The 288,358-nt window shown below is 40.8% G+C and overlaps 1 protein-coding gene across 6 annotated transcripts; it reads left to right on the forward strand.

Moving 5' to 3' along the window:
- The first annotated feature begins 21,839 nt into the window (after positions 1-21,839).
- On the forward strand, positions 21,840-209,845 carry SCHIP1 (schwannomin interacting protein 1). Of its 6 annotated transcripts, XM_066259051.1 has the most exons (9): positions 21,840-22,467; positions 22,987-23,246; positions 23,380-23,622; positions 177,396-177,518; positions 199,294-199,411; positions 200,306-200,503; positions 201,410-201,533; positions 204,735-204,828; positions 209,217-209,845. In XM_066259051.1, exons 2-9 carry the CDS (start codon positions 23,005-23,007, stop codon positions 209,266-209,268), a joined length of 1,194 nt encoding a protein of 397 aa, XP_066115148.1. In that variant the 5' UTR covers positions 21,840-22,467; positions 22,987-23,004; the 3' UTR covers positions 209,269-209,845. The 6 variants fall into 6 exon arrangements, with proteins under 6 accessions (XP_066115148.1, XP_066115144.1, XP_066115145.1 ...); XM_066259047.1 differs by having other exon boundaries at positions 21,851-22,467; positions 22,987-23,622; positions 177,396-177,514; XM_066259048.1 differs by lacking the exon at positions 21,840-22,467 and adding an exon at positions 22,641-22,776 and having other exon boundaries at positions 22,987-23,622; positions 177,396-177,514.
- Positions 209,846-288,358: the final 78,513 nt, after the last annotated feature.

A 288,358-nucleotide genomic window follows, 5' to 3' on the forward strand; every position in this document is an offset into this window, starting at 1 on the left:
AATCAAATACCCAAATTCAACTAAATGTGCAAGAAAACTATTGCTACCGTTTCCATCTTCATTTTTAGCTGAATGTGGATTTAGTGCTGTAAATGATTTACTGGTAAAAAAAAAGAAAGAAATCGGCTGGATATAACACAACGTGGAGACTTGAGACTAAAGCTAACCAAATTGGAACCTAATATAAAATCTCTGTGCAGCAAGCATCAAGCGCAAGGACCACACTAAATTAAAATAATAAATTAATATAGAAAAATCTGTATTAAAATTATTTGGAATTTAAATTTCTGTTTTTCATTATATGTTTTGAAATTTTATTTACTGTGTTTTGTTAACAATTTCATAGTGATTTCTTCCTAGAACCTATCATTTATGTTTATTAAGTGAACAAATCAATTTTTTAATGTTAAAAATTATGTATGTTACATAGGGGGTGGACATAAAAATTTTAGAAAGGTTAAGGTGGGGTATGGCACAAAAAAGGTTGGGAAACACTGATATAAACCAAACGCCCAGGAATTTAAAGAGCAAGTGATCTCACCTAACTGTAAACACCAAGGAAGAGGCAGTTTGGCCTTCCCATCTGGGCATCAGTGTGGTCGTTCTGGCGAGAGGCAGGCCCTTTGGCTGCCTTGTGTGAAGGAGGGACCAAAATCATATGTCAGAAAGAAAGCATTTGGAGATCCTGTCCCGGCTACCAACTAACTGGGCAAATTCAGACAAGGTCACTGTCTCGTGCTTCAGAAACTGAGTTGCTCAAAAGTTCTTTCAGACTCTGACATGCTTTAAGGCTGTAATTCCTAATTCAGCTCAAGATCATCACTGCCCCCCTAAAACCTCTCTTAAACCAAGCCACAAACCCCAGCCAACTCCTATTCCTCTCTCTTACTCTGAACTAATAACTGTCTTCATGCCACCGTCCACATTGGCTCTTGAAAAGGCCCCCAGCAGCTCCTCCAAAAGGAGGCACCCAGGCCAGTTTTATAACTCTCCAGTGCTTAGCGCAATACCTGACACTTATTAGATGTTCAATAAATATTGGTTGTTGAATGAATGTATGGGGGAGATATAAAAATAGATAAGAATGAGCCCAAGCAATTCAAAGCTCAAGAGCCAGCATTTCCTAAAAGCTATATATTCTGCCCATAAGACCCTGTACTTCTTAGAATGAGAGAAAGAGAGAGAAGGGAATTTTAGATGTTTTAGCAATAATTTTCAGACATCATAGTTTCTACTACACTATGTTTCCACTGAGATACACCAGTTTCACAGGATCTTAGAAATACTATATAGTTTTACGGAGCCTTCATAAAATGCCTTATATTTGTAAAGAGCTAGTATAAAATTGGTGAGTAGAAATTTCTGGATCCCTTACTCCATAACCTCGTATCTTTTTAAGCTACTCCCAGGGAGAACAAAACAAACCCAAATCAGAAATTTTAAAACTGACCACATACTGTCTTCTTAAGACTTGATCCTTTCATTTATTTAAAATTCATAACCAGCATGGCCTCATAATTAGAATTGCTAAAGAGCCTAGGGAAGGCCACACATAGGGATGCAAACTCCTACCCTATGTAGCCAGCCAAGTTACCAAAAATGGTCAAGCCTTGCTGGTGTGGTGTTGATGGGGGGGGGTAGTAACAGCAGAGGTGGCAGATAGGACAAATCCAATCCTGGTACAGTTCCAGGAGTTTAGATTTGAGGGGACTGAGATAGGATAGAGCATCAAAATTTTTGGGCAGTGCCACATGTTTGATGAGCTTTAGGTTAGGGAGGACTACGCACACACGAGTGATCTCAGCCTCAGGAAAGGGGTCAAAAGGAAAAGGAAAATGCAGTGGGTTGTACCTCTTCCTAGCACCAGACCCTCTGTGGAGAGGATGCTGCCAGGGGAACTTCTGCAGGGCTGAGGCAGAGAAACGCTGCCTGCAACAATGTGCAATCACCCGGGGTCTCCCTGAGAGACACCGAGTGAGCATTTCTTCCAAAACACTGTCTCCACTACAAACAGGAAGCACACCTTTCCCGCTCTGTCGCTCGCAGTGCTGTGCATGTACGGTTCTTCTCGCTGTTTGGTTAAGCCCTTTTGCAACGTGAGCAGCCAGTGTCATGGTCTCCATTATTCTTTACTTTTTTTGTCTACTGTGAAAAGAAGCAAGTCCCTTTGTCCCTTCTTAGTGCTGTGTTGGGAGCAGAGGAAGAGACCATCATGAGAGCATCATACATATATAGGTTTAATGACAATAATAAACCTTATTCAAACCTAAAAGGGCTGGGCTTTGGCAAGATTCATGGGGTCTTATCTAAGGGACACAAAAGGGGAAGGCTCTGGAAGGTGGGAAAGACAGTTTATCAAAGACTCGGAGTCTATCTGGAGCTCCCATTTGATTGTGCCGGTTGTTTTCTAGGTTTTGAGCTTTCATAAGGCCTCTTGGCCAAAAGAGTGAATACTGAGGCAGCAGCAATATATGGAGGAGCTATGGACAATATCTTACAGTAAGAGTATAAGGAAAGGTGAGGGTGTAAGGCCAGTAGCCGCAGCCATCATTACAACTGCCTGGTCCATGTAGGTTTGCATTTGATTCAGATTGATCATAAAGAAACTACAGAGAAAAAAACAAGTGGTCCACTTTCTTTATTCTAGACTTGGACTCAGCAAGCAAGTAAAAACACACAGCAGGAAAACACTTCCCTTTCCACTCAGGGCTCCCAAAGCCACTGACTTATCCGAGTTTCCTAGCATCAAAGGCTTCCACCTCACCAGTCTTATTCACTTCTGTTCTCCATCTCCTTCTCCTGCACAAACTGCTTCTCCTTCACCATTCGGCCACTTTGGCTACCTCCTCCACGTGACCTCCTGCCCTGCTACAACATGGGCTCTTCCAAAGTCTACAGGAATGTAGTCACTCTTTCTAAAAATGGCCTCCTAGCTCCTCCTTTTAAAATCTTTTGGTGCAAAAGCCCCCCCCCCAACACACATTAGCATAACCAAGCCCCTTCCCAAGCAAGAAGGGCAATTAGCTGTATCACGTGAGAGCATCACCACAGGAGAGCAGTGGCCATCTTTAACAGAGTGGACATAAAACAACTCATTGGCCCAACAGAGGGGTTAAGCTAAATTTTAAGATAGTACTGGGGGTTGGAAGAGAGAGGCAGAGACAGATGTGATCAAGGTGGAACATCCAGAAGGATTCCAAGGTACTGGAATAATCTGATTTAAGATGGAGAGGGTAGGAAATGCTGGTGTTTATTTTATCATTATTCTTTAAGCTATGCATGTATGTTTTTATACCCTTCTTGGTATGGATGATAGATTTCAAAATAAAAAGATAAATTTTACTCCCTCCAAAAAATAAAGACCCAAGGTCAGAAAGAAACTGATCAAGAACTTAAAAAATTACCTCAATTATGCCAATAAGATCTTAAGTGAAAAGTTAAAACATAAACCATAAAACCAGTATAGACATCCCTCTGTGCCTCTGTGTCTGTCTGTCTGTCTGTCTGTCCCCCAACCCCCTCTCTCTTGATCTCTGCCTTCACTGGTAAAGTTTTTGCCCACTAGAAAAAATAATCTGTGGGCTGGAACTGTATTGGAACTGTATTGAGAGAAAAAAATTCCTACGCCCTACCCCATCCTGCTTGTCAGGGCAGGATTAGCAGGACTGAATTAGCACAGTGTCTTTCTCAAAGTTGAAAAGTTAAAAAGAATGCTTACTCTCTGGAAGCTGGTGTTCAGGTGTGTCTCCTGCCTTCCCCTGTGTGGGTCCCCATTCAAGGGCTCTCCATTATGCTCAGTGTACCTGCTCAATAGTTTTTATTTTGCTTCACTCTTTACATGCTGTTGGACAAACAAGTTTGTAACAAGTGTTTTAAATTTGCTAGTTTGTATTGGGACAGCACCCTGTGTAGTCTATGAAAGGCTGTGGGTGCTTGCCCTCAGGGCAGCCAATTGCAAATTGCGATTGCCTTCCTGCTTGGGAGAGGCCATTGTTGGCTATTGTTTGCTGGAAAAGTAGTTTTTCCCCCAGCTGGTTTTGGCTGGAGAGTGCAGAGAGAGACAGAGAGAGAGAGACAGAGAGAGGGAGAGAGAGAGCACTGAAGGGCTTGGGAGCGCTGTCGGCTTTGGCTGGGGAGCCCTGTTTGATGGGGGGGCCCTGAGTCCAGAATGCTGGGGCGGGGGGCTTGTTTGCTCATCTGCCTTTACAAGACTTGAATAAACAGAATGGCCCATCATTTTCTGGATCTACTGTTTCTTTACCATCTGCCTGAATCCAATGGGAATGCATGGCCACTGCAGCAGCCACATGCCTCAAATAGCTCATCCCTTCCCCTCACCCCCAGCCCTCAATTAGACAAGTTCCCTGCCTTTGATTCTTTTAATCTCTTCCTCTCATTATTTTCTGTTCCACTTCTTTGAACCCCTTCCAGTTGCTTCCAGTTCTCAAGGTGCCAGGTGTTCAATAAAGAGTCTGGATGAAGTTCAGGCAAAAAAAGGGAGATGCAGCTATTGGCCCCTAGGTTTTGGCTGCCTCTTCAAACTGAAGAGGTTTACTACAGGCACATGATGTTCTGAAAACAAGAACAGTATCCTGCCCATGGAAGGTGCTCAGTAAGTAATTTCTGAATGGATTGATGAGATCTCCTTTAAATGAGCTGGACTTTTATTATAATTTGGCATAACTGTATTATAATTTATACTATTGCTCCCCCAGCCCACCATCAGCCCAGATCTCTCTCTGCTGTCAGGTTTTCTGTTCCAGGCTAATAGTTATTTCATAGCTTATTTCTTTGCTGCTTCAGTTTACACATTTTTAAAGTTAAATTTAGTTTCCTGATCATATATTTAACCTCATTAGTTTTAAATTCATGTCCTACCTAGGATTTTGCTAGTAATCTTGTTTACCATATTAGCATTATTTATAAATTATTCTATGTGGCCCCTTTCTCAAAAAACTGATAATTATGTCTATATTGTCTTATTTTTAATTTCTCTTTATTGGAGAGTGGGCTTTTCTTCTATAGGTGTTCATTTCTTTCCTCGGTACAAGGTTCATCATTCTCTAGGATTCTTACATATATTCGAGTTGAGAATTGTTGGTCAAATAAGTTTGTAAATTGATATATATGTTTGCTCGCTTATAGTTTGCACTGTGTATGGGGGACAGGCTGTAAGCAGGGTGGTTATAGCCCAATGCTTAGTTTTAAAACTAAGCTTTTCCCCAGACCCTTGACTGATTGCATGATATGGGGTGGTGCACTGTCATGAGGAATCCCATCATGCCTCAGATAAGTGACTTTGTATCACAGACTTCCTTATTTGTATATTGGATTAAAGGTTTTGATTTCTACACTATGAAATGGGGGCATACCAAGAGCTTGCTCTCTCTTGGTTCCTGGGATGAGCATTAGAGGAAAGAGCAGAGAAAGGAGAGCAGAGATAAAGGCCAAAGATGGGGAACAGAGGTGAATAAGTCTGGTGAGCTAGAAACCTTTGATTCTAGGAAACACAAATAAGTCAGTAGCTTGTGAGCACTGAATGAGTGGGTTTTGGAGCCCAGTGTGTGTTTTTACTTGCCTGCCAGGTGCAAGCTAGGATTAAAGCTAATGGCCCACCAGTTCTTGGCTCTGTTGTTTCATTACCATCTGTCCAAATTCTAATGCAAACCTGCATGGGCCAGGCGGCTGTGATGGTGGCCATGGCTACTGGCTTTACAAGAATAAAGACTATTGTCCTAAAATGACTTGATGTCTAGGATTTACTTCCAAATAATCTAGTGGGCATGGGAGTGTAGGGAGGGTTATAGGTGAAACGGGACTGCTGTGAGTTGATCTGCCAAAGTTTCATAATTGGTACATGAGGGTTGGATGTAATATTCAATTATATAAATGTTTGAAGTGTTTCTATAATATAAAATGCCTGACCAGGAGGTGGCGCAGTGGATAGAGGGTTGGACTGGGATGTGGAGGACTCAGGTTCGAGACCCCGAGGTTGCCAGCTTGAGCACAGGCTCATCTGGTTTGAGCAAAAGCTCACCAGCTTACTGGCTCGAGGAAGGGGTTACTCAGTCTGCTGAAGGCCCATGGTCAAGGCACATATGAGAAAGCAGTCAATGAACAACTAAGGTGTCACAACAAAAAACTGATGATCAATGCTTCTCATCTCTCTCCGTTCCTGTCTGTCTGTCCCTATCGATCCCTCTCCGTGACTCTGTCTCTGTCTCTGTAAAAAACAAAATACAAAAAACAAAAAAAAAATGTAGATACAAAGTTGAACCTGTGGATTTTTTTAGGTCTTAGAGAAAGGAGCTGCCTCCATCATCCTCCAGGTGTCCTTGTCCTTTATCAGTGGTTCAGCCATTCCTCTACATTCACTGAGAAGCTTAGCATTTCCTCCTCCTCTTCCTTTCTTCTCTAACTCTTTTTCTCATGGGGGGGGGGTTCTGAGCTGCTATTCAGCTGGTCTGGTGCCTTACATCTGCAATGCTCATCACCTGCACTTTATTCCCTTTCTCCATCCCGCTATCCCTTGACTAGACTTTAAACCATTTTTTAAATGATGCAGATCTCTATATACTGACTGTCTAGCACTGTGGCTAAGACCTTCAAATAATGTTTTGTCACAGAATTTTCTTTTTCTCAAAATTAGTCAACATATTGTTGTAAAGTAACTAGATCCACAAATCCACGGGTGTTCGTAGAGGCACATAGTCCAAATGAATTTTTAAAAGTTTTATTAAAGGAGGAAATTTACTAAATATGCGGCCGCATATGGCTGACACAGGGCAACAGACCCAAATTGTGTCGACCCCAAAAACAGTTCAGGGGCTGTTTATATACTCCTAATTATACATGGGAGGGGAGAAAACCTGACATCACGGCATAAGTTTATACCTTTTGTTAGAGATACATACATTAACTACATGCTTTTAGGAGAGGAAGGGTAGTTTCCAGAGACAGATGCCTGTAAATGGCTCATCAGCATAAGAAAAGATTTTAATTTAATATTTTTTCTTCCCATACCTGGCTAGCTATTCACCCCTCCTCCCATAGGTATGGGGGAAGGTCAGGGAATCCAAGTCTCCTTCCTCTTCTGCATTTACAACACAGTGCCATCAGCCATCTTAGTTTTGATGATAATCATACAAGCATAGAAATCACAACTTACAAAATCTTTCTGCATGCCTAGCCCAAATTAATAAAATGTTCTTTAAATTTCCTAAAATATTAATATTAATTCTGTAGCTTTTGGCACTTTACAATATAAAACATATATATAATCCAGCCATTTCTGGCTTAAAATCCTCAGGTTTCTCCATCAATTTCAAGTTCAAATTCAAGTTCAGTATCCTTCACATCCAGTTTGTCCCAGTACAGCCCAAGCTCTATGTCGATCAGGCATCCCTGATTCGACACCCCAGTGCAGTGGGGCACTCCTGCTTATCAGCAGGGTTGGCAGCCTCTTCAAGACTACTCCTGAGGCGGCTATGAGGATTCTGCTTATCAGTGCCCACACCAGCTGCCAACAGAGGAAAGACACGACCAACACATAAGTTAGTTGCAAGAATCACAGGCAATTAATTACTCATAAATTCTTTTGGTGTGCCTGGGTACAGCTTAAGGGGGGCCCCAAGCAGGGTGCTCCTCTCGGCTGTCTCTGGTCAGAGCTCAGAGCAGTGTGGAGACAGTCCATGTTCCCATTGGAGTCTGGACGATTACCATAGCAGGGGGGGCTTTTCAGCTTTAGTACCTTTCTCACCAAGGCCTTCTAACAGGTGGCAATCTACATACAAGTTTATCATCTCAAACCACCTTTTTGGGAGTTCCTTGCAGGGAGCCCTTTTTATGTTAATGTACTGAAATGCTACATCAAGCCACTTTTAAGATGTTCCTAGGGAAGCCTCCTGTCTACATCAACCCACAGAGTTATGACATCAAGCCACTTCTTATCTATATATAACTTCACATGCACACTGAGCCTGGCACGAAAGGCAGATTATGTTTATCATATCTGCGCACACTATAGTAATTCCTATCCAGATGGCATAACTTTACTTAATGTCCTTAATTGCTTTTAATATATCCTAATTATTTTTATATATTTTCCATATTTTTCTATATTTCTATATATTTAATTACTATAACTTTATATTACTGCAACACAGCTCTTGCTTTCCTACCATTTCCAGCCTCTTTCCTTACTGTCCTCAGATATTCCCTCTTTTCCAGCTATACCAAACTTCCTTCATTTGTGGGTAACAGACCATACCATCTCACACCTCAAAACATTTGTTTTCTAAGATTGGAATGACATTCTGTCACTCTGCTTCTGGGGACCTTTAGCAACTTTTGTTTATACTTCAATTCAAGCATTATTCCCTTTGGAAGGCTTCCCTGAGCTATCCACATTGAGTTAAATGTTCCCTTCTATACCTTTCTTCATAGCACTCTTAGACTATACCCATTCTAATACTTTGAAACCCAATTGTAATCAATGATATTGTTTCCTTTCTAGACCATGAGCTCCTTGATCTCTTTCAATTCTTTCTCCTGAGAACCCAACCCAGTGCTTGACACACAATAGGTATTTATATGAATAACTGAAAGAACAGAGGAATGGGTAAATGAATGTTACCTCCTTAAGGCAGCACCTTCCTACCCAATGGTCTTCTCCAGAGGACTAAGGCAGTGCTCCTGGTCCTAGAAAGCCCCTCCAGCTGCCTCCTAACGACTGTCCTTAACCTGCTTGACCCATCTTGCTCTAGCTGTAACCCAATTGTCCCTGTCCCTGCTGAGTCCTTCCTAGTTGGTGTTTCATCCAGATGAGTGTTTCCCAGAGTGTGACGCACAATAATTTTTAGGCAATACTCAAGATAAATGTCTTTTGATGGTCTTGTATTTATATTCATATATATTCAGCAGGCAGAGAAAAATGAACACATAAAACCTGTGATTTTACAGAGACTGATGCTTAGAATGAGGCGAATGTAGGTAGTGCCATGGTAATCAACCCGACGTGGATTTCGTAAATCAGGAGCAAGGTGCTCAGGCTTAATCATAAATGTTCCAAGCCCTCAATAACTGAGCCCTTGCCCTGGCCCACTAGAAGCATACAGTCAGAAATCACACCAACAGAGAATGATGCCCATTCTCAATTCAGAGGCAGCTCTGTTTCATTCAGTGATATGTTGAAATGTCACTTCCAAAACTTGCTTTAAATGTACATATACATTTAAATATAACAGTTAAAATAGTTAAGTACCCTTTCAGCTGTCCAACCACATTCTCATGTGAGTTAAGATTTTAATGTGTTATACAAGAACTGATATGTGTCTCATTGATGTGGACCCTCATCTTTGTCTAAAACTATCAATTAGGACATCTAGCTCTTTTGATTAAAAATGTGCCACTCTTCTCAATAAGAAACTTATTTTCAGCCATACATTTTATAAAACAATTTATTTTTTTGACATTTTTACTTTATATTTTTAAATAACATTGCTTTTATAGAATTTATTATATTTTCTCAAAGCTAATATACCACTGATATATAAAAAACATCATTACTTTATAAGCTGCTTAAAATAACAGAGACATCACCAATTATAATTGCAAGATGCCATTGATTCAAAAACACATCCCAATTTCAGAGGTGTTAAAATTATTTTTAAAAGTGTCTCAGAATTGATGAAATGCAGTCTATGTACACTTCTATGTTAGCAGATGATACTTATATTCCATGTATCATAATGGTATAAAGTTTCCATTTTGAATAAATTTAATTTAAAGGGAGTTGATTTAAAGAAAAATATTACGTAAGTAGGAGTAGTGGTGGAATACAGCATGGCAAACTCCTGGAAACGGCCAAATGACTGCAACTTGGCCTCCTTGCCAAGGTCAAGGCCCAGATACTGCCCTGTAGTCCAGTTGCCAGTTCAGGCCAACCCCAATCCTCCCACACTGGGCCCAGCCCGGACCTGAGGCAGAGCCCACCCCTCCGCTGAGCCAAGGGGAGGCATTTCGGCAACTGTACCTGTGCTCACAGTGAAGAATGTGTCTACACTTAATGCACTGAAGTCATTTTAGGAGGGAGAAGACATTCCTAGGAACTAGACTCAGTACAGGTATTGGAATATTTTAGACTTGGCTCAATTTAAATAAAAGTATGTTCAGAGGTTTCTGTTTTGTTTTGAACCCATTCTCTAAGAAGTAGAGAGAAAAAGAATATTTTCACTCTTGCTGGGTGATTTTTACTAATGATAGTTACCTGAACTCTAGTTTCAGTGATTATCAACCCAAAGAATGGTCTACTTTGATTTTCATTACAGATTTACTTTATGAAAATAATTATGAATAACCTGAAACAAAATGTATTTCATTGAGAACATATGGAAATGTCTAATCTACTTTCAGAACAGGACATGTGCAGAGAATTATTTTGGGTGGAGTTGGGAAAGCTGTGGCGTTTCCATTGGGAAACACTATTATCTACCATCTCCCTGGCTGTCACTGTGAATTTGCGTGCATCGTGTGTTCCACTCCCACCAGTGCCAGGTCCAGTCTCGGACTGCTAGGGACTGACTGTGTGCAACATTTCCTCAAGAGCACCCAGAACCCTTGGATTTACTTGGTGCTTCTGCCTAAAGGTTACAGTGAATCACCAACCAGAATGCAATAGAGCAGGGGCCACATGGCATATAGGCTCCACTACTGCCCAGAGTCTGTTTTAGCAAACTTAAGTTTGAAGGTTTTAATGTAGGTGTAATTGAGAAGATAAACTGAACACATACGCATATACTAAGAAAGGTATTTTTTAAAGCCAGCAAATAGTCACATCATATTAAGCATCAATGAACCTATCTATTACAGTATAATAAAAGGGAAAAGTCTTATAATAGAGGATTATTTATAGGCTATTAGTTATTGGTATACTTTTAAAAACATAACCAGTAACAATTAGCAAAATTGATAATACTGGAGCTGCAGCTGTTTCCACTCACTGGTACTAATAATACTAGTAATTCTTTTTTGTACAGCCCATTGAAAGCTAAAGCTCTTGCAAGTCCTTGTTTATCCTTGTGGATGTTTTTGTTTATCAGAACATTGTTGCATATTTTATAAGAACTATTTCCTGGTATTTATAAAAGTTATTGACATCATACACTAACACTAAGTTTTGAAATGTATTCCAAGATTACAATAAAATGGTAAGTGCAACCTGGTTCACCATTCTTTCTCCAAGCAGATCTATAGGTCAGAAAGCCAAGTCTTCTTAGGAAATAGAATCCCTAGGGGCTGGTGTCTTAGGTCAGTTCCCTAGAAGCAGAGCCTGAGACAGGGATTTGGGTGCATGTGGTTTAATGAGGAATAAACAGGTAAGAAAGTAAGAGAAGTAGGATAAAAAGGGAAAATGCCAAGTAAGATATTGATCAGATAGTCTCCCCTTGGCCTGATGGAGACGGTGGGATGAACTGCACTGTAGAGGACAGCTGTGAGCTTTTGTAGCCAATGTGCATAGTGGTTGGGGTTGGGTGTAGCAGACAGGAACAGGAATCTGCTTGGAACACTAACAGCAAACACATTTTAATGATGGGGGTAAGAGAGGGTGGGAAGGGAAACAAAAATGGGGGACATGGGTGACTACCAGGTTCCTGGCATAAATCAGTAAATAGATTCTTGAATAGAAAAACACTCCCTTTATAATACCAAAAATCTAAGATTAATAAGAAGAAATATGAAAAGATCCTTCATTTTACAAATAAAGTCTCCTTTCGCTTTTCCTTTTTGGATGAAAGATATCAACTTCTTGATGGACTTGCATTGGATCAACTTTTCATTAAAAACAAAACCTTAAAAGTTTGCTCTTTAGAACTTTTCTATTTATTCTGCTTCCTGTTGAAAACAGATCCAGACTGGTTCTAGAACTCTAATAATCAAAGATTCACCTAGCTACAATCCCAATATATTTTTTGTAATTTTTATTAATTTTAATTTATTGTGTTAACATAGATTCAGGTGTGACACTCAATAACTCCCTCACTCCCACCCCTTTGCCCCCTCCCCTCTAACTCCCTCCCCTCTTTGCTCTGGGATTTGCTATCCTGTTATCTGTATCTATGTGTGTATATATATATATAATTTCACGAATCCTTTCACCTTCTCTGATCCCACTCTCTCATCCCCCTTCCCTCTGACAGCTGTCCCTCTGGTCCCTGTGACCCCATTTCTGTCTCTATTTCGTTCCTCAGTTCACTTTGTTCCTTAGATTCCACATATAAGTGAGATCATATGTATGATATTTGTCTATCTCTGCCTGGCTTACTTCACTTAGCACAATAATCTGCAGGTCCATCCTTCCCGATGCAAAAGGTAAGATTTACTTCTTTTTCACAGCCATGTAGAATTCCATTGTGTATATACCACTGCTTTTTAATCCACTCGTCCACTGACAGACACTTGGGCTGTTTCCAGATCTTGGCTACTGTAAACAATGCTGCAATGAACATGGGGTGCATATCTTCTTTTGAATCAGTGATTTGGTATTCTTATGATGTATTCCTAAAAGTGGGGTGACTGGGTCAAAAGGCAGTTCCATTTTTAATATTTTAAGGAAACTCCATATTGTTCTCCATAGTTAGTGGCTGCACCAGTTTGCATTCCCACCAGCAGTGCAGGAGAGTTCCCTTTCTCCACACCCTCGCCAGCACTTATTGTGTGTTGTTTTGCTAATGAGCATCTTTCTGACAGGTGTGAGGTGGTGTCTCATTGTTGTTTTAATTTGCATTTCTCTGATGATTAGTGACGTTGAACATTTTTTCATCTGTCTATTGTCCATTTGTATGTTGTCTTTGGAGAAGTGTCTATTCAGTTCTTTTGCCCATTTTTAAATTGGATATAATCCCAATATTATGTTAGATTTTAATGAAAAAGTAATTAAGCCTTGTTTTTAAGCTTTCATCCTTCAGTTTCAAGATCAGCAAACTGGCCCATGGGCCAGACCCAGATGACAACTTGTTTTTGGATGACTTGAGAGTTTAGAGTTTTTATATTTGTAAATAGTTGCTGAAAATTTTAAAATATATATGTGCAGGAGACTGACCCACAAAGCTGAAAATATTTATGATTTAGCCCTTTACAGAAAAACTTTGCCAACCTCTGCATCAGTCCATTATAACCTTAAACTTTCTTTCAGAAGTATATGGTTCAATCTTTATCTTGAGATAAAACCTGATATTCAAACACTTAAAATTAGTAAGTAATTTATGGAGCCACAAAGTTATTTGTTTTATGAAAGACTACATCACAGAATTTATATAAGTAAATTCTAACACATGCTAACAATTATTTTTGATGGAATTCTTCAGCAAATTCAGAATCATTCATTTTAAGGAAATATGCATAATTTATTCCCTGTTCCATAAAAATATTAGCACCTATTTTGCAATTATTGTAATGAAACAGAAAAACACAAGTAGATAGATACAAAGGTAAAAATACATTATCTAAAATCTTACCATCCATAGTTAAGCAGTTAACATTCAGCTACATCTTTTTCAGGGCATCTCTTTTTAATGTTTAAAAGTGGATCACATCGTATGTGTAATAATATGCCCTCTTTTATTCACTTAATGTTATAATTTTCAAACATCTCATTTATCTGCATTTATTTCACAGAATGAATGTCACAATTTATTTAAACATCTTTCCATTTTTTGACATTTAGATTGAAACTAACTTTTCACTGTTGTAAATGCCACAGTGAGCATCTTTATGCGTAAATCTAGATTATTTGTGTTTTTAGGCTAGATTTTTAAAAAGACTAAGTATTGTCTCCTCCCCACTTCTGTTCCTTCTTTCTTAAGAACTCATTCTTCTTTTTCAAGATCTATAAATGGTGGAATTGCTCAGGGCAAGAAACTTTGCCTATTCTTCTTACTCTCTGTATTTGGCTCTAGCTATCTATTATATCCAGATTTCAAATGCCATCTATGTGCTGTGATGCTCATATTTCTGACTTCAGCCAAGACCTACACATGCAGGTCCTTATTTGTCATCTCCACTTGTCTTATACCATCTCAAAGAGAAGTGGCCACGCCCTGGCCAGTTGGCTCAGTGGTAGAGCCACGGCCCAGCATGTGGAAGTCCTGGGAATCTGGCCAGGGCACACAAGAGACGCGCCCATCTGCTTCTCTACCCTTCCCCTTCTCCTTTCTCTCTACCTCTCTCTTCCCCTCCTGCAGCCAGGGCTCCATTGGAGCAACATTGGCCCAGGCACTGAGGATGGCTCTATGGCCTCCCTCTCCAGCACTAGAATGGCTCCGGTTGCTTTGAAGCATCGCCCCCTAGTGGGCATGCAGGGTGGATCCCAGTGGGGCGCATACAGGAGTCTGTTTCTCTGACTCCCTGCATCTCACTTCAGAAAAAAAAGAAAATGGCCAAAAGGATTCCATTATCTTCCCTCCTCCTGCTCTGCTACCAAACCCCACTCCTACTCATTGCCCATGTTAGTTAAGAGGCATCATCTTTCCACTAAGTTGGTTATGATACACATCAGGAAACCATCAGGGACACCTCTCTCCCTCACCAGCCCCATCTATTCAGTCACCAGGGCCTGTTGATTCTTACCATTTAAATATATCATTAATGTTTCTATTTCTCTCCATCTCCCCAAACCCTCCTAAGTCACATTCATCTCTTTCCTGCACTTACTATATTTGCTTCTTAATCGGTCTGTTTCTATTTTAGTCCTGCTCTGTCTTTCTATCCCTTTTGCAAGTCTCCACCTTGGAGAAAGTTTCTAAAAATGTCAATCTGCTTTTACAACCGGTTAATGCAACCCCTCCTCCTGCCACTTTCCCCCTCATTCTCTTGCTCTAACCTAGTGGTTTCCTCTCAGATAGTCACTATGCTCTGCTTCTTGCAGCCTCAAAACCTTTGTTCAAAATATTCCCTCTGCTGGCAACACCCTTCCCACCCTCTTCAGTTGATCAAGCCTTTCCCAGACCCTCCAACACACATACTACCTACATGCTCTTGGCATCTTATGAATCTACTGTTTGGGTACTTACTACAAATTGTAATCTAAATTGTCATAGACAGGGTGTGGCAAAAGTAGGTTTACAGTTGTGAGTATATGAAAGGTCTTGTATTATTTACCCTGTATTGTTTCAGTGAATAGTAAACTGTAAACCTATATTTGTTCCAACCTTATTGTTTCCCTGAAATGCCTGTTTCTTCACTAAAGTTCCATTTGGGGCAACCTTTTACCACAGTTGTCTTCCAGTGCTTGGTACATAGTAGGGGATAAATAAATTTGTTGAATTAGTAACAGGTCATGGGGCATAAACTTTGTAGACATTTAAAACCTCTTATCACATAGTATTCCAAAAAGTTTGTATCAATCAATTTATAAAACCACCAGCTATATGAGTGTTCTTTTTAACACACCCATTCTGACACTACTATAGTTTTAAATAATTTAAAAATATTTTTACAGGAAGAATATTACCTAATTATTGAAATTGCATTCCTTTTATTTCTAGTGAAGATGAACATTGTTCACAAATTGATAGGCTCTCATATTTTTTTGTGGTTTCTAAATTCATGACATATTGCTTTTATTGAACCACTTTGGTTGGGAAATTTTGAAATATTACATAGATTAATTATCTTTCTACCTATAAAATACCACCACCAAACCTACATCACTTCAGCTGAACATGTGGGCAGATTTGGGAAACACTGATCACCATGGTTTATGTTTAGTCCTTGATGATTTTCCTTACCCAAGGTGGCAATTTATCATGTAAATTGGGAGTTTTGGGAGTGAAGGAGGGCACGATGAATAATTATGCCGAGACAACAGGGGTAAAGCAGCAGCATCCTGTACAAACCAAGACATACAATCTCCTAAGTCAATCACTTTCATGCAGACTTAGAATTCTGGGGATCTGGAGCTCAGAGCAGAGGTCCACGTGGTGATACAGGGGTAAACTGAAGAGAAGTCTGATTTGTTCAGAATTTTAATACGAATGCCTTTGCTCTGTGCTGTTCAGTGGCTCGGTCACTCACCCTAGCACTCCCTGTTGCCAGTGTTGCCTACTTCATTCATTTACTTTACCTATCTGACTCTTAGAAGCATCTGACAATTTCATACAACTCTCCTTTTATGAGGCGGCCAGTGGCCCAGACCCGTGGGGACTGTCTTGCCCATACTCAGAGGCAGAGCCTTGGAAGCTCCCTCCTATTGCACCATGCTGCCCCCTCTTCTCCTCCAGATGCATTCCTCCTGCTTGTACTGCACTGACAATACCAGAACTATTTTCTGATTTTATGCTTTCAATACTGTCCTGCAAGAATGTTCCTCTTCCACACGCCTAACACATCAGAGCACAAGGCCCGTGATTTCTCAGCAACTCATCTTGGACTGGTGTTATGTGCACTGAGCTCTAGCAACTTTCCCAGCTCTTCCAAAATGTCCTTTTATGTAATTCACACCCTTCAGTGAAACTCAGAAAACAAACTCAAGAGTTGCTTAGACTTGCATTTTCAAAAACTGCTAGAAACTTAAGAAAAGTAGAATATGATGATGGAAAACTTCTGGAAAAAGAATGGTTGGGAGAGTTGAGATGAGTTTTTGTCCATGCCATCCAAGCTGAGGTATGACTTTATCAGGAAAGAGAACAGCAGCCTTCCTCTCCCCAACTTGTCAACAGGAACATGTTTTGTCAGTGGAATTACAAACAGAACCTCTGTGTTCAGGTTGTGAGACTGCACAACTCCAGGGGGTGCCATTTACATTAAGTTACATCTCTAAGAATGGTGCCAGGTCATCCTTCCTGGCAGGGACCTGTGGTACAGGTTATAGTCCACTTGGCTCTGTACAGGGCACATTCTGTGTGGCCATATGCTGAGGTCCAGACTCATCCCTCTCTGACTTTTCTCTGCAATTTGAGTTGCCTTACTCACCAGGGCCTACAAATTTTCAAGGTAATCTTCATTTAAAACACATTCATCTGGTTTCTGTGGGCACTCTAGTATTTATCAAGCCAAGTGTCCTGATTTCAGGGTTAGAAAATAGGTCATTGGTGCTGTCTTTTATGAACTGAGGTTACCTAGATTTTGCCATTTCATTTTTATTGAGGAAAACATAGGAAATAAATGCAGTCTCATAGTTTGCTACAGAATCAAAACATTTAAGATGTTAACATTTTTAAAGGGTTTTTTTTTTTCATTGACATATAGCTCAGGAAATGGATCCAATATACAACTAACATTTTTTTTCCCCTTTCATTTACAAAGTATCTATACATATAGACCAGGGGTCGTCAACCTTTTTATACCTACCACCCAGTTTTTTTTTAAATTTTATTTATTCATTTTAGAGAGGAGAGAGACAGAGAGAGAGAGAGAGAGAGAGAGAGGAGAGAGAGACAGGGGGAGGAGTTGGGAACATCAACTCCCATATGTGCCTTGACCAGGCAAGCCCAGGGTTTTGAACTGGGGACCTCAGCATTTCCAGGTTGACGCTTTATCCACTGCGCCACCACAGGTCAGGCAAACCGCCCACTTTTGTATCTCTGTTAGAAGTAAAATTTTCTAACCACCCACCGGTTCCACAGTAATGGTGATTTACAAAGTAGGGAAGTAACTTTACTTACAAAATTTATAAAGCAGAGTTACAGCAAGTTAAAGCATATAATAATAATTACTTACCAAGTACTTTATGTTGGATTTTCGCTAAGTTTGGCAGAATAAATCTTTATAAAACAACTTACTATAGTTAAATCTATCTTTTTCTTTATACTTTGGTTGCTACCGCCCGTGAAAGCTGGAATGCCCACTAGGGGGCAGTAGGGACCAGGTTGACTACTACTGATGTAGACTAATGTTAAGATCAACCCATTCACTTACCATGCATTCAACCTGCCTAATGGAGAGAGACTTTGGTTTTCGAATTAGTGGAGGAACGAATTTTGCATCTCCTAACAAGAAAAGTGATGAAACAATTCAGAGATATTTTTATGTTATATATCCCATAGGATGGGATATACCCTAGGATGAAATCCCAGGGGTCTTTGCACTGGAAGAAGACTTTAGTTCATTCACTCATTCATTCAGTTAATTCTTACTATTTGCTTAACACCATAAGCATGTAGTCCTGCCTCCCTCATGAGGAAACTGAGGTCACAAAGCTGTTAGAGACAGGGCTGGAAACAGAGCTCAGATGTTCTACACCCAGGACACTCTGCCCACGGTGCTGTTAAATATTCCCCAGTGGTTACATTTGGGTAATGAAATAGGACAGCATCTGTGTACTGCATGTGACTTGCATGCAATTCTTGTAATAAAGATGAAATATAAACCCCAATTGCCAGCCATTTCTTTATTACTCTTAAGTGCCAGGGCTAATAACTTCAGAATTTGGAAATTTTGCAAATAAATGTTTCCAACCTACTTATACTCCTTATAATTTCAATCACGTTTTTTCTAGAATGTTTTCTTTACAAATTAAAATCTTAAAAATAGCCTCGACCTCCAAGGAACATGCTCTCATCTCTACCCTTTGAGTATTAGTGCAGTTTCTTCTCCATGACAAAAATAAATAACTCGATCTCAAGGTGGCTAACTTCTCAAAGGATTTGTTTTTTTGGGTAACTTAAGGCATGTGTTCCTAACTGAAATTTCATTTTGGTTTTGTCTGTCTTCTGCCTTTGCACACTGAAATCTGCTAGTTCGTTCAACACTGCTGAGCTTGTTGACAATGAGGAGGTTGAGCACATGTGAGCAGAGGAGAGCAGCTGCTCTTGCCAGCTGCCTTTTTCTCTGTATAGATACAACTGCTGCATAAGGAGCCTCTGCAGGACAGCAGACAGGGAACGAGTGTGAGGCTGCACCAAGAAGCCCCTTCTGATATTTTCATCTGCTAAATCCATCCATATGTATCTGGACCAAGGGATACTAAAGTTCTACTGAGTGACTAAAAGCAAGGATGATAAAAGCCAAACTACCCTAGTTCAAATCCTGGCTTTGCCACCTAGCTTCTCCACTATTGTACATTAGGCAAGTTACATAACCTCACTGTCTTCAGCATCCCCACCTACAAATGGGGATGCTAGTTTCTTCATAAGATTTCAGAAGATTAAATGTTGTTATAATTAATAATTCTAGGAACAAATATTGATGAAGTGCCTACTCCATTCCAGTTACCGTGGATAAGATAGAAATGGCCCCACCCTTCATGGAATTTAGAGTATTTTTTCACACAAGGAGCCTAGGCCATTTAAGAGTTATGAAATGAATGTAATAAGGTGTGACTAGATTTTGTTTTAAATGAAGTAGGACAGGATTTTACAAAATAAGAGTTTTATAAAACTTTTCTTCAGTTACATATTTTTTGTGTGTGACAGAGGCAGAGAGACAGATAGGGACAGACAGGAAGGGAGAGAGATGAGAAGTATCAATTCTTTGTTGTGGCACCTTAGTTGTTCATTGATTGCTTTGTCATATGTGCCTTGATGGGGGCGGGGGGCTATAGCAGAGCGACCTTGGGCTCAAGCTGGTGAGCCTTGCTCAAACCAGATGAGCCTGCGCCCAAGCCAGAAATCTTGGGGTTTCGAACCTGGGTCCTCTGCGTCCTAGTCTGACATTCTACCCATTGCACCACCACCTGGTCAGACCAGTTACATATGTTTTTATATGTATGTTAGGCCTTGGTCTTGATATAAAATGGATTTACTGAGTAGTAGAGAAGATAAGCAATTGAACAGCAGGTGTGATAAGTGCAGTGAGTGTCGTGGAAGCTTGGGAAGGTCACCTTACCGCAGTGGGCATAGAGAATCAGGGAAGCCTTTTAAGAAGTAACATTTAACCCAAGACTTAAAGAATGAATAGAAACTTTACAAAAGAAGTTGGGGGAGGTTGGGCAGCAAGTTGTTCCTTTAAGGGTCATGAGATCTGGGGAGTTGTAACAAAGTCTGGGAGAGAGTTGCTCCGATTTTCATTTGAGAAAGGCCACTCTCGACTGCTTGAGGAAAGTGGTCAGAGAGAGCTGGGAGACTGTTCAGTAATTGCAGGACAAGGGGTCTAGACCAGGGTAGGGGCAGTGGATATTTGAGAGGGTCAGGACTTGGTGATTGATGGGGGAAAGTGCTGGTCTGGGTTGGCCTCCATTTCACTCATATCTCTGATGTTTAATTTACAAAGGTTGCAGGGAACAAATCTAACTCTGTAAGCTCCAAGCCCCTAACTTGAGGAGACTTTCTGTAAACAGGAAGACAGGACCTTTCAGTCACTTTGCAAATCATCTCTCCATCCTGCTGGACATATCTGTAGACAGTTGAGGGCCTAGGTGTTGGCAGGGCTTCCTGTTCCAGAGTGGGATGGTTCCTGGCAGGCAAAGGGAAGCTGGAAACAGAATGGAGGCTGGGCTAGTCATGTACCTTGCATGAAGAGAAGAGAAGAAAGGAAACCTGGTAGTTTCCCTTGTGAGCCAGAATAGATGGTCAAAAACAACTTAAAAGGACAGATCACTCAAAGATGTTTATATTTGGTTTTAAAATGCCATGCATTGTTGGCAGTGGATTTACCTTGCCAAATGTTTTTTTAAGGCCTAGTTTGGCATTCCCTGAACACAGATCATCTGGGCAGCAGGGGGATGAGCTGAAACTCAGGAGGAAGTCCAGGTAGATGGTAGAGGAAGTCCCAAATGTTTGAAAAGTTGATGGAGGCCACAAGTCTCTCATTGCCCCAGTTGACGAATACTTATCTGTTTGTGTCCTGCCACAGAGCAGGGAGCTTCTCTGTCCCAAGCCTTGCCACATTGTGACCTGAAAAGTAGCTATCTAGTTCTCAGCACTCAATGCTTTCTACACACTGAACACTCACAGGGCACCTTCATCTCTGAGGGCAGCCAGCTGACCCAGGGCTCTGCAGCAACCTGGAGACCAAACCATATTTGGAGCCGAGGCAGGCTCTTTACAGACATTCTGTTATCAGCCCTGTACAAAGACCTAGAACAGAGGGCCTTTTTCCTGTTATTCCTAAGATTGCTGTTTCCAGAAAAGCCAGAAAATTAGCTTATCTTCCTGGCTCAGGCCTACCTAGGAGACTGTGTCTCACTTCACTGAAATCACTTAAACAAAGGGTCTCTGCACCAAGATCCCATAAGTAGGAAATGTCAAGGTGGCAGCCGCTCCCTACTGAAGAATCTGCAGCATTCCCTGGTCCTCCATCTGGCATCAGGGCAGTGGCCTGGTCCAGGCTAGACTTCACTGGGAACAATTAGTAACAGGCCCAAATCTGGAAGTACAGGGAAACTGGTTTTCTTGAATTTATTGTAAAATTAAGTGCTGTTTCTCTTTTGACTCACTTCCCTTCTCCTCGCCCCCCATACAATTTTAAGACATTTAAAGTGTACACCATAGTGATTTGATATATGTATACATTGTGAAAGGTTCTCCGCCAACCCATCTAGTTGAAAATCGTAGCATAGGTTTCCTGAGAAATTGAAAGAGGCAAAGTAGTCAAATGTGCCAGCAGCCAGCAGCGTTACCGTATAACCTCTACCCCTCCTTTAATGTCTCCTTGGATGAAAGTGGTGAAGGGGGCTTTGGTGGCTCATCTGAACAGATTCTCCACCATCATGACAGACAGGTATCAGTCTCACCTCACACTTAACCCCCCCCCCCCCCAACTCCACCCCTGAGGTCGTCATCCTCCGCATGCAGCCGGGAGGGAAGGAAACTGAGTTAAGCAACAGGTTCCACCCAGTCTGAACTTGAAAGGGGAGACGGCTAGGCGACCGGAGCTGAGTTGTGGGAGAGAGGAAGCGGCAGAGGAAGGTGGAAGGGAAATGACGGTGCATTGACACCGCGCTCACGTCACTCGGGCTCTCACATGGGCTTGTGTTTGTGCGCGTGTGGGGGAGGGAAGTTCTTCACGGGGTCATTCGGGGACTTTCGCCGTGCTTTGGGGTGAAGGGAGGTTTAGGCGCGGTAACCAGCCCCGCAGAGAGGGCTTGGGGAGCGCCTAGGAAATGCGAGTGTGTCCGGGGATTCAAATTCACCACCCTCTTCAGGACGCCGCCCCTGCTAACGAGCCGGGTCTGCGCCCCTAGCACTCCGCGCCCCGTTTTTTCAGGCCCTTTCGCGGCCTCTCCAACCCCATCCCCGCCCAGCCTCCAGCCCCAAGCTGTTGCCGCGAAAACCGGGAGAACGGACTGCGCCGCGCCCGACATCCTCTGGGCATGCTCGGTGGCGGGACCGGCTCTGCCGCGGAGGGCGCCCCCCCACCCCGCGACTGCCGTGGCGACCCGGCCCCGCACACTTCGGGGAACCGAGAAGGGGGCGCCGACCCGCGCGGCTGGAGCCCAGAGCACCCACCTACCCTGAGCCTTCCGGCGAGCAGAGGAAGGGCGGCCGAGGAGGCGAGAGACAGACCTCGGAGCTGCCCGCGGCTCCTTAGAAAGTAAAGCTCAGCGGGCGAGCGGAGCTGGATTCGCCGCCGTGGCGCAAGCGGGGCGGGGCGGGCGGGGTGGGTGGTGGTCTCCGCGGGTTGAACAAGATGCGAATTTAGTATCCGCCCACCCGCTTCTCAGTCCCAGCCCCCAGGAAATTCTAATTCTCGGGGAAAGTCTCTGGTTCTCGGAGATCCTTGGGGCGGGGTGCAGGGGAGCGCCTGGTACAAAATGGTTAAAACAAAGTCTATTCGCGTCATGCGGCCTCTCGCAAGGAAAGTGTGCACGCCCTTTGCTGATTTGAGTATTAGTTACCGGGAGTAAGTATGGTTGTGGTAGGGGAAGAAGGTGAGATACGGGATGCCTTAGGCTGGTGCCAGCTCCCGCCCCCAGGCCTCTGGCGGGGCGCACCTCGGGCCAGACGGGCACAGGGTGCTGGACCCGGGTGTTAGCGGCGGGTGGCGGGCGGCCGAGCGGCCAGTGTAGGCTCGGCTTGGCGGCTCACTCTCTCTGCCCCCCCCCCCCCTCAGGATTACCGAGAGGATGGGATGGATCTAGGCAGTGACGCTGGCAGCAACAGCAGCCGTACCAGTTCGCAGTCCAACTCCACCAAAGTGACCCCTTGCTCCGAGTGCAAATCCTCGTCGTCGCCGGGTTGCAGCCTGGACTCGTTGTCTGCCCTGGAAGACTATGAGGAGCCGTCCCCAGTTTACCAGAAGAAGGTGATTGATGAGTGGGCGCTGGAGGAGGAAGAAGAGGAGGACGACCAGCGCGACGAACCAGGATACCGGTATGACCGTTGTCCTGCCCAGGAGCCTGGGGACGTGAGCGCTAGGACCTGCAGCGGCGGCGGCGGTAGGGGGGCCACCACCGCCATGCCGCCCCCGGTTCCCAACGGTAACCTCCACCTGCACGACCCCCAGGACCTCAGGCACAATGGCAACGTGGTGGTGGCCGGCTGGCCCAGCGGTTCTCGAGGCCCCCGCCGGGCTGTCCAGAAGCCCCTGCCGGCGGGAGTCCGGCCCACGGACCCTGCGACGTGCGTCCGGGAGGAGCACCCGATGCCCCCAATGGACTGGGAGGCGCTGGAGAAGCATCTGGCTGGGCTGCAGTTCCAGGAGAAGGAGTTGCAGAACCAGAGCCAGGGGAGGACCAACTCCACCTCAGTAAGTTGGCCGGGGTGTGTGCCCACGCGCGCACACACACGCGAACACAGCCCGCACGCAGCCTGCTTGTGCCCTGTCGGTGCTCCCTCCCGCCTGCGGCCCCATGCATCCCCCCCTGGGGGGCCGGGCGGGAGCGCCTGCCTTCTGCTCCCCTGGGCTACGGTTGCTCCGTCTGCGAGCTGTCTAGGTTTGAAGGATGGGCAAAAGGCGGGGGAGAGGGGCCAGCCAGAGAGCAGCGCAAAGTCGGGTTAGTGGAACTGGCGACTCATTTTAATGGAATTACTTAGGGAGACGAGATTGTGAGTCACTTGCCTGAAAATACATCCGGGGAGATTTTGGCACCGCAGCTAGTGCCTGCGGGTGATTATTTCAAATCGTAATAGTTGTAGCTTTGTCAGCCGTGGTGGGTCTTCCTTCGTTACCACTGATGTCTCGCCAGTGTACAGGCACACACTCGCCCGCCCACACCTCTGGTCTAGCAGCGGGGTTGGTTCCATCGTGTAAGCGAATGATCGTGTATTTGGATGGTTGACCGGCCGTTCTCCTCTGAGACTTTCTTCCTTTCTGAAACCCGGCCTATTGTTGACCTGGGGAAGGAGGTGAATTGGCCTGCTATAAGACCAGGGAGGCGTTCTAGCCTCCGCGGCCTGACTCATTCCGTCCCTCTCCAGTGAATCCTCCTTGTTTTGATAAGAAACCTCTTGCACTTCCGTGCCGGAGGTCATTAAACCCAGAGAGGGAGGGGTGCGGGAGTGGGGACCCGAAGGGAAAGGCAGGAGGGCTACGTCTATAATAAGAAGCTCTGACCGTTTCGGACTTGTCTCCACGTCTTTTGTGCCCCTGGAGGAGGGAGGAGGGCAGATAAATGACTTAAAAGAAAGCATCAGGAATGCAGCACCCCTTTGTATCACTGTTTTGAGATAATGCAACAGTTGTAATTTGAAATCATTAAAAATGTCTCTAAATGGGGCTTAAAGGGCAGAGTTTAAATGAGCTTTCTTTCTGTGTGTGGCAGTGTGGCAGTGTGGGAAAATGCTTGTTTGCAGGTGTCATTTTTCCGCTTCAGGGCCCTGGGGCTACTGGAAATTGAGTGCATGCACTTCTTACTTCAGGGGTGAGGATGGTAACTGCGTTTCACAGAGAAATTGGCCCGGTTTCTATCAGCGAGAGCCCTGAGTTGACAGAGCCCAAGGGTTGTTCCCCCTGGAGAAACTACCTATTAAATTAACACACTCGTTTTAATCCCAGCTTTATCATGGCCACTAGCAGACATGAAATCTTTCTATTGCAGCCAATATATCTCTTGTACCTTGCAATAGAAAACATCCTTTTTTCTCCTAGTGCTTGAGAAAAATACCTCATTGAGCTCCCTGGACTTAAACCATGACCTGAAGATAAATAAGTTTTCGTTTACTATCGTGTGACATTTATATATTCCAGGAAAATATGATAACTCGATATACACATGAAATTAGGATTTGATAATGACAATGAGCTCCATTATTCAAAAGTAACTAAAATGTTATTGAGCACCTCTTGTGTTATTTGCTAAGTTTGAAATAAGAAACTGGAATTGTGGGGAGGGAGGTAAGAATGCAGACAGACCCCTCTGGGCACTTAAAATTTAATGGATTTCCCTCTGCCAACACACACACACACACACACACACTCACACACACTCACACACACACCCCTTCTTGTTTTTATAAAGACTTTGTAACTCTTATTTTCTTGGGCAATCTTTGAAATCATAGGCATGTCCTTACCTAGTGAACAATTTGCACATTTGATTTCCCCTGTCCCCCTCACTTGACTCCCTAACCCTCCTGAAAATGTCCCTTCTGGGCATTTCCACTACAAGTCACAGTGAAATTTGGGTTCCATTGCTTTAAAGCAAGTATGAGTACAAAGATAAAGGGGAAGGGGGGGTGGCCTTTGAGATTATTGCAATATTGAATTTTTCTATATTTTGGTTTGTCTTTGAGCAAAATTACTAACCAATGTTAGTTTAGAATAGTGTTTTTAAAAGTATAAGTTACCTTTGAAATCATCTTAGCATTTAGGAACAATGAAATAGAATTTCAGGTAGTTATGGTCAGCTTGGCCTTTTAAAACTTTTGTATCATTTTTATGTATACACTGGGTCATGAAGTAAGATTTCTTTCTCACTGTGGATCTCTATCATAACAGTTTGGAAACCCCTGTTTAAATCCTGTTTACTTCTGCCTGGAATTAGTGGAAAAATTTATAACCATAAGGACAGAAATTTAGGAATAATGGAGTTATGTATGAAGGGAAAGCCTATCTTTTTTTTTCTTTTTGACAGTGACAGAGAGAGGGACAGATGGACAGGAAGGGAGATAGATGAGAAGCATCAATTCTTCGTTGCAGCACCTTAGTTGTTCATTAACTGATTTCTCATATGTGCCTTGAGGGGGATGGGGGGCTAGATCAGAGCAAGTGACCCCTTGCTCAAGCTGTTGACCATGGTCATGTCTATGATCCTATGCTCAAAGCCAGCAACTCCGCGCTCAAGCTGGTGAGCCCACACTCAAGCTGGCAACCTCGGTTTTCGAACCTGGGTCCTCCTCATCCCAGACCAATGCTCTATCCACTGCACCACTGTCTGGTCAGGCGGGAAAGCCTGTCTTGAAAGAATTGTTGAAACCAAATGATATTTTTGTTATTCTTTAAAAGTTATGTGTAAATAGAATTACTCTGTAATACTGGGAGCAGGGGTTTACATGACAGTGAGGAGACAGGTTTTCTTTGAAAAGAACTACTAATCTTATTCCCACCTTGTTTTGCTCATTCTATTTTGATATTCAGTGGCTGGTTCCTTCTCATCATTCCAGTCTCTATTCAGTTCTCACCTTCTCAGAACAGCTGTCCCTGACCACACTCCCTAAATAAACTGAGGAGCTTCACTCCCTTCCTTGCACTCCTGGTGTATTTTCTTAGTACTTACGATTACCTGGCCTTAACTTGTTCAGCTCACTTTCATTTTTAGTCTCTCTAGAATCTGATTAGAGTGCATCAGGTTTGCCTAATTTTTAATTGCGGTAACCTAGTGCCTGCAACAGTGCCTGGGAGATATATATATATATATATATATATATATATATATATATATATATATATATATATATATATATATTATACTCTCTATTATCAAATGAATGAATGAAGGCGTTATTATGACTCACACACTGCAGACCTAAACTGTCCCTCTCATTTTACTATTGAGAAAACTGAGGCCTGGAGTTGTTTAGTGATTTGTCTGAGGACCCAGAGAGAAATCTATGAAAGCGGTGTTGTCCTTTCTGCTGACATTAGACTAGGTTTTTGTTTTCTCCTTTTAATGCTTAAAATAATTTGTTTGTTTGTTTGTTTGAGGGGAGGGAAGAGATGAGAAGCATCAACTTGTAGTTGCATCACTTTAGTTGTTCATTGATTGCTTCTCATACATGCTATGGGGGGTGGTGGGAGCTCCAGCCAAGCTAGTGACCCCTTGCTCAACCCAGTGACCTTGGACTTCAAGCCAGTGACCTTTGGGCTTAAGCCAGAGAACATGGAGTCATGTGTATGATCCTGTACTAAAGCTGGTGACCCTGTGCTCAAGCTAGTGAGCCCATGCTCAAGCCGGATAAGCCTGTGCTCAAGCTGGTAACCTCGGGTTTCAAGTCTGGGACCTCAGTGTCCCCAGTTGATGCTCTGTCCACTGTGCTGTCACTGCCAATCAGGCTAATTCTTAAAGTAATCTTAAATGAAAGGAAAGAGCTCCTATCTTCCTGAAGTAAATTAAAGGATTTCTTAATAACTAGTCCCTTCTTCTGCTTCATTAGTATTAAGGATAGAAGTAAACTAGAAAATAATCAGAATCCCTTTACTTACAAATCTCTTCTCAAGACAGGGTTTGATTTGGGTTTGTATTAATGGAATAACATTGAGTTTTGCAGGGTGAAACCATGACCATTCAGGGTCTTCTTACTTCCTATCCAGGTCTCCTTTTTTTGCCCTAGTGGCTGTAGCAATACACTCAAAGGAAGGACTGAGGTTCAAAATGTGTTGTCAATCAGGGAAGAGTTAGAGGCATATTGAAAAACTCCCATTAGCTAGGTGGCATCTGAAACCTAGGGCTGACCTTTTGTTCTTGAAGGGTTTAAGCAGCCAATTGCTCCCTTGGTGCCAGGTGCTAGTTAGTGGGGGGAATTGGGTGGGATGCTGTCTTCGACTGCTGGTATCAGAACACGGAAGTGCTCAAGGCGTCTTGAAGAAAACACTTTGGTGACCTAGCTTCCTGCTATCTTCTCAGAGCTGGCTACTCCAAGGTAAAGCTATGTCACCGCAGGTGGCCAAATCCTCCTTGATATCCTAACCTCCCACCCGATGTTAGAGCATTGAGGCAGCAAGTTTCCTTTATTTCACTTCCTTTTCGCCAACATTCTATTGAGCCTGGAGTGAATGCCTGATGCAGGCTGGGAGGGGGAGACATTCCACTCAACCATTGGAACTTCCCCCAGCAGTGCCCACTCCCGTTGGTCAGCCATTCTCATGGTATTCACATGGTTTTCACAGTCCTGTCCTAGGCCTGCATCACCTCAGGAGTGTAAATGCTCAAGGGCCACACACAGCTAAGCAGTAATGAAGGATACTGGGACTTGGTGCTTTTGATTTCAGATTTAGAACCACGGAGGCCAGTTTAAGGGAGTCCTGTTCTCATATGTTTGTATTCATCCTAAATTCTCATCTCCCTGCGTACTCTGACTCTGATGAACTGGCTTGGACTATCCTGAGAGAAACTTCCTTTTTTTTGTCCAGGACCTTAGTTTGTTCCAGGATCACTCTTTCTACCAATTCAAGGGGCTTCCCCACACATCACCAAGTGTGGTGGGGGTGCCCACGATCCCACTGTACTCCTTTTCTTAAACGGAGTGTCACTTCGCCTCTTTATCTCAATGATCTTTCCATGCAGTTTTCTCTCCTTTGAGGTCTGTGGTCCTTCATGTTTAACCAGTTATGTCTCTGGAAACTCACTCCCATTTTCTTTCTCGCACTTCTCTCTCTCTCTCTCTTTTTAAATAGCTCTGTGGAGGTAGAGTTAACATATAACCAACTGCACATATTTGAAGCGTATAGTCCGATGAGTTCTGACAAATGTATACGCCTGTAAAACCATTACTAAGGTCACCCCCAAAAGGATCCTTGTGTCCCTCTGTAATCTCGTTCTTTGACCAGTGATCTTACTTCCATCACTGTAGATTTGCTTGTAGTTTCTGAAATAAATGCAAGTGGAATCATATAATACATGCTCAATATTTGTTGGGCTTTTTGTTTTAATATGTAGAACATTAACATACTTTCATTAGTGAAAATTACACAGAAAAACATATTCAGAGAATTGTTACTCCATCCCTTACCCCTTCTGTTTATTTCAGTTCCCATTCCTGGTAGACAAGCAACTCTACTGTTTCTTGGTTTATCTTTCCTGTATTTCTTTTTGTAAATAAAGGCATATATATGTAATTTTGTTTCTTATTTTTTCTTCTTTTACTCAGCGGATAGTTATTGTGTGATACATGTGAGTTTCTGTGTATGTTTATGACTCCCTACTGTCTATTGCTAGATAGTGTTCCATTTTATGGATATACCCATGTCCCCTGTTGGTGGACGTTTCAGTTGTTTCTAGTTTTGTCTATTAGAGATGAAATTGCTAGGAACATTCACACAGGTCTTTGCAGAGACATATTCTCTCATTTCTCCTGGGGAAATACCTGGGAGTGGAATGACTAGATCATACAGTGGGTATGTATTTAACTGTTTAAGAAGTTGCCTGTTTTCCAAAAATGTTGACATTGCCATGGTTCCTAATACAATCCCTGTAACCATGGTTTTATCTCCCACTGGTTGCTCTAGTCTAGTCCATCTGTGTCCTTCAGACTTGCGGGACATCTCTCTTCAGATGACTGCTGCCCTCTCTCTTAAACCAACAAGAAAGTACCTGGACCATGTCTTGCATTCAACCAAAGTCATTACACCCATTGTTCAGAGAGGAAAGCACTCATTTTTATTTTTTTTTATTTTTTATTTTATTTTTTACAGAGACAGTGAGACAGAGAAAGGGATAGAGAGGGACAGACAGATAGGAATGGAGAGAGATGAGAAGCATCAATCATTAGCTTTTTGTTGAGCGTTGCAACACCTTAGTTGTTCATTGATTGCTCTCTCATATGTGCCTTGACCGCGGGCCTTCAGCAGACCAAGTAACCCCTTACTGGGTCCAGTGACCTTGGGTTCAAGTTGGTGGGCTTTTGCTCAAACCAGATGAACCTATGCTCAAGCTGGGGACCTCGGGGTCTCGAACCTGGGTCTTCCGCATCCCAGTCCGATGCTCTATCCACTGCGCCACCACTTGGTCAGGCAAGCACTCATTTTTAAATGAGAGAAGAGTTCTAGTTGTAGACCCAACACATCTTAATTCCAATTTTATTGTATTTTAATGCCAATGACAGGTGCATTTCCTGCCATTTAATGAAAAGATAAGAAAAATTTTAATCAGTATGTTAATTGAAAGCAAATTCTCCTGATGAAGTTATTTCCAAAGTACTTGAAAATAATGTGTGTTTTTTTTATTTGTTTGTACTATTAACTAGTAGCAAACTTTAAATTACCTACTTTTCTTCCTAGAATAGTACCAATTACAGGTTATTTTCAACGTATTATTCTGTAAGAATTACAGCCTGATTACTCCTTATCCATCAGTGACACTACTAAAGGAGCTTGAATGGCTGAGTAATTGGTTTCCTTGGTGACTTGGGCTATATTTAAATTACATGAGTTCCCATTTTTATAGACTGAGTTAAGAGGTCTTTATTACTACTACAAAATATAGTAGTTTACAAGTTTAATAAGTGATGTGATCCAGCAGCCTGGGACACAGCCCTGGAAGTGTGGTGTGTGTTGTATCCACCGAGTACGAGAACAAACATCAGAGACTTTCAGGAGTTTAGATGTTACTTTATTGGCCAGTTTAACCTGCGCAGGGACGAACTCCCAAGATGTCTGAAGACACCGTACTCACAAGGAGCTGCAAACGAGAGTCGCACCTGGTGCTTACAGCTAGGTCCTTATATATCCTAAGTGAGCAAGCATTATACAGAAGCAGATGTGGCAGTTAGCTATTCGCTAGGGAGGTCGCATGCAGCATAGCAACAGGGGCCGACATAGCAACAGGGGCCGGGCTTAGCTTAGTGGTGAATTTCAAACATAAACTTCTTTGTTCTCAGCCTCACAGGGGCCCTATGAGTACTTCCTGTTCCTGCTCCTTCAATAGTTACACTCTGGCAGCCACAGCAGGGCCCTATCAGCACCTCCCTGTTCTTGCTCCAAAATGTTACACTCTGGCAGCCACAGCACGCCTCCCTGAATCTAACAGTGTGTAGTTATCACTTATTCCTGTTGCTTGGGGAGCACTTCACGATGGCAGTAAAATCGTTTTGTTTCTTTATCATTACCAGAAATTATCAGGGCTAAATATATTCTGTGCTTCAGTCTGCATCCTTGAAATGTTTAGTGCCATCTTTGCCCTGCTTTTCTTACTTTTTTTTTTTTAGAGAGAGAGAAAGGGAGAGAGACAGACAGACAAAAGAAAGGAGAGAGATGAGAAGCATCAGTTCTTTGTTCTGTCACCTTAGTTGTTCATTGATTGATTTCTCATGTGTCTTGAGGGGGGCTAGGGCTCCAGCCGAGCCAGTGACCCCTTACTCAAGCCAGCGACCTTAGGGTCATGTCTATGATCCCACGCTCAAGCTCACAACCCCAGGCTCAAGCTGGATGAGCCAGCGCTCAAGCCAGCAACCTTGGAGTTTTGACCCTGGGTTCTCAGCGTTCCAGGCCAACGCCTTATCCGTTGCACCACTGCCTGGTTAGGCATGCTTTTCTAGTTTAGGTTGATTTTTGTTTAAGAGTTGCAAAGGCTGCTTTATCTGTTCACATGTACTCAAGATTTCAAAGAATATGATTGGATTAAAAAAAATAGGTGGCCTGACCTGTGGTGGCGCAGTGGATAAAGCGTCGACCTGGAAATGCTGAGGTCGCCGGTTCAAAACCCTGGGTTTGCCTGGTCAAGGCACATATGGGAGTTGATGCTTCCTGCTCCTCCCCCTTCTCTCTCTCTCTCTCTCTCCCTCTCTCTCTCCTCTCTAAAATGAATAAATAAAATTTAAAAAAAAAAGATGAGCATCTTTAAAAAAAAAAAAAAAATAGGTTGCACTGCCCTGGCCTGATGAGAGTGGGATCCAGATATGCAAAGGTAGCCAGTTTGAGCCTTAGGGCACATACAGGAATCAGATACATGTTTTTGTCTCTCTCTCTTTCCTCCTTTCTAAAAAGAAAAAAGAAAGAAAATAGTAGGTTGGTAATAAACACAAGTCTTAGGGCTGTGTGTGTGTATTTAAGCTATCATCAGATGATTCACCCTGTTGTAGGACAGCCTTTTAAATGCTGTAATTGGATTAAACGAAATCTTTGCCTACTAGTTGCTTTGTACATAGTGGTCCCTTTAGACATTCTAAGGAAAATTTTCAGAGTGAATATCTGAAAAATAGTCGTAGATATTATCACCAATTTGTTGAGTCCTTTGAACACCTCACCACCAACATCATTCACCTTCCTCTGTCCTTTTCTGGCTTTGCCCGCATTTTTATCCCCAGGACCTTGCCTGGCATTGCTTTCTCACTCTCTGGATGATCCAGCTCAAGCCCTTTGGTAAGTCAGGTTCAGGTGCTGCTGCTGATGTCCACCACCCCGCCTGGCACCTGCTTCCCCAAGGCCTGCTCTGAATCAGAGAGTCACCTTTTTGGGGAAACTGTATCTGATCATCTCATCTCCAAACAGCCTCTCTTCTGAACCTCTGATCTACTATGTACTATTTCCTCAGAATTGGTCCTGAAAGGCTTTCTAGTTTTAAGTGTTTTCATGTTCATTATCACATTTGCTCCTCATGACACCTGGAAATTGGACAAGGCAGTTATTATTTCCATTTTAGAAACAAGAAGACTGAGGCTCAGCAAAGTTCAGGAATTTGCCTGAACTTTCCTGCCTGACAAAACTCAGATCAAACCTGTCACGTTCTGGCTCTGGTTCCAGGCTCTTTCAGTGACATTGTCGTATATTCTAGATTATATTTTTTGTGGGTATGTCTCTTATTTACCACCCTCTCCATCAAAAACATACATAGTATAGGTTCAGGCATTTCCTGAGGAATAGACATTTGCTGAAAGCTTGTTATCTGGTTGGTTGATGTATTTTATAATACCCTTTAGCTTTAAAATTGACTCAAAACGCCTACACTCTGGAATTTTTTATTTATGCCAATAATAGTAATTCTGGGTCCTTTCTTAAAAGTTTATTGAAACTCTGAAATGTTACATTTGCATTTTAAAATAGAAATTTGTTTTTACTTCTGGATCTTTGCCCTTGAAGACATGAACGATTTTGTTTTCTTACATCTGAACTTCAGTCCTAAGTAAAAAAAGGGTTTTTGCGAATACTTTTCTTCAGTTGCTTCATGCTCCCTTGAGCTGTTAGGACAAGGTGATATTTTATACAGTCAGTGAATGGGAGATTATTTGCACACACTTCTGTAGACATTCAAGTGTCAATTATGAAACTGAATATTTTTAGTAGAAAAGTAATAGGATTTTAAAGATAGAAATGATCTGAGAGGTCATCTCATCAAACCCTCACCATTTTCAATGATGGAAACAGATGTAGGGAGATTAAACTTCTTCACCCAACTTCCTCAGCCCAGCCTGACCCAGCCTCAAGTCACCTGACTCACTAGTCCCACTTTTTTTAAATTTTTTTGTATTTTTCTGAAGCTGGAAACGGGGAGAGACAGTCAGATAGACTCCCGCATGCGCCCAACTGAGATCCACCCGGCACGCCCACCAGGGGGCACGCTCTGCCCATCAGGGGGCGATGCTCTGCCCCTCTGGGGCGTCGCTCTGTTGCGACCAGAGCCATTCTAGTGCCTGGGGCAGAGGCCAAGGAGCCATCCCCAGCACCCGGGCCATCTTTTGCTCCAATGGAGCCTCAGCTGTGGGAGGGGAAGAGAGAGACAGAGAGGAAGGAGAGGGGGAGGGGTGGAGAAGCAGATAGGTGCTTCTCCTGTGTGCCCTGGCCGGGAATCGAACCCGGGACTTATGCACGCCAGTCCAATGCTCTACCACTGAACCAACCAGCCAGGGCCAGTCCCACTTTTAATGAGTTCTCCAGCTAGTGCCACACCTTTTTTTTAAACATGTGATTTTAAAACTTAGTTTGGAGAACAGATCCATTTATATTATTAAAGATCTTCAAAAGTGAAAATGGATCTCTAATTTTTATTACTTCATGCTCCCTTGAGCATGAAGTGAAAAATTTTCAAATGATTGTTTGTTTTTTTAATCCACGTAGCCAGACAATTATAAATTTGCTTTCTTTCATTCAGACTTAAGATCAATATTGTGTGTATTTTTACCAACAGAACAGTTCTCTGCTTGGGTTGACAGTTTTTTTTTATTTTCTGTCATTGCTTCTTTCCCATCTGTAAACAGCTTTTTCTGCCTGTCCACCCGCCTTTCAGGCACTCCGCAGCGCATCCTCTCCTGTCACAGGGCGAGGGGGATGACGCCACTTGAGAACTTTGCCAGGAGCTACCTGAGTTCCAGGAGGCAGCGAAAGCAGCAGAGGGAGGGTTGAGGTACCTCTCTGCATCACTTCCTTATACGAAGCCCCTCCACTGACTGTCGGGGCCTTGAGGGGGTGCTGGATCCAGAAAGATAAGGGAGAAAAGATCTCTGTATGGTTCAGCCCAAAATTGGAAGCAGATTTTGTTCCATCTAGACAGAGTTTTAAATGAATATTTTATTATAGCCCCCCCCAAAGAAGAAATAACAAAACCAAGACTAAAAAGACTAGAAAGGTATTTGTGGATTTCAGGAACAGCCCATAAACTAGTCTCCATTAGGACACCTGGCACCATTGGCATGTTGGTGAGAACAAGGAACAGGAAAAGGGCCGTCAGGAATTTTTATGTTCCCCGTGTGATGTTTCTGAGTTCTCCGTTAAAGTCGTAGAGCTGAGTCATCAGTACTCTTCTTGTCAGGTCTAGGAGAGCTGTAATAGTCTCTCTCCTTAACTGGCCAAGTCTCCTCAGACCTGGCAGGGCCCTCATTTCCCCGGATACTCTTTGTTTGTTCATTTCCTTTGTTTTGTTTTTGGCTACTTCTGTGAATAATTTTGTTATTTTTCTTATATATTTGTTAAATAATTGTGTTAAGCATTTTCAATCACCAATCTTTATCACTTGTCTGTTTTCATTCCTGCATATAGTCAACCTAATTTTATTCTCTTCAATATTTGTTGTGTCATTTTAGGGTATTCCCATTTTTTCCCTACTTTCACGGTATTTTCTTCACAAAGTATATATATATAACTTGAAAATTGGAGCTTAGACTAGGAAATGCCGAGGTGACAAGAATGAATTCAGTCGGTGTTTGTGCAGCCCTGGGTTGAGGGTTTTTCAAAAGTATTCATAAAATATTTTTTAGTTACGCCTAACTTACATGGGATTGTATTACTGGAAGCTAGAAGAGTTATCAGTTTTCTTTAGTCTGGTTTGTTTATCTGATTTTCTAATAATTGCCACTTGTGTCTGTACATTTTACTGATCCCCCTACATCTCCACCCAAATATTTTATAGCTATCTGTAACTTAAGTGACCTTTTCCGTCATTGGTACTATCATGTTCTTCTTTTCCCTTCCATTTCGTAGTCTGTCTTTAGTACTTATGGTTCATGAAAGTGATTGTGACTCTTTCTGCCTTAGAGTATTAGCATAGTATACCAAAATAGTAAAAGCTTCAATTTTTATGGATTACTAGAAGCAGTGCATTAGTAGGCAGATGATTTCTACAAACTCTATCAGAGGGTTTTATTACCAATGTCCTAATAGAGATGAATGATTCTTCAAAATTCTTTCTTGTAGCAATAAATGTCTTACTTATTCCTGGAGTTGGTTTTTTTTCTTTTTCTTTTTTTTAAACAAAATATTACAAAAAGCTTCTAACAAGCAAGTGTGTAGGTTTGGCTTTTCAGTTGATGTTCCGTTTGCCAGGTAAACAGGGCTTGTATTCAGGGTGCTTGAGAGGACAGAGAACACCGTACAGCCACAGAGCCAGACCTCCAGGCAGCGGGTGTCGGTCAGCACACGGCCACCGAACTGTGTTATACCCTCAGGAGTAGAAGTGCGCACCCTTCACTTCCTCTAGGACCCCACGCCGAGGTCCCCTGCCTGCCTCTGTTTCCCCTTCTACTCCTGTGTGTGTAGAGAACCAGTTCAATGTCTATAAGAAAGTAACTTGCCCAGTACTGAGCACCTTTGGGGGTCAGGGCTCCTTGCCAGGCGCCTCATGGGCCACTTGGTGGGAGGGAGATCAGGACAGGCGCTATCCCTGGCCAGTTCGCTCCCAAATAGGTGCCAGGCATGCCCAGGGCACAACAACAGGTGAGTTGTGGCGGGTACTCAATTAATGTAACTTGATTCTGTTTCCTTCTTGGTTTGCTATAAAGGGAAGGAACTTCGTGGTCTATGAGGAGCCACTGAGCCATTTCACCCGCAGGTGTTGTGAAGTACCAAAGGCTACAGAATTAATATTAATATTTTAGAAGGCTTGAGAACATTTTATTAATTTGGGTTAAAGTGTGCAGAGAAATTGTGAGAATAGTCTCTGTACTCTGTGATTGGCATAACCAGGATGGCCCTTGGCATTGTATTGTAAATGCAAGGGGAGGAAAACATGGATTCCCAGACATTCCACCACACCTGTGGGAAAAGGGGTAAATGGCTAGCCAGGTGCAAGAAGAGAAAAGCCAAAATAAACCTTTTCTTATAGCAGTGAGCCATTTGCAGGCATTTGTCCCCACGAAAACTACCTCTCCTATGTAAATGCATGTGGTTAGTACATCTGACTCTGGACAGAGAGATGACAGATAAACACTAGAAAATATAGGAAGGCCTTTTAATATGTAAAGAGACACCTTTCTACCATTGTGTTGATTTGTAAATTTTGTTTTCTCCAAAATGATGTATGGCTTGCAAAATTGAACATGGTCCTATCATGTTAAAGGACATATGACTATAACCAATAGTGGTAAAGGGCTCCTAATTACAATTTTTGCTTCTGTACTTCCCACTTACAAAACTATAAAAACTAAGTAGAACAAAGGGCCGGGGCTCTCTCCCTCAGATTTCTGTCGGAGCTGCCGCCGCTTGGCCAAGCTAGACAATAAAGTTTTAATGTGTAAACGACGGACCTTGTTCCTGTCTTCCATGTTTCGGGTCCCTCCAAATTTGGATTAACAGTCTAAAAAAGATGAAAGAGAATGAGGTAATTTCTGCATCATTCCTAAGATCTTCAGCAGTGTTATAAATTTAGATTTGAGGTTAGAGCATTAAGAAGTAAAAACAAAACCCAAAAAGCTGCTGTGTTATGAAATACTGGGTCATTTTTGACATTAAAAATGTCAAGTCCAGCAGCATAAGAGCTTGTATCCCATTTCCCCTATCCAAAGAAAGTCTAATATTAAACTTATTTCCAAAATAAGAAGGGTCTGGCCTGTGGGAAACTGGCACAGTGTCTTAGTTGCAAAGAATTTAAAGTCTAATCTCCACTCCTATAAAAAGAACATGTTTTCAAATAGTTTTGAAACCAATTTAGCCTTCTGTTTTTCTCCTCATGGCACCAAGATCTAAAAACTATGTCTCTTATGAAAAGTACAACTTTTTTTGTGTGCAATCTCACATAATTTTTGGTCCATTTTGACCTGATCTGACATTTTGTCATGAGCACAACTGCATCTTAAGGGCTCTTTTTTTATTTCCACCCTGACATTGGTTCTGTAAGGAGTAAGAGAGAAGACCCCTGGTATTTTTTTTTTTGAATACTTAAAAGTATGTAATCTGTGATCTCCTGTTAGAGTTGTTACCCAGTTTACAGTGGCTCCACAATCTGACCCAAATAGCCCTTAAAATAAGATCTTGTTGTAGAACAATTTAGGCAGCAGTAATTTTAAAACTTTTTGAGTGCCTACTTTACTGTGGTATGGTGGTTTCTGTATTAGGTTTATTGTTCTAGTGTTTTATACAGAAATACTCAGCAAAGTGAATGTACCACTGTTGTGCTTGTACTAACACATGAGTAAGACCCCAGGGCACTGGAAGTGGTAATTAACACTCTCTTTTACTAGTAAACAATGACCCCCTGGGAATCAGAATATTAGAGCTGGAAAGATGGCAAGGATGGCAAAGCCAGATGCTGGCAGAGGTCACCTAGGTAACTAATAAGAGCAGTGGGCCAGGAGGTAGGAAGACTGGTGACCTGGAGGAAGGGGCCCAGGGATGAGTGGCAGCTGTTCTTTCATACTGGCTGACCTGTCACCATGTCAGAATATAGTCGCAGCCTTCCAATATGTCAGGAGAAGACTAAGACCCAGGCCAGGGTTTTATGAGAAATGAAATATGAAATTTTGACAACTAACTTTAAATACACACAATTTGGAGGTTAACAAACTGATCTGTGGCTCAAAATATGTCCTCTGGGCTATCAGTTACTCATCCCACACCTAACCCAATCTTCTAGTTTTACAGATGAAAAAAACTGAAACCCAAAGAGGTTAAATGACTTCACTGAAGTGGGGGTCAGGTAGGGCAAGGTAGGGGTGGCTTGCTGAGAGGTCTGGTGAGATCCTAGAAATGAGAGACCTTAGAGAAGAAAACGCATGGAATGTTCTTATTTACTGAGTACAAAGTAGCTGTCCCCCACCTCCTCCTTTCAAGTGCTTATAGTACCATAATTTGAAACAATAGCATCCAGAGGAACAAGAGCTGCCTTACACAACTCTATTTCAGTGAATTCTTATTTGCATCCCATTTCTTAGAACTTACTTGCCTCTTTCATCTTCAAAGCAGTTCAAAAATTGACTTGTTATTTGGATTCAAGGAAATATATCGTGATTTATTTTCATTATTTATGAATAATGAAGAGGGAAGATCTCTTTAAGAGCAGGTTATCTTAAAGAGATCACACTGCATGATGTGTAGCCTCAGTTCTTTTATATTCTGGAAACTCATCTGGGAACATCTTAGTTCCAAAGGGTGGTAGGGCTGAGTTTTGATAAAATTTCTTGTTGTTACATGGCATCTAATGAAACTTCAGTATTGCTGAATCATTTTGAGACTTTATTTAATTGCAGCTATTACTACATTAATATTTAGTGGGGCCTGTGGAAAGTATAGAGGTTGGGAAGTTATATATTTTTTTTCCTCTTGAGAATCACTGGCTCTAAGTATAAAGTCAGTGTAGATTTCAAACAAATGAGACAAGTTTGGGGTATTTTTACACTTTCCTTTTAAAAGTAGGAAATATTGTTCATTTCACTTTTTAAAAAAAAAATTTAAAAACTCCTTATTTTGGAGTAACTTTAGATTTACCAAAAAGTTATGAAGCCATTACAGAGTCTCTGAATATCCTTCACCAGCTTCCTCTGATGTTACATCTTTTCTGTGGGATATTTGTCAAAACTAAGAAATGCAGAGTGGTACAATATTATTATCTAAACTACATGCTTTATATGGATTTATATTAGCTTTTCAAATTAAAAAGGTTGTATTGAATCTGTAGGTAATAGTAATGTATCCTCATGGACTATGGCTCAAGGATAGAGGGGAGGGTTCCTCCATATTCTACAGCATGTTCCCATAGTCTTCCAAGCAGACATCAAATCTAAGCCAAATTCCTTTTTGAAGACGAGTCCTCTAGCTCCTCTTCCAGGAAGGTTGCCTTCCCTCGGTGCCTCCTATGTAGAAGCTGCAGGTACTCTGTGGGGAAAGGTATGTAAAGAAGGGGCAGCAGAGAGAGCGAGGCAAAGAGAGGGACATGGCACACATGCACATGGGCCTGTGAGGGTACCACTCCTCTACACAGGAAGGCGGCATTGAAGGGGCTGTGTTTGAGTGCCCAAGTGTAGAAGTAAGCTAAATGCTTGCCCATTGTCTGCTTCCATGGACAGCCACAGGTCGTCATCCTCCTTTGGAACGTTTTTTTTTTAACTAGGGAGCAGCTTTTCTGCTTAGGTATTTACTTCTTTCAAGTCGGTTTCTGGTGGGATTGCAAAGGTTCTGAGTGTGTAGGATGAAAGTTGCCACAGAGGGAATGAATGACAGCGGACTACAAAGATCTGTAAGTGACCTAAGGGACAAATGCCACTCAAGATGTGAAGTGAGTGCTAAGTCATAGGAATACATCTGGGAGATTTCACAGATTAGGAATTCTGAGAAAAGAGGTTTGAGGTTCCTGTAGGAGTGGAAAAAGAAAGGAAATTGGCATATTGGGAGGTTTAATGTGTGTTGATTGACTGAGTGATCCAAATTTGAAAAATTAAGCTACTAATGGACACCGGCATAGTTTTGTCAGCAATGGAAGGATGTCTCCGTGACTCAGTGAATCCTCGTAGAAAGGATTTCCCAGTTATTCATTCCTGCCTTTGGATGGTGGGATTTGGCTGACAGGATCAGTGGTTTTCTCTTAAGGCTTGTTAAAACTTCCCAGAATTCTTTCACTAATTACATGTTCAGTGTACTGTGGATTATGATACTACTGACTAAATTATATGGGTTTTGCTTTCTTCAGCAAAACCCATATAATCTTATTGAAAACTGCTTTCTAGACCAAAATATTTTAAAAAGCTGCTTCACTTTATATAGTCTCTTTATGTTCATTAGGGGCTGTGTTCAAAGACTGGGCATGTGGGCATCCTGACCTCCGTATTCTTAGCTCACGTGTTTTGTATCCAGCGTGAGTTACCCTTCCTGATAACTCTTGGTCCCTTTTAGGGCATTACTCCTTTACCGCTGTGTGGGGTTTTGTGGGAGGGTAGTTATAAGTGGCTAATTCTTGCACTAGGAGCCTCAGCCCAGGTTCTCCCTTCCTCCCTCCACTGGACTTGGAGTCTGGCACTCACTGGAGATCCTCAGGAGCAGGCTGAGCCCTTCCCCGCTCCTGCTGCCCAACTTCCCCTGGTTTCTCTGGATTTCCCTGGGGTTCCCTGGGCTCCCCTGGATTTCCAGTTGCAGCTCCATGTCCATCTCCTGCTGATTCTGTGAGTTTAAAACCGGTCTTGGTTTCCAGTCAGGAACCCTAACTGAACGGCAGGCACCTCTTGACTTAGGGTTCAAGTTTAAACATGACAGTCGTAGGCCCAAAAAGACTACATAGAAGTCTTTAAGGTTTTTGAGTCACAGAGTCACTATCAAAAGTGGAATGGCCCTTAGAGCTCATCTGGCCCAATCTCTTTCATTTTCTTGGTGAGGAAATAAGTGACAGCAAAAGACACCCTCGAAGTGTCACAAAGGGAACACACCACACTGACATCCTCCAAGGAGACCTCATGGCCCTTCTGCCCAGGGCACCTTGTCGACACTCCCTCACTCTGCTCCCCTGCTCCCGTCACCCCTGCTTTCTGCTTATGGGGTGACTGTGCAGAACTAAGGGTGGCTGGCATCAGTGACCTTGGCAAGGATCAGAGCTACCTGACCCAATAGGAATTCAACCTATGACTCATGGTGTTAATACCAAGGTTCGAGCACTGAGCTAACACATCACAGTTGCAGGGGTTACCCCAGTGCCCTCTGATGACAATCTAGATGTGTCCTCTTATTTCAGTAAACACATCCCAGGCATGTGAGCTGGCACCTTGTTTATGGAATATTGACCACTGCTCCTAAAAGCCATCTTTCACACAATAAAATAATCTTGTAATTTTCTTGTAATAAATTTAAAGTGTGTGTGTGTGTGTGTCTGTGTCTGTGTGCACGCGCGCGCACTGCAAGGAATTTAATGATAGTCAACTCTGCTTGAAATGCCATTTCCTTGTACCCAGAGAATTGGGGTGCTGTGGGGAATCGCACGCACCTTTTAGGGAATTTCATGGGAAGAAGCTATTTGAATTCAGTAGTGAACTAGTGTTCAATTTCCTAGCCTCCAGAAACTTCTTGAGTATTTTGATTTAAGGGAGTTGAAGATTCATGAGTTTTTCTGATCATAACTACTAGATACTGTAGGCTCGGAAGGTGTTGTAACAGATGCTCCAGCCTTTTTCCCTAATGAGTTATTTGTGCGTTCCCTGAAGCCTGAGGCACACTAAGCCAAGATGGGGCAGAGAGGTTGATGTGCCAGATACTGACAGGATAGGGGGCAGAAAGTCAGGCATGCTAATGCCAGCCACTTGAGCACCCCATCCTGGGACTGCCTTTCAGAACTACGTGACACTTCACAGGCATGTCCAAGGAGGTTAGAGGAACGCCACCCTTCCCCCATCCATCCAAGTTATGATTGCACCAGGAGTCTTGGTTAGGAGCCAACAGGTAAGTGCTCTGTCATTGTAGGACCAATGATTGGCACAACCTGAGGTAAAGGTTAATTCTCTACTCTACCCACCCACAATGAAAACCATTGAAGGTCAAACATGGTTTGCAACTGTGAAGGTGTTATAAAGTACTGCACTCCAGATTCTGAAAGGCACTGTACCTCACTTCAACGAGTTCACGTAAATTTTAAAGAGTTTTATTAGAGGAGGAGATTTATTAAATATGCCAGCCACATATGGCTGACATGGGGCAGCAGACCCAAATCGTGCAGTCCCAAAAATAGTTCAAGGGCTGCTTATATACCCCTGATCACACATGGGCAGGGGAGAGCATGACAGTCAGGGTACTAGCTGACAACATTTGTTTAGGGAATACACAGAAACATTAAGGCTTTCAAGGTAACACAATCAAAGATGTTTACAAATCTTTCAGGGTTCATCTTCCCTCATTAGCCTAGAGCAGTGTTTCCCAACCTTTTTTGTGCCATGCCCCACCTTAACCTTTCTAAAATTTTTATGTCCCCCCCATGTAACATACATAATTTTTAACATTAAAAAATTGATTTGTTCACTTAATAAACATAAATGATAGGTTCTAGGAAGAAATCACTATGAAATTGTTAACAAAACACAGTAAGTAAAATTTCAAAACATATAATGAAAAACAAATTTAAATTCCAAATAATTTTAATACAGATTTTTCTATATTAATTTATTATTTTAATTTAGTGTGGTCCTTGCGCTTGATGCTTGCTGCACAGAGATTTTATATTAGGTTCCAATTTGGTTAGCTTTAGTCTCAAGTCTCCACGTTGTGTTATATCCAGCCGATTTCTTTTTTATACCAGTAAATCATTTACAGCACTAAATCCACATTCAGCTAAAAATGAAGATGGAAACAGTAGCAATAGTTTTCTTGCACATTTGGTTGAATTTGAGTATTTGATTTCTGTTTCCTCACAAAGCCATGCCATTGCTCCTTTGATATTAAATAAAGCTTTAACTGACTCATCATTTTGCAATTCTGCGAGTTCTTCTTGATACTGCATATTTGATATATCAGACAAATCCACTAACATTGGCTGCATCATCCATGTTGGGAAATCAATTTGTTTTAAATCAGAAAATCTTTCTTTTAAATCAGCCGATAGAATATTCAAATGACTGACAATAACAAGTAAAATGGTATCAGTTACTTCACATTTTTGGAGCCAATGAAAACTGTTTAAAGTTTTTGTTGTTAATATGTTTCTGACATAACTCAATATTGGTACTGAAACCAAATATCTTTGCTTTTGCATCGACAAGAGTTTTATTTGTTCCTTGAAAGTTGCTTATTTAATATATTTAGTTTTTCAAAGATATCGGCTAAATAACTCACAAATGCTTTACCATCTATTGCTAACAGATACTTCATTTCAGGTTTGTCGCTTAAAAAATCACTAAGAGTATCAAACAGTTCCATAAATCTTTTCCAACAGTTTCCTTTAGATAGCCATCTTACTTCAGTATGAAGTAAAAGTCTCACATGGTCTTCATTTTGTTCTTCACAAAATAGCTTGAAAAGACGCTCACATTTGCCACTAGCTTTAATAGCATCAACACACTTTTTATTACTGTATGTAATACTTCATTCAGAACAGGCGAGATGTTTTTAGCTACCAAGTTTTCCCTATGAATAACACAATGCACAAGAATCATTTCTGGATTCGCATCTTTCATCAATTTTAAGCAGCCATTTTTCTTGCCCATCATATTGGGAGCACCATCTGCAGCACAAGATGTTCTATTTTTCATTGGTATATCATTGACATCTAAGTAGTTTTTTAGCTTATTATATATATATCTTTGGAGGTAGTGGTGCTTTCTAATCTTTTACAGAACAACATTTCTTCAGCAAAATGTCCTTTATCAATATCTCTTACGTAAGTTGTCAATACTGCCTCACTGTCTCTCAAAGTTGATTCATCCATTTGCAAGGAGAACTTTCTTGTTTTCAGCTTTTCAATAAGTTGTTTTTCAATATCCTCACTCATTTCGTCTATTCTCCTGCTAACAGTATTGTCACTGAGTGGCATAGCTTTTACATCTTTGTCATCTTTTTCAAGAACCGTTTTAAGAAATGCTGATATTGACGGTTTTATTAAATTCTCTCCTATAGTGTGATTTTCTCCAGTTTTAGCGATGAATAAAGAACTTTGATAACTAGCCTCAAGAACACGATTATTAGTTGAAGTTTGAGCAGTAAATAGAGACTTTAATGTTGTTCTTTTTTCAAAATTTTTCTTTAAAGTTTTAAAGTAACTCAAATCTGAATTAATATGAGCACTATGTTTCGCCTTCAAATGCGCCTCAAGACGACCTCGTTTCATTGATTTGTTGGTCAAGCATTGCTGGCATAAAAGACAAAAAGGAATCCGCTCATCGTGAACAGCGGGTATGAACCCAAATTTTAAATATTCCTCTGAATATTGACGAGTTTTTTTCTTGCTTGCACCACTCATTTCACGATGGGCTATAAGAAATAAAAATAAGATCAATTAAAAACTAATATTAAAATATGTGTTAAAATATATTCAATGTGACATAGAGTAAACGTATACTAAAAATTCATATTTATTTAAATGTATATAACACATTTACTACACTACTACCACAAATCAAAAGGTATCTATATTTTTTCCACTTGACAAAATTTTCTGGAAAGTTATGCTTCTAAAATTAAAATTGTCGTGCATGCACTATTATAGCCCCAATAATATTTATAAAATATTATTGCTTTCTAGCCCCGATGCAAGAAGTACTTAATAAAGAGTTTAATCTTGATAAAAATAAAATCAAATACTTACCAATTATATCTATACTATATATATATATGTATATTTATTAAATCAATGAGCTTTTACAACAGTTTTGACTTATTTCAAATTAACACCAACTGAATGATGTGAAACACTACAGAAGTTGCGATGGGCCAATTAAGTGAGAATAACTGCGTTGTTTAGAGAGTTTTTAAAACATCCGGGGTTCCTCGCAGCAGACAGCATGCTCCGTGGTGAACCCAGGATGAAGTTTACTTGATGACACCAATCACCTAGTTGATATTTTGGTCTCGTCAAACGAAATTATACTTAATAATTATTTACCGCAATTATTTAAGAATTGCATTTTTTGTTAAATTTGGCATGGATATCTAGCATTGCATTTAAATGGCCCGGGGCGAAAGAGTTCAAGTTGTGTGGAGTCCATTTTCAAATTGCCCTCCTTAACTATCGAATTGCCCCCCTGTGGGGCATATGCCCCACTTTGGGAAACACTGGCTTAGAGGTATTTTACCCTCAAGATTCCAGGAAGGGGGAGGAACTACAATCAATGTAGGGTGGTATGTAAATGCTGCCTCCCATTGAAAGAGAAGATGTTTCTCTTTTAACCTTTATTTTAGATTTAAACTAAATGACCTATTGTCCTTGCAAGCCAGAAACTTCTACATTCTTCTCCCTCCCCTCCCTGAAGGAGGGACGGGATAGGAAAGTCTGCCCTTTCCTCCCAGAATAGCAATATTAATTTTCAGCTTTTTGGTACCTTACAACAAAGGGAAAAATGTTTCCTGCCACACATCATCCAGCTGAACAAGTCTGTACCTGTTCACCTGGTTGTTGGCTAGCATAAGGAATGGTGAGAAGAACCGTGTGCCTTAGAGCGAAGGCATTTTCAGTACATAACGGCTTGGTTTCCGGCATGCACGTTCACTGTGCCCTTCCTCTAATCTTGACACTGTAAGTAATGCCAGACAGAGCCTTTCCTATGGAACATTGCAGATCTCGTTGAAATGGTGGTACCATCACCAGCTCAGGATAATCAGCTCTTTAGGAGAGCCGTTTGCTACAGGAGAATCACCAAATGTTTTTGGCAGATGGGAACCTAAGGACTCCCTGTAGGGTGGGTATCTCCCATCAGTTTCCATTGCTCTTTTCTTTTGACAGGTGGCCTCTCCCTTTTAGTTATCCTATAGAATAACTAGAAAGTAAATGGCCACATACCATGAATAAAATTACTTACAAATCTCTATCAAAAACAAAATGGTGAAGTAAAAAAAAAAAAAATGAATTTTCTATTTAGTATAGTTACTTTGCTATGTGACCTAAAGGCTTAACCAGGGCTAGAAATTATGAAATACATAAGAAGTGCATGGATTTTTTTCCTAAGCATCCTTCTCCATTAAAAAAAAAAGGAGGGGGGGCTTTACTATGAGGTGATGCTTCCCACTTCTCCTCTCTTCTCTCTCTTTCCTCTCTCTAAAATCAACAAATAAAATTATTTTTTAAAAAGTCTTTAGGGTGTACCCAAAGGTGTGTAATACTTGAAAAAAAATGACAATTATGTATGATTGACTTTAATATGTACCAGTGGCCATACATCTAAAATCCTTTCTCAGAACAGTTGTGTAACTCCTCAATTTGATAGCTTTTCTAAAATGTGTCACCATGCTCCCATAAATGTAATGAAAGCTTTTTCTATATTAGAGCCATGTAATTGGAAGATGGAATGTTTCCTGCTCCCTACATAACTGCACAGTGATTAAGTATTGACTGGGAGCCAGGAGTGACAGCCAAAGGCCGCACCCTGGTGAATGCTGAGGTGCGATGCAAAATGCAAAAACAGGGCCACCCCCAGCAGCCCTGGCTGCTTGCTGTGAAGTGGGAGTTCGCCTGTTGTGAGTTATGCGTGCAGTGTCAACATGAGGACTGCAGTGGAAAAACACAATTTGAAACAAGTGATTCCTTTAAAAGCAGCTCAGCTCTGTTGAAAGAAAAAATATACTTTGTCCAGAGCAATCTGAATAATAGAGGGTGTTAGAAGTTTTAACAGAATGCCCAAGGTCCCTGCCCAAAGTCCCACCCAAGATTCCCACTGAAGGCTGCTTGCTGCTCACAGAAACAAAAGAGCTGTCCCTTCCTGGAACCCCTTGTTCCCTCAGATAATGATTACTTGGTTTATATGAAGCAAACTGGTTGAAATTGTCAGGTTTATTTTTGTGATACATATTTCCTTGGGCTGCTTTAATGCATCTCTTGTAGTTTTGTTGTATTTGTATATCTGTCATTGTTTTAAAAAGTCTGACCATTTAAAATAATTAGGTATTTCTCTCCCTCAATGGGGGGAGAAATGAGATGTTTTGCCTAGTCTCTGAAAGAAAATAGTTTTCATTCCATTTTTCCTGTTTATAAGGTTCATTATAGATCTATTGTTTTGGTTCTGAGATGTTTAAACTTCGTAACAAATACCTGGAATTTGTTTCCAAGTGGCACACATCCCGGTTGATTGTACAAGAGCCTCTGCCTAGCCGCTGACCCTTTTTGTTTGGTTTGTTGGAGGTTTAGATTGCTTTGTAAACACTGAAATTTGCGGGGGTATCTTCCTCTAATTTTCCAATCCCTGTTACCCTGCTCATGTTCACACACACCTGACCTAGACCTATATGTTCAGACCCTGGAAAGTAAGTGCCTGTCAGCTTACCCCGCCCCTGCCCCAGTCTGCCCCCTTGTTAAGCATTTAAGTGAGCTGATGAATATATAGTGAAATGATGAATTCCTTTCCTCAAAAAAACTTTTTTTCTTAGTTGGATAGAGAGCAAATTCAACAAACTAATTCTTAGTGTTTATTCCTCCACCAGAACACCTCTATGGTTTAACTGGGCTTTCAGAGATTCTACTGACTACCATGTTGATAGGAATCTATCAGGCCTAAGTGCCCTTTCTGCCTGCCTTTGCCTACCTACTGCTTTGGCCTAGCTTCCCCTCAGCTCCGCTCTCCTCCCCAGACCCAGCCTGAATCAGTCAGGCAGTGCTGGAAATCTGAACACTGGAGTGGTTTTTTTTTTATAATAATAATTTTATTTTTTTAATGGGGTGACATTAATAAATCAGGATACATATATTCAAAGATAACAAATCCAGGTTATCTTGTCATTCAATTATGTTGCATACCCATCACCCAAAGTTAGATTGTCCTCTGACACCTTCTATCTTGTTTTCTTTGTGCCCCTCCCCCTCCCCCTTTTCCTCTCCCATCCCCCCCCCTAACCACCACACTCTTATCAATGTCCCTTAGTTTCACTTTTATGTCCCACCTACATATGGAATAATGCAGTTCCTGGTTTTTTCTGATTTACTTATTTCGCTTCGTATCATGTTATCAAGATCCCACCATTTTGCTGTCAATGTTCCGATGTCATCATTTCTTATGGTTGAGTAGTATTCCATAGTGGATATGTGCCACATCTTCTTTATCCAATCACCTATTGATGGGCTTTTTGGTTGTTTCCATATCCTGGCCACTGTGAACAATGCTGCAATAAACATGGGGCTGCATGTGTCTTTACGTATCAATGTTTCTGAGTTTTTGGGGTATATACCCAGTAGAGGGATTGCTGGGTCATAAGGTAGTTCTATTTGCAGTTTTTTGAGGAACCACCATACTTTCTTCCATAATGGTTGTACTACTTTACATTCCCACCAACAGTGTATGAGGGTTCTTTTTTCTCCACAGCCTCTCCAACATTTGCTATTACCTGTCTTGTTAATAATAGCTAATCTAACAGGTGTGAGGTGGTATCTCATTGCAGTTTTCATTTGCATTTCTCTAATAACTGAAGAAGATGAGCATCTTTTCATATGTCTGTTGGCCATTTGTACTTGCTCCTGGGAGAAGTGTCTGTTCATGTCCTCTTCCCATTTTTTTATTGGATTGTTTGTTTGTTTGTTGTTGAGTTTTATGAGTTCTTTGTATATTTTGGATATTAGGCCCTTATCTGAGCTGTTGTTTGAAAAAATCATTTCCCATTTAGTTGGCTTTCTGTTTATTTTGTTATCAGTTTCTCTTGCTGAGCAAAAACTTCTTAGTCTGATGTAGTCCCATTCATTAATTTTTGCCTTCACTTCTCTTGCCATTGGAATCAAATTCATAAAATGCTCTTTAAAACCCAGGTCCATGCCCTGGCCGGTTGGCTCAGCGGTAGAGCGTCGGCCTGGCGTGCGGGGGACCCGGGTTCGATTCCCGGGCGGGGCACATAGGAGAAGCGCCCGTTTGCTTCTCCACCCCCCTCCCCTCCTTCCTCTCTGTCTCTCTCTTCCCCTCCTGCAGCCAAGGCTCCATTGGAGCAACGATGGCCCTGCACTAGAGTGGCTCTGGTCGCACAAGAGCGACGCCCCAGAGGGCAGAGCATCGCCCCCTGGTGGGCAGAGCGTAGCCAATGGTGGGCGTGCTGGGTGGATCCCGGTCAGGCGCATGCAGGAGTCTGTCTGTCTCTCCTCGTTTCCAGCTTCAGAAAAAATACAAAAAAACAAACAAACAAAAAACAAACAAACAAACAAAAAACCCAGGTCCATGAGTTTAGTACCTATGTCTTCTTCTATGTACTTTATTGCTTCAGGACTTATGTTTAGATCTTTGATCCATTTTGAGTTAATTTTAGTACAGGGGGACAAACTGTAGTCCAGTTTCATTCTTTTGTATGTGGCTTTCCAGTTTTCCCAGCACCATTTATTGAAGAGGCTTTCTTTTCTCCATTGTATGTTCTTGGCCCCTTTATCAAAAATTATTTGACTATATATATGTGGTTTTATTTCTGGACTTTCTATTCTGTTCCATTGGTCTGAGTGTCTATTTTTCTGCCAATACTATGCTGTTTTGATTTTCGTGGCCCTATAATAATATAGTTTGAAGTCAGGTATTGTAATGCCCCCAGCTTCATTCTTTTTCTTTAGGATTGCTTTGGCTATTCGGGGCTTTTTATAGTTCCATATATATCTGATGATTTTTTGCTCTATTTCTTTAAAAATGTCACTGGAATTTTGATGGGAATTGCATTAAATTTGTATATTGCTTTGGGAAATATAGCCATCTTGATTATATTTATTCTTCCCAACCAAGAACAAGGAATATTCTTTCATCTCATTATATCTTTCTCGATTTCTCTTAACAATGGTTTATAGTTTTCATTATATAAGTCTTTTACATTCTTTGTTATGTTTATTCCTAAGTATTTTGTTGTTGTTGTTGCAATTGTGAAGGGGATTATTCTTTTGAGTTTGTTCTCAGTTGTTTCATTGTTGGCATATAGAAAGGCTATTGACTTCTGTATGTTAATTTTGTATCCTGCGACCTTACTGTATTGGCTTATTGTTTCTAGTAGTCTTTTTGTGGATTCTTTGGGGTTTTCGATGTATAGGATCATATCATCTGCAAAAAGTGATACCTTTACTTCTTCTTTTCCGATATGGATGCTTTTTATTTCTTTGTCTTGTCTGATTGCTCTGGCTAGAACCTCTAGTACGACATTAAATAAGAGTGGAGAGAGTGGACAACCCTGTCTTGTTCCTGATTTAAGGGAGAAAGCCTTCAGTTTAGTGCCATTTAATATGATGTTAGCTGATGGTTTATCATATATGGCTTTTATCATGTTGAGATATTTTCCTTCTATACCCATTTTGTTGAGAGTCTTAAACATAAAATTGTGTTGTATTTTATCGAAAGCCTTTTCTGTGTCTATTGATAAGATCATGTGGTTTTTGTTCTTTGTTTTGTTGATATGGTGTATTACATTAACTGTTTTACGTATGTTGAACCATCCTTAAGATTCTGGGATGAATCCCACTTGATCATGATGTATTATTTTTTTAATATGTTGTTGTATTCGATTTGCTAGTATTTTGTTTAGTATTTTAGCATCTGTATTCATTAGAGATATTGGTCTGTAGTTTTCTTTTTTTGTGCCATCCTTGCCTGGTTTTGGTATGAGGGTTATGTTGGCCTCATAAAATGTGTTTGGAAGTATTGCTTCTTCTTCAATTTTTTGGAAGACTTTGAGTAGAATAGGAACCAAGTCTTCTTTGAATGTTTGATAAAATTCACTGGTATAGCCGTCAGGGCCTGGAATTTTATTTTTGGGGAGGTTTTTAATGGTTTTTTCTATTTCTTCTCTACTGATAGGTCTGTTTATGCTTTCTGCTTCTTCTTGACTCAGTCTAGGAAGGTTGCATTGTTCTAGGAATTTATCCATTACTTCTAGGTTGTTGAATTTAGTGGCATAAAGTTTTTCATAGTATTCTACAATAATTCTTTGTATATCTACGGTATCCATGGTGATTTCTCCTCTTTCATTTTGGATTTTGTTTATATGAGTTCTTTCTCTTTTTTCCTTGGTAAGTCTTGCCAAGGGTTTGTCAATTTTGTTGATCTTTTCAAAGAACCTGCTCCTTGTTCTATTAATTTTTTCTATAGTTTTTCTGTTCTCTAATTCATTTATTTCTGTTCTGATTTTTATTATCTCCTTTCTTCGGCTGGTTTTGGGTCTTCTTTGTTCTTCTTTTTCTAGTTCCTTAAGGTGGGAAGTTAAGTGGTTCACTTGGGCTCTCTCTTGTTTGTTCATATATGCCTGAAGTGATATGGACTTCCCTCTTATCACTGCTTTTGCTGCATCCCATAGATTCTGATATGTCATATTGTCATTTTCATTAGTCTGTATATATCTTTTGATCTCTGCACTTACTTCTTCTTTGACCTATTCATTTTTTAAAAGTATGTTGTTTAGTTTCCAAATTTTTGTGGGATTTTTTTCCTCTTTTTTGCAGTTGAATTCTAGTTTCAAGGCTTTATGATCAGAAAATATGCTTGGTACAACTTCGATTTTTCTGAATTTGCTGATGTTGTTTTTTGTGGCCCAACATATGGTCAATTCTTGAGAATGATCCATGTACACTGCAGAAAAATGTATACTCAGTCACTTTGGGATGAAATGTCCTGTAGATGTCTATCATATCCAGGTGCTCTAGTGTTTTTTTTAAGGCCACTATGTCTTTGTTGATTCTCTGTTTGCATGACCGATCTAGAGCCATCAGCGGTGTATTGAGGTCTCCAAGTATGATTGTATTTTTGTCAGTTTTTGTTTTAAGATCAATAAGTAGCTGTCTTATATATTTTGGTGCTCCTTGGTTTGGTGCATATATATTAAGAATTGTTATGTCTTCTTGATTCAATGTCCCCTTAGCCATGATGAAATGTCCATTTTTGTCTCTGAGTACTTTTCCTGTCTTGTAGTCAGCATTATCCGATATGAGTATTGCTACACCTGCTTTTTTTGGATGTTATTTGCTTGGAGTATTGTTTTCCAGCCTTTCACTTTGAATTTGTTTTTATCCTTGTTACTTAGATGAGTTTCCTGTAGGCAGCATACAGTTGGATTTTCTTTTTTAATCCATTCTGCTACTCTGTGCCTTTTTATTGGTGTTTTATCCGTTTACATTTAGTGTAATTATTGACACTTGTGAGTTCCCTATTGCCATTTTATATCTTGCTTTCTGTTAGTTTTGTGTCTTGTTTGATCCTTCTCTTTCGATTTTCTATCTTTTGTTTTTATTTGGTTGTATTCCATACATCTTTCCTCTGTTATTGTCTTTTTTATCTCATGTGCTTCTGTGGTGGTTTTTTCAATGGTGGTTACCTTTGAGTAATGAAAAGCGTCCCTACCCTGTTCATTGTAGGGAACTATTTTGTGAGTACTTTTGCACTCCATCGTCCTTTGCTACTGTTAATCTCCATCCTCTCCCCCCCTTTCTTTTTGTTGTTGTCACAGTTTAAATTTGGTTTTATTATGTTCTTCTTGGAGCTTTTACTTGTGGCTCTGTTTTTTTTTTTGTTCTTTGTATCTGATTGGAGAACCCCCTTTAGTAATTTCTGCAGTGGGGGTTTTCTGATGATAAATTCCCTCATCTTTCTGTATCTGTGAATGTTTTTATTTCTCCTTCATATTTGAAGGGTAGCTTTGATGGGTATAGTATTCGTGGCTGAATGTTCCTTTCTTTCAGGACTTTAAATATTGGGGTCCACTCTCTTCTAGCTTGTAGAGTTTCTGCTGAGAAATCTGATGATAATCTAATGGGTCTTCCTTTATATGTTGTATTCTTCTTTTCCCTGGCTGCCTTGAGAATTTTTTCTTTGCTGTTGGTTTGTGTCAATTTCATTATGATATGCCTTGGAGTAGGTTTGTTGGGGTTAAGAAAACTCGGAGTTCTGTTTGCTTCTTGAACTTGAGCCTTTAGTTCTTTCCACAGGATTGGGAAGTTCTCATCTATTATTTGTTTGAGTATGTTCTCCATTCCATTTTCTCTCTCTTCTTCCTCTGATATACCTATTATTCTTATGTTATTCTTTTTGATGGAGTCCGATAATTCTTGTAGGGCTATCTCATTTTTTTAAATTCTTGAGTCTCTTTCTTCTTCTCTCTGTTGTCCCTCAAGTTGCTTGTCTTCTATTTCACTAATCCTCTCTTCTATCTGACCTGTTCTATTAGCTAAGCTTGTTACTTCGTTTTTCAGCTCATGAATTGAGTTTTTCATCTCTGTTTGATTTGTTTTTATAGTTTCAATTTCCTTGGACATATATTCTTTGTGTTCATTGAGTTGTTTTCTGAGCTCCCTAAATTGCCTTTCTGTGTTTTCTTGTATATCTCGGAGGATTTTTAGGATTTCTATTTTGAATTCTCTGTCATTTAGCTCCAAGGTTTCCAATATATTAAATTTTTTCTCCATAGATTTTTCCTCATCTAGCTGTGTTACCTCTCTTTCTTTGTATCTATGATATTCGATTATCTCTTCCTTAATGGCATCTGAGGGTGGTTTTGTTGATAGTATTAATGAGATTTAATAAAGAATAAAAAGTTAAAAAATTAAAAAATCGATGAGTTGTTTTTTTTTAAAAAAATTAATAATGAAATAAAGAAAAATAAAATAAAATAAAAATTTTAAAAAAAGGAAATTATTCCCCCCCTCATTTTTTCCTCTCCTCTCCTCTCCCCTCTTTCTTGAGAAAATCTTGTGGTGAACTGTGAATTATAACAAACAATGCCTGTAATGGAGGGCCTGAATTGGGGGAAAGTAATAAAGGGGTAAAAAAAGGAAAAAAGAAAAAGAAAAAAGAAGGGAGTATGGACCCACAAAAAGCAAATAAGGAAAAAAGTTGGGTCAAGAATAAAATGATTTGCTTTTAGGTGTTGGTTGACTAAGAGTTATGATGAGAGGAATAAGAAGAAAACAGAAAAATGGGGGGACAAATTAAAAAATTACTATTGTATTTAGTGGAACAAGAACTAGATAAAATGGAGAGCCAGGGATGGGAGCACCGCCAGTGATTTAAAAAGGTGAAGTAAAACCCCCCCAAAATGCCACAAACATAAGTTTGAGTCCCAGATAAGATAATTTGTTTGTTATTGAGGTTTGAATGAGAGGAGATGTAAAGGAGAAAGAAAGAAACTAATATAGAGGGAGAAAAGAAAGAGAGAGAGAGGAAAAAAAGAGGGAACCACTAATAGAAGAAAGAAAGAAAAAAGAGGAGAGAGAGAGAGAGAGAGTTAAGGGTTTTGGAGTTCAACCCTCATAGAGAGAAAGGAAGAGGAGAGAAAATATAATGGGAGATGTAACACTTATGGGTAGTGTAGTTCAAAGAGAGGAGAGAGTAAGACCAGCAGAGAGTTAATCGGCCAAATTGGAGGAGGAAAAAAAATATCAAGAATGAAGATAAGAGAAACAAACGAACAAATATAATAAAATGGGATAGGTTATAAAGTCTGCAGATTATTCTTGATTTTGAGAGGTTATCTTCTTGCTTTTTCTTTTCTCTCCCTCTTCCTGGTCGGTGACTCTGTACCCCGGGTTCTGCCCCTTTGGCACACTCAGGTAGAGGTTTGCAGTTGGTATGTCTCTATGGCGATGTCATGTATTGTGCTTTAGTCTTGTTGGCAGTCGAGGCTCCTTAGCATTTATAGGCTCCGGCAATGAGAGAGTCCGTGTTCCTGGAGCCTTTCTCCTAGTCTTTCCTTCCTCAATTAGTAGCTGATAATCCAGCTATGGGGTTGCTGCTGCCTCTGCCTGGATAGTAAGAGGCTCAAAGAGCTGGCAACTCCCCACTCTATTTCCACTCAGCACAGGGTTCTGGGTAAGGCTCAGTCAGTCAGAGCTGCTAGCATAATCAGGCGGGCTTTCTGCCCACTCAAAGACTTCTGGCTCTGCCACTCTGTCCGGTAACACAGGCGGGCGTCCACTTCCGGGGCGCTTGGAGGAAACTCTCGCTCACTATCTGCGTGCGCAGATCAGGATATCCGGCCAGAAGTCTCACGCTCTGAGTGAAACCCCCAACCGCATGGAAAAGTTGCAGCATTGGAATTGGCTCTTGCTCAGTCCCCGTGCGCGGCTTTTGCAAGGCACTGGGGCAGCCCGAGATTCCGCTTTGCCCCACACAAAGGCCCCTGATTCTGCCCCTCTGTGCGATAACACGGGCACGCACTGCAGAGGCACTCAGAGGAATCTCTCGCTATCTGCGCGCGCAGACCAGGATATCAGGCCAGCCGTGTTTCCCTCTGAGTGAATCCCCTACCAGCACGGAAAAGTTCCACCGTTGGAATTAGTTCTCCCTCCCGTGCGTGACTTTCCCAGGGCGCTTGGGCTGCCCAGAGATTCTGCTTTCGGCTCACAGAAAGGCCTCTGACTCTGCCTCTCTGTGGGGTAACACGAGCACCCACTCCCGGGGCTTAGGAAGAAATCTCTTGCCCACTATCTGCGCACGCCGACCAGGAGATCGGGTAAAATGGCTGCCCCGCTTGTCTTTCTTTGTTTGGGTTTGGCACGAGTGTTAGCTTGTATTGCCCGGGTTGCCACAGGATCAGTTTTTCCTCGGCTTGGATCTGCGTGCCACAGATCCAAGTTACACTGGTTACTTGGCCGTTTGTGCCGCGTCCTGGATCTATTCACCCCCTTTGCCCGCCTCAGTTTCTATATTCACGGATCCCAGAGAAAGCCGCCCTGTTTAGGTTAGTGAGGAAGGCGGAGCATTTCTTACTCCCTATTTCCTTCGATGTTTGGTTTTATATTTAGCCAATTTTTTGCTCGACCATACCTTCGGGTCTATTGCGAAACATCTGGAAGCTCCAAGTATAGGTTTTTCTGTTTCTGGTTGAAGATCTTGTTGAGTTTTGGGGGTGATTTATCGGTATCGCTTCCTACCCCGCCATTACTCTGACGTCATCTCCTGGAGTGGTTTTGATGAGATTTGACTTTGGCTTTGGTAGGGGATGGAGAATTAGCAATATATACTTTTTCTGATTCCATGTGGCATATAAAATTACCATCCCAAAGGTTTCAAATAGTCTAATCAAGATGACTTTTGACCTGTGTTCAGGGCAAGCCCTTCAGCCTGGAAACTAAGCCCTACCTTTGTTCCTTATCAGCTGCTCCCCAAGTGCCCCCCTGCGGACCTGACCGGAGGGCAGCATCCTTGTTTTTGAGTTCTGTTCCCATCACTCAGGAAAGTGTTAGATTCAGGGAGTACTGGGGCTGCCAAAGAGTGTAACTATTGAAGGAACAGTAAGTGCTGATATGGCTCCTGTGAGACTGAGAACAAAGAAGGTCAGAGACCCTTATCAGAAGTTTAGGTTTGAAATTCGCCACTAAGCTAAAACCCGCCCCTGTTGCTATGCTGTGTGTGACCTCCCTAGCCAATAGCTAAACTGCCACATCTGCTTCTGTACTACGCTTGCTCACTTAGGATATATAAGGGCCTGGCTGTAAGCTCCAGGCACGGCTCCCATTTGCAGCTCCTTGTGGGCACGGTGTCTCCGGACATCTCAGGGGTTCACCCCTGCTCAGGTTAAAGTGGCCAATAAAGTAACATCTTAACTCCTGAAAGTCTCCGATGTTTGTTTTGTTCTCGTACCCGGTGGATGCAACAAAAGCACATTCTCTAACGGACTGGGGCACATGCTAAAACAGGCAACATTTCAGACTACATTTTCCATTGTATGCTTTCCAGAAAAACAATGTACTGATAAGAATCTTCTCTAAAAGCATTCCCTAGATACAAAGCATAACAGAAGTGAGGAGAAGCAGCCGCACTGTGCTCATGTCACTTAAACAGTGGGTCCTGTGGACAGAGCACAATCTGATGATTGGCCTGCTGAGTGCTAAGTTGTAAGGCCACTTGCTGCGGCCACTATTACAGCTGCCCAGCCCATGCAGGTTTGCCTTGGATTCGGACAGACGGTAATGAAACAGCAGAGCCAAAAGCTGGTGGGCCATCATCTTTAATCCTAGCTTGCACCCAGTGGGCAAGTAAAAACACACACTGGGCTCCAAAACCCACTCATTCAGGGCTCACAAAGCTACTGACTTATCCGAGTTTCCTAGAATCAAAGGTTTCTAGCTCACCAGACTTATTCTCCTCTGTTCCCCATCTCCTTCCTTCTCCCTGCACAAACTCTGCACAAACTGGCTTCTCACTCAGCACTCCACCATCTTGGCTGCTTCTCCTAGCCTCCTCCACCTGCCCTTTCTCTGCTCTCCGCTCTAATGCTAATCTCAGGAACCAAGAGAGCAAGCTCCCGGTCTGCCCCCTTTATAGTGCAGAAATCAAAACCTTTAATCCAATATACAAAATAGGGAATTCTCTGATACAAAATCCACCCCACATCAGTAAAGGTGGGGAAGGCTTAGTCCTAAAACTAAGCCCCAGGCTACAAGGATCCTGCCTGCCCACAGCCTGCCCCCAACACAAATTAATACAGTCATGCCCATCCCAAGCAATCACCTCGGGGACAGGCTTCCATGTGGGCAGCGCCATCTTTAACAAAGTGAGCATAATATATTTTTTCTGCCCAACATGAATATTCTTAACACTTTTAAGAATTTAACTCAGAAACAGTAAACACAATTCCTAAATGTGAGTTCCTGTTGGTTCCTCTATACACTCTCAAAGATTCTTGAGGAGAGGTTTATTGCTCACAGGAATTCAGTGCAGGTGACCTCAGTGTTGACTTTTCCAAGAACCTCCTCTCTTAGGGCCAAATTATACACTTCCCTTTCTCAGTGAGTTTTGTATATTCATCAAAAATATATAGAGAGGCTACTATGTGCTAAGCACTGAGCATACAGTATTGGAAAGAAAAACCCCACAATTCTAGTCCTGCTGTAGACACATAAATTAGACCTGTGAACCCCCGTATTAGAAAGGGTTCTCCAGCGAAACAAGACCAATAGGGTGTGTATATGTTTCTCTATAACTGAATCTATCTATCGAGAGAAAGAGGAATTTATTTTAAGGAATGGCTCTTGTTGGGACTGGCAAGTCTGAAATCTAGAGGGAAGGCTGGCATACTGGAAATTCTAGAAAGAGTTGATGCTGCAGTCTTGAGTCCAAGGCAGTGTGGCAGCTGAGTTCCTGTTTCGCAGGAGCTTTCGTCTTTTCTTTTAAGGCTGTCAGCTGATTAGATGAGGCTGACTCACACTGTGGAGGGCAATCTGCTTTACTCAATGTCTGTAGGTTTAAATGTTATTCACATTGTTGGTCAAATAAGTTTGTAAATATAATGTACATGTTTGCTCGCTTGTGGTTGTCATTGGGCTGGGCAATGGCAGACACAGTGGTCTGTGAGATTGCAGGGCACCTTCCTGATTGGGAGGGGCCATTGTCTTGCAAATGTTACTGGAGGGGAGATTTCTGCCCCCACCACTGAGAGGTACGGGATGAGTTCTTCTTTGTCTCCTCCCTGATCCCTGGCCCTTCATGGGAAAAGCAGGTTTCTGCTTTTCCCTTGGCTTTTCTTGTGGCTTGCCTGTCTTGGTGAGACACCAATAAACAGAATGGCCCACCATCCTCCAACTCCGCTGTTTCTTTACCATCTGCCCGAATTTAATGAGAACATGCATGTGAATGGCCATGATGGCAGCAGTGGCCCCTGGCCTTACACACATCTTAGACATACTGTTGGTCAAATAAGTTTGTAAATATGATATATATGTTTGCTCGCTTATAGTTTGTATTGGGTGTGGGAATCAGGCTGTAAGCAGGCCAGGTTGTTATAGCCTAAAGCTTAGTTTTAAGACTAAACTTTTCCCCACACCCTTGACTGTTGCATGATGTGGGGTAGTGCACTCTCATGAGGAATTCCATTATGCCTCAGATAAGTGACTTTGTATCAGAGACTTCCTTATTTGTATATTGGATTAAAGGTTTTGATTTCTACACTATAAAATGGGGCAGACTCGGAGCTTGCTCTCTCTCAGTTCCTGAGATTAGCATTAGAGAGGAGAGCACAGTAAGGCCAAGTGGAGGAGGCCAGGAGAAGCAGCCAAGATGGTGGGGTGTTGAGGGAGAAGCCAGTTTGTGCAGAGAGGAGATGGGAAACAGAGGTGAATAAGGCTGGTGAGCTAGAAACCTTTGATTCTAGGAAACTCAGATAAGTCAGTGGCTTTGGGAGCACTAAATGGAAAGGGAAGTGTCTTCCCACTGTGTGTATTTCTTGCCCGCTGAGTGCAAGCTAAGATTAAAGCTAATGGCCCACCAGTTCTTGGCTCCATTGTTTCATTATTGTCTGTCCAAATCTAATGCGAATCTGCATGTGAATGGCCATGATGGCGGCTCCTGGCCTTACACATACCTTCTCAGCTGCATCAAGACTGGCACTTGATCAAACAATTGGGCACTGACCTGGCCCAGTTGCCATAAAAGTAGCCATCAATCTCACTGCCCATTCAAATAACTCTCAGTTCAGTGGCCCTCCAACTTGAGCAGGTATCAGGACCTCATGGAGTGATTGTTAAAATAGAATACTGGCCTCCACTTCCTTGATTCAGAAAATCTGGGATTGGCCCAAGATCTAACCAGTCCCAGCAATGCTGCTGCCGCTGACCTGAGGACCCCACTTTGAGAACCACTGGTCTATACAGTCCACAATCTGCCCTTTAGCCTCTTGGCTCAGAGACTGATTTTGTGATCATAAGAAAGGTAATTTTATTTTTGAGAGGAAGCTCCAAATAAATCAAGATTACTAAGGTGATGTGTAAAATGTCAGTGTGAACTTATTGATTTAAAATAAGAACTAAACAGCCACAGTGAACAGAATACTCCCGCAGGGAGAGACAGTCCCTCCGCAGAAGGTCTAGGGAACGCTGAGAGATAAGCAGGATGAACAGAGAAATCAGAGCCAAGCAGAGGGACCATTGACTGTTTGTGTTGCGCCTACCACCCAAGGATGGTTGTGTTCTCAGGGTCCACTGGCCAAGGCCTTCTCTGAACTTTGTGTGTGGAGTAAGACAGGGCCATTGTTTAGGGAATGGGTGCTTTAAGTGGAAAGCTTCAGTTTTTACCACAATGAAAGAATGCTTCTCTCTGTGCTGCAGACGACTCAGCAGTGGGGCTTGAAGTCCACAGAGACTGGAAATACTTTAAGTATATCATTAAAAAATTAGTTTTTCCAAAAAAAAATTAGTTTTTCTAGTAACTTTTTATCATATTAGCTGTATGTAAAGCCAGTAGCCATGGCCACCACCACAGCCGCCTGGCCCATGCAGGTTTGCAGTTGATTTGGAGAGACGGTAATGAAAAAACAAAGCCAAGAACTGGTGGGCCATTACCTTTAATCCTAGCTTGCACTCGGTGGGCAAGAAATACACACAGTGGGAAAACACTTCCCTTTCCATTCAGGGCTCCCAAAGCCACTGACTTATCCAAGTTTCTTAGAATCAAAGGTTCCTACCTCACCAGCCTTATTCACATCTGTTCCCCATCTCCTTCTCTCTGCACAACTCTGCACAAACTGGCTTCTCCTTCAGCTGCTTCTCCTCTCCTCCACATGGCCTTTTTCTACTCTCCTCCTGTATGGGCTCCTCTGTCCCATTTTATAGTGTAGAAATCAAAACCTTTAATGCAATATACAAACAAGAAAGTCTCTGATACAAAGCCACTTATCTGAGGCATAAGTGGGATTCCTCATGAGAGTGCACCACCCCCTATCATGCAACAATCAAGGGTATGTGGAAAAGCTTAGTCTTAAAACTAAGCCTGTAAATGATCTGATGTCATCAAAATGGTGGGATCTTGATAACATTATAAGGAGTGAAATAAGTAAATCAGAAAAAAACAAGAACTACATGATTTCATACATTGGTGGAACATAAAAACAAGACTAAGAGACATGGACAAGAGTGTGGTGGTTACCAGGGGTGGGGGGAGGGAGGACATGGGAGGGAGGGAGGGAGAGGGTTAGGGGGAGGGGGAGGGGCACAGAGAACTAGATAGAGGGTGGCGGAGGACAATCTGACTTTGGGTGAGGGGTATGCAACATAATTTAATGACAAAACAACCTAGACATGTTTTCTTTGAATATATGTATCCTGATTTATTAATGTCATCCCATTACCATTAATAAAAATTTATTAAAAACAAAAAAAAAACTAAGCCTTAGGGCCCTGGCGGTTGGCTCAGTGGTAGAGCGTTGGCCTGGCATGTAGAAGTCCTGGGTTCGATTCTCGGCCAGGGCACACAGGAGAAGCGCCCATTTGCTTCTCCACCTTTCCCCCTCTCCTTCCTCTCTGTCTCTCTCTTCCCCTCCCGCACCCAAGGCTCCATTGGAGCTAAGATGGCCCGGGCACTGGGGATGGCTCCTTGGCCTCTGCCCCAGGCGCTAGAGTGGCTCTGGTCGCGGCAAAGCGATGCCCCAGAGGGGCAGAGCATCGCCCCCTGGTGGGCAGAGCGTCGCCCCCTGGTGGGCGTGCTGGGTGGATCCCGGTCAGGCGCATGCGGGAGTCTGTCTGACTGTCTCTCCCGGTTTCTAGCTTCAGAAAAATACAAAAAAACCCCACAAAAACTAAGCCTTAGGCTATAAGGACCCTGCCTGCTTACAGCCTGTCCCCCACATACAAACTATAAGCAAGCAAACATATACATCATATTTACAAACCTATTTGACCAACACTGTAACATGCAGTGTTTTCATGAAAGAGGGACTTGGGCTGGATTAGAATTTGTTAATGTGTGCATGTGGGTTTCCTCTCTTGGATATTGTAAGGTATTTTTCCCGCTGAGGAAGAAATAAGGGCATAGCCACGAAGAAGTGTGGAATAGCAAAAGCTTTATTTAGTAGAGCGCTTCCCGGACGAGGTTCTCTGGTCTACGAGATGGGGGCCAGAGAAGTCGCAAGGATTTTTCTGCTTGGGGGTAATTTATAGCGTCTGTAGGGTGGTTGGGTTAATATGACATGGCAGAATTTCATTGGCTGACAGTCGTTCTTTCTCAAAGGGCTCCTGGGAAGTTTCTTTTGGCGTGCATAGGTGTGGGTGGTTCTAGCCAAAGTTCCCAGGACTGGTTCCTCATGTGACCTTCCCCCATTGCCAGCCGACCTCACAGATATAAATTACAATCTCCTCTTGAAAGACTATTTACATATTTCTGTAAGGGAACTTGACTTTGAAAAAACAATACCTGTCATATTCTCAGAGTGTTCCATGTCCACTTAGGGGGCATTTATCCCCTGAATGTGGGCTTTCTTCGTCTCATGATATTTTTAGATTTTTCCATTAAGAATGGGATTTCTTTTTTTTTTGTATTTTTCTGAAGTGAAAAGCCGGAGGCAGACAGACTCCCGCATGTGCCCAAGCAGGATCCACCCAGCATGCCCACCAGAGGGCGATGCTCTGCCCATCTGGGGCGTTTCTCTGTTGTCACTGGAGCCATTCTAGCACCTGAGGCAGAGGCCATGGAGCCGTCCTCAGCACCGCCTCCACCTTCCCGGCCAACTTTGCTCAACTGGAACCTTGGCTGCAGGAGAGGAAGAGAGAGACAGAGAGGAAGGAGATGGGGAAGGGTGGGGAAGCAGATGGGCACTTTTCTTGTGTGCCCTGGCTGGGAATCGAACGCAGAACTTTCACAAGCTAAGCCGATACTCTACCACTGAGCCAACTGGCCAGGGCCTGGGATTTCTTTATTACTAAAGACCTTTGAAACGAATTGTGCTGCAAAAAGTTATGTTTGTATTATTTGTTTTGGTGTTCATTTTTTTGAATCCTACAGTTGCCTTCCTCAACATAAAAAGCTTAGCCTTTTTAATAAAAATAGACACTTAAACCTGGCTGTAAGAAACCAGGATGTGGGCTGAGTCCGCTTAACCTCTCACATCTTGCCTGCCTAGAACTTCTTGTGAAAGACAGTTGAATGTAGAGCCTTAGCACATGGGGGCTGGTGGTCCTAGAGCCAAAGGCAAATTTAATGGCAGGTGCACTGGGCATGTGCCCTGGGCCCTGACTTCTGAAGAGCCCTGCAAAACCCCAACTTTATACTTTTTTCTACTGACACCTGATTTGGTTTCATATGTTCAATTTTAACATTAATAATATATAATATTTTTTTATTTATTTAAAATATGATTAACGTATATTTTATCTTTCCTGTCTCTCTCTCTCTCTCTCTTTTAAGGGGCTCTATATTTTCTTCTGTCCCTGGGACCTCAACTGACCTTAATCCACCTCTGCCTAGAGCTGCTTCTGGGTTGGAAGTGGACCTCGGTGCAAATAGAAAGTAGATCCACTCCAGTCTCAGTGACGTGGCACAAGGCAGCCGTATTCTCGCATTTCATCTTCTGGTTTCATTGTTATATCTGTCCAGGTCAGTTAACAAACAGAAACCATCCTATTAACCTCAGGGCGCAGAATTAATACAGGGACTTGGTTACACAAGTGAAGGAAGGCTAAAAGAGCAAAAAATGGACACAGAGGTAACACAGAAATCGGTAACTGCAAGAACCACCTCAGCTAGAATGGGAGTAACAAAAGGGAAGAGATGGCGTTGCAGTCCTGGGAGGTGCCTCTATGGCTGGGTACAGGGCAGGGAGGCAGGGAACATAGTTGTACAGGAGGCGCATCTTTGGGAGCATCTGGCAGCCACAGTCAAGTCACAGATGGGCTACCCTAGGACTGGTGCCCTCCACAGCTGCTGGAGGAATACCCTGTAGGAGCTGGACCTTGTAAAGCACATCTCTCCTCTGCTCCCACTGGCCAGGCTCCACTGGTGCCACCATGGGCAGGATCTAACAGGGAGCCAGGTGCCAAAGAGCCTGAGAAATGAGGTTTGCAGAGTCAGCCTCAGCATCATAGAGCAGAGACCAATGGCTTTCTTTGTTTCCCTTCCTTCCTGTGTTGGTCTTTACTATCAGTTTTATGCATTTAGTCTATAACAAACTTAGTGATAAAAGGATCTCTTGTTTGTAAGGAACGAGGGAGGGGATCTATTAATCTATTTAGATTATCCCACAGATTGTTTATCAGCTGTTATTAGGAGATACTTTAATATTAATGAAGGAAACAAAAATCTCAATATGTTTTTAATATCACATACAAGTTTCCGAGAGAATAAAAGGTTGTAACATAGTCTGATTTCACTTTCGAGATTTTATTTAAAGTCACATTCACATTTCAGTATAAAAATGCATTCTTATAATAACCATTCTTTGCTCTCTATATCTGTTTTGTGGCTAGAAAATAATGACTCATTTTCTCCTAAAGATTAGAATTCCACGGCCATCTCTTTTTGCAACAATTCCATTGTTCATTTCTAGAGATGATGGCATTGGTAATGATAATTTCTTCCTTGTGTCATATTCAGCTCAAGTCAATAATCCTGTCAAATGCCATAGCTTTGGGCCTAGGACAGACTTGGCTTTGCATTCCACCTCTACCACTAACGTTTCCTACCCCCTTGAACTCAGTTTCTTCATCTCTGATGTGAGGATAATCACTAGCGTCACAGGGTTGGTAAAGGATTATATGTAGTAAAGCACTTGACATGTCTGGAGCATGGTAAATGTTTCATCAATGAATGGTAATATGCTGTTATTATTATTATCATAATCATTTTTAGTAGGCTTTTTTTAGACATTGTTAATTTTTTTAGTCTTTCTGTTTATTTTTTCAATAAATTTGCATTATGGGCTGTATCTAGAGACTAAATAGATCCCTAAAAGAATATATAAATTTTTATTTTTGAAAGAAAAACTATCGATAGGTTTAAATTTTTCTGCACTATTTTTAGAATTTTATTTTTCAATTACAGCTTGCATTCAACATTATTTTGTATTAGTTTTAGCTGTAGAGCAGAATGGTTAGACAATCATCTACCTCACAAAGTGTTCCCATGATATTTCTAATACCCACCTGGCACCTTACATAGTTATTACAATATTTTTAGCTATACTCCTTCTGCTTTACTTTATATCACCATAACTGGTCTTTAACTACCAATTTGTGCTACTTAATCCCTTCAGTTCCTTATTCCAGTCCCCCAATCCTCCTCCCCTCTAGCATCCTTCAGTGTGTTCTCTGTATCTGTAAGTCTGTTTCTATTTTATTTCTTTGTTCTTTCAATTCCATATGTAAGTGAGATTTTATGGTATTTTTCTTTCTCTGTCTGGCTTATTTCCCTGAGCATAATACCTTCTTGATTCATCCACACTGTTACAAATGGTAAAATTTTATCTTTCTTAGGACTGAGTAATATTCCATTGTTTATGTATGTATCACGGCTGCTTTATCCAGTCTCCACTGATGGGCACTTGTGTAACTTCCAGATCTTGGCTACTGTAAATAATGTTGCAGTGAACATAGGGGTTCATATATTATTTCAAATTATGTTCTGGGGTTTTTCAAATAAATTCCCAGAAGTGGAATCACTGGGCCATAAAGCAGTTCCTGGGCTCTGTATGCTGTTCCATTAATCTACATGCCTTTTTTTTTTTTTTAATTTTTTTTTTAATTCATTTTAGAGAGGAGAGGGAGAGACAGAGAGGAGAGACAGAGAGAGAGAAGGGGGGAGGAGCAGGAAGCATCAACTCCCATATGTGCCTTGACCAGGCAAGCCCCGGGTTTCGAACCGACAACCTCAGCATTTCCAGGTTGACGCTTTATCCACTGCGCCACCACAGGTCAGGCCCTTTTTTTGTTTTACGTGCCTTTATTTGTGCCAGTACCATGCTCTTTTGATTATAATAGCTTTGTAGTATACAGTGGTCCCTTGTCTATTGCAGGGGTTAGGTTCCAGAACCCCCTGTGAAAGGCAAAAATCTGCAAAGTAGCAACTTTATATTTATTTTATTATTTATATATATTTTAAGGCTACAGTCACTGAGCCAGTAAGCTCCCAGGATACAGAACATAGTGCTCTGGTTGGTCGCATCCCATACCTCAGCCAGTAGTGTGCTGTGTATGATCTCATGTGTGCAAAATAGCTCAAGCAAAAGTGGCTGTAGCTGTGTTTTCCATACGTGTGAGTCTTTGTCTACTCATCTGCTGTACACTACGTATTTTATTTCAATTTGTTCTTTTAATATATTTTAATTGATATTTTTATATTTTATATTTTCAATTTTTAGGCTAGAAAATGCTTATTTTACCACAAAAATAATTAAAATAATAAATATATAAAAATACCTATGAACCACAGGATCTCACGATATAGCAAAAAATCTGTGATACAAAATTAGATATATACAATTTAAAAATCTGCTATACAGTGAGACCATGAAAAGTGAACTGTGTGTGATATGATAAGGGATGACTGTAGTTTGATATCAAGTTGCATGATACCTCTAACTTTGTTCTTTTTTCCAAAGATTGCTGTGGCTCCTCGGGGTATTTTATGGTTCCATATAAATTTTTGGATTATTTGTTCTAGTTCTGGGAATATGCCATTGGTATTTTGAAAGGAATCTTGCTGAATCTATAGATTGCTTTGGGTAGTATGGACAGTTTAACAATGTTAATTCTTCCTATCCATGATTATGGTATGTGCTCCCATTTATTTGTGTCTTATTTGATTTCTTTCTTCAGTGTTAGACATTATTAAATTTAATAGTAAATTTTTCATTGCTTGGATATTTGTTTTTCATTTGTACACTTAATCAGCATTTTAGTTGTCATTGGCCTGGAGGGGAATTTTTCCTTTAAAATTAATAGTTTGCAGGGAATGCAGACTTGTGCAACCACTGTGGAGAAGTATATGGGGTTTTCTCAAAAAATTAAAAATGGCACTACCTTTTGACCCAGCTATCCCACTTTTACGAATATATCCTAAGAACATCAAATCACTGGTTTAAAAGAAGATATGCACCCCCATGTTTATTGCAGCATTGTTTACAATAGCTAAGATCTGGAAACAGCCCAAGTGTCCATCAGTGGACGAGTGGGTTAAAAAGCAGTGTTACATATACACAATGGAATACTATGCAGCTGTGAAAAAGAAGGAAATCTTACCTTTTGCAACATCATGGATGGACCTGAAGACTATTATGCTAAGTGAAATAAGCCAGGCAGAGAAAGAAAAATATCATATGATCTCACTTATATGTGGAATCTAATGTACAAAGTGAACTGAAGAATGAAATTGAGGCAGAGGAGAGATCACAGGGACCAGAGGGGCAGCGGTTGGAGGGAAGGGGGATGAGGGGATGAGATCAGAGAAGGTAAAGGGATTCGTGAAATTATATATACATAATACAGAGATGCAGAAGCAAGATGAAAAATCATAGAGGGAAGAGGGAAGGGTGTTGAGGGGAGGAGGGCAAGGGAGGTATAAGGGGGTTACGGGGGTGGGGGGTGAGGGAGTTGTATTCTGTGGGACACTTGAATCCATGTAAACACAATAAATTAAAGTTAGTAATAAAAAGTAAATAAACTTATTAAAAAAATAAAATTAATAGTTTGTTTAAGCCCTGGCTGGATAGCTTGGTTTGTTAGAACATTGTCCCAAAGCGCAGAGGTTGCCAGTTCGATCCTCAGTCAGGGCACATACAGGAACAGATTGATGTTTCTCTCTCTCTTTCTTCCTCTCTCACTAAAATCAATAAATAAAAAATTTTAAGTAAAATTATTAGTTTATTTAAGATTTATACAACTCTCCTACCTCCAAATATGATTTGAGGTGGTTGGCTTGTCATTTATAAGGTTTTAATGGGAACATTAAAAATAAATAACTCAAGTGCTTTAATTAATTTTCAGGCCTTTGATTTTCATACTTACAGGTTGACAATCAAAATGGAGATCTGATGTGGGATTGGATGGGGAGATGTGTAGTCTTTCTAGTGACTAGAGTACTGAATTGAAATATTAGGAGGAACCTGGATTCTTTTTTAAACTGTGTCACAGATTTGCCCATAACTGTAGGTAAACTATTTGATTTTTTTTGTTTTCATTTTATGTTTGCCATCTCCTTGAGTCCTATTTGTCTTTTAAGAATTAATGAGGATGTGTATAAATAGCATATATTTAACTTGGGGGAAAGGGGGCTATGTATAAACTATATCTTTGCCTTATCCTACTTTTGTTGGTATGGGGTAGGGTTTTTAACCCTCCCTATGTTTCATAATCTTTGAGCACCTTTAACATTTTCAAATCCAAAGCATTACATTCCCACCCTAAGATTCTGATTCATTTTGGACCCTAGAGTGTGTGTGTGTGTGTGTTTGGTGTCTGTCTGTCTGTCTATCTGTCTATCTATCTGACCTTCCCCATGCAACCAGGATTAAAAAACATGTAGCCAGGGTTAAAAAACATTGACATAAAGGATAAAGCCAACCTGCATGCTTGCTTTCTTCTGGTACATTGTGCCTGTTGGCCACTTTGTTGCTTATTGGATATGGGCAGATGTATTAGATTTCTATTGCTGCTATAAGAAATTACCAAAACCTTGGTAGCTTAAAACATTACATATTTACTATCTTACAGTTCTGGGGGCCAGAAGTCTGAAATGATTTGCAGGTCTAGAATCCAGTGCTGGCAGGGCTACTTCCTTCTGGAGGCTCTAAGGGAGAGACTGTGTCCTGGCCTTTCCAGCTTCTAGAGGCCACTGCACATCCTACGTTGTGCCCCCACATTCCTGCCTACGGTTCTGTCATCACATCTGCTCTGATTCTACCTCTCCCAATGGCCTTTGTGATGACATCGGGCCCCTCTGCATGATCCCAGATAATCTCCTCACCTCCAAATCCTTCACTTAATCACATCCACAAAGTCTCTTTTGAAATGGAAGGAAATATAATTACAGGTTCTGAGAATTGGGACATATCTGGGAGAGGCCATTATTCTGACTGCCACAAAAGGAGACATAGTCAAGTGCCCCCAGTTTTCTCATTTAAGTCCAGAACTCTTTCAGTGAGCCGTAGTTCCCCTTTTCCACCGCTTCTGGTAAGCAAGGGAATATTTTGCAAAAGCAGGAAGTGATGACTACATGTTCAAAATTTGATTTTATTGATTTTTTTAAAGGCTACCAATTTTTAAATTTTTCCTTGCCTTGGGAACATGTTTCTGAAATAGATTGCGTAACTTTTCATTCTCATAAGCTCTGAAATGATGCATTGCTAAAGTGTCCTGCAGGTAGGGTACTTTTTGCTGTAAAACAGTGATTCTCAGCAGGGTATGCTTCCTCCAACAAGCATTTATTGAGCACTAAGTGTGTATTTGGCCCCTAAACACAAGAATATTGGATTCCTGACTTCAAGGTTAATATTAAAGAACTCAACCATAGTGAGGTCTTTATATTTATTTATATCTCAGTATAACTGATTTCCTTATAATTTTGTTTTTTTACTATATACATCTTAAAGTATTGTTCTGAAAAGGAGTTTATTGACTTCACCAGAGTACCAAAGGGGTCCTCATGCCATAAAGGTCATTAAGTATGTCTATGAGAGGCCAACCATCAGGTTTCTAACAGAAGGGTAAGTCTCACCAAAAAGATAATTACTAGGTGCAGAAAACTGCCCAAGGAAGGCAGGAGCTCCTAGTCATGGTTTTCCAACTCTAGCTCTTTATTGGAAGGATGGGCAGAAGGTAGATGGTGCCCCTTAAAAATTTCAATGCCTGGGACCCCCCAGTAGAGATTCTGATATGATAGTTCCAGGGAGGGTTCTAACAGCTGTCACAGAAGTGAGGTTGAGTTCATTCTTGTAGAAGAGAGCTAGAATGGGAAGACCTAGCAGATTATGGCAGTTGTGAATAATTCTATAGAGCTGGGACATAGGCATGGGCAGTAAGTCCATTTGCTCATCCTGCCCATACCGCTGTTCTTCTGCAGTCTGCTGAACCAGATAGAACCAAACTTAGACACTTGGCAATTCAACAAACTTCTGTTGCTTCTTTGGCCCACTCATTTCCTAGTGGGGAGACCAGTTTCCAGTAGTTAAGAATGTGGGCATGAGGCCCTGGCTGGTTGGCTCAGCAGTAGAGCATTGGCCCTGTGTGTGGAAGTCCCAGGTTCGATTCCTAACCAGGGTGCACTGGAGAAGCGCCCATCTGCTTCTCCACCCCTCCCCCTATCCTTCCTCTCTGTCTCTTTCTTCCCCTCCCGCAGCCAAGGATCCATTGGAGCAAAGTTGGCCTGGGCACTGAGGACGGCTCCATGCCTCCACCTCAGGTGCTAGAATGGCTCTGGCGGCAATGGAGCAACTCCCCAGAGGGGCAGAACATCGCCCCCTGGTGGGCATGCTGGCTGAATCCCATTCGGGTGCATGCAGGAGTCTGTCTGACTGCCTCCCCACTTCTAACTTTGGAAAAATTTAAAAAAAAGAAATGTGGGCATGAGCCAGGCTGCTTGGAGTCAACCCCAGCAGCAATTCAGCTTATTGGGTAAGTGATCTTTGGAAATTTATTTAATTTCTTCACTTCAATTTCCTCACAAATAACTGTACTTCTTAAGATAGTACCAACAGCTGAATAGAGCAGGTACTTTTATCATTCCATTTATAGATGAGACTTAGAGATATTAAGTAACTTGTCTAAGATATTGCAGCTGTTGTTCTAGACTGAATGTTTGTGTCCCCTCAAAATGCCAACATTAAAGCCCTACCTCCACCCCTCAGTATGATGGTATTAGAAAGGGGATCTTTGGAAGGTAATTAGGAGGTGAGGTCATGAGAGTGGAGGTCTAGTAATGGGATTAGTGGCCTTATAAGAGGAAGAGAGACCACCACATGAGGATATAGAAAGAAAGTAGTCATCTGCAAGTCTGGAAGAAGGTACTCACTAAGCACCCTATTTTTTTTTCTTTAAATAATTTTATTTTTTTAATGGGGTGACATCAATAAATCAGGATATTCAAAGATAACAAGACCAGGTTATCTTGTCATTCAATTATGTTGCATACCGATCACCCAAAGTCAGATTGTCCTCTGTCACCTTCTATCTAGTTTTCTTTGTGTCCCTCCCCCTCCCCCTTTCCCTCTCCCTTTCCCCCCTCCCCCTGTAACGACCACACTCTTATCAATGTCTCTTAGTTTCACTTTTATGTCCCACCTACGTATGGAATAATGCAGTTCCTGTTTTTTTCTGATTTACTTATTTTACTTCGTATCATGTTATCAAGATCCCACCATTTTGCTGTAAATGATCCGATGTCATCATTTCTTATGGCTGAGTAGTATTCTATAGTGTTTATGTGCCACATCTTCTTTATCCAGTCATCTATTGACGGTAAGCACCCTATTTGCTGGCACCTTGATCTTGGCTTTCCCAGCCTCCAGATTGTGAGAAGTAAATGTCTTGTGTTTAAATCACCCAGTCTATGATAGTTTGTTATAATAGCTCAAATGGACTAAGCTGACAGGAGAGAGAAGATGGGAATGGAAACCATATCTTTGATTCTCACAGTTGCCTAACGTGCAGACTGTCTCTGCATTGAGTAACATATGTGATAAAAATACATACTAAGCACGATGGTGGTCTGAAGGAAGGATTCACTTCATCTGAATATGTCAAAAGAAGAGAATCTTGAGCTGGGTCTTGAAAAATAATCCTCCTAGGAAACCCAGGAGGATACGGAAGCAGACATTCCAGGAACAACACATGTAAAATCATAGAGACATGGAAGGGAGGCTGTGTTGGGGATCCTGTGGCCATACAACAGGATGTATGGTGGGAAGCCAAACCACCAGTAAGAGGAAGGCTGTGGAGGAGTGTTTCTCCAGAGTTGTGCTTCATTGGATATATTTTATATATTGGAAGCGTTGAATTTGCAAAGTCTGGGGCTCTCCCCAGGCTGAGGTAAAGCCTGGTAATCTTCATTTTAAATGAAGCAATGCATATGAATGTATGAAGACTAAAGTTTGGTGAATGACAAAGATTTAGGAAAATGATAGATCATAAGAGGGTCTTGTGTATCATCCGAGGTGTTGAGACTTGCGCAGATTTTCAGAGAGATCACTCTGGACAGTGGCAGGAAAGGGATGTGCAGGGGGTGGCACCTGGTGGTGGTCAGAGTGCATTGTAGCAGGGAGATCCTGGTCCTAAGCGAAAACTCTCCTGAACTGAGATGGAGGGTATCAGCGAAAGAAAGAAGGGCAGAAACACTAGCTATATAAAGCATGTTGAATCATCAGAACCTACGTGAGATGGTCTGGGGCTGGGGTTGGGGCTGGGGGGTGGAGGGGAGTGAGTGTGGAGATCAGAGAGGAGTCTAGGCTGTAGGGCTGGCAGAAAGTGATTATTGGAATCCAGCAAGTCTTTGATGTGCTACTTCTTGCAGCAGAAATCTGCCAGGGTGTAGTGATTGTGCACCCCTCTTCCTAGGTTCCCCAGAGAAATGCAGAGACGTAAACAGCAGGACCTGGTGACAACATCTGAAAGTAACGGAGAAAGCCCACCTGCACAGCTACAGTCCCCCCTCTTTTGTGACACTTGTTAGGTAATGATAATAATGGTAAAAGGAGCTTTGCAGTTTTGATACGGGACAGGACGTAAGTTGCAATGCAGAGTTGAGAGACATTGTGCTAAAGCCAAGTGCTGATCTGTGAGAATGCTTTGGTGACACAGAAGCCTTACATTGGCCATGGAGAAATGAGGTCATTATCATGTGGAGAGCTTACCAAGGCCACAACATCATGAAAGGGAGATAAAAACTAAGACCATGCACTCTGTATGTCAGGGAAGGAAATGACTGTAACTCTGTGGACAAGCATCCCAATGGTTTTCTTTGAGATGATGTCATGTAGTTAGATCAAGGACTTAAATGACCTCACTACTGAATTATACATTTTTCTTTGACTAACCAGCATTTCCTGTTGTTTAGTCTTGTCTGGCTTTCAGCTGCTCAGGAGATCCACGTCTACTTGTTTATCCTCAAACCCTTCAAAATGATTGACAGTAGTCCTCTAAGTTGGTGGGAGGCACCGGTACTCTTCTCTTCAGGGTGGTATTGACAAGTTGATAGATATTCAGTAGGTCATTGCAAAATTTAATTTTATTGGATGTCCTTAAATTTCTCTTAGGTTAAAGTGTGGAAGTCCTACATCACTTATTTGCTAAGCCTTCCCTTCAGATTCTCCCCCAGTGGATTTTCTCTTTTCTTTTCCCCTTCTGTTGTTACCTTAAAAGGTTAAAAGAATAAAAGAGCATTCCACCTGTGTTATGAAGTTTCTTATTATGAACAACACACTTTTAAGAGACAAATTAGTATGGAAATGTTAGACTAATTCTGTATTACGTTTTTCTAAACAACATAAATCTATTAGAAAGTATGATTTCTGTTAGTCTTACACAGACTGGAAAGCTGGTGCTGCATGGTGGGTAAGAGAAGGTTTGGAGCCAGCTGGTCTGGATTCGAATACTCTCTGTCTCTTCTAGCTAGGTGACCATTAGCAAAGTCCTGGCCTCTCTGTGTCTCCACTTCTACGTCTGTCAAATGGGGGTGTTCGCAGTACCCACTGTATGTACAGTGTTGTTAGAGAGTTAAATGGCAATATGTGTACCTAGCTCAAAACTAATGGTATTTTTCTTTATCAACACCATCATCCTTTGCTCCATTTTCATAACAACCTAGCAGCTCTTGTTTTTCTAGAGCCTACTGCAGTTTTCCATAGCAGGTTGGCAATTAACAAACTAATGAATCTGAACTTTCAAATTAGAATGATTGTGAGCTAAAAGAGAAAGTGATGTTAAAAGCCTATCTGGATTTCTTGAGCTTTTGTTTTTAATGATAGTTGCAAAGCTCTTGGAATTTTCCACTGAGTTACCTTCCACTTGTGCCTTCACAGGTGCAATGAGGAAAGTTGGTTAATAGAGGGAAAGGTTGGGCTGGGCAATGGAGTTGACCTACATTCCTTTCCCCTGGTGTTCAGGAGGCTTTTTTCATATTTGTGTGAGCAGTCTTGAGTAACCACCAAAAATTCCATCTCCTCAGGCATTCTTTCTCCATGAGGTAACAGACGCAGACACTGTCAAGGGCACTCAGACAAAGGTATGCTGCCCTGGCTGCTCTCGTGGGAAAGGAAGGCTCAGGGACAGCATCTGGCACAGTGGGAGGCAGCAGGCTCAAGGCGTGGGAGGCGGTGCACACTCTTGAATGTGAACCCTAAGCCTGGGTACATTAGTTAGCCTCTCTGAACCTCAGCTTTCTCATTTGTGACATCATGAAACAAAAGATTACAAAGAGCATGGCGCTGAATCTAGCACAAAATAAAACAAGTTTATCCAGTAAGAGAGTCTTCACTGCCTCCTTTGTGCCAAGCCTTCATTGAGTTGGGTGCCAGGGACCCAGGTGACCCAGGTGACAAGACAGACAAGGCTGCCAGTGTCTACGTGCCAGTGGACACTGTAACATGTTGTAGAGCTGCACAGGAAGCACAGTGAGGAGGGGAGGCAGAATGAGAGCACAGGGAAGACCCAGCTGAGACCTGAGAGATGAGTGAGGAGTGTGCCACCCAGTCCGCTGGGCAACGGGAAGGAGGGGCGTGCAGGACAGTGGCAGGCATGCAGACGAATTCAATGAGGCTGCCGCAGCAGGAGGGATTGGGTGGGGCCTCATAAAAAAAAAAGCTGGATTGTATTGTAAGAAGATGAGGAACCTTCTTCAGGGTTTTAAGTGGCGGTGTGATTTGAGTGGAGATTTAATGTACTGAGGCCTGGGCTCCAGTTCCGTTGGGAGGCAGTTGAAGTTTTCCAGGTGCGAGGTAATGGAGGCCTGGTCCTGGAAAGAAGAGGCTTCATGGAAGAAAGAAGTGCTGCCACTGTGCGTTCGCTTGCTCCGTGCATGTTAACTGAGCACCATTACTGTGCCATGCACTGTTGTAACTGCCAAAGGTGCAGTAGTAAGGAGAGTCTCTACCTTGTGGAGCTGCACTCAGCATATGACACAAGTGGTTGTAATGAAACACACACAATACTCTAATGTTATGACCATGTCGATGCTAAGCTTCCCGATTCTACCGCTAGAAAGAGAAGTCAAGCCCAGTGGAGCCGGCATTTCTCAGGCCAGCCCCCCAGTGCATAGTCCACAGTCACAATAATGTTGTGCCTGAGTCCCAAGAGCCAGAGCTCTCTGATCTCCAGGAGCCCTTCATGCAGCTGTCCCCTCCTCTGCTGACAGATACAAGAAAATGACTGATTCAAAGCTACTCAAACCAGGGTCACAAATACAAATGTGTAGAGGGGCAGAATATCATTATCAGCTTTATCCTACACAGATGGTGTTTGGTGCTAGATGGTGAATTCAGCAAAGAGACCACTCATTCTGAGGAATACCGGCCTGCACAGTGATTGCCAGCTGTGTGTCCACAGTGCTCCACGTGTGGTGCTCCATGTGTGGTGTTCCAGTGACAGAAAGAGAAGTAAACCATGGCAGATCTTTCTTTCATTTCTATAGGTGCATGATCTGTGGTAGCATGGTCTTTTATATTTACACAGGGCAGAGGTGTATGTGCAAACTCAGACACCTTAGTTACACATATGCAAATCTATATGCTTTAAACACAGGCTTGAAGATCTATAAATAAGAGGAGCCCCCTGCTAGTGGAGAGAGATTGTGGACTTAATCTAAGGGGACCTAGATGGCCCTGTGCAAGGCCAGCTGATGTAACAGTGCTGAAATGCAGGTAATCAGATTTTTATTTGGAAATCCCCATTTTTGAATGTTGAGATTTCCACATAAAATGGCAACTAAAGTCCTTTTTTTTAAATATTTTTCTGAAGTGAGAATTGGGGAGGCAGAGAGATAGACTCCTGCATGTGCCTGACCGGGATCTACCCGGACGGAGGCCATGGAGCCGTCCTCAGTGCCCAGGCTAACTTTGCTCCAATGGAGCCTTGGCTGCAGGAGGGGAAGAGAGAGACAGAGAGGAAGGAGAGGGGGAGGGGTGGAGAAGCAGATAGGCGCTTCTCCTGTGTGCCCTGGCCGGGAATCGAACCCAGGACTTGCCCAGACCGGGTCTACACTCTACCACTGAGACAACCAGCCAGGGCTAAGTTCATTTATTTTTTTAAAAAAGTGTCATTTGTACTCTTCTGTGGGCTGAATTCTTTCTTTATCTTTTCCAGGGCTATCCTGCAACACTTTTACTTCTGTTATCTGCTTCTCTCCCCTTTTCAGTCCTCCTGAGTCCAGTAGTCCCTCATTATGGCCAATGGAAGTGACTAAAAATTGACCAAAATGTCCTTGCATTTATAGAAAAGTTATATACAAAAGTAAGTTCATATACACAGGATTTTTTCTAAGGAAAAATTTTCAGTTGGGGGAAGTAGTAATTACTGTAAGTAAGGTGCTGTTGTAAATGTTGTTTCTCTAAGAGGACAAATTTCTGGACTCCAGGCAGCTTATGGAATACAAGAATTCATTTTATGAAAAGTAAAATTTAAAACGTGCATGCAAGTGTCTTACATGTATATTACATACCATGCATATATTTTTTTCTTAGAAATTATCAGATACTTACTTTTTCCTGCACCAAGAGTAAAGTATTTAAAGTTTAAAAAGAATCAATATTTTCCACATGAATATTTGTCATTATATTATAGCAAGCAATTATATAAGCAGGTGCCTCTGTTTTGGCATTATATAGCTTTAGATTACTATTTAAATTAAATACAAGTTTTAGGAAGAAACAGATTTTTTGTACTTTCTTTTATGATTGAAATCATTTGCTTTCTAAATACCAGAATATTTTCTTCTAAAAGAAGTACTCTATTTGATCAATTATATTACTAAATTTGTACCTCATAATTTTATAAAATTTTTTTTACACAGTGTCATTAATGATAACTTTCTAATTTTTATTTACATCCTTTAAAAAATCTCTAAGCGGTAGGAAAAAAACAAGTTTTAATGAAATAATAAAAATGAAGGACTTTGGCACAATGCCTAAAACTTGATAATCATGTAACATGTCAATAATTATTATTGCTATAATTATTTCTTTTTTCTTCTTTTCCAAGTGAGAGGAGGGGAGGTAGAGAGGCAGACTCCTGCATGCACCCCAACTAGAATCCACCTGGCAACCCCCATCTGGGGCCAATGCTTTGCCCATCTAGCACCATGCTTGCAACTGAACTATTTTTAGTGCCTGAGACAGAGGCTTCAGGGAGCCATTTTCAGCACCACAGGCCAATACACTTGAACCAATCAAGCCACGGCTGTGGGAGGGGAAGAAAGAGAGAGAGAGAGAAGGGGGAGGGGTAGAGAAGCAGATAGTTGCCTCTTCTATGTGCCCTGACCAGGAATCAAACAGGGATTTCCACATACCAGGCCTATGTTCTACTGCTAAGCCAACCAGCCAGGCTGACCTAAGTTATTTAAAACTTGGTTTCTTCAACTGTCAATCAGAGTTATAACAATAACAGTGATATTAGTAATCATAGCAGGCTCTAGCTGATTGTCTCAGTGGTAGAACATTGGCCTGGCATGCGGAAGTCAATTCTCAGTCACAGCACACAGGAGAAGTGACCATTTGCTTCTCCACTCTTCCTTTTTCTCTCTCTCTCTCTCTCTCTCTCTCTCTCTCTCTCTCTCTCTCTCTTCTTTTCCTGCAGCCATGGCTCAAGTGGTTCGAGCAAGTTGGCCCTTTGCACTAAGGATGACTCCATGGCCTCGCCTCAGAAGCTGAGATAGCTCGGTTGCCGAGCAATAGAGCAGCAACCCCAGATGGGCAGAGCATCTCCCAGTAGGGGGCTTGCCAGGTGGCTCCTGGATGGGGCACATGCAGAAGCCTGTCTGTCTGCCTCCTCCCCATCACTTAATTAAAAAATAATAACTTAAGTTCACTATGGTTATATAACTATTACATTTTAGAGACTAAAACTCATTAAGATACAGTTCTGCAGATCTAAACTCGATAGCCTTTAATTATAATGATAATCAAAGGCTATCGAGGAAAAAAACAAAGAACCCTTTGTTATTAAGGTACTTATCTATGTACTAGCTGCATTGCACATTTGATATTTTGCAAGTACAGTACTGTATGAGGTTTCATTTCATAGATGAAGAAACTGGAACACTAGTAAGGGGTTAAGTCACTTACCAAGTTCACATTGCAACTAAGTGGCAAAGTTAAAAAGTGCTCATAGGTTTGAAGCCAAGGCCCTGACCTGCTTCCAGAGTATGCCCTTTTACTACATTGTATCTAAATGATGCTTACAAGGAGCAAGTATTTTATTTTTAACTGATAGTAAGCATTTGAGAGTTTTTGTCACTAGGAAAATAGTCTTCATTTTATAAAATTGCCAGCTAAAGTAGGAGAAAAAAGGCATCTTAAATAGATGAGGTTTTCTGTAAAATAAACAAAAGGTTTTGTTCTTGGTTTAAAAAGATTTCTGTTTCTTTCCATGTCTGATGTTACACTGTGGGTAGAATTCATTCTGCAGAACATGAGTGGGATTTGGGAACTATGATGGGAATGACTGATGAATCCATGCCTCCTTCAAAAATGACTTGTCACACCAAAAACAGTATAATTCTGATATCACAGATGAATGGAGAAAACATAAATGATGGTTATAGAAAAGTATCAGTTTGGATTAGATTTAGCTGTAACAAAAACAACAAAAATACCACCAAAATACCAATGCCTCAAACCAGGTAGAATTTCACTTCTCTTATATGTAAAAGAATGTGGAACCTGACCAGTGGTGGCTCACTGAATAGTGTCGACCTGGGATGCTGAGGTCCCATGTTCAAAATCCCAAGATCACTGGCTCATCCAGCTTGAGTGTGGGGTCACTGGCTTGAGCGTGGGATCATCAACATGATCCCATGATTGCTGGCCTGAGCCCATGGTCACTGGCTTAAAACCCAAGTTTGCTGACCTGAGCAAAGAGGGTCACTAGCTTGGCTGGAGCCCCTCACTCTGTCAAGGCACATATGAGAAGCAATCAGTGAACAATTAAAGTGACACAACTATGAGTTGATGCTTCTCATCTCTCTTTCTTCCACCTACTCCCCTCAAAAAAGAAAGAAGGAAAGGAAAGAAGTATGGAGGTCAGGCATATAAGGCAGTTTCAAAACGAAGATTTTTTTCTGTTTTGCTGCCCCATCATCCTTGATACATGGCCTTCTGCCTCATGGTCCAGGCTGGCTGCTTAAACACCTACTATCACATTGTATTCCAGCCAGCAGGATTAAGGATGGGCAGACATGCCACCTTTCCTTTAAGGACATTGTCTAGAAATCACCCATGGAATCTTTACTTAGAGCCAGTTAACCAGAATGCAGTCCCATAGTTGTAACCATACACATTCAGTTGCAGGGCAGCCTGGAAATGTAGTTTTATTCTAGGCTCTGGGGGTGGCTGGGCAGTCCAGCAATAAAGAAGAGGGAGAGAACAGATATGGCGGGGGTGGGGAAGTAAAGTCTGCCACAGGAAGAATGTACAAGAGATAATCAAGTGACAGAGAAAGATTGCCTCCTGTCCAGCCTTCACTCTAGAATACTTTTATGTATCCCTTGCCCAGGACAGGAATCCTGGAACAGATGTGCAGATATGGGTCCTAAACTGTTCATCTAAGTACCTGGTACCTGCCTTTGCGTGAATAATAGAAATGTTTAGGATTCCATGTATGTATACACACATATATACATGCAAAAATGACAATAACCTACACTTTTTTAGTGACTCTTTTGCACACTACATCACCACAGATAGGACCTACCTATAAAACTACATCATTACTGGATTACTAGCTCCAAACTTGCAATTCCTTTCAGAAGCTTGCAACTTCCATTTGAAGGTTGGAGCAACCTGACATAGATAAAAGACTACATGAGGGGCATGATTTCAAAGTTCTTGTGACCTGCTCTCAGCAGCACACACTTAGGGAATCTTGTCATGGGGTAGAAGCAGATATATACATTGGGAAGAGTGTTTAGGGAGCTGACTGCTTTTCTTTCTCAGTACTCTTTTCTCCTAAAAAATACTGAAATAATAATCCTAATAGCAATTTTTTTGAATGGCAAACTCATTACATATGTCATTACACTTAGACTTCAGAGCAACTGCGAAAAGCAGGCTTTATTCATTCTCATTTTCCGTAGAAGCTCAGAGACAAAATCCTGTAACTAATAGAGGAAGTTGTTGAGATTTGAACTTGCCCTGATAGACTCTAAAATTCATAGCCTTTATCACCATAGCTTCTCATTTATAAAATATATGAAAAGTTGCAAGGGTCCCTTCAATGTTTCTTTTTGTGTAATAGCCTAAGGAAAATGGAGAGGTGGAGTCCGTTTTTCCTGGTCCCTGGAGTTGTATGCGGGCTGCCTTGACCGGCTTGTTGGTTCCTTACTGAACTAAGGGACTATAGGTAAAACCATACAGTGAGCTATAGGAAATGCCAGGATGTTAAAGCTGGGCCGAGCAAATGGGAGAGGTCAGGAGCAAAAGCTGAATCTCTGTTCTCCCCCCAGGTTGTAGCTTTTCATAGGTCCACTTTCACCATTCTGCTGGGGTTTTTTGTTTGGTTGTGTATTTTTGTTTAATTCTGCAGTCACCTTCGCTTTATAGCTGTCCTTCCACACCTGTTGGTTGCCAGATGACTTTGTATCTCTAGGGCTTTGGAGGAGGGGGTGACTACTTTCCAAGTCATCCTCAGCAAGTTTATTCTCAATTTCTATTCATCTAAATAGGATCATGTGTTTATCTCTGAACCAATACATGAAACCAGGGGGTAGGAGAATGCAGACTAATTTAGGCTGAGCCACAAATCCCATCCCCAGATCAACTTCCCCCTAGCAGCTGGACTTTGTAAGAGCAGCTAGGGTACCTAAAGAAAAGTTAAGATTGTACTAAAAGAATGGGAGGAGTTGGGGAAGCATCCATAGTGTCTGTTAGACTCTCCCTATTGTGAGGGTCAGCCCCTGCCTGCTCCAAGCAGCACCCCAGAACTAAGGCTTTTAGCTGGACTCATGACTTTTGGAAGGCTGCTGACCCCTAGTGTTCGGAGTGCAGCATTGGACAGAGAATCCAGAGATTTGGGATAACCTTGGAAATGAAAATCACCAGAGCTATGCCACCCTTGCACACAATGAGAGTGGAAACTGCTAGAAGTGCTTTAATGAATACATGAGTTTAATTAGAAACCTTCCAAAGACCTCCTAGACCCAGTGCACAGGCCTTCCTTGACCTTGCAGGCCAGTACCCTCAGAGCATTCTCTGTAACCCTTGTCACATCTGTAAATAGTCATCTTAAGTGTGTCTTTCTTCCTGGACAGAGGCTATGATCTCTGAGCCTGTGGTCTGTGTGCAGAGCCCCCAGCCCTCACACCCACACTCACACACCTGTATGTTTAGTGAGTGCTTGTGAAGAGCCCAGACGTTGCTCAGCTTTCCTGTCTCTTTCCCTCATCACTACTCTCACTTGTAAATATCAACTATATCAGCCTAATCATACTCACAGTAAAAAACAAACAAACAAAAAACCATGTTTAGAATACATGCATATAAATATGAAATGATTCCAACATCCCAAAATATATGTTTTGGGATGCGGAATAGCCACCACAGAATGGGACAGCAGAGAAGGCACTCATTGGGCACGTCGTTTTATTATAAGCAGATCAGCCGGCTCTGGCTATGGGTGAAGCTGTTTGGTAGGGCCTTTCTTTGGTCTGTGCTTTAAGGATGACAGGACGTTTCCTGTGTCCATGTATTTTGGTGGGTGTGAAGAGGAAAGGCAGCAACATAGTAATTATAATATAGGGTGACTGTCAAGAAAATAGAAAATAAGGTTTCTGTGTTAATTTTGCTTTTACTTATGAGTTGAGTGTAAAGGTGGCAGCTCACAGGATAAGAGATTTTGCACAAACTCATAAGTTGAAATGAACTACCATTAGCTGTGGAGGGCATGGAAGGACAGATAAGATTTCTCAGTCTCTCTGCAATGGGTGGGGGTGGTCTGGGGATCAGTGGCAGCCACAGCTGTAGAAGTCCCCGCAGCTGTTCAGTGTTGGCAGGCTGAGCTGCCGTTCACTGAAGACAGAGAGCCACTCTATCCAGGACCTCTCAGGACAAGCAGCTTTGAGTCCCCCGGGAAAGGAGTCACACACCATCTTTCTCAAACCCTGTTGCAGGGAGAAGAAAAATGAACAGGTTGGTACTATAATAGATCAGCCAGATGAGTCATGGGATAGGAAAAAATTAAATCACTGTTACAAAGAAACTGGAAAAAATGACTGAATCATTCATTGTATGCTGAACTGTTGTATCAGTTTTGCCAGCCTGCTCTTATCTCTTAAGCACAGGAAAGGCTGTTTATTTTCTGTAAGTTGTCTATTTGTTATAAAACAGTGTTTCCTATCATCATTATTAATACAATTTTGGTATTTTATACAGAATGAAGACATTCACTAAATATTTATTCTGGCTTTCAGCTGACACATTTCACAATTTGCTTTGGGTTCATTCTTTTCCTTTGAGATTCATAGTGTTTTTAAAGAAATACAGATTTTACTCAGTCAGTGTCTGAGACTTTAACAGCTGCTAAAGTTGGAAACCAGTCCCAATCAGCCAGTTTAAAGAGTCTCCTATTTTAAGCTGCTTCAGGGAGAAAGTGCTGGAGGAGGTCCAATGGTGGCCTCATCAAACTGATTTATGAATAATGGGCAAGTAATGGGTGACCTGGGGTCTGTGCCAGCAGACCCAACTGCGCACCTATTTTCACAAGCACTTTCACACAGCCCCTACAGTTTTTAAATGTGCCAGGTATATACATTTGGTTGGTGTGTTTTTCTAAATGCTCTCTCTGGTCCTGTAAAAGAAGAACTAGCCATTTGGAAGGTTACAACACTGGCTGCAAAAATAAAAGTGTTTTCAGAGTTTTGTTCTCCACAGGTCATCTTTGATCATCAGTGTGTATTCTTTTGTTTTGTTTTGTTTGCCTCTCCTCTCCCACCCCCACCCCACATTGTAATTCATTTGTGTGTGTATTGAATAGATGATAAATAATTAAGAGTTCTCTTGAGAAAAAGTCTCAGCCTGAGCAGTGGGGGAAACAATTGCTTGAGAACTCTGAGATAGCTGTTTAATTTTGACAAGAAAAAAATAATAGGACTTCTTCTTTGTTGGGTGTCTGGGCATCGTGTGCCAGTCTTCAGTGTGACTGATGAAGGTGGGACTCCTGTACAGTTAGTGCTCCATGCCTGCTTTCTTAGTAAGTCCCCCCAAATAACCCTTTGAAGCAAGTGTTATTATTGTCCTTGTACAGGTGAAGAAATTGAGTCCTGGATAAGTTAAGGATTTTGTCCAAAGCATCGTTACTAAAGAGTGAGGCCAAATTTGAATCCAGATGTTTCCAAACTCAAGGACCCTTTCTACTATACACAATGGCTCAGTTCTACAGTTTCTGTCTTAGAAAAAAAAAATGTGAACAACAGCGAACATTTGTTCAGTTTAGTGTTTTTGTTTGTTTGTGGGTTTTGTTGGGGTTTTTTTTTTTTTTGTATTTTTCCAAAGTTAGAAGCAGGGAGGCAGTCAGACAGACTCCCGCATCCGCCCAACCAGATCCACCCGGCATGCTCACCACAGGGCGATGCTCTGCCCATCTGGGACATTGCTCGGTTGCGGCCGGAGCCATTCTAGCACCTGAGGCAGAAGCCATGGAGCCATCCTCAGCACCCAGGCCAACTTTGCTCCACTGGAGCCTTGGCTGCAGGAGGGGAAGAGAGAGAGAGAGGAAGGAGAGGAGGAGGGTGGAGAAGTAGATGGTTGCTTCTCCTGTGTGCCCTGACCGGGAATCAAACCCAGGACTTCCATGTACTGGGCTGACGCTCTACCACTGAGCCATCTGGCCTGGGCCAGTTTAGTGTTTCTTAACAGAGTAACAGTTTCTCTGGAACCCTTATATGCTCATTGAGAATTTGATTGTTTTAGTTTTCATTCTGATAAACTGTTGATAATAAGCATACTCTAGGTCCTCTGATCCCTGTGTACAGGAGTACTACTCTGTTATGTGAGCACTGCTGGTTCTGTTTCACTCCACTGCGGAGATCACTGGCTGCTCTACTCCATCCCTCTCTTTCTTTCTTCCTTATGAACAGGACACTAAGTTGACTGCAGGTAGTAGTATTCTTATATTTCCCAGACATGATTGAGGTTGAGAATGGTGACACTATTGTAGCCAATGAAGTATAAGAGAGTTATTAGGAGAGGCTTCCCTAAAAGATCCTTAAAGGAGTCTGGCTTAGCAGGCCTTTTGCACTTTCTGTTCTTCCTCTCCTAGCCTGGAAGGAAGTCAGGTTACAACCATAAAGGCAAGAACACATGCTAGGATGACTGAAGATGGACTGAGTCTGGGTCTCTAATGACGATAAAAAAAAAAAATTCTAACAACCCTGGATTTGGCTGTCCATAGACAGATACCACCATTATATGGGAACAATAATAGTTCCCTGATTTTTAAATTAGCTTTTATTGAGATATAATTTACCTATCTTAAAATTCACCTGCTTTAAGTGTACAATTAAATGATTTTTAGCAAATTTCCAGAGATGTGCACATATTCCCCCAATGCAAACTTAGAAAAATTTTATCATCCTCAAAAGATTCTGTCTGCCCATTGACTGTCAATTCCAAGTCCCACTCTTAAACCCTAAGAACAGAGATGATGTCAGAGTAATGGCGCGGTAGGAAGCGATACCGATAAATCTCCCCAAAAACTCAACAAGATCTTCAACCAGAAACAGAAAAACCTATCTATGGAGCCTCCAGATGTTTCGCAATACACCCGAAGGTATGGTCGAGCAAAAAATTGGCTAAATATATAATCAAACCCCGAAGGAAATAGGGAGTAAGAAATGCTCTGCCTTCCTCACTAACCTAAATAGGGCTGCTTTCACTGGGAACTGGGAATATAGAAACTAAGGCAGGCAAAGGGGGTGAATAGATCCAGGCTGTGGCACGAAGATCCAAGCTGAGGAAAAACTGTGCCTGTGGAAACCCAGTCAATACAAGCTAACACTCGCGCCAAACCCAGACAAAGAAAGACAAGTGGGGCACCATTTTCCCCAATCTCCTGGTCGGCACGCGCAGATAGTGGGTGAGAGATTCCTTCAAAAGCCCCGGGAGAGGGCAACCGTGTTATCCCACAGAGGGGCAGAGTCAGAGGCCTTTATGTGGGCCAAAAGTGGAATCTCCAGGCTGCCCTAGCACCCTGAAAAAGCCGTGCACAGGGAGGGAGCGAGAACTAATTCCAACACTGGAACTTTTCCATGTGGGCGGGGGTTTCACTCAAACTGAGAGGCAGCCGGCCTGATATCCTGGTCAGCGCGCTCAGAGAGTGGGCAAGAGATTACTCCGAGCACCTCAGCAGTGGGCGCCCGTGTTATCCCACAGAGGGACAGAGGTGGGGGCCTTTGTGTGGGCCAAAAGCGGAATCTCAGGCCACCCCAGCACCCTGTAAAAGCCGCACATGGAGACAGAACGAGAGCCAATTCCAACGCTGGAACTTTTCTGTGCAGGCAGGGGTTTCACTCAGAATGTGAGACTGCCGGCCTGATATCCTGGTCTGTGCACAGATAGTGAGTGAGAGTTTCCTCCAAGTGCCCCAGGAGTGGGCGCCCGCCCGTGTTACTCGACAGAGTGGCAGAGCCAGAGGTCTTTGAGTGGACGGAAGCTGCGCCTGATTATGCTAGCAGCTCTGACTGACTGAGCCTTACCCAGAGCCCTGTGCTGAGTGGGAATAGAGTGGGGAGTTGCCAGCTCTTTGAGCCTCTTACTATCCAAGCAGAGGCAGCAGCAACCCCATAGCTGGATTATCAGGCTACTAATTGAGGAAGGAAAGACTAGGAGAGAGGCTCCAGGAACACAGACTCTCTCACTATCGGAGCCTATAAATGCTAATGAGCCTCGACTGCCAACAAGACTGAAGCACAATACATGACATCACCATAGAGACTTATCAACTGCAAACCTCTACCTGAGCGTGCCAAAGGGGCAGAACCCGGGGTACAGAGTCACCGACCAGGAAGAGGGAGAGAAAAGAAAAAACAAGAAGATAACCTCTCAAAATCAAGAATAATCTGCAGACTTTATAACCTATCCTATTTTATTATATTTGTTCGTTTGTTTCTCTTATCTTCATTCTTGATTTTTTTTTTCCTCCTCCAATTTGGTCGTTTAACTCTCTGCCGGTCTTACTCTCTCCTCTCCTTGAACTACACTACCCATAAGTGTTACATCTCCCATTATCTTTTCTTTCCTCTTCCTTTCTCTCTATGAGGGTTGCACTCCAAAACCCTATTTCTTTCTCTCTCTCTTTCTCTCTCTCTCTCTCTCTCTCCTCTTTTCTTTTTTCTTCTTTTAGTAGTACCCTCTTTTTCTCTCTCTCCTTCTTTTCTCCGTCTATATTAGTTTCTTCTTTTCTCCTTTAAGTATCCTCTCATTCAAACCTCAATAATGAACAAATTATCTTATCTGGGACTCAAACTTATGTTTGTGCCATTTTGGGGGTTTTTTATTTCACCTTTTTAACTCACTAGCAGTGCTCCCATCCCTGGCTCTCCATTTTATCTAGTTCGTGTTCCACTAAATACAATAGTAATTTTTTAATTTGTCTTCCCATTTTCCTGTTTCCCTCTTATTCCTCTCATCATAACTCTTAGTCAACCAACACCTAAAAGCAAGTTATTTTATTCTTGACCCAACTTTTTTCCTTATTTGCTTTTTGTGGGTCCATACCCCCTTTTTTTTCTTTTTTTCTCCCCTCCCCTTTATTACTTCTCTCTAATTCATGCTCTCCATTACAGGCATTGTTTGTTCTATTTAGTACAATATAATTCACAGTTCACCACAAGATTTTCTCAAGAAAGAGGGGAGAGGAGAGGAGAGGAAAACAGGAGGGGGGGGAATAATTTCCTTTTTTTAATTTTAATTTTATTTTTTTTATTTAATTATTAATTTTTTAAAAAACTTTGATTTTTTTATTTTTTAACAAAACCACCCTCAGATGCTATTAAGGAAGAGAAAATCAAATATCATGGATACAAAAGAAAGAGAAGTAACACAGACAGATGAGGAAAAATCTATGGAGAAAAAATTTAATATATTGGAAACCTTGGAGTTAAATGACAGAGAATTTAAAATATAAATTCTAAAAATACTCAGAGATATACAAGAAAACACAGAAAGGCAATTTAGGGAGCTCAGAAAACAACTCAATGAACACAAAGGATATATTTCCAAGGAAATTGAAACTATAAAAAGAAATCAAACAGATATTCATGAGCTGAAAACTCATTCAAAAACTCAATTCATGAGCTGAAAAACGAGTTAACAAGCTTAGCTAATAAAACAGGCCAGATAAAAGGTAGGATTAGTGAAATAGAAGACAAGCAACTTGAGGCACAACAGAAAGAAGAAAGAGACTCGAAAATTTTAAAAAAATGAGATAGCCCTACAGGAATTATCGGACTCCATCAAAAAGAATAACATAAGAATAATAGGTATATCAGAGGGAGAAGAGAGAGAAAATGGAATGGAGAACATACTCAAACAAATAATAGATGAGAACTTCCCAATCCTGTGGAAAGAACTAAAGCCTCAAATTCATAAAGCAAACAGAACTCTGAGTTTTCTTAACCCCAACAAACCTACTCCAAGGCACATCATAATGAAATTGGCACAAACCAACTGCAAAGAAAAAATTCTCAAGGCAGCCAGGGAAAAGAAGAATACAACATATAAAGGAAGGCCCATTAGATTATCATCAGATTTCTCAGCAGAAACTCTACAAGCTAGAAGAGGGTGGTCCCCAATATTTAAAGTCCTGAACGAGAGGAACTTTCAGCCACGAATACTATACCCATCAAAGCTACCCTTCAAATATGAAGGAGAAATAAAAACATTCACAGATACAGAAAAGATGAGAGAACTTATCATCAGAAAACCCCCACTCCAGGAATTACTAAAGGGGGTTCTCCAATCAGATACAAAGAACAAAAAACAAAGCCACAAGTAAAAGCTCCAAGAAGAACACAATAAAACCAAATTTAAACTGTGACAACAGCAAAAAGAAAGGGGGGGGAGAGGATAGAGATTAATTGTAGCAAAGGACGATGGAGTGCAAAAGTACTCACAAAATAGTGCACTACAATGAACAGGGTAGGAACCCTTTTCACTACTTAAAGGTAACCACCATTGAAAAAACCACCACAGAAGCACATGATTTAAAAAAGATAGCAACAGAGGAAAGATGTATGGAATACAACCAAATAAAAACAAAAGATAGAAAAACGAAGGAGAAGGATCAAACAAGACACAAAACTAACAGAAAGCAATCTATAAAATGGCAATAGGGAAGTCACAAGTGTCAATAATTACACTAAATGTAAATGGATTAAACTAACCAATAAAAAAGCACAGAGTAGCAGAATGGATTAAAAAAGAAAATCCAACTCTATGCAAAAATACAATCATACTGGGAGACCTCAATACACTGCTGATGGCTCTAGATTGGTCATCCAAACAGAGAATCAATAAAGATATAGTGGCCTTAAACAAGGCCACTATAAGAAACTCATCTAAGTAACAAGTATAAAAACAAATTCAAAATGAAAGGCTGGAAAACAATACTTCAAGCATCCAAAAAAAAAACAGGCGTAGCAAAACTCATATCTGATAATGCTGACTACAAGACAGCAAAAGTACTCAAAGACAAAATTGATCATTTCATAATGATTAAGGGGACACTGAATCAAGAAGACATAATAATTCTTAATATAGATGCACCAAACCAAGGAACACCAAAATATATAAAACAGGTACTTATTGACCTTAAAGCAAAAACTGACAAAAATACAATCATACTTGGAGACCTCAATACAATGCTGATGGCTCTAGATTGGTCATCCAAACAGAGAATCAATTAAGATATAGTGGCCTTAAACAAAACACTAGAGCACCTGGATATGATAGACATCTACAGGACATTTCATCCCAAAGTGACTGAGTATACATTTTTCTCCAGTGTACATGGATCATTCTCAAGAATTGCCAACTTGTATTATGAATTTACCTTTGCCACCCAGCTTAGTGTATCCCAAGGTTCTCTTTACCAGGCCACAGTCACAGAGCTCCAGGGAAAAGCAACCTGGTCTCAACTCTCCAGGCAGAGGAGAACAGAAGCTCCATATCCACGCATGCTGCAAATGGCTTTTTCCAGTCTACCTGAATCATCACCAGCTAGAAGCAGCGGTCATTGGGACTTGGACATGAGCTGCAAAGTATAGAATGGTGACAACAATTCCAGTGCCATGCGGACTTTTCCTGTGGGGAACTTTCCTGGACTCCTGCTCCCTGTGACAGCTCCTAACAGACTGAACTGTGGTTGGGTTGCATTTTTCAGGGATTTGGCATGGTGATGGGGCCAACTTGGACTTGGTGAACATGTTAAGGACACTACTCTTTTAGGGATTCTTGATGTATTGGCCAAGAGTATGCTTAAAGGCTTTTAATCACTGTAAAAAAAAATAGAGGACTGGATGAAGAAGATGGGGCACATATACACCATGGTATACTATTCAGCTAGAAGAAATGATGACATTGGATCACTTGCAGTGGAATGGTGGAGTCTTGGTAGCATTGTGTGGGGTGAAATGGGCGAATCAGAAAAAAAAAAGGAACTACAGGATTCCATACATTGGTGGGACATAGAAGCGAGACTAAGAGGCATGGACAGGAGTGTGGTGGTTACGGGGGGTGGGGGGAGGGAAGGAAGGAGAGGGGGAGGGGGAGGGGTACGAGAGAACTGGATGGAGGGTGGCAGATGACAATCTCTCTTCGGGTGATGGGTATGCAACAGAACTAAATGACAAGATAACCTGGAAATGTTTTCTTTGAATGTATGTACCCTGATTTATTGATGTCACCCCATTAAAATAAAAATTTATTTAAAAAAAAAAGAATTAACCATATGTTGGGCCACAAAAACAACATCAGCAAATTCAGAAAAATTGAAGTTGTACCAAGCATATTTTCTGATCATAAAGCCTTGAAACTAGAATTCAACTGCAAAAAAGAGGAAAAAATCCCACAAAAAATGTGGAAACGAAACAACATACTTTTAAAAAATGAATGGGTCAAAGAAGAAATAAGTGCAGAAATCAAAAGATATGTACAGAGGCCCTGGCCGGTTGGCTCAGCGGTAGAGTGTTGGCCTGCAGTGCAGGGGATCCAGGTTTGATTACTGGCCAGGGCACATAGGAGAGGCACCCATTTGCTTCTCCATCCCCCCTCCTTCCTCTCTCTCTCTTCCCCTCCCGCAGCCAAGGTTCCATTGGAGCAAAGATGGCCCGGGCGCTGTGGATGGCTCCTTGGCCTCTGCCCCAGGTGCTAGAGTGGCTCTAGTTGCGGCAGAGCGACGCCCTGGAGGTGCAGAGCATCGCACCCTGGTGGGCAGAGCGTAGCCAATGGTGGGCGTGCCAGGTGGATCCTGGTTGGGCACATGCAGGAGTCTGTGTGACTGTCTTTCCCCGTTTCCAGCTTCAGAAAAATACATATATATATATATATATATATACACACACACACACACACACACACATATACACACACACACACACACAAATGAAAATGACAATACAACATATCAGAATCTATGGGATGCAGCAAAAGCAGTGATGAGAGGGAAGTTCATATCACTTCAGGCATATATGAACAAACAAGAGAGAGCCCAAGTGAACCACTTAACTTCACACCTTAAAGAAGTAGGAAAAGAAGAACAAAGACAACCCAAAACCAGCCAAAGAAAGGAGATAATAAAAATCAGAGCAGAAATAAATGAAATAGAGAACAGGAAAACTATAGAAAAAATTAATAGAACAAGGAGCTGGTTCTTTGAAAAGATCAACAAAATTGACAAACCCTTGGCAAGACTTACCAAGGAAAAAAAGAGAAAGAACTCATATAAACAAAATCCAAAATGAAAGAGGAGAAATCACCATGGACACCGTAGATATACAAAGAATTATTGTAGAATACTATGAAAACCTTTATGCCACTAAATTCAACAATCTAGAAGAAATGGATAAATTCCTAGAACAATACAACCTTCCTAGACTGAATCAAGAAGAAGCAGAAAGCCTAAACAGACCTATTAGTAGAGAAGAAATAGAAAAAAACATTAAAAACCTCCCCAAAAATAAAAGTCCAGGCCCAGACAGCTATACCAGCAAATTTTATCAAACCTTCAAAGAAGACTTGGTTCCTATTCTACTGAAAGTCTTCCAAAAAATTGAAGAAGAAGCAATACTTCCAAACACATTTTATGAGGCAAACATAACCCTTATACCAAAACCAGGCAAGGATGGCACAAAAAAAGAAAACTACAGACCAATATCTCTAATGAATACAGATGCTAAAATACTAAACAAAATCGAATACAACAACATATTAAAAAAATAATACATCATGATTAAGTGGGATTCATCCCAGAATCTCAAGGATGGTTCAACATACGTAAAACAGTTAACGTAATACACCATATCAACAAAACAAAGAACAAAAACCACATGATCCTATCAATAGACATTGAAAAGTCTTTTGATAAAATACAACACAATTTTATGTTTAAGACTCTCAACAAAATGGGTATAGAAGGAAAATATCTCAACATGATAAAGGCTATATATGATAAACCATCAGCTAACATCATATTAAATGGCACTAAACTGAAGGCTTTCCCCCTTAAATCAGGAACAAGACAGGGTTGTCCACTCTCTCCACTCTTATTTAATGTGGTACTAGAGGTTCTAGCCACAGCGATCAGACAAGACAAAGAAATAAAAGGCATCCATATTGGAAAAGAAGAAGTAAAGGTATCACTTTTTGCAGATGATATGATCCTATACATCGAAAACCCCAAAGAATCCACAAAAAGACTACTAGAAACAATAAGCCAATACAGTAAGGTCGCAGGATACAAAATTAACATATAGAAGTCAATAGCCTTTCTACATGTCAACAATGAAACATTTGAGAATGAACTCAAAAGAATAATCCCCTTCACGATTGCAACAACAAAAAAATACTTAGGAATAAACATAACAAAGAATGGGAAGGACTTATATAATGAAAACTACAAACCATTGTTAAGGGAAATCAAAAAAGATATAATGAGATGGAAGAATATTCCTTGTTCTTGCATAGGAAGAATAAATATAATCAAGATGGCCATATTACCCAAAGCAATATACAAATTTAATGCAATTCCCATCAAAATTCCAATGACATTTTTTTAAAAAATGGAGCAAAAACTCATCAGATTTATATGGAATTATAAAAAACCCCGAAGAGCCAAAGCAATCCTAAAGAAAAAGAATGAAGCTGGGGGCTTTACAATACCTGACTTCAAACGATATTATAGGGCCACGACAATCAAAACAGCATGGTATTGGCAGAAAAATAGACACTCAAACCAATGGAACAGAATAGAAACCGAGAAATAAAACCACATATATATAGTCAAATAATTTTTGATAAAGGGGCCAACAACACACAATGGAGAAAAGAAAGCCTCTTCATCAAATGGTGCCAGGAAAACTGAAAAGCCACATGCAAAAGAATGAAACTGGACTACAGTTTGTCCCCCTGTACTAAAATTAACTCAAAATGGATCAAAGATTTAAACATAAGACCTGAAACAATAAAGTACATAGAAGAAGACATAGGTACTAAATTCATGGACCTGGGTTTTAAAGAGCATTTTATGAATTTGACTCCAAAGGCAAGAGAAGTGAAGGCAAAAATTAATGAATGAGACTACATCAGACTAAGAAGTTTTTGCTCAGCAAGAGAAACATAACAAAATAAACAGACAACCAACTAAATGGGAAATGATATTTTCATACAACAGCTCAGATAAGGGCCTAATATCCAAAATATACAAAGAACTCATAAAACTCAACAACAAACAAACAAACAATCCAATAAAAAAATGGGAAGAGGACATGAACAGACACTTCTCCCAGGAAGAGATACAAATGGCCAACAGATATATGAAAAGATGCTCAGCTTCTTTAGTTATTAGAGAAATGCAAATGAAAACTGCAATGAGATACCACCTCACACCTGTTAGATTAGCTATTATTAACAAGACAGGTAATAACAAGTGTTGGAGAGGCTGTGGAGAAAAAGGAACCCTCATACACTGTTGGTGGGAATGTAAAGTAGTACAACCATTATGGAAGAAAGTATGGTGATTCCTCAAAAAACTGAAAATAGAACTACCTTATGACCCAGCAATCCCTCTACTGGGTATATATCCCAAAAACTCAGAAACATTGATACGTAAAGACACATGCAGCCCCATGTTTATTGCAGCATTGTTCACAGTGGCCAGGACATGGAAACAACCAAAAAGCCCATCAATAGGTGATTGAATAAAGAAGATGTGGCACATATACACTATGGAATACTACTCAGCCATAAGAAATGATGGCATCGGATCATTTACAACAAAATGTGGGATCTTGATAACATTATACTAAGTGAAATAAGTAAATCAGAAAAAACCAAGAACTGCATTATTCCATACGTAGGTGGGACATAAAAGTGAAACTAAGAGACATTGATAAGAGTGTGGTGGTTACGGAGGGAGGGGGTAGAGGGAGAGGGAAAAGGGGAGGGGGAGGGGCACAAAGAAAACTAGATAGAAGGTGACAGAGGACAATCTGACTTTGGGTGATGGGTATGCAACATAAGTAAACGACAAGATAACCTGGAGTTGTTATCTTTGAATATATGTATCCTGATTTATTGATGTTGCCCCAAGACTATACTTTCAGGGATCATTTCTATAGTTTGTTATTGATGTTGCCCCATTAAAAATGAAATTATTAAAAAAAAGATATAAAAATTGATCATAAACTAATGACAGGGCTAAACCTATAAAAATTCTAAAAGAAAATATAAAAGACTTTTTGTGGCCTTGGATTAGACAGTTATTGAACACAAACCAAGAGCATGGTCCATAAAAGGAAAAAGTTTGGAAAAAACCATACTTTATAAAAATTAAATTTGTGTGATTTAAAAGTTAACAATAATAAAATGAAAAGATAAACCACAGTCTAGATTTATATCCAGAATATATAAAGATCTCTTACAAGTCAAGGAGAAGACAAACCAATTATAAAATGATCTAATAAACCCATGAAAAGATGTTTAACATCATTAATCATTAAGGAAATGCAAATTAAAAGAACAATGAGATACCATTATTTCTACCAGAGTGGAAAAAAGACAAAATATAGAAAACCTGTTGCCCTCACACATTGTTGATGGGAAGCTAAGATGGTGCAGACATTCTGAAAAACAGCTTGGCAGTTTTTTATAAAAAATTAAACCTAAATTTACCATATGAACCTGCAATTCCACTCTAAAGCGTCTACCCACGATAAATGAAACCACATGTCTCACAAAGATGTGTATGTGCTCACAGTAGCATTATTCATACTGTCAAAACAATCCGCACGTCTGTCCATTGGTGACTGGATAGACAAAACATGGAACACCCATAAAATGGGATCTTGTTCAGCAATAGTGAGTGAACTACTGATTCATGCTACAACCTGAATGTACCTTAAAAACAATCAGCCAAGTAAAGAAGCCAGATGCAAGATAACATAGTATATGATCCCACTTATATGAAATGCCCAGAAAAGGCAAATTTGTAGAGGTAGAAAGTAGGTCAGTAGTTTCTTAGGATTTTTTTTTTCTTTTTCTTTTTTTAACAATTTAAAGCATACAATTTAGTGACATTTAGTACATTCACAATGTTGTGAAGCCACCACCTCTATCGAGTTCTAAAACATTTTGATAACCTCAAAATTAAACTCCATACCCATTAAGCAGTCTCTCCCCATCCCTCTTCCCACCAGCCTCTGCAATCACCAGCCTGCTTTCTATCTCTATGGATTGATCTGTTCTGGGTATTTTATAAAAATGGAATCATACAATATGTGACCTTTTGTGTTTGGCCTCTTTCACTTAGCATAATACATTTAAGGTTCATCTACGTTTTAGCATGTACTAGTACTTCATTCTTTTTCATGGCTGAGTAATTTTCTAGTGTAGGTATATAACACATTTTGTTTATTCATGCATCCATTGATGGACATTTGAGTGTTTAATCATATATCTGTTGGCCATTTGTATTTCTTCCTGGGAGAAGTGTCTGTTCATGTCCTCTTCCCATTTTTTTATTGGATTGTTTGTTTGTTTGTTGTTGAGTTTTATGAGTTCTTTGTATATTTTGGATATTAGGCCCTTAAGTTTATGATCAATTTTGAGTCCATTTTTATGTGTGGTATGAGTTAAGTATATAAATTCATCTTTTTACATGTAGATACCCAGTTGTTCCAGCACTATTTGTGAAAAGACTGTCCTTTCCCCCATTGAATTACCTTGGCACCTTTGTCAAAAATCAATGCATTATAAATGTGATGGTTTTCTTCTGGATTCTCAATTCTGTTCCATTTATCTACATGTCTGTCTGGATGCCAATACCACATTCTCTTGGTTAATATATCTTTATAGTATTCTTTGAATTTGGGAATGGTAGGTTCTCTAACTTTGTTCTTTTTCTAGTTGTTTTGGCTTTTCTGAGTCCTTTGAATTTCCATATAAATTTTAGGATCAGCTTGTCAATATCTGCCAATGGAATTTTCATAGGAATTGTTTTGAATCTGTAGATTAATTTGAGGAAGATTGCCATCTTAATAACATTGAATCTTTCCATTTATGAATATTGAATGTCTCTTCGTTTATTTAAATTTTACTTAATTTTTTTCAGCAATATTTTAGTTTTTAGTGTATGAGTCTTACACTTCTTTTGTTCCTTATTTTTTAAAGTTACTGTTTTATGGACATTTTTGCTAAATTAACATCCTGATATATGTTCTAATTGGCATATAAAATAGCAAATTAAAGAAATAAAAATGGATTTAAGATGCATAAATTATATTTTTATGTGAAATTCAAATGATGTTGTGGTGCATTATATAAGTGATCAGTTTCACAGAGGAGTAAATGGAAACAGGTTTTGAGAAACCAGAATTATTGCATGGCACATGGAATATAAGTATTATCAGCATTAAGAATTTATACCCAGTTTTACATTATTATACTATTTTTTCCTTTAATAAGTATCTAGTACTCAACATTGAAAAACATTGGTTTTAGTTTATTATTTTCAGTTCACCATCTTACTGTCCACACAGCAACCCTGCAGCTTGGGCGAAATAAGGATTTTTATTATATTCTCACATTATAAATGATGACACTAAGATGCACCGATATTAAATGATGTATATAATTTTGTTCATTAATATGTGGTAATTCTGGGATTTAAAATTAGGATCTTAGGCTTTAAATTCCTTGCTTTTTTCACTACATATATTTCTGATCACTTTCTTTTTTTACAGAGACAGAGCGAGAGTCAGAGAGAGGGATAGATAGGGACAGACAGACAGGTACACACAGAGATGAGAAGCATCAATCATCAGTTTTTCGTTGTGGCACTTTAGTTGTTCATTGATTGCTTTCTCATATGTGCCTTGACCATGGGGCTACAGCCGACCGAGTAACCCCTTGCTCAAACCAGTGACCTTGGGTCCAAGCTGGTGAGCTCTGCTCAAACCAGATGAGCCCACGCTCAAGCTGGCGACCTAGGGGTCTCGAACTTGAGTCTTTCACATCCCAGTCCGATGCTCTATCCACTGTGCCACCACCTGGTCAGGTTTGATCACTTTCTTATACCCTGTTAAAGATACAAGCGAAATATAAAACTTTTGGATGGCTTTGTAGTCTAGGTAGGGAGATACAACCCATGAAACATGCTGAGAGGAAAGTTAATATAACAAAGCCCACAACACAGACACTAAAGTCTGTTGGCATCTGCAGAATGCAGACAAGTATATGGACCTGGGTAATTGAGTAGGAAGCATGGCCAAACAAGGTCAAGGAAGGACACTCACTGTCAGGCAGCCCAGATCCGTAACTCTCCCTCTCCCCTCATGCCCATTCAGAAGTAAAGCACTCGGCCCTGGCCGGTTGGCTCAGTGGTAGAGCATTGGCCTGGCGTGCAGGAGTCCCGGGTTCGATTCCCGGCCAGGGCACACAGGAGAAGCACCCATCTGCTTCTCCACCCCTCCCCCTCTCCTTCCTCTCTTTCTCTCTCTTCCCCTCCCGCAGCCAAGGCTCCATTGGAGCAAAGTTGGCTCGGGCGCTGAGGATGGCTCTGTGGCCTCTGCCTCAGGCACTAGAATGGCTCTGGTTGCAACAGAGCAATGCCCCAGATAGGCAGAGCATCGCCCCCTGGTGGGCATGCGGGTGGATCCCGGTCGGGCACATGCGGGAGTCTGTCTGACTGCCTCCCCGTTTCCAACTTCAGAAAAATACAAACAAACAAACAAAAACAGAAGTAAAGCACACATTCTCCCTAGCTACTGAGAATGTTGGCAACCAACAGTTCTTAGCTGAGATCCTCTCTGGAGACTGCCCAAGGTCATGCCCCCTTCTCAGGGACAGCCTGCATCCAGCGCCTGCCTGGCCCCTTTCTCCCAGCTTGGGCAGCCCGGCCCGAGATCTGCCTTCCAGGAGCTGCTGAGGCCTTTGCAGCAACAGCAGCATCAGAATCCAGCTCCCACCTGCCCTATTACTGCCTTGATTCCCTCATATTTGTCATTCACCCCCGGAGCACTTCTCAGTGAGTTTCTGCTGGTGGTCCACCTCGCAGTCTGCTTCTTTGGGTACCAGCCTGCACCAGATGAGCTCTGAGGTTTCCAGCAGCATGAACAAAGGACTAGAGGCCAGAATTCCTCTCGAGGCTGGAGCAGGAAATAAACAAAATAGAGACACTTTAAAATGAAAATGTCCAGAAAAAAGGGGCTGATATTAGTTTACATTGAGAGACAAGATAAGGTTTCAGCCTTGAGAAACAACCCAGAAAGCCTTGGCTGATTCCCATGCTGTGGGTGTTGCCTGGTGAGAAAGAATACTGGTACTGACCCTGACCTTCCTTCCTTTGTAAAGTGAATGTGTGACCCAGCTATGTCAGCCCTGACCTTTGTTGCCCATCCATCAGGGATCCTGGGGAATGGGCCCTAAAGCTGGAAAAGGAAGACCTGAATTTGAGATCTCCCTTGCCAACTTTCTACCTCTGTGATTTTAGAGCTTCTCTTCCTCATTCAGAAAGTGGGTATATTTTAAGGACTGAAATATTCCTATCTGTAGGGGCATGTCTTTGGTGTCATGTGATAAGAGAATTCCATGGCCAAAATAATGCTGGCTAATACTGGGCTAGACTCAGTTAAATGAATGTCTTTCCTACAGGATTTCTCGGTCTTTAATACACTGCTGTGTCTTTGATCTCAGAGAGGCAGAGAGGGGGATGTAATCAAGATCATCTTACCTTTACTCATCAGGAAAACGTTTCCTCAATCCCCACACTTTCCAGTGAGCATCTGATAGGATTGTTTCCTGCTGAAATCACACTGAGAAACCCTGGCTGATCACATAGTAGGCAGTTAACAGATGATAAACTGGAGTTCTGTGATCACCATGGTCTGCCCTGCCTTGGCCTTAAACTAAATTAAGAACCTCTCAGAAATATGTTAAGACTTCCCAATGACTCTGGTGCTCAGGATCAATGTGGTCTTGCTTACTTAAATTTGGGAAAGTATAACTCACTTCAAGGATACCTCCAAATCATGACTTAGTCTTATAAAGAATGATGCTCTCTCAAGCTTTTAGATTAGGGAAACATGGGTTTCCAATGCATGCACTCTCCATGGACCTGGTGGCAGCCACCCTGTTGTGCTGAAACATGCAATGGCTCCTTGTGGGGACGGAGCAATGTGTTAAGAAGGATTCTGAAGCTGTGTCTGGGCTGTGTAAGCTAGTGTGCTCTTAATAGATGGGTAAACTTGTCCATAAACACAGCATTTGCTACCTTTATTTTAGACCAGAGTTTAATTTAACTTATATATTCCTTTACTTTTAGAAGACAATAGGAAAATACACTAATTATGTAAGTAATATTATTGTTATTTTTTGAGACAGAGGCAGGAACATGGAGCTGCTCCTGTGTGAGCTCTGACCAGGGAATTGAACCGGCGAACTCCATGTGTTGGTTTTTAATTTTTTTTATTTTAGAGACAGAAAGAGGAAGGGACAGAGAGGGGAGAGGGAAGGAAAGCATTCATTTATTAATCCACTCAGTCGTGCATTCACTGGTTGCTTCCCATGTGTGCCCTGACTGGGTATCAAACCTGCAACCTTGTCATTTCTGGACAATACTCTCAACTAACTGAGCTAACCAGCCAGGGTCTATGTAAGTAAATTATATAAACTATCTCAAGTGCAGCATGTTCAAAACTAACTCATCATCATCTTCTCCTTTAACTTAAGTCTATGCCAATACCTTTATCTTAGGTAATAGCAGTGGCCTCCACCAACATATATGTCATTCCTTTCTGGTCTTCATTTCCTATAAGCAATCAATCACCAGTCTTGCTAATTTTACCTTTCCACTATCTCAAATTATTCCTCTCCCCATCACAGCTACCACCCCAATTCTCCAAAAGCTTTTAGCCCTCCCCTGCGCCACTACAGCTTTTCTCACCTGGTCTTCCTGTCTCCAGTCCTGCACCCTGTAAGTCCCCCCCCCATCTTACCTACCTGTCTACCTGTTTTCTCAGGGTAAAGCCTGAACTCCTAAATTTGACATTAGACATCTCCAACATCGGGACCCCACTCAATGCCGATCTCCTTCCTTGCTATCCCCTATGCTCCACCAAAACCAACCTGCTGAACTGCCTAATTCACACATTTCTCAATCTCACACCTTTGATTTTGCCGTCCTTATGCCTGTAACGCTGTCTCCACCTGACCCACTCTGTCCTTCACCTGCCCAGTTAATGCCTCCTCATCACAAAGCCAGCTCAGCCATCACCTGCTCCAGAAAATCCTTCTTGACCCTTTTTTCCTCCTGACTTGCTTAGGAGCTCTAACCAAGGATATAATTATGTTATGTGTAAATAGTATAAATCTATAATGTATAGTATAATTGCCTGTTCACATGGCTGTCTGCACCTTGAGAGTGGGGATGTGTCTTATTTCATTTCTATTCCTCGCACCTGTTAACATGCCTGCTTTATGTTAGCATTTAATGGATATGTGTGGACCAAGTGAAGAAATTAAATATCTGTGATAAATAAAATTAGGCTCACAGCATCTCATGGACATTAAGAATATAACCTATGCTCAACTAAAGAATTTTCTTTGCAGATTGAGAATAATTGCCATGCACGGCTGGTGAGGTCTGAAGGGAAAAGCAAGCCAAGGGGTGCCAGCAGTGAGAGCCACACTGGGCGGATTCTAATAACCTTTAGCGTCGTCCAGAGCAAAAGGACCCAGAATTGCGTCTGGTTTCGGAGGAAAGAAAATCACTCTAAGAAGTGCTTAGCCAGGTGTAAAGTAATTTTCCCACTTTTGTGTGGCCATTTTGGGTGTTTGCCTATATCCATACCTCTGTGCCTGATTTTTTAAAATGCCTCCAGTTTGGCTTGTTTTTCTCATGGGTTACTATAAAAAGAACACCTTATTACTGCTGATTAGATCAGGTTTAAGTTGACCCATGTGACTCTATGGTGTAGTACTGACTGGATTAATACATCTTTTCAACTAAAGCTTTTCTATGACAGCAGAGGAGGAATTGAGTATAACCTGTCACCTTCCAGTTAAATTCCTCACTGTCCTTTTGTCACTGTATTTTTACTATGCAGAACTTCTACCAGTTATAGCCTCTAAGCCTTGGTTGTACATGTCCTTACATGTTCCAGACTCTCTAGTGCCCTCATTTTTAAGATATATACAACAAACTACAGTCCAGGAACTGAAGTTAAAGATGCAGTCCCCTCTTGCTCATCTGGTGGTGAGATCTTCAGCAGCTGAAGTTGACTGAAGCCTAGATATACACCCTACAATCAGACAGCCCACCCAGTAGTAATCAGCAAAGGAGTGTTTATAAAGCCCACATATATTACACTCTAGTAGGACAGGAGTATGTGTACAGGAGTAAGATGAGGCTGTGTGGAAATTTCACTGATCCTCAGAAATGCTGAAGGAAGAGAGCATCATATACTAGGCAGTTCCTTCGATGCTCTTACATGGAGGCCCCCAGTCAAAGTGCCATGTCTAATGCTAAAGTTCTAGAAACAAAGAGCAGTCGAAAGGCTGTAAACAATAGTTGGGATACTGTAAAACAGGAATGATTGCAGTCTGAGATTCAAAATCGAAGTGAAAAGAGTAGCAAGTCCAATCACTTATAAACCTGAACATGATATCATCAGCCCCTCTTAATTCTCAATTAAATTCATATCCTCTTCTCCAGAAAAGGGCTATGCTACTCTGTGGGCAAAGCATTGGCTGGGAGCCTACGTGGGGCAGCCTGAGGTAGGGGGTGTCACTGTCACTGCCATCAGCCTTCTCAGTGCCAGGAGCATTGTCAAGGGTTTGGCTTTCATGATCTCTTGCAGCCCTTGTAACCACACTGTGATGGGCACTTGAGGCTTGGAGAAGCCAAATAACCTGCCCAAGGTCACAGAGTGAGGGTTAGGTAGGGTCACCCAGAGACCCTGCCCTAAGTTTAAAACAGAGGTCCCCAAACTACGGCCCGTGGGCCGCATGCAGCCCCCTGAGGCCATTTATCCAGTCCCCGCCACACTTCCTGAAGGGGCACCTCTTTCATTGGTGGTCAGTGAGAGGAGCACATTGACCATCTCATTAGCCAAAAGTAGGCCCATAGTTCCCATTGAAATACTAGTCAGTTTGTTGATTTAAATTTACTTGTTCTTTATTTTAAATATTGTATTTGTTCCCATTTTGTTTTATTACTTTAAAATAAGATATGTGTAGTGTACCAAGGAATTTGTTCATAGTTTGTTTTTTTTATAGTCCGGCCCTCCAATGGTCTGAGAGACAGTGAACTGGCCCCCTGTGTAAAAAGTTTGGGGACCCCTGGTTTAAAACATAGTAGGCTGTTTCCTGTCTGGCAACTTGGAACTTTTTTACATTAATAAAATTGTATGTTTCATTAAAAATTGGTGATCCTGTGTGGCTCTTACCCTCTTAGTCACCAGTTGTTTTGTAAGATCTTACTGTATAACTTAACAGCTAAGACACCAATCATTTAGGCTGTGGCCAGTTGACTCAGCGATAGAGTGTCTGCTTGGCATGTGGATGTCCCGGGTTCAATTCCCAGTCAGAACAGGCACACAGGAGGAGCGCCCATCTGCTTTTCCACTCCTCACCATTTCCCTTCTTTCTCTCTCCTCTTCCTGCAGCCATGGCTCAAATGGTTCAAGCAAGTTGGCCCTGGACACTGAGGATGGCTCCATGGCCTTGCCTCAGGTGCTAAAATAGCTCAGTTGCTGAATAAGAAAGCAATGGACCCAGATGGGCAGAGCATCACCCAGTAGGGGACTTGTCAGATGGATCCCAGTTGGGGCATGTGCAGGAGTCTGTCTCTGCCTCCTCGCCTCTCACTTAATAAAAATAATAATAATAATAAGACAAAATCATTTATTATCTCACAGTTTCTGATGGTCAGGAATCTGGAAACTGAGTGGTCTGACTCAAAGTTTCTCATGAGGTTCAGTTACAATGTGCATTGAGGTTACAGTTCTCTGAAGGCTTGAGTGGGGCTGGAGAGTCTGCTTCCAAGATGGGTCACACACACGACTGGAGGTCCCAGTTCTTTACCACATGGCCTTATCCAGAGGATGCTTGAGTATCCTTACAATTTGGTGGCTAACTTTTCTTAGTGCAAATGATTGGAGAGACAGACAGACAAGCAGACAGTCAGACACAGGATGCATCTTTTTTTTAATTTTTATTTTATTTTTTATTTTTCTGAAGCTAGAAACGGGGAAGCAGTCAGACAGACTCTCGCATGCGCCCGACCAGGATCCACCCGGCACGCCCACCAGGGGGCGATGCTCTGCCCATCTGGGGCGTCACTCTGTCGCGACCAGAGCCACTCTAGCTCCTGAGGCAGAGGCCAAGGAGCCATTCCCAGCACCCGGGCCATCTTTTTGCTCCAATGGAGCCTCGGCTGCGGAAGGGGAAGAGAGAGACAGAGAGGAAGGAGAATGGGAGGGGTGGAGAAGCAGATGGGCACTTCTCCTGTGTGCCCTGGCCGGGAATCGAACCAGGGACTCCTGCACGCCAGGCCGATGCTCTACCACTGAGCCAACCGGCCAGGGCCAGGATGCATCTTTTTTATTAACCTAGTCTTCAAAGTAACTAGTATGTCACTTACACTTTTTTTCCGTCTCTGTTCTATAGAAGAATGTCACGAAGTTTAGCCTACACTCAAAGCAAAGAGAATTAGCCTCCACTTCTTCAAAGGAAAAATGTCAAAGAATTTGTGGGCATATTTTAAAACAACTTTTACCCTTTCTGACCCTTATCCGTACATCTCTGAGATAAACAAGACAAAACAGAAAAAACTCACCATCACTCCAAATCAGTTGCTTTCCTCTTTTTCTGTTTAAGTGTCACTTGCATGTTCTGGCCACCCAGTGGCTCCAGTTAAGAAAACATTTCCTCATTCCTGAACTGCTCCCTAAGTAAATGGTTGTTTGTGTTACAGTGGTCCTTCATCTATTGTGGGGGTCAGGTTCCTGAACCCCTTGCGATAAGCGAAAATCCGCGAAGTAGTGACCTTATATTTATTTTATTATTTATATATATTTTAAGGCTTTATTTTGATTTAATATTCTTTTAATGTTTTAATTAATTTTTATATTGTTTTCAGTTTTTTAAGCTAGAAAATGCTTATTTTACACAAAATAATTAAAATAATAAATATATAAAAATACCTATATATCATAAAATCACACAATATAGTGAAAAATCCGTGATACAAAATTAGATATATACAATTTTAAAATCCGCATACAGTGAGACCACAACAAGTGAACCGTGATATGGCAAGAGATGACTTTTACTTTTCCAAGGAATTCACAGAGACTAGTAAAAGTAGAGACAATATAGTGTATCTTCTTGAGTAAGCCCTGACTTTGGAGCAGGCAGTCAATCATCTGGAATCTGCGCCTGCTCTTTGTCCTGTAGGTCAGTGGCATATAGGAGGCCACCAGGAGGCTGAGATGGTGCCTGGTCACTCCCACGGATTCCTCCCCACATGCTTTTCTCTTCCTGTCTCTGAGGTGAGGCCTGGGCCTCGGAATGCGATTTAGTCCACATCTAGTGGCCCTAACCTCAGGACCAGTGGCTCAGTGAACCAGGGCTCAGAAACCATCCCTTCCTGGGCCAAGTGATCTTAGTTGGAATTGGTCAGGTATTTTCAGGTTGAATAAAGGTTGTAACCAAGGTTAAACACCTGGAAACCTGGAGAACTCTTATCTACTGTTGGCCACTCCCAGCTGTCTGACCAGACCCCAGGTGGACATTGTATAAAAAGACTTCTCTGGCTCTAGGAGGTTAATTCTAGAGTTTAAAGTGATTTTCTCAGAGTGAGAGAACAGAATCAATTTTAGAATCCAAGTGTTTTTACCTTTCCCTCTGCACCTACCTTAATCACAATAGGTATTAGGAGCTTCTGACACTTAAAGATAAATCAGACTAAATACTTGAAATTATCATTTTTTTCCTGTGAGAAGAAATGATTAAAATTTCTAAAAATTGTAATTACAGACAAGTTATTCTTAAAGAAAAATATATATGTATAAATTTTCAAATGAGTTTATCAGTATAGAATATTTTTTAAACCTTTAGCTTTCATTCTGTCTGAAATTAATTTTACCCTAAAGTGATGGAGGTAGTTATTAGAGCAAAGTAACTGAAACCTGAAGAAAAGTAAGAGAAGAAGGAAAACATTGTATCTGTTTAATTCAGGGGTCCCCAAACTTTTTACACAGGGGGCCAGTTCACTGTCCCTCAGACCGTTGGAGGGCCGGACTATAAAAAAAAAACTATGAACAAATCCCTATGCACACTGCACATATCTTATTTTAAAGTAAAAACAAAACAAAACAAAATAGGAACAAATACAATATTTAAAATAAAGAACAAGTAAATTTAAATCAACAAACTGACCAGTATTTCAATGGGAACTATGCTTCTCTCACTGACCACCAATGAAAGAGGTGCCCCTTCCGTAAGTGCAGTGGGAGCCGGTTAAACGGCCTCAGGGGGCCGCATGCGGCCCACGGGCCGGGCCGTAATTTGGGGACCCCTGGTTTAACCATTCATTTAACAAATGTTTGCTGAGGTGACTGCTTTGTGTTAGGCAGTTTTCTAGATACTGGAGACAGCTGTAAACAAAACAAAGTCCCTGCCATCCTAAGGCTGGTATGACGCTGGGAGTTAAACAATAGGCAAAAAGTGCAGATATAGTATTTTTTTTAGTTTATTATACAATTGCAGTTGAAATTACTACATATTAGTTTCAGGTGTACAGCATAATGGGTAGATAGTCATATACTTTACCAGTATTTCCAAGACCCATCCACCACCATACATAGTTATAATATTATTGATTATATTCCCTATTCTGCACTTTTACATCCCCCTGACTATTTGTAACTACCAATCTGTATGTCTTAATCCCATCACCTTCTTCACCCAGTCCCCCAGGTCCCCCTCGCCTCTGGTAATCATCACTTTGTTCTCTGTATCTGTGAGTCTGTTTCTATTTTGTTAATTAGATTCCGCATATAAGTGAGATCATATGGCATTTGTCCTTTTCTGTCTGACTTTTTTCATAATACCCTCTAGGTCCATCCTTGCTGTTGCAAATGGTAAGATTTTATTCATTTTCATGGCTAAGTAGTATTGCATTGCATATATGTACCACAGCTTTTTTTATACACTCGTCTATTTAGAGCATTTGGGTTGTTTCCATATCTTGGCTATTATAAATAATGCTGCGATGAACATAGAGATGCAGATATCCTTTCTAATTAGTGTTTCATGTTTCTTTGGATATATACCCAAAAGTGGAATCACTAAGTCATAAGGCAGTTCCATTTTCAATTTTTTGAGAGATCTCCATACTGTTAGCCACAGTGGCTGCACCAGTCTGTATTCCCATCAACAGTGCAGGAGGGTTTCCTTTTATCCATATTTTTGGCAATTGTTGTTATTCGTTGAGTTATTGATGATAGTCATTCTGACAGGTATGAGGTGAAACCTCATTGTAATTTTAACTTAGTGATGATTAGTGATGTTAAGCATCTTTTCATATGTCTGTTGGTAGTCCTCTTTGGAGCAGTGTCTATTCAGATCCTCTGCCCATTTTTAATTGGATTGTTTGGGGGATTTTTTGGTGTTCATTTATGTGCAATCTTTATAAGATTTGGATATTGGGGGGGGAGTAGTGGAGAGTAAAGGGAACCAAATATATAGTGATGTGAGAAGATCTGATTTTGGGTGGTGGGCATACAATGTAGTATACATGTATCATAGCAGTATCCACTTGAAACCTATATAATTTTATTTAAAATGTCACCCCAATAAATTTTTAATTTTTAAAAAATTGAATATTGGCCCTGGACAGTTAATTCAGTCATTAAAAGTGTCATTCTTAAATGACAAGGTTGCAAGTTTGATCCCTGGTGAGGGCACACATGGGAAGCAACCAAATAAAGCACAACTGAATGGAACAGCAAATGAATGCTTTCCTTTGCACTCCCCCACCCTCCCTTCTCTCTCTTAAAAAAAAAATCAATAAAAATTAAGTACTGGCCAGATAGCTTGGTTATTGGGAGCGTTGTGCCAGAGTGCAGAGGTTGCTGGCGCAATTCCCCAGGAAGGGCACACACAGGAGCAGCTCAGCATTCCTGTCTCTCTCTCCCTGCCTCTCTCAAAAAAAAAAAAAATTAATATTAACCTCTTATGGAATGTATATTGGCAAACATCTTCTATTCAGTATTGTCAGATTGTCTTTTTGTTTTGTTGGTGATTTTCTTTACTATGCAAAAACATTTTAGTTTGATATAGTCCCATTTGTTTTTATTTTTTTATTTTATTTCTCTGGCCTGAGAAGATATGCCAGAAAAATATATTGCTAAGGTAAATGTCATAGATTTTATTGACTATGTATGTTTTTTTCTAGTTTTATGATTTTGAGTCTTACATTTAAGTCTTTAATCCATTTTTAGTCTTTTTTGCTGCATGTGATATAAAAGAGGTGTCTTTTTTTTTTTTTACTGTATCTGTTCGATTTTCCCAGTACCTTTCATTGAGTGACTGTATTTACCCCATTATATATTCTTGCCTTCTTTGTCATATATTAATTGACCATATAGGCATGGGTTTATTTCTTGGCTCTCTATTCTGTTCCATTGATCTAAGTGTCTATTTTTATGCTGTACCATGCTGTTCTGATAAGTCTTGTAGTATATATAGTTTGATATCAAGTAGTGTGATACCTCCAACTTTATTCTTCTTTTTCAATATTGCTGAGGCTATTTGGGGTTCCATATAAATTTTAGAATCATTTGCTCTAGTTCTGTGTAAAATGCCATTAATATTTTGATCGGAATTACTTTGAATCTATAGATTCTTTTATGTAGTATGAACATTTTAACAACATTTCTATCAAGAGCATGGTAGATGTTTCTATTTATTTGTCTCTTTTTTAATTTCTTTCTTTAATGTCTTAGAATTTTCCAAGTATATGTCTTTTACCTCCTTGGTTAAATTTATTTCTGGGTATTTTATTATTTTTTTATGCAATTATAAATGGGATTGTTTTCTTAGCTTTTCTCTCAGATTGTTATTATTGGTGTATAAAAATGCAATTGATTTCTGAATATTTATTTTGTGTCCTACTACTTTTCTGAATTTATTTATTAGTTCTAGTAGTTTTTTGGTGGCATCTTTAGGGTTCTCCAAATTTAATATTATGTAATCTGCAGGTAATGACAGTTTTACTTATTTCTTTTCAATTTGGGTGCCTTTCGTTTCTTCTTGTCTGGTTGGGACTTCCAGTACTATGTTAAATAAGAGTGGTGAAAGTGGACACCCCTTTCTTGTTGCTGATCTTAGGGAAACACTTAGTTTTCCCCAGTGAGTGTGATGTTGGTTGTGGGTTTGCCGCATGTGGCCTTTATTATGTTGAGGTATCTTTCTTCTCTTCCCACTTTGCTGAGAATTTTTATTATAAGTGGGTGCTGGATTTTGTCAAATGGTTTTTCTGCATCTATTAACACAATCAGATAGATGATTTTTATCCTTCGTTTTGGTTATGTGGTATATCATGTTAATTGATTTGTGAGTATTAAACCAACCTTATATGCCAGGAAGAAGTCCCCTTGATTGTGGTGAATGACCTTTTCAATGTATTGCTAAATTTAGTTTACTAATATTTTGTTGATAATTTTTGCACCTATGTCCATTAAAGACATTGCCTATGACTTTTTAAATTTTTTTTGTAATGTCTTTATTTGGTTTTTAGAATCTTGACCTCTTAAAATGAGCTTGAAGTCTTCCCTCCTCTTGAATTTTTTGGAATAGTTTGAGAAGGATAAGTGTTCATTCTTTTTTGAATGTTTGATAAAATTCACTTGTGAAGTCATTTAGTTCAAGACTTGTATTGTGAATTTTTTTATTACTGCTTCACCTTTATGGAGCAGTACTTTTCTGTATCAGTCTGTTCAGATTTTCTGTTTCTTCTTGATTCAGTCTTAGAAAATTCTAGGAATTTATCCATTTCATCCAGATTGTTAAATATGTTGGCATATAATTGTTTATAGTATTTTCTTAGAATTCTTTGCATTTTGGGGGTGTCAGTTGTCACGTCTCCCCTTTCATTTCTGATTTTATTTATTTGGGTCCTTTCTCTTTTTTTTCTTGATGAATCTGGTTAAAGGCTCATCAATCTTACTTATCTTTTCAAAAAAACAGCTGTTGGTTTTATTGATTTTTTTGTATTTGTTTTTCGACTCTATTGTGTTTATTTTTGCTCTGATTTTATTATTTTTTTCCTTCTACTTACATTGACATTTGTTATTATTTTTCTAGTTTCCTAAGATTTAAGGTTATTTTTATTTGAGATTTTTTTTTTTAATTCTTGATGTAGGCTAGCATTGCTATAATTTTCCTCTTAGGACTGCATTTACTGTGTCCCATAGATTCTGGGTTATTGTGTTTTCATTTTTATTTGTCTCAAGGTATCCTGTGATTTCCTTCTTGATCTCATTGCTAACCCATTTATTGTTTAGTAATGTTACTTAGCCTCTATATGTTTGTGTGTTTTTCAGTTTTTTATTTTATTTCGTGTATGTGTGTGTGTGTGTGTGTAATTGATGTCTAGTTTCACACCATTGTGGTCAAAGAAGTTGCTTGATATGATTTCAATCTTCTTAAATTTCATACATAGTATTTTAAATGTGATAAGTGCTATGGAAGACAATAAACAAGGGTGGGTGGAGGTGTGGGCAGGAAGAAGCACTGAGAAAGGATTACAACTTTAGACAGAGTGGTCAGGAAAGGCCTTGCTAGTAAGGCAACATTTGAAGAGAGATCAAGAGAAAGCATAGGGCAAGTAGTGTTTAGCTTGACCAAGGACTAATGATGGAGGTTTCGTGGCAGGGTCTGCGTGAATGAGGGAAGAATAGGTTGTATGGATGCCAATAGCAGGTGATAGAGGTCGCTGCAGGCTCTTATTAGGGCTTTGGCTTCTATGGTGAGTGAGATGGAGGCTATGAGAGGGTTTTGAAAAGACCTGAGAAGTGATGTGATCAGATTATCCTTTAGAAGACTTTCTCTGGCTATATTGTTGAGGGTAGGCCAATGTGAGGGAAGTCAGAAGGACAGAAGCAGAAAGTCTGGGTAGAAGACCTTTGCAATAATCCAGGCAAGACATGATAGATTGCTTAGTAAAGAATGATAATAACTGTAGAGGTGCTGAGAAGTGGGCAGATGCTGAATATATTTGAAGGCTCAGCTAAAGAGGACTTGCTGGTGGGTTGTAGTATGTGAGAGGAAGGGAAGAGTCAATAGTGACCACCAGAGTTTAGGCCTGATCAACTAGAATCATGGAACTTGATTTCCTGAAATAAGAAAGACTGGGTAGAAGAGTTCATAGGAGTCAAGGATTGGGAAAGAGAGGAGTTCGTTGTAGGCATGACAGAGTTAAGATACCTGTTAAACATACAAGTGGAAATGATGAGTAAGCACTCAAATAAAGGAACGTGGAGTTCAAGGAATGGTCCAGGCTAGAGGTGTAAATTTTGGAGTAACCAATCAAGAGACTAGATGACTTTTCCAAGAGAGTAAGTTCAAATAGAGAAGAAAGCCAAGGACTGGGCCTTGGGTGTTGCAGTACAGAGCTGCCCAAGAACTTTCTGTGATGATGAGAATGTTTTGTGTCTACTCTGTGCAATATAATAGCCACTAGGCACATGTGGCTATTGAATACCTAATACATGAATAGTGGCACCAAGAACTAAAATTTTTCCCTGGCCAGTTGGCTCAGCAGTAGAGCATCGGTCCGGTGTATAGATGTCCCAGGTTTGATTCCTGGCCAGGGCACACAGGAGAAGCACCCATCTGCTTCTCCACCCCTCCCCCTCTCCTTTCTCTCTGTCTCTCTCTTCCTCTCCTGCAGCCCAGGCTCCATTGGAGCAAAGTTGGCCTGGGCACTGAGGATGGTTCCATGGCCTCTGCCTCAGGCACTAGAATGGCTCCAGTTGCAATGAAGCAATGGCCCCAGATGGGTAGAGCATTGTTCCTAGTGGGCATGCCGGGTGGATTCCGGACAGGCACATAAGGGAGTCTGCCTTCCCGTTACTCACTTCAGAAAAAAACAAACAAACAACAAACTATTTTTTATATTGCTCATAGCTATAATACTGGACAGCTCATCTCTAGTAGGTAAAAGTGAGAGAAAGGAGGAGGGATCAGTGGAGGACAATCCTATAATGCAGAAAAAGAACCAGGAGAGAATGTTGTCTTAGAAGCTGTCTGTGTTGAATGTGAGGAAGACTGAGAACTGATCTTGGGATTTAGGAAGGTGTAGCCATTTCAGTGGCATGGGGTTGACAAAAGCCTGACTGAAGGGCATTCCAAAGAGAATGAAGGGCAGAGAGAAATTATAGACACTAAATCTGCATAGCTCTTTTGTGGTGTATTGTGGTCGTGTAAGAGAGTGTGGGAGTGAATGGACTGGGGAAACACGGGGAGACTTGGTAGTGCCAAGGGTGCACTTGGGGTTAGTGGTCATAAATTTAGAGTGTGACCTGTTAGTACAGTTGTGTATTTTTCTCCAGTCCCATATATCAGCCTGGAAACAGACACAGAGTAAGAAAGAGCTGAATATCCACAATTAGGATTTAACCAAGTGAGAAGGAAGTGAGGGAGTTGCTGATTAGAATGATTGGCCATGAAATCTAAGATGTGTGGAGAGAAGGGAGAACAGAATGGGAGTGAGGTAGAAAGGTGGGCAATATATGAGGTGTAGGGGCTAGGGGAGTAGAATAACTAGTGGAATGAGAATACTGGAGTGAGTTAGCTGGAATGATCAGGTGAGGTTGTTGGAGAATAGGTTTGAAGATGAAATTTTGGAGGTGATTGAGTTGTTGGTGATGGCAAGATCAGGGTATAACCAAAGGACTGGGTACAACTGAGATAGAATGGTAATTGAAAGTGAAGGAATTCGCAGGCCAAGATACTGGAGGGATCATCTAGCAGGTGTGGAAATTCCCAGGAATTATAACAAGACTCACATGACAGAGTGATTCTTCAAAGAATGAGGTAGAGCTGCACAGGAAGCACAGTGAGGAGGGGAGGCAGAGTGAGAGCACAGGGAAGACCCAGCTGAGACCTGAGAGATGAGTGAGGAGTGTGCCACCCAGTCCTCTGGGCGATGGGAAGGAGGGGCGTGCAGGACAGTGGCAGGCATGCAGACGAGTTCAATGAGGCTGCCGCGGCAGGAGGGATTGGGTGGAGCCTCATGAAAAGAAAAGCTGGATTGTATTGTAAGAAGATGAGGAACCTTCTTCAGGGTTTTAAGTGGCGGTGTGATTTGAGTGGAGATTTAATGTACTGAGGCCTGGGCTCCAGTTCCAATGGGAGGCAGTTGAATTTTTCCAGGTGCGAAGTGATGGAGGCCTGGTCTTGGAAAGAAGAGGCTTCACGGAAGAAAGAAGTGCTGCCACCATGCATTCGCTTGCTCTGTGCATGTTAACTGAGCACCAGTTCTGTGCCATGCACTGTTGTAACTGCCAAGGGTGCAGTAGTAAGGAGAGTCTCTACCTTGTGGAGCTGCACTCAGCATATGACACAAGTGGTTGTAATGAAACACACACAATACTCTAATGTTATGACCATGTCGATGCTAAGCTTCCCGATTCTACCGCTAGAAAGAGAAGTCAAGCCCAGTGGAGCCGGCATTTCTCAGGCCAGCCCCCCAGTGCATAGTCCACAGTCACAATAATGTTGTGCCTGAGTCCCAAGAGCCAGAGCTCTCTGATCTCCAGGAGTCCTACATGCAGCTGTCCCCTCCTCTGCTGACAGATACAAGAAAATGACTGATTCAAAGCTACTCAAACCAGGGTCACAAATACAAATGTGTAGAGGGGCAGAATATCATTATCAGCTTTATCCTACACAGATGGTGTTTGGTGCTAGATGATAAATTCAGCAAAGAAACCACTCATTCTGAGGAAAACAAAAAGGCAAGAATATACAATAGGGTAAAGATAGTCTATTCAACAGGGTAAAGATAGTCTGGGAAAATCAAACAATTACATGCAAAAGATATATATACAACACTCTTATACAATATACAAAAATAACCTTGTATGTCATACTTTGTCTGACACCTCTCCGTCCTTTAGTTCTCCAGGGTATGACCCAATGGGGACATTTTAGAAAACTGGCGCAAATCTTCTTTTGTAATCCCTTTCATGATCTTGGGAAGTTCATTTGTACTCATATTGTTTGTAACAATGGGGGAAGGGCAAAGTAAGAGTTAAAGTCCTCTTGATTGTATGCTTACAAATTTCAAAATTAGATTTTCTGATGATTATGGTATAAAACTAAGCTGGGGGAGACTTCAAACTCTTTGTGAATTAGAGTGCCCCTCCCTTGGGGTAGGGTGGCCACAACAGGGCTCATTAGAGCCTAGCGATGTCAGAGTTGTATGAAACGTAGTGGCTAAGCACCAGGGTCACTCAGACCAGTTCCCATCAATAGATCAGTGGAGGGCTCTATTAAATACCCCTCCCTGGCTGACAGGCTGTGCTGTCAGAGATAGTCATCATGTTTTGCTAGCAACAGCCCCAAAAATCAGAAAAGAAGGTCCCTGTTTTACAAGCTGTTCAGGAAGATTCAGAATTGCAACTTCCATATCTTTCTCCTTCATCTGCTCTACCCACCTCAGAAAGCCCAGAGCCATTATCAAGATGGACTAGGGGGCAAAAAAAGCTGTCATACTAGGGAGAAACGACTCTGATAAGGACAATCAAGACCACCTTGAGAAGGTGGTCCCTATTGTCCGGCCTAAATAGGACCCCAACACCACAGCTGGTTGGGAAACTCTGAACACTTTTCACTGGTTTCTGTTAGCCGGGATCAGGGGAGCTGCTAAGAAATCCATGAATTTGTTTAAGATGTCAGAGTTTATCCAGGGCCCCCAGGAAACTCCCTCAGCTTTCTTAGACTGCAGGAAACTTACAGAGGCACCAGAAAATGCTAGGACAGTTAACTTAGCTTTTGTGTCCCAGTCAGCTCCAAATATTAGGCGGAAGCTACAAAAATTAGAAGGCTTCCCAGGGATGGTAATTTTCCAATTGTTAGAAGTAGCTCAGAAAGTTTATAATTATAGAAACACCCTTGAGGAGAAACAGATTAAGAAGATGACTAAGGTAGTTGTAGCTGTTTTAGAACATCAGAATAAAAAGAAAGGGAACCGAAAAGGAGGAAAGCCTGAGTTAAGAAAAAATCAGTGTGCTTATTGTAAAGAAGAAGGACATTGGAAGAAAGACTGTCAAAAAATAAAAGGAAAGTTACAACAGACCCCAAGAGTCCTCAATCTAAAGGAGGACTAATGGAGCCAGGGCTCCATACCTGCTAGCCCCCAGGATTCATTCCAAGGTAACATTACAAGTAGACTTCCTCACTGGCACTAGAGCTTCTCACTCTGTTCTCACTGCCCTCCTAGGGCTGCTCTCAGGGGAGCAAGTGCTCACATTAAGAGACTATTAGAAGCTAGAATTCTTGATCCTTGTCAATCCCAATGGAATACTCCTCTACTGCCTGTCCAGAGCCAGGCACCAATGACTATCATCTAGTCCAGGACTTACAGGAAGTAAATAAGCGGGTTGAGACAATACACCCCACTGTGCCTAACCCCTACACTCTCTTGAGCCTGTTGTCACCGGACTTGAAACTTTACACAGTCTTAGATTTGAAATATGCTTTCTTCAGTATTCTCCTGGCCCCTGTAAGTCAGTCCATTTTGCCTTCAAGTGGAATGACCCAGAAGCAAGCATTTCAGGACAAATAACCTGGACAAGATTACCACAAGGCTTCAGGAATTCACCGACCCTCTTTGATGAGGCATTACATCAGGACCTGCTCACCTTCCACCAGAACATCCGGAATGCACACTGCTGCAGTACATAGATGATTTGTTTCTAGCTGCAGAAACGGAGGTAAGCTGCTGGACAGCCACTGAAGATCTTTTACAAACACTGCAGACTCTGGAGTCGTGAGTGTCAACTTAAAAGGCACAACTCTGCACCTTCAAAGTGACCTATCTAGGCTACCACACTGAGGCGGGGAAGCATACTCTCTCCTCCAGTCATATAGAGGCAATTCTTTGGATACCAACCCCCTTTAGCAAGAGATAAGTTTGAGAATTTCTCAGAGCAATTGGATACTACAGGTTGTAGATCCCTAGATTTGCAGAGATAGCCAAGCCTTTATACTTCTATACAGCAAGAACTCAAGAGTTAATTTGGACAGATAAGGAACAAGAAGCTTTTAAACTGTCTCAGAGCCATAGCAGCCACTGCCATACTAGTGAAGGAGGCAGATAAATTGACTATAGGGCAAGAACTGTTCCTGACAGCCCCACATACAGTAAAGACTTTGCTTACAGGAACTCCAGAAAGGTAGATGTCTAATGCTAGGATCACATAGTATCAGACTCTGCTCATAGATCAGCCTCGCATTAAGTTTGTCTAGATGCAGGCTATCAATCCAGCAAGCCCGATGCCTAAAGAGAATCCAAGCATCCCCTTGCATGACAGCTCTGAGATACTAGACTTTGTTCAAACTGCAAGGCTAGACCTCACTGATAAACCCCTAGCTGGTGTAGAAGAACAGCTATTCACAGATGGTAGCAGTTTTGTCTTGGATGGGGTTTGACATGCGGGAGCAGCTGTAGTGACTCTTGATAAGGTCATCTGAACCCAAGCCTTGCCCCATGGGACCTTGGCTCAGCAGGTAGAACTTGTCACACTCAACCAGGCATTAAGGTTCATTAAGGTGAGCCAAAGAAAAGAAGGTCAACATTTATACTGACAGTAGGTATGCTTTTGCTACTGCTCATGTTCATGCAGCAATCTAAAAAGAGAGACATTAAAACAAAGAAGAAATGTTAGCCTTACTAGAAGCCATTTGGTTACCAGACACTGTAGCCCTTATTCATTGCCCAGGGCACCAGAAAGGAAACTCACTAAAGGCAAGAGGAAATTGGACAGCTGTTCAAGAAGTAGCTCTAAAACCAGTAGGGCCCTTAGAAATTTTAGTGACTTTATCGGAACCTTTGCTGCCAGAGGCTCCTTTTTATAACCAACTAGAAGATTTTGCTAACAAGAAAGGAATGTCTAAAATTAAGGGAGGATAGTTAGAACTGCCAGATAAGTTGTAAAAAGAAATAGGGAAAGAGGAGATTTCCCAGGAGAACATTAGGAGATAGATTTTTCTGAAGTAAACCTGCCATCACAGGGATATAAGTACCTATTAGTTTTTATTGACACCTTTTCTGGATGGGTAGAAACTTTTCCTACTAGAAATGAGACCGCAGTAACAGTTGTTAAGAAATTACTATATGAAATTATTCCCAGGTTTAGCTTGCCGTTAATATTTGGTCTAATAATGAGATTTGTATCTAAGGTCTCACAGCTAGTAAGAAAGGCATTCAATATTAATTAGAAATTATACATTGTATTTACAGGCCTCAGAGATTGGGACAGGTCGAAAGAATGAATCAAACTCTGAAAGGAGTCCTAACTAAGTTCATTTTAGAAACAGGTGAAAACTGGACCAACTACTCACCCTAGTTCTACTGAAAGCTAAATGCACACCCTACTGAGCATGATTCACCTCATATAAAATTTTATTAGGCAGGGCACCCTTGGAGACTCCCTCATAGATGGTGCAGAAAGATCCCACCAAGCCCTGTAAGTTGACCCTAAGAATGACAACATGCCCTGCTCCAGCCACAAACCAGAAGCTGGCTGGTCTACATATGACAGAAGCCTGAGGAACCTTGCTGTGGGACTCCTTACAATTGAACTTTAGAAAGGGGGTGGAGCTCGGATCGGGAGAAGGCCAGACGAATCATCTTAAGGTTTGATGCATATGCTGCTGTAGGTCATGCAGAAGAGGGGTATAAGTCTCTTTGCTAAGAGAGGACCTACAAGATAAGTGAAAAGTATATGTGTACTGCTTGATTCCAAGATGGCAGTGGAGTAAGCAGACATACAAACTGCCACCTCCTGGGACCAAACTGATTACAAATTAATTTAAGAACAATCATCATGAAAAACCAACTTTGGACTAAAAGAAACAGGACTAGAAAACCAAGGAGCACAGAGGAAACCACACCAAGCCTGGTAGAAGTGTTGGGACATGTTGGGGGCTCCCTTGCTTCCAGGAGTGAGGGGAAACTGATGGTCCAGAAGGATTATCATTGAGGGGAGAGAGACCCTGAGAGGTGAGGGTCCTCAGTCCCAGGACCGGAGCCCCAGCCTAGAAACCCAGAGACTGGAGGAGACAGCCTGACAGCACTGAGTGGGGAAAAGAGCAGGATTTCTGTCTGTGGACAATGGCTGGCAAAGAAGTTGCAGCCTTAAAGGGCCAGCACAGAAAATCTCCCTCACAGCCACTTGCCTGGGTCTACAGGGGCAAGGAGGGCTGAGAGGACTGGTATTGTGTCAGGAGAGTGGGGAGATCAAGGCACAGAGACACAAACGGGGATGGGTAGAAGAATACTTGAGCTGTCATTTTCCAGTGCCGAGGCAGTCACAGCTGGGGGGAGGGTCGCTCCCTCTGTCCAGCACAACCCAAGCATAAAGCCAATTGACCCACTTCCAAAAAGCTCTTCAGGTCCAATCAGCACTAAAGGCCATTCAGAAAGGAAGAAGTAAAGGGGAAGGGAAATGACTCAGTTTTCTGGGGAGACCTGAGCTACACCTCCCCCTTCTGATATGGAGAATGTGCCCCGCCCCCAGAGAGTAACTGGACAGACCACACCTTCTGGTTCTCAGAGGTCACACCCACCGCATTCCTGGACAGTTTCAGCTGGGGCCAAAAAGCAAGATATGCCCACTACCCCTGTCCTAAACACAGAAGATTCCTGCTGGGCACAGCAAACAAACAGCAGGGAAATTAAGACTTTTAAACAGCTCAACTTGTTAAGGAGAATTAAAATCTGAGCAATGAACAGAGGCTGATGGATAAAGCCGTGGAGGAGGGGCCTCATTCCCTGTACCAACCTCAGCTACACAATCCCAACATGCTTGCAAACAGCACACAGAAAAAGTGGGAAGACAGAGAAATATAATCCATATGAATCAACAAGAGAAATCCCCCCCCCAAAAAAAACTGAATGAGATGGAAGTAACCAAATTACCAGATGCAGAGTTTAAAATAATGATTGTTACGATGCTTAAGGATCTTAGAGCTACAGTGGATGGACTTAATGAGCACCTAAATAAATTGCAAGCATCAAAAAGGACACTGAAATCAGAGAAAGGAATCAGTTAGAAATAACAATTACAATATCAGAAATGAAGACTATATTAGAAGGAATCAACAGCAGGCTGGATGAAACAGAGTATTAAATCAGCAAATTAGAGGACAAGATAAATAAAAACACAGAAACACAGCAGCAAAACAAAAAGAGGCTCAAAAAGTCTGAGGAAACTATAAGAGAACTCTGTGACAATATGAAGAGAAATAACATACACATCATAGGGGTTCCTGAAGGAGAATAGAAACAACAAGGGATAGAGAACCTGTTTGAAAAAGACATAGCTGAAAATTTTCCTAAACTGATGAAGGAAAAAGTCACACAAGTTCAAGAAGCACAGAGAGTCCCGGTAAAGAGAAACCCAAGGAGGCCTACACCAAGACACATCATAATTAAAATACCAATGTTAACAGATAAAGAAAAAATATTAAAAGCGGCAAGAGAAAAAAAGTCAATTGCCTACAAAGGAGCACCCAATTAGGATGACACCAGACTTTTCAACAGAAACACTTGAGACCAGAAGGTAATGGCAAGAAATATTCAAGCTAATGCAAAACAAGAGCCTACAACCAAAACTTCTTTATCCAGCAAGATTATTGTTTAAAATTGAAGGAGAAATAAAAAGCTTCCCAGACAAAAACAAACAAACAAAAAACTGAAGGAATTCATTACAGTAATGCAGGAAAAGTTAAGGGGCTTGCTATAAAAAGTAAAGGAAAACAGAAATCTAGTAAAAGAGGAATGTAGATTAAAAGAATAAAATGGCAATAAACGGAGAAAAAGATGGCAGCGGAGTAGGCGGATGCACAGACGCACAGCTCTCACCACCAAACTGGAATACAAATCAATTTAGGAAAAATCAGCATGAAAAACCAACTCTGAACTGCAAGAACGGCTCTCAAAAACCAAGAAGCAAAGAAGAAATTACAGGAGTCCTGGTAGGGAGCCCCTGAACCTCCTCTGCTTCCCGGAACGGAGGGGGGATGGGGCTGAGAGCCCAGAGAGGATCTCAGAGGGAGGGGAGCAGAAACTACTACTCACAGCCACTTGCCTGGCGACCAGGGAGCGAGGTGCGTTGAAAGGACCAGCTTATCTCCCAGGTGCAGAGGACAGGGAGAGGGACAGACTGTGAGGGGATAAGGAATGCAGGGGACGAGCTAAAAGGGCTGACTCATCCGTGCTGGAGGCAGCCATAGCTGGGGGAGGGACTGAACCTTTCACAAAACAGAGCTGAAGTGCTTCCGGATCAGGGACCTCCAGACTTCTCTCCAGCTCCAATCAGCGCAACAAGACACAGCTGAAAACAAGAAGTGGGGAGGAGGGGCAGTAACTCAGGTGTCCATGGAGATCTGAGATACACCTCCCCCTACTGAAGCTGAGAAAACACCCTGCCCGCAGTGAGTTTAGCTGGCTAAAGAGGCCTTCAGAGTCTCAGGTTACACCCACCGCATTCCTGGATACAGTTTCAAGGAAGCCCCCTGCTGAGATCAGTAAACAAGACTATCACCTGTTAAGAAAACAAACAAATCAAGACTTCAAAGCTGCCCAAATCCGAAAGTGGAATACAGATAACAGCTGATATCAACCCAAGAAGACCTAGAAATAACACCACTGAAAACTGGAGGCAGACAACACCAAGCCTAGACTCAACCAACTCTACAAATAAAACAAAAAAAAGAGGATGAGAAGACAAAGGAGTGCAATCCAAATGAAACCACAAGAGACACCTTCGAGAGATGAACTGAGTGATATGGAAATAATCAAACTTCCAGATGCGGAGTTCAAAATAATGATTGTAAGGATGCTTAGGGATCTTAGAATAACAATGGAGGGGCAGTTTGAAAATCTAAATAAAGAAATAGCAAGTATAAAAAAGAATCAGTTGGAGACGACAAATGCAATATCAGAAATAAAGACCACAATGGAAGGAATTAAAAACAGGATAGATAAAGCAGAGGATCGAATCAGTGAGTTACAGGACAACTGGAATGAAGGCATGAAAGCAGAGAAGAAAAGAGAAAAAAGAATCAAAAAGTCAGAGGAAACTCTTAGAGAGCTCTGTGACAACATGAAGAGAAATAACATCCGCATCATAGGGGTTCCTGAAGAAGAAGAAAAAGAACAAGGGATAGAGAATTTGTTCAATCATATCATAGCTGAAAACTGCCCTAACTTAATGCAAGAGAAACTCTCACAAATCCAAGAAGCACAGAGGACTCCATTAAAGAGAAACCCAAAGAAACCTACACCAAGATACATCATAATTAAAATACCAAAGCTAAGCGATAAAGAGAAAATATTAAAAGCTGCAAGAGAAAAAAAAGTTATCAACTACAAAGGAGCCCCCATAAGGATGACATCTGACTTCTCAACAGAAACACTTGAGGCCAGAAGGGAATGAAAAGAAATATTCAAAGTAATGCAGAACAAGAACCTACAACCAAGACTACTTTATCCAGCAAGGCTATCCTTTAAAATCAAAGGAGAAATAAAAAGCTTCCCAGACAAAAAACAACTCAAGGAATTCATTACAACCAAACCAATGCTGTAGGAAATATTAAGGGGCCTGGTGAAAACAGATCAAAGTGGGAAAAGAATACAGAAAAAAAAAAAAAGAAAAAGGAATACACCTTTAAAGAAGAAAATGACAATAAACAACTACATATCAATAATAACCTTAAATGTAAATGGATTAAATGATCCAATCAAAAGACATAGGGTAGCTGCATGGATAAGAAAACAGGACCCATACATATGTTGTCTACAAGAGACACACCTTAGAACAAAAGACACACATAGATTGAAGGTAAAAGGATGGAAAAAAACGTTTCATGCAAACGGAAATGAAAAAAAAGCTGGGGTAGCAATACCTATATCAGACAAATTGGACTTTAAAACAAAGGACATAGTAAGAGATGAAGAAGGCCACTACATAATGATAAAGGGAGTAATCCAACAGGAAGATATAACTATTATAAATACCTATGCACCTAATATAGGAGCACCTAAATATATAAAGCGGACTTTGATGGATTTAAAGGGCGAGATCAACAGCAATACTATAATAGTAGGGGATTTCAATACCCCACTAACATCACTAGATAGATCCTCAAGAAAGAAAATTAACAAAGAAACAGCAGACTTATTGGAAACACTAGATCAACTCGATTTAATAAATATCTTCAGAACCTTTCACCCTAAAGCAGCAGAATATACATTCTTTTCAAGTGCTCATAGTACATTCTCTAGGATAGACCACATGTTAGGGCACAAAAGTGCTCTCAACAAATTTAAGAAGACTGAAATCGTATGAAGCACTTTCTCCGATCACAACGGCATGAAACTAGAAATGAATCACAACAGAAAAGCTCAAAAATTCTAAAACACATGGAAACTAAATAGCAGGTTGTTAAATAATGAATGGATTAAGAATGAGATCAAAGAAGAAATAAAAAAATTCCTAGAAATGAATGACAATGAGCATACAACAACTCAAAATTTATGGGACACAGCGAAAGCAGTGCTGAGAGGGAAGTTCATAGCACTACAGGCACACTTTCAGAAGCTAGAAAAAGCTCAAATAAACAACTTAACCCTGCATCTAAAAGAATTAGAAAAAGAACAGCAAGTAAAGCCCAAATGTAATAGAAGGAAGGAAATACTAAAAATCAGAGCAGAAATAAATGACATAGAGACTACAGAAACAATACAGAAGATCAATGAAACTAGGAGCTGGTTCTTTGAAAAGGTAAACAAGATTGATGAACCTTTAACTAGACTCACCAAGAAAAAGAGAGAGAGGACTCAAATAAATAAAATTAGAAATGAGAGAGGAGAAATAACAACTGACATAACAGAAATACAAAATATTGTAAGAAAATACTATGAAGAACTGTATGCCAAAAAACTACACAACCTAGATGAAATGGACAAATTCCTTGAAACATACAATCTTCCAAAAATCAATATGGAAGAATCAGAAAACCTAAACAGACCGATTACAACAAAGGAGATCGAAACAGTTATCAAAAAACTTCCAACAAAGAAAAGTCCAGGGTCCGATGGCTTCACAACAGAATTCTACCAAATATTCAAAGAAGAACTAACTCCTATCCTTCTCAAACTATTTCAAAAAATTCAAGAGGAAGGAAGACTTCCAAGCTCCTTTTATGAGGCAAGCATAATTCTGATTCCAAAACCAGGCAAAGACAACACAAAGAAAGAAAATTATAGGCCAATATCTCTGATGAATATAGATGCTAAAATCTTCAACAAAATATTAGCAAACCGGATCCAACAATATATGGAAAAAATCATACACCATGATCAAGTGGGATTTATTCTGGGGAGGCAAGAATGGTACAATATTTATAAATCAATCAATGAGATTCATCACATAAACAAAAAGAAGGACAAAAACCATATGATAATTTCAATAGATGCAGAAAAAGCATTTGATAAAATCCAGCATCCATTCATGATCAAAACTCTCAGCAAAGTGGGAATACAGGGAACATACCTCAACATGATAAAAGCCATCTATGAGAAACCCACAGCCAACGTCATACTCAATGGGAAAAAATTAAAAGCAATCCCCTTAAGATCAGGAACAAGGCAGGGGTGCCCCCTTTCACCACTCTTATTTAACATGGTCCTGGAAGTCCTAGCCACAGCTATCAGACAAGAAGAAGAAATAAAAGGAATTCAAGTGGGAAAAGAAGAAGTAAAACTATCATTATTTGCAGATGATATGATATTGTATATAGAAAACTCTAAAGTCTCAGTCAAAAAGCTACTGGACCTGATAAATGAATTCAGCAAAGTGGCAGGATATAAAATCAATACTCAGAAATCAGAGGCATTTTTATACACCAACAATGAACAGTCAGAAAGAGAAATTAAGGAAACAATCCCCTTCACAATTACAACCAAAAAAATAAAGTACCTAGGAATAAACTTAACCAAGGAGACTAAAGACTTGTACTCGGAAAATTACAAAGCAATGATAAAAGAAATCAAGGAAGATACAAACAAGTGGAAGCATATACCGTGCTCATGGTTAGGAAGAATAAACATCATTAAAATGTCTATATTACCCAAAGCAATCTATAAATTCAATGCAATACCAATTAAAATACCAATGACATACTTCAAAGATATAGAACACATATTCCAAAAATTTATATGGAACCAAAAGAGAACACGAATAGCCTCAGCAATCTTAAAAAAGAAGAAAGTGGGAGGTATCACACTTCCTGATATCAAGTTATACTACAAGGCCATTGTACTCAAAACTGCCTGATACTGGCATAAGAACAGGCATATAGATCAATGGAACAGAACAGAGAACACAGAAATAAACCCACAGTTCTATGGACAACTGATATTTGACAAAGGAGGCAAGGAAATAATGGAGTAAAGACAGCCTCTTTAACAAATGGTGTTGGGAAAATTGGACAGCTACCTGCAAAAAAATGAAACTAGATCACCAGCTTACACCACTCACAAAAATAAACTCAAAATGGATAAAAGACTTAAATGTAGGCCGTGAAACCATAAGCATCTTAGAAGAAAACATAGGCAGTAAGCTCTCCGACATCTCTCAGAGCAATATATTTGATGATTTATCTCCATGGGGAAGTGAAATAAAAGACAGGATCAACAAATGGGACTATATCAAACTAAAAAGCTTTTGCACAGCTAAAGACAACAAAAACAGAATAAAAAGACAAACTATACAATGGGAGAACATATTTGACAATACGTCTGATAAGGGATTAATAACCAAAATTTATAAAGAACTCGTAAATCTCAACACCAGGAAGACAAACAATCCAATCCAAAAATGGGTAAAAGAGATGAATAAACACTTCTCCAAAGAGGACATACAGATGGCCAACAGGCATATGAAAAAATGCTCAACATCACTAATCATTAGAGAAATGCAAATTAAAACCACAATGAGATATCACCTCACACCAGTCAGAATGGGGCTCATCAACAAAACAACACAGAATAAATGCTGGCGAGGATGTGGAGAAAAGGGAACCCTCCTGCACTGCTGGTTTGGAATGCAGACTGGTGCAGCCTCTGTGGAAAACAGTATGGAGATTCCTCAAAAAACTGAAAATCGAACTGCCTTTTGACACAGCTATCCCACTTTTAGGAATATACCCCAAGGATACCATAGAACGGCTCGAAAAGGAGAAACGCACCCCCATGTGTGTGGCAGCATTGTTCACAATAGCGAAGATCTGGAAACAACCCAAGTGTCCGTCAGAGGACGAGTGGATTAAAAAGCTTTGGTACAAATATACTATGGAGTACTACTCTGCCATAAGAAATGATGACATCGGATCCTTTACAATAACATGGATGGACCTTGATAACATTATACGCAGTGAAATAAGTAAATTAGAAAATAAACAGAGAAGTGACGTCACGGAAATGGCGCCGTGAGCAGCGCGTCTGACAGATCTCCCCAAAATAACAACAAATTTATCAACTAGAAACAGAAAAATTTATCCTCAGAGCATTCCGGAGTTCCACACAAACTGAAAGCGAAAGGACTGTTATCACTTGAATCTGAGAGATGAGGGTGTGGAGGAAGCTACCGCAGGGACGTTCATTCAAGCCGCGGAGGGAGTGCGCCTGTGTGCTATCAACAAGACCACCCTCAGATGCCAATAAGAAAGAGGAAATCGAATATTATGGATACAAAAGAAAGAGAGGTAACACAAATAGATGTGGAAAAATCTATGGAGAAAAGACTTAACATATTGGAAGCCTTGGAGCTAAATGACAGAGAATTTAAAATAGAAATTTTAAAAATACTCAGAGATATAGAAGAAAACACAGAAAGGCAAATTAGGGAGATCAGAAAACAACTCAATGAACACAAAGAATATATTACCAAGGAAATTGAAACTATAAAAACAAATCAAACAGAAATGAAAAACTCAATTCACGAGCTGAAAAACGAGGTAACAAGCTTAGCTAACAGAACAGCCCAGATTGAAGATAGGATTAGTGAAATAGAAGACAAACAACTTGAGGCACAACAGAGAGAAGAAGAAAGAGACTCAAAAATAATAAAAAACGAGAAAGCCCTACAGGAATTGTCTGACTCCATCAGAAAGGATAACATAAGAATAATAGGTATATGAGAGGGAGAAGAGAAAGAAAATGGAATGGAGAATATACTCACACAAATAATAGACGAGAACTTCCCAAGCCTGTGGAAAGAACTAAAGCCTCAAATTCAAGAAGCAAACAGAACACCAAGTTTTCTTATCCCCAACAAACCCTCTCCAAGGCACATCATAATAAAGATGACACAAACGAATGACAAAGAAAAAATTCTCAAGGCAGCCAGGGAAAGGAAGAGTACAACATATAAAGGAAGGTCTATTAGATTATCATCAGATTTCTCAGCAGAAACTCTACAAGCTAGAAGAGAGTGAACCCCAATATTTAAAGCCCTGAAAGAGAGGAACGTTCAGCCAAGAATACTATACCCATCAAAGCTATCCTTCAAGTACGAAGGAGATATAAAAACATTCACAAATACATAAAAGATGAGAGATTTTATCAACAGAAAGCCCCCACTCCAGGAAATACTAAAGGGGGTTTTCCAACCAGATTCAAAGAACAAAAGAAAACAACACCACAAGTAACAGCTCCACCAAGAACACAATAAAACCAAACTTAAACTGTGACAACAAAGGAAAAAAAGGGGGGAGAGGATGGAGATTAACAGTAGCAAAGGACGATGAAGTGCAGAAATACTCATAAGATAGGGTACTACAATGAATATTGTAGGTACCCTTTTCATTACTTAATGGTAACCACCCTTGAAAAAACCACCAGAAAAACACTTGACTTAAAAAAGGTAGCAACAGAGGAAAGAAGTATGGAACACAAACAAACAAAAACAAATGATAGAAAAACAAAAGAGAAGAATCAAACTAGATACAAAACTAACAGAAAGCAATTTATAAAATGGCAGTAGCGAACCCACAAGTGTCAATAATTACACTAAATGTAAATGGATTAAACTTACCAATAAAAAGACACAGAGTAGCAGAATGGATTAAAAAAGAAAATCCAACTATATGCTGCCTACAAGAAACACATCTAAGCAACAAGGATAAAAACAAATTCAAAGTGAAAGGCTGGAAAACAATACTCCAAGCAAACAACACCCAAAAAAAAGCAGGCGTAGCAATACTCATATCTAATTTCTGACTACAAGACAGAAAAAGTACTCAGAGACAACAATGGTCATTTCATAATGATTAAGGGGAAGTTGAATCAAGAAGACATAACAATCCTTAATATATATGCACCAAACCAAGGAGCACCAAAATATATAAGACAGCTACTTATTGACCTTAAAACAAAAACTAACAAAAATACAATCATACTTGGAGACCTCAATACACCGCTGACGGCTCTAGATCGGTCATCCAAACAGAGAATCAATAAAGATATAGTGGCCTTAAACGAAATACTAGAACACCTGGATATGATAGACATCTACAGGACACTTCATCCCAAAGCGACAGAGTATACATTTTTCTCTAGTGTACATGGAACATTCTCAAGAATTGACCATATGTTGGGCCACAAAGACAATATCAGCAAATTTAGAAAAATTGAAATTGTACCAAGCATATTTTCTGATCATAAAGCCTTGAAACTAGAATTCAACTGCAAAAAAGAGGGGGAAAAACCCACAAAAATGTGGAAACTAAACAACATACTTCTAAAAAATGAATGGGTCAAAGAAGAAATAAGCGCAGAGATCAAAAGATATATACAGACAAATGAAAATGAAAATACGACATATCAGAATCTCTGGGATGCAGCAAAAGCAGTAATAAGAGGAAAGTTCATATCACTTCAGGCCTATATGAACAAACAAGAGAGAGCCGAAGTAAACCACTTAACTTCACACCTTAAGGAACTAGAAAAAGAAGAACAAAGACAACCCAAAACCAGCCGAAGAAAGGAGATAATAAAAATCAGAGCAGAAATAAATGAAATAGAGAACAGAAAAACTATAGAAAAAATCAATAAAACAAGGAGCTGGTTCTTTGAAAAGATCAACAAAATTGACAAACCCTTGGCAAGACTCACCAAGGAAAAAAGGCACAGGACTCAAATAAATAAAATCCAAAATGAAAGAGGAGAGATCACCACAGACATCATAGATATACAAAGAATTATTGTAGAATACTATGAAAAATTATATGCCACCAAATACAACAATCTAGAAGAAATGGATAAATTCCTAGAACAATACAACCTTCCTAGACTGAGTCATGAAGAAGCAGAAAGCCTAAACAGACCAATCAGCAGGGAGGAAATAGAAAAAACTATTAAAAACCTCCCCAAAAATAAAAGTCCAGGCCCAGACGGTTATACTAGTGAATTCTATCAAACATTCAAAGAAGACTTGGTTCCTATTCTACTCAAAGTCTTCCAAAAAATTGAAGAAGAAGCAATACTTCCAAACACATTTTATAAGGCCAACATAACCCTCATACCAAAACCTGGCAAGGATGGCACAAAGAAAGAAAACTACAGACCAATATCTCTAATGAATACAGATGCTAAAATACTAAACAAAATACTGGCAAACCGAATACAACTACATATTAAAAAAATAATACATCATGATCAAGTGGGATTCATCCCAGAATCTCAAGGATGGTTCAACATACGCAAAACGGTTAACGTAATACACCATATCAACAAAACAAAGAACAAAAACCACATGATCTTATCAATAGATGCAGAAAAGGCTTTTGATAAAATACAACACAATTTTATGTTTAAGACTCTCAACAAAATGGGTATAGAAGGAAAATATCTCAACATGATAAAGGCCATATATGATAAACCATCAGCCAACATCATATTAAACGGCATAAAACTGAGGACTTTCTACCTTAAATCAGGAACAAGACAGGGTTGTCCACTCTCTCCACTCTTATTTAACGTGGTGCTAGAAGTTCTGGCCAGAGCAATCAGACAAGACAAAGAAATAAAAGGCATCCATATAGGAAAAGAAGAAGTAAAGGTATCACTTTTTGCTGATGATATGATCCTATACATCGAAAACCCGAAGGACTCCACAAAAAGATTATTAGAAACAATAAACCAATACAGTAAGGTCGCAGGATACAAAATTAACATACAAAAGTCCATAGCCTTTCTATATGCCAACAATGAAATATTAGAAAACAAACTCAAAAAAATAATCCCCTTTACGATTGCAACAAAAAAAATAAAATACCTAGGAATAAACATAACAAAGAATGTAAAGGACCTATATAATGAAAATTACAAAACATTGTTAAGGGAAATCGAAAAAGATACAATGAGATGGAAAAATATTCCTTGTTCTTGGATAGGAAGAATAAATATAATCAAAATGGTCATATTACCCAAAGCAATATACAAATTTAATGCAATTCCCATCAAAATTCCTATGACATTTTTTAAAGAAATGGAACAAAAAATCATCAGATTTATATGGAACTATAAAAAACCCCAAATAGCCAAAACAATCCTAAGGAAAAAGAATGAAGCTGGGGGCATTACAATACCTGACTTTAAACTATATTATAGGGCCACGATAATCAAAACAGCATGGTATTGGCAGAAAAATAGACACTCAGACCAATGGAACAAAATAGAAAGTCCAGAAATAAAACCACATATATATAGTCAAATAATTTTTGATAATGGGGCCAACAACACACAATGGAGAAAAGAAAGCCTCTTCAATAAATGGTGCTGGGAAAACTGGAAAGCCACATGCAAAAGAATGAAACTGGACTACAGTCTCTCCCCCTGTACAAAAATTAACTCAAAATGGATCAAAGATCTAAACAGAAGACCTGAAATAATTAAGTACATAGAAGAAGACATAAGTACTCAACTCATGGACCTGGGTTTTAAAGAGCATTTTATGAAATTGACTCCCCAGGCAAGAGAAGTGAAGGCAAAAATTTATGAATGGGACTACATCAGACTAAGAAGTTTTTACTCAGCAAGAGAAACTGAGAACAAAATAAACAGAAAGCCAACTAAATGGGAAATGATATTTTCAAACAACAGCTCAGATAAGGGCCTAATATCCAAAATTTACAAAGAACTCGTAAAACTCAACAACAAACAAACAAACAATCCAATAAAAAAATGGGAAGAGGACATGAACAGACACTTCTCCCAGGAAGAGATACAAATGGCCAACAGATATATGAAAAGATGCTCAGCTTCATTAGTTATTAGAGAAATGCAAATCAAAACTACAATGAGATACCACCTCACCCCTGTTAGATTAGCTATTATCAACAAGACGGGTAATAGCAAATGTTGGAGAGGCTGTGGAGAAAAAGGAACCCTCATTCACTGTTGGTGGGACTGTAAAGTAGTACAACCATTATGGAAGAAAGTATGGTGGTTCCTCAAAAAACTGCAAATAGAACTACCTTATGACCCAGCAATCCCTCTACTGGGTATATACCCCAAAACCTCAGAATCACTGATACGTAAAGCCACATGTAGCCCCATGTTCATTGCAGCACTGTTCACAGTGGCCAAGACATGGAAACAACCAAAAATCCCTTCAGTAGAAGACTGGATAAAGAAGATGTGGCACATATACACTATGGAATACTACTCAGCCATAAGAAATGATGACATCAGATCATTTACAGCAACATGGTGGGATCTTGATAACATTATATGGAGTGAAATAAGTAAATCAGAAAAAAACAAGAACTACATGATTCCATACATTGGTGGAACATAAAAACGAGACTAAGAGACATGGACAAGAGTGTGGTGGTTACCAGGGGTGGGGGGAGAGAGGACATGGGAGGGAGGGAGGGAGGGAGAGAGTTAGGGGGAGGGGGAGGGGCACAGAGAACTAGATAGAGGGTGGCGGAGTACAATCTGACTTTGGGCGAGGGGTATGCAACATAATTTAATGACAAAATAACCTATACATGTTTTCTTTGAATATATGTACCCTGATTTATTAATGTCATCCCATTACCATTAATAAAAATTTTTTTTAAAAAAAAAAAGAAAAGAAACTAAGAAGTACATGAATCCATACATAGAAGGGACATAAAAATGAGACTCAGAGACATGAACAAGAAAGTGATGGCAACAGGGGTGGGGGGTGGGAGGATGGGGGATGGGGTGAAGAAGGCGAGAGGGGTTGGGGGAGGGGAGGGACACAAAGAAAACCAGATAGAAGGTGACAGAAGACAATTTAACTTTGGGGGAGGGGTATACAGCACAATCAAATGTCAAAATAATCTAGAGATGTTTTCTCTCAACATATGTACCCTGATTTATCAATGTCACTGCATTAAATTTAATAAATAAATTTAAAAAATGGCAATAAACAACTACATATCAATAATAACCTTAAATGTAAATGGATTAAATTCTCCAATCAAAAGACATCGGGTAGCTGTATGGATAAGAAAACAGGACCCATACATATGTTGTCTACAAGAGACACACCTCAGAACAAAAGATATACATAGACTGAGAATAAAGGGATGGAAAAAACTATTTCATGCAAACAGGAAGGAAAAAAAAGCTGGGGTAGCAATAATAATATCTGACAAAATAAACTTTAAAACAAAGAGATAAAGTAGGTCACTACATAATGATAAAAGGAGCCTTAAAACACGAAGATATAACTATTATAAATAGCCTGACCTGTGGTGGCACAGTGGATAAAGCATCGACCTGGAAATGCTGAGGTCGCCGGTTCGAAACCCTGGGCTTGCCTGGTCAAGGCACATATGGGAGTTGATGCTTCCAGCTCCTCCCTCCTTCTCTTTCTCTCTGTCTCTCCTCTCTCTGTCTCTCTCTCTCTCTCTCTCTCTCTCTCTGTCTTTCCCTCTCCTCTCTAAAATGAATAAATTAAAAATTTAAAAAAAAACGAAAATAGAAACAGGATTAAAAAAAAATAAAAAAATAAAAAAATATATATATATATATATATGCACCTAATATAGGAGCACCTAAATATATAAAACAGATTTTGATGGACAAAAAGGGTGAGATCAACAGCAATACTATAATAGTAGGGTATTTTAATACCCCACTAACATTGATGGATAGAACCTACAGACAGAAAATTAACAAAGAAACAGCAGCCTTAAATATCACACTAGATCAACTGGATTTAATAGATATCTTCAGAACCTTTCACCCCAAAGCAGCAGAATGTACATTCTTTTCAAGTGCTCATGATACATTCTCTAATATAGACCACATGTTAGGACACAAAACAAGTCTTAATAAATTTAAGAAGAATGAAATCATATCAAGCACCTTTTCTGATCACAATGGCCTGAAACTAGAAATCAACTACAATAGAAAAACTGAAAAACATTCAAACACTTGGAGACTAAATAGCATGTTATTAAATAATGAATGGGTTAACAATGAGATCAAGGAAGAAATCAAAAACTTCCTTGAAACAAATGAAAATGAACATACAACAACTCAAAATTTATTGGACACGGCCTGACCTGTGGTGGCACAGTGGATAGAGCATCGACCTGGAAATGCTGAGGTCGCCAGTTCGAAACCCTGGGCTTGCCTGGTCAAGGCACATATGGGAATTGATGCTTCCAGCTCCTCCCCCCTGTCTCTCTCCTCTCTCTCTCTCTCTCTCTCTCTCTCTCTCTCTCCTCTCTAAAATGAATAAATAAAATAAATTTTAAAAAAATTTATTGGACACAGCAAAAGCAGTTCCAAGAGGGAAGTTCATAGCATTACAGGCATACATTAAGAAGCAAGGAAAAGCTCAAATTAACAACCCTGCACCTAAAAGAACTAGAAAAAGAACAGCAAGTAAAGCCCAGAGGAAGTAGAAGGAAGGAAATAATAAGATCAGAGTGGAAATAAATGATATAGAGGCAAAAAAAAAAAAAATTACAGATCAACGAAACCAACAGCTGGTTCTTTGAAAAGGTAAACAAAATTGATGAACCTTTAACCAGACTCACTAAGAAAAAAAAGAGAGAGGGTTCAAATAATATTAGAAATGAGAGTGGAGAAGTAACAACAGACACAGCAGAAATTCAAAGGATTGTAAGAAAATACTATGAAGAACTGTATGCCCCAAAATGGGACAAACTAGATGAAATGGATAAATTCCTTGAAAAATGTAATCATTCAAAAATCAATCTGGAAGAATGAGAAAACTTAAACAGACCAATTACACAACAAGAGATTGAAACAGTTATCAAAAAATTCCCCCCCAAAAAAAGTCCTGGGCTTGATGGCTTCACAGGTGAATTTTACCAAATATTCAAAGAACTCCTATCCTTCTCAAGCTATTTCAAAAAATTCAAGAGGAAGAAAAATTTTGAAACTTATTTTATGAGGCAAACATAATCCTCCTTCCAAAACCAGGCAAACACTCTACAAAGAAAGAAAACTAGGCAAATATCCCTGATGAACTTAAGATGCTAAACTCTCAACAAACTATTAGCAAATCAGATACAGCAATACATGAAAAAAAATCATACATCATGATCAAGCGGGATTTATTCTGGGGAGGCAAGGCTGGTACAATATTTGCAATCAATCAATGTGATTCATCAAAAACAAAAGGAAGGATAAAAACCACATGATAAGACCTGTACTCAGAAAATTATAAAACATTGATAAGAGAAATCAAGGAAGATACAAACAAGTGGAAGCATATACTGTGTTCATGGATAGGATGAATAAACATCATAAAAATGTCTATACTACCCAAAGCAATCTATAAATTCAATGCAATTTCTATTAAAATACCAATGTCATACTTCAAATATATAGAACAAATATTCCAAAAATTTATATGAAACCAAAAAAGAACAAGAATAGCCTCAGCAATCCTGAAAAAGAAAAATAAAGCGGGGGGTAGGGGTGGGGAATCACACTTCTTGATATCGAGTTATACTACAAGGCCATTGTAATAAAAACAGCTAGTACTGGCATAAGAACAGGCATACAGATCAATGGAACAGAACAGAGAACCCAGAAATAAACCCACACCTTTATGGCCAATTGATATTTGACAAAGGAGGTAAGAGCATACAATGGAGTAAAGACAGTCTGTTTAACAAATGGTGTTGGGAAATTTGAACAGCTACCTGCAAAAAAATGAAACTAGACCACCAACTTACACCATTCACAAAAATAAACTCAAAATGGATAAAAGACTTGAATGTAAGTCATGAAACCATGGTCATCTTGGAAGAAAACATAGGCAGTAAACTCTCCGACACATCTCGCAGCAATATATTTGCCATTTAACTCCATGGGCAAGTGAAATAAAGGACAGGATGAACAAATATGACTATATCAAACTAAAACGCTTTTGCACAGCCAAAGACAACATGAACAAAACAAAAAAACAACCCACACAATGGGAGAACATATTCACCAATACGTCTGATAAGGGGTTAATAACCAAAATCTATAAAGAATTTGTAAAACTCAACACCAGGAAAGTAAACAATCCAATCAAAAATGGGCAAAAGAACTGAATAGTCACTTCTCCAGAGAGGACAAACAGATGACCAATGGGCGTATGAAAAAAATGTTTAACATCACTAATCATTAGAGAAATGCAAATTAAAACCACAATGAGATACCACCTCACACCTGTCAGAATGGCGCTCATCAACAAAACAACACACAATAAGTGCTGGAGAGGGTGTGGAGAAAAGGGAACCCTCCTGCACTGCTGGTGGGAATACAGACTGGTACAGCCACTGTGGAAAACAGTATGGAGATTCCTCAAAATATTAAAAATTAAACTGCCTTTTGACCCAGCTATCCTACTTTTAGGACTATATCATAAGAATAACAAATCACTAATTCAAAAAAAGAAATGCACCCCCATGTTTATTGCAGCATTGTTTACAATAGGCAAGATCTGGAAACAGCCCAGGTGTCCATCAGTGGATGAGTGGATTAAAAAGCAGTGGTACATATACACAATGGAATACTATGGGGCATGAAAAAGAAGGAAATCATACCCTTTGCAACAACATGGATGGACCTGGAAACTATTCTGTTAAGTGAAATAAGCCAGGCAGAGAAAGAAAAATATCATATGACCTCACTCATATGAGGAATCCAATGAACAATGTGAACTGAGCAACGGAACAGAGGCAGAGAAGGGGTCAAAGGGACCAGAGGGAAAGTGGTCAGAGGAAAAGGGGATGAGAGGATGGGATCAGAGAAAGGAAAAACATTAGTGAAAGTGTGTGTGTGTGTGTGTGTGTGTGTGTGTGTGTGTGTGTGTGTGTGTATAACACAGAGATAGAGGGCAGGATAGTAAATCATGGAGAGAAGGGGGGAAGGTGGTGGTTGAGATGGTAAAGGGGGTATCAAGGAGAATTTGTGGGAGAGGGAGGGAGATATATTCAGGGAACACTTGTAACTATGTAAACACAACAAAATCAATTAAAATAAAAAATATATGTGTACTCATAGCTACCCCTGTAGAGTAGTAACCTGTGAATATTAGTCATGTGTCTGACGGGCTACTTAGGGGGAGGACACCTTGAAAAGGAAGCATATTTTAAAAGAAAATTGCTTATTGTTAGCTTGTCACTGAAGATTAAGATCTTTAAAAATTAAGAGTTCTGATTAATTAGAAAGGAATTGTGTAGTTTTAATAATGAAAGGTATGAGATATAGTAATACTTTTGAAAAAAGGGAGAAAATAAGTTGTTATAAAAGCTAGTTATTTCTGAATAGTAGTAAAAAGGGTTTATATAAATTGCAGAAGGTTTGTGCAGGTTGTAGGAGGTTTGTACAAAGAATAAAAAAACAGGTTTAAAGAACAGAATAAGCCTCTATTATATATTCTAGTATATGTTATGCTTCAAATTTATTTATATAGAGGAAATAGTTTTACAAAATAGAAAAGGCTTAGATTTACTTTTCCTTCAACAAGGTGACTTATGTGCAGCATTAGGATGTTTAATTGGTCACCATAGCTAACTACCCTGTTGTCTACTGCAATTGGTCCTCTTACTCTAATATTATCTTGTCTAATATTAGGACCGTGTTTAATTCATTTCATAACAAGATTTGCTCGAGAAAGGATAAACTAATAAATTAATAGTAATCAGAAGTCAATATATACCTATACAAGAAGATAGCAACAATAATAAATCAATTATTTGATTAAAATTTAATTAAAACCAGTAGGGAATGAAATATAGAAAAGAAAGGCTCTTAGCATGAATAATTTTTAGCAGGACTTACTTTCTCTAAAACAAAGAGACTTTTAGCAGAACTTACTTTTTCTAAAAAGACTCCCTACCCCTGGCCTTGAGACTGAGATCCCAGGCTGTGGTCTTGGATAGTTCTGCAAAGTTTCAGGTGTTCCCAGAATGTTTCTTCCTGAATTAACCTTATAGATAAACATTGTAAAAAAGTTTGTTTCACTGCTTTGTTTTACTGCTATGATTCTCCTCCCCATTCCTCAGCCAGTATGCAATTTTGTCTTTAAAAACCAGCCCCACACTGTGTTCAGGGTGCATTGATTTGAATGACCTAGGTCTCCATGGGGTCACTGGCATTGAAGACTCCTTAATTTGGCTACTCAATTGTGTGTGTGGCAGGACGTCTGTTTCTCGCTGTTCTGAATCAACAGTATGAACATGGAGGAGTCAGGGCATTTGACTTATAGTCCCATCTATGTGTCAACATGTCCATGAAGAAAGGTAGTTTGAAAATAATGAAAACACCTTACCCATATCACTTGTAAATTGAATGCATCTTAAGCTTTATGAACTCCCAATTTTTAATCACTTTTTTCCAACCTGAAAAATAAGCAGCACTTTCAGAAGGATCTTTTATTTCTTATCATTACCCTTCCCGTTTATTAATACATTGAAAGTGTGAAAGTGACTTTTAACTGCAAGTGAAGCATGCATCATTCATGCCAAACAGAGCACTGAATCCTTCCTTGAGAGCATGTCCCACTTGCTTGGAGAAAGTCTCTTGTCTCCATTTCCTTAGTGTGTATCTCCAAGAGCAGTAGCCACGGGGCAGAAGAGTGATCACCTAGGCAGGAGGGGCCGGAGTGCATTGCATACTGAATCATCATTTATCTAGGGATGGCATACCTGCCCATTTCACTCACTGTCTAGGAAAAGCAAAGTCCCTGTGCTGATTGAGCTATCAAACCCGGATGATGGTGACCAGCACTAAAACAGGCTTCCTTAAGTGTTTTCTGGATTCAGCAGTGCCAGACCTCCACCCTGTGCTCTTGACCAGATTCAGGACTAATTTATCATTGAGACAGGGCAAATGAGTACCTGGAGAATTGAAACTTCAGTAATTCTCTTTCTGTAGAAATCACAACAAGTCAGATGTCTTAATGTGAAATAGTAAGCAGTTTTCAGAGAGGGAGAGCAGTTGGATTAGAGACTCAAGCCTCATCCAGCATCTCTTCTCCAAACATTACAGTACTGTTTGCAAAGCCACAGCCTAAACTGCAGGTCGGTGCTGGTTCTTAGTTGTCATTTTTGTTTGCTTGCTTTCCTCTAAGAAAGCAAACATGCTGAATGTTTCCTTTATTTATTTATTTTTTCTTTAGCCTAAACCTCCATGGTAGGCAGGCAAATTTAAAAGCCAGTCTCCTCTCTCTGTCTCACTCACTCTCTCTTCTCTCTAAAATGAATTTAAAAATAAAAATGAAAAAAAGTCTGACCTGTGGTGGCACAGTGGATAAAGTGTCAACCTGGAACACTGAGGTTGCTGGTTTAGAACCCTGGGCTTGCCTGGTCAAGGCACATGTGGGAGTTGATGCTTCCTGCTCCTCCCCCTTCTCTCTCTCTCTCTCACTCACTCTCTCTTCTCCCTAAAATGAATAAATTTAAAAAATTTAAAAGACAGTCTCAGAAACCTAACTCACACCCCCTCCCCATTATGTTGCGTCCTATTCTGCCAGGCTGTCCCCTGGAACCAAAAATCCATCATACAAGGTAGCAAATGGAGAAGAGGAAACAAACACAGGCCTGGGTTTTTGGTTTTGTTTCTTTTCGACTAATTTTGTATTCAGTTGGAGGCAGTGATGGAGTGGACAAAGTTTAGGCAGGGTTAGCCTTTCCTGGGGCACTGTCTATCCTCAGGTCCAGCTGGCAGTTAGCCCTACCCCTGAGGCAGACTGCAAGAAGAGGGGCCCTGTGAGCCTGCCAAAGCCACAGTTCTCAGTGAGGTGGGACATGGAGCCACAGGCCTCACTGCCTCACTCACAGGCTGGCAGTCAGCCACGAACTGGTCCTGGGGAGGCTCTACCTGCAGTCTTGAGACCAGGAAGATGCCCGTTGACCAGCTTTGCCACAGTGGTGAACTGAACTAATAGCAGCTGGTTATAGGCACACTCCTGCTGTGGATCCCAAGGCCCTGGTACTAGAAAACTTCATGAATTTCATTCATGCATTCAGATGTTTATTGAGCATCTACTACATGTGAGGGGCTCTGCTAAATGCTGGATGTACAAAGGCTGAGCATGCAGCACAGTGGAGCAAATTAACATGACAAATCCCACAAATTAACTGATAGTTACAAACTGTGCTAAATGCTAAGAAAGAAAACAGTGTGTGCTAAGTGAAATTGAGGCAAGACATTGTTTAGACTGAGGGCTAAAGAAAGGTCTCCAACTGTAAGCAAGATAATTTACTGAGGTGGGAAGGAGGGATGTTCCGATGGCCAAACAACTTGGGAAGGCAGAGGTCTCCCTCTTGGCCTCACGAGGATTTGAAAGGCAGCCAGTTGTGAGAGGTGTGAGGGGTGCCTGCAGGGAGGTCGGGGCCTGCAGGGATTTCGAATTTTATCTTAAACATTGTGAAAACCAGAAGTTTTAAGCCAAGATATGACATAATCTGATTTATGTTTTTAGTAGACACGTATTTTTATTCACAAAGAATACTAAGGGCTGCAAATGCTTGTTTTTTAAAACAATTTGGGAAATCAATCAATAAGCATGCAGCTATCAAAACTAGCAAATCAGGGGCTGCTGGGTGAGTGAATGAGGCTGAATTTGTTTCAAAATGGTGTTTAAATTTATGCCATCTAAAATGAGGGTCAAAGGTCTGATTTGCCTCAGCAGTAGTGACAGCTCTGCTGAAGAAATCACTTATGTCTTTTGGAAATTTTTTTTTTAAAACCATGAAACAAAACACTGCCACCTGCCAAGCAGGTGTGCCTTTCCTGCTGCCTGCTCTTCCCCTGGCTACACTGGGGTCAGAGGCAGCGAGGGCCAGAAAAGGAAGTGGTTGGCATCTGGGAAAAATGGATTGTGTTTATTTTTCTAGTTTTTTTTCTTTTACTTTGAGTGTCAAGAATGAAAACATGCCAACTCTCCAGTTCTCAGCATCATCTCAGACGAGGAGAGAGGGGAGGTAGGTTGGGGTGAGGCAGCTAGCTCGGAGTTTGAGAGGAGAGATAGGTGTTGGGGTGAGGCAGCTAGCTCAGAGCTCTGCCAGGCACTGGACCTCAAGAGGACTGCTCACTTCTGTCTGGGCTTCCTTAGTAAATTATTAAAAAGCCCAAGCACTTACAATAAGTGAACATTTTGTTGGCCAGTGTACGTGTCCAAAAGAGGCTGTCTTTTCCCTTAGCCAAGGAAAACTGGTTTGCTACAAAGTTTTAGTAGAATTGATACTAATCTGCAGATTAATTTTGCTGCTTATGAGTAATCCATGACTGATTTTTATCCCTCTTCTCTAAAAATGAGTTCACTTGTTTTTGGAATAGTATAATTTCCTAGCTAGTACCTTTATAATCTGAAAGAATTTATTTTTAAAAGATGAGAAACCTTCTTAATCCAATAATTTTAAGATCAAGCAAGTTAATTAAATTATTGATATTAAATGGTATTCTGGCATTTTTATTGTAGTTCAGAAAACTTTTAAGATTAGTGTTTGCGCTTCTATCCTTCAGCAATTAAAATCATTTGGACACCTTTTTTTGAGGGTTGAAATGAGAAAGATTATAAATTAGTTTCATCTTGCAGTTTAACTGACCCTGGAAAAGCTGGTTAAAGAATATACCCGAGAAAGCTCTTAGTACTAAATCCTATTATGACTAATGACATTTCAACACTACTCTTATATTGAGGGTAGAAAAAAAAAGAGTTAAGGGCCACTAAAGAATTCTCATAGTTTCTTAGAGATTATGTTGAGTTTAATCATAATTTATTATGCCTCTGTCATAATAAATGTGATGAACTAAGAAAATGCATCAGTTGATGAGCAGCTAGTTTTCAGAAGAAATTATATTACATAAATTTTTGTTTCCCTTTTCATCATTATTTTGCTTTATTCTGTGAAATAAATCTTTCAAAAATAGTCTCTTTTATAATTAAATAAAATGTTATAATAAACTAGTGATCTAGTGTGTTTAGTTTTAGAAATATTTTTTCCACAGTCAATGTAAAAAGAAGAGGAAAAAATCAGTGCTTTATATTCATTGCATTTATCTAAGGAAGACCTTAAATTTAAATCAATAGTTTTTTGCAGATTCACTCAATGCTAGTATGTAATGACATTAATTTCTTTTGTTTTGTTTTGTTTTATGTTGGTTGTTGCTTATTTGGAAACCTTATATAAAATAAACTTGGCCTGAGTAGTGGTGCTGTTATAAAGTACTATAATCCGTGGGTTACATAGAGACACCAGGCAGGTTACAAAAGAAATTTGAGTTTATTAATTAGCAGGCTAGTTAGCTACATGGGGCACAATCCCAAATCATGTAAGGCCCTATTACCATTCTAGACCTTCTTTCATACAAAATCAAGTACTGGTTGGGGTGGGTAAGGAGAGAGCATGGTACAATAGTGAATTACTAACAAGCTTACAACATCTATCTGTAGGATCTATTAAAAGGAAAAAAGCATTCTTACACATCAAGACCACAACATAACACAGTAGTGATAATTGTTTTACATACCCAGCAAAGACATTCCCAAATCTTCTAGTGTCTACCCCCATCCCTGTCGCTATAAAATGTTTAGCTTAGGATAAGGAGAGAAGCTAAATGAAATTACCTTTGCTAAAAGTGTTGGGGCTAGTATAGGAAACCTAATAAACTAGTCCCTGCTTGCTTAATTTATAAGTTTTATACATATAAAGAATTTCAAAAGGAATGATTATTAGAAAGCATATAAAATGTTACAGGATGCAGGTTTTTCAAGCAGGAGGAGTGGGCTTGTGATCCCTTAGTCTAGAGGTATAGTCACTCTCAGGACTCCAGGAGGGGAGGAAGACTTAGAATCAGTGTAGGAATTTTTAATTAAGATAGGTAAACATTGTTTCCTAAAGGATCTTATTTAAGGGGAAGAGGAAGCTTTCAGATAACTTTTATCTTCTTTGCTGTCTAGCAAGTGGCCTTAGTCCTTCCAGAGAACAATAGTTAAACTATAATTAGTTACTAATTTTTGCTTCTTTAATCTCTTTCTCTGGGTTTTTTTTTTCTTTTCAGAAAGGAGGGGTAAGGGAACAGGACTCTTCTTTTAAAATACTAATGTTAACAATTTTTGCAATTCTTTGGCACCTTATCACAGTGCAATGGATAGAGCGTCAACCTGGGACACAGAAGACCCAGTTTGAAACCCCGAGGTCACTGGCTTGAGCAAGGGCTCATGAGCTTGAGCTCAGGGTCACTGGCTTGAGTGTGGACTTATAGACAGGACCCCATGGTCGCTGGTTTGAAGCCCAAGGTTGTTGGCTTGAGCAAGAGGTCACTAGCTTGACTGGAACACCCTGGTCAAGGCACGTATGAGAAGCAGTCAACTGAAGATGCAACTACAAACTGATGTTTCTCATCTCTGCCTTTCTATCTGTCTGTCTGTCTTTCTCAAAAATAAATAAATAAACTTAATTTAAATTTTTCAAAAATCAACAGCCTGAAAAAGTGGAGAGAAGAGTATAGGGAGATGATAGTTTGTCAGTCAGCCCATTTTTTAGATGAGTAAAAGGCAAAAGATTTATACAATCTGAAGAGAAACCAGAGCATCATTTTTTAGATTAGGAACTAGAAACTCTTAGATATGAAGTTTCCCAAGAGCATACACCTAGTAAGAAGCACAGTGGAGCCCAGAACCCATATCTGTGACTCCTGGTCCAAGACTATGAATTTCAGAAACATCAAAGATGGGCTAGATTAGAACTGTGGATATATTAGCATTAGTGGAACCTTTATATTCCTTTGTTAATGTAACTTAGGATATTATATAAATATGTAAATAAAAATATTTTAACTAATATTAAAATATTATTGAAATGTCAAACAGTGGAGCACACTCTTAACATACAGTACTTCGTTACCTAATCCTATTCATTAAGATTTCAACCTGTTGAAAAACACAGTTGTCCACTAGAGGTCACCTTTCTTCAAGATAAGGGTCAGCCCCTTTTTCTAATCTGGTTTTAAATAAGCCAGCACCACTTTGGAGAAATAAACATTTTTTTGTTTGTTTTTTGACATTGGGGATTTCAAATACTACTTTAGCTAAATGCACATGTATTATTGGTGAGGGTACCTAGCCTACAAAACCCTGGAGGGGTAAAGAGGAGGTGTGGCCCCTCTTCCCTCCCACAAACGCACAGACACAAGTATTTTGTGCTAGTTCTGGCTCGGCCTCTCTTGACAGATCAACTAATTTATTTTTGTTTGGAAAGCCTTGCGTTAGCCCTGGCAGATTATACTAACCTCACTATTCCTGCCACTGTTCTTTCTGACTCCAAAGTCAGAGACTAAATTGAGACCAAAAGAAATGGTCCTTAAACACTGACATAAATTTTAGATGAAACCATGTAGGCTTCACCAAAATTTATCTTTGAGTCAGTCACTGTTTTTCTATAGTGTACGAATTTTAGTCAACATTGGCCAGAAAATACTACAGGGAGAGGACTAGGATGGTGTCCAATAAAGAAGCAGTTTGGCAGATTCCATTGAAATATAAAACATCTCATTATTCTGAAGGGAGAAAGAGGCTGCCTGCTATAGCAGTGCCTGATGCATCAGGTTTCAAACTGTGTCTATAGAAACCCAGGTTTGCATGTGGTAGTTTTAGAGGCTCATTTACACCTATTATATTGAGCTGCTAAACATCTGGGGCTCAGTCCCATCCCCACCCCCTGCCGCCCCAATCAAATTGGAAATTCAAAAGTTCTGAGATGTGAAAATAATTCAGAACATAAATACAGTTGAGATTGACAGTGAGACTTTGGACTTTTGGAGAAATGTCCTGTAAAGCTGTGGAAGGAAGAGTATACCATTTAAGTCCAATTTGTAGTGATTTATTCCCTTGTGTCTATGCAAAGTATTTTTCTCCACCACCACCCCTTTTGATATGAGCATATTAATTTGTACAGGCAGGTTAAGAAGTTTTCTTCAGCCCTTAAAATTGAACTTGTGAATGTGTTAAGGACCATGAGAGCTCTGTACTGATCTTGCTGAAAATCCTTGCATAGGCATGTTCAAGCAGGAAGAATTATCTGAGTTGTCTGAGAGACCCAACTTGATGCCATGGCAGGTTAGGGCTGGGCACATCTGTTTAGCAGATTCTCTCATTTAGCATAATAGGTGGATCATGCAATGACTAGTAGATGCCCATCATATCAAATGAGAAGCTCTGGTTCTAGATTGATGACCTATTATAGGTTTGGGTACACTGTCATATCTTGTTTACAATAAGAAATGTGTGCAATTGATACATAATTTGAATATATCTATTTTGAAATAAATGTCTTGATATCTGTTTTCAAGCCTCTGGATATATTTAATGAAGAATATCCTGAGATGGCCATAGCTGGTTGGCTTAGTTAGAGGGTTGTGCTCAAACACTAAAGTTGTGGGTTCGATCCCAGTCAGAGCACATATAAGAAGTGACCAGAGAATGCATAACTAAGTAGAACAACAAATGGATACTCTCTCTCTTTCTCTCAAATCAATCAATAAATAACTTTTTTTTAAAAGAGTATCTAGAGAGACTGCAGTATAAGCTATTCAAAAGGACTCTTAGCATTTCCAACTGTAAACTGTGTGAAATAGGATTCTCTTGATGTGGCACAAACCAAAATAAAGTAACACTGTTGGAAGAAAGCTAGACTGACTTATGTAAGTCAGAACAAAACAGCGTCATATTCTCATTGAAGGATATATTATAAATAATATAAATTTGAACTATTTTATCTTGATTAAAAAAACTTGATTTTTCACATATTGAGTTTCAGTTTAAAAGCAGATTGTAAAGAAAAGGAAGAGTGACAGCCATTGAGTCACACTAAAAATTTGCTCAGGAAACTTTTTTTTATGAAACTATTTTTTTAATATCTGAATTAATAAACACAAGTATAACCTGGGGTAGAATACTCAAAACTCTAAGTAAACGAGTTTATATAGTATGTAAGACTCACGTAAGTTTCTATTTATATATAAGGACAAAAATATCACAACTGATTTTTACCCTTCCCTCACCTCCCATTTTTGGGGCTCAGTGTATGTAAAAAAGAAAGTGAGTGAATGTCCTGATACCAGGCATCATTTTGTGGGAAATAGGAAATGACCTTGATGCAATTGTAGCCTCCAAGTCCACTACCAGGCACTCTCCCAGAAGTCACAGAATAGATTAAGGTACTCAAATCATAGTTCATCAAATCGATGCATAGCAAGAAGCAAGGGTAAGAGATGGAATGAGTTGACATACTTCATGTGATATTCTGATTTGGTCTTCTTAGTCTCCATTTCTGGCACAGAGTTCATAAAACCCTTGGAATTTCCTAAGTGAGAGGATCTCTTGTTATGTTAATGAGGTGACTTTTGGAAGGCACTGCAGTTTGGGGGCTGGTTGTCGGGGGAACCAGCCACTTGATTAGAGGGTGGGAACTTTAATTCCCATCCTCCAGACCTCTGGGGAGGGGAGAGGGTCTGAGGGTTGCATCTGTCACCAATAGCCAGTGATTTAATTAGCCATGCCTATGAAATGAAGTCTCAAATAACAGTCTCAAAAAAAGGGGGAGGGGATGGGTTTCAGAGAGCTGCTGGGTTGGTGAACAGGTGAAGATTTAGGGAGGTGGAGCCCTGGGAGAGAAAGCAGGGGAACTCCGTGTCCTTTCCCCTACCTTGGCCTTTGCATCTCTTTCTTTCATCTGGCTTTTCCCGAGTTATAGAAGCACAGGTGACAACCTGGACTTGCATTGAAGTTTGGCATTTGAAGTGGCATTTGAAGTGGGGAGGAAGGACAATCTTGTGGATTGAACCCTTACCTGGTGGAATCTGGAACCTGATGCTTCCTCCAGGAAGATAGTGTGAAAACTGAGTTGAATTGTAGCACACCCAGCTAGTGTCCAAGAATTGCTTGGTGACATAGGAAACCCCTACTTCCACATGAACTGGAATTGATCTCAGTGTCACCTGCCCAGTTTATTGCCAAGGGCTGGCCCTGCCCCAGCACCTTGTGGACCTTTTGTGTTGTTGGGCAACATCTGGGCTCTTGACTCATGCAGAAAAGGTTTCAAAAATGAGTCAGAGAGAAAACAAAAGCAAGTTTTATTCAGGAAGAGAAAAAAGTCCAGGACACACGGGTGCTGCTGTGAAAGACACAAAAGTGCGTGCCCAGGTGGACACCAGCTAACTTGCGAGTGAGTTGTGCACTGTGGTCAGTGGTTTTCGGGATTATTTTGTTTCTAAGCATTGTGGTGCCAAATTCTGACTGTCTTCTGGTTGGGAGGGGACCTTGTTCCTAAACTGGTCCATTCCAGAAGTGTCCTGCTGTTTGTCCCTCTGGGGGCCCTTCTACTTGTGGTGTCAGTTTTTATTATAACAATGGTATAATGAGCTTTGGGGTCTTCTCTCTGGTCAGTTTTTCTTTCATATTGGAATGATCTGGTTTCAGCCAGTCCTTGTTGTTGATTTCTGTGAACACCACAGAGGTTTTCTGCCATAAACTGTTTTCCTTTGATCATGCATCTAGGTGGGGCTCTGGTGAGAGGAGCTAGTGGTTTATTGACCCATGATGTTGTCTCCTACTTCCTCATTCCACGTGTCAGGATTTTTCTCTAACTTCCTTCCATCCTGCCTCACCGAAATCATACTGAGGGCATAGTACAGGAGTGTGGAAGGACCACACCACCTGAATCTTGGGTTAAGCAGTACCTGTGTGTCTAGCCTTTCTGCCACCACCGCCTTCCCTGTCAATGATATGGTTATGAATCAAAGATTTGAGGTTTGAGTTAGACAGAAGGTACCTGCTAATTACACATAACTTGCTCTGTCAGAGACACAAGGGAAGTTCCTCTGGCTTCCTCTGTCACTTGCTCCCTCACCTGATGAGCAATTATGGATTGTATTTTTTGGACAGAGGACACAGAGGGCCAGAATGGGTGTCACCAATGGGCAGTGTACCATCTAATGAATATTGAGTGCCTCGTTTGTCTCAGGTTATTTAGTGTGCCATGAATATTAGGGGACTCTTTAGTCTTTCTATCACTTTCTGTGCTCTTATGCTTGGCATGCACGATTGATCTAGGTCTAACACATCGAGGTTACTGACCCATATCATGTGCTCCTGACCTCACTCTGCCAGGACCTGGCCCTCTCAGTTATTTTCCACCCACCACCATCAGTTTCTCCCTTCTGGCTGGCTCCCTTCCTGCTGCCCATATATATATTTGGATCTCCCCTGTCTTAAAAATCAACCACAATCACAAACTCTCTAATTCTGCTGCATACTCATGCTACCACCCTAATGCTATAATTCATCCACACTCTACAAACTTCTCTACTCAATCCCTCAAGTTCTAAACCACTTAGAGCCTGGCTTCTACTCCTAACACACGACTTCCAAAATTATTTATTTAAGGGAAACTGATGATTTTCTAATAGTCAAAACTAATGGCTCCTGGTCGTGTTTCCCTTTCAACCTATAAGTCTTTTCTGCTTCCCTGCTGTATTTGAAGCCATTGAGCTCTGTCAGCCTCCTCTCTGTCTCCTTGACTCCTCATTAGAGTGCCTTGCCTTGTCTGTCTTCTAAAGGCCTCCCATATTCCTTGGCTTGTGATCCCTTCCTCTGCCTTCAAAGCCAACCAACCTTATTGTGCCTAGTCTTTCTTACACTGCCATCTCTCTGGTTCTTCCTCTTCTGCTGTCTCCTTTTACCTGGTAAGGATTATTGTGATTCATTGGGCCAGTCAGGATAATGTCCTCATCTTCAGGTCAGCTGATTACCATCTTAATTCCCCTTTCTTGGGTGGGGATTAGGATGTGGATATTTTGAGGTGTCGTTATTTTGCTTACCATGGTGATATCTTTGTTTCTCATTTGTTTTTTCACTATAATCTCTCCCTTAATCTAAACCATTTCTACAGCTTCAACTGTTCTCTCCTTGAAAAAGACCCCCAAATTCTATCTCTTGGCCCAACTTCTCTTATGACCCCCAATTGCCTCCTGTACTTTCAACTCATAACTTTATAAGGAAAAATAAAAGACCTCATTACTACCACCCAATCCCTCAGAATTAGTTCCTTCCTCTAACTCCCTCATTTTCACAGCATCTGTTGCTCTAGCCCTGGTGTGAGAGTCTTCTGACTCCTCGTCTTGTTCACTCCCCTGTGTCCTGTCATGGTGGAGGGGCCTTCTGTTCATTTTTCACAGTGTTCCATGGAGTGCATCCTGCTGTCTTTTCCTTTTCATTCCCACTGTCATCTCCATCCTTCATGCCTCTCTTTGTTCCTTAAACTGTTGTTCTTGCCTTTAATTGGAGGGGGTGTCCATTTCTGATCCTTTCCTAAGAGCTGTTTTACATGTCATTCTCATTTCATCCTGTTACCAACCAAATGAACAAGGAATTGGCATCCTTCATTTATAGATGAGGAAACTGAGGCTAAGAGCAATGAGGTAACTTTTTGAAGATCATATTCATTCATTCATTAAAAGAATACTTATTGAGAGCCTGTTATATGCCAGGTACTATTTTAAATGCCGAGATAATTTCACTGAATAAACCAACCAAGATACAAGTTCTGAGGAGACTTACATTAATCTAGAAATAGAAAAAACTGACATTTAAGATATGGCCAGCCAAACAAGATTATTGCAGTCTTCTGGTTTACCCTAGCTGAGAGTTTTCCTCCTTTTCTGAATTCCTAGTGAGCAAACAACAAAATCTCTTTGAAGGCACTTAATTCATTCACTCATCATTATATACAGTTATTTGTATATTGCCTTGTTTTCTTACTAAACTCTTTGAGGAAAGAAATACAGTACTTCTTCACATGGCACATAATAGGGATTTGTCTGAACTACAGAGTTGTAAGAATTAAGGCAAATGTTGAAGAAAGTCCTTTGTAAACTGCAAAGCCGTTTTCTCAGATTTGATGTCACGGGTGATGCCAATTGAGTTCTTTGGGTGGAACATTCAAGGACCTAGTTCTCCCTGGTGTGAATAGTATTAATTTCCTCTACAATTCCTTTTCTTCCATTGCCCTATAAAAAGAAAAAACTTAAAGCTATATAAAATTTCTGCTTTTCCAAAATTTCTAATAAAAGTTTAAAAGGTATTGCTGAAGACAATGACTTCCTTGTTCATCTCCCCTACCTCCAATAACTTAATTTTTTCCTAATTTTTTATTAAGAATATTTTTGAACTGAAAGTCTTTAGGTGAATACCCATTTATGCACCATTCAGATTGAAGAATTTGGTTTACTAATCTTGCTTTGTCATGGCTTTCCATCAACCCATCCCTCTATCCATCCATAAATTTATTGCACTTATTTGATTAGTTTTAAAGTAAATTACAGACATCAGTAAGCTTTTGCCTAGGTACTTCAGCTTGCATATCATTAACTAGAGTTCAAAATTTGTTAAGCAGGTCTTTTTTATTCTTTTAAGATAAATTTTACATACAATGAAAGGCACAGATCTTAAACTATTCAGGGTGTTTTTGACACCCTGAAGTCAAACCCTTATCAAGTCATTCAGCTTATGCCAGAATGCTTTCTGTTCCCATTTTGGGTCAGCTCATGAGCCCCGTAATTCACTGTAGGCTCAGATGACCTGCAGATGTGACTTTTTTATCATTATATTTACTGTCAAAAAAAAAACAAACAATCCCTCATTCTTTGCTATTAATTGCCATGATTGAAAAGTTACTTTTCTGTATTTAGTAACACAATAGTTTGCTTGGCAGAACTAAAAACAATAGCATAGTCAGTGTAAGGCCAGGGGCCACCGCCATCACACCTGCAGCCAGGCACTTGTAGGTTCACGTTAGATTTGGGTAAATGGTAATGAAACTGGGAGCCAAGAAATGGTGGGCTATTTCTTTTATTCTAGCTCACAACTGGCTGGTGAGTAAATACACACAGCAGGAAAACACTTCCCTTTCCATTCAGGGCTCCCAAAGCCACTGATTTTGTCCTAGTTTTCCTAGAATCAAAGTCCCCACTAGCCTCAGCCACCTCCTTTTCCACATCTGCACACCTCATCTTGGCTGCCTGTCTCTTCTGCAACCACGTGGCCTCTGCCAAAATGGCCTCCTAGCTCCTCCTTCTTCCTTCTTCTTAAAACTTTTTAGCGCACAATCCCCTCTCCAGCACACATTAGCATAACCAAGCCTGAAGGTAATTCACAGTATCACCTGGGCAACACAATCACGTGGTCAGCGGCCATTTTTAACAATAAAAGTGAGCAAAACCAACTAACACAAATTTTACAAACTTACTTTCCCAACAGTCAGGAAATTTTTTAATTTTCATCCTTTGAGACTTAAGTTCAGTTCAGCTTGAGGAAGAACCATGCTACACTTCACTTTTACTTGATGATAGATTTTTTATTTCAAGGCCAGCCCACCTTGGCTCAGTCAAAGGGGGTTCATTTCTGCGAGTCTGCTGGGTCCTTATTTAAACTGTTTCATAAGAACACACTCACAAGGTATGAGCCAGAAAATCTGGACTTATTTTTTTTTCTCTGATGCTTTTTTTGTGGTTGGAGGAGGATTTATGTTCTTGGACAGCTTTCTTAGGCCTCAGTTTCAATGTTTGGAAAATAACAGTGTATCTTTTGAGGTCCCGCCTTAATCTGAAACTCAATACTTTTTATGGGAAGGGAAATTGAGACGAGAGTATCTCTGTGCTACATAGCCCATATTTAAACAGTTCATCAATATTTTTTAGTTCAAAAAATAACAAACATTACTGTAGTTCAATAAGTTATTCTAGCTTAAATGTTCTTGGAACAGCTGGTTTCTGTTTGAAGTTTTTGTACTAGCAAATTATAATTTAAATTAAGTCCTTCCCGACGAATGACTATAAAGGGAAGTTTGCTTGATATATTTCTTTTCTTTTAATCTTGTTTATACCATTTGAAAAGATTTCTTTGACATGGTTTGGGATATAATTGTCAGAAATCTGTTCTCTCCAGAGCCACCTCTGAGTCACTTCCACTATTTATGGAACAGCAACTGTGAAGACTGGGATCATGTTTAGGCCTTTTTTTTTTTTTAACAACACATGATAAATGTACTTAGGAGCTTATGTAATCTATCTCAGCACCTTCAGTTTTCAGAAGAGAACAGAGTCCAGGAAGTGGCCTTGTACAGCTCTGAAAGCATGTTCCTGAGTCTTAAGGTTATAGATTGTCAACATAATAACTTGAATAAAGTTTGAACAGCCTTTGAATTTAAAGCTGTTCTGTCTTGGAAAGTTAGGATTATGCCTTTGACATTAGGCAGAAGCTTTCTACTTCATCGTATTTGCTACCTTGCAACATAAGCTTTTACTTTGGCCTACTTTTTCTTGCACATACTTGGGATTCTAGAACCTTCCTCTAAGTGGTTGTATATAGTAAGGTACTCTACTCAGCCATTTCTATTTCTCTGTCCTGTGTGGATTACTCAGTAAGGAGGGATGGAGGTTGGGGTGGGATGTGTAGCATATTGTTTCCTTTCCCTGAAAACTCTATGGTCTTTTCTTCATCCTCTATCTAAGAAGAGTCATGATCTAGTTTAGGCTTTCACCTAACTGTGCCCCTCTTACTAATGAGCAGGCCTAAAATGTCCTGCATGTGTTTTGTGCCCTGTCTTTTTCCTGTACTCTGGGGAGGGGAGCTGGAGCTGCAGGGTACATCTCCAGCATACTTTCCATTTAACCCCGTGGACCCCAGGCTGAAACGCAAGTCTTGCCTGCAACCTTTTCACTCCCCTGCCTGGGAAGATGGAGCCGTGCATGTGAGTGTTAGGACTTTTCTGTTTTAATCTCAAATAGCAAAAATTAAGAATAGTTATAAAAATGTTTTTTTTTCTCTTTCTAAGATTTGTGGTCTAAGTAACAGAGACATTGTTAATACAATTAAAAATGTATCACCAAATATTCCTAACACGAACTCTTACCATTCCTTAAGATAGAGCTTGATATGAAAGCTTATCAAACATGTTGATATCACCCCTCAAGCAAAAAGCACTGGTTTTACTCTATCACAAGCATAATGAAGACTGTGCAGTTATTAATAAGATTTTTTTGAGAAGCTAAAGTGATAGATATGTCAACATAGCTTAAAAATAATATCCTTATTTAATTTTTTTAAAATTATTATTTAAATTCAGTAAAGTTATTATGGAGTCTCACTATGTGCTCACAGCCATTTTATTAAGAAAGAACAAAACAAATTGCCTGTGGCAACTGAGGAAAATAGATAAGGAAAATTCTATTTTATTGTGTTTATTGTCTTAATTTTCTGTCATTAAATTAGCTTAAAAAATGCACAGGCCTGGTTATTCCCCTTTATAAATATTAAAACCCTCTAAAGGTCCTGCTGCAGTTCAGAAATTGGATCCTTTTATCCCCAGAAACATGTACGGTTCAACTTGTATTTCCTTTGATCACTATTTGCAAGTCCAGGGTTATTTCCATTACTGTCTGATAAGTACAGTGGTTGGTTTCAAGGACCATATGTGTTATACTGGGAATGTCTGTAAAAGTCACAGCATTGGTATATAGAGATAGATGATAGATAGATAGATAGATAGATAGATAATAGATAGATGATAGATAAGTGATAGATAGATGATAGAGTAGATACATGGATACACACATAGCCTTACTTTTTAAAAATTTGCAGTTTTAGTTATTTTCATGAAATGAATTATTCTGACTTTAATAAGTGCCCCCCCCAAAAAAAGCCCTACAGGAATAATTATTTCACTTTATTTCTGTTTGACTTAAGAAGCAGTTAAGAGCCAAAAGAGAGGAATCAAAAGAATTACAAAATATTTTTTAAAGAGCAAAGACTCTTCTTTTAGTTATAAAGTTGACAAAAAACACTTCAAAAACACCACAGAAAACATCTTTTCTACGTCAGTATTCAGAATGGGTCGTTTTCCCTTTCGCACGTTGAAAGTTCTGAACTGATCCTTAAGGCCTTTTTTTTTTAAGCATCATCTGCAGGCAGGAAGGATGATGCCTGAGGTTAGAGATGTGCAGCTGCAACATTGATTTGTGTCTGTCTCTCTCTCTCCCTCGCTGTCCTTTTTCCTTTTAATGAGTACTAAAATGTTTCCACATCAGTTAACTGCCTTCATAAAGCACCAGAAGGTCACACCAGCCCCAAACTGATCCTTTTCTTTGTGCCTATAATATAATTGGCTGAGTGTGCCAATGATGAGTGCGCCCCCTCCCCCAGCCCGGTCCCAGCTCCCTGTTTGTAAGCCTCACTGCTGGTTTCCGAGGAGAGCAGCTCGGCTCACTGGGCGCTTCCCGGCACAGGCAGTGCCATTGCGCAGGTTGATTAGCGAAACAGCATCCATTTTAATCTGCGGGGAGCTCCTGCCTTCCCAGGGCGCTCTCTCCGCCCGCGGATGCTCCGCGCATCGCCTCCGCAGCCTCGCTGATCAGTCCTGCTTTGGGGTCTGCGCCCTACGATGCACTGAGATGGTGCATCAGGAAAACTGCTCGTATCAGGTAAGATTTAAAGCCGGATTGTGAGGCCGGCATCCACTGGGAGAAGAGGCCTTCCTCTTCCAAAGCAGCAGGTTGCCTATACCCGCATTTTCAAGAGATTTTGCCATTCTCCACTGCTGACCTTCGTCGCAATTGTAATTAGGTTTTCTGGGGACTAATGGGGCAGCAAACACTGCTTCCTTGGCCTGTAAAGCATATGTGAGATCCGCTGAGGTGACCCCTGCTTTGCGTAGTGTTTATGTGCAAATAAGAGGAACTGTTTTGAACTGTAATTGAATTTAAGGGGAATTAGAGGACAGTCTGGTCAGAATTTCATATGGATCACATCAAGGAATGTGCTTGTTGTATAGGATGTGAGTTGCTTCATGTCTAGTTTTTAGGGTCATCTTTAAGGAAATTACATAAATAGGAAGTAATTGATAATCTTAGAAATTTTAAAGAATCAGCCATCATGCACTTGACATTTAAAGTTGCACTTGTATGTCTTTTTAAACTTATATTCTTATAAATGGTTAATAAAGAATTAATATACCAACTAGCCTGCATAAAAAAGCTCCAAATAGAAAATGTTTTATAATATATATTTATCTATATGCTAATCTGCTGTCTGGAGCTATGAATTAAACACCTAGCGGATTTCAAAAGGCCAGTTCTAGAGTGTGAATAAATCCTCCTGCTACTTCAGCAGTTGAGGCAGCACTGAAAGTATCCTTGTTGTAAACAGACAGCAAGAATGTTCTCAGATAAATTGCTCCTTGCAGTGGCAGGCATGGTTAGTCCCAGTCCTGGATAGTTAATATTGGGGTATTAACTGATCGAGTTTAGGAGCTCTGAGAGGCCAGTTCTCTAACTTAACAATGCCTCTTCCTTGTGTGAGGTAGGTTACCTGAGACATGCAGGTGTTCTCCTAAGGTCGGATTTCTCTGTGGTAAATGTATTCAGGAGGAATAGTACATTTCACAGACTTAAGGCAGCAGTTTCCCAGGTAAGGAAAGTGTTCCTGTGTGATATATTTTACACACACTTTTTTTCTTTGCTTAATAATTGCAATTTTGTAATTGTTGGATTGTTTCATAGTATTTCATTTTATAATACCATTAGGTCCGTAGATCCTGAATATTGAGATTTGTGCTTCATAGAAATTCTCCCCAAGAAAAAGGGGTTAAGGTGTTGAGGAAACAACTAAATCCTCACTTATACATAACACAGAGCTTGGGAGTGGATAACCTCTGTTAGCATCTTTGCAGAGCCTAACCCACTTCTGGCAGGGCTCCAGATGATTAAATGACTATCATAATTAAGATAATTCTTCTTCTCTTCTCAGAGAAACTATGCAATCTAATTTTTGAAAGGCAAACTACTCCAAGTTTATTCTCTATATCTTTTCATTAGGTTGAACAAGAAATCACTGTTTTTATAGGTCAAAAATTGGTGAAATGTCACAATTTCATCTGGAGAGGAGGGGTTTTGGTAGCCTACTCTCTTTTCAAAAGGAAGACAGATTGATTTTATTTTATATGAACTGTAGCATGTTACACTGTCATGGTGTGTTTAATAGTTTTGAAGTATTTGTGGTTTATTTTCATAATAAAATTAAGTATTATTAGGCACATAATCATAGTCAAGAGATTCTGCTTCTCCATGGGTTTCATTGTAGAATTTTCTTTATCTGTATGTTCTTTTGAAAAGTTCCCCTTTACCTAGATAGAACTTAGGACGCAGAGTTGTGAACCTGGAAGCAAAGTCTCACGCCAAGCCCACGTAGAAACCCTACTTTTAGAACCCGGCTGGCACCACAGGAGGTTGGCCTCACAAAGGGCTGTTTCTCTGAGTCCTTGTTTTTCAGAAACTTCTCCTTTTTGGATGAGGGTGTATTTGTTTATTTTTAAAGATGATTATATCATGGGTTAAAGCACCTTCTCTGGGTTAGCACTGTTAGTGTTTAGATAGAATTTATTTGTAGGACTGATTTCTCTCTTCCCACAAATGTAAACCATGTTTCTTAATGGAGAGTCCATGAATAAAAGCTTCAGGGACCATTTCCCCCTCAAAACAAAAGAAAAATTACATGCTTGTTTTGGTGCATATGTTTAGATATATTATTATGTTATTATCATTGTCATTATCATTACAGCAATAATTGCCTCCTAACTGGTCTTGCTGCTTGGCCATTCTTTTAAAACTTAAGGCTGCTAGCATGTCCCTCTCCAAATCCTCTTCAGGGTAAAAGTCAGCCTCCCAGGGCCTTGTTTCCTTGGAGTTCCCTCCTACATTTCCACTTCCCATCACTCCCCTCCCACCAGCTGTCCTGTCCTTTCTACCTGGCATATGTTTCCCTGCATAGGATCGCCAGATTTAGCACATAATCTACAGTTTTGAGGCATGCTTATACTAAAAAATTGTTCACTGTCAGTAGACTGACTTTGTCAACTTCCAGCTCACCAATTCTATCCTCATATTTCTATTACACTTCTGTACTTTATTTTGTATACTTGGTATTCATTACCATCTATCAGAGTACATATTTGTGTATTTTCCGTTTCCCCCACCCCATGTAAGCTCCGTGAGGGTGGGGATTTTCATGCTATATTTGTATTCATCTGCTTTCCTAGAGCTTAGAACAAACCCTCAGGTCATGTGGATAGACATGCCTACTCTATAAAAACATGATCGCATCGTGGTTACTTATGTTTTGATAGCCACTGATGTGACTGTGACAGTGCTACTCCTTCCCCCCACGTCTGCCATTCACCTGCAAGTTTTCTATTGTGGTTTAAATTATCTCCTCTTAGTTCTTGTTACCTTCCTCATCTGTGAAATGGGAGTTTTCCTAGCAGGAAAGTTGACAGGTCCCCTTCTGGAGGCCACCTTTTTGCATAAACAAGTTAGTAACCACGAATTAAGAGCTAGCTCCTTCTTCTGGTGCACAGCTGGGAAAAGATGGAGAAGCAGCTCAGGAAAACCATGCCCCACTTCATTTCTTACTGGTTTGTTGCTAATATAGGGAACTATAATTGATTTTTTATATTGTTTTTCCAAACAGATGATTGCTTTGAAAAAGAGAGTTTCTCTACCACCGACAGCCCGAGCACCTGTTTGCATGCATTGCCTCAGAGCTGCTGAATCCCTGGCAGGGTGGTAACTGAGAAATTCTCAGGCAGAATTTTTTGTGGTGGTTTTGTTTTTAAAGGTTCTCACGTTGTCATCATCTGCGTGTACTTTTCTCTCTCAGGATTTACATTAGCGAAGGGGTTACTGAGGTGTGCGTTGTCATTTTCAGTTGTGGCCATGTTTAAAGCTAGAGCTATCAACCTCCATTTTCCAGACTTGGGAGGAAGCCAACCTCTTCAAGAAAGAACCTTGCCCACAGCTTCAGGGGCCTGGCAACCTTCAAGGGGCCAGATTCTTCTAAACAGCTTTGATAGAAAGCTTTGAGATTGTGTTAACTTGACAGCACAACTTGAGGTCAGAGGGTCCGTTTTTACTTCAGAGCTGCCAAATATTTTCTCCTGTTTCCCAGCAGTTGGTTTTGGGGGCGGGGGTTGTGTGTCTATAAAAACAATGACATGCTTTCATCCCTTTCTTTCCATTGCTTAAATTCTCTTACAACCACCTCAGATATGCATCACACTCTCACATTCTTTGCTACTGTGGGAATGGAGACTTGAAAGAAAACACAGTAAAGTGATCTGTGAATGATTCTCATCTCTTTTCTCCCTCCGAAGCTTACGGAGCCTCTTCCTCAGACATGCACCTGGCCCTGAGAGAGCTCAGTAGAGATCCCCAACGCCTGCTATTTTCCTGAAGTTTATCCCACAGCCCTCTGTGCGGCTTTCCAGGTGTAAGGATGACCTGAGCCCTGGGCAGAAGTGCTGCTCCCTCCAGACCTGACACCCCTGCCTCCACGCTGCCACCATGCTTTCTTTGCTTTGGTGCCTCAGTCCGGACTGCCTCCTACTCACACTCCACCTGCTGAGACCTTTTGCAGGCTGATGCAACCTTCAAGGCTCATGTGTCACTTTTGTCAGAAAACTTTCCTCTCCCATCCCCAGTGAGAAGTTCTCCTCAGCGCACTGTGGTTTTCCCTCTGTTAGACTCCATTTGTGGCTAGTGATGTGTAAGTATCTCACTTGTTAGATGGCAGGCTTTTTTTTTTTTAAATAAAAAAAAAAAACCACAGACCCACCAGGTATAGTTGACCACAGTGACAGCTGCTGCTTTCTTGTCATGCTCCTAAGTTTTAGCTCAGCCATGGGCTTTGGGAGAAGTGTTCTTTTTTTTTCTTTTTTTTTTTATTATTTTTTTTTTTTTTTGTATTTTTCCGAAGCTGGAAACGGGGAGAGACAGTCAGACAGACTCCCACATGCGCCCGACTGGGATCCACCCGGCACGCCCACCAGGGGCGACGCTCTGCCCACCAGGGGGCGATGCTCTGCCCCTTGGGGCGGGAGGGGGTCGCAACCAGAGCCACTCTAGCGCCTGGGGCAGAGGCCAAGGAGCCATCCCCAGCGCCCGGGCCATCTTTGCTCCAATGGAGCCTCGGCTGCGGGAGGGGAAGAGAGAGACAGAGAGGAAGGAGGGGGCAGGGGTGGAGAAGCAAATGGGCGCTTCTCCTACGTGCCCTGGCCGGGAATCGAACCCGGGTCCCCCGCACGCCAGGCCAACGCTCTACGGCTGAGCCAACCGGCCAGGGCTGGCAGGCTTCTTGAAGAAAAGGCCTTATTTCCATTTCCTCCCCCACAGAGGGAGTTATGTGGTCAGGAACTGTTTGTTGGGTTGAATTGCATTTTCTTCAGTTGGTGCTATTCTGAGTTCCCAAGACTAGGATTTCCCATTGTAATACCAGAGAGCAACTTTGATCTGTGCATTGAAATAGTGAGCTGGTGAAGCTGACCCCAGCAGTCCAAGTGTCTGGCTTGTGAGCCCCTTGGCCAGTGGCCAGCATTTCAAACATTCTGTCAGCCAAAATGTGGTACAAGAGGGGCCATAGAGAAAGGAACAAAATGAATGAGACAGAGACATCCCAGCCTTCCTAGAGTCAATGCACTGAGAATATCCTTCCTGCCTACTAATCCTTCTGCCTTGAATTTTCCCAAGGTGAACCTCATGGTCTATCCCCAAGTACTTTTTCAAAATACCTGTGATAGGTTGAAGTAAACAGTCATATCCAAGCTACCTGTCTTAATGTATTGCATTTTGCGAAGTTATAATAAATCTTTTTACCAAATGGATAACTTTATTGCCTTCTGAATCAACAAATCTTCCTTGGGCCAAATGTTCAGCCCAATGAAAGTGTCATAACCACAACATAAAATAAAAGATGGCCTCTATTGATCTGAAATGATAAAACTAGGAAGTATATTATTTTAAGTAGTATATCAAGATGTTTTGAAACTTCTTGCTGGAGAAGCTAGTAAACAGCCTTCATGCCCAGATTCTAGTGAGTTATTTAATTGTTAACAAAGGAAAGGAAATATCTTCTATTTCTATTGACCCCAGGCCAAGTGTGGATTCATTTTCCAACGCCTTCTTCCTGTGAATGAGAAAAGAAGTATCAAATTTGAATTTGTAGCCTGACCTGTGGTGGCGCAGTGGGATAAAGCGTCAACCTGGAACACTGAGGTTGCCGGATCGAAACCCTGGGCTTGCCTGGTCAAGGCACATATGGGAGTTGATGCTATCTGCTCCTCCCCTTTCTCTCTCTCTCTCTCTCTCTCTCTCTCTCTCTCTCTCCCCTCTCTCTAAAAATCAATAAATAAAATATTTAAAAAATTAAAAAAAAAAATTTGAATTTGTTTAAGATTCTGCCCTATTTAAACCTGTTTCATCCACAGCAGGGAAAAATATATTGACCTAACAGAAAAGAGAATTTCAAAGCATTTTAGCACACTATTTGATACAGGCTTTTAAATTTAAATTTATTGAAATAATTTTCTGTCTTATTCCATAATTTTTTTATTGGAAACATTTCTCCCTTAGTCAATAGTACTGAAGAAGATTTTGTTCTTGTTGTTTTGCCTGGATATAGTTGTGCTTTGTTTTGTTAAGATGCAGTGTGTTTCTCTGAGGAGGCAGTAACATATCTATCACCTTAACAATTAAAAAACTAGGCTTGACCAGGTGGTAACTCAAGGACAGAGCATCGGACTGGGGCATGGAGGACCCAGGTTTAAAACCCTGAGGTTGCCAGCTTGAGCACGAGGTCGCTGGCTTGAGCCCAAAGGTCCCTGGCTTGAGCAAGGGGTCACTAACTTAGCTGTAGCCCCCGGTCAAGGCATATATGAGAAAGCAATCAATGAACAACTAAGGAGCTACAACGAAGAATTGATGCTTCTCATCTCTCTCCCTTCCTGTCTGTCTGTCCCTCTCTCTGTCACAAAAAAAGAAAAAAAAAGAAAGAAAATAAATAATTCTGGATATATAATCCTGTGCTTGTTTTTAGCCAAGAAAGATATCTGAAAATCTAATTTATATGTTTTAAGATGAAGGGAGCACAGCAATAAGTGCCCAAATGAAAACATTCATCTCAACAGAACTGCATTATAGACCTGATCTGAAGTAGAAATCTAGTAGAAGCACCAACATTTTTATTTAAAGTAGCACTTGGTGCCTCCAACGTCATGATTCAGAAATCAAGTGATTTTAAGACATACATATGCAACACCTACTTTAAGCCAAGCATCTAGTATTTTCTCTTGGAAAAAGGATGGTGATAGGGGGAAGGACAGGAAATGGGAATATCTCTCTGGTATGTATCAGTGCACTCATGATTTTTGGGGAGTAGAGACTCACATTCACACACAAACACAATCTTGTATTAACTAATCACAATTTAACATGAAGAAGCTCAACAGTAATACAACCTTATCCTATTATTTATTTATATCCTCTATGCCAAGGGAAAATTTGAAATCTTTACTTAGTGTTCTCCTCTGCACTATCTAGAAGCATCAGAAATTACCAAGCTTTCTAAAGTAGGAAGTACTTTGACAAAACTGCTTGAATTCAGAAGAAAACAACTATCAAAAAGGCCTAATGATAATCAGCATAAGAGAGCCATTAATGGGGAAAGAATGCTAAGAACACGGAGAATTGTAATGAGGGCATTAATACCAGTCTCATTCAGAAGCTGTGCTATGGGCACCAAGGTGACTGTAGTTTCTTTTTTCTTATTTTAAGCGATTTATTTATTTATTTATTTATTTGTTCGTTTGCATTTTTCTGAAGTAAGAAGTGGAGAGGCAGAGAGACAGACTCCTGCATGCGCCCAACCAGGATCCACCCAGTATGCCCACTAGGGGCGATGCTCCGTTGCTTCGTTGCAACTAGAGCCATTCTAGCACCTGAGGTGGAGGCCATGGAGCCGTCCTCAGCGCCCGGGCCAACTTTGCTCCAGTGGAGCCTTGGCTGCAGGAGGAGAAGAGAGAGATAGAGAGAAAGAGAGGGAGAAGGGTGGAAAAGCAGATGGGCGCTTCTTTGTTCCCTGGCCAGGAATCAAACCCGGGAAATCCACACACCAGGCCAATGCTCTACCGCTGAGCCAACCACAGTTGAGTTTCTTTTACTTAGGTTTTCAGTTGGCCAGAAAGATTTGTCTGTGGTCCTCAATGTTTTTGATGTGCCTGAATGTTTGGCACTTTGTTTGCTCCTAGCACTTCTGCCTCCTGTACCCCACTTTCCCAATGTCATTATTTTTTTTAACATTCACTGAAAAGTTAATTTAAAAAATTGCTACATAGCCCTGGCCGGATAGCTCAGTTGGTTAGAGCATTGTCCCAAAGTGCAGAGATCTCCGGTTTGATCCCCAGTCAGGGTACATACAGGAACAGACAGTTCCTGTCTCTCTCTTCCCTCTTCCCTCTCTCTTTCTAAAATCAATACAGTAAACATGGGGGGAGTTAAATGGTTGAGGGAAAACGATGAAGGGATTAAGCAAAGAAAAAAACTAATAGATACAGACAACAGTGTGGGAATTGCCGGGGGGAGGGGTGGTATGGGGGTAGGGAGAGGAAGAGGGGGATAAAGGGGATGGATAGATAGTGGCAGAGGGAGACTTGATTTGGGGTGGTGAATATACAACGCAATATGCAGATGATGTAGAATTGTGCACCTGAAACCTGTATAACTTTATTTACCAATGTCACCCCAGTGAAGTCATAAGGTTTAAAAGTAAAGATTGCCTGTGTATTTTCATGGCTTATAAAGCTATGAGACTATCTTAATGAAAAATGATGCAAATTTAAATGAGCTTTCCACAGAAGAAAAATATAGTTAGTTTGAAAAAAGATTACAGTTCAAGTATCAGTGTGTGTAGCACATGGAATCTGGATGTTCAAGCTGAAGGGAAGGCAGTGGGATGCTGAGGGTTGGTCAGGATGAATTAGAGTGCCCATCTGTGAAAGCAGAGTGATTTCCCAGTCAGTGTTCTCAAAGTCAGTAATTTCTACCAGTGCCTGATAATGATTATTTAAAAGCATTAGCTCACGTGATCAATGCACCTTGCGCTTCAGGTCATGAATTGACAGGAAACTGAAGTTCTCTATTCTAGTCTTTGAATGTCAGGGTGGGGAGCAGGGTGTGTGAGAAGAGACTCTTCCAGCTTCAGGGACTGTATGTGGCTATGTGTATGTTTTCCAAGGGACAGCATTAGTATCTGGGCCCATGTTTAGCCAGCACACTTCATTTTGGAGAGGGTGTCAGAGGAGAAGAAACCAGAGGAAATTCTCTGTAGAAAGGACATGAGTGGTTCTTATCCCCTTGTTTACACAGCTACTGCAGAACCACCGCACATTATGTTCAGCTCATCTTCTAATGTGGTGTTTGTTTTGTTTCCTTTCCTGTATGCATTTGGACCACTTGGAAGTGAAATTAATTACAGTATTGATCCCAAACATCTGAAGTCAGGATCTTGCCGCCAAGCCCAGTATTACGACCTAAAATAGAAGGATAATGGCTCATAATAAATTTTTTTCAAGGCTGTGCTTCTAAGATCGAAGGTGTGTCCCAAAATCCTAGAGTTCTTTTACAAATGCATTTTCTGATTGAGCAGGTCTGGGGTGGGACCTCAGAGCTTTTATTTTCAGTAAGCTCCCAGGTGATGGGTGTGCTCTTGTCAGAGGGAACCCTTTGAGTAGCAGAGCTCTAGAAGACATCAGAGATCAGTCCACATGATAGATTATTGGATAATTTTAAGCTGGCCAAGCCGCACAGTGAGCAGTGGTGCAGCTCCTTCTTGAAAGGGTCGTGGCTCCAAGCCTGTCTGTGTGATGAGCACTTCTTTAGGTAGGCTGTAAAGAAAACTCCTCACCCCTGGGGACCACCCTGCAAGCTCTTGGATCCATGTTTAAGGAGGGGAACTTCCATCACTTGTCTCTAATAAGCTTATAATGGTAATTAGAGAATCACGACAAGAAAAGGCATAGTGGTCAGAGAATAATGGTGTTCAGCACTCTCTTAGTACTAATCCTTGTGGCTGTTGTCTGGCTGGGAAATTCCATCTTGGATTTTGAGGTGCCCTTCTCCAAAAAATAATGTATCAGTAAAGTATGTTTGTGTGCATATAGGTATGTTTACAGTCAATATATCATTACTATATATTCATTTAAATATGTGTATAAATATACAGTTAATAATGAGAGTTCAGTCATTTTACTGTATCTTTAAACCCACCTTGTTAAAGTAAAATGATAGTAATTAGGCATATAATGTTATGTATCTTATTAAGCCTTGTAATCTCTTCAGTTTTTATAATTTCATCCATGTTGACTCTTGATGGTAGATTGTGGAGTGGACCAGGATGCTGACCAAGGTCAGAGGCTGAGATTTATAGTAGCCACCACCCCTTCAACCAGAGCATATTTATTTTAACTTTGAACATATGTGGTTTCCACAAAAAATTTCAATTGAAAAGCATGAACTTTTAATATTTTCTACCATGGACAGCATTTAGAGGAAACATTATAAACAACACATACATGTCTCCTGTGTTCATGTCGCCTCCTGTGTATAAGCAATGCTGGGATGCTGGAGGGAAGACAAGATGAGTAGACACTTTAGATGATTCACTCCCTTAGAAAAAGCCCCAAAACCAGGCCATTGGGAAGGAACCACAGATTCGCTGTTCAGCGTGTGAGGTCATGGTCATCTGGAAAGGAGCTGTCACTTGATTCCTCGAGGTCTAACTGGCAGGGGACAGTGGTGGTACCTGGGTGTTCCAGATGTGCAGTTTATATTCAGTATGTGATACTGTTATAGGAGTGCTGCTGGAATTCTCTTTGTATTAAATCCTGATACTTTAAAGCTCTGCCTTATTATTTTAGCGTGTGCCGTTGTCTCTTACCAAGGCAGCCAGTGGGAGATGGCCTGGCATTTCTAATGTGGGCCTAGGTTCAAATTCTGGCCTGATCATTCACAAGGGGCCACACTGTGGGCAAGTTACTCAACCTCACTAAGCTCTCACTCAGCTGTAAAATGCAATTGCGAATAGTGTCTACTTCAAAGGGTTACTGTAAGGATTGAAGACGTCTGTACACCAGGCCATAGCAACCCCTCAGGAAAGGGTAACCATTGATATTATGTTAATACATGTCATGTAATAAAATGTATGCTTCCTTCATTTTCAGTAACTTCTTTGGTAGGATTTAATAAACATACACAGGATCCTTTATGGTAGAGAGACCCCATTTGAACCACAAAGCCTTACTTAGCTTTGACGAATTCTCAGTATTGGGAACACCCACATTGGAGGTGGCATGCATGCAGATAGTGGGACTCTGCTTTAGCACAGAGGTCATGTGGTCTGGAAGAGCATCAGATGAGGGAGATCTCTGCTGGGAGAAACCATGCCCAAATGCAGTGTGGCACATAAGACACAATCTGTCATTATGCTATCTAGCCAACGTACAAGTAATTCTTTTGGGAACTGGGGTTGGAGGATCTGAGGGTGGAGTTCAGAGAGGATCTGGATTTGGATCAGGGGCTGCAGAAGGGCATATTCTCTTTACAAAAAGTAAGGCTATGCTCAGCTATTGAGACATTCATGCCACAGGTCTTGAACAAACTGAAATTTTTTAATAATTGTAGCAATAGACAGCATGTCAGCAGAGGTTCAGATACCAAAAGGCTACCTTGAATGGCATTTTTGTTTTATTAGTGTGTTCTTCACAGCATTGAACTTGATCAAGAATTTGTAGTGGAAAACATATTAACTAGTACATCTGCTGCTTTCTGTGTAAGCATGTCAGGGTGTGAGATGGTGTTGTTAAACAGAGGCTTGCCCTTTGAGTTCTTCAGCCCACTTTTCCTGTAAACAGTAACTCTATTTATATATTTACTTACTATGAAATAGGATATATTTTTTAGTTTATGATGGTAATCATTCAGGGATGATGAGTGTGTGTTTTTTTCTGCTTCTTGCACACAAACATCCTCCAGCTGTGTGCCTTTTCCTTCTCTGTGTGTAAAGCCGGTAAATGAAACCAAAAACCATGGGGAAAGGGTCAAGAGGCAACAGAAAGAAACATTCTATTTTGTGAAAAAAATCACCACTGGCTGAATATTAAAGAATAGCTTATGGGTCTTTTTCTCTTGACTATATAATAGAACAAAGCACTGATCATGGGGGTGGAGGGGGCCTTCTCTGTGTTGGCAAATAAATTTAATTTTTGTGCTGGGGCTTCTTCCACAAGATGAGACATTTACATCTGATTCTAAGACACAATTGGTTACAGGGGAAAAGAAAAAAGAAAAAACAAACATCTTTCTTACAGGTTAGCCTTAAAATTATACTGTTTTCATTTTGTCATGGGATACCCGGCTTTTAACTCACTGGTGAAGTGTGAAAGGCTGGATTTTAGCATCTATTTTTATCCCATCCACTCTACCCAGGGTTCAGAATAAGGTTACTAGTTTTCTCCAAAGAACTCCTACCCATAGTCAGCCCTGACCTGGGAGTCAGGGAGCTCAATCAGCTTGTCCTTGTCAGGGAACAGGAAAGGAAGTGCTGTGGACAGGAGTCATCCAGGTGGGATCATTCAGAGGAAGGTGACAGCAGATGGTGGGAGGCTGTGCTGCCAATAACCAAAGTGTCAGTGTAGAGGGAGCCTCAGAAAACCGCAGCTGCCCCTGTGCCAGAGCACAAAGACCTGGCAAGCCAGGCAGGGTGGTGTTTCTGAGACCAAGCAGGACAAGATCAGCACATCTAGGCACAGACTCCGCTGGCTTCTCCGACGTCAGCATGAGCCGTAATCAGGGGACTGAGCAGTTGGCATTTCAGCCTATCAGAATTCATGAGAGGTTCTTTCTCAAGTGAAATTCAAAGAGTTAAAGGATGAATCTGGACAGTGATGGAATGGATGACATCATCAGTCAAGAATCTCCATTGGATATGGAGGGGAATTATAAAAAGGTAAGGGGGGGAGTTCTTTTGTTTGTGAACAATTGGACTATTTTTCTAACTGGGAAAAAGTTCACCCTTGAGAAGTGCCCAGATTCCACACTCAGTGGCCATTGCCATAATATATTCAGGAAAGATTAAATGCACAGAATTGAATGCATTTAGCTGGCAGAGTTCTCTCTGCTTTTCCCAGCTTGTGTTCTTTAATATACTTTAGCAGTAACTGGAATTCACATGTTACTCTGATGCTGAAAAGAATTCTATTATGTACTTAGTTGCTAGGCAGGCTTTTTATGTAAAGGAAGAAGAGTTTTTTTTAATTAGTATTATGTTAACAATTTACCTGCAATTAAAAATTGCTAGAATGTTTAACCTATCTTTCTAATTTTGACTTTTTTAAAAATGAAAACTGTTAAGTTCTAAAAGAAGTATGGGTTTTAAAAAAAATTGATACAGTATCTACTAATTCTTTGCTTGGTCTGTTTTTTTGAAAATCAGTAAATATAGCATATTTCTGGAATGTTTTATATGGTAATTATCTGGTAATAAGATGCCCAAGTAAAAATAGCTTTAGTTATATGGGTTGGGTCATGAAATTAAACTACAAGTATATACTTGTCTATCCGCAGAAGCCTAAACACAAACTATGTCCTTCCCCCTCATTATTTTCCATAAGTCAAATGTAGGTCAGAACATAGCACAGAATGAAAAATAAGGGCCCTCTTATCATGGTCCCAGAAAGTGAAATCTCTTTGCCCTCAGAGGCAAACATCAGTTATTATAGACTCCTAAAACAGTAAATCTTGTAGCTGAAATTTTTAATATGATCAACTACATCACTAACATTTTTTCCCCAGAGTGAGCTATGGTAAGAAGCTTCTATCTTGGTAGATACTTACATATAATGGTGTAAAATATGGCTGTTTGTAAATCTTATATGCATAACTGTGTGTGAGTAGAGGGGCTGTTTTAAGTACAGTGTGTCCGTGAAGTCATGGTGCACTTTTTTTTTTTTTTTTGTATTTTTCTGAAGCTGGAAATGGGGAGAGACAGTCAGACAGACTCCCGCATGCGCCCGACTGGGATCCACCCAGCACGCCCACCAGGGGTGATGCTCTGCCCCTCCGGGGCGTCGCTCTGCCGCGACCAGAGCCACTCTAGCACCTGGGGCAGAGGCCAAGGAGCCATCCCCAGCGCCCGGGCCATCTTTGCTCCAATGGAGCCTTGGCTGTGGGAGGGGAAGAGAGAGACAGAGAGGAAGGGGGCGGGGGGTGGAGAAGCAAATGGGCGCTTCTCCTATGTGCCCTGGCCGGGAATCGAACCCGGGTCCCCCGCACGCCAGGCCGACGCTCTACCGCTGAGCCAACCGGCCAGGGCCGAAGTCATGGTGCACTTTTGACCGGTCACAGGAAAGCAACAAAAGACAATAGAAATGTGAAATCTGCACCAAATAAAAGGAAAACTCTCCCAGTTTTATACCTATTCAGTGCAGTTCGATGTGGGCTCACACAGATTTTTTTAGAGCTCCTTAGGTAGCTATCCCGTATAGCCTCTACAGACTCATCACTGACTGATGGCCTACCAGCATGGGGTTTCTCCACCAAACTGCCGATTTCCTTCAACTGCTTATCCCACCAAGTAATGTTATTCCTATGTGGTGGCACTTTGTTATAAACGCGCCGATATTCATGTTGCACTTTGGTCACAGATTGGAATTTAGCGAGCCACAGAACACACTGAACTTTCCTCTGCACCGTCCACATCTCGACTGGCATGGCCGTGGGCTGCTCCGCTGTATACACGGTGTTACGTCGTCATCTGTGCATGCGCACATGCTGCCACATCATCCTACAGAAACTGGGTTTTTCTTTTACTTGGTGCAGATTTCACATTTCTATCATCTTTTGTTGCTTTCCTGTGACCAGTCAAAAGTGCACCATGACTTTACGGACACACTGTATATACTTTATTTCTTAGAGCAGTTCAGAATAATTTATGTTGTTTCTCCAGAAGCTGAAACTTAAATATGTAAAAGATTTAAATGACCTGCTGTGTTGCCCTGAGTATGTTTTGTCCCTTGTGATCCCCAAAGAGGGGATGAGTGCACAGAGTCCTGAAACCCTGACACCTCTCAGCTGTTCCTTCCTGCAAGAAGTGGGTGAGCCAAAGACGCTTGGGACACTCAGCAATCAGAGTCGGTCACTTACCCAACCCAGAAGAACAGGTGCACAGTGCTCACACTGCCTCCTGTGTTCAGCGCCAAAAGATAGGTCACAGTTTTCTTTGTCAAACCGTTTCTCAGCTAGAAGAGTGGGGGTCAGTTTGCACTGAGGAAAAAATGAAAGACATACCATTGCAATAACAATAATGACCACTGTAGTTTTATACTACTCAGAACCTGAGAGAGCCCCGATGCCTGGAGTGAGTGAGCGATGGTGAGCAGCCACCTGATACAGTACTGACTATAACGCCACAGACTTGAAAGGCTCAAGTAGCTTTAAAATATCAACAACAACAATGCAGCATTGCCTTGTGTAACCCATTATCTAAATACGGCAGTGGAATGCCATGTGTGATTTCAGGAGACATGATGTTTTATAGATCAAGTACAAAAGACCGCTAGAGGAAACTTGTGATGAGTAAGATGCCAGAGGCCAGTTTATATTGTTCTGGACCCTGAAAGTCAGAGTTCTCTGGCCATTTCAGCTTCTTTAACTTCCTTTCTCAGGCAGATGCTTTCAAATTTATGCATATTGTGTTTACTATGATAACTTCATTATGCTAAAAAAATACTACTCGTAATTTTATTAAGAACTTTTAGTGAAACAGGCAACATATATTTATACTTTCTTTAAAACACAAAGATATGAAAGGAATTATCTAGTATAAAAAATCACTTTTCCTAATTAGAATCTTCTTTTTTCTAAGTTTTTTTCCTTGAATGTTTTGTTTTTGCTGTTTGGTTGACATGAAATTAGATGCTATAAAGCAGTGGTCTGCAGGTTTTTTTGACCTTGTACCCATCAGTAAAATGTTTTTGAGCCCATGCTTCTTATACATATATATTTTACTCATAAATTACATGCACATTTCACTGTGAAAATATATTATGTACGTATAAAACATATACAAATAGATATTTTTAAATGTTTGAACTATGAAGAGTTTTAATAATTTCCTCTTTGGCTTTCTGTGACTATGAGGTCAGTTTTCAAAGACAATTGGAAAATTGGTATACCCCTGCCTAGATACAACAGAAATTCCTATACCAGCTGCACTAAACAAATACTGCATGTGTATAAGGATTATTTTACAAGGTTATTATAAAGTCATGCAAAGAGCCTCTGAGGGAAAGGTCACTTTCTGATGACTATAATTAGATTCCACCCTGGCAAAGGAAGGAAAAGAGTCTCCCTTTCACTGGGGAAGGTCCTGTTGGTAAGAAAGGTGGCTCCTTAAGGAGCCATTCAAATTTTTTTGAAATTCACCATTTCAAATTTTGATGGGTTTTAGTATATTTTAAGGTTGTGCAAACCACTACGGTCTAGTTCCAGAATATTCTCATCACCCCCAAATAAATACATTCACCTGGTTTATACTCAACACAGATTTTAGGATTTGGGAAGGAAGGCCTGCATGTTGGCTGAATCCAGCATGTGTGTATTCAGCCCATTATTGCTCTGCCTTGCTCTGAGCAACCTCTGACCCTCTGGTAGAGACCACACAGCGGATTGTCTTTAGGACCAAGCACTGAGCAAGCAAAGTCCTGATTCCTTCAGCCATCACCCTCCATGAGCCCTCCAGTGCCCCTAGCATTGTGTGCAGGGCCAGGATCACCAAAGGCAGACTGGGCTTTCCCTCAAGCAGTTTACAGTCTGAATGGGGGGAGGGGCACACAACTACGCTGATGTGATGCTGCTGCCTGGGAAAATGTCCAGCTAGTTCGTGTGAACCTGGAGAGCGAGCAGCTCATATCATCTCAGAGCCTGGAAAGATCCAAATTACACTGGTGGAGAGAAAGAAAGAAGATCAAGAAAATTTAACATCACATTCCGCAGAAGGCTAGCTCCAACTTTGTCCCAGGACAGAGCAAACACTGGGACACAGGTCTTGCCTCCAGGTCCCAGGTGGCTCCTTGCAGAGAAAAGACAGAGAATCAGCCATGTGTGGTCCAAGATGGGAATGCCACTCGCCTGGCTTTGTCCCCCCAAGGTGCCATCTCTAGTGCTGCACATCCAATTATAGTGAAAGATTAGGGAAGAACTATGTAAAAATTAAAAGGTTGGAAGGAACAATATCTAAAGTGAAGCCACAGCTGCACCTCTTTTTTTTTTTTAAGGTGAATGGGGATGACTGCTTGAGATAAATAGTAATAAACAGGAACATGGGATGCCAGCTGCCATTCCAGACAAGAGCTCTACTCTCCCCATTCAATTACTGAGGAAGAGCAGCCGTCATCCTCCATTAACCATTCCGTCTTCCTGTGTGTAAGAGCTGAGTGTGCTAAAAGGACTGTTAGGTCACTGAGCCTAGAGCCTGACCCTCACCACCACCACCATCAGCCACCTGGGAACCATCTTTTCCACTTTCTGAGCTGGGTCTTCTTTCTCTCCAAGGGAGGAATTGTGGCTTGAGTTCAGATGATATCAATATAAAACTTCAGCTCCTACTTTAGGGTTCTTTCCTTCATATCACCCTGTTGGTGCATCTCGGCTCACCAGCATGGTCAGAGAGTGGGATGTTTCAAGTAACTACAATAGATTTTCTGGGTATATGGTATGTGAATTATATCTCAATATGAAAAATAAATAAAACCACATATGTGTGTAGTTTATTTTCCATATTGAGATATAATTCACATATCATATGAGCTACAGTTCATATACCATAAAATTCACCATTTCAAATTTTGATGGGTTTTAGTATATTTTAAGGTTGTGCAAACCACTACAGTCTAGTTCCAGAATATTCTCATCACCCCCAAATAAATACATTCACCTGTAATTACTCCCAGTTCTCCCCTGCTCTAAAATCATGAATCTACTTTCTGTCTTTATGGATGTATCTTTTACTATCCCTTTTTTTCAGAAAAGGAAACTGGAGCTTAAGGAGTTTCTATAACTTGCATTAGGAAGTGTGAGAGTCAAGATGTGAACTTGAGTCTTCTTGACCGCAATTTCCCTTTCCTTTCTGGTCATATGCCTGTGTCCAGCTCTCCTAAATCCTAAGTCCACCCTGACACAAGACACTGGGGACACCAGCTTCCTGTGGTTGATTGAGGTCTGGCTGTCGCATAACCATACAGTAGGTATTTTAGCCTGCTGTGTCCTGACAGTGACACTGAATGAGTGCAGTAGCTTTACAGACCTCTGACACGGCACCTGTTAAGGATAAAGCTTCCAGATAGCAGTGCTGGGTGACAGTGTCATCTCTGTAGGCAATTTTTTGAGCAGCAGAAAGAGCCCAAGGTGCTGCCAGTCGTTCATGTTTGGGACGTGCTGCTTCAAAAGGAGGAAGACTTCAGTTTTCAGTGGTGTCCCTTTAGGATTTAAGGTCGATTTTTGTCGCTTACACCTTGGGGTCCTTTACCAGAAAGTGGCTACTGAAATTTCAGCTCTAGATTAGATGTTTGTTAAATACCTTTGCTCTGGTCCTTGACAATTAGAGCATTCAAACCTTAGAGACTTCAATTTGCCTGCCTCTTTATATCGTCCCTGTAGCATGAGGACAAGGAATACAGTCAACAGGCAAAACTATCCTCGAGGGTAACTAGTAATTATAAACAAACATTTCCACTCTCTGGACAGGCATCCCAACACTTTTGATGTCGGTCAGTTCTCAAGTAAAATATGTCCTAGAGTCCTTCCCCTTGGACTTGAGGTCTCCAAAGCAAAGTCTCCATGTTACCCAACAGTCTGGCCTTACATCTAGTCCAGAGGACTTGTTTGGGCACATTGGTACAAGGATACAAAGTGAAAAGACTTCAACAGCCTTTCAGGAAACCTTTCTAGACTGTTTAGTCAGTGTAAGTGTCAAATGGAAAACATCAGAAATACAAACTGAAAAGAAAGATTTGATATCCATTTGGTGATAGAATGGGAAGATTCTAGGTTATTTAACTTATGTTTCCACTAGTAATCAAAATCTTCCCAGGGATAAAATAAGATGCAAGAATTTGAAATAAGCTACATAGTGCAAATAATAATGCATGAGCCATTCAAAAGCATATGCTTTAGCCCTGGCCTGTTGGCTCAATGTCGGCCCGGCGTGTGGAAGTTTTGGGTTTGATTCCGGGCCAGGGCACACAGGAGAGGCACCCATCTGCTTCTCCACCCCTTCCCCTCTCCTTCCTCTCTATCTCTCTCTTCCCCTCCCGCAGCCAAGGCTCTATTGGACCAAAGTTGACCTGGGCACTGAAGATGGCTCCATGGCCTCGCCTCAGGCACTAGAATGACTCCGGCTGCAATGAAATAACACCTCAGAGGGGCAGAGCATCGCCCCCTAATAGGCATGCCGGGTGGATCCCGGTTGGGCACATGCCGGACTCTGTTTGACTGCCTCTCCACTTCTAACTTCGAAAAAAATACCAAAAAAAAAAAACCCATATGCTTTATTTTGTTATAAAATGCTGTTTTTATATTTCAATCTTGTGACTAAATCCATGGTTATTTCAGTGAGAAAATAATTAGAAAGTACCAGCACTATATTTGGGTTTTCTTTTTTAGTTTTCCATTTTAAAGAAAATTTGCCTAATGAACAAATGAGTTCTGTACTTCTGGTTCCTAATGTTTAAAAGGACTCCTCCAGACTGAAATGCTGTCTCTAAATGTTAGAGTAAAGCTGCGTTTCTTACAAGCTGTGGAGAGAAGAGAGACTATTATTCTCCTAAAGGAAGAGTACTTTTCCACAGGGAGCTCAGAATCCCAGCTGCATTCCCTGGTGGATGCTGCTAATGATGGTGATGCCAGATATCACTAGGCACTAGACTGCTCTGGAGCCAGGGGTCGTTCATTGCTTCCAGACAGGCGTGTTGGCAAGGCCTTGGCAAAGGTCAGGTGGCCACGAATGAACTCCACCTGGATACGGAGGCTGGCCATTCCACATGGAACAGATTTGTGCTCAGTGAAGGAATAACCAACTGTGTCTTCTAGCTCCTTGATCTGTTCAGTTGGTCAAAGCCATGGTTCTCAATGTGTCTCAACCAGCAGCATCTGGGAACCTGTTTGAAATGCACCCTCTCAGCCCCACCCCAGCTCTTCTGTTATCAGCAGAACAGTCCATGTTTGTACAGTCAAATTTGAGACCTACTGGTTTTAAAAAGTGTGTGACAAAAGAGGGCTATTTTGTGTCTGTTTGCCCACCAGTGCCATTGTCCACTTGTGTCCCACCAACCTCCTGGCATCCTGAGTTCCTGCTGGACTGTGGGAGCCCAGGGTTTTCATAACTTCTGGAATAATGCAGGCCCAGTCCTTAGGAAGATTCTCCTTAGTGGCGCATGGTTTTCCTCTTTCCCTTTGGTGGGAGGTGTGGCCCTGGGTCCTTCATATGCATCCCACTGTGTGCGAAGCATGACCAGGTAACAGCTGAGCAGTGCAGAAAGGAGAATGCCAGCAGTGGTATCTTCCAGGGAGGGTGGTGAATTGAGGACTGAGACAACGTAATGACACCAGCATATCCAATAACCAGAGACGTTAAAGACAAATGGAGCTGGGGGATAGAGAGGGGAGTCAGCCTAAGGAAGAGATGTAAGATAGGAAATTTGGGGAAAATTGTTTTCTTTCACTTACTCCCCGTTCCCACAACCAGATCCTGTTCGGGCCCAGAGTATTCTTGCTCCAAAGGTCACATCTGCCTTTAGTCACACAGCACCTCTGTGCCATTTATATCAGTCGGGTCCCCTGGGACAAACTTCTTTACACCCTCCTCCTTTGGGGAGTTGAAGTAACCCCTTTCCCCTGGTCAGGCAGGCCCTCTCCAGCTCTGTTTCCACTGTCTGTGCAGAAGCCAGAAGAGGCAGCTGTTTGCAGTGTACTGAGTACCAGCTGGCTTTAGGTTTAGGAGGCTGTTTCCTGAAGTGTGTTACTGAGAACCCTAGTGGCCCTGCAGCTGTCCCTACAGAAGTAGTTTGTCAATTAAATTTTAAAATGCAGAAGATACTCAGTATTCTGACTATAAATTGATGTGCAGATGAGAAAGACTGGGTGGCCCTGCCTCAGAGGCCGGGGTCAGCACAATGCTGCCAGCAGGTGAACTGGGCCAGAGCAATGAAGGCGAGGCGGAAGGAGGGGCCTTGGGAACAGTATCCATGTGTAAGAGATGGGTGCACACCGGGTCCTGAAGAAAGTGTGGAAGGGACTTGGGGACATACTAGATTTGGAGATGGATGATATCTATGCAAGCAGAATCTCTTGCTTTTTCTTTATCAAAAACCTCTCTGTTCTTGTCAAGTTTTGGGAATTGCTGTAGAAGCATGAGGCCATGGGAAAGGCTGAACACCTATGTTGGGGTCTGAAAGTGCTCTACCATCTGTGTTCCGAGATAGTGGCTTACATGGTGCCCTCAAAAGCCATTGTGAGCCTTATCTGCCTGGGCACAAGGGATGGCAGTAGGGAATTCAGCTATGAACAAGGACAAAAACTGCCTGTGGTTGGACAGTGGTGAGTTTCTAAGCACATTTTTGTCTCATGGCAACGAGCCACTATTCCTCAGTTGCTCTCTAGCCTTTGCTGGCAATATCACATTTTACTTTTGTGTTCTGAGGGTGTTTCCCACGGCTGTTTTAGGAGGGATGGGACTCCGCTTGTCATAAACATAGCCAAACAGTGTGGTTTTGAGTCAGCCTCTCTTTTCTTGTTCGCCTAGCCATTGCTCACCCTGGGTTGTGTTTGTGTTTTGGGATTTGGAAGACATAATTGTCCTGTAGGCTTAATTTTTTTAGAGAACAAAAGAACTTTAAAGCCACACACACACACACACACACACACACTTTATACATATGGGCAGCCAAAAGGAAATTAAGTTCCAATTGGTGAATTTTAAGAGGAAAACTGTTTACTAGTCAGTTGAATCATAATTACTTGAAACCCTGGGAATCACACTTGATCCCACAGGAAGACTGAACAGTGGAGCTGCGGAGAGCGGCTCAGATGAGAAGGCATTCACAGTGTGAGCACCTGCGGTTGTGCTGAGTGAGGCCCTCTCCTGTCCCGAAAAGCGTTGCATCCCTCTCAGGAGAGAGTTTCATTCTCATGTTGTATCCACAATGGTGTCGTCCACCATTAGTATCCTGGACACCCTACTTGTCAGTGTGGAAAAGCAGAAAGATCTAGCACCAGAACACGCTGGGCTTGAATCCTAGCTCTTCTCTACCAGGAGGGTAATGTTCCTTCACCCTCTGTTTGCTCACCTTCAAAGCAGGAATTGTGGGAGGATTGACCCTAACAGCTAACACTTATTTACAATTGCATGAGTCAGATGCGGCTGCTAAAAAACTTACATACATTCTCTTGTTTAACCCTCCAATATCAAGTGAGTTCCTTTACCTTTGGACTGGGAAGGGCTTTCCAAGCACAAAGCCATCAAAGACAGGACAGAGGCTCAAGCTATAGACGTGAACCACATAATAGTTAGACTCAAAACTCAAAAGGACTAAGAACTTTAATATATAAAATTTTTTAAACTCTCAGACCTTTATAGAAAAACAAGCAAAGCTAAGAGTAAGTAAATTTAGAGAAAACCAAGTACAGTAATGGAAAAATATTTAATCTCACTAGTAAAAAAATTAAAATAAAAAAATACTACTTTTTGCCTATCAAATTTAAAGCGACCACAGCTTTTTGAGTGCAGGTACTCAGTGTTAGCCAGGGTCCAGTAAAAGCTCTGCCCTTTTCCATTGCTGGTGGGCATGGGAACTGGAACAGCTTGCTCTAGAGGGATGTGACAAAATGTCAGGTGCTTCAACAAATGTTCACACCTAGGTGATCTGATCATTCCACTTCTAGGAACTTATACTGAGGAAATAATCAGACATGTGGGCAGAAATTTATATAAAAATGCTAACTTATGTTGTGTTTAATTGGATGCAGCCTAAATGGCTAACCTAGGGTAGAAATGATAGGCAGCCCTTTAAAATTGTGTTTAAAGAATTTTAAGTGATATGAGGGAAGTTCCCAAAATATAATAAACAATGTGATCTCAATTTTATAAAAAGAAAAGAATACATACATAAGATTAAAAACAAGAAAAAAATTTATACCAAAACGTTAGCAGTGATCTGTGTCTAAGTGGTGGAATTGTGGGTGACACATATAGTCTTGATACTTTTCTTGATTTGTTCATTGGGATCCAGAGATAGAGAAGGGGAAAAGATAGTGTGTTATAAAACAGTCCTCATTCACCTGTTAATAAAGTATTTAGGTATAAAGAGTTATAATTAATATAAATAGGACTATAATTAAGGACTTCTCAAATGTCTATAGCTGTAGTGTACCAAAAAAGTCAGAAAAGAGAGACATGGAATGAAGGGTGTGCTCACACAGCCATGGGATAGGGGTTTTCCTTAAATAAAACCTCTTCCAGCCCCCAGGCTGATACTGAACACCAGTGTGCTGTTGAACATTAGCCATTGACACTCCTGTTGTTATCTGCTGATTTTATATTTGGGTGTTCAATTCTATTCAACAGTTTTCTGACTGTAGGACATTGAGTGAGACTCTTTTTTGTCTGTTATATAAATTGAGAAATAGATTCACTGACTATATTCAATCTGTGTGGCAGATTTGGGGATTTTGGAATGAAATAATTATTACTTTTTTGTGGCAGAAACAGAGAGAGTCAGAGAGAGGGACAGATAGGGACAGACAGGAAGGGAGAGAGATGAGAAACATCAATTCATTGTGGTTCCTTAGTTGTTCATTGATTGCTTTCTCATATGTGCCTTGACCGTGGGGCTACAGCAGAGCGAGTAACCCCTTGCTCGAGCCAGTTGGTGAGCTCTGCTCAAACCAGATGAGCCTGCGCTCAAGATGGCAACCTCGGGGTCTTGAACCTGGATCCTCCACATCCCAATCCGATGCTCTATCCACTGCGCCACCGCCTGGTCAGGCAGAATGAAATTATTTTAAATAAAAATGTCCAGTGATAGGATTCTGTTCTGGCAGGGCCATCACAAGTACCAGCCCTGCCTTATTTGGAAGAGAGGGCAGTTACAAGTGCTAAATGAAAAAAGGCATTCTTGTTTCCCTTTCCAACCTCACAGTTACTTTCTCAGGGCTCAATGCTGTGCTAGCCCAGTAAACAATGTGAAATCAGTAGCATATCTGTAACTGTGTAAAAGTAATCTTTCTCTTTGTGGCTACATTATACATTAAATTAGCATTTCCGGTCCTGATTCCAATATGAAAGACTTCTCCCCATACCAACAAAAAATTCTGGACACCAGCAGGGTGTCCAAGAATTCAACTCAAGTCTGATGCTGTCTGCCCAGAGATAGCATCAGATTCTACAAGTTGTCTACAGACACATACAGACACACAGACACACACTGTATCTTTTAGTTCCCTTAGTATATGCCAAAATAGATAGATAGATATGTAATTGCTTAGTGTAAAAGTTGGAAGAATGCTTATTGCCCTTCCAACAGGTTGTGCATTTAGTTACTCTGACGCAGATCTTGGCTCCAGAACCCCTGCTGGAGGGATCCAGGAGCCCACGTGCCTTTTGTAGCCACACCCAGTCATAAAGCTGGGTTTGGTAACCTAATTTGCTCAATGTAGTCTTCAGCCCACAACTCAGAATATAAAATGATGCCTCCACCTGTCTTATCCATCCCACAAAATGGAAAACCAAAATCTCATTCTCACCCCAGAATTTCTAACTCCTGATGTTTGTTTTTATAGCTGTTTTATTTTTAATTAAGGAAATCATTCCTAATCTTCTCTCCTGTTGTTTAAAGGGTTTAAAAGTTCAGCATGGTGAATTTTTATGGGACTTTTATGGGAAGCTGCATGTTGTAAACTTATCCCAATTATGTCAGTAGTGTCATTTACCAGATCCCTTCCTATGCACACCGACCTGATTTTCCTTCAAAAATATGAAACAGATGGGTTCAATTAAAATTCTCCAGCTATTCCAGACAATATGTTATGTTTTCACATATTCTAAACCTGGTGAGATCAACTCTAGAACAGAAACCACAGTCCCCAGCTACACACAAGACTGAGAGTCACGTGTCAGCAGAGGCTATGTCTGCCCGCCCAGGGCTCCTTTCCAGCATCTGAGTGTGGTGCCGGCCATCTCTACAGAGCTTCTGTGCATGGTGCTTGATAAATGAACGTTTTTGCCATAGAGAAAGTGCACTGAAGGATGACACAAGGAAGAGAAAAGACAATAATCCAGGGAAAGGCCATAAAAGCAATTTGATTTAGGACAAAATGCTTGCCCTCCACAGCTTTACTCTGTAATTTCTAGCAAGTGAGAAGATTACAGTTCCAAGAAATCTAGGTCTGTCCTGGTGGCAATTGTTTAATGCCACAATAAAGATTCCCACACTCAACCTCGTGAAGGGCTCTGGAGAATTGAAATCTTTGCAGAGGTGGGGCCAGGAAAGACTAGTTTGATTCCAGCTCTTAATAAGTCAGGTGCTTTGCTGTGACCTAGACATTTATTTTTATCTAATATTACAGTTCTGAGAAATGTAGCAGTGAGACCGCCGATGATTGTGATGTATCCGCACACTTAACAGCATTTTTTATTTTCCTGAAATTTTAGGCACAGAAAAATGAGAGAGAATCTATCCGACAGAAGTTGGCACTCGGGAGCTTCTTTGATGATGGCCCAGGCATTTATACCAGCTGTAGCAAAAGTGGGAAGCCAAGCCTTTCCTCTCGGTGAGTGTTCTTTTGAATTGATCTTATGAGATGTAGGTAATGGATTTTGTCATCTGACTACCCATTTAAAAAAAGGTATCCTTTAAATCCATGAGTATTTTTTTTATAATACTATCACCTTTATTTGGATTCTGGACAGATCTCTCCTTGTTTGTTGAGGGTTTTTGAGGGTTTTAGTTTTGGGTGTTTTTGTGGTGGCGGGGGGGGGGGGCACATTTGCCCAGCCACCTGAGGTCAGATTTCTAGTTTTCATTTTTTTCTAGACACAGCACTGATTTTGCACTGTGACGGGAAATCCAGGCACATGCCACAGCAAGCTGGCTGGTGCTTAGGGACACATGGCAGACCACCAGGTTTCCCATTAAGCAGTCCTAGAGCATCCAGCAAACTGCCACCTTCTTACATTTGATTGCAATGAATACTGGTAACTAAGCAATACAGTTCCCACTTTGATCATTTCATGTTTATTACTGAGCTTAACCTGTCCTTCAGGTGGTCTTTCTTTATCTTAATTCATTTCAAGATATCATTTCTCGCTATCTCAGAATATCACTGGCTATGTGCATAGCTTTCAATTCCAGTTAAAATATATTACAATTGGCCCTGGCCGGTTGGCTCAGCGGTAGAGCGTCGGCCTGGCGTGCGGGGGACCCAGGTTCGATTCCCGGCCAGGGCACACAGGAGAAGCGCCCATTTGCTTCTCCACCCCACCCCCTCCTTCCTCTCTGTCTCTCTCTTCCCCTCCCGCAGCCAAGGCTCCATTGGAGCAAGGATGGCCCGAGCGCTGGGGATGGCTCCTTGGCCTCTGCCCCAGACGCTAGAGTGGCTCTGGTCGCCGCAGAGCGACGCCCCTGGAGGGGCAGAGCATCGCCCCCTGGTGGGCAGAGCATCGCCCCTGGTGGGCGTGCCGGGTGGATCCCGGTCGGGCGCATGCGGGAGTCTGTCTGACTGTCTCTCCCCATTTCCAGCTTCAGAAAAATACAAAAAAAAAAAAAAAACCCAAAAAAATATATTACAATTATAATTTTACCCAGAAGATTAGAGCTTCTCAAACTTTAATGTGCATGTAAAATGCTGATTTTGTTAACATACTGATTCTCTTTCTGACTCACTATATCTAGGTGGGGCTCAAGATTCTGTATTTCTAACAAACTCCTGGCTGATGTCGGGACTGCCAATCCATAGGTCACACTTTACTTAGTGAGGGTATAGACAATATGAAAAATTCGCTTGTCTGAATATAGATATCCCAAGTAATTAAAACACATGGAGCTTTGTTTTAATAAAGATGGTAGTGACTGAAGACCTATTAGCTTTCCCTTGATGCCTCCCCAAATGCCTATTTATGGCGAGAATGGCTGTGTCTTCCTTTGGGCTCTCTAATAAAAGTAAATACTCCCTGTGTAAATACTCGATATATTTACTATCTTAGGCCAGGTGTGGGAGGCATGTTATAGCATTTATGCACTCATTTATCCAATAGATTTCTACTCTCTCCTTCATGTGAGGCCTGGAATTAGACACATTAATATTTATTTATATCTAGCTGGCTTTCAGTAAGCCTTGTGCTTTAGTCTGATCCTTAGGGAGTCATCTAAATCAGCAAAAGTCAGAAAGCACACACAGGCTCACATGTCTGCATATTTAGGGTCACTGCATGAGTCAGCATGTCAAGACAGGAGCTGCAGTTCGGCCATGCAGAGTTAGGCATCTCTTCCTCAGTCTCCCAAGCTGGAAGGTCAGCCTTTCCCTCTGCTGTAGAAGCACCTGTGTCCCTCCCAGAGGGCGGTGGCAGGAAGGGCTCTGGCCTGGGCACCTGGAGGCCTGAGGATTAGTCCTAGTGAGCTTCTAATCTTGAGACTGTAACACTTTATTTGGTTTTCTCATGCCTGTTTCCTTACCTTCATTAAATGAGGTGATTGGACTGTATAGTCTTACAGATTTCTGCTACTGCTGTCAAATGTTCCCCAAAACACCAAAAAGCTTCTTTCTAGAAGCTATTCCTTGGCTCAGCAATGTCATTCATATCCATCCAGTCCAAATGGGAGGTTTTTGTATTTTAAGTCAAAGTTTGTTAGATAGATGTAGAAACAGATATATACATACATGCACACATACATTTATATATATGGCTGTGAAAGTGAAATAGAATTAATAGTAACTGCAAGGTGTATAACACGAAATAAAAGTAACAGTCTCCTGTCTCATCCCTCTCTGTCCTTATCTCACTCACCAGAAACTTTTAACTACTTAGCTGTTTCTTCTGGTATTTACCTACATATCTCAATAAAATGTTTATCTTCTTAGCATTTACTTTTAAATAACCATCCTTTGAACACCTACTGGAGAAATTTTGGATTTTACTTTCTTTTACTGCTCTCTCATACACATAACAATGTATTCCAAATCCTGTTCTCTTCATAATTATTTCACAATTTAGGGTCAAATAACTATTATTGAGGTCATATGTTATTCATACTGAACCATGACATAAATGACATTACTTGAGAAATTTTGTTGTTTGTTCTGAATTTAAAATTGCCCCCCCCTTTATTTTGATGCTTTGTGATTTTTGACTGCTCTGTTATATTCCACTATGTGGCTATGATCAGTTTCTTCTGCCACTCTTCCAATGATGGGCATTGGGCTGCAAAGGTTTCACTCTTGTAAACAGTGCTGCATATAAATGTGCTTATGCATATCTTTTGCTATCTGTGTGCACAAGAGTTTCTCTTTGGTATATACCTAGGGGTGGAATTACTGGGAAAATTCCTGAATGCTCACATTTAGAAGATAATGACAATCTGTTTTTCCAAAATGGTTGCAACAAGTTTCATGCCTATGAACAACATTTCGAGATTCTGTGCATCTATAACCTTTCTAGCACTTGATATTGACAAGTTCTTTTAAACTTTTGTTAATTGATTGGATTAAATGTGGTATTTTATTGTGCTTATTAGCTATCCTTGTTTCCTCCTCTTTGAAATGTCTATTTGGGTTTTATTGGGTTCTCTGCTTTTTTAAATTGACTTATCGAAGTTGTGTAGTCATGATACTAATCCTTAATATGTTGTATGTGTTGCTACTATCTTCTCCTAAGTTGTAGCTTGTCTTTTCACTTCTTCAATGTCTTTTATAACCACATGTTTTTAATTTTAATACAGTAAATTTTTATCAAATTTTTATTTTAGAGTCGTTTTTCTGTGTCTTATATATATAAAAAAAAATCTTCTACCCCAAGGTTCAAAAGACATTAACCTAGATGACCTACCAAAAGTTGAAAGTGTTGATTTTTTAATTGAATTTATTGAGATGATAGAAAGTATTGATTTTTTTCAAAAGTCTGTATTCAGGATTTGGTATTTTGATATGGTATGAGGAATTTTTTCATAAGCATAACTATTTTTCATCATATTTATTAAACAATCCCTTTTTTACTCACTGATTTGACCACTTCTATATCTAGTAGAGATTTAATGGAATACATTCTATTTTATTGATCAGTGTTTGTATCCCTGCTTCATCAGATCAGACAGTCTTAATTACTAAAGATTCAAAATAAGTCCTGAAAAGAAAACAAAGTAAGTCCTGACATCTGAACTGAGAAGTCCCTCTTCTTACTCTTTTTCTTCAGAAACACACTGCCTATCCTTGCTTTTTTATTCTTCCATATAAATTTTAAATCATCTTATCAAGTTCAGCAAAATATTCTCTTAGGATTTTGACTGGAATTGCATTGAATCTATAGATCAATTTAGGGGAGAATTACATTTTCACAATATTAACCTTTCAATCTATGAACATAGCCTGTCTCTCCTTCATTTAGATTTTATTGAATATTTTTAAGGTTTTGTAATTTTCCACTTAGAGATAATACACCTCTTTTCTTATATACTTCTCACAAAAATTAGGGAATATTTCAAAATGAATGTGAAGCGATTAAAAAAAGAAGCATTTTATTTATTTTTTATTAAACAAGAACATCAGAAAAGCAAACAAGTCAAAGAAAGTTCAATTATGCAAGTGAGATGCAAAACCAACTTTTATTTCGTTGGTGAAAATGCACTATATACAAAAGGCTGAAAGTACTGAGGAATCTGCATGTTTCCTGATCCTCTAATTTTTGTGAGTAGTGTATTTACTTCTAGATAGTTGATAGTTTTACCTTAAATTCTCTTTGATAATGCTTTCTTGGTGTTTGCTGATGATGAACAGAAATGCAGCTAACTTTGTATAGTAGTCTTATATCCAGTCATTTTGTTATTATCGCTTCTATTATTTCTCTACTCTCCTATTCTAATAAAGTTACCTGTATATTCTTTGAGATTTTTAAACAATATCATCTACATAAAAAAATAGCATGCCTTTGGCTTTTTTGTTTTGTTGCAGTGGGTAGTTACACTGACACATTGAGAATGAAAACTGGTAATAGTTAGAATCTCTAGCTTATTTTTCATATTAAACAGAATGCTTCTAATGTTTCCCCATTCAGGATGATGTTAATGTTTTCTTTAATGTTTCTCTTTGTGAGACTAATGATATCCTCTTCTATTCATAATCTATAAGTGATTTTTATCATGAACAGGTATTTAACTTCATTACTTTTTTCTGCATTTGTTGAGGTTATTTATTGTATGATTTACTTTATTAAGCTAGTAATGAATTGATAAATTACATTTATATATCATTGAAATACTGCACAACTCTTACATTTCTAGTATAAACCAAAATTGGTTGAGGATATTATCTTTTTGCAGACACTATTGGATTTTATTTATATTTTATTTAAGATGCTTATGTTTCTATTCATGAGTGACATTAGTCTGTTTTATTCTTATAATATTTCTCTCTGGTTTTCTCTAGAATCAGAGTTTAATGGCTTAAAAATGAGTTGAGTACTATTTCTTCTTTCATATTGTGTACAAAAGTCTCTATACTGTTAGAATGATGTTTTTCACCTGTGTGATCGAGCCTGGTATTTACTTTGTGTGTTTACTTTAACTGCTTCCATTGTTTAAGTGGTTATAAGATTGCACACATTTTTCTTTCTTCTTGAATCAGTTCTGATGAGTTATATTTTTGAAAGAATTTGTCCATTTCGTGTTTTCAAAATGTTTGACTTAATACTTTCTCATCTCACTAAAGGTATTAATTTCAGTTATTATTTAAAATGTTTTCTTCTCATCTGTACACTGTCCATGATTTTTTCTGAGTTTATTTATTTTTTGTTTTGATTCCTGTCCATTAAAAATAAATATAAAACACAAAAAGCTGTTTGTAAACTCTCTGTTTGGGGCTTGATGACATATACTGTCTCCTCAAGAGACCTTCTCTGACAATCTAGCTATATGGGAAACAGCCCATATGTTTTTGCCATGGAGATCAGGGCAAATAGAGGATCTGGATAGTCCTGTCAGGTGTTGTCAGATACCTCTCATCATCGACATTTTATCTTCCGATATTTTCTCAAACTCTCTTGTGTGCTGTTATCTTCTCCATTTTCTTGTCCATGTAGGTTTGTACCTTTTTTCTTCCATTAATATTACTTTACTAGGATATCAGAAGCAAGAATAGATAAATAGCTTTGTTCATTATGCCACATTTAAATAGAAGTCTCATGAAGGTTTTTCATTTTTTATTTTATGTTTCAATTACAGTTTATATTCAGTATTATTCTGTATTAGTGTCAGATGTACAGCAGAGTATTAGTCAATTATTACTTTACAGAATGTTCCCCGGTAGTTCAAGTACCCACCTGGTACCACACACAGTTATTATGATACTATTGACTATATTCCCTGTGCTGTACTATACATCCCTGTGACTATTCTGTAACTACCAATTTGTACTTCTCAGTCCCTTCACCCTTTTACCCAGTCCCCCAACCCTCCTCACATCTATCAACCATCAGTTTGTTTTCTGTAGCTATAAGTCTGTTTCCATTTTGTTTGTTTATTTTGTTCTTTAGATTCCATATATAAGTGAAATAATGAAAATAAAATATCTTCTCAAATACTGTGCGAAACCCTGCATGTGAAAGAAAGCAGTCCTCCTCTGGCTGAGGGGGACTGAAGGAGAGGGCCTGGAATATCCCTACCCAGACATCCCTGTCATCATTTCCTGTGGTGCCACTCCATGGTTCCACCTTGTATTCCCCTCACCCTGCCTCCTCTTTAGAACCCTCTCCATCCTTCCCTGCCAGTTCCTAACCCACCTGAAACTCTTTGGGCAGAGCCTGACTTGAAAATCACTGAGTCATCTGCCCCCTTTGGAGACACAAATATCAAAACACATACATATTTCACAGTAGCTCGGAACAAGCTACACCTGTTGGCTTGCCATAAGGAAGATTATTTATATCCTGTCCTTTCAGATGTTTTTATCTCCATATGCTGGGTTGAGATCATCCTTTGTGAGAACACGATGACTTTTTGGATAGCCATTAGGATAATGATTAATAATAACATATAATGTTTCTAAGAAATATCAGTTTATTGCTGTAAACTAAAAGTCTGTGAAGATGGTCATTCCCCCACAACAGTAATAATGTAGGAGAAAGGCCCTAAGAAACATTCAGCTGCATTTGTGTAACCCATACTCTCCATCCCTATTAGAACTAATTTTTTTTCTAATTATTACAATCCCTGAAATTCTTCATTGAGCTAGAAACACTTCACCTCTTACAAAAATACCTGAGGACGTTAAAACTATGGGGTCACACAGTCTCAAAAATGTACCAGAGCATATGTGTTGAATTAGTTAAATAATCAAAACTAGCATATGTGGCCCTGGCCGGTTGGCTCAGCGGTAGAGCGTCAGCCTGGCGTGCGGTGGACCCGGGTTCGATTCCCGGCCAGGGCACATAAGAGAAGCGCCCATTTGCTTCTCCACCCCCCCCTCCTTCCTCTCTGTCTCTCTCTTCCCCTCCCGCAGCCAAGGCTCCATTGGAGTAAAGACGGCCCGGGCGCTGGGGATGGCTCCTTGGCCTCTGCCCCAGACGCTAGAGTGGCTCTGGTCGCGGCAGAGCGACACCCCGGAGGGGCAGAGCATCGCCCCCTGGTGGGCAGAGCGTCGCCCCTGGTGGGCGTGCCGGGTGGATCCCGGTGGGGCGCATGCGGGAGTCTGTCTGACTGTCTCTCCCCGTTTCCAGCTTCAGAAAAATACAAAAAAAAATAAAAAAAAAACCAACTAGCATATGTGTTGAATTAGTTAAATAATCAAATCATGTGAATGTACTACTCTGAAGAGCTCATTACTCAATTTTAAATGAGGCTGAGGACTTAAAATTAATTGGCGAAGCAACAAATTATAAAGTGCTAAGCTTACTTTTAAGGCGGAGACTATCCAAGTAAGTGGGATCTTTGGCAGAATAATGGAGTTCTGTTTATGTATTTTGTGTATTTACCTTTAAAAATGAACTTCATACACATTATGTGAGAAATTATGATGTAGCATGAGGGTGTTCTGGGAAGATGTGTTTAGCTTCTCCTGTGTGTATAAGTTTTTCTCAGTTGTCACCACTGTATTTTTCTAATTGGCAATCTCTCCTAAAGCATGTTTTAAAAGAATGACAAGCTGTGAAATGTAAGCCAGGCTTACAGTAATCCTATAAAGATATTTCATGCCTAATACTATAGCAAAAGAATATTTGATATTGCTTTATAACTCAGCTAATTAAGTTTGAATTATACTGAAATGTGGCAAATATAGGAAGCGCCATATTTTTCCTTTCAAAATTTGCTAATCCACACACAATCAGCCTTACAAACTGAGACTGTATGACTTTTGTCATTTTTTTTTTCTATTTAAAAATGGTTTGGCAGAAAGCTTTTAGAAGTTTAAAAGAAAATGAGAAAAAAATGATTTATCTATTTTTAAAATATTTCTAAGAAATATTAGGTATAATCATGTTCTTGAAAAAAGTAGATTTTTTTATTACAAGTATAATAATTTCCTAGAAAATATTTCTATTGGTCAAATTGATCTTGAATCAACATTATATTTTTTATTCTGAATTTATATAGGTTAATGTTATAAAAGGAATCAACCCTGGCTTGGCTACTATGAGAACATAAGATAGACTGGTCATTAGTGATAGACATTTAGGAAATCTTTCATTTTTCAGAGCAACTGCAAAATAACCTGACTCTTATCTCCTCTTACCTTTCCCCACAATAGATTATATTTACATACATATAAATATAAATACAATCTAATACAGTCCTTTTCATTAAAGTATATTGATGGGATAGTGTAACCTAGGATATGCCATGCTCTTCTCTCCAAATATTCTGAATATTATAAAAAAACAAACTCCTCAGAGAGCTTTTGAACATCTGGTTTGAATAATGACTACTGTTTACTTATCTCAATCATACCAGCATCCCTAATCAAAACACATATTTTTCCTGTTTATGGGTTTATTGGTGAGTGGCTGAGACAGGAACAATAATAGGTACCCACCACTTCCTTTTGTGTTTGGTTGGAAAGCAGGAGGCACCATAGCCTTAGGTAGTTGTATCAACTGGACAGATAATGTTGATCTAGAGCAGTGGTAGTCAACCTGGTCCCTACCGCCCACCAGTGGGTGTTCCAGCTTTCATGGTGGGCGGTAGCAGAGCAACCAAAGTATAAATAAAAAGATAGATTTAACTACAGTAAGTTGTTTTATAAAGATTTATTCTGCCAAACTTAGCGAAAATCCGATATAAAGTACTTGGTAAGTAATTATTATTATATGCTTTAACTTACTGTAACTCTGCTGTATAAATTTTATAAAGCAAAGTTACTTCCCTACTTTATAAATCACCATGACTGTGGAACCAGTGGGCGGTTAGAAAATTTTACTACTAACAGAGATACAAAAGTGGATGGTAGGTATAAAATGGTTAACTACCCCTGATAGTGAAGAACTGTGAAGAAATTAGATTCACAGAAGCATTGACTATGAAGAACTAAGAATTTGTATGGAATCTGCTATGGAATCACAGGTCAAATCAGCATCATTTTGCTGGGAAAGTGAATCAACCTTCTGTCTTTGATGGTAATACCATATTTTCCCATGTATAAGATGCTCCTGTGTACAGGACACACCTTAATTCTGGGGCCCAAAATATGATAAAACAGTATTCTGTGAAGTTACTGAACTCAAGTTTTATTCATCATAAAATTCATACAACTCTTCATCACTGTCAAAACTCCCATCCATTAGCTTGTCCTCATCTGTGTCTGATGACGAATCACTGTCTTCATATATTGCCTCATCCTCAGTTCCATCTATGGCATTTGAAATGCCACACTTCTTAAATGACTTGACAATGATCTCAATCTTGATATATCCCAGGATCTTTTCACCCAGGTACAAACTTTCTCTGTAGTTAGATTATTTGCTCTTCCTGCTGGTGTCAAATTGTCCCCAGAAGACTTCATCCATTGGTACCATTCATCTCTCATGGCAGCTTTGAAGGGTTTGTTAAAGCTGACATCAAGTGGTTGGAGCTAGGATGTCAAGATTCCAGGTATGACGGCAAGTTTTGTTTTTTGCTCTGCAGCAATCTTCTTTGTGTTTTTTGTTATGTGTGCCCTGAACTGATCAAGCACCAATAGGGCAAGTTTGTGTAAGAGCCCACCTGGTCTCCTTCTCCAAACTTTCTGAAACCAGATCTTCATCCCACCCTGTTCCATCTAGCCCTTGTCATGAACGTGGACAATCACTCCTCAAGGAATGTCTTCTTTTGGCATTGGTTTGCGTTTGAAAATCAGCATAGGAGGCACTTTGGTTTCATCAGCACAACAAGCTAGAACAGCTGTATAATGGCTCTTTTCCTCTCCACTTGCCTTCACAGTTACAGTTTTCACCCCCTTCTTATCAACAGTTCTGTTACTTGGGACATCAAAATGAAGGGGGACTTTGTCCATACTTGCAATCTGCCCCAACTCAAACTGATGTGTCTTCCGACACTGAAACAAATGAAATTCAAGGACCTTCTGCTCACAGCTTTCAGGCGTCTTTTGGGCAAGTCTGCTGCGTGTACTCATGTTTAGTCCATTCTGTTTCATGAACCTGAAGCACCAATTGTGTCCTCCTTTTAAATCAGTAACTTCTTTTTCATCAGCAGTTTTTCTTGCTTCATGCTGAACCATCTCTGTGGAAACAGGAATTCCAATTGCCCTTTACTCTTCAATCCATATCTTCAATTCCCTCTCTAAATCAGGCCATTTTGCTGACTTGCCTCTCCTGGCCTTCTTCTGCCGTGGTGTTTTCAGTAGGGTTTCTTCTTCCCATAGCCAGTCTCGGATTGATTTCTCAGTTGGAGGAGGGCTACACTTTTGTTCAGCAGCATGATTTCCATTCACTTTTGCAAACTGGATCACTTTTAACTTGAATTCAGTATTGTGCAATAATCTTTTCTGAGCCATTTCTGGGCAGAACGTGGCAAAACATAATCTACCATAATATGCCTGTAACAAGTACGAAATTAGCATAAAGACAACAAGCGCAAAAAAGCGGGAAATGCAACTAAAAAAATCTACAACCACTGTATAAAATGCACCCAATTTTTAGACCCCACATTTTTTTGAAAAAGAGTGAGTCTTATACATGGGGAGATACAATAATTTTTGCATAACTTACTGGTAGAACTGAGAAAAATGGTCTATATATCCAGCTTGGGTGAGGAAAGAATTGTCCTATCTCATCACATTTTATTTATTTTCTGTGGCATCTTTTCTGTAATAGATGCATACTATAGCAACCTATTTATAACATGCAACATGTTTTTAACTTCATTTTAATTTCATACATGAATACTAATAATTTGCTTTAAAACCCTTTGTATTAGCAATTCTAAGGTATGCATCATTGCAAATGGAAGTTTATAAATTCTTTTTTAAAATGATATTATTTGAAAAGTCATTGTGTGATCTACAGAAAACCTATCATTTTTTATGTCCTCCTCCAAAAATTACCTCTAATATTCTAAAATGTTAAACAGTTCTATAAGTGAAGCAAGATTTGAACTGAATCTTTTCAGGATCAATAAAATTAAAAAGGCAAAAAAAATTTAATTATGTAAGCAATTCTTCTTTTACAAACCTGAAAGAAAAGCAAATTGGTATTTGAGAAATTTTTTTGTCTAATAAATAGCCTCGCTTTACAGTAATGCCAATGACCCCAGTTTAATTAGGTGCAATTAATTTTGTGTAAGCAAAATTTGACATCTTGCTAGAGGCATAACCAGCTGTACCCTGTCTTAGGAATTTTTTTTTAAATCACCGATGAGAAGTCATTGCCAGAGCTATTGCGAAAGAGTGGGAAGCAGAAAGAAAAAGGCCACAGGGCTACATTTTATATTTAGAAATGGCTGCAGTGTAAAGCTGAATGTTTAATTAAAAGAGCTTCGAGGAATGATTTTTCATTGGTGCAACATCCTTGACAAGTTGTCATGACTTCATTACTGTGGGTTGCACGCTTCATGGACAGTGCTCCCACATGTGTGAGAGCGCATATGAACACTGGGCTCCTTTGAGAGTTTACAAAAGCTTTCACTGCTCTGAGAAAACACCCTCACTGACTTACAGAAGTGTCATCTGGAAGTTTAACACAACCCTTTTGTTCAATCATACTGAATGTTCTGTGCCCCTCAGATTAGTCTCATTCAGATTATCACATGCATTAAAAACCCATGGAAGATATTTCAAAACACCATTGCCAATTAAGTGATCCATGCCTCCTAGAATTTTTATGTTTGTTATTGATAGATTCCTTTTAGACTTATTTGGATATATACTTTTATCACACATCTTTTCTGCATGGAAAAAGAAGTGAAATTTGCTGTGCATCACCTTTTAAGCCTTGTCCCCGTTCTGCAGGTTTTGATGCTGGGGCTTTGTTGTCATCAGAAGATGAGAACGGCCCTGGCCGATTGGCTCAGCGGTAGAGCGTCGGTCTAGCGTGCGGAGGACCCAGGTTCGATTCCCGGCCAGGGCACACAGGAGAAGCGCCCATTTGCTTCTCCACCCCTCCGCCGCGCTTTCCTCTCTGTCTCTCTCTTCCTCTCCCACAGCCAAGGCTCCATTGGAGCAAAGATGGCCTGGGCGCTGGGGATGGCTCTGTGGCCTCTGCCTCAGGCGCTAGAGTAGCTCTGGTCGCAACATGGCGACACCCAGGATGGGCAGAGCATCGCCCCCTGGTGGGCAGAGCGTCGCCCCCTGGTGGGCGTGCCGGGTGGATCCCGGTCGGGCGCTTGCGGGAGTCTGTCTGACTGTCTCTCCCTGTTTTTCCAGCTTCAGAAAAAAGAAAAAAAAAAAAGAAGAAGATGAGAATGGTCAACTACCAGGGCCTGTCTTTTCCTCAGTGGTCCTTCACTGGTGTACTGGCTGGCGGGGTGACAGTTCAATGGGACAGAACTGCCACCAGCTGCCTGCATGGCCAAGACTGTGAGGCACATCCTCATTTTAAGATGGCAAAATAATCACAACTGAGCTTCATAGAATTAAGGTAGTTCAGTAGATCTACTGCATTCTTTTTAATGGGTTTATAAAATGCAAATGACCACAAATTAAATAACAGAGAATGCCTTTGAGATGAAGATTATAATACCACCAAGCCTAGATGACAGCCTCAACATTTTTTTAAAAAATGGATATAAAAACTGATGAAAGCAGTGATTCATTGTTCAAGAGATTAAAAAGGCTGCCATTTTCACAAAATCAGGGCACTGATTCTCCAAGTGCCATAATTTTACCCCAGCCCCCTCTTTAGGGGTCTGGATGGGAATGAGCATTTCTTAAGCTCCGGCAGCTGAAACTCAGCAGCAGATCGAGCAGACACAAATTTAAATTCTATCTGGGATGAACAGAATAAATAGAAAGGCTGACTTTAAATATACAAACAGTTTGATGTATATCAATTATTTTAGAGTCTGTTATCTACTACAGGTTCAGGGAGGAGAGTAGGATTGAGACTCTGGCTGGAAAGATGTCAGCAGTTTCATCGAAGAGCTCATCCACAAAAATTTTCACTTGTAAGAAATTATGTTTCTTGCTGTCTTCCAAGATGACCTCCCCCATCCCAGCACCCTGCTAAAAACTAAAGCCCAGTCTGACTCATATGTGAGTCATGGTCCCTGCATAGACACCATCTGAGTCAGACACACAGCCATCCTTGTCCAGCTGTCAACTATTAAATCCTACTCACTTTTTCTCCAACACGTAAGTGCTAATCAGCTTGCCTGTTTTCTCTCCTCTTCCTTTTGTAACTCCTGCTAAATGCCCACACAGGCAACTCAGAAGCACTCAAAAGAGAAAAATTCAAAGTCAATTCAATTACTTCCACCAAAAAAATGCCTAGATATAATTCCTTTTTGGTACCTATATTTCCATATTTAAAAAAAAATTTTTTTTCTTTTTCAAGTGAGAGGAGGCAAGATAGAGAGACACATGAGCTGCAACCAGGATCCACCTGGCAACCCCCGTCTAGGGCCAATGGTCTGCCCATCTTGGGCCATGCTCACAACTGAACTGTTTTTAGCACATGAGGCGGAGGCTCCACAGAGCCATCCCCAGCACCTGGGGCCAGTGTGCTCAAACAATCAAGCCATGGCTGTGAGAGGAGAATAGAGAGAGAGAAGGGGGTGGGGGGATGGTATAGAAGCAGATGGTCACTTCTCCTGTGTGCCCTGACCAGGAATCAAACTGAGGACATCCACATGCCAGGCTAATGCTCTATCACTGAGCCAATTGGCCAGGGCCTATATCTGTACAAATTTTGTCTACCAAGTTGAAATCATACTATACCTACTGTTCCATGGGCTGGATTTTTAAAAATATATCATAAACATTTTCCCATGTTCCTCACTTTCTACTGTTGTATATATTTTTACTAGCTGCACGATGGCCCAGCTTGTATGTCTCCAAAGGGTACTTAATCAGTCTCTCATTGTTAGACATTGGCGTAGTGTCCAAGTTTTCTGTTTTGTTTTAGTTGTGCTTTTCTTTTTTGTCTTTTTTTTTTCTTTCTCTCATGAATTTATTCTAGCCTTCTTAAAGTGCCCCGGACTTCTCAAGAAAGACTCTGCTTCTAGACTAAAATACCAGTTTTGTGACCCTGTATAATTTAACCTGCAAACCTTAGTTTTCTCATAGGTAAAATGGAGATCAGAATACATTATATATAGCTGAGGATTAGAGGTAACGGTAAAGAACCTAGCACATAAGAGATGCTCAAAACTGTAGATTGCTTAAAAATCACTAGGCTTGTATTAAAATGGAAGGAGGCCATATTCAGTGCCTGGCAGAGGAAACCTCATTCTGGTCTTCAGTGAATGCTAAAAAATAGTTGTGGTGAAAATGCGTTTTTCCAGCAGTAAGACCCTCTAATTCCAAATTTAATTATGTGTAAGTGGTCATTAGTGAAGGAACCAGACACTGATGTGGAATTAGACCGAGCAGCTATCTGACGAGTGCAAGTATTTATAGTGCTCTAGAGGGTTGGGCTCGGATTCAGAGGCTGATGCTTCACCCAAGCAAAGCTGGTAAATGCCAGCTCCCCTCTCCCATTTGTCTCTTAAACAAAGAAGGTTTTGTGGCCACATGGGTGGTGGACGCCTACCAGCCATCATGTGACCATGTGCAGATGGAAGGATTTCTATCTTGCCTTAGGAAAAGAGCAGGAAAAGAGTATGCTCAGGATTAGGAGGAGAAAACCCAGAGAGGACCATTCACTCTCTAGCATCTCTGTAGCTGCCTCTCACATTTTCTGTGGAGGAAGCCTGAGTCCTGTAAAACGTGGGGCCAGGACAAGCTGTAGAGGCATAATGGTCCCTCTCTTCCAGTCTGTAGCACATAATTGGAAATTACCCTTAACATCTGTAGGCTCAAAGCTACTGGAAGGTTGGCTTTCCCATCCTGCTCCACATTTATATCCCCCACCCCCATTCATCAGGCCCATCCTTCCTCTGCACTTCCCTGCACACGCACTCTTCTTGGTTAGCACCTTAGTAATTAATGTCCAGGTTATTGATATGTGTAGTTTCTCATATATAAGATAGGTGTCTACTAAGTGTTTATTTTTTTTTAGTTCTCTTCCAGTGCTCTATATATTCTACATTTTTATTTGTACATCCTGATTTACTGATCCAAACATTGATACCTAGAAGACCTGGTTTCTGTGATTTCTTTTCTTTTCTTTTCTTTTCTTTTCTTTTCTTTTCTTTTCTTTCCTTCCTTCCTTCCTTCCTTCCTTTTCCTTTCTTTCTGAGAGAGAGAGAGAGAGAAATATCAAATCACTGTTCCGCCCATTTATACATTCATTGGTTGATTCTTTTATGTGCCCTGACCAGGGACTGAACCCACAATTGGCATATTGGGATGATGCTCTCATCATCTGAGTGACCCAGCCAGAGCCCAGTTTCTGTTATTATTGATTCAGCTACTACTATGTATCCACTTAATATATGGGTGGTGCAAAACACATAAATGAGTAAAGTAGTCTATTGATAGACTGTAGCACACTGGAAACTTGTGTGCCCCAGACAAAGGGGACCAGCAGCTGCTCTGTGCTGGCCTCCCAGTGCCATGGAGTTTGCAGAGATGTCATTGCCTGATCACTGAATGGCTGAGCAGTTAAATGCCCCTTTGTCTATCTAATACAGTTATTCAGTCATTCACAGGTTTTCTTTGTGTGGGGGGAAAAAGTTGAACCAGCAATGTTCTCACCTGTGTAGGACTTCCACCCCTTTTAAAAAAGTCACATCATCATCCCATGCATCATACAGACTGTAGCAAAGAGAGTTAACACAATCCCACTAAAGAAACTAAGAAATAGCAGTGTACTTTCACAATGATAAGTATTAGGGAGCGAAAATTTGTCTTCTCTCTCTCTCTCTCTTTCTCTCTCTCTTTTTTAACAGTAATAGGTATTTCTCTAACTGTCATGATAAATATCAATATGGAACAGTCATTAGGGAAAAGAAGAAGAAGATGCAGGGTTTGGGGGATAGGAAAGTGTTTTCTGAGCTGTCAGCCCACTGCAGCACCATCCATAGAGACCATCACACGTGTGACACACTTGAGACTTGTCCAGAGCCCAGTTGTTCTCACATCTGTTCTTCATTGCAAATCCTTAGAAAAATGAAATGTGTTTACAGCTACCCTTGGGTAATAACAACTCACATTTTATGTTCCTCCCTTGTTGAAATTCTCATGAAACAGAAAAGATAGGACATAAAAATATGAGTGATTATTCATTATGTTTATGTAAAGTCTTTGAATAATGCATCAAAGAGCCATAAAATAAATGGAAATAATATATCTTAACAGCCCAATCCACAAATTAGTTAGGGATATTGTAATGAATGCACAGCAGGGCTCGTGGTTCTTTGTGACACTGGTTGTGGACCAGTGATGAGCAAGGCGTGTTTGAAATCCATGGGCATCTGTGGAGTTCCTTCTCACTCTGTTTCTCACAGAAACTTTCCAGCGCCTTGAAATTATAAGCCAGCCTGACCAGGAGGTGGTGCAATGGATAGGGCGTCGGACTGGGACCCAGGGGACCCAGGTTTGAAACCCCAAGGTCTCTGGCTTGAGTGTGGGCTCATCCAGCTTGAGCGTGGGGTCACTGGCTTAAACATAGGATCATAGACATAACCCCATGGTTGCTGACTTGAAGCCCAAGGTTGCTGGCTTGAACCCAAGGTCACTGGTTTGAGCAAGGGATCACTCGCTCTGCTGTAGCCCCCTGGTCAAGGCACATATGAGAAAGCAATCACTGAACAACTAAGATGTTGCAACAAAGACTTGATGCTTCTCATCTCTCTCCCTTCCTGTTTCTGTCTGTCCTTCTCTCTGACTCTCTTTCTGTCTCTGTCGCAAGATCTAATAAATCTATACCTAAGGTTAAGTGTGATGTGGGGAAAGGCCACTGGAAGCCAAAAGCAGAGATTCAGCCTCTCATCTCTTGCTTTGTGACATTGTACCAGTTATCTGATGCCACAATGATAATGCATAATAAATACAGTGATAAGCACTGTTCTGCTTAGGAGCCTGTATAGGGCAGCTGAGCATTTTTGCTGACCAGAGTTGGGCTCGCCTACACTTGCCCGTGAGTCTGTGGTCAGCTACGGGTTGGTGAGGTGCCTCTACTGCTTTTAGTTGAGCTCTTCCTGTATCCCCAGCTTCAGTAGTCATAACTGCTGACTGAAGTCTGTGCTGCGGAGTCACTGTCTGCCAGCAGGCCAGCCTGGACTTGTGGCACGGTCCCCCAGAGGGAGGCTTGGAATTGGGATGAAGTCACTCCCTATGCTCTGTTGGCCAACACAAGGCAGGAGGCCAGCCCAAGGGGACAGAAGTAGACTCTACCTCTTGATGGGCGAAACTGCAAAGTCCTGTTACAGAAGGGGCAGATACCAGGAAAGGAAGAATTGGGACCGTTCATATAATCAGGTTGTCACAGTTCTGGGCCAAGTCATTTAACTTCTCTGAGTAACTGCTGCTTTGCCTGGAATCCACAGGTGGTTGGTCTTCAGCCCACGGAGAGACTGTCTGAACATGCTTTTAAACTCAAATTCAATGCACCATTTAAGTGAAGTAAATTAAGGCAGAGTAGAGGGGGTAAAATAAAAGATTTTTGATATGTATATGAAATGCTAGTGGTCTAAGCTGGTATGGAGAGATTCCTAATTCTAAAATCAGAAAACACCAAATAGTTCTGGGGTTAAGAGCTGGCTGCAGACTAGCCCAGTCCAAGTCACCACATCCAAGGCCAAGGGCAAAGGCCCAATTCACAATGGCTGCTGCCCCACTAGAAGTTACAGCAGACTTTAGGGCCATTGCATTGTTTGTCTCAGGAAACAAACTGGTCTTGCCCTTGTATTTGAAAAAAGTGTCATCTTTATACCAAATCCTGTTACCATTTGACTGAGTTTTTGAGGTATCCTCTCTGTAGTTAATAACTTTTCATCTCTACCATCCTCTCCATTTTGTGCATGTTTTAGTAACATCCCTGGTAACAGTAGCTGGAAGTCAGCACAAGCATTTTCTATGTAACAGTCTTCCTCACTGAAGGTCTCGCAGACGTGGGTGCTAAAAAGCCTCTTAGCTAAATGCCTTCCCACTCCTGGCCGGTAGGTGCTGTCACACAGAAGACCACTTTTCTTCTCACGAAGATGTCCAGAAGACACTTCATCTTTACCTCTATGTCTTCCTGAGCATTCTCCATCCAGAACAGCCTGTTTCCAGATCCTCAGGACTTCCTGTTGGTAGCTCTGTCAGAAGTGTTGTTTTTCACTGCTCTGTGGTACATAAGGAAAAGAGGGTTCTGGGAGAACCAGATGCAGACCTTTCAGAACTGAAATCGATAGGTGAGGCAGAAGTTACACAACCTTTTGCAGGCAACACTCTGCTAAGTGCCACTAGAAACATCAAGTAACCTCGACTTGGATATCTTAAATTATATTACTAATTAACAGTATGAGGGTTGTGCTTTGTTTTCACCTTAGACTGTGCTTGAGAGGTCCAGACAAATTAGACCCCTAGCAGCTTGGATTTTGCAGGACAGTATAGGCTGGTAAGTGAGGCTGGATGCGTTGTATTGTGAGGCCGGGGCAGAGGCTGGGGACTCCAGGTTCCAGGAGTGAGCCGCAGCTCAGCCATGCCTCCCCAGGTGGACGGGGCCTGATCAGGGGTTATCTAACATGACTGGACCCAGAGGCCTTCAGCAGCACCAGGCAGCCCTGCTCACCCCACAGCCAGGCCACAGCATGGGAGCTGTGCTGAGTTTTCCCAGAGCCACCTTCATCTTAAAATCTGCTTAAAAGCTAAAGGCAAAAAAATCCTTTTTTTGAAACTTAAGTCCATTTTAATATGTCTTTACAAAAATCCCCTCTGAACCATTAGCTGCTTTGTCATATAATTTCCTTTTCCTGAGAGTAACATTCTTGGAGATTACCAATTTAAGAAATTATAAGTCTTACCCTGTGAGAAGCTCTGTTCAGTTTCTCACGGTGATAATGTGGTACTGAGGTGATTTTCTGAATTTCTACCTGAGGTGGGGTTTATTTTTTCATTTTACTCAGACTACTAAGTCCCTCCCACCCCCACATTTCTTTTCTCTTTGCGTTTCCTAAGTTAGAAATGCTGTATGGGAGGGTTGATTTAGTAGTCTGAGTTTATCCTAGCACAAAGGTCAGTGTGGGGATAGAACAATACAGTTTACAGTCAAACTTTCTTTAGAATAGATGTCTTTGGGTGTTTTAAATCTTATTTTGTAATGGTCTCATTACAATAGTTTTATAATCTGTGTATCCAATGGCCAGACACTGCTTTTCAAAACTTCAGCTATTCAATAAATAGAAAATGCTACATAATCTTAGATTTGAAGTAGGTTTAATATAAAATGTCTTTGTATTTTAAAAATGTCTTTAGGCCCTGGCCAGTGGCTCAGTGGATAGAGTGTCAACTCGGCTTATGGACGTCCTGGGCTTGATTCCTGGTCAGGACACAAAGGAGAAGTGACCGTTTGCTTCTCCCCCCTCCCCCTCCTTTCTCTCTTCCCTTTCCACAGCCATGGCTCAATTGATTTGAGCACATTAGCCCCAGGTGCTGAGGATGGTTCAGCCTCAGTCGCTAAACACATCAGGCTCAGGCACTAGAAAGAACTCAGTACTCGAGCATTTGCCCCAGATGGGGTTGCTGGGTGGATACTTGCCAGGGTACATGCGGGAGTCTGTCCCACTATCTCCCCTCCTCTCACCTAAAAAAAATATATGTTTGTATGTCTTTAAATTATGTCTGTTTTTAATTTGCAGTTTTATTTTCCATTATCTCCCAATCCATAGATCTTGAGTTTTATTATTAATAATGAGTTTATATGGGTATGTTTGTTTTTTGACCAACAGATAATAAATTTTAAAACTTAATTTCTGTGGGCTCAAAGGGTAACCTAAACATATTAGATTTCTCCAGGGAAAAAGAAATTCCAGTAGAAGAAAGTTAAACAGAGACAAAGTCCAGCTCTATAGAAGTAAAGCTGTCGCAGAGACAGCTCAGGGACACTCAGAGTGCTGAGTATACATCAGGGAAGTGCTCTGACCAGGGGAGGTATTCTAGCAAGTGACTTTCGAGGTCCCTTTGCAAAGTCACATCATGATTACAATTCTGTGTTCCTTCGTCTAGGCTTTCAAAAAGTAGAGAAGGGGGAGGGGGTCATTATCATGTCAGAGCTCCTGCCTTTTGCCCAGCTCTCAGCTAACTCTTTTCACTCTTTCTACAAAACACCAAAGTATTCACCCATCCTACGGTTGAGGAAACTGAGGGTCATAGAGTAATATGCCTAAGGATAGAAGTGAGGATCCAGAACCCAAGTCCCACTGAACCTAAGCACCCTGAGCTGATCACACTGGGCTTCTGCGCCCTGCTCTAGGTCTGGCTCTCCTAGCGACACAGGAGGGCAGGAAGGGAACCAAACTGAGGGGAAAGGCTTCATTTCCTTACTGGGAAATAAGCTGGAATGTTCAGTAATTATAAAAGCTTACAATAGATGGCAGTGCATACACAGAACAAAGACAGTGCCTGCGTTACATCAGCAGATGTCTTTTTCTAGGTTCTGTATCATTCTCAAAGAAGCACTTTGTACGAGTCATCAATTTGTACAAAATATCCCTACCCATTGGAATAAAAAAAAATTAAATGCAAATGTCAACTGTTAAGCACATAGTTCTTTGTCCTTCTCCCTGTGACAGTAATAACATTGAGCCTTCGGTGTGCACTGTCCTCAACCTGGTTTAGATAAGCTTTACAGTCCCTGCTGCTTAGGGGCCTTCTTCTGCCTTTTCTTTCTCTCCTCTTGTCCATAGACTGGGGCTACTGGGGATGCTAAAAAAATTACTTCTTTAAAAATTCTTCATCACCAAATGGCAGTGAAGCATGTTCATCTCCAGAAGAGCTGGAGTTCTTGTCTGGCCTCGTGTACAGCAGGCACACAGCTGGGCAACCCCCTGTGACCACATGTGCAGCAGCAGCCCGTCACCCTCCTGGGGGCTTCAGGACTTGCCACGAATGGAATGAGCTCCCCAGAAAGCTCCACTGGGCACTGTACAGCCTGTACAGCCTTACTGGGTTCAAAGGTTGCACCTTTCTGACTGGGCTTGAAGTTTCTTTATGTTTCTCTAGGGTGAACCTGTGCTGTGTTGTTGGGGTTTTTTCCTGGTGACATCAATGAGCTCCCTTGGTTGGCTTTTGGCAACTGCCTTAAATACAGTTTTCTTCCAGATGACCCTATTCTGTATATTTGAGGGGGAAAAGGATCTTCAAAGAGCTGTGTCCCTGGGATGCCGGCTCTGGAGAGCCTCTTTGGATTAGCCCCATGGGATAGTCACTAGAGGGCACCATGCAGCTTTATTTGGCTGAGGACCCCATTTATCTTTATCAACAGGAATATAAATTCAATGACTCAACACATTTTGATGGGACACCAACTATGTGCTGGGTACTAGAGTATGTGGCCTTAAATAATCTTTCACTTAACATGAAATGAGTGTGGAAAAAACTAATACAATGTTAGTAAAAGTTATTATTTTATCATTTATCAAGTTGTACAGTCATTAGGTGATCATTATTATCCTCTGGTATCACTTATGAGTTAAGAGAAATATTGGTCACTCACTGCTCTCTGTGAAGAATACATAAAATTTCTTTTTATTAGCAAAACTAGACAGCGCTGTTGGGTGTGGCCAGATAACACATAGCTGAGTGGACTCAGGGTCCTGTTTGCTTCTGCCCAGCCTGCAGAGTGGGATGAACCTGCAGATTTGCTTTGTCAACGACAGCGGCAGTGATAAGGACAGCGATGCGGATGACAGTAAGACTGAAACCAGTCTGGACACCCCCTTGTCACCCATGGTGAGTCCAGAGCAGCCACTGAAGCTTACCGTGCGTGCTTTCCTGGTCATTTTGCTTCTTTTCTGTTGTCAAGAATGAACATTACAGAGATTTGAGAGAAATGGCTCTGTGCATCTCTTGGTGTATTGTGCTCCTAAAATTTGACAGTGACTGAAAAATGAAAACTGTGGCACAGCCACAATACATAAGCTCTGTTAAAGTTAGCAACTACTTTCATATTAAACCATGTGCCTCCCAAAGTCCTAAAGGAATATATGCTAAATGCCAGTCCTTCCCCACTGGATTGAGAAATACGAGCCCAGACTAGCAGTAGGACACATTTGAAAAGGATGGAGACAGGGCAGGATGGGAAGACTGGTACACAGAAGTGTTGCTCAGAGAAACCAGCAGGATAAAGTGTGCACAGTTCCTTCCTTGCTGCTCACACACATATTATAAAAGATGGCTTACTGAGCACGGGTGCTTGTTGCTGGGATTCTTACCACTCTGTGAGGTCTGTGCATCACTTTTCTCAACAACCAAGGAAACTGTTTCTCATTGGATATCTGAGAGCCTGTCCACACCACAGAGCAACATGATGCCTTAGCTCTGGGTTAAATATTTTGCTGAGTCTGGTCTTTGAGACCAAGAAGCAAAGAAATGTCTCAAGTTTGTCATAAATCTATTGCTCTTACTATTTATGCATTATACTACCCTTTACACTAAAATCATAATCTGTTATTGACAATGAGGAAATAAACTACCTTTTTAAGTGGTACTTGAGAATCAGTATAGATGTATAGATCAAATCAAGTAGTGAACTGAGCTAATGTAGGGGAGACTGGGAGCTCGGGAGGCGCCAGCCCCTGTCCCGAGACGGAGCCAAGCTCAGGGCTGCTCTTTTTCCCTTCACAGAGCAAACAGAGTTCCTCCTATTCCGATAGAGACACTACTGAAGAGGAATCTGAATCCCTAGATGACATGGACTTCCTCACAAGACAAAAGAAATTACAGGCTGAAGCCAAGATGGCCCTCGCCATGGCCAAACCCATGGCCAGAATGCAAGTAGAAGTGGAAAAACAGAACAGGAAAAAGTCTCCCGTCGCTGATCTCGTAAGCAGCAAGTGCTGAAACGCAAGATGTGTTTGGTGGCTGCAAATGGTTGATGCCATCCGAGTCCTTTATGCAGGGTTATGTAAACTGGGGTTTCTCCAAGGCAGTCCGTGAAAAGTACTGCCATTGAGAAATACTTGTTTCTTTTTTCCTTTCTACTGTGTCGCTGATAGATACATAAGCAACAGGTTTCACAAAAGTAAACTTTGCTCTTGATTCGTATCTAATGTGTGTCATAAGGACAGCATTAGCTGTCGTGGAATATTTAAATTCCTTTCGAGCAATCTCAGTTTAAGAACCTACTGGTTGTAGCAAACTCACCGCTGCTATAGCCGTAATTCCCACCTTTCAGCAAAGACAGTGTAACATGGTGGGTAAGACCCCTGCCCTTTGGAGTTTAAGTCTGGCTCAGCCATTGACCTATTGTGGGGCTCTAGGCAAGTTACATATGTCTCGGTTTTCTTGTCTATAAAATGGGAATAACACCCTGTGTCAGAGCACCATTGTGAGTACTCAGTGAACAAAGCATTCAAAGTACATAGCACAGTGCTTGTAGCACAGTATAAATTGACAAGTAGCTGGTGTGATTAATTTTACCCCTGGCATTGATATTATTTGAGCTGCCCAAGTATTCATTCATGAATGTGATAATTGAGTCATGGTTGTCACAGCTTGTGTTAAGAACCCACCTGAAAGCTTTTGATTTGAGTAGTGTAGCATTTTGGTGCTGGCAGTGTTTTAGACAGTAGGGCTTCGCATTTGGAAAGTGAGACCGGGGACGCCCTTAAGCCCAGAACTCGAAAGGAAGGGGACGAGTGAGGGTGGCTCCTTTAGGGGGAGCCACGTCTCCGTTCAGTGCACTTGCTGCTCTGCTCACACTTCCCTTTCTTCCCTGTGTGTCCACAGCTGCCACATATGCCTCATATCAGTGAGTGCTTGATGAAGAGAAGTCTGAAGCCCGCCGACCTGAGAGACATGACTGTTGGGCAGCTGCAGGTGATAGTCAATGACCTCCACTCGCAGATAGAAAGTAAGTGGAAGGTGTGCTGGAAACGGAGCAATGAGTGGAAAACACGGGGTAGTGCCACTTCCTTGATTCAGTTCCTCCGGACAGCGTTTCACTGGGTTCCTACTGTGTTAGGAAAGGAGGAGAATTACAACCCCCACCACACCCATTACTGTGAAATATTCAGAAATTTTAAGAATTTTTCACACTTAGGACATTTTTATTTATGCAGTTTCAATCACCAGCTCCTAGTAAGTGCTTGGCTTACAAGATGTTTCTAGAATACAAGTTAGTAATTACAGGTCAGTTTTGATTCAGTTGTGCCATCCCCTTTACTGGTACATACATTCACTTTAGATCATCAAATCATATTAACGTACTTTGTGGTATTCTAGGTGGTGAGAGTGGCGGTGAGAGGATGAATGACCAGTATGAGAAAACTACGGGGTGACAAAATACGGGCCTTTTCCCTAGAATAACTGGAGTGCAGAGGGGTGGGGCGTGCATGGCACTCACACGAACTAATTGGCGGTACAGAGACGGTCACTTGTTTGCCCCATGGAAAAGAGATACACTCATTTGGGCAGTGTTGTTAGGCCACGTGGGTTCACGAGCCCCCTGGAATGTGCGATTTGTTAAAATTATGAGCACTTATACATAATGCCACCAAAGAGATGTGCCCACCCAAAGCATGTTTTAGCAGCCAAATGAAGAAATTTGAACACTGATTAAATGTTTTATTAGAGATTTATTCATTCAGATACAATAAAGATATTGTGGTTATTTTAATTTTTTTCTAAAAAGAGCCTTGTCTTTAGAAATACACACTGAAGCACTGGCAGATGAAATAAATGCTGTCTGGGATTTGCTTTAAAATACAGCTAGTGCTCGACTTGCGACCACGATTGGTTCGGACAGACCGGTCGTAACATGATTTGGTCATAAGTTGAGTAGGCTATATGTACAGTACTGTGAAATGATGTTATAAAAATCTTTGTCGGCCCTGGCCAGTTGGCTCAGCGGTAGAGCGTCGGCCTGGCGTGCGGGGGATCCGGGTTCGATTCCCGGCCAGGGCACATAGGAGAAGCGCCCATTTGCTTCTCCACCCCACCCCCTCCTTCCTCTCTGTCTCTCTCTTCCCCTCCCGCAGCCAAGGCTCCATTGGAGCAAAGATGGTCCAGGCGCTGGGGATGGCTCCTTGGCCTCTGCCCCAGGTGCTAGAATGGCTCTGGTCGCGGCAGAGTGACGCCCCGGAGGGGCAGAGCATCGCCCCCTGGTGGGCAGAGCGTCGCCCCTGGTGGGCGTGCCGGGTGGATCCCGGTCGGGCGCATGCGGGAGTCTGTCTGACTGTCTCTCCCAGTTTCCAGCTTCAGAAAAGTACAAAAAAAAAAAAATCTTTGTCATATTTTATCATAATTTTATTTCATTATTGTTATATATCATAATTTTCTTTGTTCATTTTATGCCATTTATATCATTTCTACACCATTTTGTTTCTTATTTTTACATTCATCAGGTTTAAGTAAAACACTGTGTTACCAGTACAACTGGTTTAGTATTTGCAAAGACAGTTTCCTCTTAGTAGACATCTTGGGAGGGGTTTGATGAAAAATATCCAAGACATAAAACACAAATTGCTGTACCAAGTCTGGGATAACAGTTTAAATGGTGCACGTGGAGATGGTAGTGCTGCCGGAAGCTGGTCCGCACTGTCATACGCCCAGCTGGGCAACACTTGCGCTGCCAGACACAGAGCAGTCGTGGCTAGCGATTGTGGTCGTAAAGTCAAATGGTCATAAATTGCATAGGTCATAAGTCGATCAATATTTGTAATCTACTAGGCACAGGGGAGGTAGAAGAGTCAAGATTGGCTAGTTGAATCCAGTTGGATGCACACGGCATTCTTAAACTATGCCTTGGCTTTGGTTTAACAATTTCCATAATAAAAAAATAAAAACTTTATATAAGAAAAATATTTTCTATGCACTATGCAGGCACTTGACTGAGTACTAGTAGAAAAAGCTACCCCAAGAACACTTTGGGGAAAAATAGAACTGGATATATTCAATTCCAATGAATACATTCAGCACTGTTTTAAAATCAAGAGAAAGAGTTTAACATTTTAATTAAGAAGCCGTAGATTCAATGGATTTTTTAAAAATCTACTACATTTTCATTTTAGTGGAGAATAAATTACTAGGAGTGTTATTCTTTCAAGTGATATTTTACCAGGAAACATCTTTCTTAAATGTTTAAATAATAAAATTGCCATCCCATTTTCAGGGGTAGGTGAAGTTTTGGACTTCTTTGTATGATTTCTTTTCCTCTCTTTTTAAAATTAGAAACTAGTCTGAACTAAAGGCAGACAAATGCGCCGTTTGAAGTCAAGATCTCTGAAAGCATCTGCAAGGGTGATCTGGTTGTCTGCCCATCTCCTTTCTCTGATTTCTGGGCCCAGAGCCCTTGCTGAATGAGGGTTCTTTCCCATGTGTCCATGCACCCAGACTTAGAAGCTTTCATTCTTAGCTCAATTCAGGGAAAAACACAAGACAGAGCCCCTGGCTTGTTTGTATTTTTCAGAGGCAGAAGACAAATTGACCCAGTGCACTGATTTTGGGGGGATTAGAAATGTTGCCTTCTATTTTATTCCCAGTATATATTTGCCTTGGCACCTATTGTCCAGAGATTTCAGGGGTTATTTCTTTAGGTCTTAGACATCTGGCTTTCCAATATATTGAGTGAATCCTTTTTTCTAGAACAGCCCACCCATAGGGCTGCTCCCTCCCTGGGCCGCGGGAAGCCTTCAAGTATCCCTGAACATCCCTGGGACACCTTCCTCTCCGCAGGGCATCCGAGGTGGCCTGTTGGGTGGGTGCGGAGGATCATCTGACTCTCAGGACAGCAGGAATACTGGGAAACTTAATAAACTCCAGACGTTTTTGCTCATATTTCTTCAAAGCAAAACCCCACTTTTTCTAACAGTTTGCCTAACAGTTAACACTTTCTTTTTCCACTTCAGTGTGAATGTATTGGGAAATACTTTGTACTTCACTTCTCTTCTTCCAGCATTCCTATAATCATGCAAACTAGTCATGCTCTCAAATCAGTGGCTTTCCTGTGTGTGTGTGTGTGTGTGTGTGTGTGTGTGTGTGTGTGTGTGTCTATGGTACATGTGCCCACAAATAGTTACTCATTCTGACTTGGATGCACTCTTCTTTGCCCCAGGCTTGAATGAAGAGTTGGTCCAGTTGCTTCTCATCCGAGACGAGCTGCACACAGAACAAGATGCCATGCTGGTGGACATCGAAGACTTGACCAGGTCTGTGATGCTTCACCCTTTCCAAAAAAAAAAAAAGGCTTAAGAATTAGGGCAAGATTGAACTTTAGAAAACTTCCTCCCTTTCTTTCAGGAGTAATTCACCTAATCCCTGCTGGTGTGGGATGTTTAGATGAAGGAGAAGAGGCTGAAACTGCTCCTTCCCCAGTACACTGCTTTTCACAGCCACCCCTCCCTGAGAGGAATTGTTAGGGCATTAGCACTTCCCGCAGTGCACCCAAGGTGGGTCAGCCCTTCTGCCCTGGGGACTTAGTGCTAAGCCATCCCATGCTGGCGAGTATCAGTAGCCTTGTTGTGGGTGCCACAAAATGGCACTTGTTAATACATGACCTGACTCTTGCTCACACATGCTGTGCCCAGAAGGCAGGGACACTAGCATCTTTCCATAATACCACTGCTGCCAGATTGCTCTCACCAGGGGCATACTCGGGAATTGAGCATCTAACTGGTCCTGGTTCCAAGTGCCTCTCAGTGAGGAGGTAAAGAATGCTTCCTTCCCTGGGGGAGAAGGAAACAAGGCTAATACTGGTCACAATCTCCCATTTGTTAGTTTTCCTCCTAAGTATAGAAAGTATACAAAATACTGTGAGCATTCCCATTATCTCATGTTTACTTTGACACCTTGTCTGAGACAGTTTATTTGAAGTCTTTAAACCAGAAAGCAGCAATTACTATTATTCCTAGAAATGGGATAGAGTAGAAGGCTCCCCGAGGAAAAAAGGAACATGGCTTGTCACAATAATATATAAGGACCAATCATGTAACCCACAACCAGCCAGGAGAAGCTTGAAAACAAATATAGTGGAAATGCTTTCAGGACCCCTTCTCACCATGTAGCGCTGGGGAAAATATTTTCCTAGATGCAGCATTATAAAAACAGTTTGGGTTAGCAAAAATAAATGCCACAAAATTTATGTGTAGGCTTTTTTAAAAATACCTATGAGCAGCACCCTATTTATGAGGTTTGAATATTATATTGCCTCACCCCTATCAAAAAGACAAAAATGACAAAATAAAACCACAAGGAATTCTTGTACCTTCTTGGAATATTCACCTGCATCTGAATTAACACTCAAATCACGATAACACTCAGATAATATTATTGCCATCTACAGATGCATTCAGACACTGTAAAACCATAAGATACATTGCTTTCTGTGAGTCTAAGAAATTGGCACACAGGCCTTAAGATTATGGGAAATCAGTAGTGAAATATATACCTAGGACCTGCATTTTTGAAAACTATATGAACTCTGATAAATGCCTGTGATTTGCCTATGGGAGCAGAGACTTTCCCTCTGCCTCTCCAAGCAGCACTGGCCTTACTCTTTGTGAGGGGGACATTGAGAGACTCCTCCCTTCTTTTAACGGATTAAGTTATTACTTAGGATTGTAGTAAATTTTTTGTGTACACCTGTCAGATGGTGTAATCATGGGAAGCAGGGCAGGCAGAACCATGGCATTAAAAGGAGAGCAGTCACTAATTTAAAGTTGAGGAACCCTTTAAATTGGAGTAGGTTGGAAGATGTTTCTATGTCTGTTCCTGGCTGCAAGAATGTAATTTTGACATGGAGGATACTCAGGATACTTAAACATCACTAAAGGGAGCAGTCCAGAGCTTTGCCAGATCCGAGAGGGCTGAGAGAGTAGCCATGGGGCTGCCAAAGTCCTGGCCCCTCTTCCTGTCACGGGTCCAACTCCTGCCATCCTGGGGGCAGTTCAGATCAGTGGTTCTCAAATTTGGCTGCACATTGGAACACCCAAGAACTTTATAAAGTATTGATGCCTAGGTCTCACCCCCAGGGATTCTGATTGTGGAGCATCCTGGGCATTAAGAGTTTTTGAAGCTCCCCAGATGAACTCAGTGTGCCGCCTAATGCGGACCACTGGTCTTTACAATGCCTCTTTGGAGAAGTGCTCCTGACTCCCCAAGACTGGGTCGGACACTTCCTGTGTTCCTAGCAACATGGCACCCTTCCCACGGGGGGCCCAATCATACTGTGCGGCATTGTTGCTGTCTGTCCCCACCCAGCTGTAAACCCCAGCACCTGACACAGGGACTGCAAGGTACACAGTGGGTCTTCAATAACAATTGTTGATAAAAAGGAGTCCTTATGGGACTTTCATATAAATAGTTGATGAGAACATTTTAGTTTAATGGACTGACACCCTTTTCTCTCCTTTGTTTAAAAATTTAATGAAATTCATCCTTCTTAAGATTTATTTTTATTTAAGTATAGTTGGTATACAGTCTTACTATATATTGATTATATTTATTTTGGACATATAATATAGTGATTCAACATTTGTATCCCTTATATTGTGATCACCCCACTAATTCTAGTAATCATCTGTCACCATGTAAATTGACCACAATGTTGTTGACTATTCCCTTTCCCCTTTCACTCATCCATCCTACCCCCTTCCTTCTGGTAACCATCTTTTTTGTCTCTGTTTCTATGAGTCTATTTTTATTTTGTTTGTTGTTTTGTTTTTAGATTCCACATAAAAGTGAAACTATATGGTAATTTTCTTTCTCTCACTTACTTCACTTAGCCTATTCTCTATATCCATCCATGTTGTCACACGTGGCAAGATTATATTTTTTTTCATTGCTGCATAATATTTGTGTGTGTGTACACACACATGCCACATCTTTCTTTATTCATCTATTGATGGACATCTAGGTTGCTTTTATATTATGGTTATTGTAAATAATGCTGCAATGAACATAAGGGTACATATATCTTTTCAAATTAGTGTCCTCATTTTCTATGGAAAAATACTCTAAGTGGAATTGCTGGATTGTATGGTAAACCTACTTTCACCCTTGTATGTATGCCTCACAATAACACCCAATTGTCAATATTTCCCAAAGCAATATTCTCTCTGTTCTTTCCTTCTCTCTCAGAAAAATCCCTTGCTGTATGTGTGCTTACACATGCATTTGTGTTCAGTGCACGTACACACAGATACAAATTTTAAAACTGCTGTCAGGACTATGATTTAATTAGCTACAGTGAAATCTTAGCCCACTGGGCATCAACATATTTCTTGAGCTGAACTTTTGTGAGGCCCATGAGCTGCTTTATTAATATGATCAAGATTCTTTAATGTACATAAATAGGGCTGTGAGGTGGTCTGCTAAAGAGCATTTTTTTTTTGTTTTTAGGAATGGAGCATGTCTTTTTCTTGAGTTCCTTTATTGTTAAATGAATATTTCACTAGTTATTTGTGGGCTGCTGAATGTGGGAAGGACACTATTGTCACTTCCCTATTTCTGAAAGTATTTGTCATTTGTCTTCTCTGTACCATAGATATGAGACATTCTGCATAAACGCAATGAGTTAAACTTGATGTCATTGACTACCCAAGTCAGGGCAACACACGAAAACTGCCCCTGGCCCTTTGAGTGCAGCTGGAAACCACATCCTTAGATGCTTTTCTCTTGCCAAATTTATAATTTCCTAATATCCTTCTTGAAAACATTTGTCTTTCTCAGCCTTCAGACCCCCCTACCATTCTCTGAGAACACATTTAATTAGCGCCCATTCAGGTGATATAAGCAGGTTGGCCATTCCTCTTACTATCTTTACAAGCCACGTGCTATGTTGGCCAAACTTTGGGCTCACAGGCCATAATAGAACTGAATGAATACGAAGACTCAACCCACCCTATCACCCTTACTGCCATGGTCGAGCCCTTAAGACTGTTGAGGGGAGCATGCAAACATGGAAATTCTTTATATCCACAAAAGCTACCATTTGCTAGGAAGCCATTAACTATGTAAGAATGGCATTAGATTACTGGCTTCTTATTTCTGTCAGGAGCCTGGCTAATACTTAGATGTGCGCTGGTGCCCATGCATGTGAGTGTGTGTGTGTGTGCGCGCGCACACATGTTTTTAGATAACAAAGTTACTTTCTATCACCTCACCTTGTTTTGACTTTTTGTTAGCATTTACTTTCTATCTGCTTCCTCTTCATTTGCTGTTTGTTCCTTTCTTGTCTCTCTCCTTTGGAATATGTGCTCCATAAGAACAAAGACCTCATTGTCTACTCACCAGCAAACCTCTTCCATCAGGAGCAGTGCCAGGTACACTAAACATTTGTTGACTAACTGATCCCAGAGACTTCTCTCTTCATTTCTACAAACACTGCTTTAACCAGAGGCTTATTAAATAAAAGGAATCATGCATAGCATATAAAAATGGAAGAGGGCAAATCCATTCAAATTAAGAACTCTCTTGGTTCTCTTGATTTCACTGTAAAGATCTCTGAACCTCAGTTTGGGGGATGTTTCACTGTGGATCAGAAAGCAGCTTGGATGTTTCTCCTTAGCACTAATCAGTTATATTATTAATTTTACAGACATGCCGAGAGTCAGCAGAAACACATGGCAGAAAAGATGCCTGCAAAGTGAAAAGAAGCCATCCAACTAGAGGACAAGCTAGACTTCATTTTCCTTCTGTGGTTGTAAAAATGCTGTTGCTAAAGGTGGCGCAGAACAAATAAATATCAGTGTTAGTCATTGATAATGTCTGAAGCTTAATGTCCAGTGATTGGTCTTTGCTTCTTAATTTATTTTAATTTTTTACTGTGCCATTAAATATCAGGCATTTTAATAAAATATTGTTACAAAAATGTACAGTACTTACACCATCACAACTCATGATAAACTAGAGGGTAGTTTTAACTTTATTTTTATTTGTTTAGAGATTTTAAGTTGGAGCAGTATTTTGCCATTGACTACTTTCATTCACTGTAGTTTTAAAGAAGAACTGTAAAGACGGTGCTATACAAGTCAAACATACATGCCCGCCTTGTAGTGAAGTCATGACTCTCCGTAATATGTATATTTTAATCAGTTTTCAACATTTTGTGAATGTTGACTACCTGAAGTTCATTTTTCGATGTGCTGTTAAAATTCTGTTGGATTCAGAGGGTTCCTTGAAAGTTTACTTATAAATATGTAAAATAAAAATGAAAACTTTGTTTCATATGATATATCTTTTTGCTCACTAGCGAGCCCTGGATTATATTGTTTCCTTTTTCACTCCTCCTCAACTAAATTCCGCACCAGGAATGTTTTCCAATTTTAATCACTTCTATTGGTCTCATGAAGAAAAATGCCATGTCTAAAGAAGTAGATTAAACATTATTTCATCAGTGGAAAAAAAAGTTCTCTCCAGAAGACAAGCAATACACTGAATTGCCAAGAAGGTGGGGAATCGTGTGTGAGGATGTGTGAGTAAAAGTATATGTGAATGAGAGAGAGAGAGAGTGTGTGTGTGTGTGATCCAAAGAAGACAATGTCAACAACATCCCAGCTATCGTTGCTGATATTGCTCAGAGTCAACAGTCTGGGATTCTGGTGCTGTACCACTTCATAGCAGATGGTCTTGTTAGAGCCTGTGACTGCTTCAAAACTCCGTTTACCAAGTCGCCACGTGAACACGTGATGCTTGCATGTATGCTTTTCTCAGGCCAGTTGTTGCCATTTTTCCAATTTTAACCACTTTCATTGGTCTCATGAAGAAAAATACCAAGCCTTTTGTGCAACCACTGTGGGAAACAGTATGGCATTGCCTCAAAAAATTAAAAATGGAGCTGCCTTGTGACCCAGCTATTTCAATTTTAAGAGTATATTCTAAGAATCCCAAAACACTAATTCAAAAGAAGATAAGCACCCCCATGTTTATTGCAGCATTGTTTACAGTAGTCAAGATATGGAAACAGCCCAAGTGTCCGTCAGTGGACGAGTGGATTAAAAAGCAGTGGTACATACACACAATGGAATACTACATGGCTGTGAAAAAGAAGGAAATCTTACCTTTTGCAATGGCATGGATGGACCTGAAGATTATTATACTAAGTGAAATAAGCCAGGCAGAGAAAGACAAATTTCATATGGTCTCACTTCTATGTGGAATCTAAGGAACACAAACTAAAGAACAAAACAGAAAAAGAGGCAGAGTCACAAGGAACAGGTGAGCAGCTGTCAGAGGGAAGGGGAATGAAGGGATAGGACCAAAGAAGATGAAGGCATTAGCCAAATTATATATACATAACACAGAGATACAGATAACAGGGGGCAGCAAGTCCCAGAGGGAAGGGGTGGTGGGAAGGCGGCAAAGTGGATGGATGAGAATGGGAAGAGTCTTTGCATGAGGCATGGGGGGCAGGATGTGGGGGCTTGAGGGTGTTATACTAAGTGGGACATTTGAAACCACGTTAACACAATAATTAAATAATTTAATATTTGATAATATTTAATACTTAAATAATTTAAATAAATTTAAAAAATAAAATTTTCCCAAAAATTTTTAATAAAAATGAAGAATTTGACAGATACTTTCTGAGAATGCTGTGTGTGTTCTATATCCCTAGCTCTGTCATAGGGTGTGTGAGTCCAAAGAGAAGAGAAAATAAAAATAACAAGAACTGCACTTTAAAAAAAAGAAAAGAAAAACGACAAGTCTAAAGAAGTGGATTACAGGTTATTCTGCAATAAGTAGAAAGCCTCAGAAAAATCAGTTTGCCAACGTCCATATAGGTACAGAGTAACCATACACTAAAGCATAGGTGAGCAGTCGACATTCCAGAACCCCCCACAGAGCCCCTGGTTTCACTCTGAGAGCCAAGATGTAATTTGAAAACAGAAATTTAGACAACTGTCTATATTTTCCTTTCCTTAAAAATACCCAGCTAAATATTTCAAATACCGGTAATAAAGACTTGACAGTTCTCATAGTCTTCTATAATCTTCAATTGTAACACTAATCACTTTAATTGGCCTCAATCAAGTTTTCATTTGGAAAAGATAAATAAAGCAGCTTGTAAATATATTTGATTTTGTGAGTTGGTTATAGTATAGGGCAGGCTGCTCACCACTGAGCTAAAGAGGGGCCCAAAGCCCTCTCTGCCCAGAGATTCCTAACTGGGCCCTCAAATCCTGCATCAGCGGCCAGTGATCTGGGTTGGTCTTGCGCTAAGAATCCAGGCCCAGCTGGGGACCTGTGCTGCTTTCACTGGGGGAGAATATTGCTCCATAAGTAGTGATTCTGACATTTAGCTGCACAGTGGAGTCACCTGGGCAGGCAATTTAGCAACTGTCTGGCCTGGGTCCCTGGGTATCAGGATTTTTTTTGTTAAAGGACCCTAGATAATACTAATACTGAGAACTACTGCCTTAGACTTTCTTCTTTTTTTGCTTTTCTTTAATAACTTTTTTAGTATCTAGTTTTTTTCTAATTAAAATGTATTACTATTATTGTGGACTTTTGAGAGATTTGATCTAGGAAGTGTTACAAAAAATTCCTGTGCCCAAGTAAGAGCAGTGGTGTGACCCAAAAACCTCCTTCAGTGACTTCCACAACTGGAGTACTGGTGCTAAAACAGCCCACCAAGATTTAATTTTTAAAATCCTTAACAGAATTAACCAATTTTTTGTGTGTGTGAGAGAGAGGGACAGGAAGGGAGAGAGATGAGAAGCATCAACTTGTAGTTGTGTCACTTTAGTTGTTCATTGCTTTCTCATATGTGCTTTGACCGGTGGCTGCAGCTGAGCCAGTGACCCCTTGCCAGAGACCTTGGGCTTCCAGCCAGTGACAATGGGGTCATGTTAATGATCCCACGCTCAAGCCAATGACCCGGTGCTCAAGCTGGATAAACTCGCTCTCAAACCAGCGACCTCAGAGTTCCCAGGTCAACACTCTATCTGCTGCACCACCACCAGTCAAGCCAGAATTGCACAATTTCAATAAAAATTTAGAAATCTGGTGTTTTTGGTGGGAGGTTGTTTTTTTTTTGTTTTGTCTTAAGCAATGCAATCTCTCTTTCTGGCTAGAAATGTGATCTGAAGAAATCTACGTCCTCTGAACTCTTCAGCTATTTGATGCCCAGAGTCATAACTAAAGAGTCCTCAACTCAAGAAGAAAGAGAGATTACATCACACAAACCCTCTGGAAACATCTCTGGAGTCAAAGCCATCTAAAACTAGAGCAGTTCTTCCCAAACCCTGAAATATTTTATGTAGATTTGGCTGAAGGATGCAGTCTGTATTTTACCAGTTTCTGAGACTTAACACATCTTTATGGGTTTATTTTCTTGTTTATTAATCATTAATTTACAGAACATATGCTTACGGGAAAATTAATGTCAATCTTCAAACCCATCACTCCTCTAAATATCAGTGTTAAAACTCAGAATTTATTCTTACACACCTTTCTTCATGCTTCTACAAACAGATACAACAAATAGGTTTTGTGTTTCCATTTGTACAAAGGTGGGATCATATAAAACATAGTGCTTTGGCGCCTGCTTTGTCTGTGGATACCCTTCCAGGTGAATCCATACAGATCTGTCATTTTTTTAACAGCTGCCTAATTATCCCTGGTATGATGGAACATTTATTCAGCTATTCTCTTTCATGATGGACATTAACAATCTTTCCAGATTCTTCCCACTAAAAACAGTGATACAATAAATATGCTTATACTTACATCTACTTGTGCTTTTATTCTGTGATAACCTTATTTTTTTTTTTTACCCCTTACTTGGTATAATGTTTAGATACTTCAGAGTACAGAGAACAAATTAAGGTAGGGAATACCAAGTGAAGCCATTGCAGAAAAGTTTGATTCCTTGCAATAAAATTGGGCCAACCCCCCTTGTCTGAAAAATACAAACTTGTTACCAGAACAAACCGAGATTTGTGCTCTTTGTCCAGCCTTTTTTGGGGGCCAGTTTCATGAGAGGTGGGCTGAGTAAGTATAAGAGCATCTTTAATTCAAATTGCAGCAACTTGAGAAGGCAGGGTGCTCCTGTCCAAAAGACCTGCCTTAGCACTCTCCTAGTGGTTTTTATAGGGTTCAGGGGCTGTTAGTGATACTGTAAGGGGAAAAAAAGTCCATGCATTTAGTTATTTAACAAGGTGTGGGAGGCAGGAGTTCGGTTGGAAGTATGCCTCCCAGGAATGTCCTTCTGACACTGGTACTGGTCTGTCTGGTGTCCTTTGATGTCGCTTCAGAAGAGCCAGAGTCTGGCACCTCTGCAAACTTTCTGCAAGAGAACTCCCTGTATAAATAAATATTAAGGTTTATGAACTAAGCTTCTAGTTATCTGCAATGCCTTAACCCCTTACATGAAATTCTGTGACTGAGCCCTTACAAGAAATTATTATAATTTATCCCTTACATAATCTCTTGTTCATTATAACTAAAAAGCTACTATTACTGAAGCCAAATTTCTAACTTTTGAGTTCCCCTATCAAACTCATTTTTATCTTTAAAAAGTATGGGTGTCACTTTCTTGCAACTCTCTCTCTCTCTCTCTCTCTCTCTCTCTCACACACACACACACACACACACACAGCCTCTAAGGACTGTCATCTGCCTCCTGAATACAGATTTTTCTGTATTTCCTGTTTGAGGAAAGAGGCAAACCTCAGCCACCTTTGTAACTATAGCCCTCAGCACAGAACCAAGAAGAGTCTTCTGCTGAAGAGTAACTATGTTCATTGGGACCTGTCTTTTTGACTCTTCCATTAACAGGTGGCACTGTTTACGCCCCATCTCGCAGCTGAAAAATGAGCTTCACTCAGGTTTAATTAATCTCACTATTCTCAAGCTTGATTCCTCATGAGTTGTTGACTCTTTCGTAGGTCCCTCATCTCTCCAAAGTTTTTATCTACAGTCCAGATACTTACCTTCCACAAAATGTTATCTCTGCTGTCTCTAATTAAACAGCCTTATGGCAGATAAGGCTAGCCATCTGCTAAAATTCATGTTTCTACACCATGTTCACAGAGAGTTGTCCCTGGGAAGTGGCTAAACAGGGGCTATATCTCTCTCCCACCATCCCCTTGCATTTAGATGTGATCCATGACTAATTTTCATCAATATAATGTGAATATGTATAATGTCTTCATTCCAGCCAAGCCTTTGAAGAAGGAGTTTGCCTACTCTGTGCCCTCTCCTTCTTATAAAAGCTGCAATCATGAGAACCTAGGGGACACAAAGCCAACCATATGGAGGAAGTCTGGGTCCTTGAGTCTACCACATGAGAGCTGCTGGCCATCCAGCAGGATTTGCCTCAGACAGTTACAGGGGTGAAAAATAAACTATGATTTATTTGAGCCATTATACTGCATCAAATTTTTTTGTTACAACAGCTAGCATTACCAAAACTGATGCAAGTCCTTAACAAGGAAAGCCACAGTCCTTTAAGAAAGAGCTAAAACACAATTTCTGGTCTCTGCAGACAAACCCTGTGCTCTTAACCACCATGTTCCTTTGCTGTTACAGAGCTCACCTCTTTCCTCTAGGTCAGTAAGTTACCCTTTTTCAGTTTATGAACTGCTTCAATTTAAGTCCTACCCTCCTTCTATCTTTTCCTTTAGCCATTGAATCAAAATGAGACTTGTCACAAACAAATAATTCATGCCAGAAACGAGAATATAGATTTTATCAAGTGACTCCAGGAGACATTATTTGGTATCTACCTGGAAGAGTCTTAGGTTCTACAACCTCAAGACCACACTTTATTATTACCCAGCTGAGTCTGATGCTAGGAAAAAGCAAGTACTTTTTAACTGATGTTTATTTATTTTTTCTAAATAAGATATGACACATTCATTATGAAATAGGTTGATAGGTAATGAGTTTATCAGGATATTTTAATTGAAACTTATAGTCCATTGTCAGTATAGATTAATATTATATTAAATATTATTAATTAATGGTTTGGCTAGGCAAAATAAAAGTATCCTCCTAATTTCTGAGTGAGAATCCAAAAAAGGTCTTTCATTTAGTAGAAAATGATTTACCAATATGCATTAGTTAGTTGTATGAAATTCTTTCCTGTAATATGCTTCTCTTCACACATTTCTCTGTTCTAGAACAATGCTCTGCGTATGGTTGTATGACTGCCCTTGATTCAAAAACTATTAAATGAACTTCCTTGCACCAATCTACAAGAGCACAGGGAGGGAAAGTGATGCTTATGGGGAAAACGATTTTATTTCTACCTGTAAAGCCAGTAGCCGCAGCCACCATCAAATCTGCCTGGCCCATGTAGGTTCACATTTAATCCAGACAGATCATAAAGAAACTGCAGAGCCAAAACCTGGTGGTCCATTTTCCTTTATTCTAGACTCTCACTCGGCAAGCGAGTGCAAACACACAGTGGGAAAACACTTCCCTTTCCATTCAGGCCTCCCAAAGCCACTGACTCATCTGAGTTTTCCTAGAATCAAAGGCTTCCACCTCACCAGTCTTATTCACCTCTGTTCTCCATCTCCTTCTCCTGCACAAACTGGCTTCTCCTTCAGCATTCTGCCACTTTGGCTACCTCCTCCACGTGGCTTCTCTGCCCTGCTACAACATGGGCTCTTCCTCTCTACCAGAACGTGGTCGCTCTCCCTAAAATGGCCTCCTAGCTCCTCCTTTTAAAACCTTTTGGTGCGAAAGCCCTCCGCCAACACACATTAGCATAACCAAGTCCCTTCCCAAGCAAGAAGGGCAATTAGCTATATCACGTGAGAGCATTACCACAGGAGAGCAGTGGCCATCTTTATCAATAAGAGAAAAAATATCTGCCTGACACCACCCTCTAGATTAGGCAGTCAAACTTTCTTGGTGATTATTTACTACCAGAGTCTCTTTTCTCTTATAGTCAATCAATATCTTATTTGTTTTTGACTTTGCAGAAAATAGTGGCATGGATCCTGACTCTGCTAAAGCACAGATAAGGCTGGGAATGAGTTCTTTAATTTTCTGCCTCATAAAGTTACTTCCTTCCAGATGTCTGTTCTCAGTAGAAATTACAGTCTGTAATGATGTGTTATCTCACCTTGTGAGGGGGTTTTAGGTCACGGAGCATCCCCACATATTAGAAATGACACTTGAAAGACATCAGGAGCCCATACTTCACTTTAGGAGCAATTTAGATGTGAGGATTAAAGACGCAAAGTATTTGCTCTTTTAGGCAAAAGGAAGAAAGGACTTGACTAATTTATTACAAAGCTTCCCTTTTCTCTTTCCAGTGATGTGAAAGAATCTTGTCCATGTGGCTTAAGGAGGCCAGTTTTCAGATGAATCGTCTCAGATGCAAATCAGTCTGAGAATCAAGCACCAGACAACTCTATTGAGCTTACTAATTTTTAAGGGAAGTCATAAGTGCCTCGGGAAGAACAATTAGGTGTGGGGATGTTTTGTATAGGACTGACATCCATCTCCCTGCAGTTCTGGCTAAATCAAGAGTGGGAGTGAAACAGAACATGGGCCTTTTCGGAGTTCCCAAAGCAATCTCACCACATTGCAAGAGAGGCACCAGGTCTTTAGGGAGACAGCAGCTCTCACTTCCTGTGCCTGAGGCCCGCAGCCGGAGAGCTTGAGGACTAAGGAGACTGGAGGTGCTGTCACTAAGAAGCCTCAAGAATCAGGACAGCATCTGAGACTCCATAGCAGGCCTTGCCATGGCCACTACCCACAATGCACTTTGGTGCCTGGAAGCCACTTTTTGAGCAGTGAGCTGGGGGTGCTGCCTCTGTGAGAGTCAGAGCTGTGCTTCCCTAGGAGACTGTTCTTCAGTCACCACAGGGGACCTGGGAAGCTCAGAGCCAGCCCACCCTCAGGAGGCCTGAGGCATTCTACAAAGGCAACCTCAAAGGAGCTGAATAGCTGAGGTTTTATAAATTCTGTAGGCAAATATGGAAACAATCAAAAACCTCTTCAGCCTGACCTGTGGTGGCGCAGTGGATAAAGCGTCGACCTGGAAATGCTGAGGTCACCGGTTCGAAACTCTGGGCTTGCCTGGTCAAGGCACATATGGGAGTTGTTGCTTCCAGCTCCTCCCCCTTCTCTCTCTCTGTCTCTCCTCTTTCTCTCTCTCTCTCTCCCTCTCCTCTCTAAAACGAATAAATAAAAAATTTAAAAAAATTTTTAAAAAAACCTCTTCAGAGTTTCCTCTACTTCTCGAGCTGTTCTTAAGGTGACCCCCTTCTCCAAACACTTGGGCAAGAATCAAGAAATATCAATTAATGGAGTTTAGATAGAAGGGGCAAATCCAACGATAAAAAATAAATCATAAATGTGTTGAACCATGCTGTTTGGGCCACATTTGAAATGTGTTGTTTATTTGCTCCCTAAAAGAAAGAGTCCTAGGTCTGACATCATGGCTTTGATATCTAAATTGTATTTCAAGTTTTATTTTCTATCTCTTGTTGTTGTTGTTCTTGTTGTTTTTAAATACCAGCCTGGTCCCTCTGTTTGCATAGCTGGGGTGCCAATATAGTACCACAATGCCCTCCCCAATCCACTAAAATAAAAAGTCTAACTTCCCACTTCCTCTTTTTAAAAGTACACACATACGTATCACTTCCTCAATTACACTCATTACCAAGAAGTCTGGACTATAAAATTATCCAAGAGTTGGTATTTATCTGAGGCAGTTAATTGCTCCCTTCAAACATCACAGTTGCCTTCATTTCCTATCTTAGGATCCTCTGTACTTACTAGCTGGGGCCAGACACACTCACCCTCATAATTTTGAACTTTAATGAAAGCAGGACCATGCTGTACACCTGGAACAAAAAAAAAACCAAACCCAATAATACTGAATGTAAACTATAATCAAAAAGATTTTTAAAAAATAAAGCAAGCAGGCAGTTCCCACACACAGGACGCACATTCCGAGGGCAAGCATGGCTCTTCCTCCAGCAGCAGGTCTCTGGGCTGACGGCATGACTTTCATGCCACACCAGAAAGTGAAAGCCAAATCTTCAAGCCACTGCAAATTTCTCAGGCTAATACATGGTCATTCCCAACTCAAAGTTACCCCTGGCTTCTAGGCTCAAAATGAAAGCATTTTCACTAGGCTTCAGTTTCCAGGCCAGTCATGCCAACCATCCAAAAATATGGACCAGTCTTACCACACTGCAGGTGGGCATGTCAGGTCTCCAGGAAGGAGGTAGCTTTATCTTCCAGGTCCTGAAGCCCAAAGGCGGTAGCTGGAGATGTGTAGAAGGGGAAGGAGTTGCACCACTGGTTATCTGCGTCTTTTCCACAGGTTACATATGCAAATGCATTTAGGGACCAGGCTGGTAATACAAGTAACAGAAACAAAGTAGGTGGGACGTAAAAATGAGACTCAGGCCCTGGCCGGTTGGCTCAGTGGTAGAGCGTCGGCCTGGCGTGCAGAAGTCCCAGGTTCAATTCCCGGCCAGGGCACACAGGAGAAGCGCCCATCTGCTTCTCCCTCCTCCCCCTCTCCTTCCTTTCTGTCTCTCTCTTCCCCTCCCGCAGCCGAGGCTCCATTGGAGCAAAGATGGCCCAGGCGCTGGGGACGGCTCCTTGGCCTCTGCCCCAGGCGCTAGAGTGGCTCTGGTCGCAGCAGAGCGACACCCCGGAGGGGCAGAGCATCGCCCCCTGGTGGGCAGAGCGTCGCCCCTGCTAGGCGTGCCGGGTGGATCCCGGTCAGGCGCATGCGGGAGTCTGTCTGACTGTCTCTTCCCGTTTCCAGCTTCGGAAAAATACAAAAAAAAAAAAAAAAGAAGAAGAAGAGACTCAGAGACATGGACAAGAGTGTGGTGGTTACCGGAGGGGGGAAGGGGGGAAGTAATGGGGGAGGGGAGGGGAACAAAGAAAACCAGATAGAAGGTGACGGAAGACAATTTGACTTTGGATGAGGGGTATGCAAAATAATAAAATGTCAAAATAACATGGAGATGTTTTCTCTGAACTTATGTACCCTGATTTATCAATGTCACTCCATTAAAATTAATAAAAATAAAAGAAGAAGTATATGACCCGACTAGAGGGATTCACAGCTAAGTAAACACTACTCATTTATCTTCTGAGTAGACCTGGCTTCTTTAAGACTTTTCTAGGATTTCAGAATAGTCTGCATTTGTTACAGAATTTATTATTTCTATTAACTAATTTTTCAATAGCCATCACTGAAAGCCATTCCAAGAAAGAGCCCCACAAAATGCATTATGTTTACAGACAGAATAATATTACTACAGCAATATACAGTAACTTTATGAGTATGTGGGGACAGATTCCTTTCATTGGTCAGTGCCAATGATACTCAAGTTTCTCTTGCAAATCTTTTCACTCATAATGTTGTGTTTTTTCATTGGCTTCTAGGAAGCAAAGAACTAAATCTGCAGCCCACCTATGACAAATTGGATGAAAGCTTGGGGTAACTTGATTCCTAGTTTATTGTATTATCCCTTTAGGTTGCCTTAAATTCTTTTGGGGAACCAAGAAAGGTATCATAAGCAAATAAGTATCTCTATGTATTTATTTATCTATATATTTATCTATCTATTTTTATTTATACATCTCTTTATGTATTTACTTAGCCTTCTCTGGTTACCAACATCTAGAATCTTCTCATAATGGATGGCAGCATCTGTGTACCTGCCAAAGACAGAAATCTACTTTGTTTCAGATCAAATGAATAAAATACAAGTCCTGATGAGAATTAAACCCCCCAACCCTTTTTTGTCTGTCCTCTTTTCCATAGTTCCACTCTCACATTGTAATCAAATTCTCCTCTTGTAGTCAGTGGTAGCTAAAGTCTTTATATCCTTAGTGCATGTTCCCATGTTCCCATTCTTCCTCTGGTTTCTTTGGGGATCTCTTTGACATGAGGTTCTTTTGGGGCTGTCAGACTTGGTGCCTGCTCCTTATTTCACAGGAGTGACCCAGGCAGTTGCCCAGAATGAAATATCTATCCCCTTACCCTCCATAAATAATTGGTTCGTTACTGTTTATGTGACTCCAGCAGAGCCAATCAGAAGCTTCCCTAGAGTGGTATATGAATACTAGAATTGCTAGCCTGAGACAATAAGAGCCTGGCAGCCATCTGGTCTACTATGTGGAGAGGTTGCATCAGAAGCTAACAAGTGCTGTTGAGCTGAGAGATAGCCAAAGGGAGGGAGCAAAGCCCTGATGACATTCTACAAGTTCTTGGACTTAGTCTGAAGTCAGATCCTTCCCTTGACCTTTTGTTCTGGCATCCAGTCATGTCCCATTTTGCTTAGGCTAGTTTAAGCTGGGTTCCTGTCAGGACTGAAAGAGTCTTGACTGTACCCTTATCTCTAATCTCATGGCCCTGGCTGTATCACCTCAGTCCCCCCTCCACAGAGCTAAGTGATCTTGTAATGTGTCTAACAAACATTTGATCTGGTCTGGACATAGCCCTGTTCAGTGTCCTAAAAGCCTATCACCCACAGGATAAAATATAAACTGCATGATATTGAAGACATGTTATGGTTAATCTTGTCTTCCCATCCAGCATAACTCTTTTCACTCCTCTCTCAGATTTTGAGTAGGTGACATTTGAGCTCCTTGTTGGTCTCAAGTTCTCCCTGGTCTCCAGGTCCTTGTACATGGAATTATTTTATTCCTGAAATGTCCTCCCCATTCTTTGTGCTCAAATGCCATCTTCTCTAAGAAATCTTACTTTGCTTCCTTAGCTAGAATTTGCTATTTTTTCTCCTTGGCTCCCAGAGTGCCCTCATTTAGGTAATTCTTTCTTTTTTTTTTTTTTTTGTATTTTTTTTTTCTGAAGCTGGAAATGGGGAGAGACAGACAGACTCCCACATGCGCCTGACCGGGATCCACCCGGCACGCCCACCAGGGGCGATGCTCTGCCCACCAGGAGGCAATGCTCTGCCCCTCCGGGGTGTCGCTCTGCTGCGACCAGAGCCACTCTAGCGCCTGGGGCAGAGGCCAAGGAGCCATCCCCAGCGCCCGGGCCATCTTTGCTCCAATGGAGCCTCACTGCAGGAGGGGAAGAGAGAGACAGAGAGGAAGAAGAGGGGGAGGGGTGGAGAAGCTGATGGGCGCTTCTCCTGTGTGCCCTGGCCGGGAATCGAACCCGGGACTTCTGCACGCCAGGCCGACGCTCCACCACTGAGCCAACCGGCCAAGGCCCTAGGAAATTCTTTAGTATTGTCATTGTTTTAGCCAGAGGGTAATTGATCTGTGTTTCTTCATGCCCAGCTCAGCAAATGGCACTCAATAGGAGCTAAGTAAATATCTATTAAATGAGAGAATGAACAAATAAATGAATGTTCAATACTGTCTCCTAGAGAAATCCTACTCCTAATTTCTCTTTTTATATACAGTTCTTCACTACCCAATTTCCCCACAAGTTCTTAGACTTATGCAACAACTTAAAATTCTATGTCTTTTCGGAAACAGCCCAAGTGTCCCTCAGTGGATGAGTGGATTAAAAAGCTTTGGTACATATACATAATGGAGTACAGCCATGAAAAAAGGAAATCTTACCTTTTGTGACGGCATAGATAGACCTAGAGATTATTATGCTTAGTGAAATAAATCAGGCAGAGAAAGACAAATATATGATCTCACTTATATGTGGAATCTAATAAAGTGAGCTGAGGAACAGAATAGAGGCAGAGGCAGAGTCACAGGGAGTAGAGGGACAGCTGTCAGAGGGAAGGAGGATGAGGGGATGGGATCTGAGAAGGTGAAGGTATTAGTGAAATTATATATAGATAACAGATAGATACAGATAGCAGGACAGCAAATCCCAGAGGAAAGAGAAGAGGGAGTTAGAAGGAGGAGGGCAAAGGGAGTGTAAATAGGGACATGGGGGTGAGGGGTGAGGGAGTTATATTCAATGAGACACTTGAATCCATGTAAACACAATAAATTAAAATTAATTAAAAAATTTTAAATATTCCATGTCTTTTCAAAATTGCAGTTGTCTTCAAAGTCCTCATTTGAAAGTCAATGTACTCATACAGCCTGTGAGGCAAAAGCCAATTCTGAAGTATATTAGACCTGCTTAGCAACCTCATATGCGTTATGAACTGGGATGAGAGGCTCCAGTCTCACTTTTCTTTAATTGTTTAAAAAATTATAAACATCTTAAAGAGGAAAGGAATTGAATATAAGTTACGTCAGATGATTAAACAAGCTGAAGGGGTGCACGTGGACTGACCATCCTCAGTTACCCGAATACGTGTGAACAGTGACAATTCTCAAACCTGAGTAAATATTTTCTGGGCTAAAATGTGTGTTTTCACAGCCATTTCTGTGATTTCTCTTACTGACCATCAGAGCAGAACCTTGAACAGAGGCCTGAACTACAATTATGTCTTTCTTGCTAACCTTAGGATGCAGAAACACAGAAACTAGATTTTCAGTGTGAGTTGTTTTTGTGATGTTTCAAAGGCTGAATCAAAATTGGGGGAAATGGGAGGCCACAGTAAAGTAGAGGTAGTAATAAGAATAGCTTTCATTTATACTTTCTGGGGAACTAGCCAGTATCCTGTTATCTTTAAAAAGTTATTGAAACTTCCCAGAGGTGGTCAATTTACCCCCAGGAAATAATCTAGACATTTCATCTTACTTCGTTATCTTGTATGATCTCAGAATTTTCCTGAGAATAAGGGAAAGCAGGCAGGTGTGCTCCTCATTCTGAAAGAGAAATGGACGATGCCTAGGGATTAAGAAGGGCATTTCCCAAGGCTGAGAGTAACCGTGAAGCAGGACTACAATGCTAGACCTGTTTATCAGCCTCGGGGCCTTCAATCTTTGCTGCCTTCACAGCCCCCAGAATAATGTTTAAAACTATGTGTCTCTCATACAGATCTAAGTTGACTTCAAAATGTGTCCATTATACTTTTAAAGAACTACAAAAAAAGTCATCTCCAGAACTTTGTAAATAAAAATATTTAAAAATATATATATATCTGGTATATACAACTGAACATATCTTTTTTTTTTTTTTGTAGCCAATGGAATATAAATACCAAACCAATTTGACTATAGTATCCATTTATTAAAAAATAAATGAGCCTCCCAATGGTCACTAGCTTGGTGCCCAAGGTCACTGGCTTGAGCAAGAGGTCACTCGCTCTGCTTTAGCCCCTGGTCATGGCACATATGAGAAAGCAATCAATGAATAACTAAGATGCCACAAATGAAGAACTAATGATTCTCATCTCTCTCTCTTCCTGTCTGTCTGTCGCTATCTGTACCTCTCTCTGACTCTCTCTGTCTCAGTAAAAATAAATAAATAAATAAGCCTGACTAGTAGTGGCACAATGGATAGTGCATTGACCTGGGATGCTGAGGTCTCAAGGTTTAAAACCCCAAGGTTGCTGGTTTGAGCACAGGTTTGCCAGTTTGGCTCTGGGTCACTGATTTGAACATGGGATCATCAACATGATCCCAAGGTCACAGGATTGAGACCAAAGGTCATTGGCCTGGAGCCCAAGGTTGCTGGCTCTGCTTGAGCCTCCAGTCAAGGCACAGATGAGAAGCAATTGAGGCCCTGGCCAGTTGGCTCAGCAGGAGAACGTTGGCCAGAAGTATGGAAGTCCCAGGTTCGATTCCCAGTCAAGACAAACAGGAGAAGCAACATCTGCTTATCCACTCCTCCTCCCCACATCTCTCTTTCTCTTCCCCTCCCACAGCCTTGGCTCCAATGGTTCCAATGGTTTGAGCAAAGTTGGCCCTGAGCATTGAGGATGGCTCCATAGCCTCACTTTAGGCAATAAAATAGCTCAGTTGCCAAGCAACAGAACAGCGTCCCAGACAGGCAGAGCATCCCCTGGTAGAGAAGCTTGCTGAGTGGATCCTGGTCAGGACGCACGCAGGAGGCTGAGTTTGTTTTTGCCTTTGAGCCTCTCACTTAGTAAAAAAAAAAAAGGAGAGAAAGAAGCAACCAATGAACAATTAAAGTAACACACAAATTGATGCTTCTCATCTTTCTCCCTTCCCCCCTCTAAATAAATAAGTAAATAAAAATAAATGAGCAAGCTCTTCTTTAAATATTGGAAATTTTTTCATCATTTATTTATCCTTGAACTTATATGTCCATTCTACCTCCCCTCAGAATTTAATACTATATAACTTTATTTTATTTTTAGCAATGTCTTATTGATCACCCTATCAAACTTCTTTACATAAAAAGTATAATAATATGAATTTAAATTTTTACAAGTTTCCTGAGACCATATGGTTTCATCTCAGTAAGAATGGAGAGAAAAGCCATTCATTGTCAAGTAAGAGAGCACTCTACAAGGGAGGATGGGAAAGGATCCAGCAGGACAGCTGTCTCAGTGGCTCTCAAGCAGATCAGCTTCGGAAAATGGTTCATGTAGAAGCTGAGGATCTAGAACTTGGTTCCCTTAAAGATATCCCTACTGTCTACCCCTTGAAAAGTCTTTGCAAATTCTTTTGAGATAAGCATCTTCAGTCTGAAAACAATGATATTAGTTCATGCTTCCACCACTTTTAAATAAATCCTTCGAACTTGTGCCCTATTATTATTACCCCTTGTACATCAATCACCAATAACGTGTCGGGCATTTTCCTAAGTCCTATAAATAGAACAAAAAAGAAAAAAGATTAAGTTCCTGCCCTTCACACTAGCGGACAAGAGAGACAATACATTATCAGAATTTGACTCCATTTTATGTTTAGCACACTAAGACATGCCAGAGTCAGAAATGGGAAGCTCAGGCCAAAATTGACCCTGGAAATCAGCTGTTCTGTCTCCCCTGCAGCTGTGAGGACACGGTATCATGACCTCTGGCTCAAGTTTTCCCTGCATCGAACAGTATGCCAGGCACATAATAGACTGTCCATACATATTTTCCCGATTAATTGAGTGAAGTTGGAAGTCAAAGAAAATTGTATTTATCTTTCTAAAGTGTCCAATGCAATTGTTTTTTAAATGAAGACTAGTGTAAAGTCACTCATAAAATCATAACATTTTTAGATCCAGAAAGAAACTTAGTGACCACCTGATCCAATTTCTCCTTTTCTTGAATAAAAAGAAATGATGCTGGAAAGATGAAGTGATTTGTCAAGGTCATGAATCTGTTCCATGACCACCTGCATTTGTGGCCAGTGGAAAATTTTTAGATACCTTCCATCCAGGCAAATTCTGCCTCCAGTGTCTTTTAATATTGCCCAATTTTGATAGCTGTCATTCAGACATGTTCCTGACCTATACATACGTAACAAAGCTCTCAACATCTACATAAAAAGTAAGAAAATACTTCTTTCTCCATTTCATGAATCCCCTTGGAATTCACAGGACGCATATATGTATCACAAAGAAAACAGTCAGTCGGTTGGGTTATTTAGAGTGGCTATACCTACAACCCAAAATGTGGTTTTGTGTTTTCAGCTTGGAGAGTATGAATGGAATTTTTAATGAATGGGAGTCTTCCACAGTTTCACTGTGAATTTAATATCTGTAGTGCCCAGAAGCCAAATTTCCCATAAACAGTAAGCAGGATTATTGGTCAGCAAGATTCTTTAGGCAGAGAAATAACAAACAGTTCAAGTGGAAAGGCAGCTGCTTCTGTTCTGAAGTCTCTGGGTAAGTCCTTGGAGTGGTTGCTGCCCGCACCAGGAGGGAAGCTCCCAGTGGCCACATAAAGAGGTTCCAAGTTAAAAAAAAAAAAAGGCGTTGTTTAATTACACTGGCACAAATGGAAACCAAATGAGTAAATAAAGAGCTTCTGAGAGGAGAATTTGTTGGTTTGGTTTCTGAGTCAGTCCCCAATGGTTTCACTTTGCATTTCTGTGGCATTTGGTTGAGGTGAGGTGCTGTGAGAAGTTTCTGCTGGAGGCCTTAGAATAAGAAACTTTGGAAACCACACTCGGGGGTGAGGACCAAAAGAACCCAGAAGAAGAAATCATTTCAGAGCTGTCCTTCAACCTCCACAGATGACTCCCACACCATCAGCTCTGTCCCTGAGCTCTTGTCTCCATTCTCAGCTGGGTTCCTCGCTCCTTTCTGAAAGTCTCTACTGTCAAGTTCTAAAGACATCTCACGTCTATTCTTCTTTTCTTTGTCCCTGAAAAACTGGTCCTTCTATCATTTTCTCTGGTTCAGCAAACAACCCTACCATATTATCTAGGTGCTCAAGTCTGTAACTTGGGACCTATTCTTGACTCCTTTTATGGCACCACTTCAAATTTAGTCATTGCCAGGTCCTATAGTTTCTACCTTCAAATATAGCTCATACCCTTCTGCCCCTCAGCAAGCCTAGGGCCAGTGCCCTAGGGGAATCATCAGTTCTCACCTGGGTGACATAAAACCTCCAACAGAGCTCCAGCTTCAGTTTAGTCCATTCTCCACATTTTTTCTCATGGTCTTTCAAAAATGAAAATCCACCTGACCAGGCAGTAGCACAGTGGATATAGCCTTGGCCTGGGATGCTGAGGACCCAGGTTTGAAACCCTGAGGTTGCAGGAACACAGGCTTATCTGGCTTGAGTGCAGTCTCACCAGCTTGAGCGAGGGGTCGCCGGCTTGAGCGTGGGATCATGGACGTGACCCCACAGTCACTAGCTTGAGCTCAAAGGTTGCTGGATTGAAGCTCAAAGTTGCTGGCATTTGCCCAAGGTCACTTGGCTTGAGTAAGGGATCACTTGCTCTGCTGTAGCGTCCCCCGTCCCCCCCCCTCCCACATCAAGACACATATGAGAAAGCAATCAATGAACAACTAAAGTGCCACAACTGGGTTGATGCTTCTCATCTCTCTTCTTTCCTGTCTGTTCCTCTCTCTAAAAAAAATTGTTTTTAATTTAAAAAATAAAAATTAAAAATAATGAAAATCCAATTATCTACCTTTCTACTCCTTAAAGTCCCTCAGTGGCTCTGGCAACTGAGGCATCTGTGAAATTGGGTAAAATCTGTAAGTCCAGATGCCTGAGTTCTAGCTCCACTCTCATTGTGGACAAGTCACTTTGCCTGTTCAAGCCCCCAGTTCCTTATTCATGAAGTAAAGTATTCTGCACTAGGACAATGAATTTAAAACCTTTCAGTCCAGGACCAACAGTAAAAAATACATTTAAACCACAAAGTGCACCCACCTATGCATAGGTTCACAACACATAAAAAAATGCGTACACAAAAGTGTGTCCATTCATCTACAGACCACAAACTACACTCAGCCACACATGCCTAGACACAAACCATATTGTAAAACACAGTTTCCCAATAAGATACATAGCCTTTCTATATACAGTCTACTCTAATGCTTTTTGTTTTTGTCTCTTAGTCATTTAAATTTTTTAATTAATAAAATAATATTGATTTTGACCCAGGAGTTTTATTTCAGGATTCCCTGGGAGGCTGTGGCCTGATGTGAACACTGAATTACATAACTTCTAAGATTCCTTTTACCATTCTAAAGTAATAAATGCGGGGTCTGTCTTTAGAAGTCAAGCAACAACTTTCCAAAGGATACATTTCTACATTTTTAAGTTTATTAAAAACATATTATTTTTACATGGAAAAATATTTTTTTAATTTGTAAACTAATTTTTAATTTTTTAAAGTATTTTTAAAAATTATTTTAAAGAATACAGATCAGTGAAAAAATGATTGGAAATTCAAGAAGCAAAATGAATTAAAAATAACACTCCTAGTCACCTTTCACTTTGGTGATAACTATCTGGCAGATGGACGTTTTAGCCACATCCCCTGCGGCTTTTCTCCTTGCAAGCATGCACATGCTTTTTTCCCCCAGTGCAATAATTATTTTTAATCCTAAATTAGCCTTTAAACATACTGATTTTTATTATTTTTATTTTTTATTTAATTTATTGTGTTTACATAGATTCTAGGGTCACCCCAAATGCATCCCCCTCCCCCATATTCCCCTCAACATCTCCCTTGCCCCCCTCTCAAAAGCAACCTCCCCCCTTTCCTCAGGTTTCCCAGTGCAATAAGTTTTAATTGATATTTTTTCTCAACAGTATGTCATAAATTTCTTTCCAAATCAATGAAAGAAATATCAACTAATCTAAAAGAATAGATTTAATATTCTCTTTTCACAGAGCAATAAAATTAGAAATCAATATGAGAAGATAAGGAAAAACATATTTGGAATTTTAAAAGCATCATTCTAATAATGTATGAATGAAAGTAGAAATCACAATAAAAATGTCAAAGTGTTGAGAACTAAAAAATAACCAAAGCTCCACAAATCAAGAATTATAAGATGCAATAAATGTACTTATATGAAAATGTATAGTCTTAAGTACATTTATTAGTATGTAAATCTTCAGTAAGTGAAATTGAAAATAATCTGATCTGGGTAAGAGTTACATGAATGTTTTATATATACAATATATATGGTCTACCAGAAAGTTCTGTCCGTTTTTGGAATAAAACAAAATACAGATTTTTCTTACCGTCAATAAACTTTATTAAATAATATAATTGCCATTATTATTAATGATTTCTTGCCAGCGTGAGGGCAATTTGTATATCCCATTTTTGAAAAATGTTTTATCTTTTGATGCAAAAAATTGAACCAGTGCTTGTTTGATATCTTCTTCATTTTTGAATTTTTTGCCCTTCAAAAAATTTTGTAAGGACAAAAACTAGTGATCGTCAGAGGGTGCTAAGTCTGGGGAATATTGTGAATGTGACAGACATGCTTCTGTAGCATTTCTTCCTTGTTGAAATTCGTAAAAATTACAGTGGCGTAAATGAACTTTATCAGTAGCCATGGGTACACTATCGCTTCACACATAAGACTAATGCGAATCAACTTTGTTTTAGTTAATTTGCTACATCAGTATGTATACATTAAGTGATAAAATAGAGAGGCACACATGCGCCAAATAAACATGTGCTTACATGTCGAAACTTGTTGTGATAGAAACTGACAGAACTTTAGACCATATATATATATATATATATATATATATATATATATATATATATTTCCTTTAGTGGGTGTTTAAAATAGCTCATAATTAAAACTTTATATATATAAATAAGTTTTATATACTTTGTACTTTGACATTTGAATACTCTACAAAATTGTTAAAACTTTTTAAGAAAAATAAATTAGTTAGTCAGGAAGCATTTGACTCAAAGAAAAGTAAAAAAAAGCAGGAAAAAGTAAGCATATACAAAAGCAGAAATTAATGATCATCAATAAAACTAAAAGCTAGGCCTGACCTGTGGCAGTGCAGTGGGTAAAGTGTCGACCTGGAATGCTGAGGCCACCGGTTTGAAACCCCAGGCTTTCCTAGTCAAGGCACACACAAGAAGCAATGACTACGGGTTGATGATTCCCACTCCTCTCCCACCACCTCTCTCTCTCTCAGATCAATAAACAGAATCTTTAAAAATAAAAAAAATAAGGAAATAAAACCTGGGCTTGCCTGGTCAAGACACATACAAAAACCAACTACAAGTTGATGCTTCCTGCTCCTCGCCCCACGTCTGCCTCTCTCTCTCTTTCTCCTCCCCTCTCTAAAATCAATAAATAAAATATTTTAATAAAAATCTAAGGCCAATCCTTTCTTTTTTTTTTTTTTTGGTTTTTTTTTTTGTGTTTTTTTTTGTATTTTTCTGAAGCTGGAAACAGGGAGAGACAGTCAGACAGACTCCCGCATGCGTCCGACCGGGATCCACCCGGCACGCCCACCAGGGGCGACGCTCTGCCCACCAGGGGGCGATGCTCTGCCCCTCCGGGGCGTCGCTCTGCCGTGACCAGAGCCACTCTAGCGCCTGGGGCAGAGGCCAAGGAGCCATCCCCAGCGCCCGGGCTATCTTTGCTCCAGTGGAGCCTTGGCTGCGGGAGGGGAAGAGAGAGACAGAGAGGAAGGAGGGGGTGGGGTGGAGAAGCAAATGGGCGCTTTTCCTATGTGCCCTGGCCGGGAATCAAACCCAGGTCCCCCGCACGCCAGGCCAATGCTCTACCACTGAGCCAACCGGCCAGGGCCGCCAATCCTTTCAAAATACAATAAGTGAATTGTGGCCAATAAATAAATAATGAACAAACAAAAGTGAAAAGCAATAATTAGGCACAGCATTAAAAATAAAGGGGAAGACATAACTACAAATGCAATAGAAAATTTTTAAACTATAAGAGAACAACATTATAAATTTGAAAAATATAAATCACAAAAGTAAATGTAAAGAGCAATTGAAGACTTACATAAGCCAACTACTATTTAAAACCTTGAATAAGTTGCAGGGGGAAAATGTTTTTCCATCTTTTCTCACAAATGACACCATATGGTTTCATGGGCAGGTTTAAACAGTTAATAGATTATTTTATTCAATACAATTATCACAGAAAAAATGAATTTTTTAAAGAAAAAAAAGGTACCAATTTATTTTCTGAGATAAAAATGTCTTAGCTTGAATTTCCCCCCAAACAGAGCCTGAACCACAAGCTACATGTAGATAGTTAACTTGGAGTGTGAACTCCAGATGCAGAAGTGAGGGGGGAAGGTTGAAACAGGGACAGAGGAAAGCTCAGACAAGGCTGTGTCACTGAGCCCTCCTCCACTAAGGGAGACTGGGAGCCTCTAAGAGGTCTTACTGAATCTCAGGACTGTCAGCCTGGGGAAAGGAAGGAGGATGCACAGACTCTCTGAGTGTTTTGGGCAAGGCCCACCACTGGTCAAGGGCAGCCTCACTCCCCAGCACTGCCAGGTGTGCTCATGTGAGTGCAGAGCAGGTTTTGCAGGCCTCTCATGCCTTCACATTGAGGAAGCCCTAGGAAGGATGTGACAGGAACAAGAAACAGACCTAGACAAAGTAAAGTTAGTTGCACCTGTCCAAAGCCAGAGACAAAGCCGGCAGTAATGGGAGTAACAGCAGTGATGGGAGTAACAGCAGTGATGGGAGTAACAGGTAGAGCTGGAAAGACTTTTAAATCATGCTCAAGAGGTGTCTAATACAAAAACCAAAAACAGATATTTTGGTCTTCATTACCAAACTATAAAAAAAGAAATCTATTGGCCAATTTCATTTATATGCATAGATACAGAAGTCCTAAATAAAATATAAGCAAGTCCCAGGAAAGTTTATTTCAGGAATGCAAGAATTCACCGTTAAAACATCCTTCAGTGTGACTTAACACACTAACAAACTAAAAAAATTAAAAAAATATATATGATCATTTACATAGATGCAGAGGAAGCATTTGAATTTCACTAAGCACAAATTTTTAAGAACCTCAGAACAAACTAGAAGTGCAAAGAAACATCCTTTTATTAATAAAGGCTATCAAAAACTAACAGCAACACCACCAAAAGGTAAAGGCCTAAATGTTTTTCATTAAAATCAGGATCATATCAAGATGTTTACTATGACTTCTATATTAAATAAAGAAAATTTCCAAAAATAAACCCTTACATTAATGGTCAATAAAGGTACCAAGAAAACCCAATGAGAAAAAAATAGTTCTTTTTTTTCAAAGATTTTACTTATTGATTTTACAAAGGGTGTGGAGGGGAGACAAGATGTATCAACTCTATGTGCTTTACTTTAGTTGTTCACTGATTGCTTGTCATATGTGCCTTAACCAGGCAAGCCCAGGGTTTTGAACCAGTGACCTCAGTGCTCCAGGTCAATGCTTTATCTACTGCATCACTACAGGCCAGGCAGGAAAAAATAGTTTTTTCAACAAATGAAGTAGAGACAGTTGGATAGCCATATGCAAAAGAATAAAGTGGGATCTCCTGCCTCATACCATATTTTAAAAAATAAATTCAAAATAGATCAAAGACATAAATGTAAGAGCTAAAACTATAAAACTCTTAGCAGAAAACATAGCTACAAATCACCTTGGATTAGGTGGTGGTTTTATAGACGTGACACCAAAATCACAAGCAACAAAAGAGAAAATACATGAGTTGAACATCATCAAACTTTAAAACTTCTGTGCTACAAGGAACACCATCAAGATAGTAGAAATACAACTCACCAAATGAAGAAAAAATTTTCAACTCATATATCGGTAAGGGACTTGTACCTAAAAATCTATTACAACTCAATACTAAAAGAATCCAATTTAAAAAATGGGTAAAATATCTGCATAAACATTCCCCCAAAGTAGATATGTAAGTGGCCAATCAGTACATGAAAAGATTCTCAGTATCATTAGCCATTAAGAAAATGAAAAAAAAAAAAAAACCACAATGACAGACTACTTCAAATCCACTAGAATGACTAGAATCAGAAAGTTAAGTAATAACAACTGTTAGTGAGAATGTAGAGAAACTGGAATCCTCATACACTAATGATGGGAACGCTATATAGTGCAGCCACTTTGGAAAATAGCATGACAGTTCTTCAAACAATTACTATATGTCCTAGCAATCTTCTTTAGATTTAACCCAAGAGAAAGAAAAATATATGTCCACACAAGAACATAAATTTAAGGCCCTGGCCAGTTGGCTCAGTGGTAGAGCACTGGCCTGGTGTGTGGAAGTCCTGGTCAGGGCACACTGGAGAAGCTACCATCTGCTTCTTCCCCCTTCCCCCTTCTTTCTCTCTCTCTTTCTCTTTCTTTCTTCTTCTCCTCCCACAGCCATAGCTCAAATAGTTTGAGGAAGCTGGCCCTTGGTGCTGAGGATGGCTCCATGGCCTTGGCCTCAGGTGCTAAAATAGCTTGGTTGCCAAGCAACAGAGTAGCAGCCCCAGATGGACAAAGCATCACCCCTTGTGGGCTATTAGGTGGATCCTGGTCAGGCGCATGCAGGAGTCTGCCTCTCTGCCTCCCTGCTTCTCTGCCTCTCACTTAAAAAAAAAAAAAAAAAAAAAAAAAAAAAAAAAAGAACATGAATTTATGAACATTCATAGCATTATTCATAATGGCCAAAAGGTAGAAACAAGCTAAAAGTCTACCAGCTGATGAATGAGTAAATAAAATATTGTATACCTATTTAATGGAATATCAATTGGCAATATAAAGAAAGGAAGTGATTGGCAATGACTTCATGGATACAACAATAAAAGCACAAGCCACAACAGAAAAAAATATATAAATTGAATTTCATAAAAATTAAGAACATTTGTATATCAAAGGATACTATCAAGAAAGTGAAAAGAAAACTTACTGAATGGGACAAATGGGTATATTTGCAAATCATATACTCAATAAGAGAGATTAATAGTCAGAATATGTAGAAAACTCCTAAACTTAATAATTCAAAATAAACAAACCCAATTCAAAAATGGGTAAATTACTTGAATAGACTTTCTCAAAGAAGATATAAAAATGACCAATAAGCACATAAAAAGATGCCCCAAATCACTAGTTATTAGAGAAACTGAAGTCAAAAGCACAATGAGATACCACTGCACACTTACTAAGATGTCTATAATAATGATTTTTTTTAAATGGAAAGTAAGAATTGATGAGGTTTTGGAGAAACTGGAACCCTCATCCTTTGCAACTACTGTGGAAAACAGATTGGTGATTTCTCAAAAAGTTAAATGTGGCACTACCATAACCCCTCACTTTCACTCCAGAGACTTTCAAAGAGTATAAAGAATTGAAAAGTAGAGACTTAAACAGATATTTGCACATTAATGTTCACAGCATCATTATTCACAATATCTAAAATGGGGAAACACCTAAGTGTTCATCAACAGATGACTTGATACACAAAATACAGTATAAACATTCAATGAAACATTATTTAGTCATAAAAAGGAGTGTAATTTTAATACGTGCTATAATATGGACAGATTTTTTAAAACATTATATTTAGTGAAATAAGCCAGACATAGAAAGACAAGTATTTTATGATTCTGTTCACATGAGATACCTAGAATAGGCAAATTCAAAGAGACAGGAAGTAGAATAGAGGTTACCAGAAGCCAGGGCAGTGGAAGGAAAGGGGATTAACTGTTTAATAGGTATGAAGTTTTTGTTGGAGATAATGGAAATATTTTGAGTATAGATAGTGGTGGTGGTTATATAACATTTGAATGAATTTCATGCCACAAAATCATGCGATTACAAATGGTTAAGCTGATAAATATTATGATATATATTTTACCACAAAAAAAATTATGATACATATTTTACCACAACAAAAGAAGAAATATTGATACATGCTTCAATATGGATAAACTTTAAAATTATTATGTTAAGTGAAAGAAGCCAGTCACATAAAGGTTGGTTATTATTGTATATGATTCCATTTATATAAAATTTCAGAATAAGCAACTTTATAAAGACACAAAGCAGACAAGTGTTTCTTTAGGTCTCAAGGAGGGAGTGGAGTAGTTGTTGATGGCCTAGGGACATGCAGTTTTTATGGAGTGATAAAATATTCTAAAATCAATTGTGACGATAGTTACATGACTGTAAATATAATAAAAGCCATTGAATTTTACAACTTAAACAGGGAAATTGTATGGTATGTATATTATGTCTTAATAAAGATGTTACAAACACACAAAAATATTGTTCCAAAATTGCTAAGTTTATTTAAAAATAATTAAGACCAAAAATTTAAAAAGAAGAGAAAGATGCAAAGAAGTGGGGGGGGGGGGGATAGGGGGAGAGGGAGAGAGAATGAAAGGTGAGAACTTTTTCTAATCAGTAAGTAAACACATACTGTTATTTATGATGGAACTGTATATATAAAAAATTGACTCTTTGGACAACTTTTAAATGTTGGTGAATCAAGGTTAGTACACTGGAATCAATAACAGTCTGCAGTAGGTCTAATAATGGTCCCAGTTGTGTCAGGTCCTAACCACTGGGATCTAATAAATGCTGACTTGTTTCAAAAAAGGATCATTGCAGATGTGATTAGCTTAAGGTTCTTCAGATTAGATCTTGAATGATCTGGGTAGACCTTTAGAGCAATTCTATGTATCATAAGAGGAAGATTACACACACACACGCACACGCACGCACGCACACACCCGTGAGCGAAGGCAATGTGAAGAGAGAAAAAAGCGACATTTAAAGGTTGACTTGGAAAGTTGGAATGATGTAGCCACAAACCAAGAAACACAGGCAGCCCCCAGAAACTGGAAGAAGCAAGGAACAAATTTTCCTCTAGAACCTTCAGAGGGAGTCGAGTTGTACCAACAGCTTGATTTTGGACAGGTGATACTGACCTTGCACTTTGGCCTCTGGAACTGTGAGAGAATAAATTTCTGTTGTTTTCAACCATCATGTTTTCAGAATTTGTTAGAGCAGCCATGGGAAACTAAAGCACAGTCCCATAGTACCTACCACAAGAATCTAATTGAAAGTCATAATGAACAAGAGTTTCTACTCACAATTGACAACAAACACTTTCAGTTCTCTGAATGTTTACTCTCCCCCTTCCTAACTTAAAACAGTTCCTCCTACACCATAGAACAGCTCGAAAAGGAGAAATGCACCCGCATGTTTGTGGCAGCATTGTTCACAATAGCGAAGATCTGGAAACAGCCCAAGTGTCCGTCAGAGGACGAGTGGATTAAAAAGCTTTGGTACATATATACTATGGAATACTAGTCAGCCATAAGAAATGATGACATCAGATCATTTACAATAACATGGATGGACCTTGACAACATTATACGGAGTGAAATAAGTAAATCAGAAAAAAAAAACTAAGATGAATCCATACATAGAAGGGACATAAAAATGAGACTCAGAGACATGAACAAGAATGTGATGGCAACAGGGGCGGGAGGTTGGGGGAGGAGGGAAGGGGTGAAGAAAGAGAGAGGGGTTAGGGGAGGGGAGGGGCACAAAGAAAACCAGATAGAAGGTGACAGAAGACAATTTAACTTTGGGGGAGGGGTATACAGCACAATCAAATGTCAAAATAATCTAGAGATATTTTCTCTCAACATATGTATCCTGATTTATCAATGTCACTGCATTAAATTTAATAAAAAAACAAAAACAAAAAAAAAACAGTTCCTCCTGACCTTGAGCTCCCCTTGCATCCTCCTCCAAATCTCCCTAGACTGAACTTGCTTTAGATGTCACAGTTGTTCTGTTGGAGTAAGGCAATGACAATGGTGGTGACTACCTTAAACAAGAGCATTTTCCCCCAGTCTAAATGGAACAACCTTTAATCAGGTCCAGCAAACTGCTGCCAGGAAGGATTATGGCTCAGAATTGCTGGCTGTTTCTATTTTCCAAGAGAAGCCATAACCTCAGAAACTTACATAAACCTGCCCAGTTTTAGTGTTGGCAATTAATTCAAATTAGTTGTGGGAGTTCAACTTCCCTGCAGAGCCGTGATACACTTGCATCAACTGAGACTGGTATTCCCTGCTGAGGGTTCCACCTTAGATCTTGCAAGAAGCAAATGAATGGTAAATGAAAAAAGGTCTTACTACTACATTCTAAGTCATAAAGTTAGGAAACCCATGAACCCCTAGGGCATGATTGAGGTTGAGAATAAATATACACTTCCCCTAAAGTCTCACTAAATTCATGGAAAATATAACCACAATGACAAGCAGGCTATTGAAAGCCACTCTTTTGTGACTCTCATCAGAATAGACCTTGGTGAGGAATGACACATAGGGTGATGATAATGTCACTCATCAACCCGGAACCGGGCTCTCACTAGGATCAGGGTTGGAGTGGCAAGAGAGTGAGAAAAAACAGAGCTAGATTCAGTTTTTTTTACCTCTTCACAGGCTTCAATCCCTTCATTTATACAACAAAGAGGCTGACCTTGAGCCCTCTCTCCAGCCCCCACCACTCTGTGATTTGCACGGAGTGGGGTGATCTAAACTCATTTTTTGCTCCATTGCTGACACAGTGTGACACAGTGTTGTTTTCTGAATGGCAGGAACAAGCAACACTTCTTTGACTTGATGAAAAGCTGTGGCCAAAGGCCTCAACCAGTCAGCACCTTGCAGGGGAAGTAAAACAGTGTCAGAAATTGATCTTCATAACTGCTAAGTAAAATTTGGCAAAAAAGAATGACAAAACTAAAGGGAATGATCTGTTTGGGTCTTTCTGGTTTTGTTTGCATCATCATTTCCCTTATTAAAATAAGAAAGACAACTTTAAAAAGAAGTCTTGCTCTGGAGGAGCAAACTGCACTCATTTATTCATCCTGTCATTCACTCAAATTCTTACTGAGAGTCTGAAGGCCCCTGTGCAAGACTTGGGAACACACATAAAGTCAGGTGCTCCTGCCCTCAAGAAGCTCATGTTAGCCCGACCTGTGGTGGTGTGGTGGACAGAGCGTTGACCTGGAACGCTGAGGTTGAAACCCTGGGCTTGCCCAGTCAAGGCACATATGAGAAGCAACTACAAGTTGATGCTTCTCACTCCTTACCAACAACCTCCCCCTGCCACACACACACACATACACACACACACACACTCTTCTCTCTAAAAAAAAATCAGTACATCTTTGGGGAAAAAAAGAAGAAGTTCCTGCTCTCCCAAGACAGGACAGACATCTAATAAGTGAGCACAATAAACTAAATTTAGACTATAAAGATTGCATAATGTATAGATTTGTTAATAAGCTATGAAAGAGAGGTACCATGTACTCTGAAAAGATTAACCTCAGAAGATTTGCAGATGGTTTCCCTGAAAATGATATTTAAGCTTAAAGGTGAAGTCATTGGAACTGCTTAGGGAAAGAAAGGTGTTTTAGGAATAGGAGCCAGTCCAAAGAATCAGGTAAGAAAGAGCTTGGCAAGTCCTAGAAACTGTCAGAGCCTGCTAACAAGGGGATGAGTAAATGGAGTCTGAGATAGCTAGAAGGGCAGCCAGGGCTCCAACGGCCATTATAAGGAGTTCAGATTCTATCTCAAGGGCAAAAGGGAGCTGTTTTTAAGGGGGTGGGGGTGGTGTGACATGAGCTGATTTTTGAAAATCCCTCTGGCTGCTGCATGGAGATTGGATTGCAGGGAAGCAGGAGAAACCTAATTAGGAGGCAAACACATCAACTAGGCCAGAGACGATGGACATCTCAAATCCTGACAGAAGACAGTGAATGAACTCAGAATACATTTTAGTAGCACAGGAGAGAGAACATGCTGATGGGGGAGGCAGGAAGTATAGAAAAGGGAGGAAACAAGATGACCCCTAGATTTTGATGTGAGACAAAGACATTTGTGGCGTACCATTTACCTCAATGGGGAAGGCTAGAGAAAGTGATTTCAAAATGTTGCATTAGTAATTAAATATCTGGGCTTGGAAAACATCGTCCTACAAGAACCCCCTGAACACAATGTCCCATATCACAGTGCTGATACAACTGCCCAGCCTGAGACGTCAATCACTTATCAGTACTGCTGAGACAAAATACAACTTAGCATGGAGTTTAAAGGGATTTATGGTTTGGCTTTAACTTTATTCTTCAGCCTCATTTCTCCTGCGTCTTTTTTTTGTTTTGTATTTTCTCTCTTTTTATTTTGTTTTTTGGGTTTTTTTGTTTTTTTTTTATTAATTTTAATGGGTGACATTGATAAATCAGGGTACATATGTTCAGAGAAAATATCTCTAGGTTATTTTGACATCTGATTATGCTGCATTCCCATCACCCAAAGTCCAATTGTCTTCTGTCACCTTCTAACTGGTTTTCTTTGTGCCCCTCCCCTCCCCAACCCCCTCCCTCTCCTCCTCCCCACCCCGTAACCCCCACACTCTTATCCATGTCTCTGGGTCTCATTTTTATGTCCCACCTATGTATGGAATCATATAGTTCTTAGTTTTTTCTGATTTACTTATTTTGCTCAGTTGCTCAGTATAATGTTATCAAGGTCCATCCATGTTGTTGTAAATGATCTGATGTCATCATTTCTATGGCTGAGTAGTATTTCATAGTATATATGTACCAAAGTTTTTTAATCCACTCGTCCACTGATGGGACACTTGGGCTGTTTCCAGATCTTCACCACTGTGAACAATGCTGGCATAAATATGGGGGTGCATTTCTTCTTTTCAAACAGTGCTATGGTGTTCTTGGGGTATATTCCTAAAAGTGGTATAGCTGGGTCAAAAGGCAGTTTGATTTTTAATTTTTTGAGGAATCTCCATACTGTTTTCCACAGTGGCTTCACTAGTCTGCATTCCCACCAGCAGTGAAAGAGGGTTCCTTTTTCTCCACATCCTCACCAGCACTTATTGTGTGTTGTTTTGTTGATGAGCACCATTCTGACTGGTGTGAGGTGATATCTCATTGTGGTGTTAATTTGCATTTCTCTAATGACTAGTGATGTTGAGCATTTTTTCATATGCCTATTGGCCATCTGTATGTCCTCTTTGGAGAAGTGTCTATTCCTTTCTTTTGCCCATTTTTGATTGGATTGTTTGTCTTCCTGGTGTTGAGTTTTACAAGTTCTTTATAAATTTTGATTAAGCCCTTGTCAGATGTATTGTCAAATATGTTCTCCCATTGTGTAGTTTGTCTTTTTATTCTGTTCTTATTGTATTTAGCTGTGCAGAAGCTTTTTGGTTTGATATAGTCCCATTTGTCTATCCTGTCTTTTATTTCACTTGCCCTTGGAGATAAATCGGCAAATATATTGCTGCGAGAGATGTCAGAGAGCTTACTGCCTATGTTTTCTTCTAAGATGCTTATGGTTTTATGGATTACATTTAAGTCTTTTATCCATTTTGAGTTTATTTTTGTGAATGGTGCAAGTTGGTGGCCTAGTTCCATTTTTTTGCAGGTAGCTGTCCAATTTTCCCAACACCATTTGTTAAAGAGGCTGTCTTTACTCCAATGTATGCTCTTATCTCCTTTGTCAAATATCAGTTGTCCATAAAAGTGTGGGTTTATTTCTGGGTTCTCAGTTCTGTTCCATTGATTCACCTATTTCTTATACACGTTCAATCCACCTTTCATCAATATTATTGTTATTTTTGTTTTTCCATATAATATGTAGTTCCTTGAATATGTTTTTCTCTCTTTACACCTTTCAGCCTTTTAATATATTATTTTCTTTCCCTAGAACAGCCTTCCTTCTTGATTCACTTGCTTAACTCCACTCAGTTCAGAAGTGACACCTCTTCTTGGAAGCCTTTCTTGATTGTTTCAGGCCAAGTTGGGTGTGTTTCCTAACTGAGACAACATAGTATTATTAATTTAGAACACGATATGGGGTCAAACTGCAGGGTTCAAATCCTGACTACACCGTCCAGCAGATGGGAGCTCCTCAAGGTCAAGGACTCCATCCAGATAACTATACTCTGAAAGTGTCTGAGACAGTGGTTGGCACAGAGTAGGTACTCAGAAAATTTAAAATGAAAAAATGTGCATAAATGTGAAGCTCTTGTGAAGAGACATAAAAGACTTTCTTTACTGTTCATGCCAGGCTTAGAATCCCCCAACCAAATTCTCAGATTTTCTCCCTAAATTGAGACAATACTCTCCAGAGACATCTACCAGATATTGCTGAAGGCCCCAGTGCACTCCCCAACAATTTTTTCTCATCCCAGCCCTTAAGCTCACTTCTGCAGAGCCAGCCCCTCCTTCCCGACCTCAACAGCCAATGTCCCAGCCCCTGGAGCAAGTGAAGAAGGTCAAGGAGCAGTCTGTGGGATCTCATACACATCAAATATTGTTTAAATTTCCCAGAACCTTTCAACCAGAAATTACCATATTTCTTGCTCCATAAAATGCACCTGACCATAAGACACACCTAGTGTTTTAAGGAGGAAAATAACAATAAAAAAAATAGTCTGAACCAAATGGTGTATTAAAATATTTAATAAAATATACCACAATAATATATCAACAGTGTAATTTCAACAGCAGTATTAACAACCATTAGCACTGTTATTAACAAATGAGAAGAGACTTTGATGTTCAAATACTCTTCTAGTTGTCCAGGAACCCCAGGAACTCATCATCGCTAATGCCAGAATTTAAGAAGCTCAGTTGCTCACAATCACTGGTATCACTTTCTTCGCTATTTTCATATATGATACCATCTTCAGTGCCATCTAAGGCATTGCTAATGCCACATTTTTTGAATGACCGTACCACAGTTTCATTCTTCACTGACTGCCATGATGTTTTCACACATTCACAAACTTGAGTGATAGTGGGTCTCTTCATTCATCCCGCTGGTGTCAGATCATGATTACCAGCAGCCATACATTTGTTCCACTCTTCTCGCTAAAGACTTTAAATGGTTTGTTGATGGAAATGTCAAGAAATTGCAACTGACTGGTAAGACTCCCAGGAATTGCAGCTAGATGAGTCTTCACTTCTTTAAAGTTTTTGTGTGTGTGTGTGTTTTCACTAATATGTGCTCTAAACTGGTCAAGCACTAGTAGGGCAGATTTTTTCAGAAGCCCTCTTGGACGTTTGGACCAAACTTTTACAATCCACACTCTCATTCCATTTTTGTCCATCCATCCTTTCTCATGAGCATGCACAACAACTCCTCGTGGGATCACTTCTTTTGGCATGTTTTTCCTTTTGAATATTAACATCGGCGGCAGTTTTGTGCCATCTGCACAGCAGGACAACACAACTGTGTAATGGGTTTTCTCATGTCATGATGTCTTCACGGTTATGGTTTTGGCACCTTTCAGATCAACAGTCCTGTTAGATGGCACATCAGAAGTTAGCGGGACTTCATCCATGATCCCAATCTGGCCAGTTTCTAAACCATTTTTCTTCCTAGCATCAATTACAAGTTTGTGAAAAGACAGAATCTTTGACTCATATTCTTTTGGTACTTTTTGTGCAATTGTAGTTTTGTTACGCATAGTAGGCCACATCGCTTCATAAATCCGTAGCACCATGACGATGATCCAGTAAAATCCTGAATGCCTTTCTTTACAGCTATGCGTTTGGCTTCATATATTCACATTTTTGTAGAGACTGAGAAACCATTATTCCTGTGACATGTGACCCATTCTTTCATGTCCACATCTATCTCTGGCCACTTTGCAGCATGCCCATAAAGAGTATGTATACTTTTATCTGCTTTTTGCAGCTGATCCTCCTGTTTTAATCACTCCCTTATCATTTTTTCAGTAGAAGGTGGCCCAAAATGTCTCTCTGCTGCTCTATTTCCATGTTTCTTAGCATATTTTACTACCTTCAGTTGAAAAAGGATTTTATATGCTAGCCTTTTCTGCTTTGACATTGGTGTAGGTAGCAAAAGACTGTGGTATCTTTCTGCAAGAAAATACAGTAATAACACACTGTTATGGAGTGGATCTACTATGGATGCACTGTTATGCAGATGGATTTGATGCTGATGCACTGTTATGGGGGACACCATCAGAGGTTATACCCTCATAGAGGACACGTTATTGAAGGACACTTTCTTAGGCCCCATTCACACAACCATATTTTGTTTCCCCATTCAATGAGTCTTGAAAAAAATGGACGCAACACGGACGTCATCAATGTTTATTTTGGATTTGCAAGGATATGGTCGTGTGAATGGACTCTTAGGGGGGCATCATCAGATCCTGTTCCCGGACCCAAACAATAATATATGGAGAGTGACGTCACGGAAATGGCGCCGTGAGCAGCGCGTCCGACAGATCTCCCCTAAATCACAACAAATTTATCAACTAGAAACAGAAAAATTTATCCTCGGAGCATTCCGGAGTTCCACACAAACTGAAAGCGAAAGGACTGTTATCACTTGAATCTGAGAGACGAGGGTGTGGAGGAAGCTACCACAGGGACGTTCATTCAAGCTGTGAGGGAGTGCGCCTGTGGTGAGTCAGCCCACACTCGGGAGCCGCGAGCAGCCGCGGGCGCGCGCCCTGTACGGTTGCAGAGCGAGCACCACCCACACTCCGGAGCGGCGAGCAGCCGCTGGCGCACACCCGGTAAGGTTGCAGAGCTAGCACCGCCCACACTCGGGAGCAGCGAGCAGCCGCCGGCGCACGCCCAGTCCGGTTGCAGAGCAAGCACCGCTAAAGTTCCCAGCACCCCGCGCACTGCGAGTGAGAGTCGCTAGCCACCGGTGCCCAGAGCACCCCATTCGCGCGCGTGCCCTGGGCATTCCACACGCCCAGAGTGCCCTACTGGCCCGCACACCCAGGGTGCCCCATTATCCTGCGCCTGGTGCGATCCAGCCGCCAGCGGCAGGGCGAGCGGGAGAGGCAACAGGGTGGTCTTCTACTTGGGAGATTCTCTCCGTGGGCGGGGCACCTCACCCAGCCATTCAAGCTAACAATCAAGCGTTGGGGGAGGGGCGCGCGCAGGCAGCTTAAAATACCTTCGGGAACACAGCTGCGACACAATCACTGAAATTAGCTTAACCCATGAAATCTGCGCACCCTCGGTTCTAATTGATAAGATCTCTCTCAGTTCAGCGACCCAAGACAAGAGGCGTGATATTTTTTAGTGCCTCTCGCTAAAGGGGCGGGGGCAACTTCTGATTGATAGAGCCTCCATATTCAGGGATAAACGCTAACAAGAAGGACTTGGCAGATAATAAGATCTACACTACACTAGTCGCAAGCAGAGACTAGTGCCTCTTCTTCCCAGCCAAAACAGGCTACAAAGTGTGGAAAGCCTGGGTAGAGAGGTCCAACTAAATGATAGGCGCTGAACAGTCACCTTGACAACAATTGACTCCCACCCCCGCCTGATTACACTGGAGGCCCTGACTCTCAGAGCCTTTCCCAAAGTCTTGCACTGAGTGGGGATAGAGTGGGGATTTCCCAGCTCTTTGAGCCTCTTACTCCCCAGGCAGAAGCAGTTGCAGCCTTATAGCTGGATCACCAGGCTGCTAATTCAGAAAGGGGGGACTAGGAGAGAGAATCCAGGAAAGCAAACTCTCTCATCGTTGGACCCTGCAAACGCCAACAAGCCTTTACTTCCAGCAAGACTAAAGCCAATTATATGACATTGCCATAGAATCCCATCAACTGCAAATCCCTACCTAAGAGTGACACAGGGGCAGAGCCTGGGGTACAGAGTCACCGACCAGGAAGAGGGAGAGAAAAGAAAAAGGAAGAAGTTAACCTCTCAAAATCAAGAAAAACCCACAGACTTTACAACTTGATCCACTAATTTTTTTTTTGTTGTTGTTGTTGTTTGTTTCTTCTATCTTTTTGCCTTTATTTCCTCCACCTCGGTCCTTCTATTCTCTGCCCATCTTATGCTTCCCTTTTCTTGAACTACACTACCCATGAGTGTTGCATTTTATTTTTCTTCTTCATCCTCACCCTCCTTTAAGGTTATACTCCAAAACACTTAACTCTCACTCTCTCCTCTTTTGGTTTTTTTTTTTTTGCTTTATTTTGTTTTTTTCTCTTCCTTTTTTATTTCTTCGTTCGTTTTTCTCTTTTTCTTATTTTTTCCTTTCTATCCGTTTTTTCTTTTCTCATTTTACTTTCCTCCCATTTAATCCTCAATCACGAACAAATTAGTTAATTTGGGACTCAAGGCTTTTTTTGGATTTATTTTTCTTTTTTGCTTTTGTTTTTGTTTTTTTCTTGTTTGTTTATTTTTGTGGATTTTGGGTCCTCCCAACCCAAGGTCTCCATTGTATTTAGTCTTCGCTCCACTTAATACAACAAATTTTTACTTATTATTTTTATTTTTTTCTTCTTTATTATTCTTTTTTTGGTCCTTTTTTCTGGTTCCCTCTTATCCCTCTCATTATATCTCTTAGTTGACCATCACTTACAAGCAAATCATTTTATGCTTGTCTAAAATTTTCTTCCTTTTTTTTTTTTTTTTTTGCATTTAGTAGGTCCCTACTCCCTTTTTATTGCCCCTTGAACTCTTCACCCCAAATCAGGCCCTCAATTATAGGCACAATATTTCCCTGAGGAGGGGAGAGGAGGGAAAGAGAAGAAAGAAAAAAAGGGGGAAATAATAAATTATTACTGTTTTTTTTTTGTGGGGTGTTTTACCTTTTTTTTTTCTTTTTACTCTTTATTAATTCTAATTAGTGCTATCAACAAGACCACCCTCAGATGCCAATAAGAAAGAGGAAATCGAATATTATGGATACAAAAGAAAGAGAGGTAACACAAATAGATGTAGAAAAATCTATGGAGAAAAGACTTAACATATTGGAAACCTTGGAGCTAAATGACAGAGAATTTAAAATAGAAATCTTAAAAATACTCAGAGATATACAAGAAAACACAGAAAGGCAATATAGGGAGATCAGAAAACAACTCAATGAACACAAAGAATATATTACCAAGGAAATTGAAACTATTAAAACAAATCAAACAGAAATGAAAAACTCAATTCACGAGCTGAAAAACGAGGTAACAAGCTTAGCTAACAGAACAGCCCAGATTGAGGATAGGATTAGTGAAATAGAAGACAAACAACTTGAGGCACAACAGAGAGAAGAAGAAAGAGACTCAAAAATAATAAAAAACGAGAAAGCCCTACAGAAATTGTCTGACTTCATCAGAAAGAATAACATAAGAATAATAGGTATATCAGAGGGAGAAGAGAAAGAAAATGGAATGGAGAATATACTCAAACAAATAATAGACGAGAACTTCCCAAGCCTGTGGAAAGAACTAAAGCCTCAAATTCAAGAAGCAAACAGGACACTGAGTTTTCTTAACCCCAACAAACCCACTCCAAGGCACATCATAATAAAGATGACACAAACCAATGACAAAGAAAAAATTCTCAAGGCAGCCAAGGAAAAGAAGAGTACAACATATAAAGGAAGGCCTATTAGATTATCATCAGATTTCTCAGCAGAAACTCTACAAGCTAGAAGAGAGTGGACCCCAATATTTAAAGCCCTGAAAGAGAGGAACTTTCAGCCAGGAATACTATACCCATCAAAGCTATCCTTCAAGTATGAAGGAGATATAAAAACATTCACAAATACAGAAAAGATGAATTTATCAACAGAAAGCCCCCATTCCAGGAAATACTAAAGGGGGTTCTCCAACCAGATTCAAAGAACAAAAGAAAACAACACCACAAGTAACAGCTCCACCAAGAACACAATAAAACCAAACTTAAACTGTGACAACAAAGGAAAAAAAGGGGGGAGAGGATGGAGATTAACAGTAGCAAACGATGATAAAGTGCAGAAATACTTATAAGATAGGGTACTACAATGAATATGGTAGGTACCCTTTTCATTACTTAATGGTAACCACCCTTGAAAAAACCACCACAAAAACACTTGACTTAAAAAAGGTAGCAACAGAGGAAAGAAGTATGGAACACAAACAAACAAAAACAAATGATAGAAAAACAAAAGAGAAGAATCAAACAAGATACAAAGCTAACAGAAAGCAATTTATAAAATGGCAGTAGGGAACCCACAAGTGTCAATAATTACACTAAATGTAAATGGATTAAACTTACCAATAAAAAGACACAGAGTAGCAGAATGGATTAAAAAAGAAAATCCAACTATATGCTGCCTACAAGAAACACATCTAAACAACAAGGATAAAAACAAATTCAAAGTGAAAGGCTGGAAAACAATACTCCAAGCAAACAACACCCAAAAAAAAGCAGGCGTAGCAATACTCATATCTAATAATGCTGACTATAAGACAGAAAAAGTACTCAGAGACAACAATGGTCATTTCATAATGATTAAGGGGAAGTTGAATCAAGAAGACATAACAATCCTTAATATATATGCACCAAACCAAGGAGCACCAAAATATATAAGACAGCTACTTATTGACCTTAAAACAAAAACTAACAAAAATACAATCATACTTGGAGACCTCAATACACCGCTGACGGCTCTAGATCGGTCATCCAAACAGAGAATCAATAAAGATATAGTGGCCTTAAACGAAATACTAGAACACCTGGATATGATAGACATCTACAGGACACTTCATCCCAAAGTGACAGAGTATACATTTTTCTCTAGTGTACATGGAACATTCTCAAGAATTGACCATATGTTGGGCCACAAAGACAATATCAGCAAATTTAGAAAAATTGAAATTGTACCAAGCATATTTTCTGATCATAAAGCCTTGAAACTAGAATTCAACTGCAAAAAAGAGGGGAAAACCCACAAAAATGTGGAAACTAAACAACATACTTCTAAAAAATGAATGGGTCAAAGAAGAAATAAGCGCAGAGATCAAAAGATATATACAGACAAATGAAAATGAAAATACGACATATCAGAATCTCTGGGATGCAGCAAAAGCAGTAATAAGAGGAAAGTTCATATCACTTCAGCCTATATGAACAAACAAGAGAGAGCCGAAGTAAACCACTTAACTTCACACCTTAAGGAACTAGAAAAAGAAGAACAAAGACAACCCAAAACCAGCCGAAGAAAGGAGATAATAAAAATCAGAGCAGAAATAAATGAAATAGAGAACAGAAAAATTATAGAAAAAATCAATAAAACAAGGAGCTGGTTCTTTGAAAAGATCAACAAAATTGACAAACCCTTGGCAAGACTCACCAAGGAAAAAAGGCACAGGACTCAAATAAATAAAATCCAAAATGAAAGAGGAGAGATCACCACAGACATCATAGATATACAAAGAATTATTGTAGAATACTATGAAAAATTATATGCCACCAAATACAACAATCTAGAAGAAATGGATAAATTCCTAGAACAATACAACCTTCCTAGACTGAGTCATGAAGAAGCAGAAAGCCTAAACAGACCAATCAGCAGGGAGGAAATAGAAAAAACTATTAAAAACCTCCCCAAAAATAAAAGTCCAGGCCCAGACGGTTATACTAGTGAATTCTATCAAACATTCAAAGAAGACTTGGTTCCTATTCTACTCAAAGTCTTCCAAAAAATTGAAGAAGAAGCAATACTTCCAAACACATTTTATGAGGCCAACATAACCCTCATACCAAAACCTGGCAAGTATGACACAAAGAAAGAAAACTACAGACCAATATCTCTAATGAATACAGATGCTAAAATACTAAACAAAATACTGGCAAACCGAATACAACAACATATTAAAAAAATAATACATCATGATCAAGTGGGATTCATCCCAGAATCTCAAGGATGGTTCAACATACGCAAAACGGTTAACGTAATACACCATATCAACAAAACAAAGAACAAAAACCACATGATCTTATCAATAGATGCAGAAAAGGCTTTTGATAAAATACAACACAATTTTATGTTTAAGACTCTCAACAAAATGGGTATAGAAGGAAAATATCTCAACATGATAAAAGCCATATATGATAAACCATCAGCCAACATCATATTAAACGGCATAAAACTGAGGACTTTCTACTTTAAATCAGGAACAAGACAGGGTTGTCCACTCTCTCCACTCTTATTTAACGTGGTGCTAGAAGTTCTGGCCAGAGCAATCAGACAAGACAAAGAAATAAAAGGCATCCATATCGGAAAAGAAGAAGTAAAGCTATCACTTTTTGCTGATGATATGATCCTATACATCGAAAACCCGAAGGACTCCACAGAAAGATTATTAGAAACAATAAACCAATACAGTAAGGTCGCAGGATACAAAATTAACATACAAAAGTCCATAGCCTTTCTATATGCCAACAATGAAATATTAGAAAACGAACTCAAAAAAATAATCCCCTTCACGATTGCAACAAAAAAAATAAAATACCTAGGAATAAACATAACAAAGAATGTAAAGGACCTATATAATGAAAATTACAAAACATTGTTAAGGGAAATCAAAAAAGATACAATGAGATAGAAAAATATTCCTTGTTCTTGGATAGGAACAATAAATATAATCAAAATGGCCATATTACCCAAAGCAACATACAAATTTAATGCAATTCCCATCAAAATCCCTATGAGATTTTTTAAAGAAATGGAACAAAAAATCATCAGATTTATATGGATATATAAAAAACCCCGAATAGCCAAAACAATCCTAAGGAAAAAGAATGAAGCTGGGGGCATTACAAAACCTGACTTTAAACTATATTATAGGGCCACGATAATCAAATCAGCATGGTATTGGCAGAAAAATAGACACTCAGACCAATGGAACAGAATAGAAAGCCCAGAAATAAAACCACATATATATGGTCAAATAATCTTTGATAAAGGGGCGAACAACATACAATGGAGAAAAGAAAGCCTCTTCAACAAATGGTGTTGGGAAAACTGGAAAGCCACATGCAAAAGAATGAAACTCGACTACAACCTGTCCCCGTGTACTAAAATTAATTCAAAATGGATCAAAGACCTAAATATAAGACCTGAAACAATAAAGTACATAGAAGAAGGCATAGGTACTAAAATCATGGACCTGGGTTTTAAAGAACATTTTATGAACTTGACTCCAATGGCAAGAGAAGTGAAGGCAAAGATAAATGAATGGGACTACATCAGAATAAAAAGTTTTTGCTCAGCAAGAGAAACTGATATCAAAATAAACAGACAGCCAACTAAATGGGAAATGATATTTTCAAACAACAGCTCAGATAAGGGCCTAATATCCAAAATTTACAAAGAACTCATAAAACTCAACAACAAACAAACAAACAATCCCATAAAAAAATGGGAAGAGGACATGAACAGACACTTCTCCCAGGAAGAGATACAAATGGCCAACAGATATATGAAAAGATGCTCAGCTTCATTAGTTATTAGAGAAATGCAAATCAAAACTACAATGAGATACCACCTCACCCCTGTTAGATTAGCTATTATCAACAAGACGGGTAATAGCAAATGTTGGAGAGGCTGTGGAGAAAAAGGAACCCTCATTCACTGTTGGTGGGACTGTAAAGTAGTACAACCATTATGGAGGAAAGTATGGTGGTTCCTCAAAAAACTGCAAATAGAACTACCTTATGACCCAGCAATCCCTCTACTGGGTATATACTCCCAAACCTCAGAAACATTGATACGTGAAGACACATGTAGCCCCATGTTCATTGCAGCACTGTTCACAGTGGCCAAGACATGGAAACAACCAAAAAGCCCTTCAATAGAAGACTGGATAAAGAAGATGTGGCACATATACACTATGGAATACTACTCAGCCATAAGAAATGATGACATCAGATCATTTACAGCAAAATGGTGGGATCTTGATAACATTATAAGGAGTGAAATAAGTAAATCAGAAAAAAACAAGAACTACATGATTCCATACATTGGTGGAACATAAAAACGAGACTAAGAGACATGGACAAGAGTGTGGTGGTTACCAGGGGTGGGGGGAGGGAGGACATGGGAGGGAGGGAGGAAGAGAGTTAGGGGGAGGGGGAGGGGCACAGATAACTAGATAGAGGGTGGCGGAGGACAATCTGACTTTGGGCGAGGGGTATGCAACATAGTTTAATGACAAAATAACCTAGACATGTTTTCTTTGAATATATGTACCCTGATTTATTAATGTCATCCCATTACCATTAATAAAAATTTATTTAAAAAAAAATAATAATATATGGAGCACTACTGAATCCTATCCCTTGACCCAAACATTAATATACAGAGCACCATATACAGACTGGGGAGGGGGGTTATATGAGGGGTTCTGGTCAGTGGCTGGAGTGTAGGTGAGGAGGTTAATGTCAGGAGCTAGGGAGGAGGGTTAGGTGAGGGGTTTGCGTCAACGGCTGGAGAGGTGTCGGCAAGTTGTAGCGCCAATCCAGCAAGGTCCGGCTCAGCAACTGCAGAGGGAAACATAGTGGTGGGCTTGGGGAGGGCAGTCTACAGTTCTGTTATTTTTTTTTTATCTATGAGCATCGTTTTTAATATTTATGGAACATGCATGAGGCCTCTGTGTGTCCCAGAATTATGCTTTCTAGGAAAACGGGTGTTGGTACTCGCGTACTAGGCTTTCTTGCACTTTGCCCCCTGAAAAACTGGCATCTATAATTGAGTGATAGCAGTCAGCCCAATTTCAGATGTGCTGGTGCAGTTTCGCCGGGGAAGTGTGGTACAGGTAAGTGAAACTAACCTTTGAGGAGGGCGGTTCCTTGCAATTGGGATGCCCCCCTGAGCCTAGTACGTGGGTACAAAGACCCATTTTCTTATAAACTGGTGATGGTTTGCTTTAAAGATGAAATCCAGTAAAAAAAAAATGACTGGACTTCCCATTAGTCCACAGCAGAGGGCATCCAAAATTGATCCTCCTTACCATTGGAAACGGGCTGCTGATACTTAACCACTTTGCTATTTGTGCCTATATGCCCACAAGCAGTTTTATCATGCTTGCTATAGAGCTGTGCACATTACTGCACAGCTGTGCACATTACTGCATACCCTGCAAGCCTGATGGCTTCTCTGTGGCTGCTATAGGACACTTCTAGAAGAGGTACTGTAAATATCAGCAGTTCCTGGTAGTACAGAGGACCAGTGCCACAAGGGGTGACTTAAAGTGGACCAAAATACGGGGTTTTGGTCCATTCCTTAGGGCATCTCGATTTGGGATACTCAGCCATATGAAACCACCTGGATTGTTCGTAAAACATTCCTTTCTCATGTTCCCATGGCACGTGCGTGGGCTCTGGTCCAATCGGCACTTTATTCCATGCATATTCATGCCATAAGACTCTGTATCGGACAGAGCTCCAGTATTTGGAGTGAACGGCCGCATCCCCGATACCACTGCAGTCTGCAGCATGCTAGGTGTCCAGCCTATCTGAATGTCTAGGCTCAGGAGTGCAATGTAGATGCGAAGATGCGGGGTGAAACCCCCTTGAAAAGGTGACTGGTTGTGGGCTATCTAGGGAATAGTAAATCTGCTGGCCCTAGAGTCTTTTAGACTCCAGGACTGGTCATTCAGGTTGTTGTTCTTTAATTCAGGATATCCCCTGCTGCTGCACTAGGGAAAGTCCAGTTATTTTTTACTCTAATGTCACTACATAGGTAAACTACCTGGATTACAGCTGGAATAAACCAATGGAGATGAGCAGGATAGCCTGCTCCATCTGTCAAAGCTTTGCCTGTGCTCGCACTGGCTTCCCAGCTCGCTGCACGGGCCTCACACCCTTGGTCCCTCCCCTATCTGCCAGCCAGCCAATGAGATGCTATGAGGGTAGCAACAAGTGAGGTCAGCACTTCACACACAGCCCCATCAGTTTGAGCGCAGCCTTCCTCTGCTGCAGCGCTTCCCTCATGCCAGATGAATGCGCCCACACAATGTTGCTCCCCTTCCCTCCTGCGTTGCATGCAACTGTGGAGACCGGAACCAGGAGATCACTCAGCAGATGCCGGGGTTCCACATGTGGCCATTGCAGGTATGATTACGCTCCTGCTGGGGCTCATTCTACTGGCACAAGACCCCACAGCAGCTAAAAAAATGAACATTCACTTCATAAGATGCACGGGCATTTTCCCCTCCACTTTTTTGGGGAAAAAAAGTACGTCTTATGGAGCGAAAAATATGGTATGGCTCTGGCGGGTTGGCTCAGTGGTAGAGCGTCAGCCTGGCATGCAGGAGTCCCTGGCTCGATTCCCGGCCAGGGCACACAGGAGAGGCGTCCATCTGCTTCTCCACCCCTCCCCCTCTCCTTCCTCTCTGTGTCTCTCTTCCCCTCCCTCAGCCGAGGCTCCACTGGAGCAAAGTTGACCGGGGCACTGGGGATGGCTCTGTGGCCTCTGCCTCAGGTGCTAGAATGGCTCTGGTTGCAACAGAGCAATGCTCCAGATGAGGCGAGCATCACCCCCTGGTGGGCATGCTGGGTGGATCCCAGTCGGGTGCATGCGGGAGTCTGTCTGACAGCCTCCCGGTTTTCAACTTCAGAAAAATACAAAAAAAAAAAAAAAAAGAAAAGGAAAGAAAAGAAAAATATGGTAATTATTGAAAGCCTACTACATGTGCCATATCAAGCTAAATGTCCTGGTGGACCCAAGTTTTGTATATGAGATGTGGAATATAAATACTGGAATCTTTTAAGAAAAATAAAATGATTAATATAAAGTTCAGGACAGAGTCTTGGAAGGGTATGGGAAAAGTGAGGGACTGTGAGCTTAAACAGTATCAGCTTCTCTTAAATCTGCCTCTGACTTCAAGGTTATGAACCTATTTTGTGCCATTTGATAGTCTAATAAAAGTTATGTATCTCTTCTAGCTTTTTAAAAGCATAAAATACCTACCATTATAAAAGAAACTATATTGAGATACAATTAGGAAATGTTTTTTTATTTTAATTAACACATTAAATATCAAGATCTTGCAATAGGTCAAACAACTGGTGCTTTCCTTTCTTTAGAAGAATTTCCTTACTGTGAGCTGGGCATCTACCCTGTGTCAGTGACCAGGTTATCCGTGTGCCTTCCCGGGCCCCTCCTCCATACACAAACTGAACACCCTCAGGGTTCATACCAAACCAGCTGGTTTGTGGGTCCTTGTGCTCTGTCATGTCCCTAGTATTGGTGGTACCAGATCAAGTGTTTGAGTTATAACCACATCACCCCATGTACATGTTCTCGAGGTTTCTTCCTTACTCAACCATCCACAATAATAAGATCTCATGTTTGTCTGGAGATGTGCACAGCATGCTGGGAGGCATATTTGCACACTGCAAACTTGGGGTCAGCTAGGTAGTTGACCTCAGCCGCCACTGTGAATCAAATCTCCGCAATGGGTTTAAGAAATGTTCCTGCCCTGCAGGGTTGCTCTGTGTAGGGGAAGCTATATTAAGCACTTTGGAAACTAAAAATTTTGGGTAAAAGTCATATAATTAGGCATCATAAGAAAGGAAGAGATAACACTGGAATTAGTGATGATGCTTCTAGTCATTCATTTTCCCCATATTGTGAGAAGTGCTTTAAAATTCATTTTTTACTTTATTAAAATTGACTGTCTGACATAGTATGTGCTCTGCCCCAAGGCACACAATAGAGCAAAGCAGAGCTGAACTCAAACTCAGGGCTCTGGGTTCTGAGTCCACTGGTTTTCCATTCTGTTGGGCAGCTGAGCTCCAGGTCAGACACCCTGTGCAGGAGGCAAGGGCATAGAAAATGGTGGGTTTCCTCACATATTTCTCTACTCTGAGCCGCCCAAATGCAGTTGTCCCCTTTTCTCTGTGGCTTTAGTACTCCTCAAGACCACAAATCCATCTTAAAATAACGGTGGAGTCAGGATTTGAACCCAGGCAGGCCATGAATTTTATATTGAAAGAGTTCTTAGAGTTCACTGGGTCCAATCCCCCATTTTAGAGATAAAAATGCTGCTTCAGTATTTGCTAGGTGCCAGGCAGTATTCTAAAAACTTTTAAAATGTGAGAAAGGCATGGAATTTGCCCAAGATCACAGATCCCGGCATAAATGGTGGAGCTGGGATTGAAACACAGACAATCCTTCTCCGGCATTCCCACCCTCAGTCTACCTTAATGAGTAAAAAGTAGGATGCCACAGGAAGCTGCAAGCCTTGGGTCCCTCTGCCAGATGCCCTCCACCCGACCTATCATCCAGCAGGTCAGACATGGCCCAGTCTTGAGCCAGAGAGCAGCGATGCTGTTAGTGACAACCCAGGGATCAAACAAGAGGACAAGAAGGGAGTTATTCTCTTCTTGTTCTGACTAGCTTTCAGTTAGCTGGAGAGAATGCTTTCCCAGCATCTCCCTAGTCACATAGAAAGGCCCAAGACACCGTGGGACCAGGCAAATAGCTCCTATTCATTCAGCTATGGCCTCTCCACTCTTCTCTTGCACATCCTGCAGGCTCCTTTGCCCTTTACCTGACAATCTCCAATTAGGTTGACATTTGAGTGCAGGAATCTCAACAGATGGGTTGAGGCAGATCTGCTGATGGGATCTGAGGACTCATGAAATATGGTGTCCAAGCCCCCTCCAGGGGGATCCCGGCAAAGCGCTATAGCTGGCCCTGGGCAAGGCAGGCCTATGGAATCCAGACAGAGGCCTCTAGTGTACTAGCCCTGAATGTTTGCTGCAGAAACACTCCTTCCTCCCCATCAGTACATTTTTGTAGCTCCTTCCGGATGCCAGAGAACAGACACTGGTCTGCTCTGCACAGATGCTTCCAGGTCCCCACTGGGTCAGTATCAGCCCCTTTCATACCCCTTCAATACAAGGAACCTGTGACTCTGCTGCTGCTTTTGCAACCTCTCAGGACATCATTTGTCCCATATTCATTGAACATCTATTATGTGCCAGGGATTGTGCCCAAAGCCATAGATTGAGTGGTGAATAAGGCAAATATGGTCCCTGTGCATAAGGAACTTAGAGTCCAATGGGGACATGTGGAGTCAGGACAAGGACTAACAATTACAGGGGTAGGAAATCAAGCCTCGTCTAAGTGGTGAAGAAAGACTTCCTGGAGGAAGTGATAGCTAATCTGAGGTCTGAAGGAATAGTGGGGTTTAACCAAGCAGAAGTTAAAGGAAAAGAATGAAAATTGTGAAAAGCATGAGGGGTGAGATGACAATGGATTGTGGAGAAAGGCTGGAGGGTTTACCAAGGGTTTGGAGACCAAAGTGAAATTTGGGTTTATGAAGACAATTTTATAATTATAAAGTTGGGCAAACAAGTTTATAACAGTTTTACTCACTTATATTTTCCTAAATTGGTGCATTAGCATGGGGCAGCACCATGTGTATGTAGTTGGTGGAAGGCTGAGAGTGCTTGCCCTAGGGAGGCAGATTGCAAATTGTGGATTGCCTTCCTGCTTGGTAGGGGCTATTGCTTGCTATTGTTTACTGAAAAGGGGGTATTTCCCCTAACCTGTTTTGCTGGGGAGTGCAGAGAGAGAGAGGGCTGAGAGGAGTTTGGAGGGTGAATCTGGAGAATGAGTCTGCGGTGTGGAACCAGAGACCAAGTTGGGCCTTAGGAGCCCTGAGAGAAAGGGAAGCAGTCTTCCCTGCCTGTTTGCTCATCCGCCATTAGGAGACTTTAATAAAAGGATGGCTCACCATTTTTTGGCTCCACAGTTCCTTTACCATCTGCCTGAATCCAATATCAAACCTGCATCTGCATGGCCACAACAGTGACAGCCACTGGCCCCACAAGAAATTACTGGATTTTTTGTAATCAAGGTAGTAAATGTCTGGCACCATACTGCAGGCCATGATTTATGTCTGTTAAGTGATCTGGCCTTTCCCCCCACATGTCATCTCCTCCTAAGGGCCTTTCCTAAGCACCCTTAGCCCAGTGATTTTCAACCAACAATCTGCAGACCATTGTTGGTCTGCCAGAAATTTTGTGCTAGTCTGCAATAGAATTAACCACCCTGATGTTGTATGAAGATTATAGACCCGATGATCTTAGTCAAATTCACTTAGGCTCAGGGTACTTTCTGCCTTAGTGGTACCCAAAATAATTCTCCTGTTTTCACCAGTGAAGAAAATGTTTTAACTCATGTTCTTTTCTTCAATTAATTCCCAACTCCCTTCATTCAGGTTCCTCTGACCAGGAAGTAGAATGAGAAATAACTAACTTGTTTACCAATCACCCAGCCCCCTTTGTCTGGTCATCTGCGTTTTTTCCCCCGACTATTCCCAACTCCTTTACCTAGTTGATGACATCCCCATCTCTCCCTTCCACCTTGGTGCAGCCATTTCATCTAGCCAATCGAGAAAAGATAAGATTGTACGGTCAACACTCCAGCCAATAAAGCAAGACCCAGCATCCTAAGGGCTGCGTTAGGGATAAAGACAGAGTTTTCTCTCTGCTTGTGAGCTTGCTGGCTGGCTTGCAATAGTGGCAGCACCCTTCTGCAGAAGTGATTCAAGTTGCCTTGCTGAGGTATTTCGTCTCCACGAGTCTTGCTTAATTTCATCTCTCACATGGGTCTCCAAGTGTAAAAAGGTTGAAAACCACTGCTTAGCTTAATTGGGGAGAAGGGACGGAAGCTCTGATTTGAGTGAAGGTTGGAGATTTTGGTTGACTTAGATAGACCGTGATTGGTAAGTTATGAGATCTGACTGGGCTGAATCCTGTCAACAAAAAGAAAACTGAATCTCCATACATTTAAGAAAGGGTTCTTTCTTTTTGTCAGTTCAAAAAGGGGAATCAATGTGCTCAGTCAGTCACCGCTCCGGGAAACACAGAAGCCTTCCAACTTCTAATCAATGAATTGAGGTGCATCACCCAAATCAGTTCCGCAAGGTCAGGGACTGACTGTCCAGACCCCTTGCAGTAGCAAACAGCAGAGGAACCAAAGCCAGGCCTTTGAGGAATAAAGCTGAGAAGGGTGTGGGCATTTCACATAAAAGGACAAGCAGGAACTTTTCATTTTCTCTGTGCCTTGGGGCAGGTATGAAGGGCAACACCACAACAGGGAGCCTTCTCTCCAGAAAGGGGTTATTTTTACAGAACAAACCACCCAGCTAGAGTCTCATTACTCAAGTTAATGGTTTAAAACCCCCACGGGGTTTAGCATAGCTGTGAGAGGAGGAGAGAAAGCCTTGAGCTCATCCTAGGTGGGGACTTGCTGCAGGATGTGCTCAGCCTCCCAAAGAAACAGGACCTGGCACTCCTTTCGAAAACCAAAATAAAGAAGAGGTATCAACACAGAGTTGAATGGAAGAAAGCTAGTCACCTCGCAAAGAAGGAAACTAAAAATCCCACAAATGTGAGCTGCGGCTCTGAGTGGAACCAAAGTGAGAGGAAATTCTTCGTACTGTTCAGGAATGAGGGTTTCACTAGGTGGGTGTCTGGACCAGACAGGAAGCAATAGTTCATGGCCATCGCACCCTGCCTTTGTGTGTGCCCAGCACCACACCCAGAGGCCCCAGGAATAAATGAGGCCTTACTGCTCAAAAGTTCCCCTTCATCTTTACCTTTGAAAGGCCATTTTGAAAAGATGGATGCAAATTTGACAAATGTAAATATTAACCATATCTTGAATGATGAGCAGTTCTCATGCAAGAAACTAGCAGTTATTTTACAGAAGTGTATAAAATAAAAATCATCCCATCTCTAACACCACAACTCAAGGTTAGTGGTCCACCCACATATGGGCAGATGATGGCCTGAAAGCAAGTGTGGGGTCTTCAGAGCAGCAGCAGAGTCAGGAGTCTTTTCAGACCAAGTTCCTTGCAGTGAAGGCTCTGGGCTCAGAAAGGAGAGTTTTTCTTGATGTGAGACTCACCTGGCCTAGCATGAAACAGCTTGGCTTAAGTCTGGCTTCTACAATGCATTTATAAACCAAGGGACTCTTCCAGTAATCAATGAAATGATTAATGGGCTGGGAAATTGGTCATCCTGTGGGAAGACTACAGAAATTGAGTTGGTTTTCTGTTTGGGGAAGGAGGTTGAAGAAGAAAAGCCTGGAGAAGCTGGTGGGTCTTTGGGGACCAGAGCACTTGATAATGGTCACCAGATATATAAAAAGTTATGTGAAAGATGGTGAATGAGGTCTTTGGAAATCCACAAGGAAAAAAATAAGAGAAAATGCACTTAACTTGCCATTCAGTGCCCCACTCCCATCCCCCAACTACTATCCACTGCTCCAAAAGCCATTTAGAGAACCTTGAAGTCTATGTGTGTTTCAAGACCACATATGCTCAACTCATTCTATGGCTTTATTTCTGTAGCTATAATTTTTTCCAAATGGCTACCTAACAACTATTGATCTGTTGTAAGGTACCAAAGGCTACAGAATTAATATTTTAGGAAGCTTAAAGGACATTTTATTAATTTGGGCTAGGCATACAGAGAGATTTTGTAGAAAATCTCTGTACTTGTTTGATTGGCATAAACCCAAGATGGCTGATGACATTGTGTTGTAAATACAGAAAGAGAAAGAAGACTTGGATTCTCTGACCTTCCCCCATATCTATGGGAAAATGGGTGAATAGCTAGCCAGGTATAGGGAGAGAAAAGATTAAATTAAACCTTTTTTTATACTAATGGACCATTTACAGGCATTTGTCCCCATGGAAACTACCTCTCCCCTCCTGAAAGCATGTAGTTAATGTATGTATCTCTAGACAAAGGAATAGCAAATGAACACTAGAAAATTATAGGAATGTCTTTTAGTATGTAAAGTGACATTTTTACCATTATGTTGTCTTGTAAGTTTTAATGTAGAAGCGTTTTTTTATGAATCCTATAGACAGATGTCATGAACTTGCTAATGAATTGTGTCCCATCCCCCCTTCATCCTTTCCCCAAACCTGTAAAGGAGAAAACAAAAGGTATAGGCTTACACCATGATGTCAGGCTTTTCTTCCGCCCATGAATAAGTAACAGGATATTACCAACCCCTAGAATATTAATGGGACACACGATTTGGGACTGTCCCATGTAAGATATATATGGCCAGCATATTTAATAAATTTCCTCCTTTAATTAAACTTTTCAAAAACTTATTTAGACTACATGCCTCTGCGAACACCCACGGAATTGTGGATTGGGTACTTTACAACACATCACTGTTTAACAGAATATGAGATCATTAGTAAAATATAAGTGATAGATACGTGAATTCCAAACTGCCCTCTTGATGTTCTGCTTATCTGTCAGACCTCACCCTTACTGGACTAATGACCCTGAGACAGAGGAATTCCAAAAAGTTGACAATCCGCCCCAAGGAGGGGCTCCGGACATACCACGACTATTGATTCAACACCCACATGCTCAAAGCCCCCCAAGGAGAAGCATTCTGGACATACCAGGACTTTTGCCTCAGTATCCCCTCAGGCTCTCCCAAACACTACATAACTCGCCCCTAGTCTGTAACTGGTGCTCTTCTCCCCCAGGAGAAGTGCCCGGCAGGGTTCCTTTCTTCTTTTCAATAAAGTCTGTTACTCTGGTCTTTCGGACTCCCATGGACTCCAACATTTGGTGCTGAAACCCGGGAGGGGTACTAACTGTCTGGACGATCCCTCTTTGCTGTCCAAACTTACAACCAGGAAAGCAATGCGCAGCGGCAGCTCATCCTGGGCTTACTCCCTGATTCTGTTTGGATGTGTAATTGTGGGTTGATTGGCCGGCAGTCTAACCCTGTCCTGAACTCCTGCTGGACCAGAAGGTAAGGAGTTTCTCCCTTCCCCTTCCCCGGTTGGCCTCTAAATTTCTCTCTAAAAATACCCCTTTCTGGTCGGACGGTTTTTTCTGACACGCCTCACGTTTTGAGGGGTTTGACTCAGTCTCGGTGGACTGCATGGAAGTCTAGGCGCCTAGCCAAACCTCTCCACTCTCTCAGACTTCTCATCCTCGGAGCTCCCTGACAGGTGGTGACGACCTTTATCAGGGATGACTCCCCCACACGGAGATTCTCTCCTCTTGGGACAGTGACAAAAGGCGGGGACGCCCCCTCTTGCTCACCTGTCTCCACTATGGGCTCTTCAGAGTCTAAGCCTTCTGACCAGACACCTCTAGGGTGTCTCATAAAAAACCTCACCAAACTCGGTCTCTCAGACCTCAAACCGAAGAAATTAATCTTCTGTAACACGGCATGGCCTCAGTACAGACTAGACAGACTCCCATTGACATGAAATCGGGACATTTGATTACAATATCCTAAGATATCTTGACAATTTCTGCCACCAGACAGGGAGGGCATCAGAACTTCCTTACGTGCAGGCTTTCTTCTCCTTTCTCTCCTGTCCTTAATTTCTGTGCTTTCTGTTCTACACGCAGGCCGTTTTTGGCCAAAGAAACCTCACCCTAAAACCTCTGCTCCTAATCTTTCCTTCTCCGCGGACTCCCAACTCTCTCCTTCTCCTGCCTGATCCCCGGGGCACCCCTCTCTCGGGACCCCTCTCTACTCCCTCAGCAAATCTTTTTTGCTGGAGTCTCTTCCCTCCAGAAAGCCTCTTTCCTTCACTAAATCCTGTTTTCTCATTCATCAGTCTCTCTTTCTCCTCCCCTGCTGGCCAGGGACCTCTCCTTTCTCCACTGTGTTCTTTGTCCTCTCCCCCCTCCAAAAAAGCAAGCTGTGGCTCTGGCTGCAGTGCCTGTCTCATCTCTGACCTCTCTTCCCTCCTTACAAACTGCAGTTCTGTCTGTCTCCTCTCCAACCCCTCCTCCTTCCTTACAAACTGTGACTGTGCCTCTTTCCTCCTTGCCCTCTCCTCTCTCCTCAGAGCTCTAAATCCTTTTGACTCCTCTGACCACGTGGTGCCACCACCAATACTTGAACCCCCTCCTACTCCTCCTGCAGATTCTGACCCTCTTTCTTTCCATCCAGCTGCTCACACTGTCCATCCACCTGCTTTCTCTCTTCCCCCTCTATGCTGGCAACTCCCTGCCATCTTGAAAAACTTAAAAAACAGAATTGTATATTAAGCTATGTGAGTAAGTAATCTGTCTTGTCTCATTGTCAGAAAATATTTCTAGTTAATTGAAACAAGTAAACCGCGCTCATTTAAATTTCTTAATTCATAATATGTGAAGTCTTTGTTTAATGTGTAACTGTGTCTGTTTCTAAGGCCTTAAACCAGTAATTACCTACCTCATAAACCAGGTTTACTTATCCCCACGGACTCTCCCTGCAATACCCCCACCCTGCCTCGTCGAAAACCTTCAGGGGCTTATTGCCTTATACAAGCCTTACACCTAATCAATGAGGCAGTAATTCCCCTCCAACCAATGGTCCCTAATCTCTATAAGTTACTGTCACACATTTTCTCAAACACCACTCACTTCAGGGTTCTAGACCTCAAAAATGCCTTCTTTACCATTCCTCTACACCCTGACTCTTACTTTCTGTTTGCCTTTACCCAGACACTAATGCAGCCCAGCAGTTTACCTGGATTGTCTTACCCCAGGGGATCAGAAATAGCCCAAACCTGTTTCGACAGGCACTAGCTCAGGATTTAGCAGGATGCAATCTCAAAACTAGTACTCTCTTACAATATGTAGATGACCTACTCCTCTGCAGCCCCTCCCTGCCTGCCTCAAGGAGACACACTGCCACCCTTCTTAACTTCCTCTCTATGAAGTGTTATCCTGTCTTCTCTGCTAAGGCTCAACTTTATTCTCAGTCCCTAGTCTATCTAGGCATTGCCTTAACCCCCACCACCTGAAGTCTCACCCTAGATCAAACTCAGACCCTCCACAGTCTCCAACCACCTACCACCACAGATCAAATCTTTTCTTTCCTCAGTCTAATAGGCTTCTTTAAACACTGAATTCCCAATTTTGCTCTCTTAGTCAAGCCCCTCAGTGAGATCTTCTGAGCATGGCTTTTAAGGTCTATAATGAGCAAGGAAGTAACAGAAAAGGCAAATAGGGCCAAAAGAAGTCAGGAAATACCAACTTTTGGCTCCAGCGCTCTAAGAGGTTTCACAGCATTCTATCAAGGCCCTGCTCCAGAGTGGAAAGAAAGGTCATTGAATTGAAGCCTGCCAGGCTTCCCGGCCCCACTGGTTGACACACCTGTGCTGTGGAAATAGGGACATGAGAAGGTAAGCTGCCCCCTTGCTCCATGGAGGGAGGGTTCAGTCTCTTCTAGCCCTGCTCCAGCTACCTGTGACCTGACCTTGCCCAGTGTGCTGGGAATTGCCACTGAAGGCCCAAGGACATCGTTCATGAGCCTAAGGTATTTCTTCCAAGTAGCAGATAAGCTGATCTCCTTTCTTGTAAACACAAGGGCCATCTACTATGCCTTGCCTAAATATTTAAGTTTTATTTATCCCTCAAAGATCTCTACTGTGGGCATTGACAGTCTGATTTTATTGCTTTATTTAATGTTTAGTATCTCCTTTATTTCTCTTATCTCAATGCCACATGCCTATTATAGGCTGGGACCTGCTGCTAATTCCAGCTAGAAGCAGTGGTCACTAGGACTTAAACTCTAACTGCAAAGTGTGGAAATGTAACACCCTTTCCCTAAGTACTTGCAGGTTTTATAGGTTACTAAGCAAATTGTTCAAACACTGTCCAAGAGCACTTCCAGCATTACATCATCCAAGGACTAACTTTCACATGGACAGGTCCACACACCATGATCCTGACAACTCCCACTGCTGCTAAAATAGAAAAATGGAATGCCTTACTCCAATCACAAACCTGAAGCTGGTTGGTCCATGTATGGCAAATATATGAAAAAACTAAGGACTCTTTTAGTCAGGTTTTGGGAAAAGGGAAACTAGGATAAAAAGAAATTCAACTTGATTGTCACTAGAGGTTAAAATTTTTTAAATCAAGAGTTCTGACTAGAAAGGAATTGTATGATTTTGATAATAGAAGGTATAAGGTATGGAAATACTTTTGAAAGAAAAAGGAAAAGCAAGCTGTTATGAAGGCCAGTTATTTCTGGATAAGAAAGTGCATGAAAGTTGAAGGTTTATGTAAGTTGTAGAAGGTTTGTGCAGGTTGTAGGAGATTTGTACCGAGAAAAAAGAATTTGTACAGTCAGAAAACTGGTTTTCAAAGAATGTTTAATCAGTCACCCTAGCTAACAATCCTCTACCCTCCCCACTTATTAGGACGACTCTTTCCTCCACCCTGACCATCTGGAGCTCAGAAACAGAGAAACAAAACCGACCCCTTGTCCTTCTATTCTCTATTCACCTCTCAACCTACCTCACCAAATCAGGAACTTTCTACTCATGTGGGACCAACACCTATCTGTGTCTCCATACTAATTAGACAAAAACCTGTACCCTAATCTATCTCACCCTAAATATCAACCTAATCCCACCCATGAGCCTCTTCCAGTTCCTAATACACTATCCATCAATGTAAGGACCAAACGAGCTATACAGGTAATTTCTCTTCTTATTGCTTTAGAAATCTCTACAAAAGTAGATCTAGGAACAGGGGGACTGGCCACTTCCCTGTCTTATTCCTACTTTCTCTCTCTCTGAAGCCCAGCGGATTTGTATACATGGAATCAGTGGTTTTGCGCAACCTGGGTATCTTGACAATTGCCTTTCATTGGTCCACTCACTCTCCTATTTACTTTTCTAACTTTTAAACCCTGCCTCTTACATTTGTTTACTAGTTTCTTACAGAACTGCATGCAGACCTTCGCCAATCAGACAGCTGGAAAAATCTACCTAACCCTACACATCAACCCTGAAACCTGCCCTCATGAAACAGAAAAATCTGAAACCCTGTATCAGCAAACCTCCTAAATTCTATCTTTCAACCTCTACAGGTCCCCTAACCCTAAAGCTCTCCCATATTCCTGAAGAACTAGGAGAATAAATAGCAACACCTCTTAACGCTTCTCAGTCTTTTTCCCTTCACATAGTAAAAGGACAAGATCACTGGGTCTTCTTGGCTGAAGAAGAGCCTACAAATGGACATGAAACATTTCTTTTAACTCAAGCTTACTGCTCTCTCCAGGGCTGCCAGGAAAAAATATCTCTAACTTTACCATGGAAAATATCTCTAACTTTACCATGGAAGAACTTTCACACACACACACCCCTATACAACCCTCCTTATCTCTGCATTGCTAACCTCCAAATACTTGCCTCTTTCTTTATTAAGTTCCTAAAGGCTGGGATGAGAGAAATCTCTAGGATTATCTACAATCAAATGCTCCTACACTCCTATTCCCCAGTACCCCAAGGACAACTTCATGAGGGAAATATCAAATAGGTAGGGATGACAGCAGGAGGAAGCCACCCCTCAGCCCGAGAAGTTCCCTCCTGAATGTTCTCCAAACTCCCCCTTCCTTTTCAACCACACATACGCAGTCCTTCTAAAAACTTACACCAACAGGTTCCCTGTCTCCTAAAATCTCCATATGTCCTCCCATTCAAGAGGAACCAGACCAGCACGTCTCATGAGACTCATCCAGGAGACCATGGATCACCATGTCACTCTGTCCACTCGGCACTAGCAGCAAGCAACTAACAATTATTACCTCGCAAATTTTTTTTTTACTTCCTCACTCAGGTTTTCAGAGACATCGCCTGGTTCAGACCTCACAGCATGGAAATTGATGACCTTCTGAACTGAATGGGGGTCTTGGCTTGGCAAGCTTCCCTTCTCAAGATCTCTCCAGAAGAAGCAATAATTTTCCAATTTTTTCTCCTCTTTCTCCTTATTACCCCTTACCATATATTATAAAATTAATAACTGCCTTTCTTTTATATGTAACCACAGAGTTGAGTAATGATAGAGTCGTGAATTCCAAACTGCCCTCTTGATATTCCACTTATCTGTCAGACCTCACCCTTACTGGACTAATGACCCTGAGACAGAGGAATTCCAAAAAGTTGACAATCCGCCCCAAGGAGGGGCTCCGGACATACCAGGACTATTGTTTTAACACCCACATGCTCAAAGCCCCCCAAGGAGAAGCATTCTGGACATACCAGGACTTTTGCCTCAGTATCCCCTCAGGCTCTCCCAAACACTACATAACTCGCCCCTAGTCTGTAACTGGTGCTCTTCTCCCCCAGGAGAAGTGCCCGGCAGGGTTCCTTTCTTCCTTTCAATAAAGCCTGTTACTCTGGTCTTTCGGACTCCCATGGACTCCAACAATAAGATTTCATATAAGTAAGCACATATCTTAGCTATCACTTTTTTTTTTTTTTTACTAATTTTTAGAGAGGAGAGAGAGTGAGAGAAAGGGGGGAGGAGCAGGAAGCATCAACTCCCATATGTACCTTGACCAGGCAAGCCTAGGGTTTTGAACCGGCGACCTCAGCATTCCAGGTCGACACTTTATCCACTGTGCTACCACAGGTTAGCTATCACTTCTGTCCTTAAAAGTCCCCTTGCTACTCATGGCCAAGGTCACTGCTACCTTATAAAAAATGATGATAAACAGGCTTCAGAGATTTCAAGAACTCTCTGGGCTTCTCTTGTGTTACCGTTGGATTCTAGCCCTCTCGATCTGTTGCAGGAATCAAAGGAGGACAAATAACACCCAGACAACTTGATGAAGGAAGTAGGATTTTAATAGCTGGCAGAGCAATGTGACCCCAAAAGAGGCAACAAAACACATGCTGCCTGAAGTTAGATTTCTTACATCTTATATACCGTATTTTTCGCTCCATAAGACACACCTGACCATAAGACACACCTAGGGTTTTAAGGAGGAAAATAAGAAAAAAAAATTCTGAATCCAATGGTGTGTTAAAATATTTAATAAAATACTGTATTTTTTGCTCCATAAGATGCACGGGCATTTTCCCCTTCACTTTTTGGGGGTGGGGGGATGAGTTTTATGAAGCAAAAAATATGGCACCCCCGTACAGCTTTAGCTTTCATATGACAAGTGCCTGATTTCTATGACTTCTTTGTTTGCAGGCATCTGTGAGTGACTTGCGTGTTTTAAGGAGGGGAAGGGGAGAGGAGGCCAAAGGGAGGGTCTGTCCTTGATTGTCACAAACCTGTGCTGTGCTAAGGTACCAAAGAACTGTAAAACTTAGTATTGGCAATGGTATTTTAAAGAGGAAAAGCCAGGCTTCTTGCTTCTTCCTTTCTGTGGAGAATGGAGGGAGAAGGATGTGGGAGCTTCTTGACTTACAAAGATGACTGGGTCATTTAGTTAATAGTTCTCTAAATAAATAAAGGTTATCTGAAGAACTTCCTTTCCCTTTCAATAAGAGACAATATTTACATATCCTACACTGATTTTAACTCTTTCTCCCTTCCTGGAATCCTGAGAGTAGCATATACCTCTAGAGGACATGGGGTAGATACAAAAAAATTTATGAATGTCTTTGATATGTAAAATGACATCACTATTATGTTACCTTGTAAGTTTAATATGTAGGAATGTTTCTATAAATCTTATAGACAAATGTTGTAAGCTTGTTAATGATTGATTATTATGTCATGCTCCTCCTCATTTTCCCCCAACCTATATGTGATCAAATTTATATAACTGGTTAAAGGACTATTTTGCACACACATGATTTGGGTTAGCTATACCCCGTGTAAGTCATATATGCAGCTGGCTTATTAATAAATCTCCTAAAATTTCTTCTGTATCCTGCCTTGGTGTCTCTACATAACCCATGGAATTAATGTATGCTACTTTATAACAGCACGACTAGTATCTTCAAGTCCCAAGTGAGAACAATGAAGAATTAAGAAAGATACATTAAAGAATTAAAGAATAAAAGATGGGGTCGGGAGGGCTCTGCAATTACTGCTGGCAGAAAACATGGCTGCCCTCAAAAACCACATCTTCCTTTATTTACAGTGGGACATTAGCAAATCAATGACTTTTCTGATTAGTTTCCAAGGCAATCCAAGAATTCTACCAAGTGCAGAAAACCCCCACCAAAACATAAACATACACAAAGAAGTCTGTCTTTCTGGGCAAACATGGGGGCAGGACTAGCATCACAGCTAACATGGAGTTGTGGGGAAGGGCCTAGCTTTTTGCAAGTGAGGTGAGGGGTTGGACAGACTGTCAGCTTAAGCCAGTTCCCCATAACTCTGTCACCCAGAAATCCAAACTCTAAAAACCCTGTTGATTTTTTGGTCCTCGACACTTGATAATCCTATTACTCATTCCTTTTGCTTTGTTTTACAACTAGCTCCAGGCAACCTTTCAGAGAACTGCAAGAAGTAATCTATAACTGGCTGACTGAGTTGCCCCTGGAGGCTCATTTCCCTTGCATTCTTTTCATTTCTTCCTCCTTCATTCCCCCCTTTGAGACCTCCAGAACTTTTTATTATACTGGAGTCTCACCTTTTTTGTTTAACTCCTGGGGGGTTTCCTGATAGTGTAAAACCACTCCTATTTAAGTGTTAAACCTACTAAAAGCTGAAAACGATTCCCCTAAAAGGCTGTTGGGGTCCTATCTATGCTAAACTTGCACAAGCACATGTGCTAGTCTTGTCATGTTTTTGACAAGGTCCTTAACTGCCTGGCTTTGGTCATCTATTTCCAGGGGTCCCCAAACTTTTTATACAGGGGGCTAGTTCAAGTTCACTGTTCCTCAGACCGTTGGAGGGCCGCCACATACAGTGCTCCTCTCACTGACCACCAATGAAAGACGTGCCCCTTCTGGAAGTGCGGTGTGTGGGGGAGGGCAGATAAATGGTCTCAGGGGACTGCACACGACCCTGTGGGCCAGCCGTAGTTTGGGGACGCCTGATTTACACAATTGGTGAGATTGAATTTCTCATACACTCTTCCTTCTGCTGCTAATAGATAGTCTAATGCCAACCTGTTTTGGTAGATGGCGTTTCTCATCTGAGTTTGTTAATGTTCAAGGAGGGTTAGGGTTCTCCCGGTGAGAAATCACTACTCATTGGTAGTGATTTCTAAGAGTGCCTCTGTAGTCAGATAATCCAGTTTAACATGTAAATGGGAGTACCGTATCCCCAAAAGCCATCCTCTGCCCATGTGGCAGGTTCATGGTATTGGATTATCCTTTCTTGGGTCACTTATTATCTTTTTAGTCTCCTATCTGGAGTTCTCTTTTCACCCACCTTTTTCCCCCCTCTGAACAAACCTTCTACAACCTGTACAAACTTCCTACAACTTACACAAACCTTTAATTTTCAGGAACTTTTTTTACTATATATAAATAACCAGCTTTCACAACAACTTACTTTTTCCTTTTCCTTTCAAAAGTACCTCTATACTTTATTCCTTTTATCATTAAAACCATACAGTTCCTTTCCAATTAATCAGAATTCTTAATTTCCAAAAACCTTAACCTTCAGTGAGGACTAAATTAGTAATAAGTAATCCTCTTTTAAAATATACTTCTTTTTGAGCCCTGGCCAGTTGGCTCAGTGGTAGAGCACTGGCCTAGTGTGTGGAAGTCCTGGGTTCAATTTCTGGCCAGGGAACACAGGAGAAGTGCTCATCTGCTTCTCCACCCTTCCTCCTCTCCTTTCTCTCTCTCTCTTCTCCTCCCGCAGCCAGGGCTCCATTAGAGCAAAGTTGGCCCGGGTGCTGGGGATGGCTCCATGGCCTCTGCCTTAGGCTCTAGAATGATTCTGGTTGCAGTGGAGCAATGCCCCAGATGGGCAGAGCATTGCCCCTTGGTGGGCATGTCGGGTGGATCCTGGTTGGGCGCATGTGGGAGTCTGTCTGTCTGCCTCCCCCCACTTCTCACTTTGGAAAATACAAAAATATATATATTTCTTTTTGGAGGTGTATTTTTTCCATGTAGCCTATCAGACACATGACCAATATTCATAGGTTATTCTACATGAGTAGACATGAGCACATATATACTTTCTATTTACCTTGCAGCTTCTCTTCCATCCAAGGCACCTATACCCCCTTTCTGTATGACTCATAGTGGCACCTGCACTTAAGATGGCATTGCTTTGACCCTAGTTTCCTTGCTTTCCCTGAGTCCAATTATAAGGAGCCCCGCGGCAAGGTTACCCAGGCTTTGGTCATACCTGGACCAGCCAGCTTCCAGTTTGTGGCTGGAGCAGGGCATGTTGTCTTTCTCAGGGTCAACTTACAGGGGTTGGTGGGATCTGCCTGCTCCGTCCACAAGGGGGTCTCTATGGGAGCTGCCAGTTTCTGTCAACTATGATGAACCTAGGCAGGCATTCCCTCTATTTTGTCAACCATTGGAGTGGTCAGGATCATAGCGTAGGGCACTCTCCACTTGGGCTGGATTTCAATCTTTGACTTATACCTGGTCACCTGGTTACTTGGGAAATAAAGAATGAACAGGAGCAAACAGATTGATTGGAGCCCTATCTTACACTTACTTGAATATGGTATAGGCTACCTTACCTAGAGCCTTTAGTTGTCTGTTTCTCCTAGTTCTTGGGGGGGGGGGGTGTCCCTGGCAAATAGCATAATATTGGAGGGGTCTATTGTATAATATCTCATAAGGCAAATACCCAGTGGTACACCAAATTTTTAACAGAATTAAAAGTAAACCTTGTACTCATTTAAGATTGGTCTCCTGACATAACTTGCTAAACCCTAACTTTAGAGTCCTATTCATGCGTTCCAGCTTTCCCAGACTCTATGGTCTGTATGCCGCATGAAGCTTCCTAAGGCTTGTGCTGTTTCTTGTACCACCTTAGCCACAAAAGCAGAGCCATTGTCAGAGCCTGTCTGAAGTGGTGGTTCAAATCTTAGAATGATTTCTCTGAGTAGTGCCTTTGTTATCTCTCTGGGTTTTTTAGTCCGGGTGGGATAGGCTTCTACCTATCCTGTTCTTCTGGTGTCCTTGGCAGTAGATTACTGTCATCTATTTTGGCTTCCAGACTGCTTCCAGCAGCTGGAGAATTAATCCTAGATATTTGAGGTCCTTGCATCTCACTGTTAGGAGCCCTCTTTTCTTATATATGACCCCATGGACTTGCATAGTTATAAGAAAAGGCAAAGTGGGAATTGGAAAAAAAAAAAACATTCACTCTATTCCTTTACTAAGCTCTAGGGTCCAAGTCAGTGCAAGCAGTTCTACCTGCTGAGCAAAAGTTCCTTCGGGCAGAGGCCGCACCTACACAGTCTTGTATACCCTGCTGCCTTTCCCCTGGTGAGTTGACAAAGCTGCTTTTATCTACATACAGATCCCAATATGGGTCTCTTATGGGTTGGTCTTACAGGCCTGGCCAGCTGGCAGTTATGCTCTGATCTCCCTCCTCCACCAGGAGCAGTGATGCTGGGTTTAAAGTGGTACATACCTCTATTGCCAGCCTTGGGTTTTCACAGAGTAAACTGGTATTTGGTGAGATGGGTGTTTGTGAGCCAACGATGCCCTCCTGTACTCATCAGAGTTACCACTATATGAGGCACTGAAATCTCCAAGCCCTGTCCCAAAGTCAACCTGTTTGCCTCCTGTGCTAACACTGCTGCAGCTGCCAAGAGTCTGAAAAGCACAGTCCTATTCTAGACCCCAGTCCATGGACTTTTTGTCTCCCCCCTTTGTGAATTCATAGAGGGGTTTGGCCAGTAATGGAAAGTTGGGGATCCACAAATGACAGAATCCTATGGTACCCAGGAACCCCTAACCTCTGCTTCCCCTGCTAGAGAATAAATCACAAGTATTTTACTTACCTTTGGCAGATCTGGACCTTCTTCTTCAATACCTTGTATTCATTCTTCTCTAGGTGGTGTAGAAACTCATCTGTTCCTCGAGCACATCCTTGGAGAGTCTCATGTCCCAGCAACAGATTATCCACTGTTGGGAGCCGATCCACAGATGTTGGCTAACAGGGTCACAGCAGGAGAAGATCCACAACTGCTGGTTGACAAAGTCACAGCAGAAGAAGATCAAAAATTGCTGGTTGACAAAGTCACAGCAGAGAAGACCAATGGCTGCTGGTTGATAAAGTCACCGCAGTGAAGACCAATGGCTGTGGGTTGACAAAGTCACCACAGAGGAAAGGCACAACAATACTTCCCCCTTTGACCTTTTGAATTAATCTGGCCTTATATCCCCCCCCTTTTCTGGGTGTGTGCTATCATTTATAGCACAGGGATAATAGTACCGTGCCTTCCCTATAGATTCATAGTAATTTCTTTGGAAATGAGACAGAGGGTGTGAGTTCCACAGAAAAGCCTGTAAGCCCCTTGGACTGGGCTCATAGACATAAGAGGCTGGCTATGATATCTCTTGTGAAGGGTTAAGTTTGTAGGAGAATTTCTTCTTATTAATCATGTTAGAAAAAATAGATTGTGACTTATGAATAGGTAGGAAACAGTAACTATACACAGAAGCACCTTTCAACCTTCACTTAATTCATTACTTTACCTTCCTAACCTTTTCATGTGGTAGAGTAAAGAAACTTTCCTTTCTTCTTGCATACCTGACCTGCAGGCGGCGGAACACTCTGAGAAAAATAAAGTTAGAACTTAACTAGTGTATGAATATAGTAAATAAATAAAATTTGACTAGACAATAGGATCTTAGGTAAGGTAGAGTTATTAATCAGTACTGACCTTTTAGAAGTTTGTACCAATATTGTTATTGCTATTCAAGTTATTGTATAACTGTACTTTGAATGACTTACCACCTGATTTATAGCTTATAGAAATGAATTAACTGTTACCTAGAAATATGTAACCATAGTGAAACAAAAACAATGATTAATCAATGTATTCTGAATATCATGTGTGTGTGTATAAAAATAGTGTGTGTGTATAAAAATAAAGCTAGACCAGCCATTGGCAGAGATGCCTGGCAGTAAATGCTAATGAGAGAATAAAGAGAAAAAAAGAATTCAGCTCTCTCACTTGATTTGTGCCGACGCTGTCTCTTCCTGTGGGACCCCTGGATTCCCTCCAGGGCTGGACCCCGGCAATCCATGTACCGGAGGAGGACACATCCAATGTCCTGTGCAGGAAACTGCCAGAGGTCTTGAGCAAAGGCCTCCCCAAAGATGGTGAGGGAGTTCTTGAACCCTTGCAGGAGTCTAGTCCAGGAGTACTGTCCCTTTGTCCCTGTAGCCGGGTCCTCCCAGTGGAAGGCAAACAGCTTCCGGCTTCCAGGAGCCAGTCTTGTACTAAAGAAGGCATCTTTCAAGCCCAAGTAAGTGAATCAGGAGAGTCAGGCCGGGAGGGTAGGGGTTTGGTACTTTCGAGTGCAGAGTCACTGCTGCCTCATTTATTACTCTCAAGTCCTATACTGGCTGATAATCATTAGTTCCTGGTTTTCTGATGGGGAGCAAAGGAGTATTCCAGAGTGAATGGCACTGAATAACAGTGCTGTGCTCCTGGAGTCTTTGTAAATGCAACTGGATTCCTTCCAAGGCTTTCCTAGGAATCAGGTGTTGTCTTTGGCTAACAGGCAGTGCTCCAGGCTTTAACTCTATCCATACTGACACCTGATTTATTGCCAGCCGTGGGTGGTGGTGGGCGGAGGAATTGTCTTCTACCTACACCCCTGGCCATTTCTGGGTTAGCCTCTGACTGAGTGGCTTCCCAGGCTCAGTAGCAAAAATTCTCCACTCCTCCTCTCCAGGGGTGGTTAGAGTTAGAACAAGCCCAGGCTTTGGCACCTGCAAGTCTAGCTGGCCATTGTCAGCAAATGAGATAGTAGCCCTCAGTTTGCTTAGCAGATCGTGCCCCAGCAGGGCACATGTACAAAACGGATGCATAACCTCATGACCTCCTATAGGACATTTGTGGGGCAGGCAGAATGCCTGTTCTGACTGTCTTCCTGTGGCTCCTACAATGTCCACCCTGCAGGTAGAGAGTGGTGCTGTGATGGCCGAGTCACCATCGAGTGTTCAGCCCCTGTACTAATCAGGAAGTCCATCTGTTTGCCCCCTACCATTATAGACCATGGACTCACTGGGGGCCCCTGAGTTTGGTTGCCTTCAGTTCAAGAGAAATTCCCTAGCTACATTGAATAGTGTGTCTTCCCCTTGGGAGGAGGCCGTCAAGCACACCTCCCCCTTGTCCCACCTGGGACAGTTATTTTTCTAGTGACCAGTTTCCTGGCAGATGGCACACTGATCATGCTGCAAGGGGTCTGTTACAGTAATATAGTGTTATAGTAATTAAATATATAGAAATATAAAAAAATATGGAAGATATATGGAAATAATTAAGATATAATATTAAAAGCAATTACGGAAAGCAAATAAGTTTATGCCATCTGGACAGGAATTAACATGGTGTATTCAGATATGATAAACAGACTCTGCCTTTTGCGCAGGGCCCAGTTAGTGTGTGTGTGAAGTTATATATAGATAAGAAGTGGCTTGGTGTGATAACTTTGTAAGTTAACATAAATAAGAACATCTTAAAAGTGGTTTGATGTAAACATTTCAGTAGATTAACATAAAAGGAGTTCCCTGCGAGGAACTCCCAAAAAGGTGGTTTGAGGTGATAATCCTATAGATTGACATCTGTTAGAAGGTGTTGGCCAGAAAAGGTACTAAGGCTAAGGGCCCGCTGCTGCGATAGTCACCCAGACTCCAACATTGAAGGTGGACTGTTTCCACACTGCTCTGATGAAAGAAGCTGAGAAGAGCACGCCCACCGGGCCCCTTTAAGCTGTACACAGGCACCCCAAAAAGAATTTGTGTGTAATAAACTGCCTGTGTGATCCTTGCAACTAACTTGTGTGTTGGTTGTATCTTTCTTCTGGTGGCAGTTGATCTAGGCACCGATAAGTAGAATCCTCATAGCCGCCTCAAGAGTAGTCTCGAAGAGGCTGCCAGCCCTGCTGTTAAGCAGGAGTGTCCCACTGTGAGGGGAAGTCAAATCGGGGATGCCTGATTGACATAGAGCAGTGGTAGTCAACCTCGTCCCTACCTCCCACTAGTGGGCATTCCAGCTTTCATGGTGGGCAGTAGCAGAGCAACCAAAGTATAAATAAAAAGATAGATTTAACTATAGTAAGTTGTTTTATAAAGATTTACTCTGCCAAACTTAGCGAAAATCTGACATAAAGTACATGGTAAGTAATTATTATTATATGCTTTAACTGGCTGTAACTCTGCTTTATAAATTTTATAAAATAAAGTTACTTCCCTACTTTATAAATCACCATTACTGTAGAACTGGTGGGTGGTTAGAAAATTTTACTACTAACAGAGATACAAAAGTGGGCGGTAGGTATAAAAAGGTTGACTACCCCTGACATAGAGCTCGGTTTTTACTGGGACAGGGTCCTGCCTGTCTGTTCTTTCTCTTGCCTGTCTTCTCCCTGTTTTCAAATTGGGGGGGGGGGGGCTTTCCTTTGCCCTTGTGCAGAAGGGTAGCAGCTATGAGATATCTTTTTTTCCATTCAGCACTTCCTGCATGTTAGCAACCTTTTTGTTGACATAAATGTTGTTGGCTTCCTCACTGTGTTCCTTTCTTCTCCCAAACGCATCTGTACTCCAGGCCCTGTCTTTGAGCACAACCTCCCAGCTGAGGGTGGGGGAGCCTGCACCTGTTCCAGTGGGGCAGTGAGAGGTGCCTCCTGTCCAGGCAAGCTTATGCTGGGGCTTGATAGACCTGGTGATGATGGGCCTCAGTCAGTAGCAGTCTCCGGGGTGGACGGGGAGCCAGGTGTGGAAGGGTGAAGACTTGCTGGCATGTAAGGTGGGGGAGCCAAAGTTCCTGCTTCTGGCTCACTAGGGGTTACAATTCCTGGCACTGGCCAGCAGTGGCGGCTCTAGGATTAGTGAAACGCTTCCCTGCCTTTGCTATCGATACCTGACCTCTAAGCCAAGGAGGAGGGTGAAATACCAGGGTGAGCCAGGTGTCTATGTAGGGAAACTGGTTGGAGTGGTCTGGAGTTCTAGTGACTACCTGCTATACCTTCCACACGACGGACCTGTCCAAGCTTCCTTCTGCTGGCCACCCCACCCTAAAAGCAGGCCATTCCAATTCACACAAGGTCCTCAATTTCCCTGGGGACATAGTAACTCTATACTCCCCTGAGAACCTCCCATAATTCTCACAACAAACACCAGTCACACCACAAGAAGGTATTGGAAGAGGATAAGAGAAACTTGGAGAGGACGCCACTCACTTCAGTCTGTCAACAGCTGCTCCCCTTGTGGAGATAGTGGGTCCTCTTGGCTTATGGCAGGCTAATAGAAACCATCAGCATGCAATACTGCCTCTTAGCCATATGAGGTGCCCTATGGAACTGTGGTTCAGGACCCAACACTCATTTTGGCCCTGTGGGAAGGAGTTGGAACTCCTCCCTGGTGTCTGTCCCGTTCACTCTGCACTCACTCTTTCACACAACCTCCCACACACCTATGCAGGGTGACAAGTCACCACGCCTGTGGGGCCCGTTGCCCACAACCTATGGAGGGTAACGAGCCACCACTCCTAACCCATGGGGACTACTCCCCACACCTGTGGAGAGTGCACAGTAGCCACTCCTAACCTATGGAGGGTGATTAGTGACTCTCCAGAGGGTGATCAGGACTCCCTTCTGTCCAGTGGAGTGAGACCCCAGCTAGCTTCCCTTTCCGGTTTTCCTTACCATGGTGTTGGTCAAATAAGTTTATAAATATGATATATATGTTTGCTCGCTTTAGGTGTGGGAGACAGGCTATAAGCAGGCAAAGTCATAGCCTAAGGCTTAGTTTTAAGACTAAGCCTTTTCCTCCTTTCTAATACTGTACTAAGGTCTTCTTAAAACTAAGCTTTTCCCCACACCCTTGACTGATTGCATGATGTAGGGTGGTGCACTCTTATGAGGAATCCCATTTATGCCTCAGATAAGTGGCTTTGTATCAGAGACTTTCTTATTTGTATATTTGCTTAAAGGCTTTAATTTCCTACACTATAAAATGAGGCAGACCAGGGGCTCTCTCGCTCTCTGACATCCTGTCATCAGCATTGCAGAGGAGAGGTAGCCAAGATGGCCGAGTGCTGAAGGAGAAGCTAGTTTGTGCAGAGAGAAGGAGATGGGGAACAGAGGTGAATAAGGCTGGTGAGGTACAAACCTTTGATTCTAGGAAACTTGAATAAGTCAGTGGCTTTGGGAGCCCTGAATGGAAAGGGAAGTGTTTTCCCACTGTGTGTATTTCTTGCCTGCCGGATGCAAGCTAGGATAAAGATGATGGCCCACCAGTTCTTGGCTCCATTGTTTTATTACCGTCTGTCCGAATCAAATGCAAACCTGCATGGGCCAGGTGGCTGTGATGGTGGCCATGGCTACTGGCTTTACAGTCCTATAGCCTTCATGTAGACATATTTGTTTATTGAAATAACTTTATTTCTCTGTGCTATGGGGATATTTTTACATATAAAAACCTGCTCAAGCATTTTAGTTTTGTGGCACTAGGGAAAAATGAAACCTGTTTTCTTTATGAAAAAAAAAAGTAACCCATTGCTCTGTAGGCCTATGTGTCTTCCTCCATGGTGAGGATGGGTGGATGCCTGGCCAAGTCAAATAGACTGGTTGGGCACAGAGGCCTTTACAACCTGAAAATCTGAGCTGCATTGTCTCCTTGGAAAAACAAGGCCTGAAACAAGGGCTACTGTTAGTTTTAAATGAGAGAATATGATTGCTAGTGCTTTGAGAGGATCCATAAAAATACAAGGCATATTATTACCAATGGGGAAGGTACTACAGCTAAACACCATGGTAAATGTGGTCAGATTAGGGGCAAAGACCCCTAGGTAGCCCCTGAAGGCCAATCCTGCTGAGTCCTTAAAGGCAGAAAGGCCCCACCCTCACCCTGGCAGTATGTGAGAGAGACTCAGCCTGCCCTAGATCTCTGCACCCTCTAGCCCACAAACACCCCTGAGGAGAGAAAGTAAAGTATAAAGTAAAATAGTAAAAGGTAATATAGGAAAGCAACATGTACTCATTTTCTGAGCCTGGTCGTGTTTATACTGACCCTTTCCTAGGACAACTGCTTTCTACCCTGAAGTCTGGCTGGTCTCTCAGCTCTGCAAACAGTACAGCTTAGGACAAATGGGATAAGAGAAGGAGATTTGCTATTGCTTCATACACTGCTCTTATAACAAAGTGTTTATACATGAAGTATATATGTATACATAGATATAAGATATAGATAAATAGATGTAGATCTATAAAATCAGTAGTGTCAAGCATAGGTACCTTATACTTCTGTAGTTCTTTGATGTTTCTGTCGATAGGCTATCCCAAGTATCTCACTAACTACTTCTCTACCAGGCCAGTATACATGGGAACCAGAACAGACTACGTGCAACAGCAAAGCAGCCAAGGTCAAGACTAGCTTCCTCAGTGTGTACCTCTGCATACACAACTCACTATAAATGATGGCTTTCTCTCTAGGCTGTATACCTGTTCCCCTGGAGCTTGTATACTTCTCTTTACCTATGTGTGTGTTCCTCAGTCACTCCTTTATTTATTCACCAAATATGTAATCTAGAATTTACACCAGTCTCAGTCTGGCCTTCTCTACAGGGTCTGTTTGGAAAATGCCTAGAACTCATAACCCACTGTGTCAGGTAAGAGATATGGAGTGCCATTATCCAATGGTCCATGGTTTTTAAAAATTAACATATACACCCGACCAGGTGGTGGCTCAGTGGACAGAGCATCAACCTGGGATGTTGAGAACCCAGGTTTAGAAACCCAAGGTCACAGGCTTGAGCACAGTTCACCCAGCTTGAGCACAGGGTTGCTGGCCTGAGCAAGGGGTCACTACTCAGCTGGAGTCTCCCCCCCCATCAAGGCACATATAAGAAAATAATAAATGAACAACTAAAGTGCTGCAATGGTGATGCTTCTCATTTCTCTCCCTTCCTGTGTATCTCTTTCTTACTAAAAAAAAAAAGTTAACATGTAAATATAGTTTACCCTCAGTTAAGCGGTAAGTTTCTGGAGGTCTGAGTCTGTGTTTTTGGTTCAATGCAATGTGCATAAGAGGTGCAAAATAAATGTTTTACCTTAAATTTTTTTTTTTAGATTTTAGTTATTTATAGGTCCCTTTCTTGACCCATTCTCCCTCTCCCCAAGTCATATATTATTATTGTCACATTTTAATCCAAATTCAGGCAGATTTAGATTCTTCTCTCAGTACCTCTCTCTTAGGGGTGCATCTCCTGCATGGAGGACAGCCTTGTGAAAATTCAAATAAAGATATTTATTTGATATAAAGACACGGGAAGTTTGAACCTGGCCTTGCTTATGTGTCTTCTGAAAGAGCAGTGGAGTTTCATTTCCTTGTAATTGTAAAGTTCTTTCCTATCTTTCAATAAGTGAAGAAGGTAACCTAGGGAAGAACCAAGTGAGATCTAAAAAAGGAAATTTCAACATGTCAAGTATGCACAGTCAGCAAAACCGTCTCCCAGGGCAATGAGCAGAGACTGCTGACCTAAGTGAGATAGAGAAGGCTACAAGTTTGGAGAAGTGCAGGCTGGTAATGCCAATGAACCCCCACTGCCACTGTGCATCTGCCATAAGCCAGGCACTCTGCAAATGTCATTACAGTCACACTATCATTTAATCCTCACAACCTTCTTATGAAAACAGGACTAGTATTACCCTCATTTAACAGATGAACAAACTGAGACTCAGACTATCAAGCATAAACCTGACCACTACACCACACTGAAAATGTCAAGTCCAAGGAATACAAATGTGTTAAATATGAGCTAAGTATTCTTTATGAGAATGAGGTGATTTTGAAGTTGATTTTTCTAAATGGCTCCAGGAGGTATTTATGAAAATAAATAGTATTAGGAAATAATTAGGAAAGGATTAGGAAGTACAAATTGCCAGTTATAAAAAATGTATAGTCTATAATATTGTAACAACTATGTGTGGTGTCAGACGGGCACTAGACTTATAAGGGTGATCACTATAAGTTATATGAATGTCTAATCACTATGTTGCACATCTGAAACTAGTATAATATTATGTGTGAACTGTAACTGAAAAATTAAAAAGTTAAAAAGCAAAACCTAAAAATAAATTAATAAAATAGCTCCAGATACATTTGAAGTAATTTCCAAGTGTTTAGCTTTAATGTATCAAAAAAGCTCTGAATATCATAGAATAAAATACTTATATGATGCAGCAAGCCCAACTGCCTAGTCTGGCCAATTCTGAGAGCTTCACCAACCACAGGCAAAAAAATAAATTCTCCTAATTGTGCAGAGTGGAATAGTGCTCTAGGTGAGCCATCTTGACCCAGACAAGGGTCTCACCTTACCTTGGGCCTTTAATTGCCCTTATTGTAGACATAATGGGCAGGGCTGAAGATACCTGAATCATTCAGCTGCTGGGAAGAAATGATTGGCCAAGTCAGGGCTTTATGTTCAGTGTTCTAGGGCTGTGCATTTTAAATATATTAGTTATTTGTTAAATCAGTTTAGTGGCTAGTAAACAGCATGGAAGGAAGGAAAGAAAGAAGGGAAGGAGGGAAGGAAGGAAGGAAGGAAGGAAGGAAGGAAGGAAGGAAGGAAGGAAGGAAGGAAGGAAGGAAGGGAGGGAGGAAGGAAGGAAAAGAAAAGAAGAAGGGAAGGAAGGAAGGAAGGAAAAGGGAATAAAACCAAGAGAGAAAATAGAGTGCATTCAACACAGTATGTAAAACAATTTTCTGTTGGAAGTCATTTTTAAATACATATGTTTACTGGAACATAATGTAAAATCTAAAAACACTTGAGAAACACTGGCCTTGATCCCTGACGTAAAAATTTTCTTCAAAATACAAACAGGTGAATTTCCACAATTGCTAGGATAAATGGATACACTTCCCAAGTTTTGCTTCCTACTATCCTAGCTTAGCCCATTGGAGAAGTTTGAGAACCTTTCAGGTTTGCTTACTGTATATCCAAAATTCCCTCCCTATTCTCCATCCACAGAGGCAGAAAAAAAAAAAAAACCCACAAGAGACTACTTCCTGAACTCTTTTTTCTAATCCCTGAGAGAGCTTCAAGCTTTCTGAAATTTCTGATCATTTCTTGGGTTGGCCACTGAGTTTGGGACAAAGAAGCTCAGTGAGCCCACACTGAGTGAGCGACTCCATGTGTCTGACCTCAGTAGTTTTCACAGCCTCTTCATTTCCCCCTCATCAAATTGTTAGCAGTTTGTGCTGGGAACTCTTATATTTCCCCAGGTATAAGATGCACCGTTTTTTGAAAATTTTTGGTCTAAAAACTGGGTGTGTCTTATACAATAGTTGTAGATTTTTTACTTGCACTTCCTGTTTTTTTTGACAGTGATGAGGAGTTGTATGAATTTTATGGTGAATAAAACTTGAGTTCAATACCTTTATGTAATACATTTTTTTCAAATTTTTGGGCCCCAAAATTAGGGTGCATTTTATACATGGGAGTGTCTTGTACATGGAGAAATATGGTATTTAATATTGCAGTGCCCCAACCACCAGTGCTTCATACACAGCAGGCACTTGGTTGTGAGTGAGTCTGCTATCAGTTCAGATCAGTCAGTTGAAGCACCACATTTAACCTTATCAAGCCATTGAGGAGTGAGTTTCTTTCATGCTTGCTGACCCCTGGGAGTTAGTCTGTTTTTCAAAAAATGAAATTAGTTACAGTTACAGTTTTATTAACTTAAAATCATGTTTGTTTGATAACTAATTTATGGAAACAAAAAGAACATCCATCTGCCTTTTTTTAATGTTGCCTTACACATTTTAAAAATAAATCAATCATACTCTGGATGGTCAGGAGGCATGAGGACATATATGAACACTCGTACTACTCAAAGGGTTAAGGGCTCTTGTTAACCAAGGTATTAATGAGATTTGCTTGCATAGTAAATGTCTGGCTTTGAACCCAATTAAAATTTATCTTCCACTGATTACCAGGGTTAAGTGAAGACCTCCAAATCACAGTAGAGAATCTAGGAGACATGTGTTCCCTGGGAGAGTGGCCAGGAGGCCAGTTAATTGCCTGAGAAGGTAAAGAATATGTGTGAGAAGAAAAAGGACTGTGTTTGGGAAGGAGAGCACTCACCAAAGAGGGAGGGTTGACAGCAGGGCCAGCCTCTCTGAGAGAATCAGGGGCAATCAGAAACTCACCCAGAGGCCAGGAAAGAAGTTGGTGCCATACGGGTAAACATGTGAAGGCTGGTGAGGGGAGACATTTCCGGGAGCCACCCATAGGACATCTCTCATAGGGAATTTAGTGCCAGATGAAATGGCACCTGATTTAGGTTATGTCACCTTCAGGGAGTGATCGTGCCCCACCTCATTCCACACAGAGCAACCTCCAAACAGTAATGGTGTCACAGAGAGAGCCTTAGGTTGGTTGCCAGGGTGGAGGGGACCCTGGCTACATCACTCCTATTCAGATCCTTCAGCATGAGCTGAGTGTGGGACCCACACATGCAGCAGAGACACCACACTTCTGAGAACTTCAGAATCACTTAGAGACACAGAAAAGGAGAATCCTGAGGGTAATTCTAACCCAGATTGTTGAGTAGCTGCTCAATGCCAGTATTAGCTTTTGTTTCTGTCCCCACTATTAGCCCACCCTTTGTCTGATCTTTCCCAGCTAGTGTGACTTGGCAGAATTGTGGAAAATTCTTCAACATCAATCAGCCTTTTTCCAGAGAATTCAGATATCTGCCAGCCCAACCCTGGGGGGGTTCATTCATGTCCAGGAAATGAGCTAATGACTCAGGCCAGATCTGTATAATTTCATTATTAAAGAAGGTTCCTATTCTATGAGGAACTACAGAGCTGGACTCTGTCCCTTTTGGCCTATTCTAATTTTAGGATATAGGGCTCCATGGTGCAAAGAACACTTCTCTATGAAGTCACAGTAACCCCTTCTGAAATTACAGTTGGGCAGTCCTCTTGTTTCTATTCCTTTATCATACCAGTTCACTGACAACGTATACCTAACATCTAGGAAATTTTCAAGTATTGTACAATTGCTGAAGAGACTTATACATTGACTCATGGTTTCCAATAAGAGGGGGAGAAAACAGACTTCTTATTTCTTAAAATCAATCTATTCATTTGAAAGGTCATCCACTTGTTTCATTAAAGAACTTTGATGCTCACATGGTCTCTGGGTTCTTGGAGAAGCAGAGATATGTGTCCTCATGTTCAAAGAGAGAGAAAACATAAGGGTTCCCATGTTTTTAATATTTTTATTTCTATGCTGTGTGTTTGAATGGAAAATTACCAAAAAGAGATATAACAATAATTGTTTATTCTGATCTACTATGTGCTAAGGGCTTTATGTGTCTTATCTAATACCCAAAATAATATAAGCAGAGCTGACATTCAGCCAGTATGTGACAGTCAGTTGTTAAGCTGCTTACCTGCTTCTTTCCTGGTGTATTTATTGCTCTGAGACAACTGAGTGATAGCTACCTCCTTCCTTATGCACCTGTTCCTCTCCTTTAGGGACCACCACCAACGATTCCATGATCCAGGGTAAAGTGTTAATATCAATGACTGCTGTCATGGGTCAGTGTCCACACTAGTTAGATATTCCTAATGCTACCCCTGTCTTAGGAGGTAGATATGATTATCCTCATTTGCAGATGAAGAGCCAGAAGCTTTAGAACAGTGTTTCCCAACCTTTTTTGTGACGTGCCCCACCTTAACCTTACTAAAATTTTTATGTCTCCCCATGTAACATACATAATTTTTAACATTAAAAAATTGATTTGATCACTTAATAAACATAAATGATAGGTTCTAGGAAAAAATCACTATGAAATTGTTAACAAAACACAGTAAGTAAAATTTTAAAACATATAATGAAAAACAGAAATTTAAATTCCAAATTATTTTAATACAGATTTTTCTATATTAATTTATTATTTTCATTTAGTGTGATCCTTGCGCTTGATGCTTGCTGCACAGAGATTTTATATTAGGTTCCAATTTGGTTAGCTTTAGTCTCAAGTCTCCATGTTGTGTTATATCCAGCCGATTTCTTTTTTTTACCAGTAAATCATTTACAGCACTAAATCCACATTCAGTTAAAAATGAAGATGGAAAAGGTAGCAATAGTTTTCTTGCACATTTGGTTGAATTTGGGTATTTGGTTTCTGTTTCCTCACAAAGCCATGCCATTACTCCTTTGATATTAAATAAAGCTTTAACTGACTCATCATTTTGCAATTCTGTGAGTTCTTCTTGATACTGCATATTTGATATATCAGACAAATCCACTAACATTGGCTGCATCATCCATGTTGGGAAATCAATTTGTTTTAAATCAGAAAATCTTTCTTTTAAATCAGCCGATAGAATATTCAAATGATTGACGATAACAAGTAAAGCGGTTTCAGTTACTTCACATTTTTGGAGCCAATGAAAACTGTTTAAAGTTTTTGTTGTTAATATGTTTCTGACATAACTCAATATTGGTAATGAAACCAAATATCTTTGCTTTTGCATCGACAAGAGTTTTACTTGTTCCTTGAAGTTGCTTATTTAATATATTTAGTTTTTCAAAGATATCGGCTAAATAACTCACAAATGCTTTACCATCTATTGTTAACAGATACTTCATTTCAGGTTTGTCGCTTAAAAAATCACTAAGAGTATCAAACAGTTTCATAAATCTTTTCAAACAGTTTCCTTTAGATAGCCATCTTACTTCAGTATGAAGTAAAAGTCTCACGTGGTCTTCATTGTGTTCTTCACAAAATAGCTTGAAAAGACGCTCACATTTGGCACTAGCTTTAATAGCATCAACACACTTTATTAGTGTATGTAATACTTCATTCAGAACAGGCAAGATGTTTTTAGCTACCAAGTTTTCCCTATGAATAACACAATGCACAAGAATCATTTCTGGATTCGCATCTTTCATCAATTTTAAGCAGCCATTTTTCTTGCCCATCATATTGGGAGCACCATCTGCAGCACAAGATGTTCTATTTTTCATTGGTATATCATTGACATCTAAGTAGTTTTTTAGCTTATTATATATATCTTTGGAGGTAGTGGTGCTTTCTAATCTTTTACAGAACAACATTTCTTCAGCAATCTGTCCTTTATCAATATATCTTATGTAAGTTATCAATACTGCCTCACTGTCTCTCAAAGTTGATTCATCCATTTGCAAGGAGAATTTTCTTGTTTTCAGCTTTTCAATAAGTTGTTTTTCAATATCCTCACTCATTTCTTCTATTCTTCTGCTAACAGTATTGTCACTGAGTGGCATAGCTTTTACATCTTTGTCATCTTTTTCAAGAACCGTTTTAAGAAATGCTGATATTGATGGTTTTATTAAATTCTCTCCTATAGTGTGATTTTCTCCAGTTTTAGCGATGAATAAAGAAATTTGATAACTAGCCTCAAGAACACGATTATTAGTTGAAGTATGAGCAGTAAATAGAGATTTTAATGTTGTTCTTTTTTCAAAAATTTTCTTTAAAGTTTTAAAGTAACTCAAATCTGAATTAATATGAGCACTATGTTTCGCCTTCAAATGCACCTCAAGACGACCTCGTTTCATTGATTCGTTGGTCAAGCATTGCTGGCATAAAAGACAAAAAGGAATCCGCTCATCGTGAACAGCGAGTATGAACCCAAATTTTAAATATTCCTCCGAATATTGACGAGTTTTTTTCTTGCTTGCACCACTCATTTTACTATGGGCTTTAAGAAATAAAAATAAGATCAATTAAAAACTAATATTAAAATATGTGTTAAAATATATTCAATGTGACATAGAGTAAATGCATACTAAAAATTCATATTTATTTAAATGTATATAACACATTTACTACACTACCACCACAAATCAAAAGGTATCTATATTTTTTCCACTTGACAAAATTTTCTGGAAAGTAATGCTTCTAAAATTAAAATTGTCATGCATGCACTATTATAGCCCCAATAATATTTATAAAATATTATTGCTTTCTAGCCCCGATGCAAGAAGTACTTAATAAAGAGTTTAATATTGATAAAAATAAAATCAAATACTTACCAATTATATCTATACTATATATATATGTATATTTATTAAATCAACGAGCTTTTTTTTTAAAATAAATTTTTATTAATGGTAATGGGATGACATTAATAAATCAGGGTACATATATTCAAAGAAAACATGTCTAGGTTATTTTGTCATTAAATTATGTTGCAAACCCCTTGCCCAAAGTCAAATTGTCCTCCGCCACCCTCTATCTAGTTCTCTGTGCCCCTCCCCCTCCCCCTAACTCTCTCCCTCCCTCCCTCCCTCCCATGTCCTCCCTCCCCCCACCCCTGGTAACCACCACACTCTTGTCCATGTCTCTTAGTCTCATTTTTATGTTCCACCAATGTATGGAATCATGTAGTTCTTGTTTTTTTCTGATTTACTTATTTCACTCCTTATAATGTTATCAAGATCCCACCATTTTGCTGTAAATGAACTGATGTCATCATTTCTTATGGCTGAGTAGTATTCCATAGTGTATATGTGCCACATCTTCTTTATCCAGTCTTCTATTGAAGGGCTTTTTGGTTGTTTCCATGTCTTGGTCACTGTGAAAAGTGCTGCAATGAACATGGGGCTACATGTGTCTTCACGTATCAATGTTTCTGAGGTTTGGGGGTATATACCCAGTAGAGGGATTGCTGGGTCATAAGGTAGTTCTATTTGCAGTTTTTTGAGGAACCACCATACTTTCCTCCAAAATGGTTGTACTACTTTACAGTCCCACCAACAGTGAATGAGGTTTCCTTTTTCTCCACAGCCTCTCCAACATTTGCTATTACCCGTCTTGTTGATAATAGCTAATCTAACAGGGGTGAGGTGGTATCACATTGTAGTTTTGATTTGCATTTCTCTAATAACTAATGAAGCTGAGCATCTTTTCATATATCTGTTGGCCATTTGTATCTCTTCCTGGGAGAAGTGTCTGTTCATGTCCTCTTCCCATTTTTTATGGGATTGTTTGTTTGTTGTTGAGTTTTATGAGTTCTTTGTAAATTTTGGATATTAGGCCCTTATCTGAGCTGTTGTTTGAAAATATCATTTCCCATTTAGTTGGCTGTCTGTTTATTTTGATATCAGTTTCTCTTGCTGAGCAAAAACTTTTTATTCTGATGTAGTCCCATTCATTTATCTTTGCCTTCACTTCTCTTGCCATTGGAGTCAAGTTCATAAAATGTTCTTTAAAACCCAGGTCCATGATTTTAGTACCTATGCCTTCTTCTATGTACTTTATTGTTTCAGGTCTTATATTTAGGTCTTTGATCCATTTTGAATTAATTTTAGTACACGGGGACAGGCTGTAGTCGAGTTTCATTCTTTTGCATGTGGCTTTCCAGTTTTCCCAACACCATTTGTTGAAGAGGCTTTCTTTTCTCCATTGTGTGTTGTTGGCCCCTTTATCAAAGATTAATTGACCATATATATGTGGTTTTATTTCTGGGCTTTCTATTCTGTTCCATTGGTCTGTCTATTTTTCTGCCAATACCATGCTGTTTTGATTATCGTGACCCTATAATATAGTTTAAAGTCAGGTTTGTAATGCCCCGAGTTTCATTCTTTTTCCTTAGAATTATTTTGGCTATTCAGGGTTTTTTATAGTTCCATATAAATCTGATGATTTTTTGTTCCATTTCTTTAAAAAATCTCATAAGAATTTTGATGGAAATTGCATTAAATTTGTATATTGCTTTGGGTAATATGGCCATTTTGATTATATTTATTCTTTCTATCCAAGAACAAGGAATATTTTTCCATCTCATTGTATCTTTTTCGATTTCCCTTAACAATGCTTTGTAATTTTCATTATAAAGGTCCTTTACATTCTTTGTTATGTTTATTCCTAGGTATTTTATTTTTTTTGTTGCAATCGTGAAGGGGATTATTTTTTTGTGTTCGTTTTCTAATATTTCATTGTTGGCATAGAGAAAGGCTTTGGACTTTTGTATGTTAATTTTGTATCCTGCGACCTTACTGTATTGGTTTATTGTTTCTAATAATCTTTTTGTGGAATCCTTCGGGTTTTCGATGTATAGGATCATATCATCAGCAAAAAGTGATACCTTTACTTCTTCTTTTCTGATATGGATGCCTTTTATTTCTTAGTCTTGTCTGATTGCTCTGGCCAGAACTTCTAGCACCACGTTAAATAAGAGTGGAGAGAGTGGACAACCCTGTCTTGTTCCTGATTTAAGGTAGAAAGTCTTCAGTTTTATGCCGTTTAATATGATGTTGGCTGATGGTTTATCATATATGGCTTTTATCATGTTGAGATATTTTCCTTCTATACCCATTTTGTTGAGAGTCTTAAACATAAAATTGTGTTGTATTTTATCAAAAGCCTTTTCTGCATCTATTGATAAGATCATGTGGTTTTTGTTCTTTGTTTTGTTGATATGGTGTATTACGTTAACCGTTTTGCGTATGTTGAACCATCCTTGAGATTCTGGGATGAATCCCATTTGATCATGATGTATTATTTTTTTAATATGTTGTTGTATTCGGTTTGCCAGTATTTTGTTTAGTATTTTAGCATCTGTATTCATTAGAGATATAGGTCTGTAGTTTTCTTTCTTTGTGCCATCCTTGCCAGGTTTCGGTATGAGGGTTATGTTGGCCTCATAAAATGTGTTTGGAAGTATTGCTTCTTCTTCAATTTTTTGGAAGACTTTGAGTAGAATAGGAACCAAGTCTTCTTTGAATGTTTGATAGAATTCACTAGTATAACCATCTGTGCCTGGACTTTTATTTTTGGGGAGGTTTTTAATAGTTTTT

Source organism: Saccopteryx bilineata, chromosome 2, assembly GCF_036850765.1.
Source record: "Saccopteryx bilineata isolate mSacBil1 chromosome 2, mSacBil1_pri_phased_curated, whole genome shotgun sequence".
In the NCBI taxonomy this organism is placed as follows: Eukaryota; Metazoa; Chordata; class Mammalia; order Chiroptera; family Emballonuridae; genus Saccopteryx; species Saccopteryx bilineata.

Bases quoted from the DNA above. Each gene is read 5' to 3' on its own strand.
- SCHIP1 (XM_066259047.1), top strand. From the start codon at position 23,005: ATGGATCTAGGCAGTGACGCTGGCAGCAACAGCAGCCGTACCAGTTCG. The intron at 199,412-200,305 runs GTGAGTCCAGAG...TTCCCTTCACAG, and splicing joins ACACCCCCTTGTCACCCATG to AGCAAACAGAGTTCCTCCTA. The intron at 201,534-204,734 runs GTAAGTGGAAGG...TCTTTGCCCCAG, and splicing joins CCTCCACTCGCAGATAGAAA to GCTTGAATGAAGAGTTGGTC.